General features: G+C 47.8%; 1 protein-coding gene across 1 annotated transcript; it reads left to right on the top strand.

Moving 5' to 3' along the window:
* The first annotated feature begins 80,763 nt into the window (after positions 1–80,763).
* Positions 80,764–179,457, top strand: LOC139325229 (heparan sulfate glucosamine 3-O-sulfotransferase 4-like). Its single transcript, XM_070955023.1, has 3 exons — positions 80,764–81,362; positions 175,475–176,151; positions 178,556–179,457. The coding sequence occupies exons 1-2, from the start codon at positions 80,764–80,766 to the stop codon at positions 176,109–176,111; spliced, it is 1,236 nt and encodes a 411-aa protein (XP_070811124.1). The 3' UTR covers positions 176,112–176,151; positions 178,556–179,457.
* The last annotated feature ends 108,901 nt before the right edge of the window (positions 179,458–288,358 follow it).

The raw sequence follows: 288,358 nt of genomic DNA, 5'->3' as shown, positions 1-288,358 counted from the left end.
GACGACCAGGAGCAAGAGGCTCTCTCAGCTTTTGCAGCTTGCTTCCGACTCAGCTCTAGGGCCAACAGGACCTCCACAGCAGAAGTTCCCACTTACGGGAATGCAGAATGGACTTTAGGCAGCTGATGCCCAAACTAGGTTAGTAGGAGGACAGTGATAACCTGCCCTCCCCCAAGTTTATCCTTTCTTCATCCTTTAGGTTTGTCTCTCTAGGTCCCATCGCACACCTGGGTAGAGAAGGGATGACCCAGAGAAACTGGAAGGAGGTGCTGCCAGGAGGTGGAGCAGAGCTGGCATGCCTGCCACCCTGGGCTCCTGGGAGAGCATCCCTTTCTGGTTGGGGGCTGAGCCTGTTCCCTAGCTTTGCCTTGCTGTGACCACATCCCCAAAGCAGGACATCTACAAAACAGTTTGGGGACACCACAACCACACGCACGGCTTACCTTTAGGGCAAAGCCATTTACAAAGGCGAAGCAGTCTCTCACTTCGTGTCTCTGGATGCCTTGACCCCTCGGAGAGGCCAGGGACCCAGGTGCCCAGCTCAGCACCGTTGCAGCTGGCTCTGCTCCCCCCTCATCTGCAGGTTGGCAGGGGTAGAGATGGCATCTGCACATCACTGGAGAACTGCTCTTGTGTCACCTAAGGATGGAATGTGTTAATTGGAAACATGATCCCCCCCTTAATACACAAAGAAATGGAAAGGGAGATGGAGCCCAACCGCACCGAGCTGCATTTATAATTCATGGGGGAGAGAGAATTTTCGCACTTGCTTGGTTTGCAAGCATCCATTATTGATGGAGCTGCCTTCAGCGACAGCCATCAGCTGCCCCTGGCAAGGCTTGGCAAGAGGGGAGGCTGGGGGGGGGATGCAAACCCAGCAGCAGCAGATTTTTATTCATCAGCTTCAGCTGCAGGCCGTGCGGAGGAGAGTGAGCAATAGCCAGCCCTGCCCTCCAGCAGGGGCCACAGAAGCCACTGGAGGGGCCGCCCTGCCCTTCCTCTTGCCTGAAGGGAGGCTGGAGGCAGGGAGGACAGTGTCTGCCCTGGCTGGCTCTCAGGCAAGCCCCCTGCCTGAGCAAATGAGGGGAGAGCCAGGCAAGTGGGTGTAAGGCAGCTTTCCCAAGGCAAGCGGAGCCTTCCTTCCACGTCATCCGTGGATGGCAGTTTCATTCAGATGAACTGAGCCATGCTGAGCTCTGCCCTCTTAGGGTAGCTGGGTAACCGGTTGGCTTCCTGCCAGGCTGCAGTTGTATAGGGGTCTTTGGGACCCTCTCTTCCAAAATGATTGTTGGGCTGTGCACAGAGTCTCTAATTGCAAAGATCAGTGGGTCTGTCTGCGGGTGTCGTGCTATTGGCACCGACAGGGAGAAATGGGCAAAGTAAAGTTGCCTGAAGGAGCTTATCTGCCCCAAAGGAATCTGTCCTAATGGCCGAGGGCATCCAACTCTCTGGGGAAGCCAGCTCTACCAGGGCTGTCTGGAGGGAGAGAGGAAAAGGAGGCTGTTTGCTGGCTCTCCCGAGCTGCCAGGCGTGGTTCAGTTTGCAGCAGAGGCGAGGAGGGAGGGAGGCAGCCAAGCTCCCTTGCAAGGAAGAGGGGTCCGTCCCTGTGGCCCTCTGAAGAAGCGCTCCCTGCGCTGTCCCCCTCTCCCTCAACACAGAGGAGGAACTGACCAAGAAAGACAACTCTGTGTGTGCTGCACACACAGCAAACAAGCTTGTTTCACCAGTTTAACATGAGGAACAACAACACACCTGCCATTGCAGAACCTCTGGACTAGCAGAACTTTCAAAAAAGCCAGGATTCCTTCCAGGAAGCTTCTTTTCTCACAAACCATTCTGGCCAGGTGCTTTCCTGATGTTCAAGATGTTGAGGGCCAGAGGGGGCGGAGGGGGCGGAGGGGGTGGGGGGAGAGACAGAAAGAACATCCAGGAAGGTCCTGAGCTGGGCTGAACATGAAGAAAGAGCCACGCAGGGAAAAGGGGATGCCAGGCCAGAGACACGGAGCACTGCAGGAGGGGGCTCTGTGTGGCACAGGAGGGCTCTGTCCCCAAGAGAAATCTGTCAGCTTCTCTGGGGATCATGGCCATCCCTCCTCGGGGCTGGCAGCTCTTTGTGTGAATCCCCCCCCCTGCCCAGCAACCTCCAATCTCCCCATTGGCCACTCTTGATTACTGTTCAATGACTTAAATGCCCTGCGCTGAATAACTTCATCAAGATGTCACGCTAAACAGATTTTCCTCCTCCAACGGCCTGACTTGCGCAGGCTCTTAATGAAAAATATTGATTGTGGGGATTAGCTCTAGATTTATGTGGTGGCCACTGATCCCTTTGTCACCTGAAGGGGATGGTGGGGGGCTGATCTTCTGGCAAGTCTTCAAAAGCAACCACCACCCCTCGGGAGGAGCGGCTTTGTCGAGAGGCAGCGGTTGGTGATTGCAAAGCACCCAGAGTGGCACTACAGCAAAGCCAGGGCTGCTGCTGCTGCAAATGGTGGCTGCTGCCAGGCAGGGCCCCCAGGAACTGCAGCTGGGCATCGAAGTTTGCCAGCAGCAGCCGAGAACCAGAGGCCCACGGCCACAGAGAAGTTTTCCTTGCAGCCACAGCTACATCTCTCTCACTGGGACAGGGAAGCTGACTGATGCCAGGCCTTGTGTGTGTGAGAGAGAGAGAGAGGCTTTCAGGGAGGCAGCAGAACTCTAGGAAAACAGCCTCCCTTGTCCGTGCCAGTGGGCAAAGCCCTGGCCAAGCACTGCACCTTGGAAGGGGTCACAGATAACTTGGCTGCAGGACCCCTTGTCCCTTCTCTGGCCCTATTTAGGGGCGCTCAGTGGGTGGGTGTGTCTGTGGCTTTTTGTAATGTGTGGAACTGATTTTGACACACCCTACAGGCCTCCCAAGTGAAAAGGCAGCATAAGAATATATATTTGTATCCTTGGCCTAACGGAAGATGGGGGAGTCCCAGGAGGGAGAGTTCTGCTTCCATGTTTGTTCCAAGTCCCCTCTTTGAATGGGCGAACCAGAGTCTGTGTGCTGTTCCTACAGCCAAGACCTTGAAGGCCCTTAACCTATCAGCCAGCTCTTAAGGGCTTTGGCAGGGGAGCCTTGAATTCGCTCCAACCAGAGCTGGTCCACCTGATTCACTCAGGTGATGCTTTTCTTTGGGAGAGCCATGGTTGGGATCAGCAGGGAGCTTAAGACTTACCTGGACCCCAAAAGAGGCTGACCACAAATGCTACAGTTATAGGGAGTTCGAGTCCAGCTTTGGAGCTTTGTGACTGGGATGAAGAATTTTGCAAGTGGGGCCAGTCCTGGAAGAAGGAAAGGAAGGTGGCCCTTTGTTTGAGCTGTGGTCAAGACTGCCCGGGCAAAGGTCCGGAGGCAAAAAGCTCAACACGAGCATGTCAAAAAACACTCCCAGAGGTGGAAGGCTTAGCTAATGAAGGGCACTCCATGCGTATTATGGGATGTTAACCTGAACTGTGCATTCAATAAATCTGGAATGACATATCGAGAAATTCTGATGTGCCTGTGTGGGTTTATGGCATAAAAAACATCTTGTTGAACACCAGCAGTGACACTGGATTTGCATTTGAGTGACAAGCACCCCTCTCTTTCCTTCTGTGCAGAAATACAGAGCTGAGCCTCAGTTTCCCCTCCCAGCATCATGATTGGCTCAAATTGCAGGGAGAAGGAACCTGGTGTTGGCTGGGCCAACAACTGTTGACTCCTTCCTTGCAGGGAGTTCAGACAGGCCTCGCTCATTCAGTTCAAAAAAGGGGATCACTCCTGAATATATTTTACATAGCTTGTAAAATTTTAACTATTTTCATATTGATCCTTTTACTCTTTGTAAGCTGCTCAGAGTTGCTTATTGGGGAGATGGGCAGAATATAAATTAAATAAATATAAATTAAATAAACAAATGAATAAAATATGCTGTGTGTGGCCACTTACTTTGGCGTCCAACAAAGATAATTGTCCTGCGTGTGTCAGTGGGTGCCCACCAGCGAATGTGGGATTCTTAACTGCGGTGCCCCTTTGTACTCCCCGCCTGCGTCTTTATTAAGGCCAATGGCATGAAAACGGCAAAGTTGAGTTGAGAGGGCTGTGATTTCCTCCCTGCAAGCACGCGGGAGTGGGGGGTGGGGGTGGGGGCAAAGCTTATTCTGGCTGCAAAGACATGTTAATGTCTTCTGTTCAGTGACTTTCTCTTTTGACTTGAAAAACGGGGAATTAGTAACTGGTTCCAGCACTGTTGAGTCATGGGGGCTTTGATTTGGCAATTTTATGATCCAGGATAAAGAAAAAGGTTGAAATTGCTATTCCAGTTTATTTATATTCGGGTGCCCTTCATTATCCAGAGACTTAGTATTCATAGATTTACGTATCTGTGGCTAGAAAATGCAGACCAGACTTCATTATCTGCAGGAAAAGGTTTTGGGTATCTGAGCTTTTTGCAGTTTATTTTGTGTCTCTTACAGAGGCACTATAGAACAGGAAGTGTTGTGAGCATGGCTGGAGTCCATTTTTCTTACTTAAAGGAAACACCCACGGTATATCTAACAAGGTCCATCTTTATGTTTGTGTGAATGTGACATTCCTGAAGTCACACAATACATTTAACCATAAACAAGTAAAAGGGAAGATTTGTATGAGGTGCAAAGCTATAAAAATTAACTAGGATTAAAACTAACCCAGTTTAGCATGTCATGCCCATGCAGTTGTCAACTCTTTCACTGACACAGTTTAAGCCCATTGCATGACAATAGCCCCTGAGCAGAAACAGGAAGCTTGCTTTCACACAGCATACTAACCCTAAAGAAGTTCAGTAAAACACCCGTGGCTGTCTACACAACAAACTGTTTTGGTCAGATAAACTAGAACAGTGTTTCTCAACCTCAGAGCCTTAAGAGGCGCAGACCTGACCTGTTGGCCGGGGAATTCTGGGGGTTGATGTCCATGCCTCTTAAATTGCCAAGGTTGAGAAACACCAAACACTTTAGCAAGATGGGGTGATCCATGTAAGATGTTCTAGCTGGGACCGGGTTACCTTCTGTACCTGGATTTTAGCCTATTTTGTGTGCCGTGTCTATCCAGCACAAAGTGAGGAAAATTAATTGCAAATTGCAGTATGCGAGAGAGAGACCAAACTGCAAAAACATTCTGGAATCAGACACTAAAATTATCACAGCCAACTGGTGAGTAAGGACGTTCCTGGGAATCAGAGAAAGAGGTCAAGATCCAAGTACAAAAAGACCCTGTAATGAAGGGGAAGCAAACGCTTGTGCCAGCCAGATGATGTCCTGGCGCCTGAATCACGGAAGGGCACCTGGCCCCTTCCCTTCGGAGGCTCTTTTCCTGCCAAGCTCCCCAACCTGCTTTATGCTTGTTCTTTTGGGCAGCTGGGGCTTCTCCGTGCTAATTGCAGTCTGCTTAATTCTGCATTTTCTGGGAGGGGCTCATGGCATCCAGAAGTGGATGAGAGAGGAAGGGAGCCTGCTAGCTCACCAGCCAGCCCAGAATAGTCCTGGCAGCTACAGGGAGAGTGAAAGGAGGAGCAGGAAAGCCATTTGATGGGACGAAAGCAAACCAACCTGCATCATTGGGCCCAGCAATAAATGTTTATTTCTGAAAGAAAAGGTGCTGTCTCTAAGCACTCTTTGGGGGAGGGAGGACCAGAGATTTACAGCAGAAAAATTGTGATTTTTCTCAAAATATCTATTTCTAGTGTGCACAAACAACTGTGAACATTTACACAATTAACGCTTAATTTTAAAACATAATCTAGCATAGATCAGCACATCTGCAGATCTTTAATGAACTTTATTTTTAGAAAAAGGCAATAAGCAAAACTTGCAATTGTGGTGGAAATAACTTGTAAACCACACATGACCTTTTCAGCACCTTCAGCTTCTCCCTATGTTGCTTACAGTAGGGTTCCAGGGCCAGGGTCTCATGCTCCCTGCTGAGATGCTCTTCTGGTTACATCAGCTGCGGACGAGGCTTCTAAGGGTCTTGAGAGGAGACCTTACCTGGCAAGGAAGACCCACCTTGCAGACAGGGGATGGGTGTGGAGGGGAGCTAAAGGAGCCAACCTGAGCATCTAAGCAAAAGTAACAGGAGGTGCTCAAGAAAAGAAAAGTTAGCATCGCAAGCTAGCAATTCTCTTGACAACAACAAAACCAGAGGAATTTGGTCCTTATTCTTGAGGGTCGGATCACAATGGCTTCCTGAGCAGCTGGGAAGCTTTGGGAATCCAGGCTTGTCCTCATTTTTGGAATAAAGGAGGAAGTGTAGAACCAGATACATTAATAGCTCTTAAAAGGGAGGAAAATGGGCATTAATGATCCCCAATTATGTTCCTGGAACGCCAACAAGTTTCTGATTAACATTAATTAACGTATTTTTCTTGAGGCTGAATAAAAAGCACACAAACATCTAAAGAGATAGCAGTTGCTCTTTTTTCCAGAAACAAACTGAATTCCAGCAAATCTGTCTGGCAGGCAGCCTGACTCTCCCTTCTCAAAGGGTGGGAGACCCTTGTCTGCATTTCTGTTTGCTTGCTTGCTTTCCATTAGTATGTTCTGGAAAGGCCTTAGGCGGAGCTGGAAGGAGCTGCCGTTTGGCTCTGGCTACAGATGGCGTCAGTGGAAGCCTGCCTGGCCCCCCTGTTGCTGCAACTGGGGCAAGTAAGATCTCCTCTGCTCTGTATCCAGAAGTAACATACTTTCCCCAGGATATGGTTTGCAACTGTTCATGTTTATTTGGAAGCCTCCAGCCCATGACCACAGGATTTCCCAGCCGTACCTATTCATACCTGCCATACCTATTCATCTCCGCCCCCTGCCTTTTATCCCCAGAGCTAGGGTGGGGCTCTTCCGTCCCAAAGACCGGCCCTCAGATTTCCACTGCTCTCCTCCCGTCTGCCTTCTGTGCATCCACGCATCTGGCACTGGACCCAGCTGTTCCTCCTCTTCCTCATCAGCCATCTCTGGACCTGGACCTGCTGTTGACTCTCCATCTGGGGGCTGATGGATGGCCCAGGCTCCGCCTCTATCTCTGTCTCTGCCAGCTCCATTCCCTCTTCCCCCTCGGAGCTCTCAAGTTGCCTTGATGCTGACCCTAACTCCCACACCTCCTCATCCTCTGATTCGGCTGCTGGAGGGGTTAGTGGCCAACAGACCACAACAGATGCCCAAAATACACTTCTGAATCTCCTGGGAAGTTTATTTACTTAAAGAGGAAGTCTAACTTCTTTTGAGCCTTGCAAGATGCTTTTTATATTCCTTAAATTTAAATTAAAAATATTAAATTTACATTTGGGTTTCACTTTAAAGTACAATTAACAAACATTATCATGCAAACAAATCTAAACCCAAGGTACATACAGAGAAAAAAGAAAATATAAAAAAACCTAAGAAATAAAAAGAGAGATGCCGTACATGTTCAAATTTATGTATATGCAAATTATTACCATATTATAGTCTATTGTAATTGTCGTAAACTATAACATCCATCCAAATCTGACATAATTCTGCTTTCTGCCTCTGATGCCTCATTATTTTGTGATCTTTTTTCTAATGTGGCAATTTAAGAGGCCTTGTTAATTCATACCTCAATTGTTATGGCATCCAAAGTTATTATCTACCTAGTTATTATGTTATCTATTACCCAATGTGGGGCAATTATTATTTTAGTTTCTAAAACTGAATAGCTAGTTAAGTTCCTTGTTTTTAAGCTTGAGGTTCGGTCCTGTAAATAAATAGAGGAAGTCTAACTCTGGGAAGCATTTCGTTTTTCTTTAGTAGTGCTACTTATCTCCCCAAAAATGTTTGCCCGAAGGGTACAGCCTGGCCCAACAAAATCGAAGAACGGTTTTCCACCCCAACATTTAGAAGAATCATTCTGATATGTTTGTGCCAGTCTGACAGAGTCCGGTGCCAGCAATGGAGAATCGCCCACTGTGGTATTTGTACTGAAGCTGAACATACAACATCAGTGTTGGAAGGGACCTTGGAGGTTTTCTAGTCCAACCCCCTGCTCAAGCAGGAGACCCTAAACCACACCAGACAGATAGCAGTCCAGTCTCTTCTTGAAAGCCTCCAGTGATGAGGCTCCCACAACTTCTGAAGGCAACTTCTGTTCCACTGGTTGATTGTTCTCACTGTCAGGAAATTTCTCCTCAATTCTAGGTTGCTTCTCTCCTTGATTAATTTCCATCCATTGTTTCTTGTTCTGCCTTCAGGTGCTTTGGAGAATAGGTTGCCCCCTCTTTGTGGCAGCCCCTCAAATACTGGAAGACTGCTATCATATCTCCCTTAGTCCTCTTTTCTAGACAAACTCAATTCCTGCAACTGTTCTTCATGTGTTTTAGTCTCCAGCCCCCTAATCATTCTTGTTGCTCTTCTCTGCACTCTTTCCAGAGTCTCTACATCTTTTTTCTATCGAGGTGACCAAAACTGGATGCAGGATTCCAAGTGTGGTCTTACCAAGGCCTTATAAAGCAGTACTAACAGCTGAGGGGGATCCATCTGGGGGGTTTCCCTCATTCCTGCCAATTGGACTGTTGGATGGTCAGAGTAGTAGATAAAATCAGCACCACAAGCTTCCTTTAAAGCCTGGGAGGGACTTCCTATTTCTAGTTGCAATAATCGCCTATGAATTTTTGAGAGTGTTCCTTTTGGTTGGTCTAAGACTCTAAGTCATTAAATGTTAAATTCTTGAAAATAGTATAAGGCCAAGTTGATGAAGCTCTAAGGTTCCTTTTGCCCTGAAGAGATTTCATTCCAGAAGAACCCCAGTAACTGATCTCTCTGTTTTTTTACTGAGAGGTTCCCTATTGCTTAAAAAAAACCCTTTTAGACTATAAAGATTGTATGAGCTCAAAAATTGCAATTTTTTTTCACAAATAGTATTTTTCTAGAATAAAAAGAGTGAAAATGTGTTCACTAAAATGATGTTTCAGGTTTGGAAGAGTAAAGATGCAGTTCTGATGAAGGACAGTTTAACTCCGTTATTAACATGCCTACAGGTAATCCTCGATTTACAACCACAATTGAGCCCCAGATTTGTATTTCTAAGACAGATAGTTGTTAAGTGCATTTTGCCCCATTTTATGACCTTTCTTGCCACTGTTGTTAAGCGAGTCGCTATCGTTGTTAGGATAGTAACAGCTTCATAAAGGGAATCCAGCTGCCCCATTGACTCTGTTTGTCAGAAGGTCACAAAAGGGGATCACGTGACCCCAGGACATTGTGACTGTCATAAATACGAGCCAGTTGCCAAGAGTCCGAATTTTGACCCTGGGGATGCTGCAACGGTCGTGTGAAAAGCAGCCATTAGTCGCTTCTTTCAGCGCCGTTGTAACTTTGAACAGTTGCTAAAGGAAAGGTGGTAGTCAAGGACTATCTGTATATCGGGACCATCCTCACTGTGGTTTGGCTGAAACTTTGAAATCTTTTTTCCTCTGCCTTCTGCTCTCACCCAGGAGTGATCTCAGGAGCAAGTCTGAGCCCCCGGCTGGGCTGGCTCTGTGACACGTCTTCTCTGCTCTTGGCCTCCCATCCTCCAAGGGGGACCTTCCTGCTCCAAAGGCCAACCTGGCTGTGAAGTGGCTGTTCCTAGAAGGGAAAGAATGAGGATGGAGCGTGAGCCCGGCTGGATCCAGAGACCCCGCAGCGCCCAGACCAGCTCCCACCCTTGCCTTGGTGCAAAGAAGCCCCATCCGTTATTGTACGATCTCCTTCCCAGGTTTCACATGGATAATCTCCAAATTCCTTCTGGATCATAGTTGTATGTCTTTCCCTGAATTTTATGTGACCACATTTAAGGTTTGCACTATTCTGATTGCTCCTCTTAACCCCTTTCCTCTTTTGCTGCACCTGGGGAGCTGAAGGATCAGAATTCTTTTCGATGGCTATCCTGATATTGCCACTTCAGCTCCAGCTATTTGCCTATTGATTTCCTTCACGCTGGTTAATGAATGCAATGAAGCCTTTCATTTCATCTCTTAAGGCCCAGTCATCGCATTGTGTCTCTATCTCTGGAGCTGCCCTGTCCTTCGCTCATGGGCTCTTAGGCTCCCTTGCATTGGTCGGGCAGCATCCTGGCTACTTTGAGAAGGACTTCAGGAAACCAGAATCAGCTCCAAGGAGGGCACAGTGCAAGATGGCCGAAGAGAAGTAAGTCCCATGCAGAGGGGAGAACTGGAATATTTGCCCTGAGGAGACTCAGTGGGAGCTGGCAGACCTCGCCCAAACTGTCTCTCTTGCTGGTGAACACAGAAAGTGGGACAAGATGGCAGTTCCAGGAGGTGGATTTCAGCTGCGTATTAAGGGAATAACTGAAGGGTCAGAGGAGTTTGATATGACGCAATCGATCCAGATGCCAATCTGGCCTTTAAGCCACTGGAGAATCCAGGACAGGCTCACTTCTGCTCTGTGTTCGCTTTCGGCTCCTGCAGGCCTGGTATGTGTCTGAAAGGGCCCGTACAATTTGTGTTCCTTGTTGTGCTGCAACTGACGTAGGTATTGGCTTAGCATTGGCTGAAATATGGGGCAGAGATTGTCTAAAACAAATTCACCCAATTAAACAATTTCATTTAGGTGTGAATTTGGTGCCAATTGACAGACAATGTGAGAAATGCTTTTCATGCCTGTTAACCAGGATTTTATCACTCCTGCATTGCCCTCCCTTCTCCCTTCTTGGGCGTTGAAGCAGGTATCAACTGCAGCATTAAGCACCCACAAAAGCTCGTATCACTTGGTGGAGTGACCCAGGGGTTGTCCACAAGGTGTGATCAAAAAATTTGAGATGGCAGCCATGATGGTGTGATTGAACCCCTCCTCCACAAAGCACATTAAAAAAACCGATAGGGCTTTGGTCCCATTGTGAGATTTTTGACCACATGTTGTGCATCTCTCCTGGGTGCCCGGTTGCCCCAGACAGGGAGCAGAGGCTGAGCGGCAGCAGCCAAAGGAGAGTTGCCTGCATGACCCAGCTGGCAGGGATGGCCAGGAGAATAGGAAGCCCACCTATTTCTCCCCTTGAGGCCAACCTGGCACTCCCTGCTGGACAGAATTGTTAGCCTGCTGTGTGTGAGAGAAAGAGAGAATTTTTGCTGGGGCTGCTGGCGCTCCTAATAAAGGAATCATTGATTTAACTACAGAGGATTTGTCATGTTTGGGAGCCGGGCCAGAACAGCATCATGGTTCCCGTCTCGTCAGAAGGGCTCAGTGCTAAACACGCTTTTTGTCCATGGTTCAGCACGTGTGGGTTTTCCTGAAATGTCAGAACGTCCCTTTGTGTTGGGCCTCAGGAGTTGCGTATGCACCCGATCACCCTGCCTGCCTCTGATAGTCAGCTGTTTGAACTGGCCGTGAAATTGGTTTCCTGCGGAGCTGGGCTGCCTGGCTTGCAGCATCTCCCTCTGCTGGACTCTTTCCTGATGCTCAGGGCTCTGCGCACGAGCAAGTTGAGCAGTAGACTTCAGGATCAATGAGCCACAGAAAGTGAGGGCCGAGGGCCCCTGGAGAGAACCTGTCCAATCTCTTCCCCTTTGTGGGAATCCATAACTGGAGCATCTCTGTCAGAAGGCCACCCAACCACTGCATCAACCCCTCCCCTGCTTCCTAGCGTTTTAAGTCCTTTCTTCCTAATGGAGGAACCGAACAATTCTGCCCCATCGCCTTCAAAGGTTCTTCATAACTTTCTCTTTCCGGTCTGTCATCATCTGGGTTGTCCTTCACCGGGGGTCCTTCAGTTGGGAAATACCTTTCCTAAAGTGTGGCCTCTAACAGTACAGGTAGTCCTTGGTTAATGACCCTAGTTAGGACAGGAATTTCAGTTGCTAAGTGAAGCGGTTGTTAGGTGAAACATCACATGACTGCACTACACCCCTTAGTGACAGCAGTTCTAGTGGTCTTGGTTGGAGCTAGGAGCACACTGTCATTGGCTGAGAACCTCATGCTTCTCCCATCCTGCCCACCTCAACTCTGCTTCAGCTCCACTCACCTGCCTTTGGGTCACGGCTACCCAGCCATCCTCTGCCATTCCTAGCTGATGCCTTCTTCCTCCTGGTAATAACCACGAGTGCTTGCAGGTATGGTTGGGAGTAGCACATACCTTCATCAGCAGCAGTGGAAGGAAGGAAGGAAGGAAGGAAGGAAGGAAGGAAGGAAGGAAGGAAGGAAGGAAGGAGATGGGGAAAGTCAGCGGGGGGGGGCAATGGGGGGACAGTTAGGCTAGATGGCAAAGTGCAGGGTGTAAACAGCAGAGTTGGGGGAAGGGAGGGGGTTGGGGGAGTTGAAAGCATGCAGTGATCATAAATGTGGGCAGTGCCCAGATTTGGTCCTCATGATCTTGGGGCCAGTACAGCAGCCATAAGCTCAACTGCTGTTCGTTCAGCTCATTGTAATGTCAAATGGTTGCTGAACGAATGTAATATTCTAGTTGGAACTACAAAACCATCAAAAGGAGTGTCTTCTCTTGACAATGTCTGCTATCGTAGCTCTTAAAAATTGGCACTTGAAGTGTCCTCTAAGTGTATGCTATTTCTCCTACTGCTTGTGTCATCCAGAACCTGTTAAGAGTATTTTCTCACCTCTGGTCCAAGTCATTTATAAGTATGTTAATTAGTATGGAAGAGAAAATGGAGGTTTGCTGTGTTGCTTAACACACCCACTTCTTCAACCTCTCAGTCCCCATCTAAAATGACAGAAGTTGCCAACTTCTCTTCCCCCCTCCTCTTTTTTCTGTTGGCCTCTCTCAGGGTCAAGATCCAAGATGTGATGGAGCAGCTGACCCAACTAACCAAATCGACTGACCGTCTTCCTTTCTTCTGCTTCATAGGAAGCAAAACAGAGAGCTAGTTTGGTCTAGTGGTTACGTTACCAGGCTAGAAGCCAGGAGGCTGGGAGTTCTAGTCATACCTTCGCCTTGAAAACCAGCTGGGTGATCTTGGACCAGTCTCTCCCGCAGTTTAACTCACCTCAAAGCAGTGGTGAAATCCAATTTTTTTTACTACCGGTTCTGTGGGCATGGCTTGGTGGGCGTGGCAGGGAAAGGATACTGCAAAATCCCCATTCCCATCCCACTCTGGGGCCAGCCAGAGGTGGTATTTGCCGGTTAAACTGCTCAAAATTTCTGCTACCGGTTTTCCAGAACCTGTCAGAATCTGCTGGATTTCACCCCTGCCTCACAGGGTTGTTGTGGTGGGGAAAATATGAGATATGTATGTTCATTGCTTATTTGTAAAAAAAAAGCAGCATATAAATAAACAATCAAACAACTAAATAAATAAATGTCAGAAAAATACTGGAAAGAAGATTGAATGCCTAAGAGGAGTTCCACCTGAGGAAGAGGTATGATGTGCCACCCATCTCGCCTGGAACAGCTCTAGGCTATTCAAGAATTGAGCTGCACCTCCACCTTAGTATTCCAGGCTGGCAGCTGCAGCCAGGAGACTTGGCTTGATGGCAAGTTGGAGAGACCTGGGTGGATGTGTGCTGCCCCCTGATCCCCGACTTCCTGTACAGGTAAGGGAAAGCAGCAGAGGAGGAGAAGAAAAGAGGGGAGGGGAGGGGAGACATGCTGGAACTGCTGTTCCATCTGGCCTGCTGACCGCCTTTCCTTTGTCTGGGGTGATCCCGGAAGGCAGTGGAAGCAGCAGCCAGGTGCCTTCGGTCCAGGCTGGCCTGGGGCTTCCTTGCTTTTCTGCATCTGTTTCCAGCTGAATGGACAGTCCTGGTTTCAGTTCTTCAGTTGATTCGAAAGAAGAAATGCAGCCTGGAGACTGGATGTGGGTTTGGCAGTGATACGGGGTTCTTCAGAGTTCAGCATTTGGCAGGTGACAAAGGTGGCAGCTGGAGGAAATTCTGGGCGTTATTAATTTCCTCCTCCTTTAGCTTCCGGAGGGCTGAGAAGACCCGGCTCTTCTCCCAAGCTTTCATCTAGGAGGGGGCTGAACTGTGAGGATGGTTGGTCTGGTGCTTGGGGACAAGGGCACCTCTGGGTTAACCAGGTTTCATGGGTTCCTGAGCCTTCCAGAGTGATTATATGAGGCAACCATACAAGTCCTGCCAAGAAGCGAGAAAGCATCTCCACCAGTCCAAAAAAGCAGCAAGAGAAAAGAAAGACGCCCTGGGGGCTCTTGGGGTAACAGAAACCACCTTCAGCACTTTCTGAAAAAGAATTGTTTGTGGTCCTTCAGGGCTTTTGGAGCAGCCCACCCCCCTTAGTCTTCTAGAGGTCTCACTGGCACAAAGCATCTTGTTCTTAGGGGGATTCCTCTTTGATGCCAAGTCTGCTCAAGCTTTGGCATCCCTTCCCTGTTTCATTAAACAGCAAGAAACTATTCTAGCCTTGATGCCTCCAAGAGAGTCGTCCGGGTCCCTCAGAGGCTGACCTGCAGCCCTGAAGGAACCGCTGCTGTGTTGGCCTTTCAGGGCCCCCAGAGCCAAAACGATGCCCTGCCTACCTGCCAGACCTTTTCAGCCATCTCTCTGCCTCTCCCTCCCTCTCTCTGAAGGGGAACTAAATCAGGGTGGCTGGCAACATGCCCAGCTGGGCAGCAATGCCAAAGGGCCTTCCCCCTGTGGCTGATGATTAAGCGCCATAATCACCATGGCTCTGGGGTGCCCTTTTCTGGAGGGGGGAGGAATTTATCACAGGCAGACTGCTGACACAGGCTCTGTGTGTGTGTGGGGGGGGGGATCTGAGACAGCTGCAATGTAATTATTCAGCAAATGTAATTAGCTACAGATGTACTGAATAAGTAATATGCAAAAGATATTTATCCCTGACTACTGCAGCCCATTAAAATGCATTATTATGGCCATTTGTCAGGAAAACAGCAACATTTATTAATGCATTAAAGCTAATTCCTGGTGAATTAGTAATTGGCTAAACAACAGACTGAGGGGACAGCACCTTCCTGAGTGAATAATTCCCCTCTGCCCAGCATCTTTTGGAAGACCCCTGATGTTTTCCTTGCCCCTCTTTTATTCAATGGGCAAACAGGCTGCCTAAGGGGCAGGAGGAGGTGGTGGCTGGTGGGACTGGGGGGCGGAGACTGGAGCAGTCAGGAGAACCCTTAAAGTTGACCTGGAACTTAATGAGGAAGGAAAACATGGGTGCCAAAGAACAGGGCTTAACAGCATTGCCAAAAAGATTAATAACCTAGAAATCTACTGGACAAAAAGTAATAAAAATGTTCAGAAATACATATTCACAGATATGAAAAAATATAACATAGATTATTTCAAGATGGGGAAAGTTAAATCTGTCTTGGAAGTATTGCTTCTATTAAAGTGGATGGCCTACCAAAGGTATTAAATTTCTGTTCCACATGATTCTAATAATAATTAAAAACAATGATTGGCTGAGACAAGAAACAAATGGTTCCATAAAAGACATCTACAATGCTACAGGATGCAAAAGAATGAGGGCGACTTCCAGACCCAACTGAATGAAGCAGCAGGCATACTTAACATTTGAGATTAATACAGGAAAAGAATTGATCAGATTTACCACCTTGGTCTTGTTACTGAATGTTTATTTTTACAAAGAGAGAAGTGCGAAGAAATTTGCTTAGGGGAGAGATTACAACTTGTGTAGTCTGCAAGACTTGACTATTAATAAGAGGAAGGAAAATCTTTTTTGAGATGTTCTCTTCAGTGTGGTCAAAACAACCAGCAAAGAATTGGTTCAAGAGAGCTACAGAACAAGAGAGAAACACCCAGAGAATTCAAAAGCTTTGTCACACAAAATTCAGAGCACTTGTTGGACCTTATTTATGAAAGATTGCTGAAATGTGTTTAAAAGACTGAACAAGTTAGACTATAATCAAATGGCTGCAAATTTAGATATAGTAATTAATATACAATTGGAATTTCTTTTATGTAGTAGATGAAGAGTATTGCATTCACACCAAATAATCAGAGAAAACTGATACAAGAAGGTTAATTGCTGGCATATTATTACCCCAATGTTGATGGCTGACATGGACAATTCATTTTTTTAAAGAAGTTGTTGAAACTGCAATGATCATTTTTCTATATGATATTTGTTAGCAATGTTATAAAGTTCAACAATTTTGGAAAATAATTTATAATGGAATGAAAAAAAACCTAAAAGTTTGTTTTCCATTCCAATTTGCTATTTTTAAATTAAATATGACTAAACCATATATTCCCACACAGTATACGGAATTTGCTTTGTACAGATAAATGCAGCAAGGAGATTTGCTAATTCCTATTGGTAAATATACACATTCCTTCTGCAGCAGAATGGCTAACAAAGCTCCAGGACTATGCCTTTTGTTCAAAATAAATTCAAATTTCAAAAATAAATCTGTCATGGAGTTTAATTCAATTTGGAAACCATCTTTTGGTTCTTTCAACCAGTCCACTGCTATTCAAATATGACAAAAATATTTTTGGCCTTCATAGAAAGGTAAAGGTTTCCCTTGTCCAGTCATGTCCAACTTTAGGGTGTGGTGCTCATCTTCGTTTCTTGGACAAGGGAGCCAACATTGTCTGAAGTTGCTTCCACGTTCATGGGGCCAGCATCAGTGGTGAGTTGCCCCCGGTTCAGACCGATTCGCAAGAACCGGTAGTAAAACCAGCAGGGGACTCCACCCACTGACCCCAACATCTTCAGGAATCTTCTGCATGTGCGCAGAAGCGCACACACGCAGCCCCATTGCAAACTGGTAGTAAAGGTAAGTAGAACCCACCCCTGGTCAGCATGACTATACACTGAGGAGCATGGAACACTGTTACATTCCCACCGAAGTGGTACCTATTTATCTATTCACATTTGCATGTTTTCGAACTGCTAAATGGGTAGGCATTGAGGTAAGGACGGGAGCTCACCCCATTGTGCGGTGCTTGGGTCTTTAATCCCAACTGTCAGCTTCCCAGCTGATAAACTCAGCATCTTTAACCACTGAGGCAACACACCTCATACATGCAAATTACAAAAAGCAAGGCATTCATACTATACTATGTATACTAAATCAGGAGATGCTAGATGGGTGTATCATGAAACTGCAAAGCTGAGAAATGGAGAGGGAATGGTAGCCAACATAGAACCTCTAAGTCAGGGGTCCCCAACCCCCAGGCTGGTACAGGTACTGGTCCAAAGCCTGTTGGGAATGGGGCCATGAAAGTGGCGGGCAAGCATGCAAAGCTTCATTTGCCCACATGTGGGATCTAGATTGCATGCGCAAAGCCATCTCCTCCCCCGACCCCACCACCGTGGCTGCCGGTTGGTGGAGAAAGGTTGGGGACTGCTGCTCTAAGTCATGGTATTCCATGGAACCATATGAAAATTTAAAAGGAGGATTAGAAATTGAACCTTTTGGAATGGTTATGATAAGGAAAATATCAATTCTACCTCTAATCCACCTTTGAAGCCTGAGTGCAGTTTGAGATGCTTGTTAGTATCAATTCTACCTCTAATCCTAATCTATTTTAAGATCTGAATGTCTTGGATTCTGGGGTTTAAGCCATTGCCAGCCCTTTGAGGCAGGACAGTGAAGACATGGGCCCCGCATGCAGCTTTCTAAAACCTTGGAAGCTGCCCCACCTTTCCTGACTCTTTGAAAAGACGACCTTCCAAAGGAGGGTGGGTGGCTGGATGGATATGTTGAAATGTATTTGAATATAAATTGGATATGTAGATTAATATAAGTTGGACAGATATGTGTTGTGTGCGTGTGTGTGTGTGTATGCAATTATTATTTGATATTACATTATATTTTTTATTTTTGTTTTTCATGCATTTTTATTGTTATTGCTGTTTTAATGTTTGTAAACTGCTTGGAGTTTGAAGGTGGTTTACAAGTGTTAAATATCTTATGGAGACTGAGGCAGTTAGTAAAATAAACACTCTATAGAAGTCAGGGAGAAGTAGCTGCTGTGTGTCTCCTTTCTTTGCCCCTTTTATAACATGTAGGGCATCCTTTGGATGAGGACATGTTGAGCTCCTAGGCCCAAAGTCAGCTGGGCTACAATGAGAGAGTTATCAGGCCTGGATATCCTGCCTCTCTGAGACCAGGCCAAACGAGCATTTTCAGACATCAGTCCTACCTGGTTTAACCTGCTGTTGATTTTTTTCTTCTTCCCAAGCCAATACATGAAGTATTACAAAGCAGTTTACTAAATTTCAACAGTAAATTCAAAATACTAATAAGTCAAGAATACACATCCAGATTTCATCGGAGCCTGAGATCCTACTATTAGATGGATTAAAATCAATTTTGAAAGTGACCTAAAACAATAATTGAGGAGTTGGAATAAGATTTTATTTCCAAGGCGACTTCCGGTTGGTGCTGCCATCGTCGCTAGACGGTCTTTTCAAGACCGCCAGCCCCGCCGCCCGTAAAGAGCCGCCTCTACAGCTGAGAGGCGGCTTGAAAAACTCCACGATCCTGAGGATTCGGGAGGAGAGCCGGCGAGACAAGGTAGAGCCCCCTGCGAAGTCCCCAGACTGTTTTTTTTGCTTCTGGGGAGGAAGCAGGGTGAGGCTCCCTATCCAGCTCGCCGAGGCTCCGGACTCCGGGGACAACTCTGCATCTAGCAGAGCCAGACGACGCGACCAACATAACTAGTGAAAAGCAAGAGAATTACCAAAAATAAACAGGGTGGAATCTGGACTTGAAATTCAAACTGCAAGTATTTCTATTAGCCCTGTGAATGAATTTAAGAACTGAGAAAAAGTAAAAGTTTGCTAAAATGGCGTCCGGGTTCAGCAATAGGGAAAGCTGAAAGCGAAAGTGGATTTGCTTGAGTGTTTAATACGTTACAAAGTAACTAAAAGTAACAGCGCTGGCTAGAAGAAAAGGGAAAAGTTCTTTTAAAGTGATTTTGATCTGTTCCTTCTCCCTTGAGACTTGATTAAAGCTGGGGAAATTTCTGAAAGGATTCTGTGGTGAAAAGGGAGGGAGGACTTCCTTCTTAGAAAGAATCAGTCTACGTGGCAGAATGGCTTCAAAGCAGACAAAGCCAGCCAAAGCTGCAGAGGGGGGGTTCCCCCACTCACAAGCCACAAGAGCAGCCTTTAAGTTTGCAGACTCAGAGCCAAGCACAGGAGACTGGTTTTAAAGATTTGAAGGAATTTATTGCTGCGGCTCTGTTGAATCAAAATGAAGTTTTGGACCAGAAATTTGAAAAATCTCAACAGGAAATTAAGGAGGTGGTTCAAGAAAAATATGACAAGATGAAGCGTGACATACTGACGGTTGTGACTGGTTTGTCAGAAGCAGTTGTCCAGATTGATAAAAAAGTGGAAGAACTTAGTTCAGAAGTAGAATCTAAAATGAAGGAAGTTGATTATAAAATTTCTAATGTTGATAATAAAACGCAAAGGATTGAAAATGAAGTGACAATGATGCAATTTAGATTCATGGAGTTTGCTGTAAGACTGAGAGGAATAAAAGAGAACAATAGAGAGGATTTGAGAAGGGTTTGTGCTGATGCCCTGGCTGTGATGCTAAAGGTTGACCCTGAGGAGATTTTGTGCAAGATTGATAAGGTCTATAGAGTGAATTCTTGGGTGGCAAGGCAAAGGCAATTGCCTAGAGATGTGGTGATCTACTTTACAGATAGAAGAATAAGAAATGATATCTTACAAAAGTCTTTTGTTTCTACTATTCAAGTGGATGGAAGGGAGATTGGGATCTACAAAGAGCTGCCACCTAAGATGCTAAGAGATAGAAAGGATTTTGGATTTTTGGTGACTGAATTAAAGAAACTACAAATTCCATTTAGATGGGATGCTCCAGTTGGCATAATATTGAGGTATCAAGGAGAGAGATATCGATTAAATACTGTTGAAAAAGCGGAAGAATTTTATTTCAATGTTTTCAAAACTGGTGCAGCATCTCCACGTACATCCTCAGTGTTAGGTATAGTGGAGGGTGAGAAAGAGAAGCAATTTGAACAAGAGCTTGAAGAGCAGCAAAAACAGATGGAGGTGGAGGCAATGGAAACTCAAGGAGCAACAGGGGGCTTTTTAGATAAACCGTTGTTGGATCTTCCCCTAGAGGCTATAGGTGGACCACCTAAAAATACAAGAGAAGTGGCAGCGGATCTCGACCTGATGTTGCATAATGTTAAGGAACAGCGTATAACTCGAGCAGCTTATAAACAAATCCTAGAGAAACAACAACAGCAGAGGTCTAAGCCACCACAAGACAAGCAGGGAGTTAATGGTAAAGCACAAAAATCTGAAGCTATGGGAGGAGCTAAGCCAAAGACTACCAGTCTGGAACAGAAACTTCAGCAAATGCTCTTAACGCTTCAGGAGACTACAAATGACAATTAAGTTTTTATCTTGGAATGTGAACGGACTGAACTCACCACAGAAAAGAAGGAAGATATTTCATTACCTGAGACAATTTAATAATGATGTTATTTGCTTACAAGAAACTCATATTAGAACACAAGATCAAAAATATTTGATAAATCCTAGATTAGGAGCACAGTTTATAGCCTCAAATTTGGAGAAAAAGAATGGTGTAGTGATCTATATAAATAAAAGATTGCCAGCAAAAATTTTAGAAGCAGATGACTGTGGAAGATATATAGCAGTTGAACTTTCTACAGATAATGGTCCAATCTTGGTGATTGGAATTTATGCTCTTAATCAGCAACAAGAAAATTTTTATAAAATATTGTACTCTAAAATATTACAATGGGACTATAGATCTATCTTACTTATGGGAGATTAGAATGGAGTAATAGATTCTAAAAAAGATAAAAAGAGTTTAGCAAAGTCATGTGTTAAATTACCACAGATCTTTTTTGATATGAAAGAAGATTTGGAACTGAAAGATATATGGAGAGTGCATAACCCAAAAGAATTGGACTTTACTTTTTTTTCAGACAGACATAGATCCTTCTCTAGGATCGATTTTATTCTACTTACGGCTGACTTACTTTTAAAAACAAAGAAAACAAAGATATTTCCGAGGACTTTATCTGACCATAGCCCGGTATGGATAGAAATAGAAATGGGAAAGAATGAGAGAAGATCGTGGAGAGTAAATGAAAACTTCTTTAGATATGAAAAGAATGTAAATGAACTTAAAAAACAAATGAAGGAATTTTTTGAAATGAACTTGAACAAGGGTACCCCTATTGAAATTGTTTGGGATGCGATCAAGGCGTATATGCGGGGGGTACTGATCTATATGAATTCTAAACATAAATCAAATCGACAAAGAAAAAGATTAGAATTGGAAGGGGAGATAAAAAAAAAAGAACAGTTACTTATAAAAAATCCAACAGATGAAAAATTACAAGGAATTATAAAACTTTTGAAAGATCAATTTCAAATGCTCACAGCGGAACAAGCAGCAACTAATTTACAATTTGCGAAACATAATACATTTTGCAATGCTAATAAACTGGGCAGGTGGTTGGCTTACACACTGAGGAAGCAGCAGAGTACTCGGACTATTGGTAGTATTGAGCATGGAGGGAAGGAAGTGTTTCAACAAAGACTAATCAAAGAAGCCTTCTTAGATTATTATACCAAACTATATGCCAAAGATGATATACAGAATGAACTTATAAATAAATATCTAGAAGAAAGGAAAGTTATAAAAATTTCTAGTGATCAAAAGGAAAGAACGAGTCTACCAATAACAGCTGAGGAGATTATTGTTGCTATTAAACAACTGAAAACAGCTAAAGCTCCAGGAACAGATGGTTTAACTGCGGTGTATTATAAAACTCTACAAGGAGAAATGATTGAACATCTTAAAGATTTATTTTGTAGCATACAACAGGGGGGTAAAATACCCCCTTCATGGAAAGCAGCTTTTGTTTCTTTGATACCGAAAGAGGAAGCAGATTCTACAAAACCGGAAAATTTTAGACCAATATCTCTCCTGAATACGGATTATAAAATTTTTATAGAAGTATTAGCCAACAGATTAATGCCAGTTATTCAAGAGGTGATTCATCATGATCAAGCAGGATTTATAGAAGGCAGATATATGAAGGACAATGTGAGGCAAATTATAGATTTATTGGAATATCTTGAGAAGAATAACAGATCTCTGCAGTGCTGGTGTTTCTGGATGCGGAGAAGGCTTTTGATCGAGTGAACTGGAATTTTCTATTAAAGACTTTAAGAAAGATGGACTTTGGGGATCCGTTTGTGCAGGCGGTTTCAGCAATCTATCAAGAGCAAACAGCACAAATTATTATTAATGGAAGCTTAACTACAAATTTTAGTATAGAAAAAGGCACAAGACAAGGTTGTCGGTTATCCCCGTTGTTGTTTATTCTAACTCTAGAAGTCTTGTTGAACACAATACGGGATTCGAACACTTTGAATGGAATAGTTACAAGGCAAGAGGATTATAGAACAAGGGCATTTGCAGACGATCTGGTTCTTACCCTAACACGGCCAATGGAATCAATAATTCAGATGAAAAACATTATAGAAGAATATGGTATGGTATCAGGATTTAGACTGAATCAGAAAAAAACCAAGATGATAGTTAAAAATATGACAGAAGATCAAAAGAAGGAACTTGAAAGGAAGGCAGGTTTTGAAATAGTACCAAAGATGAGATATCTAGGAGTTCAAGTTGCAGATTCAAATATAAAACTGTTCCAAAATAATTATTAGGTGTTGTGGCAAAAGGTGCAAAAGGATATGGAAACCTGGAAAAAACTGCAGCTGTCTTTTTTTTTTTTATTGCAAAAGTTTTACAATTACATTTTCACCCCATTTCCCCCCCCCCTCAACCCACCCAAATCTCCCAACCTCTTCCTCCCTAACTCTCCCTAACCCTCCCCTCCCCCCGGACTTCCATACAATATACTCATATCAAGAGAAAAAAACCCCCCTTTGTATAAAACTTGAACCCCTCCCTCCCCCTTATAATTTTTCATCTTCATTACATTAAAATATTTCTATCTTAATATAATATAACATTTTCAAATAAAAACTATTTGATATTTCCTGGTTTGATATTTGTTCTGAACATAATCTATCCACTTTTTCCATTCCCATTCATAAGTCTCTTGTGAACAATCTTTTAAATATGCTGAAATCTTCGCCATCTCTGCGAAACTGGCCATCTTCAAAGTCCATTCCTCGATCGTGGGCAAAGCGTCATTTTTCCAGTATTTACCTATCAATAATCTCGCAGCTGTTATCATATACAATATCAACTTTGTTTCACCCGAAGTAAAACCCTTAACTATACCCAATAAAAACAATTGTGGAGAAAATTGAACTTTTTTCTTCAAAACATTCTGCATAACCCACCAAATTTTTATCCAAAGAGCCTTAACTTTCTTACAAGTCCACCAAACATGATAATATGTAGCATCTACACAATCACATCTCCAACATTTTGGCTGAACATTAGGGTACATACACGACAATTTTTTGGGGTCTAAATGCCATCTATAAAACATTTTATAAAAATTTTCCCTTAAATTCTGCGACTGTGTAAACTTAACGTTCTGAACCCAAATTTTTTCCCATGTTTCCAACATCACTGGTTCTTCAAAATTTTGTGCCCACTTAATCCTACAATCTTTAACCAATTCAGTTTCTGAATCCCTTTCTAACAAAACATTATAAAGCCTTTTAATATGCATTGGACCTTTTTCTTTTATATGTCTAACCAGCTCTTCCTCATGCAACATAATACCAGTTTTTTGGTCCTCTTTCCATCTCAGTTGAAGTTGATTATATTGTAACCAAGTTAAGTTAATCCCTTCGTCCAACAGTGTCTCTAATGTCTTCAAGTGCCATCTGCCCGCATCTGTAAAAAGAACCTCTTTATATAAAACCCCCCTGAGTGACATTATATTTGTATTCCACATAATATGACCAAGATCCAACCATAGCGGTATTTTGTAATCCCATTTGAATCGGTGCTTCTTCCAAACCCTCATCAGAGAGTCTCTAAGTATATGGCTTTTAAATACTTTATCCACTTTATTCTCATAAAATAAGTAAGCATGCCATCCGAATTCAAGATCAAAACTTTCTATATTCAATATTCCAGTCTTTTTCCTTCCAAACCAATCACTTGCTTGGGTCAAAGCTGCTGCTTCATAATATAATTGTAGGTTTGGAAGTTTAAGACCTCCCCTTTCTGGAACATCTTGCATAATTTTCAGTTTCACTCTCGGTTTTTTCTCGTTCCAGACAAATCTGTTCACTCCACTTTGCCACACTTTCAATTGTTTATCACTTTTAAGCACCGGAATCATTTGGAACAAGAAAAGAAATCTTGGCAAAATGTTCATCTTAACTGCTGCTATTCTTCTAAGTAAAGACAGCTGCAGTTTTTTCCAATTCTCCATATCTTTCTGAGCTTCTCGCCATAACACCTCGTAATTATTTTGAAACAATTTCATATTTGATTCTGCAACCTGAACACCTAGATATTTTACCTTTGGTACAATCTCAAAACCTGCCCTCCTTTCAAGCTCGTATTTGCGATCTTGTGTCATATTTTTAACTATCATCTTAATTTTTTTCTGGTTCAATCTAAAACCTGAAACTTTACCGTAGTCTTGTATAATGTCTTTCATCTAGATTATTGATTTCATTGGCTGTGTTAGGGTAACAACCAGATCATCTGCAAATGCCTTTATTCTGTAGTCCTCTTGCCTTATCATTATTCCTTTCAAGATATTAGAGTCCCGAATTGTGTTTAACAAGACTTCTAATGTTAAAATAAATAACAATGGGGATAACGGACATCCCTGTCTTGTTCCTTTTTCTATTTTAAACTCTGTTGTCAAGCTTCCATTAATAATAATCTGTGCCTTTTGCTCTTGGTAAATTGCTGAAACCGCCTGTATAAATTGATCCCCAAAGTCCATCTTTTTTAAAGTCTTTAGTAGAAAGTTCCAATCCACTCTATCAAAGGCCTTTTCCGCATCCAAAAAGACCAGCACTGCAGGTATCTGTTTATTCCTCTCAAGATATTCCAATAAGTCTATTACTTGCCTTACATTATCCTTCATGTATCTACCCTCGATAAATCCCGCTTGATCATCATGAATCACCTTTTGAATTACTGGCATCAGCCTGTTGGCTAGTACTTTTGCATAAATTTTATAATCAGTATTCAGAAGAGATATTGGTCGATAATTCTCCAGTTTTTTAGGACCTACTTGCTCTTTTGGTATCAAGGAAATATAAGCTGTTGTCCATGATGGGGGTATTTTACCCCCTTGTTGAATATTACAAAATAGATCTCTGAGTTGTTGCACCATTTCTGCTTGCAAAGTTTTATAATACACTGCAGTCAAACCATCCGTTCCAGGAGCTTTAGCTGTTTTTAATTGTTTAATTGCTACTATTATCTCCTCCTCTGTTATCGGATAATTCATTCTGTCCTTTTGTTGATTAGTAATTTTTGTAACTCTTTTATTATCTAAGTATTTTTCTATAAGTCCATTCTGCATAGCGTCTTTAGCATATAGTTTAGTATAGTAATCCACAAAAGCTTCTTTAATTAATTTTTGTTGAAAGATTTCTTTCCCTCCAATATCAATACTATCTGCAGCTGTCTTTACTTGGAAGAATAGCAGCAGTTAAAATGAATGTTCTACCTAGATTTTTATTTTTGTTTCAAATGATTCCGGTGCTTAAAAGTGATAAACAGCTGATGGAATGGCAAAAAGGAGTGAATAAGTTTGTTTGGAATGAGAAAAAGCCAAGAGTTAAATTGAAAATTATGCAAGATGTTCGTGAAAGGGGTGGTCTTAAACTTCCAAACTTACGACTGTACTATGAAGCAGCAGCGTTGACACAAGCAAGTGATTGGTTTGGAAGGACAAAGACTGGAATATTGAATATAGAGAGTTATGATCTTGAACTTGGTTGGCATGCATATTTATTCTATGAAAATAAAGTGGATAAAGTATTCAACAGCCATATGCTTAGAAACTCCTTGATGAGAGTATGGAAGAAGCACCAGCTCAAATGGGATTATAAAATACCGTTGTGGTTGGATCTTGGTCATATTATACGGAATATAAATATAAAGTCACTTGGGGGGTTTTTATACAAAGAAGTACTTTTTAATGATGGGGGCAGATGGCAACTAAAGACATTAAACACACTATTGGAAGAAGGGATTAATTTAACTTGGTTACAGTATAATCAACTTCAATTGAGATGGAGAGAAGATCAAAAAACTGGATTAATGCTGCATGAAGAAGAATTGGTTAGACAGATAAAAGAGAAAGGCCCAATGCATATTAAGAGGGTTTATAATGTTTTGTTAGAAAGAGACTCAGAAAATGAATTGGTTAAAGATTGTATGATAAAATGGGTGCAAAATTTTGCAGAACCAGTTATGATGGAAACGTGGGAAAAAATATGGGTCCAGAATGTTAAATTTACGCAGTCACAGAATTTGAGGGAAATTTTTTATAAAATGTTTTATAGGTGGCATCTAGATCATAAGAAATTGTCGTGTATGTATCCTAATGTTCAACCAAAATGCTGGAGATGTGACTGTTTAGATGCTACATATTATCATATATGGTAGACCTGCAAGAAAGTGAAGGCTTTCTGGATAAAAATTTGGTGGGTTATGCAAAATGTTCTGAAGAAAAAACTCCAATTTTCTCCTCAATTGTTTTTATTGGGCATAGTTAAGGGTTTTTCATAGTTAAGGGTGTTTCATTTTTTCAGTGAAACAAAATTGATATTGTATATGGTGACAGCAGCTAGGTTACTGATTGGTCAATATTGGAAAAGGGATGTTTTGCCTACTATTGAAGAATGGACTTTGAAGGTGGCCAGTTTTGCAGAAATGGCGAAGATATCAGCATACTTAAAAGACCAGACTCAAGAGACTTATGCATGGGAATGGAAGAAATGGATAGATTATGTGCAGAATAAATATCAAACTAGAAAGTACCAGATAGCTTTTAGTTGAATGTTGTGTAGAAATGTATAGTATATAGGGGGTAGAATAGCTTAATGTTATGTAGAAATGTATAGTACACAGGGGGGAGAATAGAAGGGTAGTAAAGTAAGATACAATATAATGTGGATGGATTTCACCTTGGGGAAGTCATGGGAGGAGGGGAGGGTTAGGGAGGGTTAGGGAGGGATGGGGGGGAATGGGAAAATTTGTATTTGTAAAACTTTTTCAATAAAAAAAAAAAGATTTTATTTCCAAGGCTATATTCTCATCTTTTGTCCAAATGAAAGACATCAGAATAATGGCAGATAGTACACAACTCCACTGAAGCTGCCAGATATAACTAAAAATAAACCAATTCCCTGCTGGAATATTGGCAATGAGAAAGAGAGAGAATTTATTTTGTGCTGGAGATACCCAAAGATTAGAAACTTAGCAGTTTAGTATAGTATTTACAGAAATGTGTAAACCATCAGTCAGGGAATCAAAATGAACCCCCAGTTTCATTACAGATAAAGACCATCAGATCTAAAGAACTAGCACCTTATATATTGATAATGGCAAGGATGGTGCAATAATGCCCTTGAAGAACATCTGGAAACTTCTGCTAGCTCAGAATGTGGCAAAATGGGCAGTGTGAGCTGAGGTTTCAGTGAGCATCTCTGCTTCATGCACTGCACTGGCCTCCACGGGGTGCAATTCAAATGGTTACATAGCCCCCATAAAGCTCTTCAGGCACAGGAGCAGCATGAAAAGAAGCCAAGGAAGATACTGTAGCCAGGACTCCAATGGAAGGTGTGGGAGGGCAGGTCTCCCTTTCAGGGTGGCTTTTGGGAAGGGAAGGAGGGAACCTCCTCTGTCAGGGTTTGAGTTTTCTCCTCCCTGAAAGTGAGGGAAAGGCCCAACACCAGGTGGGCAGGATGCTCAGGTCAAGGAAGCCATCAAATGTAGCTGCATTTTTCTCTTTGACTGGATACACTTTTCCCAGTTGACAATTTGCGCCTGTGATCTGCCAGCATCTTCAAATGTCTGAAGGATCATCCCACAGAAAGGGGAGTGGGCATACTCTCTAGGGCAGTGTTTCCCAAACTTGGCTATTTTAAGATGCATGGACTTCAATTCCCAGAATTCCCCAACCAGTATGCCTGGTTGAGGAATTCTGGGAGTTGAAGTCCATACATCTTCAAAGGGTCAAGTTTGGGAAACACTGCTCTAGGGGATGGGACTAGAACCAGCAGGTTGAATCTTGGGGAGATGATTCAGATCAAGAAGGGCTTCTGCTGCCTTGCTGCCTTCTTTGATAAAGTGTCTAAATTAGTGGATCAGGGAAATGTTGTGGATATAATTGGACTTCAATAAGGCACTTGACCAAGTAGATCACAGCCTACTTCTTGGTAAAATAGAACAATGTGGGATAGACAGCATCACCACCATATGGATCCATAACTGGCTGACCAACTGCACTCAACATGTAGTCCTTAAAGGAACTACATCAACATGGAGGGAAGCATGGAATGGGGTACCTTAAGATTCTGTCTTAAGCCCAGTGCTGTTCAATATCTTCATAAACAGTATAGAGGAGGGGATAGAAGGGGAACTCATCAAATTTGCAGATGACATCAATCTTGAGGAATTACCAATATTTTGAAATATAGACTCAAGATCCAGATGGATCATGATATACTTGAACATTGGGCCATATCCAACAAAATGCAATTCAGTGGTGAGAAAAATAACAAGCAAGAACAACCAAATGCACAGGTACAGAATAGGAGGTACGTGACTCAACAGTAGTAACTGTGAGAAGGATCTTGCTGTCCTAGTGGACAATCACTTAAATATGAGCCAGCCATGTGCTGCAGCTGCCAAAAAAGCCAACACAGTTCTAGGCTGCATCAATAGAGGAATAGCATCAAGTTCATAGGAAGTGATAGTACCCTTTATACTGCTTTGGTAAGAGCACACCTGGAATACTGCATCCAGTTCTGGTCACCATAATAAAAGAAAGATGTTCAGACTCTAGAAGGAGTGCAGAGAAGAGCAACAAAGATGATTAGGGGGCTGGAGATACAATGGGTGGCTAAGGGAACTAGCGATTATTTAACCTAATGAAGAGAAGGCTCAGAGGAGACATAATAGCAGTCTTCCAATACTTGAAGGGCTGTCCCAAAGAAGAGGGGGTCAACTTATTCTCCATAACACCTGAGGGTAGGCAAGAACCAATGGATGGAAGCTTACCAGAGGGAGATTCAATCTGGAAATGAGGAATTTCCTGACAGCAAGAATGATTAATCAATGGAACAGTTTGCCTCCCATGGTTGTGGGTGCTCCATTGCTGGAGATTTTCAAGAAAAGATTGGGCAACCATTTGTCCAGTAGGGTATAAGAACTCCTGCCTTGGGCAGGGGGTTGGACTAGAAGACCTTCAAGGTCCTTTCCAGCCCTAGGATTCTATGATTCATTAAGTGCCATGTTCTCCCTTCAAACAGGGGCTGGATAGCCTAAAATGCTTTATCAGAACGATCAGGGTCTGGACTAGGCAATCTCTGAAGTCCCTTTCAGCTTTGGGACTCAATGATTCATTAAGAATTTGGCAGTTGGTCTGTCTGGAGAGGGAACTCTCTCAAATGCCTTTTCTTTCAGTGATGTTTTGTAGAGTTTGGGGGTTTACTTTTAGGAAGTTATCTTTTCTGTTTGAGACAAAGCCATTTCCTCTGAGGTGCCCAAACGAGCCATTTCAGGGCGAGTGATGAGAGCAACAAGCAATAGGGTGGCTAAAATCCTGGCTCAAATTGAGAAAAAAGTGGGGTGGGAAAGGAGGAGATGCAAGATATTCTACAAGAGACAAAAGGGTTCCCACCACCATCAGCTATTTCAAATCATGTAAATTTGCAACTTGAGGAATTTTACCTATGAATGTCTGGCTTTTCTCACAAAAACAAACAAAGCTTTGATTGCACATTAATGATTTGTTGCTTTTTAGTACACCTATCATATAACCCATCCATGTAATAATTGTTTTGCTGCCCTGTAACGACTTCCCCTTAGGCAACACTTTGATTTGTCTGAAGGGGTTTATATTTTCAGGGAGCAAAAAAGCCACTTTTCAAAAATATTGAGTGTTCCTCTCTCAGACTCAGGGAAAAGCTCTTCCAGCTCCAGGCCAATTGAAGAGCCGGAGGCTTCCGGGCAACAGCCACATCTGAGGGAAGTGCTGAGCATAATGTCCCATAATGTTCTCAGCTTTTGCCTTCCCTTCTTTATTTAGCGTACGGCTTCTACAGAGGCTATGCAATCACTGATATACAAATTTAGTTTAAATAGTGTCAGCGCGCACACACACACACATACAATACAATATAGGACTCAATGTATTACATTAAGATTAAACCATGATAAAATCATCATAATTGGATTATTATCATTATTCTACCCAGGCTGGGTAGAATCTACCCAGGCAGCCCATCTAACCCCAGGTAGCTATGCTGATGCCTCCCCCCACCTCTGTGGGCATCTTAAATGATGGCCGTGATCCTCTGGAGAAGCCTTCTTGGGAGATCTTATACCAGGTCTCTCCTAATAGTCAGGAAGAGCTTTCAGTGACAGTGATCAGTTGGGGACATGGACATTTTAAAATGGTGCATTGTTTTACCTGATAGGCTGTTGTTTTATTGTGTATTGTGCATCACAAGGGCCCTTCACTGAGTAGGTAAGTATAAAAGCAAAGTAAAAACAAACAAAGGAGAGTCACTGAAAATTAATACCTATCAACTCACCTGGCGATGGTCTCAATTTATGAAAGAGGCAATTTTGGAATGTAGGAGAGTTAAATGGTAAGGAAAACACACTGAAAATGAACTCGGGAGAAATAAAAATAGGTTGCGTGTCTGTGAAATTGAAAGAAAAGCAAAGAATGCAATAGAGATGAATAAAGGTGATCAGATCCTGCAGAGCACAGTTGAGGGAAACAAGCAGGGAAGGGAATGGAAGGTGCTTAATTATGAATGAAAGAGCTCAAATTCTATAAGAAAGTATGAATTCGTGTCACTTAAGTTGAGGTAGGTGTGGATGAAAGGAAGAATTCATAGAGTGATAATCGTGGCATATTATGCTGCAGTGAATGGGGATAATGAAATCACCAAGGAGGAATTTTAGGAAAAATTACTCTGAATGAATGGAACCGGGTGGGGAAGGTCATCTTGTTAGGTGAAATGAATGGGAACAAAAGAAGAGAGCCTGGAAAAAGTGACTGGCCCGTTCAGAAAGTAAAGAATGAATGTCCCAAAGGTGCTTTTTTCAGGAGGCAACTGGACTTTCTTGTTTTTCCTTTGAAGACATTTCACTTCTCATATCTGAAGTTCAGAGCTGAAGAAGCTTCTTGGATGAGAAGCGAAATGTCTTCAAAGAAAAAAACAGAAAGTCCAGTTGCCTCCTGAAAAAAGCACCTTTGGGACAATCAGGACCTGGATGACCGAGAATCTCTACAGACCTCAAGAATGAATGAGAATGGTTTTGCTGAGAAAAAATATCTTTGTTTTAGCATAATTTTATCCATGTACATCTATGGAAAAATAATAAATACAAACGTTTTAACTGCTTATTATGAAAAATCGATGAATTAGAAGAAAATTCAATGAAGGCCACAAGGGTAATGAAAGATTCTGAATGGGATAAGGATCAGTGGTGGGATTCAGCCGGTTTGGGGCGGTTTGGGCAAACCGATAGTAAAAATTCTGGCTGGCCCCACCCCACCACTACTTATGGGCCTCGCACGCCTTGGCTGGTGCCTTAGAGTCACACTACGGCATAGCTGCAGCTATTCTTTGGCTCCCTTGCCTCGATCACATGGCCACGCGGCCCAGCCTACATGTCTGCCTTTGCCGCGGCCTACAGTGGCACGGTGGCCTCCCGCTCGTCTGACTTGCTCCCACTTGTCTGACTGCTCCCGACTGCTCCAGCAGCAGAACAGGAAAACCAGGTGCCCCCTCAGGGAAGCAGGGCTGGGAAGGGTGGTCGAACTGTGCCTGCATGGCCGCTGGCCTACCCCCATCTGATCGCCGCGGCTCGTAGGCCTGCACCCGCCTCCTGCCTGGGCTCATCCAATTGCCACAGCCTCGCCCTGCAGCCAGCGCCGTAGGCCTGTGGCCACCTCCCGCCCAGCTGACCGACTGCTTTGACCTACAGGTAGATCCGCCTCCACCTCCTGCTTGTCTTGGCCATTTCAGCAGCAGGTAAGTACTGCCGGGTGCCGCCTCAGGGAAGCGGGGCTGGGAAGGGTGGATGACCTGTGGCCAGCCCTATAGGCCTGCAGCTGCCTCCCACCCAGCTGACTGATGATGATGATGTTGTTGAGTTGGCCACGCCCACCCAGTCACATGACCACGTAGCCATGCCTGCCTAGTCACATGACCACCTAGCCATGCCCATAGAACCGGTAGTAAAAAAATTTGAATCCCACCATGGATAAGGATCCTCCTTGAAGCGTCAAGAATGAATATTGGGGGAATCAACACAGAAGAAAGGGAAAGAAGGGAGTGAAATGAGAATGAAAAGTAGAGGATAATACGAAGGCTGTAATAAAAAAGTTAACCTTCCAACAGAATGAATGGAAAATGGACATTAGGGATATGGAAGAGAGTAAAAAAATATATTACACAGTGCCATAAAGGTACATAGAATTATAATAATGCATAGAATGAAAAAAGGTGATTGGTGGAATGATTTATTTATTTATTTAATTTATTTAATTTTGATTTATATGCCGCCCTTCTCCGGAGACTCAGGGCGGCTTACAATGCGTTAAGCAATGATGAAAGTTCTGGATAAAAAAAACAAAATGGTTGCTGCAAAATGGAGGAACTGTGATATAACGTGCCTATAGAGGTACAGAGACCTGCTACAGCTAAAAAGATCAAGAAATAATTATGATTGGAAGAAGTAGAAACATATAGAATAATTTGGTGGGGATGAAACATTGTTTGGGAGGTGAATTAGGAGAGCCAAACTGGGAGCTCCCGGCAGCCTGAACAGAATTAATAATAATAATGATGATGATGATGATGATGCAGCAAAATTGCACAAACTGATTACAAAGCTAGACATGATTGAGTTGCTAAATTAATCCACTGCTCATTATGTAAAAAATACGCCCTACCTGTATCTGAAAAGTCATGGGAACATAAAGTGGAAAAAGTTGTTGAAACTGAGATGGTGAAGACCTTGTGGGACTTTCGAATACAGACAGATCGTCATTTGGAACACAACATGCCAGATACCATGGCTATCAAGGGCCGAAGCGTACAGTTTATTGATATTGCTGTACCAGGAGACGCCAGAGTCGAAGAAAAAGAACGGGAAAAAATCATGAAATATTGCAACCTGGCCATTGAAACTTCACAGTTATGATGAAACATGTAACAGTGATACCCATTGTCATTGAGGCACTTGGTACCATGTCCAAGAATTTTATAAGATACATCAACAAATTGCAGCTTCCTGCAATAACATCAGCGGAACTGCAAAAAAACTGTGCTACTCGGAACATCGTACATCTTATGAAGCTACTTCGTTGATACCTAGGACGCTGGCAGCAACCCGTATCAACTATTAGCACCAGTCAATGGTATTTCTGATGCATTTTTGAATGTTCAGTTGACTGAGTTTCATGTTTAATGACTAAAGTAAATAATAAATAATAAAGTAAATAAGTAAATAATAATAATAATAATAATAATAATAATAATAATAATAATAATAATAATGGTTTTGGGGTGAAGTGTCACCTGTATGCTGATGATACTCAGCTGTACATCTCCACCCCAGATCACCCCAACGATGCCTTTGATGTGATGTCTCGCTGCCTGGAGGCCGTGCGGGTTTGGATGGGGAGGAACAGGCTCAGACTCAACCCATCCAAGACCGAGTGGCTGTGGCTGCCGGCGTCCCGATATAGTCAGCAGGTGCCATCGCTGACTATTGGGGGTGAATCTTTGCCCCCCACGGAGAGGGCTCGCAATCTGGGTGTCCTCCTGGATGCAGGGCTGTCTTTAGAAGAGCATATGACGGCCGTGGCCAGGGGGGCCTTTTATCAGGTTCGCCTGATCCGCCAGTTGCAGCCCTTTCTGGACCGGGACGCCTTGCGCACCGTCACTCATGCCCTTGTTACCTCCCGGTTGGACTACTGCAATGCTCTCTACATGGGGCTCCCCTTGAAGAGCACTCGGAGGCTCCAACTGGTCCAGAATGCAGCCGCGCGGGTGGTTATGGGCGCAACTCGTTGTGTCCGCGTGACACCCCTCCTGCGCGAGCTGCACTGGCTCCCAGTGGTCTTCTGGGTGCGATTCAAGGTGTTGGTCACCACCTTTAAAGCGCTCCATGGCATAGGACCCGGGTACCTTCGAGACCGTCTTCTGCCACCAATAGCCTCCCACCGACCAGTCCGTTCCCACAGAGAGGGTCTCCTCAGGGTGCCATCAGCCAAGTTATGTCGGCTGGCGACACCCAGGGGGAGGGCCTTCTCTGTGGGAGCCCCAGCCCTGTGGAATGAACTGCCCCTGGAAATACGTAAGATCTCCAACCTCCAGGTGTTCCGCTGCGCACTGAAGACCCTGTTGTTCCGCCAGGCAGGGCTGTCAATATAATAATTTTAAATTGGGGTATTTTAATTTTTAGGGTTTTAAATCGGCCAAATCTATTTAATTATTTTAATTTTTAATTATTGTTGTGTCTTGTGTTTTTAAATTGGCTGTACACCGCCCTGAGTCCTTCGGGAGAAGGGCGGTATAGAAATAAAATTATTTATTTATTTATTTAATAAATAATAATAATAATAATAATAATAATAATAATAATAATAATAATAATAATAATAGATGGTGTGGACAATGCGGGATGAAACTGGACATGGAGTGGAGATGCTGAGACGTTTGCTGGAAAGATCACCAGACTAGAAAGGAAATGGGTGCTATAAAAGTTTCTTGCCCAATTTAAAAAGGGCAAAAAGGCTGCAGGTTCTGATGGGAGAACTGGTTGACTCCACTACCGTTCCCGTCTCCAAAGAAGCCACCTGGGCTGAATGAAGAAGCCACAAGGGGTTCCAAGTTTGCTGAGCAGAATTTGGATTGAAAGATTTGGGAAGTGCACCCGAAGGAGCTAGTCTGCACATGCTCCATTGCACTCTTCTTCAGGGCAGAGTCAGGAATGCTTCCCAGGACCTTGCTGTCCAGCTCTAGAGACTTCCGGCTGCTCCTCTTCATCCAGGACTCCAGAAGATCTTGCGCAACAAGCCGTTGAGACTCACAATGGCTGGCAATTGTGCCTTCGGTTCTTATCTCACGTGATTTCCCCTCTTTCCCAGAGGTGTTTCACCTTCAGGATTTCCAGCTCCTGAATCCTGGCCACCTTCTGCCCCAGGTCAGCAACATCGAATCCTCTGGATGTTTAAACAAGGATAATTCTGTGACCCTTTTCTCCTCAGGTACATGCCACATTCAATTAATTCCTCCCTGTTCCTTAGGAGAAGGCCTGAGTTAGGATAAGGCCTCTTGTTCCTTCTTGATTGATGATTGATTGAGTGATTGGCAGCTTACCTAGAAATAAAGCAGGAACATATTGAAAAACAAACAAACAACAAAAAGTAAAGCTAGAAAGTATGAAAGCCAACTCCAATCACAGTCATAATCATAATCTCAACCATCAAAAAAGCAGGCTCAACCATCATCCTGACCCAAAGTCCAGGGCAAAAGCAGGTTTCCAAGCCTTTGTGGAAGGACAGCAGGGTTGGGGCTATCTGGGCTCAAGAGGGGCCTTGCCTGAAGGAGAGGCACCAGGGCAGAGGTGGTGTGTCTGCTGGGCCCACCAGATGGCATTCTTTCACAGAGGGGCCTGAAGAACTCCCACCCTATTGGAGCTTGCAGGATGGGCAGATATAACTGGAGGTGTGTGGCTCAGCCAATGACCTGGTTCTGGGCTAAACATCAGTAACTAACACCCTGAATCGCATCCATAAACCAGTAGATTAGGAGCCAATGCAGCTCATAAAGTGATGGTATTACATGGCCATACTCTGGTACTCTCATGAGCACCTATGCTGCTCAGTGGCAGTTTCTGGATGGTCTCCAAGGGCAGCCCCATGTAGAGTGCATTGTAGTGAGTGACCATGACCTCTTGATCCAAAAATGGATGCAATTAATGATGCATCTCTGCAAACATCATTATTTCCACCTGCTCCTTAACTGAAGTCAAAATTCCAAGAAGATCCCTAAATTGCAAAACGGTTCTTTCTGGGGGAGTGCAGCCTTATCCAGAAGTACCATGGAAGATCCCCAGATCCAGAGGTCATGAAGCCCTTAGTCTTGCTAGGGTTAAGCCTGCTGTTCTCCATGAAGCGGAACTCTACTGACCACAGACAGTAGAGTTGAAGTTGGTCTGATTTTTACAGGACTTGAGGCCAAATCAGGAATGGGAACAGAGGCTTCCCCTTTGCAGCCACTTCTAGCAGGAAGTTTGAGCCATGAAAATGGCAAATAGAAGCTGGGGGGAGGGGGTAATGTTGCTCCTCGAAGTTGCCCCCTCATCTTCCAGCATCCATGCTCTGGGTGCTGAACTCTTCCTTAGAAGGGAGATTGTGCCTCCTGCCCAAGTTGTCCCAGGGGGGCTCTGCTGCAGCCCCCTCTGCCTGCTAAGATCTCTACCCCTTCTTTCCATCACAACTATTTGCAAAGCTTAATCCAAGAAGGAAACACTTGAAACAGACGCCCAAAATCCGGCCCTGGCATTGAATAGGAAAGCAGATCCAGCTGGGCACCCAGTAGAGAGGCCGGTGGCCAGTTGGAAAAGCAGCAGCGTCACCTAGTGGCTAATCACTGCTCTTCCCGATTGGTGGCCAAATTCAGAATAACAGAATTCAGGCTGAGCACCTTCTGAGAGGGACGGGGGGGGCGAGGGGGGGGCAAGGGGAGACATGCCTGCCCAGCTCAGGACAGCCCTCCCACTCCTAGTCTTGGCAGACACTCCCTCCCTCCCTGGCAAAAACATGACAGAACTCAGATTGACCCTCGTTGCCCAACCCTCCCTGTGTTGGTGGTGGGTTAAGACCCTGGGGTTGAAGGTCACCTCACAAGTGAGTCCCACACCAGCCCCTTTCCCAGACTCCCCACTTTGCACACTTGTTTCTGTTTCTCAGGAGTTGCTTCCACAACACGCAGAAGAGGAGGCTTCTGGATCTGGGTGCCAAAAGGAGCAGGAGCCTGGGTGCTCCTCTTGATGTTGTGTCCTGAACTGTGTCCTGAATTCAGGAGTTTGTTCTGGGGCAAGACATGGATGCGTTCTTTGACAGATGCTCCTTCTTTCCATCACAACTATTTGCAAAGCTTCATCCGAGAAGGAAAAACTTGAAACAGATGCCCAAATTCACAGGATCAACAAAGTACAGCCTTGACTTTAATGACAATTGAGCCCAAAATTTATGTTGCTAAGAGAGGCATTTGTTACATGAGTTTTGTCTCATTTTACAACCGTTCTTGTCAAAGTTGTTAAGTGAATCACTGCAGTTGTTAAGTCAATAGCACAGTTGTAAAGTGAATCTGTCTTCCTCATTGACTTTGCTTGTCAGAAGGTCACAAAAGGGGATCACATGACCCTGGGACCCTGCCACCGTCATAAATATGAGTCAGTTGCCAAGCATTTTAATTTTGATCACTTGATCATGGCGATGCTGCAATGGTTGTAAGTGTGAAAAAAATGGTACTAAGTCACCCTTTTCAGTGTCGTTGTAACTTTGAACGGTCACTAAATGACTCGACTGTTGTAAGTCTAGGACTTCCTGTATAGAGCTTCTCTGGGGCACCCAGCTTTGCTAAACCACTTGCCCTGCCACAGGGTGCAGGGCAGCCCCTGGCCTAGGCAAGGCTGCTCCAAGAGGAAGAGGAGGAGGAAGAGTAGCAGCATAGCATTGGGGGCACTCGATAAATAGTATAAATTAATTCTTGGATGAGAAGTGAAACATCTTCAAAGAAAAACCAGAAAGTTCAGTTGCCTCTTGAAAAAAGCACCTTTGAGGCACTCAAGAAGTAGTTCAACAAATGCCCGCTCAACCCAAACTGGCCCCAGGGATGAGGGTCTGGGGGGCCTGGGCTGGTACAAGAGCAGTTTGGGGGAGGGGCACAGCATCCGTTGTGCCAGGAAGCAGCCGGTGGCGTTGCTATTGCACGGCTGCCCCCGCGTGGACGCAGCTGGAATAGGACTGGGCAAGAGAGAGTAATTGGGGGGAGCTCAGCCTTTTAGTAGGAAACCGGGCGGGGTGTTGAAATCAGGATCTCCGTGGGAAATGAGGGTCCCGCTGGACGTTGCTGCCCACGGCTGAGGGTTGCGCGTGTATGTGCGAGTGTGAGGTTCGGCGCCTGGGTCTTGGCAGAGCCGGCAGCGGGGATGCGATGAGAGATTGAGAAAGCAGGCGGGGGGGGGGGGTTGTGGGAACAGCGGTGCGGGGGCTCCGAAAGGGGAGTCCCAGGAACAGGCGGCCGTCGGGGTCGGACCCCACAGAGGCTCCCAGCCCCAGCTGGGACAGGGACAGCCGGGGCTGGGGGGGCTGGGGTGGGGGCGGCTGCCGGGCCGCCTTTCCCTTCCGAAGGCTCCTTGGCGCCGACGCTTCTCAGCGGAGCCCCTGCGCTCAGCCGAGGCTTGCAGCCCTCCAGGGGGCGCCCTCTGCACGCCAGAAGCCCTCGGTGGGCGCCGGGCAGAAGCGCTGCGAGCCGGTCCGGGATGGAGCCTCCCAAAGGGCTCCGAAGGACCTTTGCGCTTGTCTGGGAAAAGGCCCCTCCCACGGCTCCGCTTTTCCTCTCGCTTTCACCCGCCACCCCCACCCCGGACTTCCCCACGGGCCGTCTTGGCGCTCCCGTGTCCTTCTGCGGGCTCCCAGGATTCCCGGGAATTCTACGATGAAGCCCCGCTGCTTTTTAACGAAGCAGCCGAGGCAGGGTCGCCTTCCAGATCTGCGCCTCCCTCCCTCCCCCCCTCCCTCCTGTCATCTGCTCTTTCTCTCTTTCTTCAAATAAGGTTTTCTTTTATTTCTTTTATTGTTTATTGATTAAGTAGATTTATATCTACTTAAGTTGCACCCACCCAATTTGCACCCAGATGACCCAGGCAATTTACAACATTTTAAAACTCCATCATATAATAAAACCCATTAAAAGAAGCCCCTTGATCAAACCACTTGATTGGCTCCATTTGGGGTCCCCAGATGTGCTGACAAACCAGGTTTTTAGGGCCTTTGGGAAAAGCAGAGAATGGAGCAACCATCCCTTGTGGGGGGGGGATGTTGCTCCATAAAGGAGGGGCCACCACCAAGAAAGTCCTTTTTTGTGGTCCTGCCAGATGGCAATCCCTAATTGAACCTGGGGGGCCAGGTGGGTGTAATGGGGGAGAAACTGTCCTTCAAATCACAGACAGAACAGGTGACAGCAAATAACATCCCCCCTCCCCCGAGCCACAGAATTCTGTAGGTGGGGGCCTTTGTGGCATGCCCAGGGTGTGTGTGTGTGTATAGGCTGGCTGTAGCTCCTGAAAGGTACACAGCTGTCACAAAAGCCAGCCTGGAGACCCGGACAAGTCATCCTTTGTGCTTGTGGATTAACTAGAAAACTGGCAGGGAGGGAAGTAGATCCTACAGGAAGTCAGCAGGAAGGACCTTCTGGTTCTATCATGCTGCAAGCAGCTACATATATATATTGTGTGTGTGAGAGAGTGCACACTAGGTAGATACTGATTTTGAATTTGTATGGTTGTCCATGTCAAATTAGTTAAATTAATTAATAACATTTTATAGGACTTATAGGAAGATGCTGGAGGCAGATGCCAATGGCCAAGACATCATTTCATATTACATTTCTCTTCTGTTGCCCACAGTGCCAATTCTGACAAGTTAATGTCTGGACAAGTTTCTTGGCAGCATTGTTTGGAAAGGACTTGCCCTTCCTTTCTTCCTAGGGCTCGGCAAGAATGACTGGCCCAAGACCATCCAACTGACTTTGTACCTAAGATGGAAGTAGAACTCACCATCCCCTGGTATTTAGCCTGGTGCCTTCACCACCATACCAAAATGGTGCTTCAGAAAACACAAAGGCCAAGTGGGAATTAAGAAATTAATTCGTTCAGCTTCTCTCTGTCACCTTCAGCATCATGCCCTCGTCTCCAGCTTGTGCTCCCACTGTTTCCTTGACTTTTTGGGACATACCAGGTAGATCCCCTTATTTTTGGTATTTTGAGCTTAGCCTTTCTAGCTGCATCCTTGCAGATTTGGCTGTGTCCTGTTATTTTGTTATGTGCTTCCTCCCACTTTTCAACTTTTTTAAAAGTTCTTTTTATTTCTCAATTTCTCAGAGAGCTCTTGGTGCAACATGAAGATAGGAAAGATCAACACAGTGAAGTATGAAATGAACCAGCTGCCTGTCGACCTCTCTGTGAATTGAAAGGGGCTGGAATTGGCCACTTTCAGTCAGAAACATATACTATTTACTTCTCAGGACGTGAAAAGCCAAGAAGGAGCAGGTTGCTTTCATCCCCAGGGGGGATTGAACAAAACAGTACTTGGGTACAACAGGCAGCAACCAAATAATGTCAATCAAGATTCATGGACAAGTTAAAGCTTCCTTAGCAGGACAATTATCCAATTTTATGCTGCAATCACTGATGCAGAAGAAGAGAAGGTGAGTTTTATTATCAAGTTCAATGTGAAATCAATAGAAGCCGCAAGTGAGACCTGCTACTTATGGCCAGAGATGCCCAAACTGGCCCTGCGGAAGAGGAAAACACTCTCGAGATGGGAGGCTTAAGAAACTAACAGGAAGACGGAGAATGATTCATAATTCAATGATTTCTAATCTAATGATTTCTGCATTGCTAATACAGTTTTCAAAAACCAAATTGTGCTTATATGCATGAAAATCACCCAAGGGAGCACGCAGAACTCAAATATACTGTATCATTGACAGAAGCAGATGGAAGGACTCAGTTATAATAACAAAACATGGCCAGGGAAGGACTGTGGGACAAATCACACACTGCTCACACAGACGAACAAGCTCCAAGTCAAGCTAAAGAGGAAGAAATCCAACCAGTTCCCAGGCTATGGTCCCCACCACTTTTGTCAGGAATCCCTTTGAGGTCCTGAACTTCATTGACAGGAACTCCGGAATGAAATCAAAGAAGGTGTTAAAGAACCTGCCAAAGTCCAAGAAACCAGCAAAAAGCAAACAGCGTATCAGAACAGATGGTGGAAATTGCCAAGAGGAGCGGAGAAGTCAGACGAGAGAGACAAGGATCTCGGGGAGGAATTTAGCACGCTTCAGAAAGTTGTTAGAAGAGACAAGAAGCGTTATTACAGTTATGACTTTAAGAAATTGAAGATGGAAACAGACAAGGAATAAACGGGAAATAAAAGTTTTCCAAATGATCTTCCAATTCAGGAGGTTCCAATCATGAATTGGCACGTTCAAGGACCCCAACAGGTAGATACTAAATTATTCAAAGAAGATCAAAGACATTATTATTATTATCTATTTATTTATTTGTCAAGCATGTATAACAGATACAAGTATAAACATGATTATGAATACATGAAATGGATATGAATAAATGGGGACAGTAGGACAGGGACCGTAGGCACGCTGGTGCACTTATGGACGCCCCTTAAAGACCTCTTAGGAATGGGGTGAGGTTGACAGTAGACAGTCTAAGGTTAAAGTTTTGGGGGTTTGGGGAAGAAACCAGAGTCAGGTAGTGCATTCCAGGCATTGACCATTCTGTTGCTGAAGTCGTATATAGAGGGCATATAGAGATGATACTGAATTGCTGTACACCAGATATGCCCAGACTGAATATAGTCCCTATTTATGTCTAGTCCTATGAGGGCTTGGGATTTCACTGAACTAGGGCTGCATAAAAATCTTGGTTTACGTAGGAAGAACCTGGCTAAAGATAGATAGATAGATAGATAGATAGATAGATAGATAGATAGATAGATAGATAGATAGATAGATATTTCGAATTTTGCATAATGGATTGAAAAGAAGGATTGTCCTTGAGTGTGTTTTATTCTGTGAGGATTTTTTTTAAATTTGATTTATATGCTGCCCTACTCCGGAGACTCAGGGCAGCTTACAATGCGTTAAGCAATAGCCTTCATGCTTTTGTATATTTATACAAAGTCAGTGTCAGCGTCTCACCGCTGGCATAGAGAGGAGAGAGATAAGCCCTGAACTTTTGCCTGCTAAATCCCTTTGAAGCTCGGTCATCATGGAAATGAGGAGGGGGGAGACATTCCTGTGAAATGACGAGATAAGTCAGTGGAGTGACTTGGAAGATAGCCAATGAGAAGCAGATAATTGGGGATCGGAAAGGGAGGGATTGGGGGGCAAAAAGTCAGTCTTGTCCATCGAGTCATGATCCGGTTGCTGTGCTCAATTAAGTTTGCCCCCACGAACTGGGTCCTCATTTAACCTACCTTAGAAAGGATGGAAGGCTGAGTCAACCTTGAGCCTGGTGAGATTCGAACTTACAGTAATTGCAGACAGCTGGTGTTGATCACAATGCTTTTAGTCTGCTGAGCTACCAGGCCTGGTAGGCCCCCCTTTTTAAGTTGTTTTAAAAGATAATGTTACACTGCATTTAGGATTGTAATATCCTAGTGTGTCAAAGAGGCTGGGGCAGTGCCAGGATCCAGAAAACTGTAAGACAATTTATAAAAAATGATTCAAATACCTTGGGAAGCTCATCACTGGAATTCTGGGTAATTCAGAGACAAGCACGATTGAAAAATCCAGGCCTTGCGGTTGGTCCCATCCTGGTCCCTCCCTGTAATTGCAGGGTAGGTCCCTTGTTAATTAAGTGGACATGCCAAGAACATGTTAATTGAGGGGGCATCTTCTTGGTGTGACCTTGAATCGTATGGAACAAACTCTGCAATTCAGCTGGTTTTCTATGATTTATTTAATTTATATAGCCACTGTCTCAAAAGTGGATCACGTCAGTGTCCAGTTGAATGAAAAACTAAACCAAACCGATCAACACAAAACAACCAACACAAAAATAATAAAACATCTCCAACAAATTACACTGCGGCAATTCAATGCTCAAGCCATCGTGCTGGGCAGGAGAATTAAGTCACCCTGGCCAAAACAGGTCTTTGGAGAAAGCATTTGCTGGGCCCATGAGAGGACCCAGGAACCACCAGGTGTGGCCTGGGAGACTCGGCAGAGATGCTCAGAGTATCCTGTGAATGGCTGCAGAAGCTGAAATGGCAGAATTGACTATTTTGACTAAAGAAAGGAATATTAGTACTTTTGTTTCCCCATGGAGACAAAGCTTTTGAACTTTGTGCTTGAAGTGGAAAAGAATGAAACTTTGATTTTGGATTTTACCAATGAGATTGATAGATGCTTATAGAAAGCATCTATTATTATGAGATTATTATTATGAAAAAAACAAAAAGGTGTGATTTGATGTTAATGCTTTATTCTACTGCACAGAGGGAGTCAGTCAGAAGTCAATGCTGCTTTTTCTTTTTCCCAACCCTTCCTCACTTCTCTTCCCCCACCCTTTCCCCCACTGATTTCCTATTTACTTTTGTATTTTGTATCTTATTTTATCTTATAACTTAATAAAATGCTATTGAAAAAAAAAGAGCCTCTCCTGCAAATCGCAGGGTTGTGCTTTGCTTGAAAGACGAGAACCAGCATTTGAAGCAATGAGCAGAGGAAGCCGGATTGTCCCTCGTCTCCCCCAGTGAATCTTGAGGCAAGCATGGGTGGGGGCCCCCCTTTCTCCTGCTCCATCCTTTCAGCATCTGCTTGGGGTGCAGAGGGTGACCAGGCTGAGAGATGCACAAAAGGACAGGCTCTTCTTGGAGGTGAGAGACATCTATCGTCTTGGTTCCACAGAGGACCAAACCCCGTTCTAATGGTTCCTTCCGGGGATCATCTTCCCTTCATGGAGAAGACCCCAACCCTGTTTCCTGTGAAATACTTACTAGGTGGTCACTCTAGACTGAGTCTTCTCTCCTGCATTAAGCTGCTCTACAGCTGTGGGACAGAAGATCCTTGAAGTTGCCAGTGCTCCCTTGAGGAAGGATGCTGCCATTTGGGGCTGCAGCCTAATATTGGAGAGTGGTCTGAAGGCCAGATCTCTGCTTGCTTCCCTTGTACCATTCCCCACTGCCTCCAAATATCAGAGTGGTGGACAATATGGACTCCGGGTTTCCCCTCCAGAAACTCATGGACTCTCCTGTAGACACTTTCTATCTTGTTCCACAGGCTCCCTGTTCTCCTTTACACTTATTTTCGGCCTCCATCAATAATTCATCCAAAATAAGAGCAATATGGAGCCTAGCCTTGGGCCCGTTAGCCGCTGTGAGGAATAGCCATTACCTGGGCTAGAGGGGCTCTGTGGTGAGGCAGGACTTTGCCACTGCCATCCTTTGCTTTTTTAAAAACCCAGAAGTTTCACCATTTAGAGAGAGATTTCCAGAAGGCCATTAAATCAGAAGTAAAGGAGGCCAGATGTGGTTTAGTGAAAATCCCACACCCTGGGAAACTGGCTGGATGCCAGATCAGACATACCTTTTGTCACTAATGACTTCTTGAGTAATTGTGTGATGTGCCAATACTGCTGTGCTATGCACAAGACAAGTTTTTGAATACAAATTATAATCGTGTAATCATGAGGTACAAGGTGGGAATTCATGGGGAAAGATCAGTGCTGAACTTCTCACTGGGTTCCAGTGGAGCAGGAGAGCATGGAGAGGTCCAGGCTGCTCGGAAGGATGGGATTTTAACCAAATGGACAATTTGCCACCATATTTGAAAATATTGTGATTTGTCATGTTTGATTTTTATCCTTTAAAATCATGAGGGACCAGGATCCAAGGTACCATCATGAGCCTTGAGGACTGTCAAGTTATGGATCCTGGAATCATTATTTTATTGCTCCTGAAACAACTTCCTCAACCAGACAGCCTCAGCTTGAAATTCCAGTGGTGCCAGACACACCTCCCTCCCCCCCCGGATCTTGGTCCCTGAGAACAAGCAACCTGTCCTGGCACTAATGAAGGAGCCACAGAGCTAGAAAAGGCTTTCAGATTGAGTCCAACCCTCCTCTCGGGGCGGGATTCCCTGGGGCAATTCTTATTTCTTTCGCTTATGGCTTCTACAGAGGTCATGCAATCATACGGGGCATCTTCTGCCAATTGAAAAGACTTCACCGCTTCAGGTGACAGCCAGTTTCTCCTGATGTCTAGGCTGAACGTCATTCCTTGCAGACCCTGGTCCTGCATTCCGGAACAATAGAAGAAGAGAAGAAGCTCCCTAGCTCCCTCCCTCCTCCCCTCTCTCTAGCAAGAACCCTCTACCACTCTTGTCTGAAGACCGCCATCCTCTCTCTCACAAGGCTCTCAGCTGGAGGCTAAACATACCCAGATCTTTCTGGCCATTCTCCATTGGGCCCCACTTCCTCCGGACTCATTCCAATTGGTTACTGTCCTTTTGAACGTGGTGTCTGGAAATGGATGCAGTAGTGCAGATGAGATCTGACCAGGGCAGAGTAAAACAGAAAATTACTTTCCATGATCAAGGTTGGACAGCCATTTTTGTCCGGGATGCTATAAAGTCACCTGTTTTGGCAGGGGGTTGGACTAGAAGACTTCCAAGGTCCCTTCCAGCTCTTGTAATGAAGACTTTCTTCCAGACCAGTAGAGTACTGTTAGGCAGAGTGCATCTCTAGGAAAGAGTGCTTATGAGCAAGAATTTGCCATATTGAGAGAAGTTGCAAAACGAAAAGGAAAATATCTTTATTAGTTCAGCATCATTTCTTAAGTTACACAGAAAAGGATTACTTCAATTCACATCCTTGAATGAGCAGGATAAAAGAGTTAAGAGCAACCGCCAGGGTTCTTTTGGGCTATGCCAGTAATAAAAAGAAGGGCTGGTAGAAAAGGGGGACAGGCATGCACAGAGTTTTTAAACCCTTCCTGAAGGAGAACTGTTACCTGAGTGGAAAAATTGTCAGAAGGAAGGAAGGAAGGAAGGAAGAGAGGTGGCTGCTGGTCAGGGAGCCCTGGGGGCTTGTGAGCAAATGAGCTGGCAGGACCAGACCAACTGCACCCACAAACCTTGAAGGAGCATGTAGATGCCATCCCAGAGCCTCTTGTTGCGACTTTTGAGAAATAAGGAAAGATGTCCAATCCTCCCAGGGGATTGGAGGGAAAATGTGTTTTTTTATATCCCACTTTTTCAATTTTATAAATAACTCAAGGTGGTAAACATCTCCAACACACATTCCTCTTCCTCCTATTTTCCTCACAGCAAGAGCCCAGTGATGTGGGTTGGGCTAAGAAAGAGGGTCACCCAGCCAGCTTTCATGTCAAAGGTGGGACTTGATCTCATGGACTCCCACTTTCTGGCCTGGGGCCTTAACCAGTAGGCCAGGGGTCGGCAACCTTAAACACTCAAAGAGCCATTTGGACCCGTTTCCCACAGAAAAGAAAACACCGGGAGCCACAAAACCCTTTTGACATATCGTTTTTTACCTTTATGCTCTGTATAAAAAAACTATAGTGTATCACATTTATAAATCAATGAATTGCTACAGAGAAAGCAAATTTTTATTTCTGCATGCAACAAAAACATTTTTAACTCCGAAAAAAAAGATGGGTTGAAAAGCTCAATGAATCACGTGCCAGCGGGTGCCATACATTGGTGGTTGTGACACATATTTTGAGTGACAGGGAGCCACAGCAGAGGGATGAAAGAGCCACATGTGGCTCCAGAGCCGTGGGTTGCAGACTCCTGCACTAGGCCAAACTAGCTCTCCTTGTTCCTATCTTCAGAGAGGAGAACCTGCTGACCCACCACCTAATGCTGATACCAAGCAAAGCTCTGTGGGAACTTTCATCACTGGAAGCTTTCAAGAAGAGACTGAACTGCCCTCTCTCAGAAATGGTGTAAGATCTCCTGTTTGAGTAGGCAGTTGGATTAGATGACCTACAAGGTCCCTTCCAACTCTGGTATTCTGTTCTCTTCTGACTATAAGATGTCCCAGCAGTTGGCTGGGTTGTAAGCTTTTAGGGAAGAATGTGTTGCTTGGCAGGAGTCAGTCTGGGTTTAGCAAGAAGAAATCATGATTTAGCAATTTCATCTCTTTTGGCACAGTTGCCGGTTTAGTTGACTGTGGGCAGGCCGTGGACGTAGCATACCTCAAGTTCACTGAAGTCTATCCTGAGATTTTAGCAGAGAAGACGGCAAAGTGTGTGTGGGGGGGGGGAGGAGGGGCTCTGCTGGCTCCAGATGGACACGGCACTTCCTGAGCACCTTCAGCCAACCGGAGGTTGTGGCCAGGTGCAAGTCAGGCTGGAAGCCGAAGGGGCCGAGGCTTCTATGATCTATTCTAGCCCTTTTTGTTTAACATCTCTATATGTGACTTGAAATCAGAGATTAGAATATATGAATATCAAATTTGTAGAGGACACGCTGATGTAGGAGAAGTTAAAAGCATCAGAATAGGACGGAGATGGGGGAAACCATTCCTGGAGCATATAAAATGGATCTAGATGTTTTGGGGGATCAAAAACAGAACAGAAAACAACAGAGCGGTAACGCTGAGAAAATTCAATCCTTGGCTGCAAAGCCAGAAACACCATGTCATGCTTGAAAGAAATCATTCCCCTCCTTTCTGCACTGGTCATCCATATCTGGATTATTGTGTCCAGTTTTGAGCATCATATTTTGAGGTTTTTAAGAAGAGACTAGACAATCATTTATCTGAAATGGTATAGGTTCTGCTTGAGCAGTGGGCTGGACTAGAAGACCTCCAAGGTCCTGTCCTGTCCTGTCCTGTCCTGTCCTGTCCTGTCCTATCCTATCCTATCCTATCCTATCCTATCCTATCCTATCCTACCGTGTTTCCCCCCAAAATAAGACCCTGTCTAATATTTTTTTTGCCATCAAAAAAGGCACCAGGTCTTATTTTCTGGGGGGATGTTGTCCACTGACTCACCTCACTTGCGTGCATTGCCCCCGGCTTCCTTTTCGCTGTCAGGGGCCTTCAGGAACTTCTTCGGCCAGCAAGGCCATCCTGAAGGCCTCTGCAGCTCTGTTATCAGCTACAGAGGCCTTCAGGAAAGCCTTGCTGGCTGCAGAAGAAATGGGCCGAGGTGTGTGAGGCCTGGCTGCAACTGTCCGAAGGTAAGTAGTAGGACCGCTCCACCCCCCATCCTCACCTTAGCTTAATTTTTACTTGTGCACCCTGGAGTGGGCGGGGTCTTAAGTAGGGCTTATTTTGGGGGTAGGGCGTATGTTGGGCACACATGCAAAATCAAGCTAGGGCTTACTTTCAGAGTAGGTCATATTTTCCGGAAAACAGCTTTTCTATTCTATTCTATTCTATTCTATTCTATTCTATTCTATTCTATTCTATTCTATTCTATTCTATTCCATTCCATTCCATTCCATTCCATTCCATTCCATTCTCCCATCCCATCCCATCCCATCCCATCCCATCCCATCCCATCCCATTATTTGAGAAAGATGTTGACAAGGCAAGTCTGGAGAACAACCAGGGTGACAATGGCTCTGGAAGGAAAAATTTACACGGAACCATTAAAAGCACAGGGAATGTTCAGCCTGGAGAAAGAAAGGCTGCAGGGCAATGCAATTCTTGCCTTCAGGTACTGTATTGGGGATCCAGAATGGAGCCCTACATGCAGCAGATGGGATGGAATTGCTCAGGATTGTTCCAACAAACCAATTACAAATGTCTATGGAAAATCTCCATCATCCAGGTCGTGGTTGTCCCAAAGGTGCTTTTTCAAGAGGCAACTGGACTTTCTTTGTTTTTGTTTGAAGACGTTTCACTTCTCATCCAAGAAGCTTCTTCAGCTCTGACTGGATGGTGGGGAATGGAAGGATTTATATTCCGTGTATTCAAAAGAATGCAAATGACCAGCTGTTTACAAGGAATATAAATCCTTCCATTCCCCACCATCCAGTCAGAGCTGAAGAAGCTTCTTGGATGAGAAGCGAAACGTCTTCAAACAAAAACAAGGAAGTCCAGTTGCCTCTTGAAAAAGCACCTTTGGGACACACAAGTTACAAGCAAGCAGACCTTCATTAGGCGGCCTGCATTGGGACCAATTCACCAGGGTCTAAAGGAAAGGCTAGATGGCTGCGGAGTAACATTTGGCTCTGGACCAGGTCATTTTCAATCTATAAATAGCAATAGCACTTAGACTTATATACCGCTTCATAGTGCTTTACAGCCTGCTCAGTTCAGTGGTTTACAAATGTCAGCCTCTTGCCGCCGCCCCCCCCAGTCTGGGTCTTCATTTTACTGGCCTTGGAAGGATGGAAGGCCGAGTCAACCTTGAGCCAGTCAGGATCAAACTGCTGGCTGTGGGCAGATTCGGCGTGCAGTACTGCACTTGAACCAGGGTGCCCCCCCCCAAATTTTGTGGTCCTATGATTGTAAAAAAGGTTCAGTTTAAAAACCAAAGTGGTTCCTCACGTTCCAGGTGTCTTTAGCCAGCAGGTGTAATGCTGAGAGGGTTACATACTTTACCCTAAGCCTTTTGTTGAATAAGCCACAATTGACTCAATTCACAGATCCCACTAAGCCATAAGCCATAGTTTGCTGACTGTGGTATCTGAACTGGCCCACTCCAACCGGAGGTGCAGAACGCCAGATTTTAATCTCTTTGCTAAAATGCCGTATTGTTATTCCCATTAACCAGAAACCCTAGAAAGCTGTCTCATAAGGGAACCTATTAACATGTTCTCTCCTCATTTACTGCAGAGAAATGTGAATTTCCCAAGGCAATTAATCTCCATTTTTTATCCTTAAGAAGACCCCGATTTCGTCCTTGATTAGGCTCTTTGACAACATGCAAAGTCTCCGATTGTTCCGGCCTCTCCCCGATATAATTCCTTGGGCCTCTCATGAGCTGGCTGTAATTCCCAGGAGGCCTTTGCCTTCCCACCCAACCCAGAACACCCCTACTTTTATTGCAAGTTGGACCTGGCAGGACGGGGGTGATGATAGTGAAAAAGCAGGGATCTGGCCAGGCAGCGGCTGCAGCAACTGCTGTTGCCTCTCATCTGGGCGCCCACTGCCTCTTAGCGAAGCAGTACCCCAAGGCCACTGGCCGTCGGGCGCTCCCTGCCTTCGTCAAGAGAATATTGATGCTGCTGCGGCGGCACAGGATCTACTGACAGCAGAGACGTCTGCTCTGGGGCTGCTCTGAGCCTCTCCTTGAGGATTTAATAGAGCTATCAAAGGGGCAGAGGCCGTGATTGATGCTATGGAAGGCAGAGATGCACAGGATGAGATTGGGGTTGGGGGAAGCTGGCGCTTGCTTGCTTGCTTGCCAGGGCACATACTGGGCCTCTCTGCAATGGCTGCCTGGATGATGCAGAACATAAACTATGGGCTGGGGTAACCCTGCCTTGGAAAAAGCAGTGCTGTGGGGGACAGAATAGGAATGAAAGTCAAAGTAGGCAAGGAATTGATAAGAGAAGACCTCTCTGCTTTGGATGAGTTCAAATCTCCAGGACCAGATGGGTAACATCTACATGGGAGGGAAGCATGGAGTGGGGGGTACCTCAAGGTCCTGTTTTAGGTCCAGTATTCTTCAACATCCCCAACTAGATGAGGGGATTGAAGGGAACTCATCAAATTTGCAGATGACACCAAGCTGGGGGGAATAGCCAACATTTCAGAAGATAGATTCAAGACTCAGAAGGATCTTGTTAGACTTGAACATCAGACTCTATCCAATGAAATGCAATTCGTTGGTGAGAAAAGTAAGGTTTTACACTTAGGCAGTGAAGATCAAATGCATAGTTACAGAATACCAGTAGGCGGTACCTGGCTCAACAGCAGTAACTATGAGAAGGATCTAGGGTTTCTGGTGAATCACAGCTTAAGGGAGTGCATCAGAAGACTCCCTTAAGGGAATCACATTGCTGTGATGCACGGCTGCATCACAGCAATATGATGCAGCTGCCAAAAAAGCCAATGAAGGATTAATTCAAGATCATGACAAGTGATATTACTGATCTATACTGCACCAGTGAGGCTGCACTTGGAATACGGCATCGAGTTCGGGTTTCCCTGAGAAAAGAAGATGTTGAGACTCTAGAAAGAGTGCAGAGAAGAGCAACAAAGAGGATAAGGGATCCGGAGGCCGAATCACACAATGAAAAGCTAAGGGGACGAGGTATGTTTAGCCTAATGAAGAGAAGGCTCAGGGGAGACATGGCAGCAACCTTCCCATACTTGAAGAGCTGTCACAGAGAAGAAGGCGATTTATTCTCTATAGCATCTGGGTGCAAGACAAGAAGCAGTTGGGTAATCTCATCAGAGAAAGATTCAACGTGGAAATAAGGAGCAATTTCCTGACCCACAGTTGTGGGTGCTTCATCACTGGAGGTTTTCAAGAAAAGGTTGGGCAACCATTTGTCTGGTATGGTACAAGGACTCCTGCCTTGGGCAGGGGGTTGGACTAGATGACCTCCAAGGTCCCTTCCAGCCCTCCAAGGTTCCTTCTTCCAATCATGGATTCCATGATTCAATGGAAGAAACAATGGATGGAAACTAATCAAGGAACCTGGAATTGAGGAGAAACTTCCTAACAGTGAGGACAATTAACCAGTGGGACAGAAGTTGCCTTCAGAAATCGTGGGTGCTCCATCACTGGAGGCTTTTAAGAAGAGACCAGACAGTCACTTGTTTGAAATGGTATAGGGTCTCCTGCTTGAGCAGGGGGCTGGACGAGAAGACCTCCAAGGTCCCTTCCCGCTCTATTCTGATTCTGATTCTATGATTATGGTCTTTTGGGACCTCTGCCTTTTTAGCTCTTTATCCTTTAATCACTTTATTGGGTTAAGGCAAAGCATTTTGTGCACTTATATTGCTGAGGCACCCTCAATTATAAGGATGTTTGAGACAAAGCTCTAATATTTATTCATTTATGTATTATTATCTGACTGTCTGTCTGCTGTCTATCTAAGTTTTATAACTGCCCATCTCATGCAAAGAGGTTTTGGGCAGCATACAATATCAGATTTAAAAATAACAAAAGTGAAATTGGGTGAAATATTGTTCACTCAAAAATGACATTCTAAGCAGCTGTCAAAAATTAAAACGTAACCCAATTCTTCCTCACCTCTCCAGACGATCAAAGTGATCTTGAAAAGCTGGGCTTTAACAAGCGACCACTATTAACAAGGAGGATTTGCGAGCTGATTTTCAGTTGCTTCAAGTTTATTTTGCAATATCCTGGAGGATTGAAATGCAGTTCTCACCATTCTCCAGGGAACAGCCCCCCTTTCTTGAAATGAGCGCCCTTCTCTTATTCCTGGAAGAGCTGCTCTGCTGAATCTGAGAGCCAGAGTGCCTCGGGTCTGGGGGCTTTTCTATGTGGCTGTGACCCTCTCATTACCCCAGGGCCCCTCCCAGAAATGAAAAAAGTCACTTTGGGGACACCTGGAGAGGCTAAGCAAGATATTATAAGGCAGGAACCTTTGCGGACAAAGCACTCTTGAACGAAGAGCTCCTCTTGGATAATTGGCAGCCTTTTTCAGGAAAGAAGAAAAAGCAGATTTATTCTCCAGTTGCCAACAAAGTTATGTTTGTGACCTGAGCCTTTGCCACAAAAAAGTGGGCACTGATCATGAGGCCCTTAACCTCAGAGGAAAGGGAAACTTTGATAGATCCCTAAATCAAGACACTCCAAGAATATAAAAGCTGGCATAAATAAGACCACAAAGAATCCAGGACCAAAACTGTGCAGGATAGTCGAAGTCAGATAAGAAGAGACCACAAAGGAAGAAGCGAAGCCACAAGGGGGCTCAAGAGGTGGGGCAGGAAGATGCTGCTGAGGAGGTCAAGGCAACTGTGGCCACCAGAGAGTGGATGACACGAGAGGAGACTAGAGGATCCTTCCCACAGTGGCTGCTCGTTCTGGCCCATGAGGGTCTCCAAGTCTGCCGGAAAGCCTCCCAGTACATCTGCAGGAGTACAGGAAGGCCTGTGCATGTTTTTCAGAGACAAGTAAACCATCTTGGTTTGTCCCTAGTCATTTTTGGCTTTCCATGTTTCACATTCAACGTTTCTTCACACTGTTTCCCCTCAGGATGAGGCTGGGATATCCCAGGCATACTGAACAACCCAGCAGCAGCCCAAAGAGCCCCACTCACTGCTCCTTTTGCTGTAACATGTCTACCTACCTAGGGAGTGCTGGGGGTGTGTGTCTTCCTGGGCTTTTGCTCAGAAATCTGATGTGTCCACCCCTGTTCACCCCAGCTGCTGCCTCCTTCCCTGGCTCTAACAGCCGTAAGAGCTGCAGCATTCCCAGAACGAACAGCTCCACGCTTTAGCTGGCCAGCCTTAAGAACTGCCTGACCTTCAGGAAATGATCTTATGTTGTTCTGGGGTCAATGCCAAATCTTGGAAAGGTCAGAAGAATTTCCACCTTCAGCGAGTTCCCCATGGCAGAATCTCTGAAAGATTTGCAGCTCTTCTTCTGGTTCCTTTTCACCTGGCTGAGCTGCTTTTGATGGGATCAGCTGCCAACGGAGTCTCTGCTCGGTCTCTTTGGTGTTTGCATCCCTTTGCAGCTTCCCATGTGTTATGTCCTTATAAGGACATCCGCCCTGATTGGCTGCTAGCAATCGGGCGGGAGATTTGAATCCCTGTCAAGGGGCGGTGCGTCTGCCGGGAGCGAATATAAGGAGAGCTCCGGCAGCGCGCCAGCAGTCTTGTCTTGCTACTTTTGTAACCAATAAAGTTATTAAATGTATCGAGCTGGTCACGTCTTCTGTTCCTGCGCCTGATCTAACACTGGCGACGAAGGACTAGAGAAGAGAACCTGAGAAAGACTCACGGCACGATCGCCCACCGAGCTGAAGTCACTACCACACAGCGACTCTCAGAATGGCAACTCCGCAAGCCCCGATGACCGCGCTGAACCCATTCGACCCATCCAGAGAGAAGTGGAGGTCGTACATGGTCCGGTTCCGGCAGTTCCTGCGAGGTAATGGATACCAGAACCTCGACGATGAGCGGAAAAGAGCCCTCTTCCTGGCTCACTGCGGAGCGGACGTCTTGGAGATGGCGATTGACCTCGTGGCACCCAGGGACATTGAGGAGATGTCCTGGAACGACCTGCAGGAAGTCCTACAGGAGCACTACGCACCTACAGGCACCCCCATCGCAAACAGGTTCACCTTCCAGCAAAGAAACCAGCGGGAAGGTGAATCCATCAAGGAATTCGTGGTAGCGCTTCGCCAAATCGCTGCCAACTGCGAATTCGACAACGTGGAGAATGCCATCCGAGACCGCGTTGTGTTTGGAATGCGAGACGTGGGGCTGCAGAAGAAGTTCCTCAGCCGGAAGAGGATCCCACTCAAAGACGTCCTCGACGAAGCAACAGCGGCTGAAACATCCGAGAAGGCAGCCGCCGCGATGGTGAAAGCGAGAGGGATCCACAAGATCCACAAGTCGGGCCTGACCTCCTCAGACGACTCAAACACACAATCCGAGTCTGATGAGGAAAGGGCCGTTCACAAGGTTTCCCGCCCCCCCAGGCGGGAAAACCCACAGCATGGCGACCGGGGAGAACGATGCGGCAGCTGCAGAGGCGACCACCCCAGGGCAACCTGCAGATGGAGGGACGCGACCTGCCGCCGATGCCTGAAGAGAGGGCACATCGCCGAGGCCTGCAGGGCCACAGATCCAGCCCCGGAACCAACCAGACCACGATTCCGGGAGAATCGCAAAGACAACCAGAGGACATCCAAACGGTCCTCAAACCGGTCCCGGCGCGGGGAGGAGGAATATCCCCGAAACAAAACGGTGCACCAGACCACCATCGCTCACACAAGCGACGAGGGGACCACCAAGTTCCACGTGACGCTGCTGGCAGAGGGGTCACCGTGCAAGATGGAGGTAGATTCCGGATCCGCCTACTCCATCATGGACTGGCAGCACCTCCAACAGCTGAAGCCATCTTACAAAAAGACCCAGCTGAAAACCCCGAAGGCGAGGCTTGTGGACTTCAACGGGAACCCCGTCGAAATCCTGGGCAGAGCCACCATCCACGTGAAGTACAACGACTTCAACGGAAAGCTGCCCATCACCATCGTGGAGCACAGCCGACCGAACCTGTTAGGCGTGGAGTGGTTTAAGCCGCTAGGACTTTCAATTCAGGGTATCCACGAGATCCACAGGGACGAACTCGACACCATCATCGAAGAGTTCAAGGAAGTCTTCGATGGTAAGCTGGGGAAATTTGTGGGGAGGCCAATTTCTTTTAATCTGGACAAGGGAATCACCCCAATTAGGCTTAAGCCCCGCCGAGTTCCGTTTGCCCTGCGGCCTAAAGTAGATGAACAGCTGGATAAGCTGATCGCCCAGGGCGTCTTGGAACCGATCGATCATGCTTCATGGGAAACTCCCATTGTGACCCCACTGAAGCATGATGGGTCTGTGCGCATCTGCGCCGACTACCGTTGTACCATCAACAAGGCGTTGGCACAGAGCGCATACCCAGTCCCAGTGGTGCAACACCTGCTGCATTCCCTGGGATCTGGATCAATTTTCGCGAAACTGGACCTGGCCCAGGCTTACCAGCAACTGCCAGTGGATGAAAAAACGGCGGAGGCCCAAACAATTGTCACGCACAGGGGGGCATTCAAATGTAACCGCCTCCAATTTGGAGTCAGCGCTGCCCCCGGCATTTTCCAATCTATGATGGAATGCCTTCTCCAAGGCGTTCCAGGGGTGGTGCCTTACTTCGACGATGTGCTCATCTCCAGTGACTCAAGAGCTCAACTCCTTGAAAGGCTCAGGCTTGTCCTGCAGCGGTTCAAGGCCAAGGGCTTGAGGGTCAGTCGTGATAAGTGCATCATAGGAGTACAGGAAGTCGAGTTCCTGGGCTACCTCATTGATAGCACAGGCATCCACCCCACCAGATCAAAAGTGGAAGCAATCCATGAAGCTCCAAGCCCAAAAAACAAAACGGAGCTTCAGGCTTTCCTTGGGTTGCTCAACTTCTATGCCATTTTCTTAAAGCAGAAAGCCACAGTTGCTGAGCCACTCCACCGCCTGCTGGGGAAATCGGCGTCCTGGAAGTGGGGCCAGGAAGAGGAAGCAGCGTTCCGAGCCATCAAGGGACTATTGACGTCCAAAAGCGTCCTCATCCAATACAGCGAGACGCTGCCCATCAAGCTGACCTGTGATGCGTCGCCATATGGGGTGGGGGCAGTCCTCAGCCACGAACTGCCCAACGGCATGGAAGCCCCCATAGCCTACTTCTCAAAGACCATGTCCGGCGCAGAACGGAACTACAGTCAGCTGGACAAAGAAGCCCTGGCCATCGTGGCTGGAGTGAAGCGCTTCCACGAATACCTCTACGGAAGACGCTTCACCATAGTCACCGACCACAAGCCACTCCTGGGACTCCTCGCAGGCGACCAACCCACCCCGACCTTCATGTCTCCACGGATGACGAGATGGGCCATCTTCCTAGCCGGCTACTCCTACCGGCTCGTGCACCAGCCAGGCACAGCCATAGGAAACGCCGACGCGCTCAGCAGATGCCCGTCGAAAAAACCAGTCGAAGACCCAGCCCCCACGCTCCACCTATTCCATATTGATGACAACGCCAGCTGTCCGGTGTCATCCGCAGATGTGGCCGTTCACACCCAAAAGGACCCCACACTCCGCCAAGTGAAGTCCTGGATCCTCAGAGGGTGGCCATCGGAAAAGGCAGAGGAGAGGTTCAGCCCGTTCGCCAGGAAGCAGAAGGAGCTGTCCACCATAAAGGGCTGTCTGCTATGGGGAGACAGGGTGCTGATTCCAAGCACTCTGCAACGGCGAACACTAGAGACCCTGCACAAAGGGCACCCGGGCATCGTCCGCATGAAGGCCCTGGCACGGAGTTACGTCTGGTGGCCCGCCATGGACAGAGACATTGAGCAATGGGTCTCCAGATGTGACCCGTGCCAAGAAGTTCGCCCAGCGCCGCCGCAATCCGAAGTCGCAAAGTGGGAGACCCCCAGCAACCCCTGGTCGAGGATCCACATCGACTTCGCGGGTCCGATGCAGGGGCGACACCTCCTCATCGTGGTAGATGCCTTCTCCAAGTGGCTAGAGGTGATATCCATGGCATCTACCACAACAGAAGCGACGATCCGAGCCCTGCGCCGTCTGTTTGCCACACATGGACTTCCGGATGTGCTAGTCTCGGACAACGGCCCCCAGCTCACATCCCTGGCCATGGAGTCCTTCCTGGCAGGACTGGGCATCCGCCACGCCCTATCCGCCCCCTACAGGCCGGCCGGAAACGGACAAGCAGAACGCATGGTCAGACTGACCAAAGAAGCCCTCACCAAGATGGGCCCGGGAGACTGGCAAGAACGCATCGATAACTTCCTCCTCACCCAGCACATCACGCCACATGCCACCACCCACAAGAGTCCGGCCGAACTGCTGATGGGCAGAAGGTTGAGGTCACCCTTGGACCGGCTGCACCCCCAATACAGCCCGGAAGTGACCGCAACCGCCAGCCGCCCGCTTCGCGCCTTCAGCAAGGGAGATTCAGTTTTCGCGCTGAATTTCAACGGCTCTCCTAAGTGGCTGAAGGGGAAGATTGCCAGCACAACCGGCCCCAAATCCTACACCGTCGAGTTGGAAGATGGACAGGTCTGTAGACGTCACATCGACCAACTCCGGAAAAGGTGGGGGGGATCACACGAAAACCAGCCTGACGAGGGAGGCCTACAACACCCAGACGAGGTAGGCCTCCAACACCCCGGCGAGGTAGACCTACCATACCCAGACGAGGTAGGCCTACGACATCCCGGCGAGGTAGGCCTACAACACCCCGACGAGGTAGGCCTACAACACCCCGACGAGGTAGGCCTACCCCACCCCTGCGAGGCAGAGCAACGCCATCCCGACGAGGTCGGCCCAGCACACTACCAGGTACTGTCACGTCGGCAGTCCAGCGAGGTAGACCGGGGCCAACCACACGGGGGATGGCAACACCAACCCAGCCAGGTGGGCACCGGGCACAACGGGGCCAGGGACCACCAACCCAGCCCGCAAGTAGACCGGTACCTGCCCAGAGGAGGAGCGGCGCACCCCACCAGTGACGGCAGCCTACGCCAGCCCAGCCAAGGAGACTGCAGTTCCAGGCGAGTAGACCGGGACCCATCCAAGACGGGCACCCCCCGACCCATGGGCAAGGGTGGCACACGACTCCCCGGCGAGAGGGACCCCCGCCCATCACAAGAGGCAGCCAGAAAACAACAACCCGACCCGGATGGCCCCAGGCACCACCCCGGCAGGGGAGACCTTCGCCACCCCGCAGAGATAGTGCCGCAACAACAGCCCGGCCAGGTCGACCACCACCAACCAGACGGGGTAGACCAACGCCAGCCCGACCTAGCAGACCAACACCACCCCTGCGAGGTCGGACAACACAACACAAGCCAGCACCACCAGCAGCCGGCGGGCCGGTCCAGAGGGCACCGAACAGAACCACCACCCACCCGGCACCAGGCCGAACCGCAACCGAACCGCAGCGCCCGGGAGACCAGGGAGGAGCAAACGATGGACTTACCGAGACTCAGACGCTCTTCCCGGGTTGGAACCGAGCCACCGAGACGAGGCGATAGATCCACAGGCCAGGAGGAAGACCATCAGAACCAGCCATCCAAGGTCTGCGGTCCGGCCGGAGGCGCTGGGGGTGACCCCGCTCACTCGACAGCCAAACCAAGCCCGGTTCCGGAGAGGGAGCCGGGAGACGACAGAGCCCCGTCCATCCAGGCCGGAGACGGAGAACAAGTGAGACTGCGCAGGTCAGCTAGGGTGCCGAGGCGTCCTACGTACCTGCGTGATTACGTGACTTTTGTGGATGAGATTGACAGCTCGGACTAAGGGGGGAGGAGTGTTATGTCCTTATAAGGACATCCGCCCTGATTGGCTGCTAGCAATCGGGCGGGAGATTTGAATCCCTGTCAAGTGGCGGTGCGTCTGCCGGGAGCGAATATAAGGAGAGCTCCGGCAGCGTGCCAGGAGTCTTGTCTTGCTACTTTTGTAACCAATAAAGTTATTAAATGTATCGAGCTGGTCACGTCTTCTGTTCCTGCGCCTGATCTAACACCATGACCTTTTCCAGTTGCCTGTAAGGGGGGGAGGGTGGGTGGACCTGCTGTTCCCAGGGATGACGGAAGGGTTCCTCTGACCTAGAGAAAGCATCGGCTGGCTGTCTGACCTGGAAGGGCCGCCTGCCTTCCCTGCAAAGGCTCAGCAACATCATGCAGATGCCCCAGGTGGCAGGAGGGAGGCCAGCCCACTTCCCAGCAAAGGGAATGGCAGGAGTCCTTCTGCTTCTGGGCTTTGGGAAGTTCTCCAGAAAAACCCTTTTCTCTTCTAAAGGGTTTTTTCTCTTTTTTTGCTAACCATTTAACATCTACAGGGAACCTCTAGGTGGGATCCTCAGCCAATATAGGATCCAACAATATCCTCGGGATATGCTGGTAATATTTCTCTGGATATCCAGAATGTGGTTGCCTAGGAGTTCATGGGTGGTCTCTGATGTGTCCATCCACAGTATGAGCCGCATTGGTTGCTGGTGTGTTTCTGGGTGGAATTCAAGGTGATGGTTTTGACTGATAAACCTCCTTTCTCCTCCTCTGGCCATGTCCTTCCCCTGATGCTGTTCCCCTTCCCTCCTCACTCAACCTGCCACGGGGCTTCCATTTCCACAATGGGTTTTCCAGGTTAACTTCAGACCATGTTGTGTCTGATTTAACATTTGAGTGCAAAACTCACAGAGCCATTTGTGTTCTTTGACTGGCTTCGTAGCCATGCTTGCCATTTTCTTTACTATTAGATTCATACCCACCTTGGCACACACAAGCAGCACTGGAAGGCCCCTCAATTGCCACAAGCCCCCCCCTCCAATCTCCGTGGAGAGCTATAATGTTGGGGGGCCCTGACCTCTCCATAGTCATAGCATTGAAGTGGTTTTAGTATCTGAAAGGCATTTTGTCTCTGAGAGTGACCCATAGCCGTAGCGTCACATGACAAAGGGGCTGGGGAGACATGTGTGTCCCCACCTTGCTTGGGAGTCATGACACTGCATAAAATACATTGTTTTGGAACAAATGTCTCTAGAAAGAGAAAATGCAGGGAGCTAAAACCTTTTGCTGGATTCACCATCTCCTCCTCTGTCTGGCTTCCAAGGTCAGCTATGCTGTGGCATATTGTGGGTGCTCCATCACTGAACGTTTTTAAGAAGAGACTGGACAGTCATTTGCCCAGAATGGTAAAGGGTCTCCTGCCTGAACAGGAGATGGACTAGAAGACCTCCAAGGTCCCTTCCAACTCTTATTCAGTATCTGTTGAGGAAGAGGCCAACAGCCTGTCCTGAATCCTGGGCTAGGCTGAGTGCCTGTATTTTCTTTGTGTTTGATGAACATGCCTGCCCATTGAGAAGCCCAGAAATACCCCCAGAAGCCTAAGAAAGCCCCCAAGGGAGAGGGGGAGAGCAAAGAGCCCTGCCTCCCAATTTGGGATCATCCCAACTGCAGGTGGAGCTGGCTTCCTTCGGAGTTCTGCTCCAAGGGACTGTAAAGTCAGAAGAGAGCCCAGGCCAGGCAAAAGGGACCATGGGGAGGGAGGGGCGAAGGGGGTGCCTTCTTTTTCTTCCCAACTGATGAGCATGCTCTGCCATTGAGGTGCTTTGGGAGCAGGGTTCTCACCTGCCCATTTCCAGAGATCTGCCAACGGAGGAGACAAGTCTGAGGGCTGCAAAGCAAGCCCTGCAATCCAGGCCTCTGAGAGGTTCCCTGCGATAATAGAAGCAGGAAAGCTTCTCTCTCTGCTGCAGGAGGGGGGGGGGATGGGGGATGGGCGCCCTCCTTTGGGGAACGGCTGGGCCCCCAGGAGCCAGGCCTGGCCGGCTTTGGTCCCGTCCGGTGCAGGAGATCCGGCCTTGCTCCAAGTAGCTGTGGCAAAGGTGGCACAGAGGAAGCTAAGTCAGCACCAGAGAGGCCTGCCCCTCCCTCAGCAGGGAGCTCAGGTGTGGCCGTTCTTGGTGGGGTCCGTCCCATTGAGGAAAGGCAGAAGGTATTGATGGAGGGAGAGGGAGTACATGTTTAACACAGCAGCAGTTCAAACTCAAGCCTCCCTTCCTTTGAAAAAACCTACATTTTGTAGGGGTTGGTGTAACTCCTAACGAACCCCCCAAGAAAATTCTACGCCAGGCTCTCTTTGTATCGGCCGCAATTAAAAGGCCGCGGCACAGAGCCAGGAGCATCCAAACGCCAATAGTGGTACCTTATTATTTATTTATTAAACTTATATGCTGCCCGTCTCACTGTTGAAGCTACTCTGGGTCACACCTGCCTCTTCTCTGCCCCAGTTTCCTCCCTCTGAGGTCCCCGGGGCAGAGCCCCGCCAGCATCCCCTTGCCCAAGACTATGATTTTACAAACCAAGGTTTGGTGTGAGACCAGCTTTCAGGCACCATCTGGGTGATGCTGGCATTCTCTCCCTCCCTCTTTCCTTTCCTCTTCCCTCCCCTCCTGCCTCGTTGTGGGATCGGGCGGTGGGGGGGGGGGTCGTGGGCCGGACTCCCGTCCAGCAGGGCTTTGAGGCTCCTATTTTAACGCAGCTCTTTGAAAAGCAGCGGCTGTTTCTCTTCTGGCCCAGGCTCCAAGGACAGGAAAGTGACACTGACTAATTGAATTCTGAACAAGCCGACGCAATGCAAATATCTGACAAATGGATTTAATTGCATTCACGTACAATAAAGCTGAGATCTAAAGGTCAGTGAGAAAATGGGAAGGATCCCTGGAGTGCTAACAGGGAGAAGTTGACTTTAATACACATTCATCACATTTTATCATCTAATTAGTCCCCACAATGCCAGGCTGACAGACAAGGGCCTCGGCGAAGGTATCGATTGCTCCTTACCCGGGCATCGATCATCTTGCCTTCAGCCAGGCTGCGCCGGGCACCGAAGAGGCTGCGGAGCGCCTTGGCAGCCGAGCCCGAACGGGGCCCGGGTGATGAATGGCTCTTCCTCCAGCGGATTCGGAGCCAAGGAAGTGCTCCGCGCCTGCGGGAGTGATGGAGAGATAGTGCACCGGCTTCCCGCAGCCCGGGATGCCGCCCCTTCCTCACCGCGCTTCCGCAGCGCCCGGGAAGAAGCCACCGAGGGCCGAAGTCGGACTGCCCAACGAGACTCCCAGCCGCTCTCCCGCGCTTCAGCGGGAAGAGCTTGCAGGACCCCCCCCAAAGGATTCCCGTAGCTTAGGCCATTTGAACATTGTGACCAGGGCCGGGGAGGGTGGGCAATGCGAACGGAGCACCAAGGATCCGCCCTCCTCCAGGGGAGAAGGCTGAGCCCCCAGCCCTCTCGTCCCGCATAAGGATGAAGCCGGGAGGGAGGGGCAGACCTTCGACTAGCTCAGTTCCAGGGGGAGGGAAACGGGGAAGAGCACCAAGTGAGAACTGCCCCTCCCCACCTGCTCTGACCTGGGCAGCCTTGACCAAGTGGTTGGTGTGAGACTGGCCAGGCCGCCACCAGCGACTCTTAGGCAGAGAAGTGGGCAGGCAGAGGAGCGCAAAGGGGCCGGCCCATAATTGAAACTTGCTCCCAGCTTTCTCCAGCTAGTGAAGAACTGGCTGTACAGTCTCCTCTTTCACATCAATATAAAGGCTCAGAGTGACCATCATCTTTGCTTCTGGGAGGGAGGGAGGGAGAGGAAGGGAGGGAGGGGGAGAGTGGGAGGGAGGGAGGGAGGGAGAGAGAGGGGGTGGGAGGGAGAGAGAGAGAGAGGGAGGGGGAGGGGGGAGGGAGAGGGGAGGGAGGGAGAGAGGGAGGGAGGGAGGGAGGGAGGGAGGGAGAGAGAGATTGCTTTTAGAAAACCAGAATGTTTTATGATCGTTTTATGTGAGCAGAGACAGTGATTCAGCATATTCTGGGAATGAACATCACACGAAGCCATAATATGTTGTATTGCCTGGGGACTAGTGTGTGTATGACAGAATAATTGACTCAGGTTAGTTTAAACATCTTGTATGAACCCAGGCATGACATGGTCTCTGTGTGCTTTGGAGAAAGGGGACATTTTTGCATAGACCAATTTATTTAGAAAAATCCTGTTGAGCTAATGAGTCATTCCTGCAAGCAATAGCCCATTTTTGGTATCAAAATGTGTTGACATTCTGAATCAATTAGATCAATAGGCAATTGTTTACCTGGAGTCGTTACTTCTGTGGCATTATTAAAAACACTGGGCTAGCTTAGTTGCCCAGGATAGAGTCTGCCACTAAGATCTGGTTGAGGAGGAGTCTTAATCGATGCTTGCCAGGAGACCCGCCTGATGGACAAGCACCAAAGACAGAGCCTTCTCTGGGGTGGCCCCTGGTCTTGGCTGCCCCTTTCTAAAGCATTTCCTCCTGCCCTTTGGCTCTACCAGTGACATGGCTGCGACAACCGTCTTCAATTCACCTTTGACACCCCAGCTCTGGCACCGACCTAGCTCTACACATTTGATCACCTTGAAAATGTACGGTGTCTCCAACTTCATGTAACCTGCTTTGGGAACAGGCAGCCTTAAAAAGTAGCTTAAGGTGTTTGAAATGAACAACCAGTATTACCCTCCATCTGGCATGTGGCAGGGCGGGGCCATCTGCAATGGAGTCGAGCACAATTGCGTGGCCGCTGATGCTGCTCCATAGCCAGCTCCTGCCCACATGGACCTTCTGGGCTGTCTCAGAACAAGGAGCCCCCAACTCTTTGGAAGGCTTGTTTGCTTGGCATCCTGCTGGCTCCTGCCCCTCGTCCACCCTTGCTGCTCTTCCGGGAGAGGCTTGTTACAGGCCCAGTGACAGTCCCTTGGTTGTGAACCTCTGTTTGCTTGGAAACATCTTCTATTGACTTTTAGAAATTGATCCCTGCCATACAAGGAGGACGGCCCCGTCCCTCCTCCTGACATCTAAATAATCCAGTCTCTTTATTAACATTGAGGAAACAGAGGAGGAATAAACAGCAGGGCCAGGAAACCTATTGATTTTTCTGGCGAGGAAAGAGCAAAGTCAGAGCTCCCTGGAGGGAGGTGTCTTCTGGAAGCACCTCAAAAGTCCAACCCCCCAAATTGTGGATGCTGAAGCAAGTCTGGCTACCTTTGAATCGAGGGGAGATTTGGCAAATGGAGGAAAAGCATCAGGGGGAGTCTTGGCAAGACGCTACAGTATGGAAGGTGGCAGGTGCGGCCAGGTGAGCCCTTGCACAATTTCGGGCTGTGCGCCAGTTGCGGCCTTTCCTCGATCAGGAATCCCTGCAGCCGTTGTTCAGGCACTGATCATCTCATACCTGGGCAACTGCAATGTGCTCTCTAGAGGGCTACCCTTGAAGAGCATTCAGAAGCTTTTCTCCCTCTTTTATAAAATTTTCTCCCTCTTTTATAAAATATTTTTAATTTTTAAATATTTTTTAGTATTTTATATATTCAAATTTTAAAATTGGTTTTAAATTGATTGAGGTTTTAATTTGTCTGGGCCAAAACTATTTAATTTGATTTTAATTCCACTTTTAAATTTTGTATATATGTATTTTATTGTTTGGCTGTGCATTGCCCTGAGTCCTTCGGGAGTAGGGCGGTATAGAAATCAAATCAAATCAAATAAATAAAATAAGAAGCTGCAACTGGTGCAGAGCGTGGTGCCAGAGGCCGTCTTTGGGGCCCCTAGAGTGGCCCATGTTACACTGCTCTTCTGCGAGCTGCACTGACTGCTGGCTTGCTTCCAGGTGCAATTGAAGATATTGGTTATCACCTTTAAAGGCCTGCATGCCATGGGTCCAGATGACCTAAGGAACTGTCTCAGCCCTATGGGACAGGCACACAAATTTAATAAATAAATAAATAAAAATAAAATAAAATAAATGAATACCTTTTGGATATGTTGCAGCTTTTCTTATAATTCCTTGTTTTGCAGAATAAATGGAAGGTGGAGAAACCCACACAAATGTGAGAAAATCATTTGTTGATGTAGAGAAAGTATATGATAGCAAAAAGGCCATGGTTGGGGGAATTTTGCATAAATAAATCACTGCAGGTTATTGATTGATTGATCTGATTTATATGACTGCCCATCTGGCAAACACAAATCTGAGTAGCTAACACAATTAAAAAAACATACAACCAACAAAATACAAGCAATAAGCAAAGAGAGGGATGAATAATAAGCAATGGCAGCTGAACCAATCAGCAACCAACTCACCCTAGGCTCTGCTGACTTCCTGACCCCGTGCCTGGGGAAATGATTTAAGAGTTTGATAATGGAATATGGGGAAGGAAAGGGGGTGTGAGAACAACAGAATACTTTGGGAATGGTTCAGCACCGAACAGGGAGTAAGACACCAAGTGTGTGGGATCCTTTGGTTGTTTAGAGTCTATGGGGATAAATGCTTGTGGTGCTAGTGGGGACACAAACGTGCCATGCAGATGTTGTTGGCTGAGAAATCAAAGGATTTGCAGAATCTGAAAAGAACTGTAGGTTGCAATGAGGAGGATGAATGTTAACGTGTCAAAGACCAAAATGGCAAAATGGCAGAAGAGAGACGAACATCACAAATATGAGCAGGAGGATTTTTGAGATGGGCAAATTCTGCTAAAAAAGGAGGGGCTGATTTATGATGTGGGATATTTGCTGGCAGAAATGAAAATGGCTGGGTGCTTTGGCCCAGGCTGTTATGCAGGCGAGAGAGTTCAGGATGTCAGGAGAAATATAAAATAAGCCAGATGCAGCAGGCATGGGATATTTAAGTGGATGTGGTGGAGAGGAAAGACAGAAGGTCAAGAAGGAATGGAGGCTGAATAAATGTGGACTGAATGCAGAAGTATGAAAAATACACCGAGGTGATTTGATTGTACAGTGCAGAGAGAATGAATGTGAATCAATTTGCAAAACAAATATATGAAGGCAGAGCAGGTGGGTCAAGAGGACCGAGAAACTTGTGGGTAAGCAGAGTGGATGAGATTCTCCAAAGAGGGAGGTGAGGAGATTGAAAAAAAGGAAGAGACAGCATGGAGGGTGGGAGCAGGAAGGATTTGCAAGGAGAGAAAATGCTGAAAGGACAGTGAGTGAGGCTGGGGCAGTGGTGGGTTGCCCATGGTTTGGACCGGTTCTATAGAACAGGTAGTAAAACTGGCGGGAGGCTCCGCCCATTGACCGTGACATCATCAGAAGCAATCTGCGCACCGGTAGTAAAGTAGAACCCATCCCTGGGCTGGGGTCATCTCTTCCCCCCCCTTATCGCTTGTCTTTTATTTCCTTTGATAAACTGATCAGAGAGAGAGAGATGATAGATATAGCAAGAGAGAGAAAGTTGATATATAAAGTTAATAGATAAGATAGATAGATAGATAGATAGATAGATAGATAGATAGATAGATAGATAGATAGGATAGATAAGATAGATAGATAGATAGATAGATAGATAGATAGATAGATAGATAGATAGATAGATAGATAGATAGAATTTGCCACCTATAATGGCATTCAAATGCAAACCTAGACTCAGGACTTATGCAAAACTCAATTCTAAAATATTGGTAAATCCTAAAAGCTTTCACTATTATGTTAGTTCACACATTGAGTTAAACCATGCCCAATTTCAACTCTGGATTTTTAATATATTCTACTGATTTAGGACTGGTTCAACACACAAACATAAATCATAGTTTACAAGTCATGGTTGGGAGGCCCTCTGAGCTGTGAACTTGTAGAATCAGATTTGGAATCTGGAAATCTATCCAGTTGTGGGCCATCCATCCAATGTTTCCCTCCAAATCAAAATGAAGCCATTAATGATCCTTCTTAGGTGTGTTTATACAGCTAGTGATGATGGGAGGAGGGTATCTGATGCAGTGGTGGGATTCAAATTTTTCTACTACTGGTTCTGTGGGCGTGGCTTGGTGCATGGCTTGGTGGGTGGCATCTTGCTGTGAGTGACATCGAGTTGGCCATGCCCACTCAGTCACATGACCTCCCCCACCAAGCCACGCCCACAGAACCGACAGAAAAGGCAGCTCCTATGGCTTGTCCCTTTATTGTCCCCCCCCATCCCCCACACACTGAAGTACCTTAAAGGGACATCGCAGTCTGGCTGCCTTCTGAGCAGCTCCGCTGTGATGCCGTCCCTCCGGCACAGCAGGCCATTCTCCTGGCAGGGTCTGGCAATGGGGTGCGGCTGTGCACGTGCACCGGCAGGCAATGGGGTACATGTGCGTGTCCAGTGAGAAGAACAAGGTGGCAATGGGGGTGATGGGACTTCAGGCCTCTTTTTCAGCCTGTCGTTTTTGGCACAAGAAGTCTGCAGCCACTGCCTCTTTTTCGCACGAGAAGCCTCTTTGCCAGCTGGAACCGAGTCAGCAGGAGCGGCTAGAGGCTTCTCATGCTGAAAAAGAGGTGGTGGCTGCAGGCTTCTTGCGCCAAAAACTACAGGCTGAAAAAGAGGCCTGAAGAAGTCCTGTTGCCGCTGTCATCACCCTCTTCTTCGCGCTGGCTGTGCATGCACACCCCATTGCCTGCTGGTACCATTCGCGGCCAGACCCAGCCAGGAGAACAGCCTGCTGCACCAGAGGAACAGCATCGCAGAGAAGCTGCTTGGAAGGCAGCCGAAAACAACCAGCAGCTGGAGGCTCACCAGCCTCACCTCGCCAGGGACTGCCATCAAGGCTCAGATGAAGGTGAACAAGGTGGAGGGCGAGCAGGCAGCATGCGGGCGGAGGCCACAGGGAAGGCCAGAGCCAGGGAATGGTGCATTCATTCCCTGACCCGGCCAAGGTGAATGGCGAGCGGCCGGAGGCTCCGGGACAAGGCCAGAGCCAGGGAATGGCACGTTCCCCAATCCGGCCAAGGAAAATGGCAAGCAGCCAGATGCTCTGACTGGGGCCTTGGGGAAAGGTGACTCCCTGGGCCTTGACCTGAGGTGAATGGCGAGCAGGTGGCATGCTTACCTTTGGTGAGCAGAGCAGGCAAGGTGCAGAGGTGAGGCGAGGCAATTAGCTGGGCTGCATGGTGAAGGCAACATATATAGGGTAGGGTGGGGCAGGGGTGGGCAGGGTGAGTGGATGGCGGGGGTGACCGGCGACCGGGGCGAGGCCAGCCAGAGGTGGTGTTGCCGGTTCAGCAAACCAGTTAAAATTTCCGCTACCAGTTTAACTGAACCAGTCCGAACCAACTGAATACCACCTCTGATCTGATGGCCCCACCTAGCCTCTATTTTATCACTCTGGGAAGGCCTATCCCAAGGTCCTTGGCTGAAGGCTCCCTAGATCTACTGCGTTCCCCTGATCTACTAAGCAGGTAAGTATGGCAAAGGAGGAGTTCAGGTTAGCGTGCGACAAAGTGTGACCAATGCATGCTGGCTCCTGTTACCTGCATCAGGCCCATCCAGGTGCTCACAAGGATGCTGTTTGATCATCCACCTGAAGACCTCAGTGTAAATCCTCAGCTGGCAGGCTGTGGTTTTGGTGTTCTCTGCAGTGCTGCAGTTACACCCCTTAATTCCTACAGTACCCTGCAATGTCCCCTCTAATTTCTGACATTGCATTTGTGGGGACAAAACTATTTTATGCAGCTTTTCCCAAACCAGGTTTGTGGGCCACCATGTGAACATAACAGTAAATTGCAAATGCATACTATTCTGACACCTTAACATGTTTACATATTTCTCAAGGTATAGAAATTAGAAAGTACGACAGCCCATCATGTAGACAGTTAATGATCTTGCCTTCAAGTTGTTTTGACTCCTGGTGGTGCCCGGTGCATTTTTTGGCACTGGTTTGTCACCTCTTTCTCCTCAGAGTTGAGGGAGTGCCCGGCCTAAGGTCACTCAGCTGGCTTTGTGCCCGTCCCCAGTCTGAAGTCTAAATCACTGCACCAAAATAGTTCTACATGTATTTCTTTACAGATTATAAATAATAACTGATCACTGATATTTTGTATGCATTTAAAATTGTTTTTTTTTTAAAAAAAGTTAATACAGTAATGAAATAAAAATGCAGGAAAAAGATATAAAGCATTACACAAAAAGAATTTATGTGACCAGCTCTCTTTCATTTTTGCCCTGTTTTTCTTTCTCTGAACATTTTTAACTTTAATTATTATTAATTTAAAAACTGAATGTTTCATAAAGTTAGTCACAGTTATGGACCGTGTGTGGCCTGAAACTCAACAGGCACTTATTAAATTTTGGGGGCAGGTTGTGTGCAGCGGGCTCTGGAGTCCAATGCAGGGACAGCCAGGAGTAGACAACCCGCCGGCCACCTTGGACAAAAGGCAACTCAGCCCCCCCTCCCCCACCCCAGGAGCTCTGCTCAGGCTGCACCAGTGGTGGGTTTCTACCGGTTCGCTGGTCTCAGGCCTTGAGGCTGGAGCCCAGTTCTCTCCTACTTCTCCTCCTTTATCCACAGCTGTAGTTCGAGGGTTCCCCAGAGGCAAAAGGAGAGGAGTGAAAAATTCTGCCTTCTCTCTGGCGCCCACCCTTTCCCCTTCCGATGGGGATCGCCCCCTCTGGCTTTCCTTTTCTTTCTAAAGTAACTCTCCCCTCCTCCCCCCCCATTTTGGCTTTTGGTAGCTCTTAAAAGGTTCAACTCATTCTGGCCTTAACTTTTCTGAGCCAGCTGCTACAGTTTCCCCAGATTCCTTTGTATCCTGTTGGGACTGGCTGCCTCTCCATCTCTTTCCTGGCCAGGTCCCCCGGATTGGCACTGCCAGTTCTCTCACTTCGTTGGCTGGTGCCTGCCGGGTGCGGAAACATCGGAGGCTTTGCATAGCACCACCTCCTGTCCTGTCCTATGCAAAGCTGAGACTGAAAGCAGACGGAGGGAGAGGCAATTTACACACGTTTGAGCTTTAATTGGCTTGTTGTAAATCTTTCACAGTAGCAGAGAAAGAGATAAGCTCTGGCTAAGAGTCATAAATTAGGCAGAGCTCATGTAGGGCCAAGACTGACTTCTTGCCTGGAGTCTGTGAATCTTGGGCAAGATGCTGGTTGGAAGCCTCGATATTGGCAGGGAAGCCAAGTCAGCTCAGAAGCCATCTGCAGGTGTAGCCCTGGAGGAGTCCACCAGCCAGAGTCCGTCCGTCTGTCTGCTGGGTTGAAGTTGAGGAAGCAGTTGAGGGTGTCCAGGAGCTGCTTAACTAAAGGTCTGGCATCTTCTTCTGTCTTGGGTTCCTTTCTTCCGGGGCCCTAAGGTCACCTCCTGCTGCTGCCTGGCTGGCTGGGAGTAGAAGAGCAGCCTGGGATGGGCCCCGGTTCCACTGGCATGGAGTCACTTTGGCTTTTTTGGGGGGGGGGCTTGTTCCTCCCCATCTCTGCCTCTGTGAAGGACGCCTTGCCTTCTTTCTCTCCTCCTGCTGCCTGGGAAGCTCTTCTCTCCTCTGAGGTGGGGCAGCTGGAGACTCTCCCTTCAAGCCGGGCCGTTTGCAGCAGGTGCAATTTGGATGCCTTTCAGGCAGAGAGACAATCTCTTGCATTCTCCCCAATTGCCCCTTTTGCTTGGAGCCTCCCCTCATCAGTCGCCCCTTTTGCTTTCTGGGGCGAGGACTAGACTGGACTGAAATAAGAAGGACATTAAAACAGCAGCAGCAGCAACAGTAGCCCTCCTGGACCTTCCCTCAGGCTCCTCCCTTATTTATTTGTTAAATTTATTTCCCGCTTACCTTGCTATGGAGCTACTCTAGGCAGCTTACAATAAGAAAAAGGAAGAAAAAATAATAGAATGAAATAAATGATGGCAAAGAAACCCAAGGAGAATAAATACATCAATCTGATAACCACAAAGATGGAGGGGTGCAGAGCAGAGAGCAGGGGGCCGGGGAGTCTGCCATCAATCCAGCAGCCCCTTCCTTTACTCCCTCAGCAATTGTATGTCCCTCAACTGCCTCCACTGGAGCAGCCCAACTGGCCACCCGACCTTCTTTCTGGCTATTGAGGTCGGGCAATGCAGAACCAAGGAGGCCCCCAGGAAGCAGGCCATTGTTTGAAAAATGGGCTTCTTAACGTGGAAAAGCAGATTACCTTTTGAAGTGAAGTGGCTGAGAGTCCCTATCTACGAGGTTGGATGTCACGGGTCACTCAAGAGAGAGAGATCCAAAGGAAGAATTTCCTTGCTTGCTGGGCTCATGGATGCTCCATCGCTGGAGGGTTTTTAGGAAAGTTTGGCCAACCATTGTTTGGAGGATGGCGATAGCAATAACACTCAGACTCACCGTATTTTTCACTCCATAAGATGCTTCTGACCATAAGATGCACCTAGGTTTAGAGGAGGAAAACAAGAAAAAAAACACACCTGCCTCTGCTTCCCAGCGTCCATCCAGTATTCATCTGGCTAGTGTTCTTGCAGCAGACAGCAAACACCCTGCCTTCTCTGTGTCTGCTGCCTCTGCCGGGGAAAGCTGGAGCCTTTGCCTCCGAGCAGCTGGTCGGTGATTGGATCAGCCTTCCAGAATATCACTGATCAGCTGTTCCAGGTAGTGGGGATTGCTGCTGCTGTTCGCCACTGCTACCTATCGCCCATATTCGCTCCATAAGACACAGACATTTCCACCCACTTTAGGGAGGACAAAAAGTGTGTCTTATGGAGCGAAAAATATGATATATGCTGCTCCACGGAGCTTTACAGCACTCTCTTTTACAAAGAGCATCTTGCCCCCAACAATCTGGGTCCTCATTTTACCCATCTTGGAAGAGTGGAAGGCTGAGTCAACCTTGAGCCTGTCAGGATCGAACTCCTGGCAGTCGGCAGGGTTGGCCTGCAATACTGCAATTTCACCACTGTGCCACCACGGCTCCTTGCACAGGGCCAGGGGTTGGACCAGATGATCTTCAGGGTCCCTGCTGAACTGCAGGATTCGGTGGCTCAGACTTTCCTGTCTGAAGGAGCAAGAAGCAGCAACTCCAGCAGATGATGGTGATTTATCACGCCCCCTTTTTAAATCTATATATATAGATTACATGGCAGCAATTTGAGGAGATTGGGAGGCGGATCTTGCTGAAGAGGAAGATCATGATTCATACTCTAGAGGAGCCCTTGAACGACCAACTCCTCTGGGATAAAGAGGCAGAGGGACCATTAGTCTGGCACAGCTGCTTGACAAAGCAGGACTGTTGCTTCCATGCTGCTTCCCAATGTATCCTAGGACTTCCCCATCGCAGTCATTACATCCGCTTGGATTGGGGGCCGCCCAGAGTTGGTGGAAAGATGGGTGGCTATATAAACAAACCTTTTTTGGGTGGGGGGCTCTGTTTCCCTTTGCTGGACATCTTCAGAGGCCTTTCTCAATCTTGGGCCGCATCACCCTCCTTCTTCAATCCTGCTGGCAGATGCAAAGAAGGTGTTAAGCAGCTTCCTCTTCCCCAATTCTTTCTTCCAGCCCAGATTTTCAGCAAACACCTCCCATTACCACCAAGGCTTGCCCACATGGAGAGTTGATTTGGGAAGGGACTCGAGGATAGCCACCGTACTGCTCAGAAGGGGCAGGTGGCCACCAATGAAGTCCCCCGATGGTGTCACGTTTGTTCCTGCTCTTTTGAACCTTATCCAGATTGCTTCATATTCATTGTCTCCATATTCAAGCTTATGAATGTCTTCATCCCATCATGACCTCATCCAACCATGTTTCTGCATGCCTGTCAGGCACATTTCCTTTGCTGTGATTCTGGTTGCTGCTCTTGACTGCCCATGCCTGTGCCCTGCCTGCTGTGGAGATGGGAGAAGCAGCCCCCATTCTTGGTTTTCCTACTGCCCTCCAGTCTCCTCCTCGCCTTGCACCGCTTCCGTGGCCACGATGCAGCTGAACTCTTCACGTCCAGCCCTTCCCAGGGCTCAGCAGAAAGCCCTCTTAGGCCAGGCCTGTTCCCCAGCCACGCCGAGGGGACCCACTCTTTTTGGGCAGTCATTCATCTCCACATTCAGCCCCTTCAGCTCTCTAGGCAGGCCTTGTTGTGACTTCTTATCCCCTGAGGGGTTTGTCTTCTTCTGGTGGTGTCCTTTGCCCCCATGTAGATAAGCAGGAAGGAAGAGCAATTAGTTGGGGCAATGATCCTTCATCATCTTTCCACTCTGTCCGGGATATGGCAGTGTCTCACAAATGCTTACTTGGTGCACACCCATCTGCCTTTGCCCCTGCATCCAGCAGCATCTCCTCCTCCTCCTCTTCCTCAGTGGAGAGCTTTGGTATCATGATCCTCTGGAGCCGAGAGTCCTTGCTGCTCTGCTGGAGAGGCTGGGATGACAGACTAGCTCAGCATTTTCCTTCCATGTCCAAGTGTTTCCTACTGAGCTCCAACAGGATGGATCCCTTCCTGACTCATTCAAGCTACCTGGCCTCCAAGGTGTCCCTCATCCCTCTGGGATGTCTCCTGCCCTTCCTTCTCTGCTCCTCCTCCAAGCTGTCTGCCAAAAGAGGTCTGTCTCTGTGCCCTTCACCTTCCCTGCTGAGCCTTGAGGGACAAAGGCCGGCCTCTGGAGACAAGCCAGAAGGACACCTGCCTTCCCTTCAAGTCACAAGACAATCCCAGAGTTACAGAGCTGGACGTGGCCCCAGAGGTCTCACCTGCCCCCCTTGCCCAGGGCGTTTGCAGGTTCCCCCCTTCCCAAGGCAGCCTATTTCACAGCTGGCACTCTTACTAGCACCGGCTGACCTGCATGCCCTTCTCTGCCATTTTAGTCCACTGGTCCCGCCTTGTGGGACACCCCAACTCTTAAGATACCTAAAAGCTGCTGCCACCATCATCTCTCGCCCAGGCTATATCCCTCCAAGGTCTTTGGGGTTCCTCAGAGGGCCAGTTTCCATCCCCTCCCCTCATTTGTTCAGAGCCCCCCTTGGGCCCACTTGTGGCAGACTGACGTCGATCTTTCGTCTCATGGAAAACTCCCTGGCAAAACTCCCCCGTTTCACTCCTGGATGCTGCCCTCGTCCGGAGGACCCGTGAAGGCGGAACTGCTGGCTGAGGCAGTGAGGAGAATTCAGCTGCTAATCAAGTGGGGAGAAAGCATCGGCAACAGGCAGAAGGCAAAGGCCTGAAGGGTGGTGGGGAAGGGAAGAAGGGCCAGACAGGGACTGGTTCCTTCTGGTCAACTGGAAGGGCTCTGGGTGAGAACTTTGCAGGCCCTCCCCACCCCCCGACCAGAATAACAGAGTTGGAAGGACCTTGGAGGTCTTCTAGTCCAACCTTCTGCTCGAGCAGGAGACTCTACACCTTTTCAAACAAATGGCTGTCCAGTCTCTTCTTAATACCTCCAGTGTTGGTTCACCCACAACTTCAGAATGGAAGTCGGAGGAGTCTCACCTGCTGCCTGGTCAGCTCCAAGAGCAGCAAAGGAGGCTGGAGGCAGCCCAGCCAATGAGCCAAAGCAAGCACGGTTTGGCTGCATGGGGTCCCTCCCTTCTCGGGGCCGTTTCCAGAAGTGGCAGAAAGTCCCTTCAAGCAGAAATGCCACAACTACCTGGCCCAGGTCTCCATGTGCACCACCTGGGGCCAGGTGAGCTCCTAGATCCCAAGAGCAGCTGGGCTTCATCCAGCCAAAGTGGTCATGAGCTTAGCAAGAATGCAGCACAGAAGGGCTCTTGTGCCAGTTGTGCGAGGAATGAGTGTCCCATGATAATCTCAGTGGCTGCTGGAAGGCGGCATGGTGCCCACTAAGCAGAGAGTGGGGCACCAGTGGTTTTGCTAGTATTTGCCATGATGAATCTGCTTCAGCTGAGCCAGCGGTGTTCTGCAGCGGCCAAAAAAGCCAATGCAACACCTCAACATCAGGTCACCCTTCTGCTCTCTGCTGCACTGGTCAGACTGGGCCTCTGATTTGTTGCCACAAGGCAAGAGGGATGCCAAGGGATGGGAAAGAGGACAGAGAAGGCAGCCAAAGGGTGAGCCAAACCCTCTGAAAGAGAATCGAAGGACCTGGATGTGCAGCCCAAAGAAGAGAGGCTCAGAGGAGGCAGGATCAGTTTGCCTAGATCGGAAAGACCCCCCCCCCCAATGACTCCATGAAGAGAGAAAAGGTAGTTATTTCCCGCTCTGGATTGCTGGGTGAAGCAAGGCCTGGAGATGGGCTGGAACTCCTGGTCTGGGTTACTTTTGCGTAAAGAAGAGAAGCTGGGGGGACACACACACACACACACGATAGTCTTCCAGTCCTTGAAGGGCAGCCATCAGTCAGAAATGGTAGAGGTTCTCCTGCTTGAGCAGGGGGTGGTCTAGATGACCTACAAGACCCCTTCCAACTCTGTTCTTCTTCTTCTTCTTCTTCTAAAGGCTGTCCCAGGGAAGAGGCTCTGGGCTCAGCTCTCAGGGCTGAGAGGAGGGCAGAGCCAGTGGGGAGAAGCTTTAGCGGGATATCAAAAAGGGAGAATTTCCAGGTGGTGAGAGCTCCAGAGTGGCAGGGACTGGAACAATCGTCTGCCTCCCAGAGTCAGGGGGGTTCCTCCCACAAAGGTTTTCAAGCCAAGGTTGCACAGCATGAGCATTCTGGCCCTGGGCAGGGGCTGGACTAGAAGACCTTCAAGGTCCCTTCTAATCCTACCATTCTAGGACTGATGAGCTAAGCAGTCTCTGGACCTATGAAAAGTGGGGCTCCTCCTCACCTGGCTGAGCTCAGTCTGGAAAGGCGTGTCAGAGCGTGAATGCCAGCCAGCTGTGCTGAGGGCAGCCGGAAGCTTTGCCACAGCAGAACCATCTGCAGCACTCCAGGCCTCTAATCAGAGAGCGGTGCCCACTGGGCCAGGCAGCTCTGCACATCTGCAGGGCCTGCAGGTGGGGGAGGGGCTCAAGCCAGACCAGCCAGAGCAGGGAAGGAAGCCCATGGCAAGCAGGATCGGGTCAATCCCATGGGGTGTTACCAGCCCTCCAGGAGGACATCCATTTCACTTGTGGAAGAAAGCTGGCTGGGCTGATGGGGACGCAGCAAGGAGCACCCCAACTGAACCAGAGAGGGTCCTTCGGGGACCAGCTGCCCCCCTTTGGACCCCCCTCCCTCTTCAGCTTTCCTGCCAGTCAATTCCCTCCAACCTCCTTCTGCCCCGGCTACCTCTGGCAGCAGCACCCATCATGTTGGAACCCCACAGCCCAGGGGGAAAGCGAAAAGAGAGGAGGGGCTACAGGCTGGATAGGATGCAGGAAAGCAACCCCCGGGTTGGAGAATGCCTCCCATCCAAGCCCCAAGGGCTCAACGGAGTGCAGCAGCCCCATGGTGGTTGGGGGGGGGCTCCTCATTGAGCAGTGCTGCTCCCCTGCAGATGAGAGCTGGCAAGAGAGCAGCTTTACCAGAGCAGCCCCCCACCCTGCAAGAGAGGCTTTGGAACCCAGCTGGAGGCGGGCTCTGCCAGCTTGAAGTCATGGCCAGCTCTCTGGGATTGGAACTGAAGCATGAAGGAAGTTGGGGGGACCAAGTGCCAGGAGAGAGGCCCTCCCCGGCCCTTGCTGCCAGGTGCACTCAAGGGAGAAAACGGCAGAGGGCTCCCCCAGGACAGGCTGACCAGGACTTTGCTCTGCAGGTGCTGAGGGAGGCAGGGGCAGCTCAGCTTCCCCCAGTTCTGCTGACTGACAGTGGAAGGGCTCTTTGGGCCAACTGCCCTGGCACGTGGCTGGCACAGAGTTCTGGGCTAGCTCTGCAGAACAGGCTTCCCCCAAAGCCCCCCCGAGCCTGCAAGAGCTGTGGGGAAGGCGGGGGGGGGGGCGTCTTCACCAAAGCTCGGCTCTTTTCCGGTCTTCCCCGAGAACGGCTGGGTTCTCACGCGGGTCGCTGGGTCGCGGTGCGTCAGGTGGGGGCGATGTTGGCAGGAGAGCGAAAGTCTCTCCCTTCCATGCTGTACCAAGCAGCAACTCCCGAGATCTCCTGAGATGTTTAAATTACTGGCCATGTCATAAATCAGCGGCAGAAACAAGATGAAGCCAGACTCCTGCCTGTTGCTGAGCTGCGAAAGGCTTCATTTATTTACTGCAATGGCCAAAAGAGCAGGCAGCTGCCAGCGCAGTCAAAAAATTAATCGGCTCCCGGCTTGTCTTGTCTGCCCCCCTCCGTGGCCTCTTGGGGATGAAGTGGCGAGATGCACTTGGGGGTTCCGCACCAAGACTGTCCTCCCCCCCCCCGAGGCTGGGGCTCTTCTCTCCCCCTGGGGCAAGGGGCTTTTGGCAGCCACACAGCACAATGCTGGCAGGAATGTCCCCTTATCCCATGGGGCAGCAAGAGGGGTCTTCGGGGATAGAGAGAGGGGGTGCCATGCTGGGGCTGACCTCCGGAGGCTCCTGGTGACATGGCCGTGGGGGGGGGGGTTGCTTCACAAGCCCTGCACCAGACCTTGGTGCCCTTCCTCCATGGGTCTCTGTACCCTTTGACTGGCCAAAGGATGAATCTGCCAGCACTGACTCCCAAACGCTGCCTGCTTGGAAGCACCACTGGGCTCACTGGCAGCTCTCGCAGTGCCCACTGGGCTCCCTGCCTGTCAGATGAAGAGGCATTTATGTATAATACTGGAGCATGGGGAAACTGCATGAAGCAGATGGTTGTGCCCATTGCCAGCAGCATTTCCCTTCCCAAGACCACCCCTGGCATGATCAAAAGGGCCACGGGTTGTTCATCATCCGCACACCTTGAAGAGCACCGGTGGCACCAAAGACTGGCACAAAGACTGGCTGTGGCTGGGCTCAAGGGCTTCTTTGTGCTACACTGAAAAAGGAGAGAGAGATTTCTTGAAGGACCTCTTAGTCCCTGCAATGGGTTGCCCACATGTAGACGGTCTTCTTTTGCCGAATTCAGGCAGGAAGCTGGGTGCACCCAACCCTGGTGGCTGCCTGGCCATCTCGACCTGCCCTCATGGGTCCCCCACAGCTTTTCTGAGGGCCACTCGTTGCCCCAACCTTCTCGATTTCCTTGTCTTTCATTCTACTTCTGGTCGTCAATATTCAACCAGATTTTTCACGTCATTTTTATTTTTATAAGGGCTGCTCATTCTTTTCTATTCTGAACCTTCTTTTTCCTCTACTCCAGCCTGTACAATGGGCTGTTCTTGTTCATTGTACCGGCTCTTCAGAAGCGCAACCAGCTATTCTGACACTCCCGTGAACCGTAATGTGTTCCAGATCTACCAATTAAAGGCCTGGCTGAAAACAATCAATTCAAAAGCAAAACTGAACCGTTTTCTATCTCTGGCCCTCCACTTGAGGGCAGCTACCTGATCCCGGGTCTCTGCCTTTTCTGGGGCCGACTGTTCCCCTGGCATTCCTCTCCCCACGTCTTCTGCCCTCCCTAGTCCTCCTCGCTTTTATCCGCTACCTTTCAGTACTTGCCACCACCACCCTTTTCCCCTCAGGGAAGGGTGTGGATGCCAGCTCCCAATTTAAGGAGAACTGGGATGGTAGGAAACAGCCTCCTTTCGTTTCTCCAGGGGGGACTAACGTGCCCTCTGCTGTCTCCCCAGGTCTCCTAGAAGCTGCAGACTGTTTGGAAGCAGGCGGTGGCAAGTGCCGCCAGGGGCTCCAGGGGCCACAGAGTCAACTCGCTCAGGGCCAGAAGGACTTTCTGGCTGGTAGACTTACCAGGCTGACTTGGATGAGACGGATTCTGAACAGCTCTTTTAATTCGGGCTCAGGCCTAAAGCCGGCCTTGTCCTGGTCACTCTGTGGGACTTTCCAGACCCTGCAGACTGTGCAGCCCTCTGGTTTTGGCTCTCCCCCCACCAAATCAGGGCATCCTTCTGGAGCAGCTCTTCAGGGCAACCATGGTGGGATGGATTGGCCGTGTTCCCCTCTTTGAGGGGGGGAGCTGTTTGTACGAGACAATTTCTAAATTTGGCAGCCCACAGGTTCTACCTGCCCTTCAGGCAACAGGGGCTCTTCAAAAAAAAACTGCTGAATAAGGATATTGAGGCCTCTGGACATTACCAACGCATGGATGACTCCCAGCAGTGTTTGTCTTCTCTCTGGAAGCAGAGAAGATTGTCCGAGTGCCAGACAGCTGCTTAAGACTCCGTAATGGATGGGATGATGATTGACAGGCTCATCCTGGACACAGGCACCAAAGTCTGTTGGGAAGATGTTCCTTGGACAGGCTGAATTGTGTCCAGCTTGGGACTGGCTCACATGCTGTGGGAATGAGGGGACTTTTAAGGGAAGCTAAAAAAAAAAAAAGCCAAGTGAAGCCATCCCAGAGCAGGAGAGCTGAAGGCCCTGAAATATTCTGCCCCCTTGATGAGGCCAACTTCATTCCTGCTTTTTTTCTTCCGAGTAATTGGGGCACAAACCATTGGGCGGGGCTGCTTGGCACGAATTCCTTGGTTTCCGTGGCCCAATGGGCTTGTGGGGGGGGGGGGCGGAGGGGGCCAGGCACCTGTGAAGTTGCAGGCCCATCAGGAATACTTGCATTCTGGTCTGGGTAAATTACAGAGTCCGATACTTTAAAAAAAACCACTGATCTTTGGGAAGGAAGGAGCGTTCGCCCTCTTTTTCATTTCTAGAAAAGGAACTTCCTACAAACCCTCCAGGCTGGATTCCCAGGGCTGCTGATGAAAGAGGAACTTTGAGTAAAAGGGTGGAGGGTCCAGGGGGGATACACTGCCTGGAAGCCAGCAGCTCCAACCTACCCCACGGTGCCTTTCGGGGGAGTCCCAGGCTTTCCTCGTCCTGACCTCTTTTGCAGGACAGAGCAGATAACCGAAGGGGGAGAACTCCAGAGCCCCCTCCTCCCCACTCACCCAGTAGGGGAAGAGGAAGGAAGCGCCAGTCAGGGGGGCTCCAGGGGCACTGCCCGGGCAAGCTCTTTGCCCCACCCAGCAGCAGGAGGCAGACCTGCCCACGAGGCCCGGGGCCGCCCGACTCCACAGTCCGGAGGCTTCCAGTACCAGCAGCAGCTCAGAAGGGAAGCCTCCCTGCTGAGCAAAGGGCGGCACCTGGCTTGCCCCCCCGACAGCAGCAGTGACTTGCGTCTGCAGGCCCAGGAGAGCAGCCAGCCCGTTGCGCCTGCCGCTCATCCTCTCGGGGCGCTTCCGCGGAGCCAGCGCAGCAGCCTGGACGCTGGGCTCGGAGGCGGCCCGCTTGGCCAAGCTCTGCCCGCCGGCCCTCGCGGCTCTTGGGGAAGGGAGGAGGCAGCCCAGCGCTGGCAGGAGAGCGACGGGGGGGAGGGTGGCCAAGACGGGGCAGGCCTTGCCCTCGGCGCGATGGGGCCCAAGCGGCGCTTTTGCAGCTGCCGCCGCACTTTGCACGAGCCCCGAAACACGTCGCCCGCCTCCGCTTCCCGCGATGCCAGCAGCCCCGCCCCCTCCAGGTTGCCTGCGCAGGGTTGGCGGAGCTGGAGGCGGCGGGGAGGGGGGCGGCGGCGGGGGCGGGGCTTCCCCTCGCCAGCCTTTCAGGAGGCGGCCAGCCGGCCGGCCGGCGTCACCAGCCCAAGTGCCGCCGCCGCCGCCGCCCGTTGCGTCCTGCCTGGCCCCGCCCCGCCCCGCCCCGCCTCGACCCCGGCCGAAACTTTCCCTGCTCGGGCAGCTGGCGCGGCGCGGAGCCTGGGCCGGCCGGCGGCGTGGCTGGCTGGCCAGGGGCGCCCGGGCAGCGTGCGGGAGGCGGCAGCCGGGCGGCTGTGCCATGCGGGGCTCCCCTCGGGCAGCGGCGGCGGCGGCGGGGCGGGCGGGCGGCAGCGGCCCCTGCAGCCGGGGGGGCGGCGGCCGGGCTGACACGATGCGGCCGGGGCTGGGCGCGGGCAGGCGGCATGGCCCCCCCGCCTAAGGGCCCCCCCGCCCGCAAGCTGCTCTGCATGTGCAGCCTCTCGCTCTGCCTCACCTACGCCTGCTACAGCCTCATGGGCGGCCCCGGCACCCTCCGCTCCCCGCTGGCCGCCCAGGGCTCCCCCAGCCCCGCCGCCCCGCCGGCCAGCCCCGCCGCCCCCCGCCGGCCCGGCCGCCCCGCGCAGCCCTCGACCTCCTCGCCGCCGCCGCCGCCGCCGCCGGGCTCCACAGCAGCAGCAGAAGCCGTGCCGGCGGCGGCTCGGAGCAGCTCTGCCGCCGCCACCGCGCAGGCAGCCGCCATCAGCCCTCCGGCCGCCGCCGCCGCCACCGTCCCCGGGCGAGCGGCCGAAAGCCCCGGCGGCGGCAACGCCAGCACCTCCGCCCCCGCCGACCAGCTGGCGGACGCCACGGCCACGCCGGCCTGTGGCGAGAAGCGACTGCCGCAGGCGCTGATCATCGGGGTGAAGAAGGGGGGCACCCGCGCCCTGCTGGAGGCGCTCCGGGCGCACCCCGACGTCCGCGCCGTGGGCACCGAGCCCCACTTCTTCGACCGCAACTACGGCCACGGCCTCGACTGGTACAGGTGAGGCGGCGGGCGTGGGGGCGGGGAGGCGGGCTGGGCTGCAAGCACGGAGCTCCGCGGTCTCTCCAGCCGGGCCATTCGAGCGCCGCCGGTGCCTCTGCGCGCAGCAGGAGCCGCTTGGCGCCCCCGCCGGTCCGCAGGTGTGCGAGTGGCCCGCCCGCCTGCACAGCCGCCCGGCTCGGAAAGCGGAACGGCCCCGCTCGGCTCTGAGCCGGCTGCCGGTCCGTCGGGCGCGCGGAGGTGGCCAAGCTCCCCGGCTCGGCCGCTTTCGCCCGGCCGCGAGCGGTGGCTGGTGGCTCGGGGAGCGCCGGGTCCACCCGGCAGCTGCCTCGTGCTTCCCGGCACTCGCCCAGGTACCCTCGGTGCGGAGGAGAAGCGGCTGCGGGGCAGGGTTGGGAGGGAGCAGCCCCGGGAGGGCAGGAGGCCTCTGCTTGCCTGCCCCGAGGAGCCTCTCCGTCTCTTAAGGGGCCCCAGAGAGCTGCTCCGGGAAGGGGGAGGCGGGCAGCAGGGAGAACTCGAGGCTGTGGAGCAACCCTGGCCGCTTTGGGACAGGCTCCCCCCCGGCCGCCCGCCTCTCGATGCCTTTGCCCACCGCTTGGAAATCTCCCCCCTTGGGGGGGGGGGGGGGGCGCTGCTTGGCTTCGCGACGCTCCGTCGGCCGGCTTCAGTCCGGAAGATAACGCCTGCCTCTTCCCGGATTCCCGGGGGATTCCAGGAGAGGCGTCTGGGTCGAAGCGGCCATCTCTGGGGCTGGCAGCTGCTGGAAAAGGCTGCCCGGGTCATTCGGTCGCTCCTGAGCCGTGCAGCGGAGCCTGTGGAGGAGCCCCGGCACGAGGCTCTCCTGGCCCTCCCGAAGTTGACGGCTCTCCTGGGGCCCTGAAAGCTGAGGAAGGAGGGGGAGCCCAGGAGACCTTCTAGGAGGAGGAGGAGAGGCTGCATCCTTGTGGCTTCTCTGTCTGGGGGAGCAGAGGGGCCCAGGGGGGCTACTGGGGCGGCCTTTGGTGCTGAGTTTTGGTGGGTGGGTGGCCCACAGCTGCATTCCTTGCTCAGCTGCCTGCTCACTTTCTGTGCCTACCTTTCAGCCCTCCCGAGGGGCACCAGGGAAGGAGTTAGAGACCCACTAAAAACAGGGGTTTCCCCAGGGCCAGGTGGGTGACAAGAGGCAGGAAGAAGTGCTTACCAGCATCCTTACACACTTGCTTAAGCTAGCTTTGCTGTGTTTGTATGTGTTTGTGTGTCTGTGTTTGCTACCCGGAGTCTGAAAGGGTCCCTGTGGCTCTTCTTCGTTTGCGCTTGGGGGGGGGGAGAGGCACCTTTTCACCCTTCTGATGTGCAGTTTGCATCTAGCCACATCCAGCGTGGCCCCTGGGACAAGGGCTTCAAACCAGGAGCTGCCTTGTCTATCATGTGCAGAGACTGGAGGGGCCCATTCTGTTTCCAGACTCTTTGCCCTGTGGGGGAGCTGTGTGTGCTGCAGGGAGAGGCTGCTGGCCACTCCTGTGGCAAGTCTTCCTGCTTCTGGTGTGGTTTGTGGTGCTCATGTGGCTTAGCCTGTCTGCTTTGGCTTCCCTGAAGTGGGGCTCAGTGTTTTTGGTGTGCTTGGGATTGGGAGGCTGCTGTGGGCAGGTCCTGTGTCCCCTGGCAAGCCCCTCATTCTTCAACGTTGCCCTGAGATGGGGATTCTCCTCTGGTTGTGGTCTTGCTGTCCGGAGTGCTTAGTCTTAGCAGTCTTAGCCCAGCCCTGTGATTTGGGACTGGGACTTTCTGGGGGAGCATTTGAGTACCCAGAAGTCGCTTCTTGTATGCAGCTCACATCCCTTCTCTCCTGGCTTCTATGAAGTGGGTCAGGAAAGTCCAGGGCTTTTTGCATTGTGTAATGGCTCCAACATAACTGAGATTATCCAGGATTCTAGGAAAGGGATTGCCAGGGACTCTGTCCAACCAATTCAACAAATGTGGGAGGCCTGGAAATGATCTGGTCCAATGGCTGCCGGTGTAGGACTCTAGCCTCTGCCGTAGATGGCCATCCAGTGCCAGTCCAGAACCCAGCCATCCCGTCCCGAGGCAGCTGCTTCATTGGTCAACAGCTGGGCCTGTTCCTTGCAGCTCCCCCTCCCCTGCTTTGGCTAGTGCTAGCAAGACAGGTGGCCGAGGGGCCGCTCTGCCCAGAGTGGAGGTTTCCTGCAAAAGCAGCTCTTTCTTGGCTCATTGTTTGCTGGCCCTTTGGCTACAGCTGAATTCTCAGCTCTGTGGATTCAAACTCAGACATTTGGGGTGGGGGGACAGCTTTCAGATTGGTTCCACTGACGTTTGCTCTGAGCGGTGTGTCTGTGCGTGGGTGTGCATGCCCAGTTAATGGCTCACACAGCAAGAGGTGACACTGCTCATTCTGGCTTCCCCTCTGTGGCCTCTTAACATTGCGTGCTTCAGAAGATGTGGGCACATAAGCCGCGGTGGGGTTGGGGCGGACCAAAATTCCTGGAAGATTCCTGCAGCTTTGCTATTCAAGCACTGCTTCTCAGCCAAGAGGGGGTCCAATGTGGCTTTAGAGCCAGCGTGGCTGTCCATGATGTCCGTGGGCTTTGTGCTGACCCTGGAGATCGGAGGGGGGGGGAGGCAGGATTGCTGTAAACGGCTGGGTGAAAAGCCGGCAGGGAAAACGTTGGGGAGCTTCCTGACTCAGAAGCCTTTCAGTGCTGAAAAGGAAAGACTGCAGGTGGGGAGCAACCTGTTTGGGGAGGGGGCAGGTGAGGCTGCTGGGAGGGAGTGACCAACCCACTGACTCATGCTGGGAAAAGGGTGAGAGGGGAGTTGATGGAGAACGCCTGGCCTGGCTGCTGCCCCCTCAACACAACACAACCTCCTGAACCACAAATGCATTGAACACAGCCATCTAATCACTTTTATCTTGGAGTGCTGGGTAAATGCAATGCTGGGTTTATGACTGGCTTGGCCGAGTGTGTCACATAAGCACAGCCCTTGTGGAAAATGGGGGTCCAGAAGGTGGGGAGAGTGAGCAGAAGAGCTTCCTCTCACTCTCAGATCATCCAGAAAAATGGCTTGGCGGAAGGACCCCTCCCTTCCTCCACAGAATTGCTCTGCACCGTGTTAAATTCTGGTCCCCGTGTCTGCCAGACCTTTCACTGGGAATAGACCCCCGATGGGTGCAGCCAAAGTAGGAGGGGGGCATTTCTGGGCCACAGGAAAGCAGGCTTTAAATCAAGCCCTGCATGCCCAGCCTGATTTCTGGAAGTCATGAGCTCTGGGCTCTACCAAGGCGATGGTGATGGCAGTTGCTGCCACGCTTCTTGGAATCCCTGGCATTGGCAATAAGGCAGCACATGTTGGAGGCGTGGGGGGCGAGGGGGCGGCCAGCTTAATTGCCTCTGGTGCTGGACGCAGGTTACCAGGTTCAGCTTCTCTGCAGTTAAGTGAGTTGACGTATATCTGGGTGTCTCTCGACTGGCCGATTGAGTTTTGGAGAAGAAGCAGCAGGATTCAGCGGCAGCCAGCTACCTCTGGGGCAGACCAGGGGGTCAGACTGACAAAAGCAGTGTTGTACTGAGAGCTCTGCCCCTTTCCTGCAAGTGTCATGCTGTCACACGGATGGCCTTAACAAAAGATCATGGGGACGCCGCTGGCAACCTCTTGCTTCCTAATTCACCAAGGTGATTCTGTGATTCTCCAGGTGAGGACAGCAGCAGCAGCAACAGTTGAAATTTGCAGTACTTTGAATGTGTCAGAAAGGTGTTCAAAGTACAAAGAACCAGCCTCACAAGAGTGAAGAGCATCACAAAGAGCGTTTGAGCTGGGTCTGCAGGAAAGAGAAAGGCAGACTGCTCCTGCGTGGCTCAGCTCTTCTCCCGAGAGAGGGATGGAGCTGGCTTCAGAAGGGGGGAGGGCAGGAGTTTCCTAGATAAGTCCTGTTCGCTTGATGTTGGTACTGGACAAAATCTGGGGACAAATCATTAAGCCGTCAGCATTTGGAAAAAAATGCTATTGCTTAGCAGATGTCAGCATGGATTTATAGTATCAAGAACAAATCATGACAAATTATATTTGCTACTGAGACTTCAGTTGACCACAGGAGAATTGTGGACATGGTGACTAAAGAAGTTTTCTGTTGGTTTTTGATAGAGAAACTGGCAAAATGTTGCTGGATTAGCCTATGATTAGCTGGACCCAGAGCTGTCTGAACAATTAGTGCTGTTGTGTGGCTCTGTGACGGTCTCTTTAGGCCCTGGGCTCTTCTCCATATTTACAAATGGCCTGGAGGAGGCATTACAAAATATTTGCAGACAACAGAAAGATGGGAGGATTCCAGGAGAAGAAAAATATACCGCCCAGGGTTGAACTGTGGAGATAGAAAAGAAAACATCTGAGGATGGAATCAGAGCTCAGGAAGATCTTGACAAGCTGGAACAAGGGGCCAAAGCAGGCAGGGGGGATTCCAACAGGGACAAAGGCAGCATCTTGCATTTGGATGGGAACTGACCCCAGCAGAGAGAAGAAAAAGTGGGTGCAAACTGGGGCTCCTTCTGTGTGTCAACAGCCAGAGTAGCCAGAGGTGCTCTCTGCATGGTCAGGCTGCATGGAGGATATCATGGCCTGGCAGGCAGGAAAAAAATTGTCCAGAAGCCAGGGCTTTAGGTTACAAAGAGTGGTTTTGGGTTGGCTGTAAGAGCTGTTTGCCAGTGGGACAGATCCTCAGGATGGGGTGGACTGTTCTTCCTCAGGGTGTCTATAGAAGTGCCCCCCCCAGAAAGCCTGCCTTAGCTTGAGTGTGTTCAGTGGACACCCCTGCTGAGATTTTGGCTGAAGCTGTCACCAAGGACGTCCCAGGACACTTCCTGCCTTGATAGATGTTCTGTGATTCTGTGCATGGAGTAAAGCTGGAGCCCCAGGTCCTCTCTCCCCTGTGGGGGCCTCCTTTTCTCGTAGTTGTTATACTGTGCGCTTCAGCAGAGATTTCATGGTTTCAGGGCTGATGGGGTTCATGTGGGACATTTTCCTCTGCTTCTATGTAGCAGTAATTTCTTTCAAATGATTTTTGCTCGGAAAGGTTTCTATGAATTGAGAAGGCTTGGGGTATGAATAAGCAGCCAAAGGGAAGGGAGACGGATCAACATTTCACCATAGGTATTATATTTTGGTGGCTTTACGTAATCCTGGGAACCTGCTTTTGTGATTGATTACTTGCAGTCCCAGTGGACCCTAAAGCTTCCTTGGCTTTTTATTTTCCTGTCCAGCTGCTCTCCAAAGTTGTAACCTTCATCCCGCAATGCTCCCGGCAGGAGCTGCAGATGGAATTTCCAGGCAGATTGCAGGATTTGTTTTGAGTGCTCAGTTCCCCAGAAATCCCGATCGAATCACTCCGTCTTTCCCCAGAATGGAAGTGTGAGAAGCAGAATCGTTTTGCTGTTGCAACTGTCGGGCGTTGGGGGGAGTTGGGGCTCCTTTCAGAAAGGCAGGAGGGCTGGTTGGTTTCCATGGCTGCTGGAGAGCGGCTCGGAGATGCCTCAGCCACCGCTGCCCCTCCGTACTTTTCTCCAGCCCCCCAACGGCCTCATGGCCTCTGGCCCCACTGAAAGACCCCCTTGGTAGTGCAGACCCCAAGCTGCCCTGAAGGGGAGATTGGGAGAAGGCAGCCCTGGAAGCTCCCCTGGCTTCATTCCAGATGTGCTGTGTGCAGAGGCTGCTCCCCCCTTCACCTCTGCCCAGGAATGAAAGTGAGGCTAGCTGGAGAAGGAGGAAGCCGAGGACCAGCAGGTTCTTCTTCTATCCACACGGGCAATATTTTAGAGCTGGTGCTCTGGACATCAGCCACAGCGGAAATCTGGAAAAGGTCAGGCAGCCGCTGCAGTCCTGGCCATCCCTCCCCCTTCCCTGGAAGGAGCCCTTTGCTTCCTGCGCAGGGGTGCCGAGGGAGGGAGGGGTCTTAATACGGCCTCTGGGGTGGCTTGATTCCTTTGTTCAGATTTATTGATTACGTTTTAATAGGGAGTTGTGCATTTAATTTAGTTGGGTTTGGATTTTATTCTTTTTGCTTGAGGCCTCTCAGGTGCTGCTCTGGAGGAGAAGTGGGAAATGTGTCTCTTAAGAGCGAGGCCAAAACTGCTGCCCGTGCCTTCCTTCTCACAGGCATGTGGGGCGAGGAGGGGGCCTTGTCCCAAGGCAGAACCTTTTCCTTGACTCTCTCAATCTACCAAGATTGAAGGGTGACCTTCCCCATGGTTGCTTTTCATCCCTAGGGGGGCAAGGGAAAACCCTGAAAGTCCATGGTCCGGATCACGTTTTTGCTGCGTGGACCGGATTTTCTTCTCATCCGGCACTCTGTAGAAGTTGTGGATCACGCTGTGCCAGATGCACTTGTCCAAGAGACCAAGGCAGTCTGGAAGAACTACAGACCTTAGATGCTTCAGATGTATGGTGTTCTGCAAGCCCCAGGACTCGTTTGGTCTGGAGGTCCAGAGACCTAGAGAAGACCTCTCTGGCTGTGGTGTACAACCATCTCATCCACCAGATGACCTGCTCATCCACCTTCCCAGCTGGTCTACTCAGTGGAGATTGAGACCTTCGCTATCGGTATCCTGTTCCTTGGAGACAATCCAGTCTGTTCCTCCATATTGTCTGCTCTCCTAGTGTGTCTTTGTGGGATGTAACTCTAGAGACCTTAAAGCTGTATGTGTGAGGCTTTACCAGATCATCCTTTCATCAGGGCCTTTGCACTAAAAACAGTGTCAGACTGGAGTCTGGGTTTTCTAGGCAGGAAATTGCTTCTTGGTTCTGGAACCTTTTTATTGGTGTTTGAGCTGTGGCTGACAGGAAGGCTGTGCTGAGGTCCAGAAACAGAGTCCATGGTGCTACTGCCCAGTGCCGGCCTTGCTCTTCGCCAGCACATTGGGGTTGAAAAATCAGGGTCTGTATGTGTGCATGTGAGGGAGGGAGGGGGAGAGAGAGGAATGCGTTGCAAAAGCTTGGTGAGCAGAGTGGGCATTACTGCTTTTTATTTCCAAGCTTGGCAGTTTTATTCACTGATTCATTTTATGTCATATGTAAAAAAAGAGAGAGGGGGAGCGAGAAAATCCTTTTAAATATGCAGTGTTTGAGAGCTGGAGAAAGAGTGTGTATATTTGAGGAAAATTAGCTGTTTTTCCTTCCATGCATGAAAGTGTCCAACTTCGAGAAAGCATTGCCTCACATCAGTTTTTACATGCTGCAGGCACTGAGGATGGGTCATAAACTCCTGGGCTCTTTATGACTTCAACTATTACTAACACCACCACCCTTATATAACTGAAGGCATTTACCTTGACAAACTGTCCTGTGAATTCTTTTAAAAATTGCAATATAAACAGAAGAAGACGACACCTTAAAATTACTGTTCACCTCCAAGGTTGCAGGATGGGTAGGTGGATAAAATGAATAAGATGAGCACGGAAATTATCTGAGGAGCTAAGTATGGGAAGGAAGGCAAGGGGGAGCTTGGAGCTGATGCAAACTCTTGAGCAAAGGGGAGGTGGCCAAGGAGATGCGTGGCTCCACAAATGAACATCCAGTGGACGGTAAATTCTTTGCAGTTGGGGAGATCTTATTATCCGAACATGAGCTTCTGAGTGTTCAAGCTGGATAAGAGACCAAAGGCAAGTTAGTTTGGTCAGCTCAAGTGAGTTTCTATTTAGTCTTTAGCTTTGTTGATAGGCTTTCAGGTGCCACTGCTGGATACTGGCGATAGACCAAAGTTGACCAGTGATCTCATCCCTTCTGGTCTCCCTATCCATGACCTTAAGTTATCCTGACTATTTGTTCTGGAGGATCTGTTTCCATGCTCCAATTGCCCATTGGAAGTAGCAAGGAACAACCTTCAATGAGAAGGTTGTTCATTGCCAATGGCTTTGCACAACTCTAGAAAAAAAGTTATTTATATTTTCAAACCCTGAAAACATAATATTGGATGAATACAGTACATCCCATTGAAATGAGGCCCAGTCAAAGACTACCTTGAAACTTCAGCAGTCATAAAATATGATTATTGATCCTAACTACATGGAACATCTCTTTGGTTTCTGGTAAATTTCTAGGTACAAGTCAAAATGCCATGTCTGATCCAAAAAATATGGCAGCTGTTCCAAAATCTGAAGCTCTTTTCTGGATGCCCCCGTCCATCTTCAGCAATAAAGTGAGTGAGATTAGCCTGAGGACCTTCACTGTAGGGCCAACCAGCAGGGCCAACCTCCTCTTGAGAGGCTCTCGGACACTGAGAGGGAAAAGGAAATATTTCAAAACATGGACGTTTCAGTCCATTGTACTTGCCAAAAGGCCTGATGCTTCTTCAGTTTAGCAATTCTGAGAAACAAATTCAAACATTTCACAGAGACTCTGTCTCAGTTAATTCGCTCAAGATTAGGGCTGGCATTTTGCTTATTCAGTTTTCAAGATTCTGTGTCCCAACACCTTTTTCCTGCCATTAAACCTGGTTTATAAATCTCTGTGTAAATCTTGTTTGAGGCTTGACAAAAAGTTGGCTTGCTACATTTTGAGAGCCATGTTATATTGATCTCCCCTATCTAGATTTCTGATGAACAGAAATACAGCTTTTATTATTGTGATTAATGTTCATGGTCATATTTGTTTTATCCTGCTGGCCCTCTATTAATGTCAATACTTTGCAGCAATTTTCAATTTTATTTCAGTGGAAGGAGATTGTCTGCTTATTTTGGCACAGTTAATGGGTAGTTTACAAGAATCAGGAACACACACACACACACACACACACACACACACACACACACACACACACGTTCTCAGCCCAACATTTCTGGATGGCTCATCCCTCACCCCTCAAGCAAGGAATGTTTTTCCATATTGTCAGAGGCCTTTTGTAGCAACTTAAACCAGGAACAATAGATCCTAAAACAGGACCTCAGAGCTATGACTGGTAAGGTTCATTTGAAAAGAGAGTGGGGATTATGACCAAAAACTTCCAGCAAGAGCTTTTCCTTTCCAAAGAGGCCTCTGCACGCACATAATTATTTGCCGTAGGAGCTCTCGAGGGTGGCAGACAATTTACTGTTATCAAGAATTCGTTGCATCTTTCCTTAAAATGCAGGTGGGCATCCCGTCATATCCTGAGGTTCTGCCTGTGGTTGAAGGTGGAGATGGATATCCAGGGGTTCAATATTGCAAAGGCTGAAAATAACACTTGGCCACAAGTGATTTTCCAATGTCCCGTTTTTCTCATTCCGGGTCAGTCATAATTCAGAGCATCCTGCTTGCTGTAGCTGCCCAGAGCTGTCAATTTTCAGAGAGTGTCCTCTTCTCAGGCTGAGCCTGGCTGCTTGTTGCAACTCTCTGTTGTGCGTCCATAATTTGAAGCATTGAGATTCCTCTGGTATGATTTCATCTTTTGTGATGAATCTCGAGCCCATCTGAATGCAGAGTAAAAGGACCGGACTTCCTTTCTCAGAGAAGGAGATTGACTTGCAAGCTGCCCTTTTCCCTGCTGGCTTCCCAAGATGATGACTAGGCAAAACACAAAAGAGACGACGACGATGATGGTGGTGATGATGGTTCCGTTGTGCAAACTTTTTTGTGTGGAAGGAGGATTGCAGAAGAAAATACCATGTTACAGTTGATGAGCAGGGAGGGGGTGGCATGATGAAGTTCCCAGGTTAGGAATGTTCTGCTGAACTTTCTGGTTTTTTGCTTGCATGCAGAGCCATAAGACATCCCAAAAAAGCTAATAGTAACTTAAATAGCTTCCTGGGAGAAATAGAAGCTTTTCCGGAAAACCTAAAACAACCTCTTCGTGTTCTTTCTGCTCCAAAAATAACATGTGTGCCTCCCTCCCCCCTTTTCATGACCATCTGAAACACCTGGCAAGCAGTTCTGGTGGGAGCAGAGCCTGCAGGGGTATTTGTTCAGAATTCGTGATGTATCCTCAATCTGTACTGATCACGGAGGAGTAGGTAACACAAATGCTTGGCACTACATTATCCATATTTCTGAACATTGACCATGGTGGCATGGCTGATGGAAGCTAGAACCTAAAACAGCAGAAAAGCATCTGGTATTTTGGGGTAGTTTTCTTGTATCTGAGGGGTTGAATTGGTATTTCCAATTAGATCCTGCCCTGCTCTTCAGGTGAAGTCATTGAGAGAGAGAGAGAGAGAGAGACCTTCTGGAAAATTTCCCAACTATAGTATTCATTGGAAAGAAAGGAATCCCTTCAGCTTATCTTGGCACTACCTAGAGCCAATATCTCCCAATACCTGGTTTTGCTGCAAGCTGCCTGGTGGGCTATTAGTGCAGGGCTCAGGCTTCCTGCGGGTGGGACTGGACTGCCAGGCCCCCAATCCACAATGTGGTAAGCTTGGGAAGAGCCTTCCCTGCAAACTTGGCCAACCAGACCAATCAGGAGATTGGTCTTTCTCAATACCAAGACCCAGATTCTCTCTTCCACTGGCAGCAGTTCAGATGGGGCCTCCTTCCCACAGCCTCTTCTGTGCTTTGTGGTCTTGAAGCTGCACAGCTGTTGGCCAGTGCTGCAACCAGGATCTTTGCCTGGGAGCCCATGGCGCTCTGCCTTGGAAAGTCTCGGGTGCCAGCAGTCAGGGAAGAGAAGGGGGCTGAATGTAGAGTGTGGCAGCGGCACTTGAAGGGTCTCTGGGCTGAGATGGGTAACCGGATTTCCCCTCCCTTGTCATTCCCCAAAGATGAGAATTGCTGCCACCTTACAATTGCATACTCACTGATGTGAGCTTCCAAAGCTGACATAGGCGACCATTCAGTGGGCCTGGAATGGGAGGAGAGGGATCCCAAAGAAAAGAGGCCATGGGGGCTCCTGTGCCAATCAGTTACCAGGCTTCCTTCCTCCCCCCACCATGTTCTGAGGAAGAAGATCCCCACCCCCCAATTGGGCCCTGAGCTGCATCCAGATGGGCTTGATTGTAGCAGGAACCGGCCCCGATTGCTGCATCTTCCTGCTCCATCATCCATTCTGGGGCTTAGTCCTACAAGTAGGGAGGTGAGGGGTCTTATTCCTCCCGCCCTGGTCAGGGAGAGAATGAGCCCTGATGGGAAGGGGAGGATGCTGTCTGGCAGCCTCAGAGAGAAGTAGGCCCCTCTTTGCTTAGGGCTGTTAAGCACACCAGTGAGTGGGAAGTGAGAGAAAATCTGATGCCACCTTGAAATTCCAGATGCTGCTTAAAGGCCGTAATTGAAGCTTAATCCTGCCTGATGGTGTGTGTGTGTGTGTGTGTGTGTGTGCTGATCTCCACCCACCCCAGAAACACTCTCTCTCTTCCCCTCTTTCTCTCTCTCCCTCCCTCCCTCTTTCTCTTTCTCCCTCCCTCCCCCCCCCTCTCTCTCACACACAGGGCAAGTGTTCCCCTCCACCCTGCTTGGGGGAGACCAGGAATACTGAAGGAAAACAGGAATGTTGGGGGCCCCATTTGTGATGCTTTGGGGGATTTTAAGAGGAATGAGAACAAAAGGCATCCGGCTGCAGCTGTTTCTTCTGTTTCTGTGTTTTCAGAGAGAATAGGTTGGTTCTTAGGAATCCCTAATTTTTAAAAAGATAGAATGGAATTATTTGCTGGCCCCATTAGAACCAACAGAGAAATATAATAGTCAGTGACCAAAATTAAATATAATCTTTAAACAATTAGGATACATGGACTATTAAGTAAATAATATCTACCCAGATAATTTGATGGATTACTAAAACTATTAAACAATCACTTAATTACTAAAAAAAAACCCCACACAGATAACCGTTTAGTGACCGTTTGAAGTTGCAGTGACACTGGGAAAAGTGATTTATGACTGATCACACTTATGACCCATGGGGTTCCTTGTGGTCATGTACTTATGACGGTTGCAGTGTCCCGGGATCATGTGATCCCCTTTTGTGATTTTCTGACAAGCAGAGTCAATGGAGAAGCCAGATTCACTCAACCATGCTACTAAGGGTCTTTCTTTGCTAACTAACTTAAGTGGGATGGATGACAACAAGAAAAGTTGCAAAATGGGGCAAAATTTACTTAACAGCTATCTTGCTTAACAACAGAAATTTTGAGCTCAATTGCGACCATAAGTCGTAATACTTAGATTTGAATTCAGTAGTGACTAAACTTTTGAACTGCTTAAATGATGATTAAGGTCGGTCTGTATTTGTGTCAGAAGCACCTGCAATGCTAACCAAAGGCTGCGTCTGGTTTGAAAGGATTGTCGGCGACGCTTAATTGCCAAAAGTAACACAACCTTTGGGAAGGCTCCTTTCGTGTCCCCCGATCAGTAAGGCAGGCAAAAAGGAAGGCATCCTTTCCACTGTGGCTGCCCGTTAAAGGAATGCAGGCTTGCCATCATTTTAAGTGATGCAATCATCAAGTCTGGTCATGTGGCAGTCCCCGTTGCCATGGTAACACTAGGATGCCTGGGTCATTAAGTGGGAAGCAGCAGAGTCCCAGGTAAGGATATTGGGTACTGGGGGGGGGGTGATGGAGCCCGGGGGGGGGCAGCGCAGGCTGTGTCTGAGGGCAGGGAGGCGGGGGGGGGGGAGCAGGGTGGCATGCCACACTAGGAGGCGAGGGGGGCTTAACCCAGTATCTTACGACTTTCTCTGCTGGATGGGGACATTGACTTTCCTTGTGGGAAGCTGGGAAGGGAAGGGAACTTGTGATTGCCACTTTTGTAAGTGCAAGCTGGTTACCAAATGCCCGAGCCATCGTGTGACTGTGAGGTGCTGGGATGGCTGGAAATTTGAGGAATGGTTAGGCCTTAAAGGTTAAGTTAGGTTATAAAGGTTAGGCCTTATGAACCATTTAAATACAAAGGGCAGCAGAGAAGGGTGTGTGGTTTTGATCCACTCTCCTCCCAGGGGCCTGGCAGTAGATGGTCTTGCCTGGGGAGCCATGGAGTCTCTCCCTCTTCTGGAGCCAAAGGTCAGGTATTGAGTGGGCTGGTGGCTGGGGTTTGGTCAGGCTAAGAGGTCTGCCTGGCATGGTTCCAATTTAGAGTGCTGAAGTCGTGTGAAGCCTACGTGGGTGGGTCCAGGTCAAGGTGTGTTTCTGTGTGTGTCTGATGGAGGAAGCATGCTCATGGCCAGGCCAGGCCAGGCCAGGCGGTGCTCTATAGGGTCGTAGATGGGACTTCCAGGCCATGGAAGCATAAAGTTAGAGCATCAAAATGGCTTGAAGACTTCCAGCTGAGCCAGTAATGCACAGGCAAAGGCAGAATCAGAGCAATATAAATCCATGGAAATGCACTTTGAGTGTTTTTCCCCCCAAAAAATCAGGAACTATCAACTGTCTAGAGCCGTGATGGCGAACCTATTGCACGCGTGCCACAGGTGGCACGTAGAGCCATATCGGTGGGCATGTGAACTCAGCTGATTTTTGGGCCTTCGGGGCCCACCGGAAGTAGGGAAACAGGATGTTTCCTGCCTCCAGAAGGCCTGGGGGGTTGGAGAAGGCCCATTTTATGTTCTCCCCAGGCTCCAGAGCCTCTCTAAGAGCCTGGGGAGGGTGAAAACGGCCTTCCCCATCCCCTGGAGGCCCTTTGGAGGCCTAGAGAGGCTCTAGAGCCGGGGAGAGCAAAAAACGGGCCTACTGGGACCACCATGCATTCGCGTGCCAAAAGTGGGAGAATGGGGGGGAGCATGTGCATGCAAGGGGGGCAGGACGTATAGAATTATGGGCATGGACACATGCGTGTGCGACCCCCCCCCCGCTCCCCCTGCTTTTGGCACGTGATGGCAAAAAGGTTAGCCATCACTGGTCTAGAGTGAGTGTGGCCAACTATGATTTTGGAATGGATTTTGTTTAAACCATTATTAATTCACTAGTCAGGAAAATTCTGTAACCATCCTTTCCAATAAAACTGAATTCTACTTGTTTGATATAATCTAAATACATTTTCTTTAGCACTGTACTTAACACCAGATGTAGCTATCAATTTTGGAAGTACAGAGTGTATAGAGAAATGATTTAGTCTGATTTTTCTCCAGATTATTTTTCATTAGAAAATGGAAAGTAATCATTCTGTCAAGCCAACTTGTGAGAGATCTTTGTGAAGTCATCAGGCGCCATACAGCACCAGCTCAATTAATTGTTGTCGATGCTTAGAGGTTTTTTGGCTGAGATGTGTGAGGAGAATAAACATCACCGGCTTTTCAATTGTACTAATAATATTTAGTTTTTTTCAACAACTTTTTTTTTAAAAAAATTGCGTTTTAAATTGACTATTTTATTTATAAACTATGTATTTTTCAAGATAAAAAAGAGGCAATTCCGACCAAGGAAGCACCAGTAATTTCAGCTAGCAGGTGGTTGGTAGAGTCTCCCTTTGTCTGTGTCTCTTTCTACAAACTCTCTACTTTTTACTAGGCAGGAATGTCTAAATCCAAAGTGCCGGTGGCTCCTGTTGTATTTAAATACCCCCTTTAAAAGAGATGTCGCTCTCTCTAAAGTCCATTGGGAAGCCACTGCCCTGAAATTTATTACGCTCAGAATGAAGGAAGGATGATGGTTTTTAACAGCTCAGAGCAAGTCTCTAAGAGTCCAGCGTTTCTCTTAACTCTGCTGAGAAGGCTGCCCTGACGCTTCTCCCTTTTCTCCATGATTTTGGTTCCCGCTCCCCAATGGCAGGGGAGGACTCCCAAGGGGCCTGGGGCTTCCTTTGCCCATTCCTTGCAGGACCCTAGGAGGAGCAGCATGGATGGGGCAGGGCGCTGAGTCCCTGAGCATCTCTGGGGAGCCATCCATCCCTGAGAGATCAGCTTAGAGCCCTGCCAGCCCCCTTCCCTCCTTCTTCTCCGTCTCCCCCTTACAGAAAAAGGGAGAGAGACTTGCCCAGGCTGGGTGTACAAAATCACATGGGAAAAGTGGACAAAAAGGACATTTGCTCCTTCTCCAAATACTGGGAAAAAAGGTGCCCAGTGTTGCTGAATCTTGGAAGAATCAAGATGGAGGGCTTTTTGTTTTGTTTTCCTTTACACAAAACAGGGAATTCAGCTTTGGGATTCATTGCCAGGTGATGTGGGGCTGGCTGTTGTGGCTGGCTTCAAAAAGGGTTGGTCCTGGGGACCCAGGGCTGTAGGGCTGCCTTGATGGCTGTGGGGCTGCCTCTGAAGGCCATCTGCTGGGGCTTCCTTGGTGGGTCCTGTGAGGACAGACAGCTGGACAAGACGGGCTGGCAATCCTACCAGTAGGTACCGCTCCCGAGTTGAGGTCTCCTAAAGGAGCCAGCTTGACTTGGGGGGAGGGGGGAGTCAGTCCCCCCCCAAGTCAAATGGGGGTAGATACTTTGTGTGCATTGAAGGGCAGGAGGGGAGATTCCTGCAGGGCTCAGCCCACGTGGCTTGGAGGGGGGATGGAGCAGAAGGGCTGGGTGCTCCTTCCGGCACTGCAAGCTGACTCAGCTTGGCTCTTCAGCTCCTTCCCTGCTTCTGTTGAGGAGGAGGGTCCAGTTTTATTCAGGGCCCTCCCCTTGGGGAATCATTTATTTTGTTTGTTTCTTGAATTAACTTCCACAATAACTCAAGGCAGCAAACAGCTAATACTCCTTCCTCCTCCTTTTTTCCCCACCACCAGAAGCCTGTGAGGTGGGTTGGGTTTACGGAGTGACTTGGCTTTCTTGCCCAAGTTGGGAGTAGAGCTCACCATCTCCTGGTGACTGGCCCAAAGTCACCCAGCTGGCTTTAATGCCCAAGCCAGGTCTAGAACTCATGGTCTCCTGGTTTCTAGGCCAGCACCTTAACCACTAGGCCAAACTGGCTCTTCCCGGGCCCTGGCCACAAGAACAGGCCAGCTCATAATAGGGGATTCCAAAGAAGGCATTTGGTCCCATCTGGCCATTTTCCCCCAGAATTGACATAAAAGAGTATTTTGGAGGGCTTTGCCATGTCCAGTACATTAGCCGTGTCTCTTCAAAAATCCTTTAAAGGATTTTTGCAACTGGATGGCATTAATAATAATTCCTTGCTTTTTAAAACAAAACCTGACCTTGGATATGGTTGTGGCATTATGTATGAAAAAGCTGCAGATGGAGATTAAAAATTCTTTTAGCAGAACTGAGGTCAAATTTCTGTTGTCTCCTGCACTTGGGGTTCTGCATCCAGGGGGGAAACACGCTGGATCTGGTTTTTGTCTCTGGACAGTGGTTGAGTGATCTTGAGATAGGGGATATAGTTACCGAGCCCTTGTCATGGTCAGATCACTCTCTCCTTCGTCTTGACCTCCGAACCGCTGCACCCCACCGCAGGGAGGTGGAGCCGGTAAGATGGTTCCGCCCCAGGTGCCTGATGGAACCTGATAGGTTCCAGATGGAGCTTGGGCCATTTCCTGAGGCTCTGGCACACGCCTCGGCTGGAGACCTAGTGGCCGCCTGGGATAGGGTGGCCGCTGGAGCTCTGGACCGGGTCGTGCCTTTGCAGCCTCTGACTCGGCGCCGATCTCATTTGGCTCCTTGGTTTACTGAGAAGCTAAGGGAGTTGAAGCACCGGAAAAGATGCCTAGAGAGTAGTTGGAGGGCCAGTCTTTCAGAATCGGACTGGACACTGGTAAGATCTCATATTAGGAATTACCTAGTGGCGATAAAAGCAGCGAAATGTAGCTATTTTGCTGCTCTTATTGCATCATCAGATAACCGCCCGGCCGCCCTGTTTAGGGTGACCCGCTCCCTGCTCCACCAGGAAGCGCGGAAGGACCCCTTGGAGGGTAGAGCTGAGGATTTTGTTTAGTATCTGCATGACAAAATCACTCAGATCCAGGAAGATTTGGACTCCGACTGGGTAGTCTCAGGGGGAGGGACTGGGGCAGGTCTTGAGAATGTTATCTGGGATGAGTTTGATCCTGTGACCCCTGAGGACGTGGACAGGATTCTGGGTAGACTGAACACAACCACTTGTTTATTGGATCCGTGCCTCTCCTGGATAGTGCTGGCTTCCCGGGAGGTGACACGAGGCTGGCTCCAGGGGATTATAAATCCTTCGTTGGGTGAGGGTGACTTCCCCGCCGCCTTGAAAGAGGCGGTGGTGAGGCCTCTCCTCAAGAAGCCTTCCCTGGACCCAGCAGTATTGGCTAATTATTGTCCAGTCTCCAACCTTCGTTTTGTGGCGAAGGTTGTTGAGAGTGTGGTTGCGCGACAGCTCCCCCAGTACCTGGATGAAACGACGTATCCGGATCCGTTCCAGTCGGGCTTCAGGCCTGGGTACAGCACTGAAACGGCATTGGTCGCGTTGGTTGATGATCTCTGGAGGGCTCGGGACAGGGGCTGCTCCTCTGTCCTGGTCCTATTAGATCTCTCAGCGGCTTTTGATACCATCGACCATGGTATCATGCTGCACCGGCTGGAAGAGTTAGGGGTGGGGGGCACTGTTCTATGGTGGTTCTCCTCCTTTCTCTTTGACCGGTTGCAGTCTGTGTTGGCAGGGGGGCAGAGGTCGTCCCCGAGGCCCCTCGTATGTGGGGTGCCACAAGGGTCGGTCCTCTCGCCCCTTCTGTTCAACATTTATGTGAAGCCGCTGGCCGAGATCATCCGTGGTTTCGGGGTGAAGTTCCATCAGTACGCTGATGATACTCAGTTGTACATCTCCACCCCAGACACCCCAACAATGCCCTTGAAGTGATGTCCTGGTGTCTGGAGGCCGTGTGGATCTGGATGGGGAGGAACAGGCTCAGGCTCAGGCTCAACCCATCCAATACCGAGTGGCTGTGGTTTCCGACGTCCCGATATAGTCAGTTGACGCCATCGCTGACTATTGGGGGCAAATCGCTGGCCCCCACGGAGAGGGCTCGCAACTTGGGTGTCCTCCTGGATTCACGGCTGTCTTTAGAAGAGCACCTGACGGCCGTGACCGGGAGGATTTTCATCAGGTCCGCCTGATCCGCCAGTTGTGTCCCTTTCTGGATTGGGACTCCCTACACACAGTCACTCATGCCCTCGTCACCTCCCGCCTGGACTATTGTAATGCTCTCTACATGGGGCTCCCCTTGAGGAGCACGCGGAGGCTCCAACTGGCGCAGAGTGCGGCCGCGCGGGTGGTTATGGGAGCAACATGGCGCTCCCGTGTGACACCTCTCCTGCGCGAGCTGCACTGGCTCCCGGTGGTCTTCCATGTGCGCTTCAAGGTTTTGGTTACCACCTTTAAAGCGCTCCATGGCTTAGGACCTGGTTATTTACGGGACTGCCTACTACCACAAATAGCCTCCCACCGGCCGGTACGCTCTCATAGAGAGGGTCTCCTCCGGGTGCCGTCAGCCAAGCAGTGTCGACTGGCGGCCCCCAGGGGGAGGGCCTTCTCTGTGGGGGCACCCACTATCTGGAACGAGCTCCCCCCCGGAGATATGGAGGATCCCGGATCTGCGCACCTTCCGCCGTGCTCTTAAGACCCTCTTATTCCAGCAAGCTGGCCTGGCCTAATTTTTCTCCCCTTTTTAAAATTTTAAATTGAAATTTTAATTGGTTTTAAATTTATTGGGATTTTAATTGTCGTGGGCCAATATTATTTAACTTGGTTTTAAATTGTTTTAACTTTTGTATTTCTGTATTTTATCTTGTGCCTGTTCACCGCCCTGAGTCCTTCGGGAGTAGGGCGGTATACAAATTTAATAAAACTAAACTAAACTAAACAGTTGAGGGTTTGTCTTTGGAGACCAATAAAGATGCTGGATCGGGTGCAGGAGATCAAGCCTCTGCGAGGAGCAATTGAAGGATTTGGGCAAGCCAGCAAAAGAGGGGATGATTGAGCGATTATAGAAGGAGGAAAGTGGGTCCCGCCCAGGGAGAACGAGAGGGAGACTAAAGAGCTGAGATTCAGGTTGGGAGGAATTCCTGATGGAAAATGAGTGGAACCGTTTCCTCTACACTGGAGCATTTCAGGTCGTCACCTCTGGAGGAGGAGTTGGGGTAATGGACCTAGAAGGTCTCCTGCAGTTCGGATTCCTTCTGTTTCATGAATTACACCTTTGACTGAGGCTTGTCAATATTTGGGCATCCAGGCAAAGCATTGGGGAAATGGCCCCCTGAATTCCCAGCAGCTCAGAATCTGCCTGTCATGATCCCGACTAACGAATCCAAGCAAATCAGAACTCTGTTTCCTCTAAAAACATCTTTATTGGGTACATCATATTGGCACAATCAAATGGAAAACCAACTCTAAATGTTTCCCATGGTTTCAGTATAATTAAAATAGGAAATAACTCCCCAAAAGTGACAGTTAGGTTGGCCAATTAGGTTAATTGGCGGGCTCTACAGGCACTCCTCCCTGTCTCTATCCACCACCTGTAGAGATAACCTTGATTCCCACAAGAAAGTTCTGTGTTTTGTCTAGCAACGCAGTTCATCCTCCTTCCTCCTCCCCACTCTGGGAGGCAACTGAGGAATAGAAAAATGGCTTCTGTTAGGTTTGATTTGAAGTTGACACTGCCTTTCAGTCTGGCTGGATGTAACACTCTCTGTGTGTGTCCTTAGATGTTGGCCAGTGCGCTGCACATGCTTCCCAGGTAGGGGTGGAGGTGGGGCAGATCCAGGCCAATGTGAGTTGGCTTGCAAAGCATTTCTTGGAGAAATGGTTCTGTGGGTCCACCTGGTGCCAACCATGGGTGTAATTTTGGCACCCTGGAATGGGAGTGGGGACAATGATAAAGAGTACGAATTAGCAAATCAAAGAAAAGAAGAAAATGTACATGTGAGACTGGCAAGAAGAGAAGGATGTAATAGATCTGAAGGTGGTTCAGGTTTCCTGGGGCAGAGTGGCTGAATATGTGCAGGTACTTTAATAATGAACAGAAGGGTTCAAATCCATGTCAGAGGATTTGAATTGGTTTGAATTGCACATTAACATTGAATTAAGGTCATGGAGGAAGCAAACTTTGGAGAAAATTACATCATATTCTGAAATAAGGCAACCCAAGTAAAAAGGTGTTTTGCTAGATGTCAGGAATGGAAGGATGGAGACAATCAGGAGAACCCAGGTAAGGATTGGCCATTTGGAAGCCCAGTCTGCACCTGTAGCAAAGCATGACTGATTGGATTCTGTTTGGTGAAAGATTAAGAAACTTAGTAAAGGATGCAAACTTCATGAGAGACTCTGGATGTGTTGCAGGCCAGTTTTTGATAGTGTCAAGTACAAATACTGGATAAAAACGGACACCGGAGGAAAGGAAAGAAACCAAGGAAATGAGAATGAAAGTGGAATGACTGCCAGTATGAGTCCTGTGTGAAAAAATACTGGAAGCTGAATTAATTTCCCAACAGAGCGAATGGAAAGTAGACATAAGGAAACAGGATGTAAATTCTAGCTGGAACAGAGGGAAGAGAGTCCTTTTCATGTTGGAGGGCTACCAAACTGTGTAGAACTACACTGGTGGGAAGTATGAAAAATATTTCTTGGTGGAATGAGAATCGTAAAATTAGAAGCGATCTCAAAGGCGATCTAGTCCAACTCCCTGATCAGTACAAGATCTACTGAAGCGCAGTGAACAGGTGGCTGTCTTGGCTCTGTTTGGAGAAACCAGTGAAGAGTGACAGACATCTTTATAAAGCAGCCTCTTCTACTGGCTGACACTCTTAATTATAAATGCCTCCTGGACAGGAGCGGAATCTGCATCGCTCCAGTTTCAAGCCCTTGATTTGGTTCTGCCCTTTGCAATGAGAGAGGAGAAGAAGTCCATTTTCTCTCCTGATTGTACTTCTTTCCCTCCTTCAGGGGCTGGAGGCTTCTGCCCAGCCTTCCATCTCCTCTTCTGCACAATGAACTTATCCAGGGGCTTTTAACTTTTCCACAGAGGGTTGATTTCTAGTCTCTCAGTTGAGCCAGTTCGTAAAAGGCTGAGGCTGTGCTACTCAGAAGTGGACACAGGAGGAAATGGACTTGTTCTCGGTCATCCCAAAGGGAGGGCAGAGCCAAGAAAGTCTAGAAGGGGACATTTACTTCCTGCAGTCTGGCCCGCTTCTGCCAGTCCAGTCTCCCCCCTGCGCCAGGCTTCTTCCTTTCACTTTTTCTCCCCAGATCCAAATGTTTCTCCCTCTTAAATTTTTCTTTTGGCCCAAAGTCAGTGTTCAAAGTGTTGAACAGCAGACAGTCCAGGAAGGGCCCTGTGACTTCCCACTAGATATTGCTCTCCAAGATGAGGCAGAGCCAAAGAGAGGAGATGAGCCTGGCCTTTGTGACCAATTCACGATGGTTCCTGCTCATTCCAGCACATCTCTCCAAGTGCTCACAATCCTGATGATTCATAGGCTGGCTGTGGATTTGCCCAGGGCAGATGTCAAGCTGGCTGCTCTCTTGTTCTTGGGTCCTGCTCGGTTTTCAGCGAAGGGAAGATTGGCTCTCCTCCAGCGGCTCCCAGTCCCCCAGAAGGCCCCAGTTCTGTCCTTTGGTCCTCTGGGATGTCATCCATTGGCCAGTTCCTCTAACCTGGCTAAGCGTTCCCTTGCTCCCTCCTTGTCCCTCCTGAGCTGCAGTTCCCTTCTTCCACTCTGGCACGATGGTGGCCAGCTAAGATTTTTTCCCTTCTGAGGAAAAAGAGACGTAAAAGAGGTCTTCCCCATCACCTGTGATGATTTCAGTCTTTTCTCCGTCTTTTTTGTTTGTAATATACCTGAAAAAGCCTTTTCCTTGTTTGGAGCATTTCTCACAAGCCTCAGTGTGTGTGCACTCCAACCTTCTGGATGCAATTGCTACACTTTTTTTTCCTGTATGTGTCAACCCTTTGAGGCAGATCAGTCAAAAAAAAAAAAAAGATTCTGCAGAGGTCCCTAGAATGCAACTTTTCTGGCGTTGGGTATATTTGCAGAATCTTGGAACCTGCCAAACTCTTTTCATGGACCATAAGGTCAAGGTGGGGCTCTGCTAAGTCTCCTATTTTTCCAGGATGAGCTGGAAAAATGTTCTGCCTCTCCCACCTCCTTTTCAAGGCCCGAGTTAAGTTCCTTTTCAGCTCTTTGGAAAACTTTCCATGTGGAGTTCTGAAATGCCTCTCTTGTTCTCAGTTAGGAAGAGTTTGTGACAATTGTGAGGATTTTCCTCCCTCCGTGTCCTTCTTCTGGGTTTTAAGCCATTTGGCTTTCCATCCAAGCTGATGCAACTTCTCTGGCGTCTACAGCTCTGGCTCCCTTCTCTTCCTCCTTTCATTGGTAGCGTGAACTCAAAAGGTATGAGTTCCTCTCAAGGTTCCAGCCTCTGTCACTTCTTTAATTAATGCTTCTTTGTGGGTGAGGATAAAGTCCATAATAGCAGACTTCCTGGTTCCTCTCTGCCATCTTCTGACACACGTTCAGCAAACCAGAGCAGAACTTTGTTGGGCCACTGTCTCCTGGCAGAATTGGATTTTTAGCAGATGTCAGAGTTGTTGAAATTGTCACTGACGGTCAGGATGACCTCTGTAGTTCATGTCTCTGCAGTAATAAATTCCCACAATGGTATATCACTTTTGTTTCTGCCTTTAAAAGTGCAAGAAAGGAAAACAAAGTAAAAGAAAAATAGAAAAGAAAGAAAAAGATTCTCGCACCTAGTGGCTTCCAATCATCTTTACAGCAGTTATAAGTACAATTATAAATTTGCTTCTTGCTCCACAGTTACAACACAAGTCTTCTTTCTATAATCCATCCTGTCTAATCATCAAAACCATAAATCGTAAGTTCATTTTTCTGTTTTACACAAAAAATCTGTCAGGGGTTTCCAGTCAGCAATAATCATAGATATTTCATTCTGACTGAAGACATTCTCAGGAGGATTTCCATGCTTTAGAGTGTGAATTTCCCGGCAGGTTGCCTTCCTTCATGCAGATTGTGCCTTCCCTTCCCACTGAGTTTGTTCCTTTCAGTTGTTGTAGCCTTCTAGGACTCTGTTCCAATCCTCAGTCATCACACCTGTGGCATCCTGTGTGTTAGACTCTTAGCTTCTCCTTGCTTAGGTTCCCTATTCCATGCTTTGATGTGGAGCCATCTGTATTCCCTTTCTCCCTGGTGCTTCCCCCTTTCCCCTGCATTATTGCCTCCAGTCCTTCAGGGGGTATTTAATAATAATAATAATAATAATTTTATTTCTATACCGCCCTTCTCCCGAAGGACTCAGGGCGGTGTACAGCCTATTTAAAAACACAAAAAACACAACAACAATTTAAAATTTAAAATCATTAAATAATTAGGCTCCAATTAAAATCCCAGAAATTTAAAATACCCCAATTTAAAACGTTATGTTAATAGCCCTGCCTGGCGGAACAACAGGGTCTTCAGAGCGCAGCGAAACACCCGGAGGTCGGAAATCTTTCGTATTTCGGGGGGCAGTTCATTCCACAGGGCTGGGGCTCCCACAGAGAAGGCCCTCCCCCTGGGTGTCGCCAGCCGACATAACTTGGCTGATGGCACCCGGAGGAGACCCTCTCTGTGGGAGCGGACTGGTCGGTGGGAGGCTATTGGTGGCAGAAGTCGGTCTCGAAGGTACCCGGGTCCTATGCCATATCTGATTCTGGATTTTAGCCACCCCACCTTTTGCTCTAGTTTGGTGCCCTCCTGGTGAGATTGGCAAAATGCCCGCCAAGCACATCCTTCCAATCTGTGTGAGACTCCTCCATCTGCTTGAGTCTTTCTTGCAGATAATAGAGTTCATAATCAAGGAGCCCTAATCCTTCTTGGGAGTGCCATTTATAGAGCCAGTTCTTTCCTTTTAGACCTTGACCTCAACGCATGAAAACATCATTTGGGGTTGGCAAGACCTCCCGCTGCCTGTCTAGGGCCCCATAATTTCTGGAGACCTTCAAGGTTTTTTCTGGAAGCACTGCTCACCCCCACCTGTAATAGGTAGGAAAGGATAATCATTAGTGGATACAAAGCATGTCAGCAGCCTATCTATCACCTTTTGGATACCTGGAATACAACACACCTCCTGAAAAATGGACCAGGTGTGCACATGGCTCTATTATACCTCTCAGCTTGACATGCCCCACCACAGCAGCCATGCCCCTTCTTCCAGAGAGCAACCTTTAACTCTGGAGGGCCCAGAAGGACAACTGCCTTGTTCTGTGAGACCGGAGTCTTATACTTCTATTTCATAGTTTCCCTTTCAGTGGAATTATTTGGGATGAACATGAAGGGAGGGATTGTTAGTGATTTGGTTGAGAGAGAGTGAAATTGGAATTAGTACTTTAAATGTTAATACTCAGAAAAAAATTGATGAAAAGGGTGTCATAAAAACAATAATTTTGGAAAACGAAAAGACTGCAGGTATACCCAGATAAATGTTAAAATACGGATAGGATTTGCCTTATGGATTAGTTGTACAGCTTGCTTAACGTATGTATGAAGTCTGAATCTTTGCCTGATAATTGGAAGAATGATGTCATTCCCCATTAAAAGGGAAAGTAGCAAAAATGAATGCAAATCTGTAGGGGATGAGTTTGCAAAGCAAGGAAATTTTACTTTGCATGTTGTAGCTTTGGAGTAAGTCAGAATATGCAAAAATAAACCAAATTATGTAAAAGTGTGAGACGAGAACATAAAGAGAAATAATAGATTGGCCACATTCTGATTGAAAGACTACAGCCAAGGTCAGTAAACAAAGTTTGGGAAGATGGAGGGCAGAGATCAGATTTTTGCTCATTGGAAGGACACGTTTGTACTCTACATGGGGCTCCCCTTGAAGAGCACTCGGAAGCTCCAACTGGTCCAGAATGCGGCCGCGCGGGTGGTTATGGGCGCACCTTGTTGTGCCCGCGTGACACCCCTCCTGCGCGAGCTGCACTGGCTCCCAGTGGTCTTCCAGGTGCGATTCAAGGTGTTGGTCACCACCTTTAAAGCGCTCCATGGCACAGGACCCAGGTACCTTCGAGACCGTCTTCTGCCACCAATAGCCTCCCACCGACCAGTTCGCTCCCACAGAGAGGGTCTCCTCAGGGTGCCATCAGCCAAGTTATGTCGGCTGGCGACACCCAGGGGGAGGGCCTTCTCTGTGGGAGCCCCAACCCTGTGGAATGAACTGCCCCCGGAAATACGTAAGATTTCCGACCTCCGGGTGTTCTGCTGCGCACTGAAGACCCTGTTGTTCCGCCAGGCAGGGCTGTCAATATAATAATTTTAAATCGGGGTATTTTAATTTTTGGGGTTTTAAATTGGCCAAATCTATTTAATTATTTTAATTTTTAATTATTGTTGTGTCTTGTGTTTTTAAATTGGCTGTACACCGCCCTGAGTCCTTCGGGAGAAGGGCGGTATAGAAATAAAATTATTATTATTATTATTATTATTATTATTATTATTATTATTATTACTCTGTAGAAAAGTTATTGCACCTATATTGACTTAGGGATGACAAAATGAATAGGCTTCAATTATGCATATGTATGTAGAATGGAAGGCTGGTTCTTGAATTGAAGGACTTTTACGACTTTTCTTGCCACATTTGTTAAGTGAATCACAGCTTTTGTTAAATTAGTAACCCGGTTGTTAAGTGAATGTTATTCCCCATTGACTTTGCTTGTCAGAAGGTCGCAGAAGGTGATCACATGACCCTGGGACACTGCGACCATCAGAAATGTGAGTCAGTTGTCCAGCATCCAAATGTAAATTACTTGACTGTGGGAATGCTGTAATGGTCATAAGTGTGAAAAATGGTCATAATTCAGGAGCCTGAATAGCCTTAAGTGAATGTTATTCCCCATTGACTTTGCTTGTCAGAAGGTCGCAGAAGGTGATCACATGACCCTGGGACACTGCGACCATCAGAAATGTGAGTCAGTTGTCCAGCATCCAAATGTAAATTACTTGACTGTGGGTATGCTGTAATGGTCATAAGTGTGAAAAATGGTCATAATTCAGGAGCCTGAATAGCCTTAAGTGAATGTTATTCCCCATTGACTTTGCTTGTCAGAAGGTCGCAGAAGGTGATCACATGACCCTGGGACACTGCGACCATCAGAAATGTGAGTCAGTTGTCCAGCATCCAAATGTAAATTACTTGACTGTGGGAATGCTGTAATGGTCATAAGTGTGAAAAATGGTCATAATTCAGGAGCCTGAATAGCTCAACAGACAGAGCTCTGTAATTTAACACCAGCTGCCTGCAATTTCTGCTGGTTTGAATCTCTCCAAGGCTCAAGGTTGACTCAGCCTTCCATCCTTTCTAAGGTAGGTGAAATGAGGACCCAGTTGTGGGGGCAATAAGCTGACTTTGTATAAATATACAAAAGGATAAAGGCTATTGCTTAGCGCACTGTAAGCCGCCCTGAGTCTCCGGAGAAGGGCGGCATATAAATCAAATTTTAAAAAAAAGTCACTTTTTTCAGTGCCGGTGTAACTTCAAATGGTCACTAAGCAAACTGTTGTAAGTTGAGGACTACCTGTAAAAAGCACTCAACGGGGAGGAAGACAAGAATGTGCGATACCTACTTGGTTGTTCAATTTAGGGACAAATAGATAATAAATGCATATGAAAAGCCTGGGGTGACCTGGTCGGAGAATCTTCCTGTATTTTTCAATGCAGACAAAACCATGTTTGTTTTGCAACAAATATGAGATAGGATGCAATAAATAGGATGGATCTGGAAATAAATGCTGCATTGTGCACAGAGACAATGGTTTGGATGATGGGAAGTTATTCATCAACAGGAAAAACCTAGAGCAGTTAAATGCATTTGTACTTTGGTGGAATGTTTGCTAAAGACAGGAAAATGGGTGGAGAGAAAACTGGGCAAAGAAAGAGAAGCTTGCATGTGAGTGGAATGCTGTGGGGATGGGGGTGGTAAAACAAGAACTGATGAGGACTGAATACAGAAAAAGAGTGTTTAGTGCAAACAAAATACACTGAAGTGGTTTGGCCGTACAAAGAGAATGAATTAGGATCAGTGTAAAAATAAATAGACATTGGAAGAGTTTTAGAGGTTGAGAAGAAGGGGAAAGTTGAGAAGGAAATTAAAAGAACAAAAGGCAGTGAATGAACTGAAGTACAGTATGAAGGTGGTCCCAGTAAGGATGAGATGAACAGGTAAAGGGAATGGTTTGGGTATAAACTAGATTTAGCTCATGTTTCCTTTTATTTTCTTATCTCAGGCTGTCAGACCTGCCTCAACTTGAACTTTAAGTAAGAACGATCCTTGACTCTATTCGTTGAGAAAGGTATAATTTACTAAAGATCAAGTGAAATACAGTAAAGCAAAGTCAGAACTGAAAAGCGTGCGCCAAAAATCCCAAAGAGTAACTTTCCCTCTCCCTGCTGGGCCCCATTGTCCAGTCAAATTCAAAGAGATTGTTTTTGGAAGGATTGCTTCACATGCGGGTCGGTCTGTTCTCAGCCATGTGACCTTAAAGTCGCTTCTCAGGCAGATACAGTGAACTCTTGGTTACCCCTGAATCCTCCCCCCTCCCATCCAGCCTTCCGGGAGTTCATGGCAGACTGGCACCAAGTGATAGTAGACAGTGGGCTTGAGGTGGCAGTTCTGGCAGATGCTTACATACTTTTGTTATTTGATTTTCTTTGCATACCGTTGCTTACACCAAAAAGGAACCGGGTGATGAGAACAGCTATGTGTGTCTATCCCATCCGGATGCCTTCATTGTTTCAGCATCTTTGTGGATGTTGCTGCAGCCATCAGAGCTCAAGGGAACAATTCCCCGGTCTAGATTATTTGTGCATTTCTTCTTTCTGTGTTGCATCCGGCGTGTTTCGGAAAGACCTCTTCCGTAGGGTGGGTGGTGTCTTGATCAGAACGACTAAGCCTCATCCACTGAAGGGTGAAGGGTTCTCAGCCATATGGACAGGAGATTTTGTGGTGTTACCTCAGTTGCTTTATTTTTATTCCAAGTTCTCCATTTTCACACGATAGGGCTTGCCTTCTCAGGTATGGCTCCTATATTAAGTCTTCCTGACCTACATGCTGTGTCCAGAACGCTGCTACTAAAGAATGGATATAATTAGTACCAAGGATGGTATTGAAGGGAGCACAGCCATTTATTCTGAGGATGTAACCACCCAAAGTAAGTAAGTCCATGTAATTACCCATCCTTGGTTTGTTTGGTATTACTGAGGAGGGAGGAAATTGGGAGGAAAACTCTGAATGTCTGTTTTAACTTCGTTAAAACTTCGTTAAAACAGATAGTTTTTTAAAACTACCTTTAAAAAAAACAAAACAATCATATTTTAATCAGGAAGAAGCCGCTGCAGACCAGAGAAGCAGGCAGTTCTTTGTGAAGTCCCTTCCCAGCTGAAGCATTTCTCTTAATGAGGCTTTGGGGCCCTGATTTTGTTTGTCAAGCTATTCGGATTTGCTGCTTTTGCCTGTCATAACCTGAGCATATTCAGATATCCCTCAATGCAGAGAGGAAGAGGAGGAAGAGGAGGGGTCCTTGGTGCTCTCTGAGCTTGGTGGTTTTCTTGCAGACGTTTCATTACCCAAAGTAGGTAAAATCATCCGTGCTAGTATTTATAGGTTGTATGGGTGTAATGTATTTTGTTCTCTGGGCTTTCTTTGAGGTTAATTTCTCTCTCATTCCTATACTAGCAAGAGCAGTGGAATAAAATTATAATGTTTGTTCATGATTATATTTTGAACTGTATATTTCATTAAACTTTTTCAGGCGTTTTAGAATAGAAACTGTATTTTTGTGCTGTATTTCTACAATGGTGTAGAAATTCATCTTACTTTGGAGAGGATCTCCCGAGAGGGCCCATCACTGGCCCTTGGATCAAGCAGGGCTGTGCAACTTGCAACGGATTTCAAACCTTCCACCTGGTTTCATCAGCCCCCCTCAGGTGATCAGCTGAGTCTCCTGACCTTTCCTGGCCATGGAGAAAGAAAGAAACAAGAGGAGGAGGAGAGAAAGGGGTGGGCCTCACTTTACGTCCTCTCACTCTCGCCTCTGGATTTGCCCATTTCCTTGGTCCCTCCCTGATACCATCTTGTCCACCTGGCAGGTGCTTTTTGATGGCCGGGCTGGTTGGAGCATTCTGGGCATTGGGGACCACCCACCTGGAGGGCGCCCAGTTGGAGAACCAGAATGGGGCCAGAAGTTTTGGGAGGGAGACTGGTAACCACCCCAGTTTCAGTACAGTGGTTTTTTTGCACCTGTCTCCATCCTACAGTCAGCTGTTTCCTTTCAAGGGACAATTTAGAGAAGTACCCTGAGGCCCCCTCCCCCAGGCCCCCTGAGCCCCGACTGCCAGCAAAGCAACACGTCCCCTTCCAGGCCCCTGGGACTCCGATGCTGGTTCCCAGGTGGAAAAAGTGGGGACAGTGCTGAATGTTATTCTGCATCATTACTCATTGCAGGGAGGTGCTGGCTGCCCTTGTTTAACGAGCTGAACTATGCAACCTGAGCTGAAAGCTTATTTGCGATGATTTGGGCCTGATGCTTTATTGCTCCTAATTGTACTGATGATGTTAGAGCAAACGTTGTTAGGCCTTCTGTTACAGTTGCTGAAAGCTTTGCACCAAGACTTGGCCTGCCCGGCACACCCTTTTTTTCTGGAAGCACAAAGTCTGCTTTACTGCATTTCAGGAGGGTGCCCGTGTCAGTCGGGGAGGCCAGGAGGGGTTTTGCTTCAAATGAGGCTCCTCCACATTGTCTTAGAATCCCAGGGAAGCTCCCCAAAGCCATGGGGATCAGGGCAGGGACCCCAAAGAAGGCACCCCCTGCCCATCTTCCTCCCATTCATAAGCTCAGCTGGAATCTCTCTTCCTGGAACATCTGGAGTCTGGGAACAGGATCACGTCCTCCCCAGGGAGGTTGAAGTTGATGTTAACTGTCCAACTAGCAAACCCAAAACAAGGAAACACTCTTGGGAGAATTGAATTCCCAAAAGTAAAACTTTATTGGATACACCATATTGGTACTGAAGAAACAAAACCAGCTCTGGTTTTCCTGTGCAAATGCTTGCCTAATTAAACAATAGCTGCTGCTTCTCCCCATCCCTGGGTGATCACATTGTCCAATTGGACAATGAGATGTCCTTTTGTTATGGGAACAGTCCATCTCTTTCTCCAACACCTGCAGTGGCAGCCTTGATGGTTTCCATGCTCTCATGCTCTCCACATTCCATTTCCACCTTCCTTTCCCCCAGTTCATTGGCAAATTGAAAAACATTAAGGTTTGAAAGAATAAAGAGGTTCAATCTTGACGGTTAAGTTTTTTTATGCTGCATTTTTATTCACAACCCACAATTAGCTGTGTGCTTGTTCTTTAAAGGGTCCAAAATCATGCCCAGTCTATCAGGGTTCCGACGGATGCCCTAATTAAAGAGCAGGCCAGGGATGCTTTGCAAGTTGACACAGTCAAGTGTCCACAGAAGGACCTGAAGCTGGTGATCAACTTGACAAAAGCTGCCTCTTGTTTTGTTGGTTAGATTCCTCTCCAGCCTCTCCTCCAGAGCTTCACGGGGGGCCTCCGGGGCACCTCTTCCCCCACAATCACCACTAGGGAAGGGGATTGGGTTGAGGCAGGGGCTGCCCCAAAGCCGCCTCTCCCAAGGTGATTCCAGGGCTTGAACCCGGCTGCCCCTCATCTGCTGCCCAAGGGCAGGCCAGCCCTCTCTCCCTCCCCATGCAAGGCAGTCCAGGGGAAGAGACCTTCCGGAGGCCAAGGGGGCCCCTGGCCCTTGCTTGCCCATGGGGAACCAGCTGGATCATGGCCAGGGCCTGCTTTCTAGAGCTTGCTGAGGGGCCTCTTGGCTGGCCTGCCATCACAGGGCCTCCAGGCCAGGGATGCAGAGATTGGAATGGATCAGAAGTAACCTGTAAACTCTTTTGGTGGCCTATTTCTTTTTTCTTTTTTCTTTTTTAATTTTAAAAACAAAACTTTATTCATTTAAAGTTTAAATGAACATTTAAAACATAAAAGTTTCACTTAGTCAAGAAACAAATTTACATATACAGTACACAACTTCACCTACTAACTAATTTCTATTATTATATATACATATATACAAACATACAGTGACATATTTCATTTTCTATCCATCTGACAGTACAGTTTTTAATTATATTAATTTCTTCTAAATTTCATCTCTACCCATTTCCCCTCCTCTGATTTATCCACTGGTACCATCTATTCCATATTGTAAAATATTTTGAGTCCTCCTTGTCCTGTAACTCTAAAGTTAATTTGTCCATTTCTGCGCATGTGTATATCTTTTGTATAAGCTCCTGATCGGTTGGCAATCGATCTATTTTCCAAAGTTGTGCTACCGCTAATCTAGCCGCCGTAATTATGTGAAGTATTAAATATTTTATATCATTTCTAATGTTCTTTTTAATCATGCCTAATAAAAAAATTTCGGGTTCTAATTCAATTTTGTAATCTGTTATTTCTACTATCCATGTTTTTATCTTGTTCCAATATTTCTTAATTTCTGGGCAGAGCCACCAAGCGTGGTAAAAAGTTCCCTGTGCTTTTTTGCATTTCCAACAGGTCGGATTTACATTTGGGTACATTTTCGCTAACCTTGAGGGGGCCAGATACCATCGATACCATATCTTATAGTGATTTTCTTTGTAAGCTACCGATTTTGTCATGCTGTAGTTGTTTTCCCACGCTCTTTCCCATTCTTCTAGCTGTATACTGTGCCCAATATTCCTCATCCACGCTATCATCTGCCCTTTAACCAATTCTTCTGCCAGGTCATATTCAAGTAGATATTTATAAATTTTCAAAATTAATTTCCCTTCTTTGGATTCTAATAATTTGTCCAGTCTATTTTGTTTTAAATCTATTCTTCCCTCCTCCTGATCCTTCCTATATCTTATCTTTATTTGTGAGTAGGGCCACCAGTCTATTACTATTCCTTGTTCTTTTAGTTCTTCCCTAGTTTTCAGTTTCCCCTGCCCATCTAATATTTCTCTGTATCTTAATATTTTTTGTTTTGATAATATATTGGGGTAAGTTATTGCTTCTATTGTTGATAGCCAGCCGGGAATTTTCATGTAGTGTTTGTGTTGGATTTGTTGCCATGTGTTGATTAAGGATTTCCTAATAGTGTGATTGTTGAAATGTTTATATATTTTATTCCCGGAGTTCCAAATAAAGGCATGTCATCCCTTCATCAAGTCATGTCCTTCCAAATTTAACAGTCTTTGGTTATCCAGGGTTATCCATTCCTTGATCCATAATAAGCTTGTAGCCTTATAATATTTTTGCCATGCCGGGAAACCAAATCCACCTCTAATTTTATCGTCTTGTAATATATTTAATTTTATTCTTGATTTTTTCCCCTCCCACACAAATTTTGTAGTTATTTTGTCCAAATTATCAAAGTTTGGTTGCCTATTTCTGAGCAAGCAGAGAGTCACCCTTGTGGTGGCAGGAAGAAGGCCAGCCCTGCTCAAACCACTTTGCACAACAGCAACCTTTGAGAGACGAGGTTTAATGTTTACAAGAGGGGAGGGGAGAAGCGATTGGCCAGCCACCCAGGAGCCCTCCGGGCATGATAGCTGTGGAGGAACCAGGCTGAGGGACAGATCTTCCATCGCTTCATCCTGTTCCCATGGGTACTGGGCACAGTTGTAGCCTTGCCGCACCCATTGTGATACTCTGAGTAGAGCTCCTTCATTGGGAAAGGGGATTCTGAGCCCCAAGAGCCATTCCGCATTGTGTGACTGAGTGGCATCCAAGCTTGGATGGATGGCCTCAAGGTTCCCCGCAAAGGAGCATGGCCCCAAGTGGCCTTGGGATAGTACTGGGGGTGGGAGTCTGGCCGGTCGGGGAGAGGCCTCTCCTGCCCTGTCCAGGTGCCAAAGAGTGAAGAGTTTGTGTTTGCAAGGTGGGCAAGGAGGGACGGGAGCTGGCTTGCCTAGGGGTGGGCAGGCTGGCATGCAGCCCCCTCTGCCCTCCCGTCACAAGGCACAAAGGCTTTTGCAGGCGGAAGGAGTGGCTGGCCAGGCTGTAGGTTTGTGAAATGAGGGTTGTTCAGAAACGCAAACCACAAAGAATCTCTTTTGTATGAGCATTTTTATTGCTTGGTATTTAATGAATTCGCTGGCTGTTAGAGTAATGCATGTTTTTATGTGCTAATTAATATTTGTGTTGCCCGTGAAAATGGAGGCCCTGCATGGCCATGAGTCAGGGATTGAGGGACAAGTTGAATTGGAAAGGACTTGCCCATTAACTATCTCCCCAGGGTGGCCAGCAACCTCCACCCAGGTTAGCCTCCTGCCAGGCAGGTGGTGGGATGCAAAGAGCTTTGCAGCTGCTGAATATCTGGGCAATTGCAGAACTTCCATGCCGAGTCCCAGAGTGGCAGTTGTGCTCTGATGCTTGTCACAGGCACCCACCAGTCAAGTGGGAGTGGGCAGAAGCGGCTTCCTTGGCACAAGTTGCTTTGTGCTTTTGGCTGATCGAGTGTGTGTGGAAACACGTTTCTTTGTGCTGAAAGGCTTCCCTCAGAGTGGCTGGTCTGCTTGGCTGAAGGAGAGCCTCATCCAGGCAGCCAGTTTGCCTGGAAGAGAAGCAGACGGGCCTGAGGTGCAAGGAGGGCAGAAGATGATCAGGCTGGAGACCCCCTCAAGGCCTGGACCCTCTTCTGGCACCCTATTTTAAAAAGGTTCGACACAAACTAGAAATGCCACAAACGGAGGGCAGAAAGTAGATCCTCTGAGTAGAGAGGGAAGGAATTGGGCAGGTTTAGCTTTGGGAAGTGAGGATGGAGGTGGCAGCACTGCCCACTACATCCAAGAAAAGGGCAGGAGGTGGACCCATGGATTTTGGTAATGCCAGGCAGATGAGGAGGGTGGAGGAAGGAGTTCAGGTGGGAAGTAGACATCTTGGTTTGGGATGCTGGATTGGCCCCCTATCCCAAGTGGAGGTTTCGACTGGTTGGGCTCGAGGCCCCTTGCATTGATTTGTACCTGAAGAATGGGGCATGGTCAACAAGTGGGCCATTGTGGCTCTGGACTGCCCTGCAGCTTCCCTCCATAGCTAGACTACGGTGTCTGCTCTTCAGTCTAGGCATGGGAGACCATGATCTTCATCATGATGCTGACAATGATGGTTATGGCTGCCCCACTGGTCTCATCCTCGCTTGGCTTTTGGCTGGGGATTCAGAGCTGATTCTGCTGCCATGGGCATCCCACGGTTGACCAGGAGATGTTGGGAGATCATCCTCTGGAGTGGCCTATGACAATTCACCATGGCCAACTCGCCAAAGCCAACTCGCTGCGGCCATCTTGCCGCGGGACAAGAGTTACACTAATATCAAAGAAATGGTAGAATAGAATAATTAAAGAAAGGATGCAAAAGGAGGACAAGTTGGCCGCAGCAGTCCATTCTGCCTCCAGAGAGCTTCTTCTCAGCAAGGAAAGAAGCCAGAACTGCAGGCCACAAATGGCTCCTTGAGGGGACCCTCTTCCTCCTGGTGGTTGCTGGAGAGGCCCCCTCCTGGCACAGGTTCCCCTTTGGGAGGGTTTGATTTCCTCTGGCAGGGGGGAGGGAGGGGGCCGCCCTTTCATTTCTTCTCTGCCCACCCTCTTTCCTTTGGGTGGCATTTGATGACGGGGTTCCTCCAGGACGTTCTCCAGATGCACAATCAGCCCCCCTGTGGAATTTGACAAGGGGTCCAGCCAAGGTTTGAGGCTGGTGGAGTCTCTGCTGACCCCACAACTCCTAGTTCCCCAGAAATCCAGCCGTGGCTAGGACAAAAGGGATTTGCACCTGGGAGGGGCCGGCTGGCTCTTGGCCTATGAATGCCCCTTCCTCCCCTTGAGGAGTAAACATCTTTTTCCCCCACTTGTTTCCTCTTCTTAAATGGCAGATTCAATTAGTTCTATTTGCTGCTTTAGTAATAAACCGATTCCCTTGGTGGCCTTAAAACAAGCTTCTCTCATTATTAGAGCTCTCTTGCACATTGAGCAGGAAGATTTTGTCTCTGCTGCCCCAAGAGAAGCCCTCCCTGGCAGGACAGGGCAGCTGCTGGGCTCGGAAGCCCTGGAGGGATGGGGAGAAGAGGAGGCAGCCTTTCCAGACAGCCCTGCTGGTGACTTGGGAGATCCCCTCCTCCTGCAGCCTTCAAGGGGGTCCTGGAGTTCTCCATCCAGTCAACAGTTCAGGATTTCCTGGGGACCTCCATTCCAGACTGGCCTGTCCCAGCTTCTGACAAAAATATCCCCCTTTTCTTTTGGGGAGCAGGCATTGCCCCTGAGAGACTCCCAGCACTTGTGTCTACACCTGGTGGGACCATCCTTCTGGATCCATTCCAGCCAATGAGGGCTGACATTTTGGGAAAAGTGGATCTGAGAGCAGCTTCTTGATCGGTTGGAAGAGTGATTCAGCACTCTTCAGCAGGGTGGCCCATGTTTTGGTGGTTCTCTTGGTCCCAGCAGCATTTGTTTGCTTATACTGTTTTTCACTTATTTTATTTAACTTGGACATTATCTGACCCTAAACAGGTCTAGGCAGCTCACAGATATGCAAAAAGAAACCAGATGATAAAACCCATCAAGAAAGTAGACATGTCTTGGCACCTAGGACAAGAACCGGATCTTTAAGGCCCTCCAGAACACCTGAGCCCTGGTGGCGCAGTGGTTAGAATGCAGTATTGCAGGCTGACTCTACCCACAGTCAGGAGTTCGATAGGACTGATAGGGTTCAAGATTGACTCAGCCTTCCATCCTTTCAAGGTTGGTAAAATGAGGACTCAGATTGTCGAGGGCGATAGGCTGACATTTGTAAACCACTCAGAGGGGCTACAAAGCTCTGTGGAGCAGGATATGTAAGTCTGAGTGCTAATGCTATTGCTTCAGATCTTGGGGAGATGCTCCTTCCAGAGGGAGTCACCATGATAGAGAAGGCGCACTTCTGGGGTCTTGATAGATGGCATTGCTTGATGGGGTTGGTCAGCATCTGTATTTAATTCTTGATAATGATGCTAGTGATCTAGCAATTGAGGTGACTAGAGTGTGAGTGACTTTCACTCTAGAAGATGGCATAATAGGTATACCAAATAAAGCTGGGCAAAGGCCTTTCTGGCCACAGCTGCCCTCTGCTCACCCAGGGACTGAGTCCTGGAAGACCCTCAATTTGTCTGCCACCTCCAGATTTAGGTGCCTCTTCCACCCACAGCCTTGGTAGAGTTGAGCTGGAGATGGTCTCTCCCCATCCAAACGCTACAGGCTCTGGGACAGGATCTAGACAGCCTCACTTGGCCAAACTGAAGCAAAAGGAATCATTGGGTATCATGATGCTAGTGAACCCCAGACTCACCCAGCAGTTTCATATCAATGTTGACTACAGGGGGAGCTTTGTGGCACTCCACAAAGGAGGGAACTGCTCTCCTAAGACCAACTGAAACTATCCTTGGAGAAAAGAGGTAAACCCCAGCAATGGGTCCCTCTCTTCTTGCCTGGCCTCAGAGCCAAGGAGGAATTCTTGGGAAGGAGAGCCCTTCCCCCCCCCACCCTTCCAGCCCTTCTTCCTCTGAACAGAGAGGTTCAATCAAAGGCCTTTGGCAGGACGGCTGCCCAGGAGCTAGTTTGAAGGTAGCCACACTGGGGGAATGGATGTGGTCTCCGTTGGTGCAGCTCTGGCCCTGGGCTGTCTGTATTTGCAGTGCCACTGCCCCACAAAAAGTGGCTGGGTGGTTCCACGGCATCAGTTCCATTAAGGGGCAGCATATGGCAGTCCTATGCCCACATCCTACTCCCATCTGTGTCTTTCTATCCCTCTTGCTTCTTTTTTTGTGCTTTTCCTGGGCTTGGAATGGACCACTCAGACCTATGTCATGAGTGGCGAGAGAATTCTGTGAGTCCCATAAGGGAATTCAGCCTGGATCTTTTGCACTGCTAAGCTGGCATGGTCCTTGTTCCCTTGGGGCTCCTGGCTTGAAAATACCTGGAGAAGTCCCCCTTCAAGAGCAGGAGAATGGGTTCTGTAGTCTTCTGAACCTCGGGAGGAATGTGCTGCAGACACAGAGAAATGTAGGTGATTTTCTGAGAGTGGCCGAAATTATAAATTATATTGGCCTTCTGCAGAAGACTCTGGATAGAAGACACAACACAGTAATATCTCTGGAACTGGGTTTCAACTGATTGGAAGCAGCGATTAATAATCCAGTGCCATGACAAAGCTACACAGAAAGAGTGTCCACTTGGGTGGGAAGAAGCCACTGGAGTCAGATGAAAAATTGGGCGGTAGAGATGAGATGAGAAAGACATTCAAGTTAAGCAGTTAATCAAACGGACGGTGATGTGGAAAGGAAATAAATGTGATAAAAAGGATTTGCTAGAGCAATTACAGGCGCACTTTAGGAGGAGGGCAGGGGGGCTGGTGGGTCTGGGAATTGCCCTCCTCTGAGATCTTCCATCAGGTCAACATTTCTGTGACAGCCGCTTTTAACGGAGGCCAGACCTGCCTCCGCCCTTCCCCGTTGTCTTTGATTAAGCACTAACAGCCACCCATACATCAAAAGGCCTGTTAAAGAACTCTCTGGATGTTCATTTCCCCAGCCGTCTCTTCCCAGGCAGGGAGGCAGGATGCTGCCCTGCAGTGCCTGTGCTCACTTTGTGGCCAGCAGCTGTTTGGAGGCCTGGCAGCGTTTCTCATAAATGGTGCGGTTGTTCTGGGGGCGGCAACTACACTGACTTTATTATACAACGTGTGTGCTGACTGCAACAACCAACCAGCTTTATCAGGCTTGGCACTGACATACCAAGCTGAGATATCTCTCAGCTCTGCTCTCTAATACGATTCAATTGCATTTTGTTATCTGACCTTTAAAGGAAACTTGCAATCTATAATAACACAGATGAATAGATCCAGAGCTAGAGAAGGAGGACAACCTCAGAGATGCTCTCTGTCCATCAATGTTGGCTCATTGAGCTGCTCTTGGATTCCTCAACCATGGAGTGTCTGAAATAGAATAGTAAGAAAGGGAGAAGCCCAGCAACTTTCAACCTTCCTCCTCTTAGGTAGCAGATAGCCTGCTACAGCCTTAGCTAGGAAGAGTTCCTGACCAGGTGGCCCTGATCTCTAGATATCTTTTCCACAGTTCTCCCCACACCAAACGAAGTTAGTTTTCAACAGTACTAAACTACTTGGGACTGAGGAGATGACAGCATCACCCAATCTTGCTTGATCTTAGAAGATAAGATGGATTGGGCCTGCTCCATAGATGGGTGGGAGACCTCCACAAAACCCAAGGCTATAGAAAGTTTAGAAAGCATCCTTGAAAGATGGCAGCAGCTTCCATGCTGTTGCTTAGATCATCTGCATCTGAGGTGGACTTCAAGAAGAGCTGAGATGCCCCCAGAGATGCCACAGTTGAACATTTAGCTTGCTGGAGAAGCTCTTTTGCTTTGGCCTGCTTGTGGGAAGTCCTCTGCAAAGCAATAACTGGCCGATAGGGAGGGTGATGACTACTTGAGAACAGCAAACTCAGAGGACTTGAATGACCAGCATGTGGGCCTTGGACATCAGAAGGAAGACCTTTATGGCACTGAGGATGTTGCCAGGGTTGGTAGAGCATCAAAAGGATGTTGAGAGAGATCAGGAGTTGGATTGCGAAAATGGCACAGTTCTTCCCAGGGATTGAGCTAATTTTGTGGTACGTTGGTGGAAGGTCATAGGCCACTTCAGTGTTCAGCATGTTATGCTTCTCTTGGGGCTGTTCTCTTTTTAGTGCCTTCAAGTCAGTCTTGTCTCCTGGCAGGTGCCTGGACAAGTCCCTGCAGTTTCCTTGAAAAGAGTTTCAGAAGTGGTGTTGCTTCAGTAAGCAAATAATATACAGAACCATTATAATTGGGCAGATTTGTAAATTATAAAATGTAGTATGCTCAAATATTAGTATTGCAAATGTATCATGGATTTATGTCATAGCTTTAAAAGCAATGGCATAAAAAAATCACAAAAAAATCTTGTCAGGCAATAAAATTCATTAGGAGCAGCTAGAAGTGTAAAAAAGCCCCAAATTTGTTCTTCAAATTCTTCATGAGGCTGGATATGAAGCCACAGAAGCCATACCAGAAAGGGAAAAAGGAGGAGGACATGGCAGCTAACAAACCTGGTTGGATTATATGGTTGCTTCTGGGATAGGTTGTTGGAAAAAACACAGCATAATTTCATATTCTGCATCTGTGATTCCTTGTGTCGGTGTCTTAATAAAGAAGCAGAAAAGAGCATGTAAAAGCCATTGAGAAACTTCTAACAGCTGCAAGATTTTGTTAGGTTTTTCAAACAGGGATAAATTGGCATCCCTGCTTTAAAAGAGTTAAGGTTAATTGCTGAAATTAGTAGAATGTATTTGCTTACATGGAGTTAGGTAATGAAAGCAAAATTTTGAACAAGCACAATATTTATCATACATCTCAAATGCCAAAATATGGGAAATTATGCATACCATGCTTTTTTATATAAATTGGGTAATTTATAATCCCTTCTCACCCCTCTGGCTAGTCTGTGTCTTCCTCAATCTGAGCTCCTCTCCCAGAGGCTTGGATGCTTGGGGGTTCTGTGCAGGATCTCAGCTGTTCCTGGCCCTTCCCTCTTCTGGACTGATATCCTTCCTCTTAGAGCCCATCTCCCAGTTTAGGAGTCACAGCCTTGAATGCTTCTTCCATCACTGGGACCATTTTGGCCTTTATTTCTCCAGCTTCTCATCCTTCTTTTTCCTCATATTGCTGTCATTTGGCACTGCTACATCTATCACCACCCTTGTCCTCTAGTCCTTGTCTACTACCACAATGTCTGGTTGATTGGCTAGTGCCTGCCTGCCTGCCTGGATCTTAGCCCTGTTAGCCCCATGACCTTCTTTGGAGTCTCCCCTCTGGACCTGAAAGGGTCTAGTCCTTACCCTGCAGTGATGCCACTTACTCCTGTTTGCATCTTGCACCCTGCCACAATGTGTTGGACTGTCTCTGCATATAATCTGCGCCTTGGATCCTGTCTGGTGGGGTAGACAACCCCTGCTTCTATGGATCTCATGCCTGTTCTGCTGCTGCTATGATCAGGGCCTCAATGCTGTCTTTTAGTCCAGCCCTTTCCAGGGCCGCTTACCTCAGTTACCTGTTGAAGGTACATTCCATGTATGGTCTTGCTTTGCCATGGCACTTCCTCCCCTTGTTCTTCCTCCCATCTCTGCTGCTGCCTCAGGCATTCCCTCAGCAGCTCTACTTTGGGTGCCATCTCATAGATACTCTGGCTTTCATCCAGGACAGGTCTTTGACACTTTCATGCTTTTTTCCACAATTCGGTAATTATATATACATACTAATACAAACTGATGTAAGAAAGGGAAAAGGAAAGAATTCAAAAAGAAAGCAAAAAAGTAAAACAAGTAAAAGAAAAATAGAAAAAAAGAAAAAAAGATTCTAGTGGTTTCCAATTTTCTTTACAGCAATTATAAGAACAATTACAAATTTACCTCATACTGTATGGTTGCATCATCTTTCTATAATCTATCCTGTCTACTCATCAAACCCATAAATCAAAAGTTCTTGTTGTTTTCTGTTCCATACAAAAAGTCCATTATGGGATTCCAGTCAGCAGTAAACATAGATTCAGTCTTTTCTCTGATCAAAAAAGTCAATTTAGCCATCTCAGTGAGTTCCATCATCTTCACCAACTATGTCTCCATTGAGGATAAGGCTGAATCTTTCCATCTTTCTGCATATGATAATCTCACTGCAGTTGTCATCTACAGAATAAAAGTTCCATGACTTTTTTCTATCTGTTTATCCAACAATCCCAAAAGAAAAATCTCTGGTCTCAATTTCATTGCTTTTCAACCTTTTATTGTGGTATGTAGGTGTTGCCCCAACTCTGTGTATCTTGGTTTGGACAGACTGTAATGACATTTTAATCATCTATTCCATTGGGGAATATTGAAGCTGAGATGATGGGGATTTTGGCTTGTGGAAAACTTGGTCTGAGATCGTAGCCCAGAGAGTGTTTGATTATACGGCATTTCCATTGAAGCACACCCATTTCAAGTTGTGGCATACCGCATCCTGTTAGCTCTTCAGTGGACTCTCCTCCCCTCTGCCTGCTTTGCCGGTAGGACTGCTGTCCCACTTACCTGCTGCCCACTCTGATGGCTCAGGAAGCGCCAAGGAGCTGTTGGGTCCATCGCCAAGAAGGCAGCTCTCTTTTTCCTGGTCCTAAAGCTTTTTGGAAGCGGCGGCTTTTGCTTATAGAGACAGCATAGGAATGGCTGGTCTGGTGCTGTCCTTGGTGCTGAAGAGACAATGAGTTGCTGATGGCTGTTTCTCCCACTCCTCTTTACACACAGGTGGGTGTTGAAAGAAGATTGTTGAGCAGAGACCCCCCCTCCTGGGGGGGAGAAATAGGTCATGCCAGATTGTCTGGGCATTCACAAAGGGAAGGCAGCCAGCTCCCTCATCTTTCTTGCAGAGCGGGTCCTACAAAGTGTCTTTGCTGCTTAGCTGGGCATCCTGGCTGAGGGCCACATATCATAACTATATGTAAAGGAATGTGAGGTGACTTTGGGGCACCAGAGGAAGAGATGCTGCCCAGGAAACAATCAGACAAGAGAGGAGGGAGGCCTCAGTTATTAATGGTCAGAGGAAGAAACATAGGAAGGACCCGCCCTAATGGATCAGGCAGTTAAAAGTGGAGACAGGTGGGAAGTGACTGGCAAGATTCTGGTAATGTAGCCTTACGATAAAGTAGAATTAGCTCATTTAGTTGTGTTTCCTGTCTGGTTTCCTGACACTACAGGAAGGCCAAGAGCTATGGGGGTGGGGGAGACTCTTGGATTTTTTCAGGGAATGTGGAAGTTTTCTTTGTTCTTTCTAAGAGGAGCTTTGCCTACATTAGAGTTTGCACTGCAGTTTTCCTATTTTTTTATTTTTTTTATTTTATTGGATTTATATACCGCCCTACTCCTGAAAGACTCAGGGCGGTGAACAGGCAAAAAGATAAAACACACAAACTACAAAATTTAAAAGACCATATAAAAACCCATTAGATAATTTGGCCCGAAAGAAATTAAAACACCCCTAATATTTTAAAACAAATTTAAAATGTACAATTTAAAAGGGAAGTTAGGCCAGGCCAGCCTGCTGAAATAAAAAGGTCTTGAGGGCACGGCGGAAGGATCGTCCGTATCTCCGGGGGGAGCTCATTCCAGATGGCAGGTGCCCCCACAGAGAAGGCTCTCCCCCTGGGGGCCGCCAGTCGACACTGTTTGGCCGACGGCACCCTGAGGAGCCCCTCTCTATGTGAGCGTACTGCCCGGTGAGAGGCTACTGGTGGCAGAAGGCAGTCCCGTAAGTACCCAGGTCCTAAGCCATGGAGTGCTCTAAAGGTGGTAACCAAAACCTTAAGCGCACCCGGAAGACCACCGGGAGCCAGTACATAACCACCCGCACGGCCGCACTCTGAACCAGTTGGAGCCTCCGGGTGCTCCTCAGGGGGAGCCCCATGTAGACGGCATTACAGTAGTCCAGGCGGGAAGTGACGAGGGCATGAGTGACCGTGCGTAAGGAGTCCCGATCCAGAAAGGGACGCAACTGGCGAATCAGGCGGACCTGATAAAAAGTCCTCCCGGCCACAGCTGTCAATTGCTCTTCTAAAGACAGCCGTGAATCCAGGAGGACACCCAGTTGCGAGAGCCCTCTCCATGGGGGCCAATGACTCACCCCCAATAGTCAGTGATGACACCGACTGACTATATCGGGATGCCAGAAACCACAGCCACTCAGTCTTGGATGGGTTGAGCCTGAGTCTGTTTCTCCCCATCCAGATCCGCACAGCCTCCAGGCACCGGGACATCACTTCAAAGGCATCATTGGGGTGGTCCGGGGTGGAGATGTACAGCTGAGTATCATCAGCATACTGATGGTACTTCACCCCGAAACCATGGATGATCTCACCCAGTGGCTTCACATAAATGTTGAACAGAAGGGGCGAGAGGACCAACCCTTGTGGCACCCCACATATAAGGCGCCTCGGGGTCAACCTCTGCCCCCTGCCAACACAGACTGCGACCGGTCAGAGAGAAAGGAGAAGAACCACCACAACACGGTGCCCCCCACCCCCAACTCTTCCAACCGGTGCAGCATGATACCATGGTCAATGGTATCAAAAGCCACTGAGAGGTCTAATAGGACCAGGACAGAGGAACAACCCCTGTCCCGAGCCCTCCAGAGATCATCAACCAACGCAACCAATGCCATTTCCATGCTGTGCCCAGGCCTGAAGCCCGACTGGAATGGGCTATCACTGATGAGCAAATAGTTGCACAATCCATTTTCAGCAGTTGTGATCAAAAGAGGATGGAGGACTAGGAACTGGAGAGTTGGGGGGGCATGTTGCTCACTCCTGCCTCTCTCTTTGTGCATGCTAAAATAGTCATTTGCAGGGATGATTCAGGCTTGGGGAAATAGCTGCTGCACTGAGCAATCTGCTTGCAACTCTCCAGCTTGTTCCTGCCTGCAATCCTCAGCACAGGGCTCAAAAACAAGACTTGGTTTACCATGGTGCCATCCCCCTTTGCCTGTCCATTTGGCAAGGGACCCCTTGGGAAAAGAGAAGAAGGCAGTGCACCATGGCAGAGAGGGAACTCAGCCACAGGTTGGCTTGTGAGGCGAGATAGGAGGACAGCCCTTTCTGGCCTATGGCTCTGATGCAGCTCTTAGAACGCTATATTTCAATAGGCAAAGAACTAGATCCTGTTGGCTTCCTGGAGGAAGCAGTTTTCCTGTTGGCATCCTGCAGGAAGTGCCAGGTTTTCTGGCAATCTGGGTCAGTGTTTGGAGGGGAAATCGCCCAAGTGCCTTTTCCTGCTCAGACAATTCCTGACAGGAGCTGCACAAGGAAAGACGAGTGCCTGTCCAAGTGCTTTGGTTGCTGCTTGACTTAGGCAGAAGCGCCTCCCCCACGGCCCTTGGCTCCTTCCTCTGGCTTCTCGGATGCTCCCAGCTTCTCTCCCTCCAAGCTCTCTTTCATGCTTCTCCAGCAGAACGCCTCAGCTTTTCCAGAGAGCCACCACCTCAAAGGGTTGTTTTCAGGAGATTGTCTCACAAGACGTTCACTGATGATGAAACATCTCAAATCTGCCCTTCTTGTTGTCTGCATCAAGATCTAGTAGTCCTCTGAGATGCAATATGAGTCAAGAGAATTGGAAGGGGCCCTTGAGGCCATGCAGTCCAGCCCCTACTGATTGTAATTTTAAGCATTCCTGAAAAATGGCTACCTAGTTTCTGCTTGAATGCATTTAGGGAAGAGGAGCAAAATAACTGCATCTTATGTCAACTTTCCCCAACAGTTTTCTTAGGGGGCCACAGTTGCCTTCATAGCTGGAGACCACTTCCTTCGACTCTCCCCAGATTAAAGAAAGAGGGGCCAAGTTTCAAAGCAGCTAGAGGCCCTCCATTTCCCCATAGTTTCCACTCCACCAAGTGGGGAATGACCTGTTCATCTGCCATTCTCTTCAATGTTCAACATTTTTCAGGGCCAACTGCCCAATTGACTTCGATATCTCTATTCTAAGAGATCCAGGATTGGAGGTTATGAGAAAAGAAATATTTTATTAGACCATTCCTCTAAAAATATATATTGAAATGCCAAATGGTAATAACATATGGGTATTAAATGATAAAAAAGACATAACACATTGAAAAGAAAGAAATTATCCCCAACAGGTAAAATGTCAGAAAAAGAGACAAGTGCATATCAAGATGTTTCCTACAAGGAGGATGGGGCTGGTAGGCTGAGTCACAGGAGGGAATTTCAGAGCTGAGAAGGTTCCCACCACTTTTCTCTTTGACATGATGGAGCAGATTGAAGGACTTCTTCTGAGGATCTTACATTGGAGACTGGCAGATATAGGAGAATCCGATCCTCTCATGGGGTTCCACCTGAAAACAGACTAAGTCTCGGGGAGGCTTTCATAATAAGGGAATAATGTATCATAATCAAATTTGAAGCCACAATGGTATCTATTTAAATATTGGTATCGCTCAGAAAACCCTGATCCTGTCTATGACATCAGCTGCTCTTGGACTTTTTTTAAGTCCAAGGAATTGCGGAGATGGCTAGAAAGCATCGTCTCTATATGGCAGGGGAGGCTTTTCACAATGATTTAGCACAATAGAATAATATCGACTACATGCTCATGAGATACATGACCTGGTTGCTCAATTGACCTGCATTTTAGATTTGCATAACACGTGCTCAGAGTCCAGAATACAGTGCTGTTTTCTTCAGAGGCAATCCCACAAAGAACGTGACCAGTCAGAATTGAATGGAATGTAAATCTTTCACCAGGACAGATCCGTCTTCGCTAGGAAAAGAGACAATTGGATCCCTAGACCATGCTGATGAAACCAACTCTCCTGGGTGCTGCTGAAATCAAGAATGAATTTGGAAATTAAGTAAATCTAGATTTTTAAGAGGAATCTAAGTGTTCTTTCTGAGAGAAGCTGGACCTCATGTCCTGATCTCTCTGATAGTTGATCAGGAACACTTGCTGGTGCTCAAAGCTGGCCAGGAATGGCACTTGCCCTTCTCCTGCATCTTTTCCTCAGCAGTGGCAGTGGATCTCCTGTCCTCTCCATTGAGAAGAGCTTCAGAGAGAGAGATTCAAAAAGACTCTGGCTGATTTTGGTTCTTGAGATATTGAAGAGAGAGAGAGACGTAAGGCAAGATGAGAGAATCATAGAATTGGAAGGGAACTTGGAGGTCTTCTAGTTGCTGGAGTTAAGATTAAAAAAGAAATTATAAATGAAAGGCATTTGTAGATGACCTGGTGTTAATTTGGAAGATCTGCTACAGGGAGTAGAAACATTGGAGGGAAAATTCAACGACTTTGGTATGCTGGCAGGTTTGAAGATCAATAATCTGAAGATAAAAAGGTTAACAAAAATATGAAATTAGAAGATCAAAGAGAGCTGATGAAGAAAACTGATTTTAAACTTGAGAAAAAACTAAAATACTTGGGTATTATGATGAATATGAATTACATGTTACTTCAAAATAATTATGTTAAGACATTGAATTAAATTAAGAAGGATATGTTAAAATGGGAGAAATTAAAATTGTCACTTAGGGAATGTTTCTGTAATAAACATGAAGGTTTTGTCTACAGTTATTTTGTTTCAGACAATACCTATTGACAACTGATGTGTCATTCAAGCAATGGCAAAATGATACATCTAAATTTGAATGGCGGGGGGGAAATCCTGAGTTAAATATGAAGTCTTACAAGATGCAAAGGAAAGAGGAGTATTGAGTTTATGGGATTTCAAATTGGTCTGGGTGAAAGAGTTGGGTGTTGATGAGAATGAGACTTTTGGAGTTTAGAAGGCCATGGCCCCAGGTTTTGATAGCATGGATACTTATAGATTGATAAAGTTAAAATTAATGTGGATTTTAAAAATAATTTCATTAGGCATGTCATATTGACAATATGGAATGATACAAACCCACCCTGTACCCAAAACATCTTCAATCAGAATAAAGCTGGAAGGGACATTGGAGGTCTTCTAGACAACCCCCAGCTCAAGCAGGAGACCGTATGCCATTTCAGACAAATGGCTGTCCAGTCTCTTCTTAAAAACCTCCAGTGATGAAGCACCCACAACTTCTGAAGAGAAGCTATTCCACTGGTTGATTGTTCTGTTAGGAAGTTTCTCCTTAGTTCTAGGTTGCTTCTCTTCTTGGTTAGTATCCATCCATTGTTTCTTGTCTTGCATTCTGATGATATATATTATATATATGTAGGTCTTTGGTTATTCGGGTTTTCTCCCACATAAAATTGGAGGTGTCTTGGCAATGTTTCAGCGAAGTCTCATTCGTCATCTTCAGGCTGGTGTTTTCGGCTTCGTGCTTCTAGGAGCAATGTGTGTGATCGCAGCTGTCTCTTCCTTTTAACTGCCAGTGGGGGTGTGAACTGATTGGGTGGGACCTTGGCTGTGTTCTGATTGGGTGGAGGTGTGTTCTGATTGGTTGGGGGTTTGGCTGTGCTCTGATTGGATGGGGGGGTTGGCTGTGCTCTGATTGGCTGGGTGTGTGTTCTGTTTAGGTGGGGGCTTGATTGTGCTCGGGTTAGTCTTAGTAGCAGGGGGATTTGAGCTGGTGAGCTGTGTTGCTGTTGTTTGGCTTCGTGTTCGTGGCCGTGCCACCTCTTCATGGTGGGTGTCAGTCTGCTTCATGTATGGATTGGAGGGGTTTAAAGTGGCTAATGATGCAGCTGTGGTCTGGCTTCTGGTCCGTGGTCGTGCCTTATCATCAGTGTGGGTTTGAGTCTGCTTTCTGCGTGGATGTGTGGTGGTTACATCCTGTGTGGCTCTCGTGAGTGTGGGTCTGGTGTCATTCTTTGTGTTAGGGACTCGTTTGTCAATAAGGGCGGGTTTCCAAATGGCTGGAGGCGGGAGGTATCATCTCCTTTATTCATGCTGTGTGGACGTTTTTCTATCTCGATGGCTTCTCTGATTATTCTGTTGTTAAAGTGTTCACTTTTGGTGATAGTTCTGCTCTTTTTAAAGTCAATATCATGTCCTGTGGCTTTGAGGTGTTGGACCTCACTGATAATGAGGCACGACCCCGGACCAGAAGTCAGACCACAGCTGCATCATTAGCCACCTTAAACCCCTCCAATCCATACATGAAGCAGACTGGCACCCACCATGAAGAGATGGCACGGCCACGAACGCGAAGCCAAACAACAGCAACACAGCTCACCAGCTCAAATCGCCCTGCTACTCAGACTGACCCGAGCACAACCAAGCCCCCACCTAAACAGAACACACACCCAGCCAATCAAAGCACAGCCAACCCCCCATCCAATCAGAGCACAGCCAAACCCCCAACCAATCAGAACACACCTCTGCCCAATCAGAACACAGCCAAGCTCCCACCCAATCAGTTCACACCCCCACTGGCAGTTAAAAGGAAGAAACAGCTGTGATCACACACATTGCTCCTAGAAGCACGAAGCCGAGAACACCAGCCTGAAGATGACGAATGAGACTTCGTCGAAACGTTGCCAAGAAACCTCCAATTTTACACGGGAGAAAACCCGAATAAACAAAGACCTATATATCTATATATCTATATATCTATATATCTATATATCTATATCTATATCTATATCTATCTATCTATCTATCTATCTATCTATCTATCTATCTATCTATATATATATATTGGAGAGAGATAGCATTTTACAGAAGAGAAACTGAGAAAAGACAAATGGTTAACCTACCAGGAATTATTGGAAACTCATCAAGCGGAATATAAAATTAAATGAAGAGAGCAACTAATGGCAGAAGATATAATTGTCAGTGTTTTCCCATTTACAGTTATCAGAAACTTAATGGTACAAAGCATAAAGTAAGATAAGTAAAAAGCTTGAAGTACAATTGTGGACCGATGATGAACATGTCATTGCTAAAATGTCTACACTTTTGCTAAAATTTTAAACAGAGGAAGAACGGATTAAAGAATTTACAATAAAGTAGGCTAAGAATTTTGGTTATAATATAGAGATGGATCAATGGGAAAATGGCTAAAAGGCTTGAAATTTGCATTATGTTATGATCTTAAAGAGAATTTTTATACAATGATGTATCATTGGTACATGACACCAGAGAAATTATCTAGAATATGTAAAGGAATTTCAAATGTATGTTTGAAACGTGAATAAGAAAGGATAATTTATCATGTGTAGTAGACAAAAAAGTGGGTTCTTGCTCTTCCTAGATCCCTTCAGTCAGAGTCCTTTAACTGACAGGGTCTGCAACACATCTTCCCTGCTCGACCGGATGGGATGGGCCCATGAGATGAAGCCATGTAAGGCTTTGTAGGCCACAACCTTGAACTGGACCTGGAGGCAAACTGGCACCCAGTGCAGGATGCTCAGCAAAGGTATTACATGCTCCTTTCTTTGAATGCTCAAAATTGTCCACACGGCTGCGTTTTGTACCAGTTGAAGCTTCTGGATACTTTTCAAGGGTAGCCCCATGCAGAACAGGTTGCCGGAGTCCAAACATTGGGATCAGTTGGCATCAGCTCTGAAATCTCCTAAATTGCCCAAGTGAGACCTTTGGTGAGTTGGGCACAAGTGAAATGTAGCGGTGATGTAATGAGGATTGTGACACCTCGAGCGGAAGAGTGATGCTTGATCTACCACAGAAGTACAAATTCCTCCTTTCTGGCAAATCAGAAGTTCTGACCTGAATATGGGGACAAACATGAGTGTGGCTCTTGTGGTATATTTTGTTATTATTTTTACCCTCATTGTGATTATAAGAAGAAATGTTATAGGAATGGTCACATTGAAAAAAAAAAGAAAGGATTTGAGGAAATTAAATCCCCTCTTGGAAAAAAAGACTTGAGTCCCAGATGTCCCTCATGTAATTATCTTGAAGTTTGCATAATTGTATACTATTCATTCATCCATTCATTTATTAAAAAGAAGCACAATTGCAGCCCTATTTAATTTGACAGGGAGGTAGCCGCTGCTTTCTAATGAATTGAGAAATTGGCTAGGGTATTTAACTTTTCACTAATTTCATCTGTAGTTATGTTGTTTCTCACATCCTGGGCAGATCATCCATTAAGATGGCCAAAATGATCTCTCTGCCATAATCAAGCTTGAAGCTGGGTTGAAGTCTATTTAGATGCTTCCCGTGCTATATTTCCTCCTGGACCTTGCTCAGGAGTGGAGCTGAGTATATGATTACCTGTCAGGATAATTTGTTTCCTCTAAATGTATCTCTTATTTCTCTTTTTTATCATTTAATACCTGTTGTTACCTTTTGGCATTTCAATATCTTTTGTAGAAGAATGGGCTAATAAAGATTTCTTTTCTCCTGACCTCCAACCCTGGATCTCTTTTAATAGGGTGTTGCATGCCAGCCGACCAAGTGTCTATGGAGATTCTCCGTCATCCAGGTGACGGTGCTTTCTTAAAAAGGCAACTGACTTTTCCTTAAACATGTTTTGCTTCTAATCCAAGAAGCTTCAGAACTGAATCAGAACTGAAGAAGATTTGTGTATGAGAAGTGAAAGATCTTCAATGAAAAACAAAGGAAGTCCAGTTGCCTTTTGGAAAAAGCACCTTTGGGACAGCCAGCCAGATGTTGTTGAATGTCGTGGAAAAACCCATGAGTGCTCCACAGATCCTTTGGCCCTCTGAGGTCAGACCTGTTTCCTGGTGGGATGTTCGCCTCCAGACCAGGCAGCAGGAGGGGCCGTTGAGGTGGAGGGGAAGTGGGGCCCTTTCCAGGTAGGCTGCTTGTGGTGGGCATATCCCGACCACCCCAGTAATGGAGGGGAGAGGTCATTTTGAGGTGCTGTGCTGACTACGGTGCTTCAGCCTTACCAGGAGCATCTCTCTGTGTTGCTGTTTGTTCCTGGAAACCCACATTCCGAGGAGGAGGAGGAGGAGGAGGCCAGCCTGCCATCCCCTTTAATGGATAGCTTGTTAACAGCAAACACGGATCCACTCCATTAATCTTTTGCCTGCTTGCAAGCCATTACTTGTTCCCTTATTAAAACCCCTTTGCTGTCTCCTGGAGTCCTTTGTTTTCCCCTGCTTTGATGCCTTCATTCAGAAAGGCCTTGGAAAGTGCAAGGGTGTTTCGCCTCTCCTGTTGCCCCATCCATTTCATTAATAATTACAAGGCCTGTTTTGAAAAACCCTGCAGGGCCTGGGTCTCCCCTGGTGGTCTCTGGAAGCAAAGTTCTCTTGGACACCCTGTTTGCTTTTGAAAAGGGCAGCTCCTGCTTGGAAACCCTTCTTTCACACACACACACACACACACACACACACACACACACACATACACACACACACAGATTTAGGGCTCTCTCAGGGCAGCTGAAGGTTTTGCTGTGCCTTGGCCAGGATTGTCTCTTTCCATCTTCAAGGAATTCTCTGTGAGATTCTGGAGTTAGCACTACAAGGGGCTCTTCATAACAACACAACAACAACAAAAACAAAGGAAATCTTTAAAAAATAGTGAAAGTTGTCATTGTATTGCATGTGGATGACACGTGACATTTTATTATGGTACTGTGGTTTGAGTTAGTTAGATGTTGGGCTGCTGGCACACGGTGGCATGAGGATTAGGAGGGACATGCCTGGTAGTTTTTGATCTGACTCCAGTATGTGCTGGAGATGAAAGTGAAGGGAATTGCCTACAGAAAGGCCTCTGGAAGGAAGCAGGCATGGCCCTGGGAGGGGGCTATGAAATGAGCCAGTGACTTTTCAGAGCGGACCCTACCTCATAAAGGTCTATTCTCTAATGCCCAGATTACTGCAAATAAATATGATGAGCCCAGAACTCTTACTGCACAAAAGCAAGAATAATTCCATAGGTGTAACTCAGTGGGACTGGAACATCCCATTAAAAAGTAGAATTTCTCAAAAAGGACAAAAATAGGAGATGGGCAGAAAAACATGGTGTATTGAAAGAAACTGCTCTGTCTCAGAAATCTAAGTAAATGAACTTGGTGCTAGAGAGAATGTGTAGACTAGAGGAAAATAAGATCCAGGGAAAGCAATACTACGGTTGTCCACCCAACCAAAGGGAAGATGTGGATGACACTTTTCAAAGGCAAACTGAATATCTGTCAAAGAGGTTTGAAGTAATAGGACAGGAGACTAATTACTTCATTACTTAGTAAACTCTGGCAGATAACATCCCTTTCAGATCCTTGAACTGCCTTGCTGACAACTTTCTCTTTCAGCAGATGGAGGAAAGTACAAAACTACTAACTTGATACTGACCACTACACAAGACTTACATCATAGTATAAGTAGAAGACTTAGGACCACAAGTGAGCCCAAAAATTTTATTGCTAAGCAAGGTGGCCCCTTTTATGTCCTTTCTTGCCACAGTTGAATCACAGTGAATCACTGCAGCTGAAAAGCCAGGAACCTGGTTATTAAGTGAATCTGCTTGTCAGAAGGTCATAAATGGTGATCAGGTGCCCCTGAATATGAGCCAGTTACCAAACATTCAACTTTTGATCATGTGATCATGGGGATGTTGCAAGTGTGCAAATAGTCATAGGTCACTTTTTTCAGTGCCGTTGTAACTTTGAATGGTCACTATTGTAAATCAAAGTGTACCTGTAGTTAAGGAGGCAGAAGCTGCAGGAATGCTGTAGGAGGTGACTATCTAGTTCTTCTTAATTTTAATCAGAACTACACTGAGTGTAGTCCAATGTATGTCTTGGGATTTCAAAAAGCAGAAATCAGATTGGCGATAAGTAGGATGCTGTGAAAGAGGAGGTGAATGGGAAAAGATGGGTTGGGATTCTTACAAAAGGAGCTACTGAACCATAGTTGCAAATAGTGAGGGAAAAACTGATGGCTTGTTGGCCACAGAAGTGGCCAAACTGCTTACTGAGGGCATCCAGAAAACCATGCTTGGGATGAGTGGAGTTTAGCAAAGGATGTCAGGAACCACAAACAGGGATCCTTTAAATCAACCCAGAATAAAAAGAAAAGATTCAGCTCAGCAGCTGTTCAGTGAAGGTGGCTACATGCTAGCAGCAGTACAGACAAAGCTATTGTGGTTCTCCTACTCTGGGCCATTCTTCTCTAGCAAAAAAGAAAGTGTCCTACCACCAAATGAAGAGGAAGGGTTAACCCATGGGCAGAGAATATTTCTTTGAATGAAGGAATGAGCTGAAAGCCTGCCCGAACTCTTTAAACATTTCCTTTGAGAAATCCTGGTGAAGGGCCAGATGACTGAGGAGGGCAGATGTTCCCCCATCTTCCAAAAGGGGTAAAGGCAGTGGTGGGTTGCTCCCAGTTTGCAAGAACCGGTAGTAAAAATTTGTAGCAGTTCGGAGAACCAGTAATAACATTGGCTGGCCACACCCCCAAACCGGTCCCTAGCCCGGTCGCCACTCGCTTACCCCACCCACCTCATCAGAGGCTTTTTTTTTTTTACTTTTAAAAGCATTTTTTCTACAACCTCTTCAGCTGAAAAAATGCTTTTAAAAGTTAAAAAAAAAGCCTCTGATGATCACATGGCTCAGCTGGGATCGTCAGAGGCTTTTCAAAGCATTTTTTCTGCAACCTCTTAAGGTTGTAGAAAAAAATGCTTTTAAAAGTAAAGAAAAAAAAAGTTGGCCACACCCACCCAGTCACATTACCCCCCCAAGCCATGCCCACAAAATAAGCCACGCCCACAGAACCGGTAGTAAAAAAATTTAGAACCCAACCCTGGGTAAAGGGAAGATTCAGCAAGCAACAGAGCAGTCGGACTCATAACTGAGAAGATTCAGTGTAATAAAAAGATCAACTTGCAAGCAGCTTGAAAATAATGTGGGAATTAACAGAAGTCAGCATGTATTTGTCAAGAACAAATAGCAATAGCACTTGTATACCGCTTTACAGCCCTCTCTAAGTGGTTTACAGAGTCAGCCTCTTGCCCTCAACAATCTGGCTCCTCATTTTACCTACCTCAGAAGGACGGAAGGCTGAGTCAACCTTGAGCTTGGTGCGATTCGACCTGCCAAATTGCAGGCAGCTGGCAGTCAGCAGAAGTAGCCTGCAGTACGGTATTCTAACCACTGCATCACCGCAGCTCTTAATATTAACCTGATCATATTTTTGATCAGGTGGATTGTGGGCATGTTGTAGAGGTAATATATCTTGTTTTCATCAAGTTTTGATGGCTTTCCCTATTACATTCTAATTAGCAACTTAGTTAAGTGTGCTGGATTGGCATGACAATTAAGAAAAGCTGTGCTGACTGCTGTAGTGTTCATCCCGTGGGCGAGAGAGAGATTGGGTGTGGTTCTGACTGCTTTCCTCTTCAACATTTGGATGAAGAGGTTGGGAGAAGGCTTGCAGATGACACAATATTGGAGTAGGAGACATGCAGTTTGCTAAAGGGTATTTTTCCAAAAGAGATCTTGGAATAGTAGTTGATTGCAGAGTGAATGTTAAGTCATTAGTGTAGCATGGTTGCAAAAATGGCACATACAATACCATGCAGCTATTGTGCTGCAGGTGGCCACTTATCTTGTCACAAGTAGCAGCAGGAAGAAAGGTCATTTGTTCCCTGCTGCAGCTGCAGTGGGCGGCTTCATCGGCAAGGAAGAGTTGCAGCTTCTCAAGAGATTCCGGTAGAATCAGAGAATGGAAGAGTTGGAAGGGATCTTGTAGATCTTCTAGTCCTCCAATTCCATCGACAGTGGAAGAATCCACTACTGCAGCTTTCCTGACAGGTGGACATACAGCCTGTGTTTAAAGTTCTCCAGGGAAGGAGAAACCATCACTCCCCAAGCAGGCTGTTGTACAGTTTAGCCATTTTTTTCCTGACTTGGTATAGTCATTCATGACAATTAACTTTCTTATAATTTAAATCCATTGCTCCTCTCCCTGTTCTGGAACAACTCAGAATAACCTTTCCCTATCTTTTTCTCTTCTCTTTAACTAAACACCACTGTACCAATACCTGAAATTGCTCTTCATATTTCATCAACATTATTTCTTTCTTCTAGATATGTGCAGTGTTTTCCTAAAATGAAATGCCCAGAATTAGACACAATTTGCTAGGTGGGATCTAACCAGTGCAAAATGGAAATATTGTATTTTTCGGAGTATAAGACGCACCTTTTCCTCCTAAAAAAGAGGGTGAAAATCTGGGTGCATCTTATACTCTGAATGTAGCTCTTCCCAGAAAAAGTTTTGAGAGTTTCAGAAGTTTCAGAGGCAAGGAAAAAAAAAAAAAGCAAGGCACAGAGCTCAACGAACCTATTTCTAAAATTCACCTCTGGAAACAGCTGTTTGGGGGTATTCTGGGAGACCAATCCACCCACCAATCTGCTTTTTATATACTCCGAAAAATACGGTAACCACTTCTCTCGATCTCGACCCTCTTGCCTCTGTGATTATGGCCAAGAACTGCCTTTGTATCCCATTGTTGGCTCATGCTCAGCCTGTGAACCACCCAGACCCTTTCCTCACCTACACTCGCCTGGTGTGATGCCTTTCATCCTTTGGGCACTTTTGGTTTTCCTACTCAGGAATTTGTCTTTATCACTGCTGAAACTCAGTTTTGCTAGCCTGGTTGGTCAAGATCCCCCTGAATCTTGTTATTGAAAGGTTTTTGCTAGCCCGCCTGTCTTTGTCTCCCTTGCAAATTTGATAATCTAACCTTTGGTGCAAGTGATTTATAAATATGGTGAGTGACTCCAGGATAGAATGGCACACAGTAGTCACTTCTTTCCGGTTCCCTGTGCAACTTTGTTGTGGGGTCATTCAACCCTCTCTCTCCCACCTGATGGCAGCATGGAGCAGCCCACATTTTGTCATTTCTCCAGTAGTCTCCTGAGAGAGTCTGCTGAACCCTTTGCTGGTGCCCTGTGTCCATGCACTCCCCTAGTGAGCTAAACTGGTCAGGCTGTTTGTGAAAGGCTTCTCACTGGCAAATCCATGCTGGCTTTTGCCAACCAAGCGTTCTTGGCTAAATGGTCACCTGTTCCAGTCTTCCCACCTCCATGGCCAGTCTCTAGTTACTTGGGTCCCCTCTTTCTCCCTCTTTGAAACAAGGAACAATACTTGCCCTTCTTTAGACCTCTGGAACTTCATGGATTTGCACTCAGCTCTCCCCCCCCCCATCTGTGCAGAAAGGAGGGCGGTGTGTGTGTGTGTGTGTGACATTTGCAAGCCGGGGGTGTATGTGTGAGTTGGACTGGCTGAGTTATAGACTGTGTACACTCTATGTGCATAGAGACTGACATTCTCTATGGACTGCGCAGCTGTCTGGAGAAACCGTCTCTCTGCCTGATCCTCTTCCTCCATGTCTTAGATAAAAATAGTGATGAAGGCAGAATATTTTGAATTGCTGTTTCAAATGTTTACAGAGCCTCTCAACACCCCAGTAAGGTGGGCCAGCAACCCCGGCTGGGGAGAAGCTGCACAAGCGTGGCTACTTACGTTTCTACAGGCAGCTGGCAGTTAAAACCCAATATTTTTCAAAGAGGCAGCAATCTCAAACCGTTATAATTTACCAAACTATGTTTTACTGGAAAACAGTGAATCGTTCAGCAATGTTGATGGCCTTGGAAAAATATTTGCAATGCAAAGATCTTGAAGAGCTTTGAAGAGCTCATCTTCATGGGGAATTATTGTTCTCTGCAGAGCCTAAAGCTGTACCCAAAACAGGATGGCTGGTCAGTTGAATGATGGTTTGTGGACTTGGGGGAGATTCCAGAATGATTCCACCTCTGCCATTTGGTCTGCTAAAGCCAGGGCAGATCGGCCACACTCTGAGGACCCCAGCCCTCTTCTGGGCTCTGAGGCATCCCTGCCCTGCTTCTGGGTCGAGGGGCCCAAAGAGTCCCCAGGCAGCTTTGCGTCATGACTGGTCATAGGCCTAGCAAGGACCTGCAGAACAGCCTGTATTGGCTAAAGGAGGGTCTAGCCAGTCCCCTCCCCAACTCTGGAGATGGAAGGGGTTCTGCACTTCTGGGGGGGCTCAGCCAGTGAGATGCCATTCGATGCTTGTGGTTCTTTTGCCCTCTGAATGCTGCTCGGTCTGTCTTTAAAGGGCTGCTTGTGACGATGTTGATTTCACCAAAAGAAGCTGCAAAGGGCGATGGGCCAGTCCGTCCAGGGACTGGACGGGGTTCCTGCCACTCGCTCACCCCAGCTGTGAATTAGCGAGTAAATTACTGAATTCATTTATCACACGCCTGTAATTAAATGCAGCACAGCCACGAGACAAAACTGCAGTTAAAATCACAGTATAAAATAAGGGCTTTTAGACTAAAAGGCTCGGGACAAATAATAAAATCCACAACTGTACAAATTAGTTTCTTTATTTTAAATTTTAATGTCTTCATAAAGGCAAGGCGTGTTTTAGTGTTTTTTTAAACATTGGGAGGTTTGATTCCAAATGTAATTCTGCTGGGAGAATGGCTCGTGAGGCTCCATCACGGCTTTTGAGTGTGAAGGCTGCTGGGTGCCGTGTGCCAATGCCAGCATTTCATGAACCTCAGCCAAGGTGACGGGTGGGGACACGAAGGGCAGGAGAGAAGCCAGAAGGTCCAGAGGAGAGAATGCCAGCACTCCCTGCTCAGCCCTGGGGAGCCCATTGAGATGGACGGTCCCACCAGATGGAAAGCTGCAGCCTTCGCCCAGTGGCAAAGGGCCTCGCCAGGCCATCTCTGGCTGGGAGCATTTGGTGCCCAATTCCATCTGCCCCCTTCCCTCCTCCTCTGCACCTGGGCCCACAGGAGGGTGGCAGAGGAGCCTCCTGATGCCCGTTTGTTCAGTGCTCTGAGCGCCGTTTGCTTTCTTTGTTCAGAGGCAGCCGGTTGTTGGAGAGCAGCCTGTGCATTATTCATTGGCTGATAAGGATTGCTGAGCCAATAAATAATAGATCCATAGAATAGAGAGGGATTAATGATCTCTGCTCAGAGAAGGGGCCGTGCTTGCGGAGGGGGGGTTCCCCGCTTTGCCCGGCTTCATCTGCTGGGGAGGCACTCTCGTTCCAGGGCATAATTTGCAGCCGGCCAAAGGCCACTTGTTGTCTCCTGTCGTCCTTGGAAAGACCTGCCGGACTCTGGGGGGCTGCCCCTCCCTGATCTGGTCTGGGCGTGGGAGAGGCAGCCCAGTTCCTCCTAGAGGGGAGGGGATTGGATGCTGCTCCTGCAAATGGGCAGTGGGCTGTGTTTCCCAGCCCATCTGGGGCCGTGGGGCGATTGCAGCTTGTCACAAGCCACATTCTCCTTCAGGTCAGGATTAGTGAAAAAGAAGTCTTGGCTGACCTGAGCAGCTGCCTGGGGTGCCTGCTGCTGTTCCTGGCACCCCCTTTGGATGGTGCCCCACGCCAGCAGCATGGGCTTCTGTGGGGAGGCAGCTGCCAAGAATTGGATTCAGCCAGAGGCCTGGTTGTAGGTCTGGCACTGCTTGGTGGGCCTGGGAGCTCTGGCGGGTCGTGGTTGAAAGACAGAGAGTGACCCATTGCCTCACCCAGCCTTAAGAGTGGGCAACGATGACCTCTCTGTCTCTGCCCATCAGGAGCACTGGGCACTATCCCTAACCGTTGTTCTGCCCCCTCTCCGGAGCTGCTGGGGGCAGCGGCCACCATACGATGCTGGGCTGGGAGGATTCAGCAGACTCTGGAGACCTCTATGCCGCAGCTCTCAGCCAGGGGAGGGGCCATTTTGCAATGCAGGCCAACGCCGTGATGCAGCGACACAAGATATGTGACAGAAGCTCCGCCATCTGGTGTGGGCCGGGCTCCCTCACCTCCATAAGCACCCTAGATTTTATTGGGGTCCCTTAAACACCAGCAGGGCCTCATTTCCATCCAGGTTCTCGTGTGTACTCCCCACTCAGTGCAAGCACAGCCGGCTGGGGAGTCCTTCCTTCACGGCCCTTTTGGTTGCACAGCCAGAAGTGCGGCTGTGGAGCCGCCGTCTTTTGACTGGGGCTGAAGTGGCATTTCTGTGGAGTTGTGCAAAGCAAAACCGCGATTGCAGACAGCCCCAGCCTTCCTGGTGCGCCTCCCACCTCAGCTGCCGCTGTTGCTGAGTAAAAATTAGTCATTTCAAGCTGAATTAAGTGGGTGAGTGTGAGATCAACATGACAAAGATTAGTGGGTGGTGTTGAAGAAAAATACAGATTCCACTCAGGACGTGTCCATTTTGTGAAAGTCCTAACACTGCTTTTTGCAGCCCGCCAGAGCACTCCACTCCCCCGGCCCCCAGGCGATGCTTCTCTGCCCCAGACGCTTCCCTTCCGTGCCAGGAGGGCCAGTGCAAGCGAGGAGCCTGGGCAGAGCGAAAAGAGGTTTCATGAACATTCATTAAAGCATCAAGGAAGGTAAAAGAGAAGCTGGGAAATGAGCAGAAACACAGAACCTCAAGGATGCAGAGCTTGTAAAAATGCGATTGGGCGGTTTGCAAACCATCTCTGCAAAAGTGGGACAGGGTCTGGAGGACAAAGGGCGCTGGGCGCAGGAGAGCATCGTGCAGGAGGCGAGGGCTTTTTAGGTGGGCGGGGAGCCAGATGGCATCCTGGGGCAGAGGAAGCCCTGCACTACTTCTTCCCTGCAGGGCCAGGTGGAGGAACAGCTGGCTGGTGGGCCAGATGCAGCCCCCCATTCTTGGCCGAGCCACAGTTGCCCCCACATTGTTGTCTGGCTTTTTGGCAAGATTGAGGGGAGCCGGTTGTGTTTCGGAGCCCAGCGTCTTCTGAGGCAGGCAAGGGGGCTTCTGGAAGCCAGGCAAGCAGGATCTGTGTGGTTGGGGCTACAGAAGCTTCCTTTTCATTTGGGATGCACTCAAGCACAATGCTGTGGCTGATGGGTCAGTGAGTTATGCAGGACATTGGCCAAGGGAGGCTTGCAAAGCTGCTGTTGCTCCCCTCACAGGTGGACCCAGGGGGTCTAATGGTAGGGCTGTGGGGGAGCCCCCAGCACTGTGGGGCTGTGTGAGAAAGAGGCTTCCAGGAGAAGGGCCAGGCCCACCCAGGAGAGAGGGGTCAACTTCCCCTCCCCGTTTATCTTTCCTTCTAGGGCCCGTAGGGGGCATGCATGCGGTGGGCCTGTCTGCTAAAGAACTCCATTGGGACCCAGGAAGAGCGTTTTCTGCTGGGGCCCTGGTCTCTGAAACACCCCCACCCTGGGGGGAGATTAGCTCTTATCCGTTGCTCTTCTGGAAATCCCTTAAAAGCTGGGGCTTTTTTCAGCAGCCTTGGGGATCACATTAAAATGTGGATTATTAGGATGTTGGTTTTACTTAGTTATCTTTATGGTTATTTGTGTTTAAAGTTTATTGTTTTTAATACTTGTTTAAAGTTACTTTTAGTGGTTTATCTTATTATACACAACCCACAAACCTTTGTGAGATGGTTGACAAGAGAGAGACAGAGAGCGAGAGAGACAGACAGACTGGCTGAGAGAGATAGAGGCCTCCAGCAGAGGGAGGAGATGGGAGGCTGTGCTGGATTCCTGCAGGATGAAGGTTCGAGAAGGGGCATCCAGTGCGGGAGAGATCCTGATTCTGGGTTTCTCTGATTCTGTGCAGCAACATCTCTGGGAGCATTAATGCCTGAGAAATGGAAGCCAAGATTTCTCTGCAGAAGTGCTGGCTCAGGTCAGCCAATGGCTCTTCCAAGCAGGGCTGGACTCTTGAGCTGCTGCACAAGACCAGCAGTTCCCGCAGGGCTGGGATGAGGGAAAGCGTGGCACAAAGTGGGCCTCTCCCTGGTGGTGCTTTTGCTTCGAGGGGCACCCCTTGGGGCAGGGCAGTGGGAGGAAGGCCGGGCACCTGCAGACGCTGCCTCCACCCAGTCTCTGGCTGCAGAAGGGACCTGCTTCTGTGCATTGATGAATGCGTCTTGCCCATCCACACCCATCACAACACGCAGCCTCTGGTGACCCTGAACTGCTTGGCTTTAAAGGAAATTAATGAGCCCCCAGCACCCCCCTTGGAGCTCTTAAAATAAAGGCTTGGTTATTAAAGATGAAGTAGGCAGCCTCGGAGCATGCATTGCAGGAATGAGAGTCATTAAACATTTAACAGAGGTTGTAAATAAATCAAGCAAATTAGAATCATATGTAAAATACTATAAACACAGAAACACAGTAATTCCGTGAAATATTAAATGAAAATAATATTTTTATTTCTGGGGGAGTTTGACTAGAAAACTACATCTATGCCAAGCCTAGCAAAGGGCTGTGAGGCTGCTTCATGAGGGGGAGGGGGCGTGGGTGGGGAGGGACGATGGGCCAGGGAAGGAAACTCATGAGATACAGGCGGAAGGACCATTGGAAGCAAGGATGCTCCTATTTGGGGAGAAAGGAGGAGGGGGCTAGGATCGGCCCAAACACAAGGCTGGCAGCTTTGAAAGAAGGGAGGGGTTTGAGAAAAGGATTGGAATGGAAAGATTAGTAGTGTTTGCAAATACAGGGTTTTGTGAGGAAAATGTTTCAGGAGACCAAGAGGAGGCTGGACGGTTTACAGACCAAATCAAAGAAATCAAAACTAATCCAGATATAATTTATGGGCTCTTGGAAGAGAGCCCTTGGAACAGTTGCTGCCCACAGAACTGTTCCTGGAGGTGGAGCTCTTGCCTCACAATCAGGTGGTTGAGAGTTCGATCCTAGGTAGAGGCAGATGTAGGGTCTCCTGCTTGGGCAGGGGGTTGGACTCGATGACCTGCAAGGTCCCTTCCAACTCTGTTAAATCTGTGAATCTATGGAGAACTTCAGCCCCAACTCTCTGGCAGGTGATTGGGGAGCCCTCGGCAGAGCAGCTGAGCTGAGAAGGCCTCCTGTGAGGCTCAGATGGGCTCTTTTTCAGATCCTCCGAAAGAGGAGAAACGGGGCCTCAAACATCCATCAGCCCACAAATCGCCTCCCGGGACACATGTGGACAAGTTCCTTAACCAGGAACATCTCACTCACAGGGCAGGTCTCTCCAATCCCTGCAACCCAGTGAAAGCCCCTGAGAAGCAGATTCATCTGGCCAAACAGCCCAGAGCGTTGGCAACGGTGTGTGAGGTTGCAGGTAATTTGGTCAAAGAGCTCCTTGGAGAAATTCTTTCTCTTACTTTCTCTTCCGGGCCCTCCTGTGTGCTCTGGAAGTCCAACAGCTTCAACCTCCTCAGAAGATCTCACCAACGTCCTCTGCTCCTGAGCAGGGAGAGCTTCCTTCCCAAGGGTGCTGATGTGTAGCTGCAACTGGTCTCTGGAGTTTTCCATCTAGCAGAGAGGCGCTTCCAAGGAAGGACAGAAAGGAAGACAATCTGCAAAACTCTTGTGGAAAAGAATGCAACACTCAGCACTTTTTGGGTGGGGAGGGAAGCTCTCCCAGCTATTGATCCCCTTTACAGAGAAGAATTTCATGAAGTTCCTTGGAAAGGATCCGGGAAGAAGGCAGGTCTGTCTGGAGGTGGATGTGCACAAGGACCCCCAGGCCAGAGATTCACAAGCGAGGGAGAAAGACGTGGAAGCGGTGCTCTTCTTTCTCCATCCCCCCCAGCCATGGTGGTCTGCAGACCACCAGAAGGTCTTCCTCAGTGGTTAGAGAAGGGGAGGCTTTGAATCAAAGGGAATTGGATTCAGGGAAGCTTTGATCAGATCTCCCATCGGGACAGATAAGCAATTGAAGCTGCTTCCAAGAAGTGCTTTACAGACACCACCCTAGTTGTGCTTCTGGGTTTGTAGCAGACAGCACACAACGCTGTGTCTGCTTTTCCATCCCAAGGGGAAGGTTGGGGGGTGGGGGCAGGTTAACGAGTGTGATGGACAGTCTCTGACTTGGACAGGAGCATCTCGCCTATAAGAGTTCTTGTTCATCTCTGTCAGTCAGATATTTGCATGGAAGCAGCCTGCTAGGCTCACCACACAGCTCTCAGCTTCCCAAACCTGTCCGCCCCGTCCCCCCACAATTGTGCTCTCGCAGACTGGTGGATTTTGAGTTGGTGGGCCTCAGCTCAGCTCAGCTCCCCCTCTGCTCTGGGCTGAAGGAGCAGCCCAGCACACAGCCTCGGCTCCGGTCTTCCTTTGAATGCTGCACACCTGGGGCAGGTTTCAGGCTCCCAACAATGGAAGTGCACAAGAGTGGCCGGTGCAGCTTTTATCATTCAAGATGCTAGAAAAGCCATTTTCCGGGTGGTCAGGCTGCCCCCCCCCCAGCAATTTCCTTAACCTGTTTCTGCTTCCTCCGCTGAGTCAGCTGAAGTGTTCCCAGCAGGGCAGAATCCTGGCTCAGCCGAAACTCAGGCTCTGGCAGCCCTTTGGAGGCTGCACATTCTGGGGCTTTGCGTCCTCTGCCTTAGAAAGGATCCTGGGAGACCCTTTGCACGTGCATTGCTGCTTGATAGCATCCGGATGACACTTGCAGAGTTTCCCCTGAAGGATCTCCCAGCCCCCTGACTTTCATCCCATCCTGCCCCAAGGAAGTGGCTGCCTCCTGCAGCCTTCGGATTCACAGCTTCTTCTGATCAGATCTGGAATGAAGCGGCTTGAATCAGAATGGCTGCCCTCTCATCTTGGCAATTCAAAGGGAAACATGCCCTCAAACGCAAACAGCATCAAGACTTAATATGCAGACCTAACCAGTAATATACACAGAAGGGAAATGGGGGACCGTGTTATTTTTCTGCTTGCTCTCTTTTGAAAGTACAAAGAGGGATGTCAATACCAAAAGCAATCCCTTTCTGGTTGCACCCCTCCCCCCCAAAATTGTCTCCTGGTCTCTTCTCCAATCAGTTCCAAAATCTGGACTGACTGGTGTTAATAGCCAGGTCTTAAGGACTTGCAGAAAGTCAGCAGGTTTGAGGTTCTGGTGGTTTGGATGGGTCCCATAGGAGACAGGGTGACTTTCTGTAACTGTGGGATATGGCTCGTGCCCCTTTCCAGGCCTGATGAGTGGAGACATTGGAGAAAGGTGGTCCCCCAAATAACCTGGACCCATGCCATGAAGGGCTTTCTAGGTGAGAAATACATCCAAAAGCCTACTAGCAGTTGGTGCAGCTCAGAAAGCAAAGCTGTAATGTGGCATGCCTGTCATTGCTTTTGCTGCCACATTCTGGACCAATTTCAGCATCCAGATATTCTTCAAAGGTGTCCCCATTTGGAGGGCATTGCAGGAGTTCACCCAAGAGCTGACCAAAGCATGAGTGACCATGAGGGGTCCTTGGTGCTCTCTGAGCTTGGTTATTTCCTTGCAGACTTTTCATTATCCAAACTAGTTAACATCATTACTAGCATTGATGATGTTACCTAATAGGGTCATGAAACATCTGCAAAGAAACAACCAAGCTCAGAGTGCACCAAGGACTCCTCGTTTCAACCCTGAGCTACGAATATTCTCCTTTATTAGTATGAATTACCATGCATAATGTCTGGTCCAATTGGCACACAACACCAAGCACTATAAAAGCCGTCCTGGCCATGTTGCCACCTGCCCCATGATTCCAGGAGGACCCCCAGGTGCTCTCTCAGGGAGTGCAGCCCCTTCCAGAACCAGAGGCTCAGCACTGACCGCCGCTCCACTTTTCTAAGGTCGAGCTGAGGATGGACTTTCCCCCTGCAGACCCTGACGGAATTTCCATGGCATCCCTTCGCTCAGCCCAGGGCAAAGGGGTGTAAGAGCATCAGCAGCAAAGCTAACATTATCAGGAATTTATACTAACCTGCATTGTAATTTCACTTGCATACATAATGCTGGTCATGGTACTTCCAAGAGGAGACTGTAGAGCTAGACAAGATTCAAAAAAGGGCAACCAAGATAATCAAGGAGCTGAAGCAATTTTCTTTAACTCAATAAAGGTTATGAGGGTTTTAATTTAGGAGAAAGGGAGATAAATGAATGGCTGATGATGGTGTATGCTGCGGGTGAGAGGATCATACTGTAGAATGTAAAGATTAGAAGGTGGCTTGGAAGAGAGGATCAGGCTCTACGAAACCCTGACCAGCCCAGCGATAGAGGCTCACACAGAATACGCCTGATGAAAAAGCTGCCCTTGAGGCACTCTCTGCCACTCTTGAAACAACTCTTGCTCTTGAGCAGATTTCTGCTAATGTCCCACTGCAATTGACTTTCGCATAATTTAACCCTTTGCTTCATGTCTGTCTGCTGGAGTAACCATGGACAAGTCTGCCCACTGTCTACCTGAAAACCCTTCAGATGCTTGGAGACACCCATCAGGCTTGCCTGCAGTCTTGGTGTCTCCAGAGTAAACCTAGCCAATACCTCCAACTGCTCTTAATTTTCCCCTCCTTTTTGCTTGTTCTCCTCTGGGCGGGTTCTAGTTTATCCATGTTCTTCCCAACATGCAATGTCCAAATCTGGACACACAATTTCCTAGGACCAAGGCAAAGTGTTTTTATTTTTGTGGTTGCCTCACTCTGCTGGGTCATATTCAGTCTATGATGTACCAAGAAATCTCTCTCCCTCTCCCTCCCTCCCCCTCTTGGGTTCAGGATGGAGTAGGAGAAGGTCAGATAGATTCAGAGGCAGAGGATCAGTAGAATACCAGTAAATAGCCCAAATCTGCAATGTTGAAGTCAGGAAAGCTAAGGCCCAGAATGAATTTATGACTTGCAATAAATATCAAAAATAATTCTAAAAATATTTATTTCCAAATGTAAAAAATAAGAAAATCAAGGAAATGATTGATCTGCTATTGGGAGAAGATGGCAAGGAGGTAACGGGCAGCAGGGAGAAAGTGGAACTGTTTCATTCTTTGCATCTTTCTTTACACAAAAGGAAAAAAATAGTGCAACCTAACAAAAGCAGTACAGTGAAAGACCGATTAGGAATAGAAGTCAAAATAGGCAAGGAATGATAAGACGATACGTATCCATTTTCCTGTGCGCTGCTCCCACTATCCACGAATGGGTTGATCTTCAGCCTTTGGCAAAGAACTGAGTGTTGAATTTAAACTCTTCCCTTTCCCGGCTGCCTAGCCACACCCACAATCCCATGATCCCCCAGTCTTCACTCAGTTCTTGGCAAAAGCTGAAGTGTGTTCGTGGAGCTCCTGTTTCAGGTAGTTTTTTCTTCTTTTCTCTTCCTTTCCCAAGGGACGTATAGGCTTTTTAGTTATTTTTGAGTATTATTTTTCCTGTTCTCGGGTTTCTCTGCGCTAGCGCCGGGAGCGGCAACAGTGCTAATCAGCTGGGCGGCGAGTTCCGAGTTCACCCGCCCACGCTACACCTTGCGGCGCCGTTTTCAAAGAAAAAACCCTTGCTGAGGAGGGAGAGCGCTCCAGCAGCCTCCCCACGAGCAGGATCACTCTCGCCGACGAGCGGAGGGCTAGAATCGCCTCAGAGCAGCGGATCACGAGGCACAGCAGCGGGAGCCGCAGGGAGCCTCCCGTTTGCCCTACGCTACAGAAACTCGGAGCACAGCATCTGGTCGGACCCTCGGGCCGCCAGTGCAAGCCCGTGGCACCGCCAGACCCTTGGAAGCTCACGCCACATTTGCCCGCCATCTTGACGGACCTCTGGGCCGCCATTTTGGCTAAAACCGAGGAGCAGTCCCTCACGTGACCAGGGCGCTTGGTCTGTGGCTGGAACCTACCAGGCGACTAGGTTTCCAGCAGGGCGGTTCGGCAGGCAACCCTCTGGGTGGAGCAAGACTGTGAGGACCCTTGGGCCTGCAGCTCACTGAGATCCACAGCCAGTAGCAGGATCACAACCCAGGTGATCATTGGCTTGGGCTGCTTCGCATACCTGACCTTGCCATGTCGGATTCCCTGCTGTCCTCCGACCCGGAGCTGGACCTAAGCCCCCTGCGTACGGGGTCCAAGTCAGAAAAAAAAAACATAGCAAGCGCTCCGGAAAATCCACCACAAGTCCAAGGGGGACGGGGCGCTCTCTGCTCTGGACAAAGACGCCTTAAGACACCACAATGCACTGGAGCGCCAGTGCGCAGCCTCCACCATAGAGTCCATCCTCCCTATTGCGGCACCAACATTGCAGAGGGAGGCAGAGACTGGGATAGCAAGCCTGGCCGAATTGGCTCAGACACCAGCAACCCCGGCTGGGGCATGGTCGGGCTATCCCTCATTTCCAGTAGAGGAAAACCGTGTGCGACTCCGCAGGTCCCAGTGACCCAGTCCCCAGCCCCCAGCCCCCAGCCTTCACCGTAGGCAGGAGGAGACCTTCACTCCAATGGCAGCAGGCCTACGGCTCCCAGAGAGGGCCTCACCACAAAACCAGCTCAACTTTCAGGCAATGCTTTCTTCAGCATTTTCTTCCTTCTTAGCAGCGAGTCTTCAACAAGCAGCTCAGCCACCGCCACAACCACCGCCCCAGGTGACAGGGCATCAACCTCAGTCCCAGCGTCATCCCCCTCAAGACCAACCATCTTCCTCGGATGAGTCAGACCAGGCAGAAGGGAGGATGGAGGACATGGAGTTCTCAGACGATGAGGGCCTGATGCCGGACACCCCGGCTTTCACGGGCCTATTTCGGTCAGCCCTATTCAAGTCGCTGCTCCATAAGGCCTGCCTCACAACTAACTTGAGGGTGCCGGGAGATGCTAGGCCCTCCACCTCGACCTCGGGGCCCCATGACGCCCTCTTCAAATCCTCCACACAGGAGAAGGACTGCATTCCCTGCCCACAGCTGTTCACAGATGTGATACAGAATCCTTGGGGTCAACCGGCCTCCTTGACATCGCCCAGCAGTCTGGACAAAAAGCTGTATTGCTCAGCCCCGGAGTTGGAGGAATTGCTGGCTCTCCCCTCAGTTGACCAGCCCGTAGCGACTCTATCCTCTACCTCACTCGTTTCCACCGACCCTTTGGATGGACTCAAGGCGGAGGACAAGAGGATGGAATGGGCTTTTCGCAAGGCACACCAGGCGGGGGCCTGGGCGATTAGATCATCAACGGCAACGTCCTTCTTCAACAGAGCGGCTCTTATCTGGCTCCGGCAAATACAGGAAAGACTGCTCCCCGAGGACACCAGGCTGCGCCAGGATATCAACAAAATAATCGCGGCCACCGAGTATGCGGCAGACGCCTCGCTCAACTCGGCAAAGTTCACATCGAGATCCTTAGCTTCAACCGTTACAGCGAGGAGACTCTTCTGGCTGAGACCTTGGAAGGCCGACCTTAAGGCTAAGTGGAAGCTGGCCGCGGCCCCCTACAAGGCGCCCGCTCTATTCGGAGAGGCCCTGAAGCCAGTCCTAGTCGAGGACAAGGACAAAAGGAAGGTCCTCCCGTCGTCTTACCACCGCCATGAGCGCAGGTTCTCACCGTACCCCCCCCAGCAGCCCTTTCGTCCCAGCTCAGGGCCCAGGGGGGCCCCGTCACACCGCTACCAGTATCACAGAGGGGACAGACCTCACGACAGACAGCAGTTCCGAGACAGGGGACGAAACCAGCAGTCCAAATGACCACCCCGTGGAACCGGCTTCAAGCCTGCCAGAAGGGGGAAGTGACTCCAAGTGCACAGGCCCCATAGGGGGAAGGCTCCTGCACTTCCACCACCAATGGGCCCGCTCAACCTCGGACGCGTGGGTGAGGCGCACAACCTCATCAGGACTCTCTATTGAATTTTCGGGCCCCCCACCCCACCGCTTCGTGCGTTGCCCGATCCCACACTCCAAGGAACTCCAAAGCCTGATGTCGCAGGAGATTGCCCACCTCTTAGAGGTCAGGGCCATAGAACCAGTACCACCGTCTCAGTAGGGCTCGGGGTTCTACTCAAGTCTTTTTCTGGTGCCCAAGACCTCGGGGGGTTGGAGAGGCATCCTCAATTTAAAGCAACTGAACCGGTCTGTCTGGTATCGCAGGTTCAAGATGCACTCCCTCCGCTCCATCCTAGCGGGAGTCTGCCAAGGGGACCTCCTTCAGTCAGTAGACCTCCGGGAGGCCTATCTACATGTGCCCATTCACCCAGACCATCGATAGTTTCTGAGGTTTGAGTATGCGGGCCAGCACTTTCAGTACCGCGCGATGCCCTTCGGACTATCGTCAGCACCACGCACCTTTACCAAGTTGGTGGCAGTAGTAGCAGCCAGACTGCGAGCCTTCCCGGTGCGAGTCCTCTGCTATCTGGATGACATTCTGGTTCTCTCATCGTCCCACGAGGGGGCTGTCAGGGACATGGAACTGGTCCTGGAAGCCTTCCAGAACCACGGCTTCACAATCAACTTTGAGAAAAGCCACCTCCAACCTGCCACCCAGATCCTCCACCTGGGGGCGGTGATAGACTCGGTCAAAGGTCAGGTATTCCTATCCCCAGACAGGGTCCAGAGCATCCAGAACCTAACCCGACAGTTAATGACAAGGAAGAAGGGGACCCTTCTTCAACTCTCGTGCCTCCTGGGGAAGATGGTCTCCTGTTTCGGCATCGTACCGTGGGCACGCAGACACTCGGCTATCCAATGGTTCCTCCTCCCCTTTCAGCGGGTGGGAAGGGCCAACTCAAAATGCAAGGTGCGCCTCAGCCCCCAGACACGCCGCTCACTCAAGTGGTGGACAACTCCGTCACTTCTCAAGGGCTCCGACTTCTTAGATCCGGTCAGATTGGTCCTCACCACGGACGCAAGTCTACGGGGGTGGGGGGCCCACCTTCACAACCTAGTGGCGCAAGGCTAGTGGTCCTGTCGAGAACAACGCAACAGCATCAACCTACTGGAACTCCGGGCGATTAGACTGGCCCTTCAGCGTCTTCAAAAAGCGGTCCAGGGCCAGCATGTGCTGATCCTCACAGACAACATCTTGGCCAAGGCCCACATGAACAGAGAGGGGGACACAAGATCTCGCCTGCTGATGCTAGAATCCGAAGCCCTGTTCGACTGGGTGGAGAGGCATCTCCTATCGATCAACGCAGATCATATCTCGGGGGTGACCAACGTCAGAGCGGACTGGCTCAGCCGAGAGATGATAGACCAGGCGGAGTGGCAACTCCACCCCAACCTGTTCCAGGAAATCACCCTTCAGTTCGGGAGACCAGAAGTGGACCTTTTCGCCACTCCGGACAATGCCCAGCTTCCTCGCTTTGTGTCCCAGTATCCATCACCTCGGGCAGAGAGTCACGATGCTCTTCACTGCAAGCGGCCGGGGGGGGGCTCCTTTATGCATTCCCACCGATTCCACTTCTCCCACGGCTCATCCGCAAGTTACTATTAGAAAAGGCAAATCTGATCCTGGTGGCCCCAAATTGGCCCCGAAGGTCCTGGTTCGCCGACCTCGTGGCCCTATCGGTAACCCAGCCGTGGGTGATTCCCCCACACCAGATTGTCCTATGCCAGGGGGCGGTCACTCATCCAGAGCCTCAGTGGCTCCAATTAGCCATCTGGCATTTGAACGGGTCATCTTAATGAAGGACAACCTGCCGGGCAGTGTCATCAATACCATTCAGGCAGCCAGGCGACCTTCCATGACTCGCATCTACGAGGCCTCCTGGCGGGCATTCTGCCACTGGGGCTCACACCATCACGTAGACCCCACGACAGCGACAATACAAAATATCTTAGAATTCCTGCAGTTGGGGCTAGACAAGGGGCTGGCTCCTGCTACCCTGAGACGCCAGACAGCGGCCCTGTCAACTGTCATCTCCTGCGCACCATACCAATCCCTGGCTCACCATCTGTGCATCAAAGGCTTCCTACACGGGGCCTCGAACCTGCGTCCCCCCACGGTGCACCGCTACCCCTCATGGGATTTGTCCCTCGTTTTGCGAGCATTAACGGGTCCCCCATTCGAACTGCTGGGGTCCGCCACCCTCAAACACCTGTCCTTCAAAGTGACGTTCCTGCTAGCCATCACCTCGGCCAGGAGAGTTTCGGAATTAGCGGCTCTTTCCACCCGCAAGGACCTTTGCATCTTCCGAGAGTCCACAGTAATACTACGCCTAGACCCGACCTTCATGCCAAAGGTGAACACGTGGTTCCACCGGGCGCAGGAACTCATCCTGCCGGACTTCTGCCCGTCACCTCGAGATCACAGGGAGAGGAGATAGCATACTCTTGATGTCCGGCGCGCGCTGCACATTTATATACGCAGAACCACCTCCCTTCGCCGCACGGAAGCACTTTTGGTCTCCTTCAACCCGGCTTCCTTGGGCCAGAAGATATCGGCTTCCACGGTCAGCAGATGGATTAAGGCCTGCATCGCTCTGGCATATGAACTGTCTTCCAGACCCTTGCCGGGCAGAATCCTACCCCATTCCACCCGTAGTGCGGCCACTTCGGCAGCCTGGGCTACTCAAGCGTCTGTAGTGGACATTTGCAGAGCGGCGACCTGGTCATAATTGTCACCGTTCATTCGACACTACAAGATAGATACCTTCAACTCTGCCGAGGCATCTTTCGGTCGCAGGGTACTCCAACGGGTCTTGTCGGAGGAGGACACTGGAGGCAGTCAGCTTCCCGCCCGTGTGGTTTGAGCTTGGGTATATCCCATTCGTGGATAGTTGGAACAGCGCACAGGAAAATGGACGTTGTCTTACCTGAACGTCCCTTTTCTGGGCGCTGCGAACACTATCCATACCCCCCCATTTTAAGGCTGCCTGCCTGGTGGACTTCTTCTGTTGTTTTCTGTTGAGTTGTTGTTAATAAAGTTGATCTATGGTACTTGACAGCTGTTCTGTCTTTTGCTTCGCCTTTGTTCAGACTGGGGGATCATGGGATTGCGGGCATGGCTAGGCAGTCAGGAAAGGGAAGAGTTTAAATTCAACACTCAGTTCTTTGCCAAAGGCTGAAGATTAACCCATTCGTGGATAGTGTTCACAGCGCCCAGAAAAGGGACGTTCAGGTAAGACAACGTCCATTCTACATAATTTCAAATTACCAGGCCCAGATGGATTACATCCCAGAATCCTGAAGGAGCTGGCAGATGTGATCTCAGAACCATAGCTTTCAAAGATCCTGGAGCACCAGAGAACTACCAGAGGACTGGAAAAGAGCTGATGTGGTTAGAGTTGGCTAAGGAGCAGGAAGGTCTTTAGGTTCCCAAAAGGCTCCCTCAGATGGCAGAACAAGGCTACCTTTTTGCCAGTGTGGGCAACCACTGTGTGGTTGCAGGCTCCATGGGGTCTCCATGTGTCACCTATGCTGCCATCCCCAAAGATGGCTTACCTGTGTTTTGCATAATGATCAGTGGTGGGTTGCCCCTGGTTCAGACTGGGCGGAGCGTGATCCCGTTGCAAACCAGTAGTAAAGGTAAGTAGAACCCACCCCAATAGTGATGCGAGGAAATCAGGAGCTGCTGGTGCTGAGAAGGGTCTGGCAAGAGACTCACTGCTCGGGGCAGTGCCCATCCTCTCCCCCAGGCACAGGGGCAGACCCAGAAGCAGCTGGGGGCCTCCAGCCTGTTCCTGGCCAAGGGCTGAGCGCGGGCCATTTCTGGCTTCTGCTTTGGCCTCCAGAACAGCTCAGCCACAACTGCAACCCCGAAGGAGCCACTGTGGTGGCCAGAGGCCTTTCTGGCTCTCCCAACCCCCAAGCTGGCTTATTTCACATTCACTTGGCAGAGCTTGGAGAGCAGCTTGATTTGAAGTGCTTCACCTGTCAAGCCAAATTGATTTCAGCTCTGGCTTTGGGTGATAACGGCAGAGTGGCTGAGGAGGGGAAGGTCTGTTTCGGACCTCCAATGGGAAGGAGAAGCAGGGACTGACTGTGTCTAGAAGGTGCCAAGGCCTAGCTGCTCCTGGGTACTGCCGGCATCCCTGGCAGCAGAGCCACTGGTGGCCAACAGTGCCCAGAAGTAAGAGGAGGGCAGTGGCATCATTGGGAGAGGGATGGTTAAGATGTTGGGCCAGGAAAGGAAGACCCGGGTTCAAGCCCACCCTCAGCACACAGAGCTACTGGGTCGAGTGTGGTCCAGACCCTCTCTCAGCCCAGTTTACCTTACTGGGCTGGCGTTGTGGGGAAAATGGGAGGAGAAGACTCTATACCCAGTGCTGAAGAAAAGGCAGAGATGCTTCTCTCCTTGTGAGAGCTGTTGGCCTTCAGCCTGAGAAGATCCTCCTGCCTCAACAGCTTCCGAGAGCAGCTTCACTGCACAACGAGAGGCCTCTAGAGCAGCTGTCCTCCCATTCTCTCTCCCCTCCCAGGGATAATTCAATCAAGACAGGTGGGGAATAACCAGAGTCAGCGGTTTATTAAGAATTGGGGGGGAAACACAGTGAATGCTTGCCTCCGTTTCACCCTGTTAGAATGACAGAAGGGTCAGGAGAACCTTTGACTCCTTAAAGCCAGATGTGGCCCTTGGAGTGAAGAGGGGGGCCCTCTCCAAGAGGGCCAGACCAAGCTCCCCCTTGGGTAGGCAAGGCAAAGCTCAGCCCTGGCACTGTTGCCATCTTCTTCTCTTTGGAGCTGCCAAGCCTGAGCCCTGGGAGGCTTCCAGGCCCCTCCAGGTGCGGAGTGGAGGGCCAGAAGATGCCCAGAGTTGGGGTGAGAAGACCCTCCGCACACAGGAGCCCTGACATCTTATTCAGTCACAGGAGGGAGAGTTCCTTCCTTCCGCCAGGCACTTGTGGGCGTCTGGCAGCCTCCTTGTGGGTGGCCAGCTGATGATTTAAGAGCTGCTGAGCACTTTTTCTTTGTCTGTAATGAAGCCAGTCACATTTTATTGCTAAATTGCCCTCCTAATGACCGCATAACTGCTGGCGGGAGGGAGGTGTTCAACCCTGCAAGTGAAACGGGGGAATTGTTCATCTTGGGGAAAGGCAGGGATTTTCGTGGGGCCTCTATAGCCAGAGAAGGCCGGGGTGGGCCACTGGCCCTTCCCCAATCAGCCTTGAGACGGAGCGCCAGGTGTGAGTGCCTCGCTTTGGGGAAGGCTGTTTGCATCTAGAGACAAGTTTCAAATGAATTTGACTTGCAGTCTCCAGGCCCAGCCCTACGCAGAGGCTCCTGAGACGAGGCTCAGCTCTCCTCTCCTGGGGTTGTGGGGTTCAATAGGAGGCACAGCGGAGGTGCTGCCTAATCAGCCAAGCCATGATGGCTCAGCCTGCTCCAGCTCTGACATCCACTTCGGCTGATGCAAAGGTTCCCCAGCCAGGAGAGCCGACGCCATTTCTGTGGGAACAGCTGGGGTGGAAATTCACCATTATCTGGTTTAAAGGAAGGGGAGCCATTTTGGGGGGAAACCCCAAGGAAACCAAATTGTGGGGGATTCAAAATAGACGATGGAGGCTTGATGGATACATAGTCCTCAACTGTAATCTTTAGTGTGCAAGTCACATGGCTGGGCTCATCCCGTCCCCTGAGCCCGAGTTGTGTGGGCTCGGTTGAGGAGGCCTTCCTCCTCCTGATGTCATCAGCAATGCAAATGATGCAGAGCAGGGAAGTTTTAGCCTCGCTGTGCTTTGGCCTCCCCAGCGGTTCTCTTTGGCCCTAAGGCTCTAAAGGCAGCCCAGTGGGGTCCCCCACTGCTTCTCCATGGAGAAGCCACAGAGACTTGGACTAAGGGGGTTGCTTATCACCAGCATCCGATCCAGAATGGTCCTGGCTGGTTCCCTTCCCAAGGAGATTCTGGGCTGACCCGGGTGGGCTCTTGAGATGATGTCTCTCGGTCCCCTTGGGTCCACGTGAGAAACCTCCAGGAGATCACAGGCTTTGGCTTTCTGGGCTTATGGGATGGCTCTGTAAGTGGCAGTGTTCCTCAGCAAGGGCGGGGAGAGAGAGCGTACATTGTTTTACATTATTCATGCAGTTTTGTGAGAGAGTTTGCTCTTTCAAAGGAGAAGGGAATAGGGGTGGAATTTTACAGGAGGAAGATGGCTGTTCTTGGCCTCCTTTCATGTCCGGTAGGCCAAAGAGTTCATCTGCTCTTTTATGGGGCCATCATTTCTCCAGGATTCTGCAGCCATGCCATCTTTCCTACACTGGGGATGCAGGAACCGATCTCTCCGAATTGGGGTGCTTGTGTTCCTGACCCTGCTCTCGCTGGCCCTTGCAGCATCTGAGGGGGGATCCTGCCAGCCTCCCAGGGGCAGGTCTTGGTGCCCCGAGCTGTGCTGGGAGTTTGCAGCCCTCCAAGGCAGAAGAGAGCTGCTTCCCCTTCCTCTGCCCCCTGCCCCCCCTCCCCTGCTGCACACTGCTCTTTCCTGCAGCAAATAAAACACCTGCCCCAGAAGACCGAGGCAAAAATAGGCAGCTGGCGCTCCTTTTGAAATGACTTTGCAAGAGCTCCATCCTTCTCGGCTGCCCTGGTGGCATCCAACCAGCCAGGCTGGAAGAAGATCCAAATCTGGGCCATCGCTCCCTTGGGTAGAGGCATATAAATGGATTAAACATGAGGTCCATTTATCAGGCATTCCTTACTGCCAGGATTCGGGGATGCCATTTCCAACTCAGCTACAAATCAACTCTGGAGCGCCCCCCCCCCCCGCCCTCCCCATCAGCTCCGGAGGTGAATTCGAGCACAGGCGCGGCAGGACGTGGTGCGACCGGGAGCGGATGCCCGAGCCGGGTTGAGGGGAGAAGAGCCCCTCGGAAGCCCCGCCCTCCACATTCTCCAAAGGACCCGAGCCAAACTTCTTGTTCAGTACGGGAATAAATAAAATCAAGCCGGCAGGCAGGCAGGCGGCCTTCACTGGGGGCAGCAGAATGTGAGGGAGGGAAGGAGGGGCGGCAAATGCGGCCTTCTCCCGAGGAAAGGGCGGCTGCTGACTAAAGCTTGGGGCGTTGGTCGAGTTCAGCCACAGAAAGCCCTGCTCAAAGGCCGTTTTCCCCCTCGGCTCTGGTGGGGGGGAGCCAGAGCGGGCCGGCTCGTTAGGAGGAAGCTGAGAGGCGGCAGCTGTGTTGGGAGCCGCCAATTGCCTCGTTACGGGGAGAGTAGTCCTCGCATGCCCACCACAGAGCGGTTCTCTGAGCCGTGCCGGGGCTGAGCCAGCGCTGCCTGTGGCGGAACAACCACCGCTTGGCTGGGCCGGCCCCAATGAGCGCCCCCCCCCATACACGCACGCTCTCACTGCTGACGGCAGCTCCAGAAGCTTCTTTAGCGAAGGAGCCTTTTTGTTTCCCCCAAAGGGTCGTTTCAGGCTCCGAAGAGGGGCTGGCTGGCAAACGCCAAAGAACGTGAGGTTTCTTTTCATCCACGCTGTCTGCGCGGGGCTCCGGCCTCGGACCTTCCTAGCTCTCTTGACCCCCTGGAGGGCCCCGTTGACCTACTTACTTACTGACCCCAGACACGAGCTGTGTGGCAGCTGGGGGTCAAGGCAGGAGGCAGCCTCTCGGTCACCCCCACCGGCAGGCAACTCCCAGCAAAGCAGAAAGGGAACCAGCAAGGCTCGCTTGCTGTTCCAAGCCTTGAAATGTTTCAAAAAAAACATGTACCTTTAGGTCATTATTGGAAAGAAATTGGAACTATAAATATTTCTGCATGAGTAACGCATTGGAGAAAGATGCAAACGTGAGAATTATAGGCATTCATGTCTGTGCATGTGTGCGTGTTGCACACATATAAGGTAATCTTCATTCAATGACCGCTAGTTCAATGACCATTCAAAGTTATGATAGCATTGAATGAGGGGGGCATTGAAGTAGCTGTCGCAGTGTGATGGCCATTTGCAACATTCACTGGTGGTTTCCAGTAGGCAAAGTCAGTGGGAAAGCCGGGGAAGATTGTAGTTCAGGGGTGTCAAAACTCAATTTCATTGAGGGCTGGATCAGAGTTGTGTTTGGCCTTGGGGGCTGGGGTGGATATGGCCATGATGGGCATGGCCAGCTTGACATCACTCATGTTGAGGGTGCCTGTATTGGCCCAAGTGCCCTGCCAGCGAAAATGTGCTCCCAAGCTCCATTTTTGGTTGGGATGGCCTTCTGCAACCCTCTGCCAGTGAAAACGCGGCCCTCCCAAACTCCATTTTCATTGGCAGAGGCACTGCGGGCCAGTCCTTTGCTGTTTCCTGGGTGGCCCCACGGGCCAGATCTAAGCACCTCCCCCTGCCAAATCCAGCCCCGAGGCCTTGAGTTTGACACCCCTGTTGTAGATGGTCATGTGACCCCAGACCACAATGACTGCACAGGATTCGCCCAGGGACAACAACTGGCATTGCTGCAACTGCTGTCTTACGCCAATGCAGCCCTGTGATACGCTAATTCCATCAGGCCTTTGGGATGGCCTGATGGAATTACTATTCCCAATGATCATCCTTCAGCAAGGATTACTTGTAATTAATCCCCCAAACAGTGATAGAAGGAATGACATAAAGTGCATAAATTTGTCATTTTTATTAAGAATTTTGTTACAATAATATCTAATCTTAAAGAAAAATTGGACTAGAAAGGAGTAAAAAGTGAAAACAAAAGACAGATATAAAGAAGTGATTTCCAACATTCATCACTAATATAAACAAATTTAGTGAATCTTCACCCCCTCTAAGGTTACAAATATTTATTTCTTCACGCCATCTCTCATCCTTTATCTGTAGGCAAATCCATAAAACATAATCTTTTTGATTCTGATATCATAGAAAGGGTTGCCAGAAGTAACAACATGCCATAGTTTAACCTTGATCAAATAAACCAACTTTATATTTCTTCCTTTTATTTCTAATAGTCTTAATCTTTAGTTCATCCAAATATTGTCCATTTGATTTCATTTCTTCATTTGTCCAATTGTTGCATGGAGTTCTTCAAGGCTTTAACAAGTGCCTTTTCTACATCTAATAAAAATTATCCAGGTCGCTTTCTTGGCTTATCATTTGTATTTCCCTTTTAAATTTTAAAATCTCAGCCAGATTTTTTTTATAAATCAGGGAAATAACCTTTCTAAGTTATTCTCTAACTTGCCAGTTATAAATTCACTTCTTGATACCATCTCTATCTTGCTAGCTAAAATTGGTTCTACAATTTCTTCAATAAATCTTTCGAATATAAGTTTATCCATAGAAGCAGACATCATTACTGACCTTGTTGATATTGTGGTTACTACTTTCTGATCCCGTTCTTCAAAAAGCTCCTTCAGTATTTTTATGGTTATAATGTTTTGCAGTATTTTAGACGCTTGTAAATTTTCCCCCTGTGTAAAAACTTTAGTCTCATCTAGTGTCCAATTTTTGAAATCATGAAATTGCTTCTCTTTGTTGACTTGCAAAAACCAAAGTAGAATCTATTTCTCACTAGAGTCCATTTATACTTTATAATTCCAAAATCTTATTGTAAAAGTTTCAAAATTCCAAATTTATCTGAACCCTTAGTGCATTTATAACTTTCTTACCCAAAATCTTGTTTAGCTCCTTACTATTTATTTCAGATTCTTTACATTCTTCTTTTTCAAGGTTGCTCACACACACATACACACACACACACACACACACACACACACACAAATCACAGTACATTAGAAACAGGAATATTTACTGCAGTTTAAGCAGATAACAGCAGACAGGAAAATGATCCAGATGCGTCGTAAAGAATGCTTGCCCGAAGGGAGCCAAAATCAGTCCAAGAAACAGGAGCAGCATCCAAAAATGTTTCCAAGAATCACAGGATGCCAAATTGGATAGTCAGTCAGTCTACGGGTCAAGAGTCACAAACAAGGAGCAAGAACATAAGTTGGAGCCAAGACTTGGAGAGCCAAATGGTTGTCTCTGACAAGGACTGTAAACACAAGAGCCAACTAAATCTGTCTGCAGCCAGCTGGCTGCAATTACTCATATCTTGGTGCCCTTTGTTTCATAAGATGCTTCACTGAGGAACATTGTTCTCCTCACTTCAGTACGTGCTTCAGTATGTGCCTTGTCATCTGACATTATAGCTGAACAGGAGATTCCTGAGCCTGATCCGCTTCAGTTGAATTCTGGCCTGCTGGGTCCAGAGCAGAAGTGGGTTTCAGCAGGTTCTGACCAGTTCTGGAGAACTAGCGGAAATTTTGAGTAGTTTGGAGAACCGGTAGTAAAAATTCTGACTGGCCCCACCCCCATCTATTCTCTGCCTCCCAAGTCCCAGCTGATCAGGAGGAAATGGGGATTTTGCAGTAACCTTCCCCTGGATTGGGGAGGGAATGGAGAGTTTACAGTATCCTTCCTCTGCCATGCCCACCAAGCCACACCCACCAAGCCATGCCACGCCCACCAAGCCACACCCACAGAACCAGTAGTAAAAAAATTTGAAACCCACCACTGGTCCAGAGGCTGACCATCCTGAAGCAGCTGAAGCAACATCATCAAATTCAAGGTCAGAGACAGACTCTGAATCATGGTTCATATCAATTCTTCAGTTTATGATTAAATTTTCTTTCAAGATTAAAGGCAGACTCATCTGGCAGTTTCAAACTTGTCGTTCCGAAGATCTCCAATAATTAAGAAGCACTTAATGAGCAATTTCCAAAAATGATTAGAAAACGAAGTTAGCAAACTTGGTGTTCTTTAAAATTCTTCATGGTTATGAGCAAATTGTCTAATGCCATCTCATGCCTGATGTTCATAGCTGCGGAAAACCACTTTCTCGTGATCTCCTTGCAAGGAGCAGTCATCCAGAGCTTAGGTGGGATAATCTCCCATCTTCTCCTTATCCGGAGAGGTTCCAAGGAACTGGTCTATTCACCAGTTCCTTGGTCTTTGATGTGGTGATCAGCTCCACTTTTGCAGCGCTGTCTTCAGTTCACCAGACTTCCCCTGGAAGTCTACAGAAGAGATGATATTTGAAAGCATTTTATGCTGACACTGGCCAAGCAGCCTTCCAGGCAGGAGGGTCAGTCTCTAGTTGGATGCAAAGAGTTCAGCCTGGGAGTTTGACCAGTAGTGTTGCTGTGTGGAATCCCTCTGTCCAGCCGCCTCCAAAACAAATTCTATTGGAAGATTCCTTTGCCACTCCTTGGGGCTTCATTCTGCCCATGTGAGAGTCTTACCCAGTGTATGCTGAATCAAGATGCCCTTTGTTGAAAAACCAATGAATCAGCCAACCGTGCACCACAAAGCAGCTGAATGAATCCCGAAATGATGCAAAATCTCAGGCTGACTCTGGTGTTTCCCTGCTGTCCTCTATCCAGACTAAGCAAACCCTCCTCCTCTCCAAGGATTCCTAGCCAGCTTTTCCTTCCAGCTCTTCGCCATCTTGATTGCTCCCACTCAGGCATACTTCAGGTGTCCCAAACTGGAGACAATGGTCCATCTAACACAATTAAAGGTAGGAAATGATAACTCATCTGAACTAAGCCTTGTTGTCCAGGATTTTATCTGCTTGTCTTGAAGTTGCATCCCACTCTTGGTGCAGGTTCAGCTTGTGATCCACTTTGCCTAGGATTTAGATTATTTTTTGCATTTACTGCTGCCCAACATGTCATCCCTTGCTTGTTTCCTTGATTTTTCCTACCCCAATGTAGGACCAGATGTTTGCCCGATGAATTCTGGTGAAGTGATTTTTTTCTCATTGAAGTAATTTTTTTCTCAGCAAATGGATTTCTGTTCCAGCTTGTCAAGTTCCCCCTGAATCTTGACACTCCCCCTCAAATAACACTATTTCTCTTCCCCCATCCCCCCTTATGTCCCCTCCAATGTAATAATCCCTCATCCACATCAGTTATATATATTGAACGGCCCAGGAGTGGCGTGCGGCCTTGCAGCCCCTTGACGTTTCCCGCCAGCATGTTGCAGGCCCCATGAAGCAATCAAACTTGTGGGCATGATCATTCAACCAGCTCTGCATCCATGGAATGGCAGAGCCATGCCAATCTGGTCATTAAGTGATGGGCAGAGATGCAGCTTACTGTGGTGCTCCAACTTTTTCAGGCCTTGGAACCTCTTTGTTTTTAATCTCCATTTTTAAAAATCTCCTTGCTAGAACTTCATGGCAGCCTTTGTGAAATGCTTTGCTGAAGTCAAAATATGCTGGATCCTGTCTTTAACTAGAATGGCCACTTTATCAGACAAAGAGATCAGGTTGCTTTGGCATGAATTGTTTTGGATAAATTCATGCTGGGTTTTTTGCCAAGCAACGTATTTTTATCTGACCAAAAGCAGAACTAAGTGGATCAATTATTTCCTGCAATTTAGAAAACAACCTTCCTGTTGCTACAGCCTGAAATGGCATTTGCGTTTTGGGTAGCTACAAATTAACTTTCTAGTTAGCACGATCCTTTTCACCAGAACTTCTGCCCAGCAGGTGTTTCCCCATCCTATCCTTGTGCCTTTGACTTCTGTTTCCTAGATGGAAAACCACCATTTCATTCGGTTATTTTTTGAACTATATATGATCACATTCTCAAGAAAGCATTTGATAAAGCAGTGATTCTCAACCTTGGCAACTTTAAGACATGTGAACTTCAACTCCCAGCATTGTGGGAGATGAAGTCCATGTGCCTTAAAGTTGCCATGGCTGAGAATCACTGCGATAAAGCATTTCATGATATTTGGCGGGAACGAGGTGGATAAATGTTAGCAAAGGTTATAGTGGTCCAAGGATCTGCAACAACCCCAAAGTAATTGCAATCTGCCATCCTCTGTACTATAAACTACCCAGAGTTTGTAATGGAAGAAAGACTTTTTAAATTTCAAATGACAGCAAGCTGGCGGTTTGGTTAACACCACAGAGCCAGTAACACCATTCAACAGATGTGAACCTTGTCCAAATCAAACAGGATGACAAATATCTTGCATCTGGGTAAGAAAAATCAGCTGCAGGACCAAGGAGGCTTTGCTTAGTTTTAGAGCACGTAAAAGGATTTAGGGGCCCTGGTGGAGCATCAACTCTCTTGGATTCAATAGCTGAGATCAAAGCAGTCACCTCAAAGCCACCTCATGGGGGGAGGGGAGACACCTTTCTTTGATTTCAAATCAATTCTAGCATCATTGCCAGCATAACAGGATAGCTCCTCCAGGCCCCAAGAAAGCAACCAGGCCTCTATTTGATGACCTGCCACAATGCCTTGGCATAGCTCTCACTATAGTGATGCACAGAACATAGAATAATAGAGTTGAAAGGGAGCTTAGAGGTCTTCTAGTCCAACCCCCTGCTCAAGCAGGAGACCCTGTACCATTTCAGACAAGTGGATGTCCAGTCTCTTCTTAAAAGTCTCCAGTGATGGAGCACCCACAACTTCTGAAAGCAAGCCCTTCCACTGATTGATTGTTCTAACCATCAGAAGATTCTTCCTTAGTTCTAGGTCGCATCTCTCCTTGGTTAGTTTCCATCCATTGTTTCTCATCTTGTCTTTTGGTGCTTTGGAAAATAGTTTAACCCTCTGGTCATTGCAGGAGCCCTCAAATTTTGGAAGATGCTATTACATCACCCCCTAGTCCTTCTTTTCATTAGACTAGACATACCCAGTTCCTGTAATCGTTCTGCACACATGCAGATGGCTGTGTACTGGTCTTCTATTCCATATTAGCCTCCTCTTCTGTTTAATCATGATAGTTCTCTACTTAACCATGAATAGAAGAGCCTTGTAACCAGCCATTGTTTTCATGCCTTTAAGACATTCCTTCTTCACAATCCTCCAAGACAAATTTCACATTTACGTTTTAGCTTCCATGTATATTGAGTTGGATGGATCTGCTCCTTCTTCAGGTCCTTGTGGACTGCAGAATAGTGCAAATACTATAACTAGAGGGTTTCTGCATCATTCATCGGTATATAAAATTCAAGCAAAGCTTCCAAAAGGCAATATTTCCAAGGCCTTTTCTATCCAGTCATCTCCATCTGTATTGGCACTTGAAATTCCAGTTGAAGATGAGACACTTTGAGCCCCTTCTAAGGACAGATGTTCCTGATCTGCTGAATGGGACCTTCTGTTAGTGTGAAAGTTCAATTGTCATCTCAAATTGTTAAAGAGTCTGTTTACCAGTAGCTGCATTATTCTACTAGCACTTCTTCTTGTGTTCCCAATTTTGATTAAATTAAGGAGAGAAGCATTCCTGACCAAGCTGTCCATTCTTTCAACAGCTTGGCATGTAGAGAATGTTAGAATTAAAGAGAGGAGATGCCAACTCTCATTTCAAAATTTTGTCCCAATTCCATCATAACAATTGCATAAATGGACCAATCATTTCTTTGACTTTTTTCTTGTTTTTTACATATTGAAAGATGCTTTTGTTGTTATTTTTTATTTTAGTTGCAAGTCGTAGTTCATTCTGAGCCTTAGCTTTACTGACTTCATATTTGCACGCTCAGGTTATTTGTTGATATTCAGGTACCTTAATTATGTGCCCCTCTTTCCACTTTTTATACATGTCCTTTTTGTCCTGTGGATTGTCAGATTCAGGATTGTTAGACTCAGGATTCATTTGAGGCTGATGAGCCACAAACATCTCCTGTTCAGCTGGAGCAGTCAAACGATGAGGCAGAACCCCCACATACCCCCACCCAAACTCCAGGTCTAGACACACGCAGTGGCAAGCAGGACAATGCTTCTCAATGAGGCTCCTCACTAGGCAAAGGGCAAGCCATGAGTAATTGCAGCCAGCTGGCTGCAGACAGATTTAAGTAGCTGCTTTGCTTTGAGTCTTAGTTCAATATTCTAGCTCGTGACTCTTGGAGTGGCTGACTATCTGACTGGGCATTCTGTGACTCCTGGAAAGCATTTAAACTCCTTTCTTGCTCCTTGGATTGCATTTGCTACTTTTCAGGGCAGCTAAGCACTTTTGCTAGGTATATGAATCACAATCTGTCTGCTGTTACCTGCCTAAACTGCAGTAAATACTTCAGCACCTTAGTAACTGTGTCGGTGTGCATGCAACCTTCAGCCAGGTTGTTGAAATGCCATGATGGTGTTCAGGTGCTGGTTTCCCCATCCTTGGTTACCATTAAATTGCAAGGATTTCATGGACAGAAACAGTTCCATTTCTGTAAAGGAAATCAAAGTTGTCCCAAAGGTGCTTTTTCAAGAGGCAACTGGACTTTCTTGGTTTTCTTTGAAGACGTTTCACTTCTCATCCAAGAAGCCTGGATGACTGAGAATCTCCATAGACATTCCAAAATAAAAGTTGTCTACTTCACCACCACTTCGCTCACCCTTCATGGTGAGAGCCTGACATGGCTCTGTCAGGCCTCCATCTTGATTAGACATCTCCAATTGTACCTGATTATCTGCATTTCTTCAATATATTTTCTTAATCATGGAATTGGACTCGTTTTCCATCTTACCCACAGATTTTCCTGAACAACATAGACTTCAGAAATTTTACCTCAATTTCTTCCATTTAACAGCCTAGAAGCTCTCAGATCTCTTCAGAGCCAAGGTACAAGAGATCCTGCTTGCTCCATGCAAGCCCATCTACATGAACTTTTTATTGGAGCTAAATGAAAATTCTTTTAGGTCTTTGCAGAATCAGATTTCTAATTTTTCAAATTTCGTTTGCACCTGAAATGACATGATGCTCTCTTCAATTAGTATATACCTGTAGGTGTGGCTTCTTTTTACACAATTAGCACAACCCATTCCTTCAGTGTTTGATGGAGGCCTGCTTTGTCTCTGCTCACTGGTTTGTCTGACAGCCTTTTTTTTTTTTGAAGCCTTTCCTTCAGCCTCCTAGGGTGTCCACATGTTTCAAAGTCTTGGCTAGCTCTCGCTCATTCCTAGGAGCTGTGATTTTGGTACAACAAAAGAATTCCATACCTGCCATAGGGATTCCCTCTTGTTTTTCATAGCATTGGGAGACTTCTACTTTCTCCCCCAACTATCTCTACATTCCACAAGAATCAAGATATTTTCTCCAGTGCCCTGCCTGGAGGGGAGAGCTGCCTCTAGTGTCTGGTCTCCAGTCTTTTTCCAGATTGGCCAAATGGAGCTCTTGCAAAGGCATTGACATCCTGGTCTTAGTTTTCCTTCTAAGGAGCAAGGTCAGTCGTCTTCTCAATTTCTAAATAATATTAGCCACTTGTGGACTTCCTTATCAGTGTCCAATCATACAGCTGGAAGGGACCTTGGAGATCTTCTAGTCCAACCCCCTGCCTAGGTCAGGAATCCTTATTCCATCCCTGACCAATGGCTGTCCAAACTTTTCTTAAACCTCCAGTGATAGAGCACTCACAACTTCAGGGTGCAAGCTATTGTTCTCACTATCTTTCTTAGATCCAGGTTGCATCTTCCTCCAATGAGCTTCATTGCTTCTTGTCCTGCCCTGGTGCTTTGGAGAATAAATCAACCTCCTGATAGCCTTTTAAGTATTGGAGGACAGCTATCACATCGTCCCTAAGCCTTCTCTTGGTTAGGCTAAACGTATCTATTTCCCTTAGCCATTCATTATACAATTTAGCCTCCAGACCCCTAATCATTTTTGTTGCTCTTCTCTGTACTCTTTCTAGAGCCTCAGCATTTTTGTTTTTGTATCATGGGGACCAGACCTGGATGCAGTATTTGAAGTGTGGCCTCACTAATGCAGATAGAACGATACTATCACTTTGCATGATCTTGATGCCCGGTACCTACCAAATAAATTCAAGTGTCTCCGCATTCACTGTTACTGGTCTGGATATACTCACAAAGGGTGGCTACATTTGGAGAATCACCTGTTGAACGATCAAACCTTCCTCCATCTCATATGTTAGTCATCTCCCATATGGGTGAATCTCAGATACTGTGATGAAGAAGACCTGGTTATTTCCCTGAGGCTGCTTCTTTAGAGGCCATCTGGGAATTCATAGCCTGCCTCAGGATCTTCCTCAGTCCTGAGGGATCTTGGGGGGGAAGGGGTTGAGCATCTGGCTCCAGTTGAGAGCATGTGGATAAGAAGAGAATGATGGGGAAAGAATAGCTGTTGTGGGGATGAACCAGAATTGAATCTGACCACTGTGAACCTCTGGGAAAGGCTGTTGACTGTTCCCCCTTCCGAAGTGAGGGGGACACGGACAAGATGTTGAGTCTTAAACCAAGTCAGGCTTAAACTCTTCAGTCCCCATAGTCTTTTTCCTTCCATCCTTTCCTCATCTTGCTTTCTTCTGGACCTGCCCGGGCTTCTTCATGTCCTTGCTGAAATATGATGCCCAGAACTAGACCGGTGCACTTTGGCCCATGCAAAAGAGAGAAGAAGGGCGACTTCTCTTGGACTTGACTCCTTCGGGTCACTCTTTTGTTTCTGGCCAACACGCAGGGCAGGCTTTATTCAGCAAAGCAATCCCTTACCCCTGACTCCGGGATATTGAGTGTGTGGATACCTGCAGTGGAATGGCAGGAGAACATCTTTGTGTCTAGAAAAGGCCCAAAAGGAAAAAGGCATAATGAGAATTTTGGCCATGGGTATAGCTGGAGGCATAGAATAAATTTGTGCCATTCCAGCACGCATCTATTGACATACTTGTGTCCACCGTTGGGAAGCAAGTGTAAAAACTAGGGTTTGTGTTGTGCTTTTACAATCAACAACTCCTCATAAGCCTTTCTTAATCTTTTCCCAGGCTGCTTTTTCTCTGCAACGCATCTGCTTTTCTCTTTATGACTAAGGCATAAATGGAAGCATTTCTGTCTGAAGATGCAGTCTGAGCTGGCAGGGAGGAAGGAGGGGCTGCTCCCTGTGGCCTCTGCTCTCTCGGGCCACAACCAGCTGCTTTTTCCTTAGGAGGAAAATTCTTCCGATTCAGATTGCTCTGAGTTGCAGCCCAGTGACATGAAGCTCTTGTCCCCTGAAATTCAGGCTTGGCCTGCTTGGCTTCCTGGTCGACTCCCATGTCTTGCCAAGGCTCGCCTCCTCCTCGCCCACCAGAAGTGCGTCAAGGCCTGTGAGATAAGCCAGTGTTTGCAAATACGAGGCTCCTCTGAACACCAAACATGCCTTTGATTACCTCCTCCAGCTAATGAGCCATTGTTTATGTGGGAGACGTGTTTGCTCCTTGGCATGTGGTGAGATCTGCTCTCCTCCAACATCTCAGCGGGGAAGGATGGCAGAGTGACATTTGCTTGGCAGCAGATGGATTTCAGTCGCGCTTGCCTGCTCGGAAGAAAATCCGGGAGGCTGGTTGGCAGGATCCATCTCGGAGAGATTCTGCTTGCCTGCGGGATGGTGTCATCCCGTCAGCCTCCCTGGCATAGCATTCTTGGTGGGCAGGTACTACAGAGACCAACCGCCGGTGGGCACAGGTGCCTGCTTGAGCTGGCAGAGCGAGGGGGAAGCCTTGTGGTGCCATTAGCAGAAGAAAGATGCCTCTGGCAGGTTGTAGGACGGACCTTCAGTCTCTCAAGCACGGGAGCGAAGCCGGTCCGATGCCGAGAGGGAAGCCAAGCTGTTCCAGACAACTGAGTGGGATCCAGAGTTGGAATGAGCGTCATAAATCTTGATTATTCTGTGTCTCAGCTGAGGCGAACCAAATGCCGCGGATGGGAATGGAATCCACATCTTGCTGAAAACAGTGAAAAATCTGATTAAATGTACAAACTTATCTAAATAGCATTCTGTCTACATCAGCACCTGAGCTGTCACCCTGGTGGGCATCCACAGGCATGGCTGTTTTGCTGGAGCAGAACCCTTCCCACAAGACCCCTGGAATGGGGCAGGAGCTGTCTGACACCCCTCCCCCCACTGCCCCAGGGCCTCTGCTGCGATGGCTATCAGTCATAAGCATCCCCTGAATTATCAGCCAGGGTCTCTCTTTGACTGCCCCTCGGTTGCAGAGGAGCGTCTTCCCCCGTTCCCCACCCCCAGCAGTAAATGAGCCAGAGGCCATTATGCAGCCGGCCAATCCACAAGGGGCGAGCAGGGCCTCCAATAATGGGAAGCAGGATGCTCCCCGGTGATGCTGGGGAATTACTGCTTCTGCATGCATAATCAATGGGAACTGGGAGGCAGCCTGGGTAGGAAAGCGGGGGAGGGGGGTGTCAGTCAGGGAGGAGGGAGTAGCTCTTTTGTGCTCAGGTGCAGCTGGCCTTGAAGCTGAAGCCAGCCAGCGAGGATGAGCCAGACGGGCCTTGCCAGGCTGGACATGCTGAGCTGCTCTTGTAACCCCAGTGGGGGTGGGGGGAGGCTTCAGCCCAGCAAGCAAGAAACAGGGTGCTTTGTGGAGGGGGGGACACCTCCCCCCCCCCCGGCCTCCAGGAAGGAGTTTACAGCTCAGGATCAGAAGATGGCATTTGAGGGCCTGGATTGTTGGCATGCCTTCCTCTTGCTTGACGGATGGACCAGGGACAGGAAGGGCTTTCAGCTCACCTGGTGAGTGGAACCATCTGCCACCCTACTATCACTTGGCCTGGATGAGAAACAGGTTCTCTTCCTCTCCAGGTGACGGGAAGGATCAAAGGCTCCACCTCAGGTCCTCTCGTGTGTGTGAAAGCCACGTCTGAGTTTGAGCTCAGCTGCAGTTGCTCTTCTCCTGCCATAACTGTTGCCACTGACCACGGACTCCTCTTCCTTATTCTGCCCCCTGAGGAAACCACCTCAGCCAGGGAAACCTGGATTGTCCTCTCCCCACAACACAGCACCAGGCCGCCCACTCCCCTGGCCCCACATGGCCGGGGCTGTGGAAGAGCCATCGGAAAGCTGGGTTGAGAAGGCAGCGTTTGGGTACTGGCTGCCCTGGGGGTTACAAGCGCCTGCAGAGCCCCTGGGGCTCCCTCCCACACCTACAGCCCACACTCTCAACATTGTGGGAAAGCTCCAAAGCGCCTTGGGGATTAGCAGTGCCTAAGAGTGATATCTGGACTCCCATTTGTGCTCCCGTCCCCTTTTATCACAGGAAGCAGCACACAGCTTATTTGGAATGAGGTCTCCCTCCTGCTGCCTGCTCAGGGGACTCTTGCTGAATTTTCTAAACCCACCCAAAGCCCTGGAGAAGTTAGGTCACATCCTCAAACAGGCCCCATTTGTGGTTCATTTTTCACTTTGTGTGTGGGGTTGTGGCTTTTTTCCTTAGAATGGATGTGGCTGCCCAGAGTTCCAGGCTGGCTTCATTATTGTAAAATATTCACACGTGATTTGTGCACTAACTATGATTATTGACTATTTTTACTCCTATTATGATGCTTCTGTTTTAAACTTAGATATGATATAGGTTAACTTCCCACAATTTGGAAATGATGCTTCCAACCCATATATTTGCCCTTCTTGCAGTCACGTCAAGCTGCTGACTCATTCTCAGCTTGTGATCACTAGTCCAAAATCTTTTCACATACTTCAAGCATCTCAGTCTCCTTCATCCGATATCCAAGAAATTTTGTTTCTCACGTGAAGAATTTCCTAATGATCTGTTAAATCTCAGCCCATTTCTCTAAGCTACCAAGAATTTTTTTTGTCTTCTACACTTTCTCCTAATTGTATCTCAGATTTGACTGAGGTTCCCTCCAGCTCCTCTACCAAGTCGTTAATGAAAGCATAGAAGAGTAGAAGGCCCAGGACCATCGTGGGCCTTCCTTCAGTTCAGCCACTCAGTTGTCATGCCATCTTTCTACACTCTGTGTGAGACGTTAATAGTTTAGGGGACCAGGTTCTTAACAGAGGATCCCCTTCCAAAGGCTACATTAATTTTATCTTGAGAACATCTCCCACATTCACCGCTAAGACTTTCCAATTTTAAATAACTGGATTTTAAACTGAAATTTTAAATAAAGGAATGGGAATTTGCTATGGAGATGTTCAAAGCTGCCGGTTGCCTTTCATGGGCTCACTATGGGCACATGTGTGTTGAAGCCAAAAAGCAGATTTATGATTATGTGTACAGGGGATATGCGGTAACCGGAACTGAAAGCGGCCCTCTAGTTCCCATAGATTTTCTTCTCAATATATTTTCCAGATCCATCTGGCAGTTGCTGTAGCAACTTAGACCTTCTCATCCTCCTCCTCCTGTTTTGGATTCGACCAGTTTGCTGCTGATGTTAGTATCAGAAAACCTTGAGACGCATGTGTTGAATGTGGGGAGGGAAGCAGCTCTAGTGCTTTTGGCACACACCTTCCTATTTTGAGGGATAACTCCAGGTTGGCACAGGAGGCAGCTGTGTTGCAAAAAGCGATCAGCCACCAGTGTTATAAGATCAATTCATATTGTGCTTCTTCTCAAAAGCTGCAGCTGTTTGGTATGACGCAAGGCTTCCAGTTCTTCAATGTCCTGGCCCACAGGAGTGGGTGGGCATGCCGCCTTCTCCTCTCCACAGTGTAGCTACACTGTGATGCAAAAATAAGAGGTGGCTGTATTGGGGAAGACTTAAGAAATGAAAACAAAAAAAAATTAATGTTTGTCTATTGTACAAATATACTTTCTCATGGCTGTTGAAAGAGTCCTCTCTTCCTTTTTACTCCCAGAATCCTGGAAAATTAATAAACCAGTAGCTGGAAATTGGGTGGCATATAAATTTAATAAATTATATAATTAATTATATGACCAGTTAGGATAGATAAAGAGGAGAAAGCAGATGACAACATACAACACTTGGGAACGGCTGATCAGGCAGATAGAATCAGGACCTACAGAAGCCAGAGCTTCGGAGGGGCTTTGGAACTTAAGGTCATCTTAGCTGGAAGGTATAGCTATTAAGTCAGGGTAGAAACTTCTGCTAAATCCAGAGTCTAAACCAGAAACTGGGCTGTAATGTAACACAAAGTTTATGCAATGACTAAGTTTGCCAATGCTCTCCACATCCAGCATCAGAAGAGGTGCTCTGAGGATCCATGAATTGGGGGACAATGGCCACCTGACCTCCTCTTCCTTCCACTTGAATTTCTGACAGAAAGATTCCAACAAAAACAGACACCCAGTTATGCTTGCAATAGCTACAATTGGAGCAGGAACTTGATTTCATCTCATGCTGGGCTTTGGTTTACCATGTTGGGTGAAGCCAGCCATTGTGGTTTGGAGCTGTGTTGGAAGCCAGCCAGTACGCAGGAGAGGCACCGGATGTCTGTCTTTTCTGCCATGAAGCTTTCACACGCAGAGCCTTTTTGGTGCTCCAGAATGGCTAGGAGCTGTTCATTTGTGCTGGGTTGAAGCCACCCAAGCAAAAGGCTCACTGTCTTTGGAAAGAGCAGTCGGGTTTTGTAAAAGCATCAGCAACCTGGCCTTGTTTTGATGATGGCAGCAGAAATCTGCCATTGTGCAATTTCTGTAGAGATGCCAGGCTTGGAAAAATGGGGTATGGGGTAGGAATGCTGTTGTGGACAAGGCTTGGGTGGCACTAGAATAAGGTGGGACCACAACTGCATGTGGACTGGCTGCACTCGGAGGGTCAATGTGAATGGCTTAGCATTAAGGCAGGGATCGGTCTTGGCAATCTGATATTAATCCCCCGCATAAGTGAAGTCTGATGAGCTGTTTGTGCATGACACAAAATTGGGAAGTCTTGTCAATGCTCAAGATGGCAATGCGATTGCAACATAATCTGACAGGTTGGAAGACTGAGCTGAGAGGACAAAAGTGTCCTTCAGTATGGTGAAAAGTATAACGTGTAGAAGAAAAATTTAGGGCCCTGCATCTGTGAAGCACTTGGGCACTGAGAACAAGTTGAACATGCATGAGAGGGGCTAAAACAGGTCTGGCTGCATTAGAAATCTTTAATCCAGGTGATACAATATCTGGAATGCTGTGTATAGTGCTGGGTGTCTGTTTCCAAAAGGATATGATGGGTTAGAAGAAGCCAAGAGGAGGGCAGTGAAGATGATGCAGGATGTTGAGGTTTTGCCCTCAGAGGACAGGCTGAAGGGACTTGGGATCTTCAGCCTGGAGGAACACAGACTGCGGGGAGTGGAATAGCTCAGGTTTATAAAGAGAAGTCATGGAAAGAACCAGAAATAATGAGGACTATTCGGATTTTGCTTGAATATAGAGAAAACTCCCTAAGCGTAAGATCTGTACCACAGCGGAACAGGGGTTGCTGCTTTTCCTACCCTGGGGTTTTTTGAGAACCTGGGCAGCCATTCCCAAGGATGGTTTTCCTGCACATTCTCAGGAAATGTTGGGCTAAATCAGCCACAGAAACCATCTCCTTTTCAAAGAGAGTCATTGGGAAGCCATAGTTTAAAGTCTTGGTTGAGACTCATGTAAGATTCATGCATCTTACGTTCAGGCCAAGTTGGCTTGCTGTTTGTTGAGGGTCACTGTGGAGCTCCATCTTGGTGCCACCAAGAATGGCAGAAGCCAGATCAAGAGAGTCCAACAGTAAAAGTCCTTCAGAAGTAGCAACACCACCCCCTGTACGCCAACATTCGCCAGGACTGGACTGGAAGAGGACATGAAGGAGGCCAAAGTCTGTGGGACTTCTCTGGTCCCTGAGAACCATTTACTCCCATCTCTCCATTGGCTGCCTCAGCTGTGGCTCTAGAGAGCACAGAAACACCCACACCCACACAACTGTCTCACTCTTGTTCAGGTGGCAATGGCAGTTTTGGGGAAGGTGCTTCATGACTTACCATCCCCCACCACACCTCTATTCCTCCCGTCATTCTCTCCCTTTCCAAGGCTTGCAAGGGACAGACAATTGGCCCCAGGCTTACTAGAGAGAAGTGGTGGGGGAGGGATTGCCCACCTTTTCTGCTCCTTTGCCATACCTTAGCTGTTCCCCTCATGCAAACTTATAGCAGGCTCAGGAATTCCCATATGTTCTGGGTACCTTCAACCTCTGGCTGCCATTCAGCCCCTGCAGCTGTTTCTGGTTCCCCTTATCTGCTTTGTTAGGGCTTCTCTCAATGCCAATTGTGTGGCTGGCAAACAATTATTTTCCACTGGCATAAGCTGCCTCATTCGGAGCCCAGGGAGATATACCAGGCAGGCCAAGGAAAGAGCAAGTAGATTCTCATGTGCCAGGCCTCCGTGTGAGGCAGAAAGGGTCTCCCTGCCATGGCACGCTGCCCAATGGGGCTGAGGTCCTTTGGCTCTAGTGGCATATAGTATCTTCCTGCAAAGTTGCCCAGGCAGGTGCCCACCAGTGGCATCCAACAGATCTCCTGCTTTCATCCAACTCCCCCCCTTTGAGATACCTATCCTTGATGTGATGTTTGCTGTCATCAGTCTTTGATGCATCCAGCATCCTGAGTCAGGCCAGAGGGCAACCTGCATGCTGCCCCCCTTCCCCCCCAGAATGGCAGCTGCAGAGTTTTGGTTGCTTACTGGCAGAGACTGGAGGGTGTGCTTGGGAGGGATTGGAACAGTTCTCAGTATTAATGCTTTTAGTCTTGAATACGGATTCGGAGATCAGAAAGAGGCTTACCAGATGCTTTATCTATGCAAAATGGAACAGCAACGGAGGGGGTTCTTTCCTTCCCATTCAGTGGGACAAATTCAGCTCCGGGAGTTTGGCTTTCCTGCTGTCTCAAATGGGTTCATCCCCTTGAAAATATCCTCGCCAGGAGGCGTGGGAGATCCCTACTGCAACATCGGGATTTGCCACCAGACCCACCCCCCATTTCTGGTTGCCCCTTCTGCCCCCCCCACTCCTGAATAACGAGTGGGCTGCCCAGGCAGAGATGGTGATGCAGCCACTGGACAGGAGAACCCACTGGACGGGCATGAACTGTGGGGGGAGGCGTGAGACATACAGATTTAGGCAGGCTCCAAAATCGGAACAGCCCTGACAAAAACATCCCTTCCTCTCCAAGGATTTTGCTTTTAAAAACAGCATTTGCTGAAACCAGGAACAGAGAAGAGGCATTTCCTGCTGCTGGCAAGTTGCAGCCTCTGCTGGCCCGAAGCAAAAACCCAAACTGGAAATGTTGGTTATTTCCCGTCACAGCAATTGGGAGACTGGAGCTCCCTCCAGCTGGGTGGTGGTGAAGGCATTCCTAATCTTCACCCAGACCCAGACAGCCCCTCCCTGACCCAGCCCTGCTCCCCCAGTGAGACAGGGCCTCCAAGGGGGCTGAAACCTTGATGCGGGATGGGCATCAGGGCAGCATCCTGTTGGAACCCTGGTATCTCCCCCTCCCCCAAAAGCAAGTTGCAACAGACTCTGCAGAGGGAGACGCTGGTGCCCTGTTTTCTGCCGACTCTCTTTATTCAAGAGCACCTTTTCCTTTGGGCCAGAAGGAAATACTCCGGGGTAGGGGCGCGACACGGAACCCCTCTCCACAATGCTGTAAATAGCCACCTTTCTTTACCATCTGTGTACAATGGGCAGCAGAGGAGATGCTCCTTGGCCACCCATCCTCTTGCCGGGGTGGGGGTGGGGGGCTTCTCGGTGTTCTAGCTTGGAAGAACGGAGCCCAGCTCGGGGGGAATCTCCCTTTAAGGACACCCATCAAGGAGCTGAGGAGCCGCGTTCTAGCCAGGAAGGGAGCCCAGCAAGGCCGGACAGGCTCTGCTGAGCGTGGGGGCTCCAGGTGGGCCTCTTCGGAACTTGTTGTTCCACTCCTGAGCATGTCAAAAATGAAGGCTGTCTCCCCAACGCCCCCTTCGCTCAGCCTGAGTTTGAGGCCATTGTCTGGCAGAAGCCCCCCCCCCCCCCCCGCCTGGACTTCAGGCTCAGAGCCAGTTCGCCCCCACCCCGCCTCCCCAGGTTCCCTGAAGTGGCTGGGAAGCTCCTCTTCAAACCCCACAGCCATTAATTCTTGTCAAGGCATGGGCAGGTGAGATAAAAGCCCGCCATTGCTCCTCGCGTGTGAGATAGTAAATACATTTAATTACGGGACAAGCGCTGAGGGATCTCTGCCGATATTAAGTTTATTAGCAGAGACATTTAAAAGCATGTCATCATAACAAAAAGGTCTCGTGTAATCCGAAATGTTCCACTTTGAGACAAGACTCCGAAGTGAATAGACTTAATTGAGCAGATGGCTGCTGCTCAGGCTGGGACGGGCGGCTTTGATGGGCAATTAACTTCTGCCTGCCGAACGGCTCCCCGGCTCCCCGTTTCTGCGCCCGCCGAGCCTGGAGCCAGAGGGCCGGGGCCGGGGGCGGACCTGACGCCTCTGCCGCTCTCTCGCCCTCCAGGGAGCTGATGCCGCGGACCCTGGAAGGCCAGCTCACCATGGAGAAGACGCCCAGCTACTTCGTGACCGGCGAGGCGGCCGGCCGGATCCACGCCATGGCCAAGGACACCAAGCTGATCGTGGTGGTTCGGGACCCGGTGACGCGGGCGATCTCCGACTACACGCAGACGCTCTCCAAGAAGCCCGAGATCCCCACCTTCGAGGTGCTGGCCTTCAAGAACCGGACTCTGGGGCTGATCGACGCCTCCTGGAGCGCCCTCCGCATCGGCCTCTACGCGCTGCACCTGGAGAGCTGGCTCCAGTACTTCCCGCTGGCCCAGATGCACTTCGTCAGCGGGGAGCGGCTCATCTCGGACCCGGCGGGGGAGCTGGCCAAGGTGCAGGCCTTCCTGGGCCTGCGGAGGGTGGTGACCGAGAAGTACTTCCATTTCAACCAGACCAAGGGCTTCCCTTGCCTCAAGAAGCCGGAGGAGAGCGGCGCGCCCCGCTGCCTCGGCAAGTCCAAGGGCCGGACTCACCCCGTCATCGACCGGGACGTCATTCAGAGGCTGCGCAAGTTTTATAAGCCCTTTAATGTCATGTTTTACCAAATGACGGGCCAGGATTTCCAGTGGGAGCAGCAGCAGGCAGGGATGTGAGGCAGCAGCCACAATGAACGAAGCCGGGTTTTCTCCAGAGGTAAACGGGAGGAAACCTCTTTGCTGCGGGAGGGGGAGGGGCATTTACAATCCCGACCCTTCCCCTCTTTCGAGTTGGGACTCCACTGCCACCCTGGACCTCCCGCCTCAGAGGTTGGGGAAGGCTGCCCTGGTGCTCCTTGGCCTGCAGAGGGGCAGAGGTGGGCGCTGCCATGTGCCAAGCCCCCCTGGTCAGGAGCTGGCTTCACAGGCAGGGCACCAAGGGTGGCATTCACCCAAAAGGTAAGGAATGTGGCAAGAACTTGTGGGATCAGGCTTCTGACCTGAGAGCACCTGCAGTTTCAGGTGCAAAACAGCAAGAGGTTTGGGTTCCCACTACATCAAGATGATGGCTGCAGCACACCAACTTTCCATAATCTGGTCAGATTCGAGTCATGTTTCATTTTTTGTGGCCTTCCACAAGATCACAGAATTGTGATTACCTAAAGACGCCACAGGCTTTGGGTTCAAAATCCAGCCTCCATAATTGTCCACAACCTTCTTGATCTCCTTCCAGCTGTCCCCCTCCAAAGCCCAGCTCAGTGGGCTTTGGGGTCCCACCCCGACTTTTTGAGATGGCTCCCTGCGGCCTTGTGCTTTGACAATCAGGGGGTCTCCAAGCAGAAATGTGGGCTGCTCGGTAACTTTACCAAGAGCTAGTCTGGTGTGGCTGTTCAGGAAGCAGGCCAGAAATTGGGAGTTGTGGGTTCTAGTCCTGCCTTAGGCACAAACCAGCTGGGTGACTTTGGACCAGTCACTTTCTCTCACCCTAGGAAGCAGACAATGGCAAACCACTTCTTTGCCAGGAAAACTGCAGGGACTTGTCCAAGTAGCCTCTGAGAATGGGATATGATTTAACAGAAGGGAAAAAAAAGTTTATTACAGATTTTAAAAAGGAAGATAAAACTAATACAATCATATAAGTTATAAGATATAAGAAAGTAAGATATAAAGTAAGAAAAGGAAAAGAATGCAAAGAAAACTAAAAGTGCAAGAAAGGGGGAGGAACTAAAAGAAAAGTAGAAAAGAAAGAAAAAAGACTCTAGCATCTCGTGGCTTCCAATCTTCTTTACAGCAGTTATAAGCACAATTATAAATTTACCCCTTATTCTAAGGTTACAACATAAGTATCTTTTTTTCTATATCTAATCCTCAAATCCATACATTGTAAATTTATTTTTTTCTATTTTGTGCAAAAAGTCTATAAGTGACTGCCCATCAGCAGCAAGTTCCATCATCTTCACCAACTGTTCCTCCGGTGAGGATAAGGCCAAATCTTTCCATCTTTGTGCATACAATAATCTCACTGCAACTACCATGTAAAAAACAAAATTCTATGACTTTTTTTCCAACTGTTTGTCTATCAATCCCATAAGAAAAACCTCTGATCACAATTGTTAATCTTTAAGATCCTGCATGCAAATATTTGAATCCAGAATTTTCTAGCTTTTTACACTCCCACTAAACATGGTAAAATGTCCCTTTTTGTTCACATTTCCAATATGTACATTTGAAGTGCCTTTGTATATTCTAGATAAGTTTTCTGAGCACAAAACCAATAGTAAGTACATCATTTTATAAAAATTCTTAAGATTCTAACAATGTTTGAATCTTCTCTCTTCTCTTGAGGAGAAAAAGCAACTATAAAACTAACAAACAAAAAATGAAGAATGTGCTAGAGCTGACTTTCGCATATGATTAAGTTCTGACTTCATCTATTAAATGAGAACGATGTTGTCACGCAATCCATTTTGCAAGGATTTAAAGTGTTCAGGTAGATGACTTTGTAAAAAAAAAAAAAAGAAACGAAACCATCAGTTATGGTCTGTGTGGGCTTGCTTCCTCCTCCCCACCCCCGGGCTCCCACTGGGGCAGCTTCACACATTGGAGGAATGAGAGAAGGCGCCTGCATCCCCTCAGGCCGTGACTCCGGATTCTCTGTGCTCAGGACAGATGGACCTGGAAGTCACCCCCCTCCTTGCTTGCTGGCCTGGCCTGTGTGCTTTGCCAGCCTGGCCTACGAACAAGGTTATCAAAGCCGCCTGGCTTCTCCTTCCAGTTAATTCAGTATCAGCTGGGGTGGTTGATGAGTGAGGTTCTGGCTTGCAGCCTGGGGCTCATCTGCCCCACCCTGACAGAAGCCACAGCCCACCTCTCTTTCTTGTCCCTGACGAAATGGTGTAAACAGGCACATCTCTCGTGAGAAACAGCCAATGGGACCTTTGACCAAACAGCGAGAAGCTGATGAGCAGGATCAAGGAGATGGCTAACGGGAGCCCTGAGGAGATGTCAGATGGGCAATGGGTTCTCCCAAGCAGGGGCTCCAACTCCTTGGGGGACCATTCTCTGAATGGGGTGCTGCTGCTCACATAACAAGGTGATGCTTCTTCTTTCCCTCCATACAGATCCACCTGTAGTGACAAGAGCCTGACCTGACTTCCAAGGGCCAACTGCCCCCTCCCCATCGTTGGGGATGAGTGCTCAGCGGACTGAAGAGGCAGCCAGGGCTTCAGGGGAGTCCTTTGGGCCCTGATTCCTCCCACTTTCTGAGACCAGGAGGGTGCCCCGAGAGCCCCAGCTCTGCCCTGAAGACATCTCTGTTGTCTGGAGAGAAGTGGGGGGCTGGGTGTCCTTGCTCCCCAGCTGGGGAAGAAGAGCCATTTCACATGTCCTGCATCCTGTGCCATGTCTTCAGATGTTTATTTTTGCTATGGTTGAGCCGCTGAGCAGACAGAGGAGATCGTCCTGTTCTCGGGGAGCCCGTTCTGGAAAGTGGCATCCCATTGGGAGAGGCTGCCCTGGGGTGTAATGGTTGGTTTGGCCCTTCCCAACAGAGGAGGGGGCAATTCCACTGCACGAAATGCTGCCGGTTTCCTGTTTTCTGGACGGCTGGTGCGTTTCCTCTGCCAGCCTCGCCTTTTGCTGTGCAAGAAGACCGTCTGTCTTCTGAGGAAGCCACCAGCTCAGGAAACGTTCCTTTTTTCTTCCTTTTTTTCTGTTTTGTCTTCCCTGTTTAAATGTCAGCCTCCCTGGCACAGAGAGATTGAATTTTCTATTTGATTTCAATTAGCAAGGCATAAATTATACTTAATTTTCTGCTCCCAGAGACGGGATGAGTCATTGTCCCAGAAAGCTGGCAATGTTATAGTTCAGCCATTGACAATGGAAGGATTCATTGCCTGGAAGGGAAATTGCCTTTCTGCCTCCTCCTCCCCTGCCCCCCACCTCCTCTGAGTCTCCACCATCTACCTGAACGATACGGACATGCAAAGCCTCCACCTGGAGCTAAACTCACCCCACAATAAAATCTTGCAACAGCAGCTTCTTCTTTCTGCTGTGTTTATCAGCTTGGGGGGGGGGGGCTGCCTTTGGCAAAAGGGGGGGGGGTTCATATGGGGGGAGGTGTGGGGTACCAAAGCTGAGAAAATATTACTCCCTTTTGGCTGTAGAAGAGTAAATTAAATGCAGGCAGGTGGTGAAAAAGCACAAAAACCTCTTAATGCTGATTTTAATTTTCATCAAAGCCGCTTTTATCTGGACAAAAAGCGGACTTAACACCAAACAGACCTAGCTGATTCTCACTAACCCAGCTGTGTGTGGGGAGGGGCACAGTGTGGCCTCCAGCTGTTGCCGAACCACAATGGCAATCAGCATAGGCCACAGAGGAGGATGCTGGGAGTTGTAGTTTATGTAGTGTAGCGGGGTTGGGGGTGGGGGGCACCGTTCTGCGGTGGTTCTCCTCCTACCTCTCTGACCGGTCGCAATCTGTGTTGACGGGGGCAGCGGTCGACCCCAAGGCACCTTGCGTGTGGGGTGCCACAAGGGTCGGTCCTCTCGCCCCTTCTGTTCAACATTTATGTAAAGCCGCTGGGTGAGATCATCCGTGGCTTCGGGGTGGAGTTCCATTAGTACGCTGATGACACCCAGCTGTACATCTCCATCCCAGGCCACCCCAACGATGCCCTTAAAGTGATGTCCCAGTGCCTGGAGGCCGTGCGGGCCTGGATGGGGAGAAACAGGCTCCGACTCAACCCCTCCAAGACCGAGTGGCTGTGGCTTCCGGCGTCCCGATATAGCCAGCTGATGCCATCGCTGGCTATTGGGGGTGAATCACTCGCCCCCACGGAGAGGGCTCATAACTTGGGCGTCCTCCTGGACGCACGGCTGTCTTTAGAAGAGCATATGACAGCCGTGGCCAGGGGGGCTTTTTATCAGGTTCACCTGATACGCCAGTTACGCCCCTTTCTAGATCGGGACTCCCTACGCACAGTCACTCAGGCACTCGTCACTTCCCGCCTGGACTACTGCAACGCTCTCTACATGGGGCTCCCCCTGGGGTGCACCCGGAGGCTCCAGCTGGTCCAGAACGCAGCCGCATGGGGGATTATGGGGGCGATGAGGCGCTCCCATGTGACACCTCTCCTGCGCGAGCTGCACTGGCTCCCGGTGGTCTTCCGGGTGCCCTTCAAGGTGTTGGTGACCACCTTTAAAGCGCTCCATGGCTTAGGGCCAGGGTATCTACGAGACCGCCTTCTGCCACCAATAGCCTCCCACCGGCCAGTACGCTCGCACAGAGTGGGCCTCCTCCGGGTGCCATCCGCCAGACAATGTCGGCTGGCGACTCCCAGGGGGAGAGCCTTCTCTGTGGCGGCGCCCACCCTCTGGAACAACCTCCCCCCAGAGATACGTACAATAACAGACCTCCGGATTTTCCGTCGGGCCCTTTTTAATTTTAATTTAATTTTAAATTGATTTTAAATTGGATTGTTTTAATTTACGGCCAAAATATTTAATTATTTTAAACTGTTTTTAAAATTTTGTATGTTCTGTTTTTTACCTTGGCTGTTCATCGCCCTGAGTCCTAATTGGAGAAGGGCGGTATAGAAATGGAAACAAATAAATAAATAAATAAATAAATTTATTTGTATGCCGCCCTATCTCCGTAGACTCAGGGTGGCTCACAACAATAAAAACAAACCCAATAAAACATAAAATACATACAAAATACATAAATGTATAAATATAAATTTAAAACATATATTACCCATTAAAATAGTCAAACCCCCTCAGTCCAGGTTGGGCGATGTAAACAGCCATGTTTAGCAACATCCTTAATCCTGGCATGGCTTTTTTTATTACCCCCACAGCCCCATCACCCTCTTTCCTTTGGAAATGAGCAGCATTGTGTAAAATGCAGAGCCAGAGAAAGCCAAGATATTGCAGGAGAAGAAAACACGGCTAAAGCTCCTTTGCACCATCGCCATGCCTCTCCCTTCCGTCATGCCCTTGGCTGGCCTTGACCACTTCCTTGGTCTTCGCCTGCCTCTTCATTCATTCACCCTAGATTTGGTTTGGGATTTCGTCCTCATCCAGTCCTCTTTACCTCACCAAACCACCTCAACAATTTATGCTTCTCCTGACACATCCAACTCTTTGTTCTGTGTAACAGAGTAGGCAAACTCATATCCTCATATCCTGTCATATCCATAACAGACCACCAGCCAGCCATTATATTGATATCAAAGCTTGTACGTCTTAGAATGTCTCCCTCCATCCTTCCATCATTAGGTCTCAGATTTATCTAATTTTTCTGTTTTTTCCTCCTCTTTATATATAACTTGCAATCATCAATTTCATTTTCCTTGTCAAACCCAATTTCCTGTCCTTTATAAATGAATAATTCCTCTGTCACCATTCTGCTTCATCTTTCTTTCCACGTGCTTTGGACAGAGTCATCATTTTACATTCCTGGACTGCTCTGAAGATTCAGAGCAGTCCTGGGAGCCGAGCCGAGGGACGAACATTGGAACCGAGATACCAACATTTGAATGCCCAATCTCAGCAACCGCCTGGGGCTGCTTGGTGGCAGAGTCCCTGAGGCAGAAGGGAGGCTCCATTCAGACAATAGGACACACCATGGTTAGCAGCAGTCCTAGTTAGGCAGCAGTATCCTTGCTCAGCTTCACTAACTCTTAACTCCTCCGGCAGCAGGTTTCTGGTGCTGAGCCTCCTGAGGGGAGTTGTGGGCTAGCTTCAGAATTCAAATTTGTTTTAGCAGTTTTGGCGCTGTCTCTAGTGGATCTTCCATAATAAACACCAAATCATCCGCCAATGCTTGCAATTTATATTCTTCTTTTTAAATTTTCATTCCTTTTATATCATTTTCCTGTTTTACTTTTCTATTTAAAAAAAAAAGAATTCAAATTCTAATATTTGAGGGGCTGCCACAGAGAGGAGGGGATCAAACTATTTTCCAAAGCACCCGAAGGCCAGACAAGGAATAATGGATGGAAACGGAACAAGGAGAGATTCAACCTAGAAATAAGGAGAAATTTTCTGACAGTGAGAGCAATCAACCCATGGAACAGAAGTTGCCTTCGGAAGTTGTGGGAGCTTCATCCCTGGAGGCTTTCAAGAAGAGACTGGACTGGTGTAGTAGGGTCTCCTGCTTGGGTGGGGGGTTGGACTAGATGACCTACAAGGTCCCTTCCAACTCTGTTAATTTGTTAATCTGACTGCCCGTGTTTGGAGTAACATCTGAAGTGAGTCTTGGAATCTCCCTGGTCCAGGAGAAAGAAACTCCATGTTGCTCAGAAACTAGTCAGGACAGATCAAAGGCTCCCTGTGAAGCCGACAAGCCTCTTCCTTTTGCTGCATAATGCAAGCAGAACCTCTTCCATCTATTCTCTCTATCTCTGGTGTGTTTCTAGGCTGTCATGCATAATCCCTATCTAGCAGGTTGGGGAAAATTATTTTACCATCTCATACAATTGTGCCACTGGAAAAAAGCAACTGGATTCTTTTTAATCAACAAAATGAAGAAGTAGTGAACTATAAAATTGCTAATTATTTTCTAGTAAATTTACTTTTGAATAACTTGAGACACCAATTACAGGGACCATTAAGCACCATTAGCGGTGGGTGTGCCAAGGCTGGACGCCACTCGCAGCAGGCAAAGCAAGCGGAAGCTTTGATTTCCTGCTCGGAGGCGGGCACGGACTGCCTGCCCTCTTGCTTCTCTCCCATCCTTCGCCAGAAACTTAAAAAGTCATCAAATGTTTAATTATGTATTAAATTAGGATAGAGGGTTTTTCAGAAAAAGAAAATGAAGCCTGATGTTGCTGTACTGGGATTCCAGCATCCCTTGAGGAAAAAACACATTTCCACTTTACTCAGAACCTTGTTTACAGCTGTGCCAGAGGATCCTCGCATGAAAGGGGGGCGGGTCTTCATGTCTTCCCTTTGGGCACCCTTTGGAGAAGCCGAGGGGCCTGCCCAATGGCCCTCCTGGCAGGCTGGCAGCCTCCTCTTCCACTGCCAGCCCAGGCAGAATTTCCTCCTGCTCCAGTCTGGTTAGTTCTCCCCAAAAGGTGATGATCAAGGCTTATGGCCACCCGCGCCTCTCTGGGCAGAGTGCTCAGGGCTGACGTGCCCTTCCCACTGAAAGGGAGGCATCCGCTCCTACCACAATGGCCTGTCTTGTTGCTAACATCTCCTCCCTCCCCCCCCACCCCCGCCCCCTTAGTGCATCAAGGTGACCCTATTTCTCTTTCCACCCTGAGAGGGCTGGAGGGCTGTGTTTCCAAGCATCGTGTTAGTTACTCATCTGTGTTCAGACCAATCCATGGTTTCATGCACTGGAAAAATGCAGTTTCTTTCAAGGGGCCGCACTCCTGATCCATGGCACCTCTCGGAGATGGGATTGGAAGAGCTCTTCCTTCTGTCCCTCAGGAGGGCCAGTGAACAAGGCCTCGTGCAATTCTTGACTTGTCTCGCCAGTACAGTTGGGACCCGATTCCCACGTGAGGCTGCTTTCACCGCCCAAGTGCAACTTATGGCTGGGGGAGGGGGCACAACAATTAAGGGCCAGCATACCAGCCTCAAAAATCATACTCCAAGAGCACCTCAGGGGTTCTTCTTCCTCATCAAATTTGAATGGGATGCCCCAAGTTCAGGTTTGGACTCTACTTAAAAAATAAATTATTGACTGAGGTGAAGAGGGGAAGGAAATGCTTATTAAATTTGCAGACAATGCAGAAATGGACAAGATAGTGAATACCTAAAAAGACAGTAAATTTCAAAAACCTTGGTGGAGGCTAAACAAAATGAGTTGAAAATAAGAGATTGAAATTTGACAGATAAATGCAATTTGCTGCTTAGGAGAAATATATCAAGTATACAAGGGTAATACGGGATCTTGGACTAGTAGCTGAATATAAATTAAAGATAGAAGTTACATATTCTTCAAAAGATCATACGACAAGCTGAGTGTAGCTTAAGTTGATCCTAGCCTCCTCCTGGGTAAAATTGAGCAATATTTATTAGTTCAATTTATATGCCGCCTTTCTCCAAAGACTCAGGGCGGCTATAACATGGATGGATTCACAGTTAATCGAACAACAGTGTCCAATGTGTGTTCTTAAGGTTCTGAGTCTACCTGGAGAGAGGCATGCAGTGGGGCACCCCAAACATTAGTCCTGGGCCCCATGCTTTTCCATGTTTTCATCAATGGTGCAGACAAATGGATGGAAAGGCGACTCATCGTATGTGCAGACACACTAAGCTGGGGCAGGGACTGCTACCACTTCAGAAGATGGGCTCAATGTTAGAATCCTAGTATACTTGAATACTGGGGCCTCTTCAGCAATATATAAGTTAATGGAGAGAAATGCACAGTTCTTTATACCAATAAAAGAGAATATTTGTAGCTCAGGGTTGAAATGAGGGGTCCTTGGTGCTCTCTGAGCTTGATTTGTTTTCTTACGATGTTTCATTAGCCAAACTAGGTAACATAATAATTTGTATGTTATGTATGTAATGTATGTAATTTGTATGTAATGAAATGTCTGCAAGAAAACAATCAAGCTCAGACAGCACCAAACACCCTGCAGTTCTACTTTTTAGTAGGGTAAAACCAGGTGCACAGGCACAAGGTAGGCAGTGCCTGGCTCAACAGTAATACTTGTGAGAATGGCCTAGGCACCCTGGTAGACCACAGATTAAACACAGGCCAACCATCTCCTGCAGCTGTCAAAAGAGTCAATGCAATCTTGGGCTGCATCAACCAAGACATGGTACCGAGATCATGGGAAGTGATAGTTCTGCTGTAAGTTGAGCTGGTCAAACTGCACCTGGAATAACTGTGTACACTTCTTGTGACAATATAAGAATGACATTGAGGAAGGGAAGGGGTGCAGAGACAAGTAACAAAGATGGTGAGGAACTTGGAGATTACCGTATTTTTCGGAGTATAGGATGCTCTGGACTATAAGACGCACCTACCTTTTTTGGTGAGAAAAACAAGAAAAAGAAATCTGCCTACTTTATTTTCAATTACGTTTTCAGCATAGCTTGATTAGCACAAGAAAAAAAGAAATCTGCTCCCAGCAATTTACCTCCTTGCAATAAGCAGCAGAGGCCCGAGCAGCAATAGGCAATGGCAATCCCTGCAGCCTGAAACAGCTGAGAGTCGGGAGGCCAATCCAAGGGACAATCAACTTGTGCTAATTAGGCTGTGCTGAAGCTGAAACAGCTGTTTCTTCTTGCTGCTTGCTGCAAGGAGGTAAACTGCTGGGAGGCAGAGGCCAAAGGGTGGGGACCAGTGGGTGGATGGGGCTACATTTGGTGTATAAGACACACCTAAATTTTCACTCCCTTTTAGGGGGGAAAATGGTGTGTCTTACACTCTGAAAAATACGGTAAGTCATATGAAGAACAATTAATGGAAGTGGCTGTGTTTAACTAAAGAAGAGAAGACTGGGAGGAGAGGGAGACAGACCTGATACGAGCCTTCCAATATTACCACACAGAAAGAGGCTCTGAATTTATTCAACATAGTGCCTGAGAGTAGGACAAGAACCAATGGCTGGACACGCTACAGCGAGAAGTCCAAAGTCAAAATAAGGTGGAATTTCCTGACCATAAGAATGATCAATCATTGGGTGATCAGCCTGCCTCCTGGAATCCTGGGTGCTCCATTACTGGAGGTTTTCAAGAAAAGATGGAACAGCCATAGGCCTGTAGTTTGGCCTGGGCACGAGTTGAAGACCTCCAAGCTCTCTTCCAAATCTATCATTCCATTATCATCCTATGACAATTTAGAAGATGAAGATCTGAATAGGACCCAGATTATTGGACTTAAGTTCTAAGAAGGCAGATTGTGACACAACAGTGTAGCTAAATTCTTTCTGCCATCCAGTCACATAATCTTCCAGACAGGCAAGCTGTGCCTGGAGGTGATAAGCTCAGTCTAAGAAATAGCAAGGAGTGAAACATGTAAGCAATTTCACACCCAGGGATTTCTCACTGGGAGGAGAGAAAGGAAGTGAACTTGCAGATGAATGGTGAGGAAGGGACAGTTGCCACTGGAGTTTTGAGAGGAAGAAGATGGCTAGCATCAAAATGGATCGATCAAATCAAAATGAATCTAGACAGCATTTGCTGTTGAAGGCCTGCTGGTTCTAGGATGGACACTGAAGAATTTTGGGTGCTGAGAAAACTAATAAAGGTAAAAGGGAGGGGACCAGACTTTGAAGGATGATGCCTACCTGAGCAGAGGAAGAAGAGAAGCAGAAGAAAGAATATGAGCTTAAATATGACAGCCACGAGAGGTTGCCAGCAAAGCATAAATAAAGCCCTTGATTAACTCTGGTGGGAGCTTTAGGGGTAGCTATACATAGAACTACAGTCTTAAATTAAACCCTGCCTCATTAGAAGAATTATATGGCAGACAGGAAAACAGATAATCTAATAACCTAGGAATGCCAGACTAAGCAATCAATTAATTCATCGGTATTTTTACTGCATACGAAGCTCCTTTACAGCCCAAACTATCAGAGACACTGGACAAAGACATTTGTTTGGGTAAGATAAACTACAGCTCCCCTGAGTCACCTTGCATGAGTGAAGGAGAAACCGGTGTTCTTTGTGTAGTGAACAAAAGGAAGGTTTTCGTGTGGAGTTCATCTGGTTCACCCTGCAAACACCCAGCCTCCAGGACAATGTGTTGGCAGGGGTGGGGCCTGAGAGACAAATAGCAGTGTTGCAAATAAAAGCCTGTGGCCAAGACAGAAAGGAGGGTTTGGGCTGAGCTCTCCTGCTGAGATCCAGAGGCTTTGCAAGCCCCGGTGGAGTCAGAGGTGAGTTCCCGCAGGTGGCCTTTGTCAAAGGTTGGCAGAGATGCTCCGAGATGCAGGCTGGGCAAAGCCAGGACTGAGGAGCTGAGGCTGAAGCACTTGAGGGAGGAGAGCCGTCTAAAGTTAGAGCCCCAGGCAAGAGCAGTTATCAAGGTGGCAGAACCCAGAGTCAATCCAAGGCACCCCACAGCCATTGAGGGTGGAAACAATATTTCCCAAACTGCATCCTATCTTTGCATGGAGGGTGAGCGGAATGGTTAGAACCTTTCCAAGAAAGGCTTATGTAACAGCAGCAGGAGGACAGACAACTCTCCAGGAAGTTGCCTATAGAAGAAAAAGCACCTAATGAGGCCAAATATCCAGAATGGGTGGTTCTGGAAGCTGATGGGGGCTTTTGCCTGTCAGATTAAAGCCCCCAAATTGGCAGATGGAGGTGAGGCCAAAGCTTTCTCTGCAATGTTTGGGGGACCTGCTTCAGTCAATGTCCTGATCCAGGCCCACTTGAGAGTATCTCCTGCTCCTCCAGTCAGAGAGGAGGACAATGCAAAGAAGATGCATCCAGCAGGGATACAGAGAGCATTCTGATGACCACAGGATGAGTTTGGAGAGTTGGGGGCAAAGCTACCGGATTTAGGAGTCATGTGGCCAGAACAGAGAGGTAGTAGAAGTAGCCCACAAACAGTCCTTGCAAGTCATACCAAGCCCAATCTGATTCTGTCTGAATGCAAAATAGGCAGTGGAACTGGTGGAAAATTATTCAGCAGCCAGGAACTCAGAAGACACCTGTAGTGGAGTTTCAAATTTGGCCAAAGTTTCAGAGCAGGAATAGATAAAATTCCAAGGGAAAAAGCAATGTTCAGAGAACAAAACCTCTTACACAGCCTCAACCAGAATGAAGAAAAGCTCCAAAGAAGGCAAAACCTGTTAAGGAGAGGATGTGTAGTAACATAGGACAGTGTTTCTCAACCTTGAGAACTTTAAGATGTGTGGACTTTAATTCCCAGAGGGAATTCTAGGAGTTAGCAATAGACTTATATACCGCTTTACAGCCCTCTCTAAGCAGTTTATAGTCAGCATATTGGCCCCAATGATCTGGGTCCTCATTTTAGCGACCTTGGAAGGATGGAGGGCTGAGGATTGAACTGCTGGCAGCCTGCATTCTAACTACTGTGCCACCACAGCTCTTCTGGGTGAGAGTTGAAGTCCACAGTTTTAAAGTTCCCAAGTTTGAGAAACACCGACATATAATTCAAGAATACACTGAACTAAGCTTCCCCAGCAGAAAGCAGACATGGCATCCATAGAAGTCCATGCCAGGAAGCCGAAGGGACCTTGGACACTGGCAGCAACTGAGCCAGGCAAAACGTCTCCCAGATGGGCTTAGAGAGGCCGCCCCTGCTGTCTTTGACCAAATGAAACATTGTCTGCTTTGCCTTCAAATCTTAAATCAGGTGGAGAAAACCAATGCTAATCTTGTGACTGAGTTGCCAAAGGAAGTAACTATTGGTATTCACCTGCCAGTATGTGGGCACCTAAGAGCTAAAGATACAACTCTGCAACATCAACAGGAAGGAAAAATAGTTGATCTCAAGAGAAAATGGTAGAAAGGCTGAAGGAAGACAGAGAGGCAGAAGAATTGTCTGCAATTTTACATTCTCATCCAAATCACATTTATTTATTCATCTTATTTATTCATCAAATTTATATATGGCCCATCTCACTGTACTATTTAATTTCCAATTTATATACCACCCTTCTCCCTGAGGACTCAGGGCGGTGTACAGCCAAAATAAGAACATAGAATACAAATATTAAAAAACAGTTAAATATATATATAAATTTGGCCCAGAATTTAAGAAATCACAAACCGATTAAAAGAATTTTAAAAATTTCTTCCTAAACCAGCCCGGCTTGCTGGAAAAAGTGGGTTTTAAGGGCACGGCGGAAGGCACTGAGGTCATGGATTCTCCTTATCTCAGGGGGCAACTGATTCCAGAGGGTAGGAGCCCCCACAGAGAAGGCCCTCCCCCTGAGGGTCACCAGCCTACATTGTTTGGCTGATGGCACCCTGAGGAGGCCCTCTCTGTGGGAGCGCATGGGTCGATGGGAGGTCGTCGGTGGCAGCAGGCGGTCTCGCAGATAGCTAGGCCCTATGCCATGGAGCACTTTAAAGGTGATGACCAACACCTTGAAGTGCACCCGGAAGACCACTGGGAGCCAGTGCAGCTTGCGCAGGAGCGGTGTTACATGGGAGCGCCAGGTTGCTCCCATCACTACCTGCGCTGCTGCATTCTGGACCAGGTGGAGCCTCCGGGTGCTCTTCAAGGGCAGCCGCATGTAGAGAGCATTGCAGTAGTCAAGGCGAGAGGTGACGAGGGCATGAGTGACTGTGCACAGGGAATCCCGATCAAGAAAGGGCCGCAACTGGCGAATCAGGCGAACCTGACAAAAGGTCCCCCTGGTTACAGCCGTCAGATGTTCCTCCAAGGACAGCTGCATATCCAGGAGGACTCCCAGATTGCGAGCCCTTTCTGTGGGGGCCAAAGACTCACCCCCAATAGTCAGTGATGGAGTCAACTGGCTATATCGGGATGCTGGGAGCCACAGCCACTCTGTCTTGGAAGGGTTGAGTTTGAGCCTGTTCCTCCCCATCCAGATCCGCACAGCCTCCAGGCACTGGGACATCACTTCAAGGGCATCATTGGGGTGGCCTGGGGTGGAGATGTACAGCTGGGTGTCATCAGTGTACTGATGGTATCTCACCCCGAAGCCACGGATGATCTCGCCCAGCGGCTTCACATAAATGTTGAACAGAAGGGGCGAGAGGACCGATCCCTGTGGCACTCCACAGATGAGAGGCCTCGAGGTCGACCTCTGCCCCCCTGCCAACACAAACTTCGACCAGTCGGAGAGAAAGGAGGAGAACCACCACAACACGATGCCTCCCACCCCCAACTCTTCCAGCCGGTGCAGCATGATACCATGGTCGATGGTATCAAAAGCTGCTGAGAGATCTAACAGGACCAGAACAGAGGAACAACCCCTGTCCCGAGCCCTCCAGAGATCATCCACCAACGCGACCAATGCTGTTTCCATGCTGTGCCCAGACCTGAAACCCGACTGGAACGGATCTAGATAAGATGTTTCCTCCAGGAATTGTGGAAACTGTCGCGCGACCACACTCTCAACAACCTTCGCCATGAAGCGAAGGTTGGAGACAGGACGGTAGTTAGCCAATATTGCCGGATCCAGGGACAGCTTCTTGAGGAGAGGCCTCACCACCGCCTCTTTCAGGGCAGCGGGGAAGTGACCCTCACTCAATGAAGCATTAATAACGCCCTGGAGCCAGCCTCGTGTAACCTCCCGGGAAGCCAGTACCAACCAGGAGGGACACGGGTCCAGTAAACATGTGGCCGCACTAAGTCTCCCCAAAATCCTGTCCACATCATCGGGAGTCACAGCATCAAACTCCTCCCAGGTAACATTCTCAAGACTATTCCTCGTCACCCTGCCCTGATCTACCCAGTCAGAGTCCAAATCCCCCCGGATCTGAGCGATTTTGTCATACAGGTATTGTCCGAAATCCTCCGCCCTGCCTTCTAAGGGATCCTCCCGCACTCCCGGATGGAGCAGGGAGCGGGTCACCCTAAACAGGGTGGCTGGACGATTCCCTGATGACGCAATAGAGGCAGAAAAGTAGTTAAACTTTGCCATCTTTATCACCACTAGGTAGGCCTTAATATGCGACCTTACCAGTGTTCAATCAGATTCAGCGAGACTGGCCCTCCAACCGCTTTCCAGGCGTCTTTTCCGGCGCTTCATTTCCCTCAGCTCCTCAGTAAACCAAGGAGCCGCACGGGATCGGCACCGGGTCAGAGGCTGCAAAGGCACGACTCGGTCCAAGGCCCCACCAGCCACCCAATCCCAGGCGGCTACCAGGTCCTCGGCCAAGTCATGTGCTAGATCCTCAGGAAATGGCCCAAGCTCCGTCTGGAACCTATCAGGATCCATCAGGCGCCTGGGGCGGATCCATCTAATTGGGTCCGCCTCCCTGCGGCGAGGAGTCGCTGTTCAAAGATCTAGGCGAAGGAGTGAGTGGTCGGTCCATGACAAGGGTTCCATGTCTATATCCCCTATAACAAGACCACTCATCCACTGGCCAGAGACAAAAATCAAGTCCAGAGTGTGACCTCCCCTGTGAGTAGGGCCATGAACTAACTGGGTCAGGTCCATGGCTGTCATGGAAGCCATGAACTCCCGAGCCATCTCAGACGTTTCACCAATGGATGGCAAGTTGAAATCACCCATGACTAAAAGCCTGGGTATATCTACTGCCACCGTGGCTATCACGTCGAGTAGCTCAGGTAGGGCTGTTGCCACGCGGCAGGGAGCCAGGTACGTAAGCAGCAAGCCCATCTGAACCCCACGACCCCACCTCACAAGGAGGGACTCACATCCGGCTATCTGAGGCACAGTGATCTCCCTCGGACCCAGATCCTCGTTAATAATAACCGCCACCCCACTGCCCCTCCCCTGGGCCCTCGGCTGATGGAATGCTCTGAAGCCCGGTGGGCACATTTCAATCAGAGGGACGCTGCCCTCCGGGCCCAACCAGGTCTCCGTAATACCCACCAGGTCCGCTCCTCCCTCTTGTATAAGATCGTGAATGAGGGGGGCCTTATTGACCACGGACCTGGCATTGCACAGCATCAGCCGAAGGCCCAGATCCTGAGTGTCTAAGCCACCTAGTATCCGAGCGGAGCCTTGGGGTCCGGGGCAAGCAATTGCTCTCAGACAGCGAGTGCGAGCCCCCAACACCTGATATGGTCCCCTGCTCCCGCCATATCTGCCCCTCCCATCTACCGTGCCGATAGAACAACCCTCATAGATATCGTCCCCCATCCCTTTCCCAATCCCTCGTCCAGTGCCCCCTAAATCATTACCCTGTGCCGGGCACGGCTCTGACCCTGGTGGATTTCCCCCCCCATCCGCCATAGTCGTCTTCCCAGTATCTCTAAAAGGATTATTACAACCCCCCCCCGAACCCCTTAAAATCTTAAAAAATTTCCCTAAAAAACCCCACAAGTTCTTGGCTATGATCAGTATTTGCAAATCTAGGATGACCCCCAGAATATGCACTGGGTCCATCTGGGGCAATGCCACCCCGTCCAGGAGCAGAGATGATAAGCCTCTAGATACAGAAGAACTGCCCACCCACAACTGCTCCATTTTACCAGGTCCAGGAAAGCAGTCAGATAAAAAGAAAGCTTTTAGGGATCTGGCAGAATTAGAGGCCAGCCCATCAGAATTAAATGGAAGGTGGATGTAAGACACTCCCCCCTTTAGATCCCCATCGGGGGCAGGGCTGGCAAAGGATAATGAGAGAAAAGGTGGACAAAACTGTTGTTCCACAGAGCATCACAACAGATCTGCTGAGACTCCTGCACAAAACTCCTGTGAAGATTGTGTGGGGCAGACATAATTCTAACAAGACCTAGAGGCAGATTCTTTTGACCAGCAGTGATCAAGAATGGGGAACTCATGGCCAGTCCTGTCCAGAGGGCCACTACAGCACATGAAGCCAAAGGAGAAGCAAGGACCAATGCTCCCCGGTCCACCTCATGTATCGCCATGGTTTAGCTGCAATGCCAGTCAAAGAAACCAGCATAGTTGGGTTATTTGTGACTCAGCCACTAGAAAGCTCCAGGCAAAATCTTGCACCACCAGCAGCAGCAGCAGCAGCCAAGGCTGATGAGCTGATGAATAGCCAGAGATGCTGGCAGTTCAAACCACACTCTTTCTGTCTGCCATTTGCTGTTCAAAGCTGGCAAATCTGGAATTGGAGCAAACCCACATCATGCTAGAGAGTGGACACAGAGTCCTAAGTGACTCTGAAAAAAAAGAGGTCAAGTAAGTGTGCAGAGAAGGACCCTGCGTGCTATTTTGACATGTTCAGCCCTTTTTAACACTTACATGGAAAAAGACCAGGCCTGGGGGGAGACGGGACAGGACTAGAGTGACTATGGAGAAGAAGAGTGGTCAAACAAAGTTCCAGTTCCAAAGAATATTGGAATATACTCTCCAATATATATATATAAAATCACATACAGGGAGTACAATCTCAGGTAAAGGGAGAAGCTGTAAAAACACAGTTTCAGCAGAATCTGAAGGAGAATCAAAAGTGTTCTATGATATAAAAGTCACCATAGGAGACAAAGCAGTGCAGCTGTTGCAAACTCAGGGATCTAACCTTCCTGTGGGTGGGAAGACCCATGGATGGCGGCACAGAAGAGATTTGGGACATGTAGAGCAAGGTCTACCTTGTACCCGTATTTTTCGGAGTATAAGGTGCACCATTTTCCCCCCTAAAAGGGGGTGAAAATTTAGATGTGTCTTATACACCGAATGTGGCCCCACCCACCCACTGGCCCCCACCCTTTGGCCTCTGCCTCCCAGCAGTTTACCTCCTTGCAGCAAGCAGCAAGAAGAAACAGCTGTTTCAGCTTCAGCACAGCCTAATTAGCACAAGTTGCTTGGATCAGCCTCCCGCCTCTCAGCTGTTTTGCTCTCAGTTGTTTTGCACAGGAAAACAGCCTCTTTCTGTGTGGTAATATTGGAAGTCTCCTATCAGGTCTGTCTCCCCCTCCTCCCAGTCTTCTCTTCTTTAGTTAAACACAGCCACTTCCATTAATTGTTCTTCATATGACTTACCGTATTTTTCAGAGTATAAGAATGTGTCTTATACCCTGAATATAACCCCGCCCACCCACTGGTCCCACCCTTTGGCCTCTGCCTCCTAGCAATTTACCTCCTTGCAGCAAGCAGCAAGAAGAAAACAGCCCATTTCAGCTTCAGCACAGTCTAATTAGCACAAGTTGATTGTCCATTGGATTGGCCTCCTGACTCTCAGGCTGCAGGGATTGCTATTGCCTATTGCTGCATGGGCCTCTACTGCTTGCTGCAAGGAGGTAAATTGCTGGGAGCAGTTTTTTTTTTTCTTATGCTAATCAAGCTATGCTGAAAACGAAAATGAAAGTAAAGCAGGCTGTTTGGTGCAAGAAGGCAAAATTGCTGGGACACAGGCAGATTTATTTTTCTTGTTTTCCTCACCAAAAAAAGGTAGGTTCATCTTATAGTCCGGAGCGTTTTATACTCCAAAAAATACGGTATTTAAAACCCAGGGAGGAAAGGAGAAAAGAGTCTATCAGAGGAAGGTTTTGCAGAGCAAGCTTTTGACTGGCTCCTCGCTGTGCAGGGAGACAAGTCCTAGCTTAACCCCACAGCAGAAGCTGATCTGGAAATACTCTCAGAGGAATTAAAAGCGTTACAAGCAAGCCAAGGACCAATACACAAAACAAACACTTGAGATGCAAAATCAATAAGGCAGAAAGCTTACCATATTCCGGAAAGAGCTGCAGACAGTCAGGGAGAAAAAGTGCAAAACATGTTACAGTTTGATGTTGTCAAACATTCACACAATGAACATGATGCCCCAAAGCTGAAATTAGGGTGGATTTCTGCCCTTCCAGTTATCAGAGAGAACTGGGACTCCCTCAAAATGCAAAATGCAGTAGGACTCTGGGCTGCTCTTATCATTTTGTTCATTGTCTTCAGGTCTGGTTTTGAATGGAGCCTTCTGTTCACCATGCTCTGTGACACCAAACAAGAGAAGGCCTCTTTTTCCTGTTTTACACTCTGGATTTGACCCCCAGCAGGTAGCAGAAGGCGGAGTCCATCCAGGCCTTGATCTGAACTTCAAAGAGAACTCTGATGGCCAAGGGGAACAGATTCCTTCAACACTCCCATCTCAGAAATCTCTCTCTCTCTTTTTCTCTCTTTCTCTTTGCCTTTCTCTCTCCCTCCCTCCTTCTCTCTCTCTCTTTTCAAGATAAAGAGCCTTATTAAAGTAAATAAAAATACAATCATATGTCACCCTGCAATGGGTATAGCCACTTGGGGAGAGTTTATGGGAAATGGCCCCTTGCCTGAAGAGAGAAGGCGGGTAAAGCTGCAGCTTTGATTCCCCCCTCCTGATGCTGGCATAGTTAGAGGGGCTGCGCTGGAAGCATCTACTCTGGGCATCACTTGGAAGATCCGTGAATGCCTTTGGTCCTCTCCTGGCCTCCTTTCCCTATCTGAAGTCTGAAACTCTTTGGCTCAGTCCTGCAACCTGAGGCATTTAAGGAACTTCATTGGCCACTCCGAAGGACACATAGGATGGACTTTGTAGTACCTGAGTTCACTTTTGTATTCCTCCATCTCATAGCAAAGATGAGAGACATGAGGAACATATGTTACATGTGCTATCAACTCATGTTCCTCATTATCTTCCTTCATCAAAACCTCATTCAAATGGTGATGCGTATCTCCCTGCTACACAGCTCTGATAAGCATAAAAGGAGGGAATAAGGGCCACCTAGGATGGACTTTGTAATACTTGCAATATGGGTTTTGTAGTACTGTTGCACTGACTAACTAACTTGAGTTTTCTTGTATGTTAAATTTTTTCAAATGTATTAATCCTTAACCTTCCAGAAGAATGCAAAAGCCTTTCTTTTAAAAAATAGAACCAGCAGAGAAGTATTTGATATATTGTAGATAAAATAGCTTCATTTTCATTTAAGTACTGCACCTATCATCGTCCCTGACTGTCATCTGGGGAAAGACTTTCCTGGAATCATGTCAGGAAGACAGCCCAGCAAAATGTTTCCTGGCTTTCTGGGTGCCAAGCAAGCGGTAAGAGAAATAGAGCTTCTCCCATTTCTGTGGGCCTTTGAAGCTTGAGCAATTCTCATCTTCCTGGGGGAACCGCCAGAGGACTGGAAAAGAGCTGATGCGGTTCCAGTCTTTAAAAAGGGAGAAAAAGTGTATCCAGAAAACCACAATCAGTTCGACACCAATACCTGGGGAAATTCTAGGAACAATAATCAAGCAGTGTGTTTGGAGGGCTGTCACAGGGAAGAGTGGGTCAGTTTATTCTCCATAGCACCTGAGGGTAGGACAAGGAGCAATGGGCGGAAGCTGCTCATAGGAAGATCCAACCTGGGACTAAGGAGAACTTTCCTGAAAGTGAGAACTGTTAAGCATCCACCTGTGGTTTCCTTTTGCTTATGCAGCTGAATCTGCTTCAACTTGTGGCTCGCCAGACATGTTTACCTCTCAAGTCTATATTAGTCCATTGGAATCCTGAGGAAAGAAGAATATGCTGCAAGTAGCCCATTTATTTTTCTTCCAACAAGAAAAAATGTTTGTAAGAGGCAGTAGGTTATGGTACTAGGGATGGTTGACCAAATGATAGTTGCTTATAAAATCTTCCAAATCTCTTCCAAATTTCATACTGAACTTTCATGAAACCAGGAGAAAAAGCAGAGTCCAGTTCATATGATATGTCCCGACCTATAACTGAATGGCATCCTAGATCAAAGCTGGACCCGGGAATCTAGTAAATGCAAGAATTCCTCCATTTTGGGACTGTCCTGTCTAAAGTAAGGTGGAGGGCCAACCTCTGCCCTGGGGTTGCCAGAGAGGAAGCCTGTGTCAACCTGCAACAGGACAGGAGGTTCGCCTTCTCCTGGCTCTTCCAAGAAGGGAAACTACAACCCAGGGGCGGGTTCCAAATCCTGTCGCTACCGGTTCACTCATGCATGTGGCGCTTCTGCGCATGCGCAGAAGCGGGTGGGCAGAGCCTCCTGCTGCCACCGCTGCTACCAGTTCACCCGAACTGGTAGCAACTCACCACTGCTACAAACCCTTGGCCAGTGCTCCCGCAGAATCCCTCTCTTTGGACCAACCGCTGTCTGGTTCCTGTACGAGGTCCTCTGATGAGCAATTCTAATTTGGTTTAAAAAAAATATACAATATTTAATTCATGTGCACCATCTTCTTCCCCCGAGGAAACACTTTCTGGCACCAGCTAATTCCAGCTTATTTTTGCTGCCTAGCTTTTCTTTATGTTATGGAACAGTAATTCTGAATTAATTTGTATGCAATTCTTCAGTTATGTAGCTAATCTGCATATTTTACTTTCTGATGCAAAATGTTTCTGCGAAGGTTTAAGAATGCAAGGAGAAGAATTTCAGCAGCCAAACAGCTGCAGCTTTGTGGCTTACAGAAGGGGGCATTGGTACTCTGAGCATGTTGGGCAGTGGTGGGTTGCTACCGGTTCGTCCCGGATTGGGCGAACTGGTAGCAGTGGCGGGAGGTTACGCCCACCTGCCTGGATGCTTCTGTGTATGTGCAGAAGCATCACATGCCCACGTGAGCGCCTGTGCACTCACGAGTGAACCAGTAGCGATGGGTTTTGAAACCTGCCCCTGGTGTTGGGGAAAGCAGTAAGATGGAAGGGAGGGAAAACGGAAGAGGAAAGCGGCAGAGAGAGACCCAGGTCTTGTTTCCAGAGGCCCTTGAGTCCAGTTTTTGGGCCCTCCTTTTCCCTTCCCCAGCAGCAGCTGAAAGCAGTCTGGGGTGCTTCTCCTCCTACTAGGAAATTGGAAGAGTTGGTTTTGAGGAGCCCAGGGCTGGGCCTGAGGGTGGGGTTCTGTAGCCAGATGTCTTCCCTTGAGGGACCCCTTGGGGAGAAAGAGCCCCTCCTGGGCAGTGCTGAAGGAGCATCAGTGCCCCTCTTTCCTTTGGGCCGCCTTGTCTGCGGAGTCCAGACTTCCTTCCAGCAAGGAGCCTGCTGGGTGCCTGCCCTGCCAGCGTGACAGCCTGATGTCCTGAATGTTTGACAGCATGCGAGTTTAGTGCTGAATCTAGATATCTTTATTTTGTGCAACATCCTTTCAGAGGCAGAGAGTGCTATCACACATGGCTGCGAAGAAGGGGAGAACTGAGAAACTCAGATTCCTTCCTTGGTGTTTCCATGCTTTATTTATTTAGTACTGATTATTTATTAGTTAGTTCTGGTTGCATACTTCCTCCCAGAGGTCCCTAAATGATTTACAAGAGCAAAGCAAAAGCTTCTTAAATAAGGCAATTACAATAAAACAAACAAAGTTTTAAATCAATAAACTCAAAAATTAAACCAAAGCCCATTTTAAAAGCAGAAATGGTAAATAATTAGCAGATGACCATGGGATGAAAGTATTAGGGGGTGGACTCATTGTGCCACTTGGATAGAGGCTCTGGCCTCAAAATTGTAGTCAGAAACGGTTTAGACCTTGCAAGGTGCCAGGAACTCTGAACCACTCCAGATCCAGCTGCAGCACTCAGGAACCTCCGTAGGCGAGGAAGCCCCAGCCAGCCACACAATCCTGCTGAGGCAGGAAGCCAGAGCAGAGAGGTTTGGCCCAACTGCACCCAAAGCTTTCCGTCTATTCCCTCCGCAAAAGGACAAAGGCTGCTAAAAACCATAAAGGAAAGTCAGTGGATTGTTTTGAACTTGCCTGTCATATTCATGAGTTGAGAGAAGTTGCAAAACGTGGTGATATCAATGAGCAATTATTTTTCAGACCAATTTTATGCCCTAATGCTTCCGCCAAATTGTGAGAAGTATCTTTGCAAATTAATGGCCCTTTAAAATTAATACAGGAGCTGATATAAGTCTGATTTCAAGACTCACTTGGAAGAAGCTGTTAGCCAGCCTGCCTTGCCCAGCAGATGACTGCTTCCCTTAGGATACGTAACAAAAATAGGGTTGGAAGGGACCTTGGAGGTCATCTACTCCAACCACCTTGCTTGAGCAGAGGCCCCTAGACCATTTCAGACAAGTGGCTGTCCAGTCTCTTCCTGAAAGCCTCCAGTGATGGAGCCCCCACAACTTCTGGAGGAAAGCCATTTCGCTGGTTGATTGTTCTCACCATTAGGAAGTTCCTCCTTAGTTCTAGGTTGTTTCTACTTGACAGGAAGCACAAAGGCCATGAGTGGACAGCATCTGTGCTCCATGCTCAGACAAGCAGCGCTCAGACTCCTCCTGAGAAAGTGGGATGTTACGGATTTCTTCCATAAGGATTAAGGAGGGACTTACTTTCCATGCATGCCAGATGCAGGGCAGGATGCCTTCTGTCCTATGTTGCACACTGTCAAACCAGAACGAGCAAGCATGGCCCAATCTGGATTCATTGAAATGTCCGCTGATGTAGTATGCTGTCTCTTGAACCAACACCTTCTCCTTATTGGAGATCTTCAAACAAGACTGGGTTTGTCCACAACACTTTAATGGACCATGCATTGAGCAGGAACTACATGACCATTTATTCATTTTTGAAAAAAATTAATTTATATTTATATGCCGCCCTTCTCCGGAGACTCAGGGCAGCTTACAAGGCGTTAAGCAATAGCCTTCATACTTTTGTATATTTATACAAAGTCAGCTTATTGCCCCCACAAACTGGGTCCTCATTTTACCTACCTTAGAAAGAATGGAAGGCTGAGTCAACCTTGAGCCTGGTGAGATTTGAACTTGCAGTAATTGCAGGCAGCGGATGTTAATAACTGTTAATAACAGTGCTTTAGTCTGCCACGCCACCAGGCTCTTCATTTGTTGGTTGTGTATATCCACCTTACATACAAGTAGTCCTTGCTTACCAATGATAATTGGGAACTCTATGCTAAGGGATGCAGCTGTCAGGCACAATCTCACACAGCCGTGCCGACTTACTACAGCAGTTCCAGCACTCCCAGTTTGGACTTCCCAAGTCACAGTGTCCTGCAGTCACATGATCATCATTGACCTCCTGCAAACTTCCCCTTTGAAACTGGCTATTGGAAGCGGTCAGTGAAAGTTGCAAATGGTGATCACATGACCAGGGGAATGTTGTGATGGCCCCAATTCCAAGTATGTCATTAAGCCCCCTAATTTTGGTTGCTGAACAAGTGGACATAAGCAAGGACTACCTGAATGTGACTCTTGGAGGCTCACAAATCTTCATTTATTTCAGAAAATTTATATGGCTGTGCAACTCACTCTCATTGACTCGGTGGTTTACAAAGGTAAAAACCCAAAATAAAAACAATGAAAAGCAATCTAAACAGTAGTCATGATGGAGGTGACTAGGAAATGAATAACTGTCCAGAGAGCCTCCCTATCCAGGAAAGGGCGTCACTGGCACACAACCCGCAGCTGCTCAAAGGCCCTCCTGGCCACGACTGCCACTTGCTCTTTGGCAGGAGCTGTGAATCCAAGAGACCCCCAGATTATGCACAGGGCAGCCCCATCCAAGACCAGAGATGGCAATTCTCCATGGACCAATGAACTCCAGACCCAAAGCCATTCCATCTTACCAGGGTTTCCTTTCAGCCCATTGCTCCCAATGCAGTCCTTAACAGTCTCCACACGCTGTCTATTAAAAACGGGAGTAAAATATAAAACACAACAAACACAGAATCATATTGAAACCACCATTAAAAAATTCAGTTAAACACAAAATATGTCAGTCAGCCGGTGAAGAATGTAAATCATAGGACCATTTCATAGAGCCATTTCCAAGGCACAACATTACTGCCAGATGCAGTTGGGGGAGGGGGGAAATGTTCCTCAGGGCAGCTATCATGACAGAAAATCTCTCCTCCTGGGTCCCATCAATTGACATTCCTTAGTAGACATGCTTCCCAGCCAGATCTTTTTTTTTTTTTGTAATAACTTTATTGAATTAAAGAAAATCCAGAAAAAAAAAAGTGAAGAGAAAAAAGGAAAGAAAGAGTCTGAGAGATAAAGAGAGAAAGGAAATATAAACAAAGACAATAATCAAGAGTAGCTTCTAACCTTCATCACACATAGCCCAAGCTAACATGAATCTTCACTCTCTTTTAAAATTGCAGACAAAATTTCCCTTACTCTAACTCACACATAATCCAGATGTTGTTATCTTTTCGGTCCTGATTCAGCAAAAAGTCCATTAGAAGCTGCCAAAAATATCAAACACATAATTTACCACCGATAAAATGCTTCAACTTTGTATTCTTCCTTTTGGACTTTACAATCTTGGCCATTAATTCCTTCCAGTAGTGTTGCGGGATTTGACCATTCATCAATCTTTGGCTCTCCAAAAGATTCGTCAGATTTTTCTCCAAGCTACGTCATAAATCCAGTAAAGGGGTCCAGAGTTTCTTGTCAAAGTTGCTCTTTGTCCAAGTCCTTTCTTGATTTTTCTTGTTTTTCTGGTTTAGTCCTCTTTTCAGTTATATTATATTCCATGCTTATAAGTCCTAGTCCTGCGACAGGAATGTTGCTTTTTAAAGTCTCCCTTAACAACTTCTCAAGATTTAACTATTGGAGCTGGGATGCTTTCCATGGTATTAGTCATTAATATCTCAGCCCATGTTTTCAAAGAACTCTTTAAGCAATTCAAAAATATGCCAGGGTTGGCCATTTTAAAACCTTAATTTAAAAGTTGATAAATGCACTTTCCTTTTCCCCCCCCCCCCTTCTTGGTCCTTTAGTCCCCTCTAGTGTCCATTTGCAACATTCAAAGAATCTCATTTCCTATTATAGATTTAATTTGTTTCGGTCATTTCCCCCAGGTGTATTATTTAATTATATACTTGTTTTTCAAATCTAACACAAAAATACAAATGTTCCAAATTCCTCTAGTTTCCTAGTCTGGTTATAACTTTCTTAAATCTTTTTCTTCTTTTTTGTCAATTTATATTGTTTTTAAACTCTTAATTCTCTATTCCTAGTATTAAAAAAAGAAGGTAAAACTCACCAAGTGTCAAATTAAACTTAGTGTTTTGAAGGTCTCTAATATCTATGAGATAGTTAAATAATCCTTTCTGAGAATGATTGGAAAGTGAGTGCAGCTGGCTCAGTCTCCTTTTTAAAGGCTCTGTTGTGGCTGAGAGCAAGATGTTGTCTCCTTCATCTCCTGATGCTCAGTCCATGGGAGGAACATTGTTCTATGAACCCTTCATGAGAACCTCCTATTGGAGTACTTATGGGCAATCTCCAGTCTTCGCCTTCTCTGGAGAGGTTCCAAAGGAAGGGTCTACTTGCTGGTCCCTTGTTCTCTATTTATTATTATTATTTATTTATTTATTTATTTATTTATTAAATTATTCTTGCGGTCATCATCTGCACTATTCACAGAGTCAGCCATGATGCACCTGGAAGCCATGATGCACCTGGAAGCTCCTCTTTCTTGGTGGATCTGATGAGGACAGGTAGATGTAACCAAAAGAGGTGATCCCTCAAATATCCTGTTCCCATATCATGTAGGACTTTATAGGTCATTACCAGTACCTTGAATTGCACCCAGAAGCACACTGGGAGCCAGTGCAGCTCATGGACCAGAGGTGTAAGGAACCCTGTTCAAGCAGCAGACGTAACTGCCTGTGCTGCCACATGAAGTGCTTTAGGTGATTCCATGAGTCATCACACCATTTGGGGGGATTTTTAGAATTCTCAATTTCCAGAGCAAGAATAGAAGGAGTTAAGTGCAGGCATAAGGAAAAGCAAACCAAGCAGCTAATATATTTATTTACTCTAATGTAGTTTGATGGAAAGTCTCAGGCCAGTTTATAATGAAGAGTGAGCTCTTCTGGGCCACCCAGACCTTCTGACTTCTGGAGCTCAGATGTCCACCCCATTTGTTGCTAGGAAACAGTTGGAAAAAGAGACCCTCGGTCCCTTCTTGTGTGCAATCCTTCCTTAACTAGAGAAGCTCTGCAGTGAAACCTCATTGACTTTGAGCTCCCTCTATCAGGGGCAGCTATCTGTAGGGGATGCTTTCCCTGAGACCCCTCCCCTGAGCAGGAATTAGGCTCAATGGCCTTCCCGACACACAAGGCAATCCTACCTCACCTGCTGCTGTGGTGGACTCCTTTTTCCGTTCCTGCCACCTGTGAGGAAGCCAAAGGAATCTGGTTGGTGGCCTAGGCAGTACCACTGCGATGCCACCCAGGCCTTGCCCGCCCCAATGCCTCCTGCAACACCCACCTCTCTGACATTCCAATCATCATCAGATTGGCACCTCCCTGGAGTGTGAGCTGCCCTCACTGTGGAGATGGGTTTCAGGGCTCGTTCATCTTCCTGCTAAGGGGTTTTATAGAGTCCAAAGCCATCGTCCCTCTGAAGAGGGAGGCATATCTGAACTGCTGAACCGTGGGCCATATCCACCATATCCAAAGAAGGACGCAGTGGCTCCGTGGCTAAGACTCTGAGCTTGTCAATCGAAAGGTCGGCAGTTCAGAGGTTCGAATCCCTAGTGCCGCGTAACAGGGTGAGCTCCGGTTCCTTGTCCCAGCTTCTGCCAACCTAACAGTTCGAAAGCATGTAAAAAATGCAAGTAGAAAAATAGGGACCACCTTTGGTGGGAAGATAACAGCGTTCCGTGCGCCTTTGGCATTTAATCATGCCGGCCACATGACCACAGAGACGTCTTCGGACAGCGCTGGCTCTTCGGCTTTGAAACGGAGATGAGCACCGCCCCCTAGAGTCGGGAACAATTAGCACATACGTGCGAGGGGAACCTTTACCTTATATCCACCCCAGCCCTCAAGGCTGTACCCCTCTCAGTGTTGGGCTGTTGATTGGGGGACTAGGGTTTAGCCACCCAGTTGCTTGACAACTCTGCTTTAGGTGCTGAGATGGGCAGCACGTAAATTAAAGAAACAAACAAGTAAAGAATGGAAGTGAACTGCTCCAGAACCCTCTGGCTGCCATTTGCATCTTTCCCCATAAAGATACCTAACTTCAGGGCTGTGGCGGGGTGGCCTCTTCCCGGCCTGGGAAAGACTGCCAAGAGGGAGAGTCCTCTGCATTGCTTCTTGTCCCTCGGAGTGGTGGGTGGCCACTTCTCCTTCACTCCTGGCCTATGGGGCCAAAGGAGGGGCCCTGCTCTGGGCAGCCTAGCCAGCCCTGCTTGATGAGGGCTGTTTTCTGGGACATGGAAAAGGCAACGTGGAAATGGGAGGAAACAGGCAGAACTTGCAGCCCACTTAGGAGGAGGCAGCTTCCCGCCCCTGGGCAGGCCAGTCATAGAAGGATAGCAATGGCCCATCCCACAAGTGGCGCCTGCTGTGGCTGCTGGAGACACGCCAAGGAGAGGGCCAGGCGGGCGAGGGGAGGGGAGGGGAGGGGGCGTGTGACATGTGGCCTGCCTCCGATTGGAAGCGCTTGACATCTCAAGAAAGAGGCGCTTTAACATTTGGAGGGTTCGGAGCCATAAATCACAGGCCAGGCTGCTTGAAAAGGATAGAATACATTCAATTTTACAGGATATTAAGCTTCATCTAATTTGAACATAGGAATGGACCAGCAAAATAAATGACCAATTTTTGAAGGAGAAATTACCATTTGGCTGGTGCCATTATGAAGCTGCTGGCATTTTATCATGTTCTTAACATAATATTGCTTGTCTATTGATGCATAGTTATAATGCCAGCACAAATTAGAAGGTGGCGAGAGAGGAGAAGATGAGGGCTGTAGAAAAATGGGCATCATTTGTCAAATTTTCCTCCGCAGATCTTTTGTGCTATTGATGATATGCAGATTAAAGCAGAAGTAAATGGAGGAAATGGGCAAAACAAATTGAGGGAAGGGACTCTTGGTCAAAGGGGGGGAGGGGCATGTGAGGCCAGAAGGAGAGAAGGGTGACTCTCTGGAATCCCTTGATCTTCCTTGGAGACCTCCAACATGGACTCCGCACCAGCCCTGGACTTCTGTTGGGAGAAAAGCTTTAAAGACCTGGAAATGGTAGTCAGTGAATATTTTCTGTGAAGTGTGGCCGCTCCACAGAGCTTCCATGCAACTCTTTCCTCATTTCAGACCCAGAACAGCCTCAAACAGAGCAAAGTGGCTTGACAATTTCAGTCTCTTTCTGAGGAACCACAAAGAAGTTTGGCTTTGGTTGGTTTTACTGACAATCACAGCATAAAGTAAAGTTGGATGGGGGAAGTTTAAGGATTTTATTTATTTATTTATTTTTCCCAGAGCAGGGATGAAGGATTTTTTATTACCTCAGGATCTGCAGCAGATCAGGGCAAGGCAGTAGTTGACTGGTTCTTGTTTTTGGTGTTGTGAGATTGGCAGGGAAAAAAATGTCTCCAAACTCCTTTTAGAGTTGTGAAACAAAGCCGAAATGCTTACGCAGAAAAGTCTGGAGTGGAGCTGATCAAAAGGACACAGCTGCCCCTTTGATTCCTGGTTTTCTTGGCTCCTCTGAAGATTTCCCAGCCTCCATTAGAAAACCAGAGGGTTGGGAGGGGCTCTGTCAATTGCAGCCCCCTGCTCACTGCAGAATGAGAGAAAGCCAGACAGAACATTTGAACATTCACGGAGCTGATTTGAGTATCAAACTTCTTGGTTCAGAAGATATTTTTCCCCCTAAGGTTTGGTTGGAATCTACCTTCGTATAACTGGCCTCTCTTATTCTGCGTCTGCCCACTGAGCAAGAGACAACAATCCCTGATCTTGTTCTATCGCTGTTAGTGATTTCTCTGAAAATTAAACGTTCCCAACTCCTTCAGTCACTCTGAATAAGACGTCTTGCAACTTGATCATTTTAGTCGCAAATTTTCTTAAACTTGTTACAGATTCTTGGACTCATTCTAAAAATTTATATATTTAGTGTAGTGACCCATTTTATGTGTGATTCTGGGCAGCTCATGACAATCAAGATAACAACAGGAACAATAAAAAATAAACAGGTATCCTAAAATTATGATTAAAAATTTAGTAAAACACAATGACAGTCAGCAGGTGAAAATACAGGTAGTTCTCAATTTACGACCACAATTGACAAAAACAACAGAAACAAAATTTCTGTTGCTAAGTGAAACATTTGTTAAGTGAGTTTGGCCCATTTTACAATGTTTCTTGCCACAGTTGTTAAGTTAGTCAAACTATTGTTAAGTGAATCTGGCTTTGTTGTTAAGTGAACTTTGCTTGTCAGAAGGTCGCAAAAGGGGATCATGTGATCTTGGGATACTGCAAATGTCATAAATGTGAGTCAATTACCAAGCATCTAAATTTTGATCACATGATCATGGGGATGCTACAATGGTCATAAGTGTGAAAACTGGTCATAAATCACTTTTTTCAGTGATCTTGTAACTTTGAATGGTCATTAAACAAGCTGTTGTAAGTTGAGGACTACCTGTAAATCGTATGTCCATTTAATACAGCCACTGGAACTACATGGAAGTAAGGAAACAGTGGGGTACCCCAAAGTTTTAGGCCCAGTGCTCCTCAATATCTTCAAAAATGATTTAGATGAGAGAATAGAAGGGGAACTCATCAAATTTGCAGACAAATCTAAGCTGGCAGGAACAACCAAGACCCCAGAAGACAAGCTCAAAATCCAAAAAGATCTTGACAGATTTGAACAATGGGCCCTATCCAACAACATGAAATTCAATCTAGATAAAAGTAAGGTTTTACACTTAGGCAAGAAAAACCAACTGTATAGGTGTACACTAGGTGAAACTTGGCTTAATGCCAGTAACTGTGAGAGGGAGTCCTAGTGAACAGTCACTTAAATATGAATAAACAGTGTGCAACAGTAGTCAAAAAAGCCAATGCAATCCTAGGCTGCATTAACAAACGGATAGAATGAAGATCACACGAAGTGTTAGTACCCCTTTATAAGGCCTTGGTAAGGCCACACTTGGAATCCTGCATCCAGTTTTGGTTGCCACAATGTAAAAAAGATGTTGAGACTCTGGAAAGAGGGCAGAGGGGAGCAACAATGATTAGGGGGCAGGAGGCAAAACATACGAAGAACAGTTGCAGGAATTGGATATATCTATTTTCTGAAAAGAAGAATTAAGGGTGACATGATAGCAGTTTTCCAATATTTGAACGGCTGCCACAAAGAAGTGGGGTTCAACTTATTTTCCAAAGCACCAGAAGGCAAGACAAGAAGCAATGGACGGAACTAACCATGAAGAGAAGCACTCTAGAAGTAAGGATAAAATTCCTAATGGTGAGAGCAATAAACCAACAGAACAGCTTGCCTTTAAAAGTCTGGGTGTTCCATCACTGGAGGCTTTCAAAAAGAGACTGGACAGCCATTTGTCTGAAATGGTACAGGGTCTACTGCTTGAGCAGGGGGATGGACTAGAAGACCTCCAAGGTACCTTCTAATGCTGATGTTCTATGTTTTATGCCAAGGCTCACCATGACTGCCAGCCAGCCAGGCACAATGGCAAAGCGAAGCCTTTAGGCCCTTCCTAGGGGCCAGTATAACATCTGAGGAGGGGGGATGTTCCACAGGGCGGATGCCATGGAAGGAAAGGGTCCTTAGTAACAGGCCTCTTTCTCCTGCTGGATCTGCTGGGACAGGTAGATGTAACTCATAGCGATACACAAATCTGTTGATGCAGCCCAGAACTGCATTTGCTGACTCACATTCAGTTGATGATCCTAAGATCTTTTCTGCAATCCTATTGGCAAGCCAGGTATACGGCTGCTGAGGCAAGAGTTGAGGCTAGACAGGTCTGTTGATAAAGGTGGGAGAGGCAGCAGGCTGGAGGTCTTGGAAATTAGCTCCTCTGAACAGGTTCAACTCGGGGGCTGCTGGGCGTGGGCAGCACTGGGGTCCTTTGCTTTACCCCAAGCTCATCTGCACGTGTTCTGCTTCCACAATAAAAATTGTTTACCAGGCTTGCCATGCCCTTGAAGCTCCGGCAGTTAGCCGCTGAGCTCAAAATTGTTTCTGGAGATTGGAGATTTATTGCCAGGTCTACTGTGAAGTCTGACTCCGATATCCCTCATTCTATCCCTGTTCATTTCATCTCTGTTTCCTAAATGAAGAATTTGGCACTCGTCTCTGTTAAATTTCATCCTGCTACTTTAGCTCATTTATCTAAGCTATCAAGACCATGCTGAAATTTATTTCTATTCTCTGGAGCAGAGGTTGTCAAAGCGTGGGATGCTGTGACCCCCCTAAAACAATAAATTCATTTCTGTGGGCACCCCACCTTGGACGAGGTTGTCAAGACGCTGGACTGGCAGGACTTTGCCCCGACCGCTGGTTGGGCAGAGCAGCATCTTGGTCTGACAGGATCCCTGGAAAGCCCAGAAGGACCTACCAGGTGGGAGAGGAGGCAAGGAGGCAGTCGGGGCTCAGAGCAAGAGTCCGAGGGCAGCATCCTTCAAGTGCGGATCTTGAGCTTCCCAGCATCCACAAAATGCTTTGGGGTGGAGGAGCCATCAGGACTTTTTGGCTCAGGTTCGGCCAACATGGTAAGACCTCAAAAGTCCTCCGCATGCTGTGGATGGGCTTGAGGAAATGAGGCAGGAAGAAGCTGCGGTCCTAACAGCCAAAGGCCTGGCAGGCAGGAACTGGAACTGCGGGTGGGGAAAAGCACCAGCCATCTTCCCAAAAGGTTGGCAGAGAAGCACAGGATCCAACTGGCCCCGTGTTCCTCAGAGGCAACAGAGGGAATTTTGGAGTCCCGTTTCAGATGGGCCTTGCTCCTCCCAGGAAATCCAGACTGCCCAAGCAAGATCAGCTTCCCAGGTCCTCAATCCCTCAACTCCCAGGTGCCAGCTTCCCCTGCCAGTGCAGGACTGCCACTTCATTGGTTTGTGGGGTCCTTGATGCTCTCTGAGCTTGGCTGTTTTCTTCCTGACATTTCATTGCCAACTAGGTAATATCATCAGTGCTACAAGGGAATGGGCCTTGCTCTGTTTATATACAAATGACTTGCCCTGCCAGTATTGGTAGGAGTGTTCTTAGTAGTTCTTGATTAGGCTGTTGTTTACTGTTAAGTTGGTTATCTGAGTTGATAGTTCCTTGATTGGGATATTATTTACTGCTTGTTGGTCTGGTATTAAGATTGGTGTCCATCTCTACTTATCTGGGTGTTGATTGCTGGTGAGGAGGTGTTTTGGTCTTTTAGTTTCCTTTTAAGCTTTTTGGTCATCTCTTTTGAATGGTGTGTAGATGTTGTTTATCTCTATGTGCCTATTGATGGCTGATTTGTCTGAGTGTCAGACTTCCAGGAATTCTCTAGTGTTTTTGGATTTGTCTTTGTCTAGGATGCTCACAGTTTTTCCCAGATGAAACTGTGGTTACATCTATCCATGTGTTGTGGAAAACAAGGAGTTTTCATCATGTCTTCTGACTGCTAGCTGGTGTTCATGGATGTGCTCTATTTGTCTTCTGCCTGTTTGTCCTACATAGTACTATGCCATTTAATATCAACTGGACATTTCATAAGTATTCCTTTTACCTCTTCATCCCATTAATGAACAGACAGACAGACAGACAGACAGACAGACAGACACACACACACACACACACGCACACACACACACCATTGTAACTGTTAGGTCATCTTCCCTCTAGGTGCTCAAAGCAGAGTGCATCCCATTCTCCTCTTCCCACTGTGAGAAAAATCACCCAGTGCGCTTCCATAGATGAGAGTGGAGTGGAACCTGGGTCTTCTGTCCAGCACCTGCATCCCCTTGGTCACCTCCTGAGAACACAGGGCTCAGAGGTGATCCTGGTGGTTCTTCCTCTTCTCCCATTCCATGAGGATCATTAATCAGCTTTCCTCATCCCAGGAATTTAGGACACCTGCGGCCTTATGCTGGCCTAGTTGGATACCCATTACTGTCCACAGAAGATAGCTGCAACTCAATGCTTCCACAGTTACTTGAAGGAGGGAGGGCCTGAGATGGGATCTTCAGGACTGTCTGCCTGTGACTGTTCTTGGAGTCTTGTATGACCCTGGAGATGTTATCCAAGATGGCATTCAGTCACTTGAACAATCTGTCCAGATTTGTCATAACCTCTCCCAACTCGGTCCTAATGATGGGATAAGAACTTGCAGAGGCAGTCCTTAAACTTTTAAGGGCCAAGGATTTGGTCAGAGCCCATGCCCTATCCTGGGATGTGTTCCTGGGCAACCATTCGCTTAATGGGCCTGAACTGTTCTTTAGTATTTCTAAAATATGTCACTCATTGACCTCACTGGTTTTATAATTATGGGGTTTTACTGGTTTTTTTTAGTTGCTGTTTCACTCGGGGTTTTTTTATTTTTGAGTTGTGACTGTCTTCTAAAATGTCTTCTTTTGCTTTATCACTTCAGTTCACAGGTGTAACCGCCATGCCTGTGAATGTTTGAGCCCAGGAAGAAGATTCCTGTGGCCGTTCAATTTCTTCCCCACCTACTTGCCTTGGGTAGGCATTGCCTGTTGGTGTAACCTCAGGTTTTGCTATTGAGCAGTTCTCTCTGCAGGGAGAGATTAGCTCTTTGTTCCTGCCATCCAAAGGCTACCTCACAACAGCATCTGAAATTATTGGCATTTCTCCCAAAAACTTTATTTCTGATCTCTATTTCTTCTAGTCCAGCATTTCTTAAGCTTTATTCTGCGTGTTAGATTAAAAAGAAACAAGACGAAGCAATCATGGAGCCTTCTTGGCGCCGTTTTGAACCGTTTGTTTGCTTCAAATTCCATTCGATTTCCACAGTCGCCATTCAAACAGACAATTGTGGTCAGGACACCCGTGTTTCAGGGTGTCCACCATTGGTTGTGATCTCACAACCAGAGACTTTGAATGAATAATAAAGCAAAGGCAGGGGCCTTTCTAGAGGTCGCTTGCTCTTTCCATTATCCCTTGGCTGTTGGCGATGCCACCTTGAGTTCCCCCGTCTCTTCTGATTCCAGGAAGCTTGTTGGTCTTGTTCCAGGAACTACTGAACTGGGATTGCATATTTCTGGCTATCTGGCACCTGAGCTAAGTTCAACTGTTCAATACTTGAGCTTCTTTAATGCTGCCCCTTTTGGGGTTTTGGAACATAAATAGATTTTTTTCCAGCCCTTTGGCCATTCTGTGCTTTCCATACCGCTTATAAATTGCAATGAGCTCTTTAACTGCATCACCTTGTAAAATCTGAAGCAGCCCTGATGCTGTTTCATCAAATCTTGCAGTTTCGGTGTTAGCAATATTTTTTAGTGCCCATCCGGGCCAGAGCGCCTGGCAGAAGTTCAATGATCAAATCTTTGTATGTAGTATTGATTTGGGGACATTTTCTTCCATATGTTCACACTTCTCTGCTTTATATCTTCTGTGTCCAATAGATTAGTCTGCCTTTTGTGTCTTTCATTGTGCTTTTTTCTGCACAAAAGTTCCCCTTGATTTCTGAAGTTTTATTAAATATGTATTTTGCCTTTCTTCTTTCTTTCTTCCTCAATTTCTTTGCATTGCATGTAATTCTATATCTCTTTGTGAGAACAATTAACCAGTGGAATTTCTTCCCTCCAGATATTGTAGGTGCTTAATTGGTGGAGGTTTTTAAAAAGAGATTGGACAGTCATTTGTCAAGGATTGTAGAGGGTCTCCTGCTTGGGCAGAGGGGTGGACTAGAAGACCTCCAAGGTGCCTTCCAACTCTGTTATTCTGTATGCTTTTCTGGAAGTCAAATTTTGCTGGGACAAAGTAGACTTCTGCCTATGTTGCTTTTCCTTTCTTCCTTTCTTTAGGTATTTTCAATATCTGAGCCAAGGGCCAATTCATCTTCTTTTGCTTTTTGCATTTCAGGATACTTTTGCTTATATTTATTTTATTTATATCCTACCTTTATTATTTTTATAAGTAACTCAAGGTGATGAACATACCTAATACTCCTACATCATTTCCCCTCATTTCCTCAGAGTTGGGCTGAGAATGACTGGCCCAAAGTCACCCAGCCTGCTTCCCTGCCTAAAGCAGGACTAGAACTCACCGTCTCCTGGTTTCTAGCCTGGTGCCTTAACCCAAGACCAGACTAGCTCTTCATATTTTCTTTACATTTAATTTCAGTCCAGGGTTCTTCAAGCACTCTATTCAATTTAATTCCAAATAATCAGATGGAAAATTGTTGAGGCTTTACATTTGTTTATTAGATTTGTGTTCTACCACAATCAGAATGACATTTGGTGGTTCACATTGTCAGAGTGTGGAAGGTTCTTCTTGAACTGGAGGGCTGTTTTGCTTCCTCCCCACCCCACCCCACCCCCACTTCTAGTCAGGCTGGCAGCAGGTCCCACAACAGTTGAGCAGCTGCTTCTGCCGCCAGGACATCTCACCAGGCCCCCTGCAGCCCTGCATCTCAGCAGCTCAGCCGCTTTGCTCACGCCATGACCTGACTCACAGCAGCAGAACAGCAGCCAGGCCAGGCCACTAAAACCCATGTGCCACATACACATGCCAATAAAGAGCCACAATAAAAGAATATAGAAAACCCAAATCATCACACAATAGTCTGCGTCTCCAAAGGCTGCATAAACCGTTTTATTTTGTAATAGCTTAAGGGATGCCAACAATGCAGGGAGATGGAATTTCTCAGGGGATCCCTTTCCGGAATGTCACAGGCTGTGAGAATCACCCTGAGGAATGGCAGGAAGACCTACAGCCCAGTTGGAAGCGTGGGAATCTCTCCCCTCTCAAAAAAGAAAGAAAGAAGAAGCTCTCATCCTCCCTTCCCTTCCCTTGCAAAAATAGGTTACCAGCAGTTCCTTCTGTGATATCTAACTGGGGCTGGTTAACATTCGGGGGGGGGGGGAATTCCTGGGAATTCTTTCATGCCAAATATGGGGTCATAAGGGTGAAAAACAATACTTTGAATTGCATTTGAAAACTAACAATAGCAAGACTTGCAAGACTCTTCATAGAGCTTTACAGCCCTCTCTAACCAGCCCTCTGGTTTACAGAGTCAGCCTATTGCCCCCCAAAATTTCGGTCCTCATTTGACTGACCTTGGAAGGACAGAAGGCTGAGTCAACCTTGAGTCTGGTGAGATTTGAACTGCCAAATTGCAGGCAGCCGGCAGTCAGCAGAAGTAGCCTGCAGTACTGCACTCTAACCACTGTGCCACCACAGCAGAAACAAGGAGCCAGTGCCACGCCCAGAGCACAGTTGGAATATGATCAGCCGGTTCGCACCAGTTCACGTGAACCATTGGTGGAAATTTGGCCAAGGTCACCGAACTGGTAGCGATGGCCGGCTGGCCACACCCCCGAACCGGTCCCCCAGTTACCGCTCACCATGTTCATCACCGCCATGTTCTTCGCGCATGGGCATCCTATTGCCTTGCAAGTCCAATGGGATGCACATGCGTGAAGAACATGGCAGTGAAGGCAGCAGCTTTTTCCGTGGCCTCCAATACCTTTTGGCGACCTGTGGCCAGCCGCCTCCTCTTTGCCAGCTACTTTCCAGCAGTGGCGGCTGGCTGGGGGCCGCTGAAAACTCCGGTCAGCTTGCCTTCTGGACTCTGGACCAGCCGCCGTGGAAGGTAAGCAGCCCGAACAAAGAGGCGGTGGTGGGGGAGGAAGTGGGGCTAGGGCTGGGGCCGCTAAAGGAGGGGAAACGGGTGACTGGCAAAGGGAGGGCAGGGGTAGATAGGTGGAAATTCCAAAATTTTTCCTACCTTTTCCTGTGGGCGTAGCTAGGTGTGGGGGTGGTCATGTGACTGTGACACTCACATGGGTGTGAGTGATGTCAAGTTGGCCACACCAACTCAGTCACAAGCCCCCCACCTAGCCACACCCACCGAACCGGTAGCAAAATTTTCTGAAACCCACCCCTGAATATGATGTTGGCAGAGACCTCCCTCCCTCCCCCCCCCCGTAACCAGGCTGTTGCCTTCTGGGCCAATTGAAGCTTCTGAAGGACCTTCAAAGGCAGAGCCATACAGAGTGCATTGAAGAAGTCCCGGTGAGTGATAATGACAGAAGGAATGGCCACAAAGCCCTCTTGTTCTAGGTAGCATAATTGATGCACCAACTAGAGCTGAGGTAGCTGGGCCTGAGCTGATCACAGGCCTCACTACCCATCCAACATAGCCAGGAGGATCCAGGCCATGGAGCCCCTCCATCAGAGGTTGCTCTACCTTGGCATCCCCAAGGACAGCTTCAAAGGTATCAAGGCACCGAATGCAGTTGTATGTCTCACCTGGGCTCATCCCACTGAGGCTCTCAAAGAGTAGCTACGAGGCCCTGGGTGGTCTCTGCTGCCAATCACACACACAGCCAGGCTTCTGATACAAATCAGGGTATTTATTGCAATCATAAATCTTTAACTGTAGTAATACAAAGCACCGTTGCAAACCAAAACATTTCTGAATAGAGAAGAGACACAAGAGCTTCCCTTTCAAAGAATCCAAAGAGACAAATTGCTAATTTAGGTTTGATGCAAGAATTGTCAATTTCCGAAAGCTTTTGAAAAATTTATGTTCTACAGATTTGCATTCCATTCAGGAATTATATCTCAAGGTTCAGTAAAACTATTCAATCATAATTAGTTTTGTGCATGAAGAATTCTAGTTCTTTCTGTTTGTTCCCATCCCTGCGCCCACCCAGGGAAGCAAGGAGAACAGAGTGTTGATCATCATATTGCTGACTTTCCATGGCTGTGTGTCCAGCTCTCCACAATGAGGACCTGGAGCTGCAGCCTAACACTGCTAAGTGCCTACTCAGCCAGACGTAAACCTGCTCAGATTTTCTCCAAAGGTCAGTGCCAATCTGCAATGGCTCTTCTCTGAATCTGAATGCAGGGTGGGCTTCACAGTGTATGTGGACTACTACTATCCAGTTCCACCATCCTCAGGCAGGGCATGAGCCAGATGGCAAATGGGGTGCACTGCAGCGGGTGTCAATGAGATGGCCCAAGCTCAGTCTCCAGGTGCCAGGAAGCACCTTCTCTGATCTTCCAGAGCTACTCTTGGTCAAAGCAGGCACTCCTGGCCTAGGTGAACCAAGAAAAAGTGGCATTATTCTACAAAAGCTGCCTTCGCTTCGTTCACTGCTGTGTTGAATTCTCAATGAGCAGACTGCAAAATCTTTGGCTCCCTGTCTCCCAGTTTTGCAAGATCCCCCATAAACAACATTCAATTGTTGGTACTTTTCCTTCCATTTTTGTGAACTGGCCACGCAATGAAATGTTTTGCTTCTTTTTTTTTCTAGAGAGAAATGTTGCTTCCTAGCTCAGCTACTTGATGGGTCCATTTTCTTTCTTTCTTTTTGCTTTGACTCTTCCCCTTCCTCTCCCCCCACTCTGTGTGGATACTGTAACCCCTATATTCAGCCATCCAACCCCCACCTGGAAAATCTCCTCCCTTCTTGGCCTCCCACCCCACTTCTCCCCCAGCACCTGCCATCAGGAAGCACCTAAGATCCAGCAGAAGAGGCAAGACCTTGGCCTTGATCCTTCTGGCTCGCTTGGTCTTGTACCCGAAGACCTTTAAGATCTTTGCTGGCTGCTGTTATATCTCGTTTCAGATTTCTCTTTGGCAAGCTGAACACAGCCAGCTCCTTCAGCCGTTCCTCACCACTTCCCCCTTGAAAGCAGCGTGCTGCGGCTTCTCCATATTCCTTTTAAAGCAGGTAACCGTGAAGTGTGCCCAGAACACCAAGAAAAGACAAGCTGTACAACAGAAATGTTCCTTCTGAAGGGTTGTGCCCCCCCCCGCATTCCTCAATGCTGGTGGGGAGGCGCCCCTCCCTTTCTGAGAGAAGCCAGAGAATGACTTCCTCCCTCTGCCACATTATTAGAACTTACCTTTGAGTTCAGCTCTTCTCTCCTACTTCAGGGTTTCTTCTTAAATTTTCTGCAATCTTGTCAGCCTTGTCTCGTTCTAAGGTTTAGTTTTTCTGACTCAGTTCCAACAGCCTTCCCACAAGGGATTGTATTTGCCCACTTTTTGCTTCTATTTATTAAAATCTGCCTTCCTGAAATCCGAAGTGCCCGGCTAACTTCCCTTAATTGTTCCTCCCTTTTTAAACTTGAGTTCCAAGCTAGAGTCCATGTCCTGAAAAGGACCTCACAAGTTATCCAGTTCAACACTCTCCCCAATGCAAGTCCATTTGAGGTGATGGAGGCATGGTCAAGCTTGGTCATCTGAGATCAGGAAGTGGACCAGCTGCTCTGTGTTGTGAATCTGGCCACCTGTGCACTGGATTGCTGTCCTGCCTAGCAGCTTAAAGTGATCAGAGCCCAAGTTAGGGTGCAATGGGTCTTTCTTGAGAAACGGGGCCCCTGCCCTCCATCTTGACAAACACACAATCCCCTCAACAAGCCATTGCTCAACCTAGCCATTTAGATAGCTTCCAGCACTCCATTTCCCCTTGAGAGGGTGGGTTGTGGAGAAGGTGGTGGCTTTGTAACTAGAGAGACTCTTGGATGCACTACATTATCTAAGCACTTATCAGTCAGAATTCAGGCCTGGGGAGTGGCCAAATACCCTCTGGCTAAGCTGGGCTGAAGAAGGGTCATCCTGATAACCTCATTGGATTTTGTCAGCAACTTTTGATGCTCTGGCTCTTCAGGTCCTTCTGCTCCAGTATGAACCTGCCCACCTACAGAAGACAAAGAAGAGAAGACTGGTTGAGAAGATTTGGGAATCTGGCTTTTCCAGCAGCTGCTCTTGTTCTATCATATTTTTTTTCTGTTAGTCAGAATTAGATCCAGGATAGCTGACCCCTTTTTGTCCTCCATCTTCAGGAAAATGAAGATGTCAGTTAGAGAGACAGGGGGAAATGGGGTTCCTGGTCCCTGCTGAATTAGCTTTCCAGGAGGAATCAGTGGAGATTTCCTAGACTGCTCTTGCCAGTCCTTGTGAGATTCTGTGGAGCTGATCTAGGAGCAATCAAACACACTTCTTGTTTCCTATATGTGGATTTTATGAGCTTTTCCATGAACTGGGCTTAGGTTTTCATTTTCTTTTTTCTTTAAATTTTCTAATTTTCTTTAAATTAGCATGCCTAGCACAAGCAGTTGACTAACAGATGGTCTGGTGGGATGTAGCCATGTAGAAGCTGGCATGGAAGCCTAGATCAGGGTGGAGCAGATAGAACCTTCTGGAACCATTATCCAAACAGTTGAAGTTAGATTTGTGCTTTTTTTTTTTTTTTAATTTGATTTATATGCCGCCCTTCTCCGGAGACTCAGGGCGGCTTACAATGCGTTAAGCAATAGCCTTCATTCTTTTGTATATTTTTATACAAAGTCAGCTTATTGCCCCCTCATTTCACCTACCTTAGAAAGGATGGAAGGCTGAGTCAACCTTGAGCCTTGGAGAGATTCGAACCAGCAGAAATTGCAGGCAGCTGTGTTAATAACAGGGTGCACTAAACCCCTGTACTATCAAGGCTCTTGATAGTATTTGTAGGTATAGTCTCCTTTTTGACCCACCCACCCCTTTTTTTTACCTATCCAATTGGATTGACGTGGCTTCTAGGCCCCACAAATGAATAAACTCAGAATCTGATGGAAGGCTCTCCTTTGTGAGGTAAGCCAGACTTGAGTGATCACAGTCTGGGCCTCCTAGTGAGCTGGACTGCTGAGCAGAGATTACGCCTGGCTCTCTCCCCACACTCAAATGCCAGTAAGCCTTGGCTAGCTGCCTTGAGGATATCTGCTGCCTGTCTCTGTGCCCTTAGTTCTCTAAACACAACCTTGCAAGGAAGAAAGTTCCAGATGAAGCAAGGTTGAAGTCAGATAACAATAACAACAACAACAACAACAATGAAGAAGACCTCCAAAGTCTCTTCCAGCTCTATTCCGATTGATTGATTGATTGATTGATTGATTGATTGATTGATTGATTGAATTTTTGGTAGTTGTGTATCTTCTTTGAAGGGGTGCCTGAGGAGCTTTCCCCATCCTAGCCCTGATGTAAAGCACTGGCATCCTCCGGTCTTATGAGCTAGATAATATGGACTGATGGGCAGGAACCTTTTGCAGGCTGATGGGGCACAGGGACACACACACACACACCAGTGAAAAGGATGGCTCTGATGGCCTCAAAGACAGAGATTTCCCACTCCCCAGGGATCCGACAGGATGATGTTGGCTTGTCTCCCTCACATCTGAAGAAGAAGAGAGAAGGCAACCTCAGGGAGGAAGCAGAGAAAAGATTTTAACGGTGCCCGATTGTCTATTGACCCTGGACTCCTGAGTCCTCAGAAAAGGCTGCATTCCTGGGAGAGCTTTGGGTCACCAGGATTGGGCCACAATTCATGTGGCTCCCTGACCAGATTTTTCAGCCCAAGCTATGGCAATAGGGAAGCCTTTTGGAGGGGTCACTTTTCCTTCATGGGAGGAGTCACTTCTGTGTTGCCTTCCATCCTTCTACCCCACTAGAAAATATTGCACCCCATAAAAAGGTGGAAAGCATCGTAAGTGGAGCAGCTAAGCATGGCCATCGGAGTCTCTTAGGAAAAGCAGCCTTCAATATGGCATTATGCAGTGTTTTTTCTCGAGTCAGGCTTCTGGGAAAAGCAGCCCTGTATATCTCTGGCAATTCTTTGTGGCTCCAAATGCCTCCTTTGCTGCATCTCCTGGAGAGCCTTCTCAAGATGCTGTGCTGTGCTTATCTTGTCTCCCATTCCCCAAATCCCAAGAAGAACTGTGCTTGGCCCATTAGAGACTCTGCTCCCCAGTCCCTGCTGGGCTCTGAGTCTCTGGTGACGTTTTCCCTTGAGTGCAGAGCTCCTGATCAGCTGGTGCCTTCCTAAGACCTGGCGTCTTGAAGCGTGAAATTATATGACCCTGCCTTGACCTCAGATTTTCTACAGTTAATATCTTTCCCAGAATACAAATAGACACAGCTCAAGGCTATCTTCCTTTTCTGCTCCTCTTCTCAGGAGCTGGAAAATTTCCCATGTCCTGAGCTCTGCCTTCCTGCTTGTCCTACCTGCGCATCTCGTCTTCCTGGTTTCATCCATGGGGCTGGTCCTGGGACCACCTGATGAAAATCTGGAGAGTTGCTGAACTTTAGAAATGAAACCCACAATACATGTTAGACCCTAGATGGACCTCAAGCTTCCTTTTCTGTTGATCTGGTCTCATTAGTTCCCAGTCAACCAGCAGCCCTAAAATTGGGGTGACTTTGTTCAATAGCTAGTCCTGATCCCCAAAAGGGTTTGGGGTGATTAAGTTCTACAACCATAACTCTATGCCAGAGGTCCCCAAGGTTCTCAGTTCATGGCACCAGTAGAATCTCAGTAATTTTGATGAACCAGATAGTAAGTGCTGCAAGCAGCTCCTTGAAACTCAGACATTTTTCTTAACAGCTCTGTCAACTTTAGAGCCCCCTGAAAATCACCCGTCTGGACTGGGGAGTGGCAGGCTTTGCACAGCTGGATTGAAAGGGGGAGGGGGCACTGCTCAGGGGCTGCCTGGCTGCCCACCTTCTCACCTGGAGCACTCCTCCTCTCCTATCACACATCCACACTCCAGGTAAACATCTGCATACCAAGAGAATCTCACCGGGGGCTGGAAAGTGCAACTGAGCAATGAAGAAGCTGTTTTAGTTGCAACTAATTTTCACAAACAGTTTCAGAGAAGAATTTTGGCTCCTGAATTTGGCCCTTAAGGCTCAAAGTGGCTGCTTCAGGCATTGGCTCAGTGACCCTGCCTGGTCAGCCCTCATGAGGTTGTTGTTTTGGGGAGAAAATGTGGGGGACTAGCAGCTGCTTGGTGTTGAGGCTGGCATGGGGCTGGCATGGTGGAGAGGGGCAGCATTGTGACATTGGAGCCGATGCAAGTCCGGGGTTCCTGGATCGCCTCTCGGCTGTTCTGGCCCAGACTTTGCTTTGAGCAGCTTCCTCCTTTTCTGCATGGAGGGACAGAAAATCTCTGCCTTTTCATTGGACTTCTAAGAAATATTGCCAGAGACCGAGGTGAGTGATATATGAACTGGCCTCCATCTGCCATTGTATTTGCCTCTCTTTCCTCTTTATTATATCATGTTCAGAAGGAGGAGGAGGAGGATTTATGGCTCTCCCAGCTTCTGAGTTATTGGAACCTTCTGGGCTCCAGGGCCACGGCTCCAATACATCGCTTCCCACCCATTGCAATTGCACCGTTTTCCAGACACTCCCAGATGGGGCTAATTGGCTGCCTTTTTGGCACGGAGGAGGCCAGAGGTGAACTGAAATGCAATGCTGGGATGGGACCTTGCTTGCTGTAATTCCGGCTGCTCCCCTTCTGCAGATGGAACTGCCACAATCCATTCACCAGAAAAAGGGAACCTTTTGCCTTTCAACTTAGCTTAGGTTTGTTCTTCTGGTTGCTAAGTGCTCTTTGATAGGTACTGTTTCTTTTCTTTTGCCCAGAGTCACTGGGAGTTAGGTGGCATCAAAATTGGACTAAATAAAATGTATCGATCCTGGAGGAACCCAAAAGCAGCCTTCTTGGATTTGGACTGGCTCCAGCCAGGAGAAGATACAAGAGGACTTGAGCCAGGCAGAGGGAAGAGAAAAGTGCTTGTGAGATTTTGCAGCTCTGCTTGGAGTTTTAAAGGGGTCCTATCTGGCTGTTGAGTAACTCAGAGAGGCTGTGTTCTCCAAGCAAGCCTTGGAGGTCTGGCGAGGGCCAAATGGAGCTGTCCTCTGTCTTTGGTTCTGAAAAGCAGGTGCTGCCTGCTCTGCTCAGAACTAGAGGGGTGGGGGCATTAGAGCCCCTTGTAGATGGAAGAGCGGAAGGGTAGGAATTAGAAAAGAGCAGGGAGTTTCCCTTCGGAGCAGATTCTCAGACTCAGAATTAGCCACCATGGGAACAACTCTGAAATGTCTAATAATCCCACATTCTTTCAGATGATTTATTTAGTAGTTTAAGAGGCCCCATTTCCACAATGCTTCTTCTTTCCTTAGTACACCAGCCCTTATATGAGCTCCTTATTTATGGGTTTTCATTTCTACCCAGAACAGGATTCAGTTCAAAGACTTCCTAATCGAGCCTTCCAAAGCTTGACCAACCCTCTTGCACCATCGGTTTGTCCTCCAACCAAATTTATTTTAACATCATTTGCAAAGCCAGTTTGTAACGGCAGAATGTGACTTTTGCTTTCAGGTCATTTTTCACAGCTGCTATGAATTCTCCCAGTGACCAACTGACCATACAATGGGTTCAAAGGGAGAAATTTGGTTTCTGGGATGATGGCTTGTGCTAGCTGAAGGACAGACTGCTGACTCAAAGTTCATATATGCATTATCATTCTATGAAAAATAATCAAGGTATGGAATGAATAAATAAATACAATAGAAACCAGATCAGATGACTCCTATCAATGCAACATAGCAATTAAAAAGGATAATTTCTTCTAAAGGATTAAAAGCAATACAAAGAAAAGAGGAGATCCACAGCATAATAAAAATGTCAGTTCTGCTCAGAAATCCAACTGGCAATGCTGTAATCAGACTTAAAATAAGTGGAAGAAGAAATAAAAGCAATATTGTCATTGGTTGCTCAACCAGCCAAGAGAAGATGTCAGTGATCCCTTGCAAAAACAAATATATTTTGATTTTGGCAAGCCATGGGAAAATACTTTGTGGCTTTCTGATTAGCAAGTTAATTAAGTCTGGGCTGGACTGCAAGGCAATTAACTGGATATATAACTAGGACGGAACTCTTATTCAAAGAATTTTCATCTGTAGTTTCTCATCCATCTTGGGTGAGGTATGAAGAGGGTTGCCACAAGAAACAATCCCAGGTTCTTTTCACTCTTTTTATTTATAACTGGGATGGAGAGGTGAAGGGAACATTGGATGGGATCATTATTAGTCCCAGAAAGCAGAAATAACATTCCAAATTACCTTGATAGGTTAGATTCATTCAATCATTTCTATGGTTGCTCAATTTAAAAACAACTCTGGGCAGCATGCAATATAAAAAACAATAAAAGCAATAAGAAACACAAAATGAACCCTCATTCAGTGACAGCAGCAAATTCCTGCTGTGATAGCAATGGTCAAGCCACTCCAGGTACCAAAAAAGCCAAGTGAGTCAACCAGATGAAGTGATGGACACTGGGGTGCCAGAAGATGGACCCCTCAGTCAGTTGACATATTACTGAGGAAGAACTGGGGGACTTTTGTAGTACTAATGGGGTTTAGGACACTATATTCCCCTTCGGGACATCTAGTTGCTGATGTTGCCATGTGGGAGAAGAAAACCCAAAGCTGCAAAGGAGCCTGAGCGTAGATACAGGGACATGAGGAACACAGGGGACATGAGGAGCCGGGAGAGCTCAACACAGTGAAAGGTGAAATAAATGGAGGATACATGGACCTCTTGGGCATCGGTGGATTGAAATGGGTTGGAATTGGATTCTTTCAGTCTGAAGAGCACATAGTTCACTGCCCAGGACACAAAAAGCAAGGAGCTCCGTTCATAGTCAGGAAGGATTGAGCAAAACCTGTAGCTAGGCACCAAGCAATCAATAGCCAAGTATTTTTTAAATTAAGCTTCACAAACAATTCTTTAATATGATTACCCAAGTTTATGCTCCATCTACTGGTGCAGAAGAGAAGGAAACTGACCAATTACATGGTCAAGTTCCATCTGAAATTGACAGAGAAAGCAAGCAAGATGGGTTGGGGGACTGCAAGCCCAAAGTTGGAAATGCAAAGAGCTTAAACATAGTTGGATTGCATGGCCTAGGCCCTAGGGAATAGAAATGGCATCAATTTTGCCAATCAAACACTGTTTTCCAACAACTAAAATAATGCCTATATGCAGGAGTACCATCAGATGGAATACACAGAAATCAGATTGACAGAGACCCGTTATAATAGCCAAAATGTGTCCAGAGGCTTACTGTCGAACAGATCAGAAATTGCACAAGTTCCAAATCAGGCAAAATGGAAGTAGAGAATCAATTTATTTCCACAATAAATGCTCACCATTTTCAAAACTATCAGGAATCCTTTTGGGGCCTTGAACCACATTGACAGAGAACCAGAAGGACTTTGGAAGGAAGTCAACTAAGTTGTTAAGGATGAATGTGAAAAGAGACTGCCAAAGACCAAGAAACAGAAGAAAGCAAATTGGATGTCAGAACAGATGGTGAGCCAGCAAGAGAAGAGAAGTCAAAGCTAAGAAAGACAAAGATCTCAGGAGAGGTGTTAAAAGATGCAGGAAGCAGTATTGCAGAGATATCCATAAAGATGGACATGAAATATCAAGCAAAATTTTCTGTCAAAACTTTCCAACAAAAAGAGGTCAATATGGGCTTTACAGATTATAGGAAGGCTTTTGATTTTGTTGACTGTGTCAGTCTGTGGAATGTCCTTAGGAAAAGTGAATTGCAAAACATTGCCTTGTCCTCATGAAAATGCTACAGGCAGGATATGAAGCTACAGCTTGTTAGTCCTTTGATTCAGGCCAGGTAAGAAACAGACACTGCAAGGAACATCCTGCAGTTAGGTGTTATACAAACAAAAAGGGTTATGTGTGTGTTTGGGAGGGTGTATTTAGAGTTTCCCCCCCCTCCAAGCTTTCCACTTCTCCAGGACTCCGTCTTTCTTGATCCTTTATAAGTCCAGAAGGAACATGACAAAATAGGTCAACAAAGGAAGGAGACAAAGCTCTCTGCTTATTGATTCAATCAATGTGTATATGTATAGAGAGGAGGCTGGATTGATAAAATAAGTCTGGAGGGAGATCAAATAGGATGGGCCAATGCTATGGGAGGGAACAGCCCCTCAAGGAGCTTAGTCTGAGGCCAGATAAAGGTGATCACCAGGGCTTTGAATTCCACCTAGAAGCCTACACGTGGCCAGGACAGCTCCTGAATCAGGGATGCTATATGGGCATACTAAGGCATGTCCATAATTGTCCAGCTGCTGCATTGTGATCTAACTGCAGCTTCAGGGTAACCTTCAAGGTGAGCTCCCTGTACAGCACATTGCAGTAGTCCACATGCAAAGTGACCAAAACATGAATGAAAGTTTGAAGGGCCTCCTGGTTCAGAAAAGGATGTAGCAATGGCCTTCCTGCCATAGCTGCCACATGTTCTTCATGCAGTATCATGCAGGACAGTTCATTGGCAGCAACGCTTAGGCTCTAGGGGTGGAGATACACAGCTGGGTATCATCATATTGTTGATATGTAATCCTAGGCCAAAATATGACCTCATCCGGCAGCTTCATATTAAAGAGCAGGAACAGGAATGCTAAGCCTCGAAGCACCCCAGCCTATAACAGGAGTGCCAGGCCCAACCTCTGCCCTTCGTTGACACTGACTAGAGAGAAAGAAAAACAGCCACTGGAGCACAGTGCCACCCAACTCATCCTCCCAAACAGGCCACTCTTGTTGATTATACTGAAGGCTGATGAGAGATCCGAGAGAACCAGCTAATAATAGCAAAAGGAAATTGGAAATATCTTTTCTAATGAAAACAAAAATCAAATGCATAAAATGTGGGATATCTAACTTGGTAGTAGTTCTTACAAAAGAGTTATTGGGATAATAATTGATAGTAAAACAAATATGAGCCAGCAGTATGATGTGACTGCAAAAAAGGCAAATACAATTTTATCTCTATCAACACAAGTTTCTAAATACATTGGAAACCACAAACCCGCTTCATTTTGAGTAAGGTGTTCTGTGCTGGTCACCACATTGCTTTAAGAGCAATGAGGATTTGGTCTGCAAAGAAAAGTAGAAGGACCTGGTGAAATTTATCCTTCAGAAACAAAGGCCGGGATGTGGTAGCACTGTCAAAACACCGAAGGGGGGGGGGAAGCATTACATATTAGATGTCAGAAATGCCACGTGTGCATCTGCTAAGCACATTTTCTCTTTTGTAAGTTCTGTGGATTTATTCAGGAGGAGTTCACTGAGTGTCCAGTTCAGCTGGAGAGAGGTCAGAAGAAGCAGAGAGAGGAGGAAGAAAGTGGCCGAGGAGGAGGAGGAGGAGGAGGAAGCAAGGGCTGATTGATCACTGCTGTCTGTTTCCTACACAACCATGGCGCTGGTTGGCCCGTGAGAACCCCCCCCCCTTCTCCACTGTATTAACAACTAATAACCTCCTCATCTTGGAACTCTCCAACTTTTGTAATTTTATAAAATTTTATATTTTGTAAAAAAATTAACTTTAAATTATTTTGGTTTTAATGCTTCATTTTATTAAATTGTACATTGTCTAGGGGGACGGAATAACTAAATATCACAACGCAGACTCCGTCTCGGTTTCCACTGCAGGATCTTCTTTTGCCTGGCGGGGACAAGCGAGCAGCTCCGGCCGAACGCGCGGCCGCTCTCGGCCTGCTCGCCCCCCGCCGCCTCTGCAAGGCTCTCTAGCTCGGGAGGCTTATTCAGTCCGCGTGGCAAGGAAGCGGCGGTTCCCGAGCACGTCCGGATTAATATTAATAAGGGGGGAATCGCTCACGCTGAGCTATGGCGGAGCTTCATTGAAGCGGCGCGTTAAACAAAGACTGGCTGGCGGGATGGCTGCACGCGAGGCCGGGACGCTGCCTGTGGAGCCCGTGATTTGTTTTGCAACAAGTGGGAGAGGGTCACGGGAGAGCCGGCAAGGCAAAGGGGAGCGAAGGGGAAGAGAGGGGGAGCAGCGGGCCGTCTCTGTCCCCTAAAACTGATAAAGTGGCTGCTGAACCGCCTCGTTTCCTTCCCTCGGGCTGCCCGGCAGAATCTGTCAGCAGCTCGTGGTCACGTCAGAGCGGCTGGGGCTTAAATAAGGAAGCCAGGAGACATTTCTGGTGAAATGGTTTATTGCTTTTGCATTTTGTTTTCTTTGATTTCCCACAGACAGACGGCAGGAACATCCCTCACCTTGACAGCTAAGTTAACAGGGCAGCTGTCTGTTGGGGGGGGGAGGCCCACTGGTGGACCCACCCAGGCCCTGGCCTGGCTCCCATCGAACTGGCTCCCAGCAGCATTTGCCAGTGTGCCTCGGTGAGCAGCTCCTTCCTGGGTCTGGGCGTCTGTCGTGCTGCCCTGGCTTGGCTCCTCCCAGCCTGCTGAAGCTTGCAGGAAGACATGGCTTGAGGCGTCCCTCCTTTGCAACGAAGGCCGAAGCACAGCTGGATGTCCATCTGAATGGCGTTCCCACTCAGGAGTGCCCAGGCGCCCTGCTCTTGCGATGGCATCCCTCCCCTCTGGGCTGCCAAGCCAGCTGATGCCAGGGCCCAAGAAGAGGCCGGGCTGAGGCTTGTGGCACATCACAAGAAGAAGCATGTGTGGGGAGGGGGCAGGGCAGGGCAGCCACCCTGTGTCACCATCTTTCCCCTGAAGAAAAGGGACCCCAAATGTCCTTGAAGCCCTGGAGAGCAGCCCTGGGGCAAAAACACCATCAAAGGCCACTTTCTAAAATTCAGAAAGAGACACTGATTTACAACAAATTCCAGATAGAAATGACAGAAAAGCCAACACAATCCTAAAATGCATTAACAGAGGGATACAATCAAGATCAAGTGAGATACTAATATCACTCTATAAAGCCTTAGTAAGGACACACCTAGAGTCCTGCATCCAGTTTTGGTCACCACACTATAAAAAGATGTTGAGACTCTAGAAAGAGTGCAGAGAAGAGCAACCAGGATGATGAGGGGACTAGAGGCTCAAACAGACGATGAACGGTTGCAGGAACTGGGCATGGCCAGTCTAGTGAAGAGAAGAGAAGGATCAGGGGAGACATGATAGCAGTGCTCCAATGTTTGAGGGGCTGCCACAGAGAGGAGGGGGACAAGCTATTTTCCAAAGCACCTGAAGGCCAGACAAGGAATAATGGATGGAAACTGATCAAGGAGAGATTCAACCTGGACATAAGGAGGAAATTTCTGACAATGAGAACAATCAACCCATGGAACAGAAGTTGCCTTCAGAAGTTGTGGGAGCTTCATTACTGGAGGCTTTCAAGAAGAGACTGGACTGCCATTTGTTGGAATTGGTGTAGGGTCTCCTGCTTGGGTGGGAGGTTGGACTAGATGACCTACAAAGTCCCTTCCAAGTCTGTTAATCTGTAAATCTTTTTTTCCTTTTGTATGCTCCAGCTCCTCTCACAAACTGCACTAAGGGTTGAGAGGAAGACAGATAGAGCCAAATCGCTTCCTTAATTCCTTCCTGAAATATATGGCCAATTTCTTTCCCGGTTTCCAATTAAATCGTTAACAATTTCCGGGTTCTTCGTAGCAGTTCTCCCTTGTTTCCCTCATCAATCAGCCCTCAGTTCCTCTGTGGGAGCAGGTGAGTGTTTTGCCCAGGAAGGAAGAGCCGGTAGGAATTGCTTTCCCATTTCACAGCTGCCCTGGAGGGTCTCTTGCAGATCCCTTCCTGCGGGACCGACAGCCCAGCGTCATCGCCTCACCCATCTCCTTTCCTCCAGCTGCTGCCAAACAGCTGGGCTTCCACAGCTTTCAGGGGCCGCATTGCAGCTAGTCCAAGCTGCCTGCAGTTCAGCATCTCCTTCCTGAGATCGCCCTCAACCCAGGCCCAGAAAAGTCCTCCAGGCAGCTCACGCTCAGAAGGTCAGCCAAGCTCAGATTTGCTGGTCATCTCAAGAGCTGATGTAGGATTCAGATCAAGATCTCGCCTCCCTCAGAACAGAAAGGAAGGGTGACATCTGCTTCACACGTGTGCTTTAATTTTCCCTAATGCATCAGGAGCATTTGTCCCTGAATTGATTTTACTTACACTGATTTATACTGCTCTTCTCTAAATAGGTACATACCCTGGTGCGTTAATTTGCTTGTGTAATAAAAACAAATAATGTTTCTATAAAGCTCAGTGCCTTCTTAAATGAAGTTGCTTTGCCAACAAAGCACACTGAGAAAGTCTTGTGTTTGCAGACAGATGTGCTGCCTGAACTGATCTCTTTACCCCTTAATCCACACATTATTGAGAAATAGGGATCCAAAAGAGCTTGTGGGGAAAGGCGGGAAGACCTTACTTTCCCAACAAATAGAAACTAAGAAAAAAATACATCACTCGGAGTTGAGTCTTTTGTGCTCTCTGAGCTGGTGTTGTGGCCCCGCCCTCTGAGCCTATCCCATCGGAGGAAGAAAGCTCCGAGCATGAGGAAGAGGAGTCAGCCAGGCCTCCCTCTCCAGGCCCCTCCCCTCTGGCACTGTCTCAGGTGCCGGCCGAGGGAGAGGAGATTAGCAGGGAGACAGGTGTCTCGGATGAGAGTGAAGGAGAGACATCATTCCTGGACGCACGCCTCCGAAGGCATGATAAACGATTGCAGCAGCTCAGGAGGCGTGCTAGGGATTAGAACTGAGTCACTGGACCACACCCCAGAGACTATATAATAGAGGATGGTGGCCAGTGATCCCTGTGACAAACAAAAATAAACCTTGGATAGTCACTAAAGCATCGTTCGAAACTGCTGAGAGGAATATTATTTTCTGTTGGACTCTTGTACGCTGAGTATATTATCTTTCTGTTTCGGTGGAAATAAAGCACTTGGCAGACGGTGTGTATATCACTGCCAAGTTGGAGATAAAGACCTGGGTGTGTGCCAAGTGCTTCCTTAACCCTCGGCTGGCTGTGTTTGTGTGTGTGTGTGGACGGGGACAGATCAGCTGGGTTATTTGCTTGCTGACATTTGTAAACCCAACTTGGTAACATCAGTTCAAGCGAAGGTGGGGTTAACTCTCTGTTTATATAGCTTGCCCTATTAGTGTTGGGGGTGGCGATTTTCTCCTTTGTACCAGTAGTTCCTTGATTAGGGCATATTTTTCTGCTTGGTTGTTTGTCTGGTGTTAATCCCTGCTTATCTGCATGTTGGTTGCCGAAGAGGATGTGTTCTGGCCATTTTGTTTCCTTCTTAGCTGTTTGTTGTCTCTTTGAATGATGTGTAGATGTGATTTAGAGTTAGGGTCTATTGATGGCTGATTTGTCTGAATGCCAAACTTCCAGGAATTCTTTAGCATTTTTGGGTTTAGCTTGGTCTAGGATGTTCAGTTTCCCACTTGAAACTATGGTTTAGTCTGTCCATGTTTTGTGAAATTAAGGAATTTTTATTGTGTCTTCTGACAGCTAGTATGATGTTCATGAATTTGCTCTGCTACTCTCCTGCCTGCCTGCCTGCCTTATATAGTAGTTGTTACAATCCTTACACTACATATTGTAGGTGCCTCCTATTTCTTCTTTTTGGGTTGTTGTGCCCTTTGCTTTATTTTAAGATGTTCTGAAGGATTTTGGTTGGTTTGTGTGCCACAGTGATGCTGTGTGATTGTTTTCAGGGCCGGATTTTCCTATAGGCTAACTAGGCTTCAGCCTAGGGCCTCAAGATCAAGAGGGGCCTACACAGTGGTGGGATTCTGGGGGTTCTAGGGGGTTCAGCCAAACCCTTTGTTAAATTGCTGGCTCGCCCGCCCCTCGCCTCCCACCCATGCGGCGCCAGCCTACCGTAGCCAGGGGTAGGCAATTGTGGCTCTTTTACAACCTGTGGACTTCAACTTCCAGAATTCTGGGAGTTGAAGGCCACAGGTTGTAAAAGAGCCACAATTGCCCACCCCTTCCCTAGCCTGAGTTCCGCTGCCTGGGATCCACGTGGGCTCCGGATGCAAGAGAGCAGGATGGAGAAAGCAGCTTCCACGCCTTCACTCACCCTCACTCTCTGCTCCGTTGGATCGCCGGCCGTTCGCTTACCCCGCCCACTCCCCATCTATTGCTGCCTCCAATGGCTAGAGGAAAAAAAACTTCAAATTCTTGCCGCGGGGCTTCAAAGGGCCGCCCTAGAGCCAGTGGTGCAGCCGAACCCTTTGTTAAATTGCTGGCTTGCCCCGCCCCTCCGCACCACTATTTATTGCCAATAAATAGTGGTGGGCGAGGGGCGGGGGAGCCAGCAATTTAACAAAGGGTTCGGTGGTTTTTTTGTAATTTTATTGGCCCCCGGAGCTTCAGCAGAGGCTAATTACGGCTACGGTGGTTCTCCTCCTTTCTCTCTGACCGGTCGCAGTCTGTGTTGACAGGGGGGCAGAGGTCGACCCCGAGGCCCCTTGTATGTGGGGTGCCACAAGGGTCGGTCCTCTCGCCCCTTCTGTTCAACATTTATGTGAAGCCGCTGGGTGAGATCATCCGTGGTTTCGGGGTGAAGTACCACCAGTACGCTGACGATACTCAGCTGTACATCTCCACCCCGGACCACCCCAATGATGCCCTTGAAGTGATGTCCCGGTGCCTGGAGGCCGTGCGGATCTGGATGGGGAGGAACAGGCTCAGGCTCAACCCATCCAAGACCGAGTGGCTGTGGTTTCCGACATCCCGATATAGTCAGTTGGCGCCATCACTGACTATTGGGGGCGAGTCATTGCCCCCCACGGAGAGGGCTCGCAACTTGGGTGTCCTCCTGGACTCACGGCTGTCTTTAGAAGAGTATATGACGGCCGTGGCCAGGGGGACTTTTTATCAGGTCCGCCTGATTCGCCAGTTGCGTCCCTTTCTGGATCGGGACTCGTTAAATACGGTCACTCATGCTCTTGTTACTTCCCGCTTGGACTACTGCAATGCTCTCTACATGGGGCTCCCCTTGAGGAGCACCCGGAGGCTCCAGCTGGTCCAGAATGCGGCCGCGCGGGTGGTTATGGGAGCGACGTGGCGCTCCCATGTGACCCCCCTCCTGCGCGAGCTGCACTGGCTCCCGGTGGTCTTCCGGGTGCGCTTCAAGGTTTTGGTTACCACCTTTAGAGCGCTCCATGGCATCGGACCGGGGTATCTACGAGACCGCCTTCTGCTACCAATAGCCTCTCACCGACCAGTACGCTCCCATAGAGAGGGGCTCCTCAGGGTGCCGTCGGCCAAACAGTGTCGACTGGCGGCCCCCAGGGGGAGAGCCTTCTCTGTGGGGGGCACCTACCATCTGGAACGAGCTCCCCCCAGAGATACGGAAGATCCCGGACCTGCGCACGTTTCGCCGTGCTCTCAAAACTTTTCTATTTCAGCAAGCTGGCCTGGCCTAACTCCCCTCTTTTAAATTCTTAAATTTTAAATTTTTGAATTCGTGATTTTATAAATTGGGTGTTTTAATCTGTGTTTCGGCCGAAATATTTAATAATTTTAAGGGATTTTTAATATTTGTATTGTCTGTATTTTATCTTGGCTGTTCACCGCCCTGAGTCCTTCGGGAGTAGGGCGGTATAGAAATTTGATTAATAAATAAATAAATAAATTAGCCCTTGCTTAGATCGGCTCCCGACCCCCAGCTGATTTGCTCTCAGCTGTTTTGCTCACGGATCTGCTCCTTGCTTGCAAAGAGTGCTGATTTTTTCCCCCGTAGCTATACTGAAAAACGAAAGAGAAAGTAAAGCAGGCTGTTGGCTTTGCACGTTGGAAAATTAGGCAGGGAGATTTCTTTTTCCTCACCAAAAAAGGTAGGTGCAAACAACAGGAAATTTAGGGAAAAAGAGGAGATTTTAAAACACAAAAGAAAAAAAGCTCTATTTAACTAGGGAATTGTAATAATTGAGATACTATTAATTGTATATTGTGTTGAAAGCAGAAATGGTTAAGTTGTGGTTTGGAGGAATATATGGGGGAAATTATTTGGTTTATTATTATTGGTAAATATAATTAATTGATTGTTAAAAAATTGGATTGCATGGAAATAATTGGAATATTCATGTTCATATTGATTAATATACAAAAAAGGTAGTTATATAACTAATTGATTTATATTAAAATGTTGAATTTATATTAAACAACTAATATTACATAATTAACCAATGTGAGGATGGATATAAAAATAGATGACAATGGGAAGGGGTATAATATAGAATAGAAGGGAAAAATTGAATTTGATTAAGATTAGAGATGAGGATGAAGGGTAATATTAGTTTTTTACAAAAATAGATGAGGAATAAATATGGCAAAAAGGAAATATAGAAATTGTAAATTTAATTGAAATGACTAAACACTGTTTAAATTTGTGAACCAGCCAAATACTCTGTTCAAAGAAAATACATTGTATGTTTGTATGTGTGTTTCTAATTATTGTTATTTATTCATATTTGTTCTCTTTTATTCTTTAAAGTTTAACAATTCATTCTTTATCTTAATATCTTTGTATTTGTTTGGGGTTGGCTTTCTTTCCTTTCATCTTTTTTATTGTACAGCAATCTTTCTCCTCAAACCTACCACCTCTCTTTTCTTTCCTTCTTACTTTCTCTTCCTCCCCCTCTTCTTCTCCTCCCTATTTCCTCTTCCTTTCTCCTTCTCCTCCTCTCTTCCTACCTCTCTTACCCTCACTCTACTCTAATTTCCCTTCCCTTCCTTCATCCCTCTCTATTGCTGTATCCTTTTATGCATATGGACTATTCAGAGGGCTGAAAAAGTTATTTCTGACTGGTCCTCACACTTTTGACCAGTCCTCGAACTTACGACTGTCCTCACATTTTACGTTTTTGCCCTATCTTGTCACCATGGTGAAGAGAAGCAGTTGTGAAATGAGTGACATGGTTGTTAAGAATGCTACAATGGGCATAAATGATGACCAGTCATAAGTGCGAAGACCGGTCAAAAGTGCGAGGACCTGTCAGAAATCACTTTTTTCAGCCCTCTGGGTAGTCCTTTTGTGCATATGGACTACTCAGAGGGCTGAAAAAGTTATTTTTGACTGGTCCTCGCACTTTTGACCAGTCCTCGAACTTACGACTGTCCTCACATTTTACGTTTTTGCCCTATCTTGTCACCATGGTGAAGAGAAGCAGTTGTGAAATGAGTGACATGGTTGTTAAGAAAGCTGCACGGGCATAAATGTGAGGATGGTCATAAGTGTGAGGACCAGTCAAAAGTGCAAGGCCCAGTCAGAAATGACTTTTTTCAGCCCTCTGAGTAGTCCCTATGCACATAGCCACGCCCACCCGGTCACATGACGAGCTACCCACGCCTACACAGTCACGTGACCAGCTAGCCACACCCACCCAGTCACATGATTGCCAAGCCACACCCCCAACTAAGCCACGCCCACAGAACCTGTTGTTAAAAAAATTGAATCCCACCACTGGTGAAAGGGCCTCATAAGTGGAATAGCCTAGGGCCTCTTTTCATCTAAATCCGGCCCTGATTGTTATAGTCTATGCTACTGGTTGTTTCTGAGATATTTTTGATATATGGCAGGGTTAAACTTTTCATAGCTTGTGTTGCTTGTGCTGTAGAAGGTTGAAGCGTTTTTTGTTAAAGTTGCATGCTATCCATTTTCTTGAAAGATGGGGTATTTTCCCATTTTCTGGTATTCTGGGATCCTGCAGTGTGTTTGTGCTCGTCTGAGTTACACAGCTCCTCGGCACTTGGGTAGACTACCAGAAACAGCCTGCAGTCTGCAGTCTTACGAAAAGGGTTCCAAAGGGATAAGCAATTATTCCTGCTGAGTTTTCACACATGAGCAATGAGCTCATGAAAAGGAATTGGGAGGATAAAATCAGGGCTGCTTGAAAAAGAAGGCTTTCTGCCCACCTTGGCATTAGCTCCAGACAGCAAGAGGCCTGGGGGAGGATTGGCACAGAATTAAATCTGCTTTTCAGAAGGATCAAGAAGGCCACGCTCGCATTGCAACCCCAACCTAATGGAGTCCTTCTGTGTGGGGCTTCCTCTCCGAATAGGTCACTGGTAAATTGCAGAGCCAACTTCCTTTTGTAGAGATTGCAGTGCAGAGGTGGGTGATCCTTGGTGATCCCTGGATGTGGGTGTGCCTTGCATTTCAGGTGGATCCCGCATTGCTTGGCTGCTTGAGCTGCAACACCCTCATTTTTTAAACGATGAACTGAAGAAGCACCTCCTTTGTCTGGGCTCCTTCCAATGGCCCACAGGGCAGCTGCTGTGCTGCCCTTTCTCCCTACACTTCACTTGCCCTCTCATGGAGGGGTCCCGAGTGGGAGGAGAGCAGTTTTGTTCACATTGGATACAGTGGCATTTTTCTGGGATCCGCTGAGATTGGAGCCAAGAAGCTGCACGAGGAACAGCAGGCAGAGAATCTCAAATTCTGGACTGTTGAGTATCTGTCGAAAAGTCTCTGGATCAGGGGTGTCAAACTCGATTTCATTGAGGGACGCATCACGGTTGTGTTTGACCTTGGGGGGTGGGGGTGGCCAGGGAGGGCGTGGCCAGCTTGACACTCATATCAGGGGCACCTGTGGTGGCCCAAGTGCTCTACCAGTGAAAACGGGTTCTCCCAATCTCCGTTTTCAGCTAGGATGGCCTCCTGCAACCCTCTGCCAGCGAAAATGGAGCTCGAGTTCCGTTTTTGCTGGCAGAGAGTTGCAGGAGGCCATCCCAGCTGAAAACGGAGATTCGGAGAACCCGTTTTCACTGGCAGAAGCACCGCAGGCCAGTCCTTCGTTGTTTCCAGGGTGGCCCCGCAGGCCACATCTAAGCACCTCACGAGCCAGATCTGGCCCATTGGCCTTGAGTTTGACACCCCTGCTCTAGACATAATAGGAAAAAAAGTATAGGGGTTCTTTGGGTGACATCTGTATGAACAGAAACATTTTGCAGAACTTGTCACCAAACACAATGAGAGGATATGTTTTTACTCTGAAGCCATTTCTTCACCATGTTGCTACCAGTTTTTGCATGTACCCTTTTTGCAGCATGGAACTTTCCTGACAAGGGCTCCTGTGAAGGAGCATTCTTGCAAGCCGACAGAGAAGATGAGATGAACTTTGAGGAGGGGGCTTTGCACAGAACATCTTTACTTCTCAGGGCAGAGAAAGTCTTGGGGTCTTTCTCCCTATTTCTCCCTTCATCTCCTGTAGATGAAGGAGATTCATAGTGTTGTCAGGTCAAGAAGGGCAGCAGTTCAATGACTCTAAAGGTTGTGGTAAAGCCAGGAAGGTGGGGCTGGATCGCTGGGTAGGGAGGACTGGTATTTTCAGATTTCCCCCAGGATGCCTGGAGTGCATCTTAATGCTTCCTTGACTGTTCTTCTTCAGAGCAGTTGTGGAGCTGCCAAAAAGGGCCAGAGAGGGACATGTTAGGGAACATGTAGTCTCTTCCTCACCCCTCCTCCCAATGCAGGATAGAAGAAGCGAGCAGAGGAGCACCCAGGAACTGTTTCATTCTTGGCTCTTCTGCCACCAGGAACCAGCAAGCCAACTCAGCCCAGCTGGTGCCTGCTTGGAGTGTGTGGGGGGACACATATGCTGTGGTGTCTGCTGCAATGTATAGAGGAGCACCAGTGGCATCCATCCCACTTTGGGTGGAATTGTTAGGCACGTTCTCTTTGACGGGAAGATGCTCTAGTCAGGGCCCTCCTTTGAGCCACCTGAAGTTGAGCAGCTGGAAATTGAGGCAGGTGATGAAATTCCCCTATAAGAAAAGCTGGGAGGCTTGAGGGAACCTTTTTCTTTCTGTTTAGGCTTCCAAATTCTGCTGGCCTTTCAGCAAGGGTTCCCCGTGTACATGCAAGAGCACTGAGGGGCCTGACCATAACTAGAGTCCAGAATAAGTTCCCTTGGCCTCCTTCACACCTCTATTTTTGGGATGTCCTGTACTGACCTGCAGCATCTGTTCACTGGAGTTCACCATTTAAATAAGAGAAGCAACCATAATTCCGCATTCTTCACGATCCAAACAACAGTGGTGCAGCAGCAGGGAAAGGAAAGGAAACCCTGCCAATATTAAGTGCACAGAAGAGAGGGACTATTTCTGGAGACAGGGATCTCCTCTCAGGACCTATGGCTCACCCTGTCCTCTGTGTAGAAGACTCCACGGGCACTTGCAAACTGGGCAGAAAGTGGTTAACCCACCTGGGAGATAGCTAGAGAAAGTTTAAGGCCCACTGCGCTCCTGAACCCTAGGCAGAAGAGCAGCTGGGCCCTGGAAAGGACCCTCTTTTAAGCCTTTCCTTTGGAATGCAAAGGGTGAGGTTTTTAATCCCTCCCACCTCCTCAATACAGAAATAACTCACACTGACTTAGGATCCACCTGACTTTGGAGCTGCCTCTGTGTCTACTGTTGGTGTCTGGAGAAGAAGGAGGGGTGGACTTGCCCATCTGCTGGCGAACGGACCTCTTGGGGTCCCCAGTGCCGAGACTCCATGACAAGCTACAGCTGCCTGCAAGAACTGAACGGTGAAGCCTGGCTTGGCAGGAAGGAGACACGCTTCGGCATGGATCCTCTTAATCTCCCTGGCCCAGCAGCCATTCCTGGATAGTGTGTCTGCAACTCCCTAGCTGTGTTTTATTCACTCCCAGCTGAGGCACCCAAGTGATCTCTTCCCCCTTGTGCTGCAGGCAGCATAGTCACGTGGACCCCCTTGAGGGAGATGAAACAAAGTGTTCTGTATCAGCACATTTGTGGCTCCGGCTGGTTTTGCCAGTTTCGCATGAGACAATCTGTTCCGTCCATCAGCCCTCAAACTTCTTTTGGCTTCCACAGCCACCTTTAATTTTTTTAATGGGTTGGCTAACTTGGTTGGTCACTAACCCTGCACTTGACCCTGAAATCCCCAGGCCTGTCCCTGGCTTAATTCCTGTAACTGAAAGGACTTCTATCTGCTGGTTCAGAATTCTTTCTTGCCAGGAATGCTTTTCCCAGGAGAATTCTGGCTCTTCAGGGGAAGAAATTGCCTGGAGGGGACCAGGGTCTTCTGGGACCACCAGGATCATCTAATCCTCTGCAATCTGCAGGAGAAGCAGCGAAGCCATCCTTGGGAGGTGGCTGTCCAGGCTCTTCTTGAAGCCCCTCCAGAGATGAACAGCCCCAGCCTCCTTAGAGAGCGTCCCCTCTCTTACTCTCCAGTGAGCAGCCGTTTGGACCCCACTGGATTCTGCAGATGCTCTTGGATTTCCCCTTGATTGATATAGTTTGAGACTGCAGAATCTTCCCTTTCCAAAATTCAAAATTCTCTTTTTTAGGAGTCCCAGTTGAAGACATCATCTTTACTATTAAGATTCTCTTCCCATAGTATCTTCTTTATTATTTATTTTCGTTAATTGGAATCAACCTTTTCAATCTAGCTTTTTTGCCAAATGATTTTCTAAAATCAAGAGTTCTAACCTGATGTGGCCAATCAGCATCCCAGCACTTAAAATGCAGCACATTGAGGCTGCTTGAGGAGCTGTGTGACACACACCTTCCCCATGCACAGGAAGGACCCTGGTCAGGGCAGAATGATCCTAGGATGACATTCCAGCCAGCTCCAAGACCAAAGGGGGACACTGAGGAAAGCATTGGTCTGGATGTGACCTTGGCAGCGTTCCCACCAGAAAGAGAGGGATGGTTAGGGAGGTTCCTATGGGGTCTTCCTCAGAATGGAAACAAAGCCCCTGGTTCCTGTGATGCCCCCCCCCCCCGTTCCTCTCACTCGTTCTGCCAAGTCTCCTGAATTCTCCAGTGCATTGTGGAGGTTGTAGCCAAAAAGCCCTGAAGATGACGACTAGAACAGAAGCAGAGAAGCCTGTGACTAAACAGGCTTGGCAGGTGTCTTTGGAGCCACAGCTTGCCCGGTGTCTTCTCTGGCGTTCGAGGATTTAATTAATCCTTTTTTTGCACGACATCGCTTTCCTTGGCAGAGAAGAGTGTGGAGATGTGTAATTAAGCAGGTAAGCGTAGAGGCCTCTCTCCAAGACTGGCATTTGCATGTAAAGAGGGTAGGTGTAGGATCCCTTCTCTCCTTTCACGGTACTTCCAGTTTCCTCAAGAAGCGGAAGGGGAGGCATCCATTTCTGTCCTTTCATGTCTGGCTCTGTCCTTTCAGTCATCAGGCGGTTCAGTTCCAATTCCCAAATCTGTGGAACCAGCTGACGCTCATTCTATTGCACTAGATTTGGTGACAAAACATGGCACTGTGCAAACCAGACCCAAAATAGCACCAGGTGCTTCCCTCCATGGATGGATAATGGGATGCCCCTCTTGCCATCTGCCTGCCCAATGATTAGTGACATCATTGAACCCAGCCAGGACCCTCCTGGTGCAAGGACTCATGGGAAGCATTTTCTGGAGGGGGAAGACCAGAGGGGCTGGTGACCACTCCAAATGAATGGTCACCAGCTGAGGAGAAAAGTTGACTGAAGGGATTTTGGGTTCCCTGGCTAAAAGTCCCACAGGTAGTCCAACATCTGCTTTCTCATAGTCTCTTCTCTCAAAGTTCTTGACATCTTTTTCAAAGCCCTCTTGAGTTGCAGCAAAGTAACTCCAGTAATTTCCTTATAGTCTAAAATTTAAAAAAGCCCACATCACTCTTTCATTTTATTATTATTTGTGTATCTTTTAAACTTTTTAAGTCCTAATACAATCCCATTTGTAAATCCAGTACTTCCATCTTTTCCTCTTTTATAACACCTTTTGCGTCCATTATTGAGTTCAATTGTGGAAGAACTTCTTGGATCCAAGCATCAAACATTTCTTTTACAATAGCCATCTGCTGCCATCTCGTACCCAGGCTCCAAAGTCTGGCTATCACTTGTAAGGTAAGTACAAAGATTTTTCCATGTGAGAGGGTCCTTTTGATTATCTTCAAAGTCTTTCTTTAATTCAAATTCATCTGAATCCTTTGTTCACTAAAAACACTTTCTAAAATCAACACAATAATCACTCTTTTACTGTATATTAGAAAAAATAAAAGTTACAAAACTGTAGTCACATAAGTGCCTTTCTTTCTAAACAGTTTGTGGAGACACTTACCTAGTGCAAGCTAAACTTGTGGTTCAAGGGTTTTTCAATCTTAATAAGATTGGAAAAAGGAAAAAGGAATAAGCTCAAAGAGGATAAAAGATGGGGTTTGGTCAACATTTAAATCCCCCCAAAAAGACTACATAACAGTTCAGAGCATGATGGAATTGCCAGCTGATCTGAAGCAACTGCAAAAACACCCATTTCTGCTATCTACTTAACAAAAAAAGCTATCCAGAGTTCATATGGGTCCTCTCCTTTATCCAGAGAGAAATTCTGGCAATTCAGATCCAATTTCTAGCTCTCTTTTGGACATCATGACTCCAAAGCCCATGGAATGTCCGTTCCCATCAGAAGTGATTCCAAGTGGTCCATCATCGTGTTCTGCCATTCTGTTGGAAGTGGGAGGGGGAGGCTTGCTGGCATTTTTCATATACTTTCACTTTTGCTGTAACCACTGGGAATTAGGAAGGAAGATAGTCTTCAAAGACAGAGCAGACTCCCTCCCAGCTCGTCCCAAGGCCGTCATGCCTGAGGGTGAACTGTTATTTACCTAGCACCTCAGTGTTCTCAAAGCAACCTTGCTGCATCATATTGGCTGCTGGTAGACTGGTCAGGGGGGTTGGATTTCGGGATACAAAATAATTGCTTTGTGCTTTGCGTGGGCTTTTCAGATCCCACCTGACTTTACTACAACCACATTCTCTCAGCAAAAGTTCTTTTGATTCAATTCAATGGTGTCAAGAGTTTTGCTTTCCTGAGGGACCCTACAGGTAGATTTCATAGCACATTTAAGTCAAAGTTCCTTGTCCACTGTTGGTCCTGTCATCATGGCTAAATCTTTAGATATCTTGTGCATCATAGTTAATAAACCATCTGGATTGGTCTTGGTGATCTCTTCCAGGTAAGCATCTAACGGCTACACCAGCTGTGACATATGATGATATGATATGATGAGATGTGCCATGTGCAAACATTTGTCCAGCTGTTGCAACACCTGAGATGAATTACCAAGCATGAAGCAGAAGCCTGTGGAGAACACAGATCCAAATCTGACCAGCTAAGCAAGATCCGTTAGATTGAGGAGGTCAGGAAATTCTTCTACCTCCAACCCTAATTGAGTCTGCTCAGTGGCCATAAGATGGAGGAGTTGACTCTGCCTTGGTGTTTACTGCTAGTGAAAGCTTTAGGGATTTTATCCTGGAATTCCTGAGGTTTGAAAGTGGTAAGTGGTTTGGACTCTTGATCATAAATTTGGATAATTTGCTGGGAGGTTGGGGGGCACTAGGGCTGCATGCCCTTCCTCAGATGGTGGGTTAAGTGTACAGGGGGTTGGGTGCCCTACGTGGTAAAATGGAGTGTTTTTCTTTTTTCCTGCTAACTACTTGGGTGTGAACAGGAAGGTTAGGTCAAGTTAGGCCTGGGCTGGGCTGTTGTGGTAAATTTATTAGGAGAGAGACGGGGTAGCTGGGCATAAGGGGCTGAAGAAACACCAGGGGTTCAGATCTGCTAACTACTCAGAGGAATGACTTAATGGGTTATATGAATAGGCCCTTTAGCCTGGAGGAGAAAGGGCCTGGGTCAAAGGAACCTAATATTTGGGGAAGGCAGGCAGTAACATTAGGGTAGTAGCAGGCATGGGAGGTGTGGTGGGAGATGGGGGCAGGCTGCTCTCAGGTTAGGCGGCCTTGTTGCTGATGTTCCCAACACACTGTGCACTGTCTTTGCAGCTTTGTTGTTTTTGGTGGCTGGCAATTGCTGCTTAAGGCAAGGTTGGTCTGTCATAAAATTTGCCTCACCAACAATTTTATGATGGATGAGATGGCTGACCTAGTATGCATTACTAAAACCTATTTGGGCATGAGGTGGGGGGGGCAATCCAGAGATGGTATTCAGCAGGTTCTGACCAGTTCTGGAGAACCAGTAGTGGAAATTTTGAGTAGTTCAGAGAACAAGTAAATACCACCTCTGACTGGCCCTGCCCCCATTTATTCTCTGCCTCCTGAGTCCCAGCTGATTGGAAGGAAATGGGAATTTTGCAGTAACCTTCCCCTGGAATGGGAAGGGAATGGAGATTTTACAGTATCCTTCCCCTGCCACGCCTACCAAGCCATGACCACAGAACTGGTAGTAAAAAAATTTGAATCCCACCACTGGGACAATCCCCTCTCAGAAAAGTGCCCATCAGAATTTCAGGTGTGCCGTCAGCCAAACTCTGGGGCAGAAGTGATGGAATGTGATGGTAGCTGCCGGAGGGTCTATTCTGCAGATAGCCAGAGATGAGCCCCCTGCAGTTCTTGTAATGGGCAAAAGAACAACTTGAGAAACAGGGAGGAAGAGCCACAACCAAGACATGGTCAGATAAAAGAAATCTGAATCTGGGAGAGAAATGTCATTTGTGAAAGCCTTTCAAACAAGACCTTCCCTAGTTCTCATGAAGATAAAGGGAGGGAGGGAGGAAGAAACACATTCAGACTTGCAAGTACTATAACCTTATAGCAAAAGTAGCCTTTGCCTGTGTATCTTTGGTTTCCCCATTTGGCCTGTCTTTGCTGTCAGTTCTAGAGATCAAATGGAGCTTCCCTGCCACATTCCCCGGACTTATGTACTGGGGAATTCAATTCAATGGGGCCAGGATCAGAGACAGCTCAAGAGTGAACCACCACCACCACCACCCTGGATCTAATTCAAACTATGGAAGACCAACAGGGCCAAGATCCTCTGTTTCTCAGGAGGTAAAGGGTCCCAGAAGGGACATGGTGGCTCAGTGGCTAAGACGCTGAGCTTGTCAATCGAAAGATCAGCAATTCGGCAGTTCGAATCCCTAGTGCTACATAACGGGATGAGCTCCTATTACTTATCCCAGCTTTTGCCAACCTAGCAGTTTGAAAGCACATCAAAAATGCAAGTAGAAAAATATATGAAATACTGATTGTTAAAATGATAAATGAATATTATAAAGAGCTGTTTAGATTTGAAGTTTAAGATTTAGGGTGATTACATAATAAAATATTAAATGTTAGAATAAGATGTTAGATTGAATGATAAAAATTGGGTTTAGATTTGTTCTTTTTTTCTTTTTTTTTTCCCTTTAAGATGTTAACTGATGAAATTTGGAATTTATACTTATTTTATACCGGATCAAACCCTTACTCTAGTCTAAAAAGATGTTGTTTTATGTTTTATGTTGAAAAATAAATAAAATTTTTTTTAAAAAATGCAAGTAGAAAAATAGGGACCACCTTTGATGGGAAGGTAACAGCGTTCCATGTGTCTTTGGCGTTGAGTCATGCCAGCCACATGACTACGGAGACAGCGCTGGCTCTTCGGCTTTGAAACAGAGATGAGCACCGCCCCTAGAGTCAAGAATGACTACCACATATGCATGAGGGGAACCTTTACCTTTACCTAAAAGGTCCCAGAGGGCAGGCACAGTGACAAAGGAGGCACACGACCAGGTCTTGTTAGCATGCCCAACCTGTTGGATCTTATGAGTTGGGCAAACTCAATTGGAGAGCCAGCAGAACCACAGCACAGATTTTGTGCACCCTGGAAGGCCTTGTCCCTGCCTCAGGATCTAACAGGCTCAAGTTCTTCCCAGGTGAGCAACCAGGATACACCTCAGACAGCTTCAGAGCTCAGCTCAGAACAGATCTGAGCAATTTCATCCACAGATGCCTGGAATATTCTTTGTGGTGGCCTTGCAGATTTTCTTCTGATCCCTTCCTATCCAGGAGCGACCCTGAACAGGGCCACTATCTGGCTAACTGTGCACATGGTAAGAGTGAGAAAATAACTGTCTTAATACACATTGTCATAAAATAAACCTCAGTAAAGGATTTTATCCATGTTTGGTCAGATTCAGTCTTTGTTCTCCTCCTCCCATTTCATCTCCCCGATTTTCTCTGAAAGCCAGAGGTCTCTCTATCACACAGACACAAAGAGAACATGAATTCTGAAGACTCCTCCAATTGCCACAAGCCCCTCCCCCCTTTGTGCCATTCCATCCATCGGAGTCCCTCCGAAAACCTTCTGTCATCCACACACGCAGTGAGACACGATCTGATCCACAGCCGTCTCCTCTGCTCATTGCTCAGAAGCAGCACGCAGACCTTGGTGGAACTGTGTCCCAGGACACTTGCGTTTCTCCTGAGAAGTAGGGAGCTACACTTGTGCGCTTGGCTGGCCACAGTCATCTGCCAGAGCAGCATCTGCATATTGGTAGTTATGAGGAGGCATCAGTTTTAGTTTTCTAGGTAGATTTAGATTGTTAAATGGTATGATTTACTTTGAAATTTGCTTTGTCTTGTTTTATCCTCAGTAATGTACTGGAGAGTGTACATCACTTCGAGTCAACTGAGCCTGTAAGCCCTGCAAATAAACAAACAAACAAACAAACAAACAAACAAACAAACAAACAAACAGGCAGGCAGGCAGCAACTGAAAATGAGGTTCCTTAGGGCTCTCTCAAACCAGGGCCACTCGTGTTTCCAGAGCTGTTGGAAAAGCCCATGAACCAGATGACTTCTGGAACCAGGTGATAGGAACCCTTCCTTAGCATTCTGTCCTGGAAACAACCCTTGTCCTCCTTGTGGTGGAAGGCAAAGGCAGGGCTGATCTCCCAGTGGGATGAAGAGATCACAGCTCCCAGGGGTTGCTGGGTGGTCATCAGGAGGGAAGCCTGAGTGCTGGTTTTCTGGACTTCTGTGCAAGCTGAAAATTTGACTGCTCTGCAGGGATGGGGAGAGATGGTTAAGACTGTCCATGTGTGTGAAAACTGTCCCTGTGGCATAGGAGTACAGTCTGCAGGCAAGGAGGGAGGTCTAAAGAGTGGAAAGCAACACTGGAGGCAGCTCCATCTGGGAGCCACAGAACTAGAGGGAAACAAGTTCAGAACAAAACGAATCAGCATTAATTAATGTTAGTATTTGTGTGTTCACTCTATACAGCAAGCTCCGTTGATATTAATCTTGGGTTGTACAACTTGAGTCTCACCTTTTATGCAAACGTGGGCCATTTGATCAGTTTACAGTACCAAGTAATGGGTCATCTGAGCTGGCCAGCTCAGGTCCCTTGAATGCAGCCTGTATGACACATGTCTGTTGGTGGTAGCAAATAATCCATACAACAGGTGAGGCTAGTCTGAAACAGACAGAGATAGCCTGCCTCTCGGCATACTGTGTGAACCCAGCCTTGGAGGTACTTGGTCTGTTCTCTAAGAATGTGCAGCAGAGTGAAGCACAGCAGCAGCAATGGGTATTCTGCAAAACAGTAGCAGCCCCAACTTCAGCACCCGCACCCTCTAGAGGGGTGGCTGTTGTCTTCTCTCCCTCCATCAGAAATGCTTTGCTGGTTCCAATCTGGCGGCACAGCCCCTCTCTGACCACAGTCACCAGCAGCCTTGTGCTCAACAAGGATACACCAAGGACAATCCAGGTATGCCAGGGAAGGAGAGGTAGGGAAGGAAGCAACTGCTCAGACTTGGATGGAACCAGAGCCTGAGTCTGATTCACAGTTAATAGTTCTCTAGTTAAATGATAGTTTCTGAGTGCTGGATCCGAGCAAGCAATAAACATCTCAGCCACAAAAACAGGAGGTTGCATCTCTCACAGTTGCCTTCCTGCTTCTTGTGCTCCTTTGGCAAGTGTTCCAAAATCACATCCGCCAAACAACCACTAGTTGTAATTAAACGCCTCTGTTTTCTTGGCAGATGAATATTTCCCTTTCCCTCTCAACATGAGCACCGAGGGAAGAAGCAGGAGGGAGACAACAGAGCGTGACCTGTTCAGTGATGCATGCATTTAATTTAAATGCATCAAGTTTGGATATATTCATTAGGTGAGCTGCCTTCCTTATTATCCCTAGAACTGGAGGGGGAGGAGGGGGGTTGCCTGTGTTTGACTGATGGCAAGTAAGATGGGAGAATAGGGTAGCTGAGCTCTTTCCTGCAGTGAATTTGGATTGTGCACAAACTCAGTCTGTCTGAGGCTTCAAAATAGGCAAGGCCAGCACTCGGCCAGCCAGGGAGACGGCCTCTTGGAGGCACCACAGAAAGGCCACCCGCCTAGCCTTTGGACTCCATATCAGCCACGTTTCTTTTTTTTTATTGCAAAAGTTTTACAATTAGATTTTCACCCCTTTTTTCACCCCCCCACCTCCCTCCCCAAACCCTCCCTAACCCTCCCTAACCCTCCCCCCCCCAGACTTCCCTATTATATACTCATAACTAATAACACTAGTAAACAAGCTTAAACCCACGTTTCTTGACTGGTCCTAGAATACCTACAGTAGAAGTTGGCTTTCATCAAACACTCGCCAAGAAGGAACAGAATTCCAGTAAATGTGAAGGGACCACAGCTCTACCTCTAGCCTTCATGGACTGGCTGCTTGGATTTGGTTCATGTTTACTGGGCAACATAACGAAACAGGAGTGATCTTCTTCTGAAGGAAACATGGTGGAGATGAAAGGCAGTCGCTCTGGGATTAGCCATTCCTGCTTTTCCTTGGAGAACAACTCTTTGTCCAGATGGAAGAAGGACTCCTGTCTTGGGCAGGGGGTTGGCCTAGAAGGCCTCCAAGGTCCCTTCCAGCACTATGATTCTAACTGGGGCTGAGACATTCACCTGTCCTTTCCTGCATGATTTCCTATCCTCAAAGACAATCAGAAACATTCTGCACTACCAGATTTCAGAAATAATTTTCAAACTTCTGTAGGAGAAACAAACTCTGAGTCTCCATGTCAGGAAAAAACACCAAGATAAACAGTAGACAAGAAGGGAAGGTTCTGTAAAGCAAAGGGACGTAGCTACTATCTGGGAAGTGACAAAGAGGATAGTAGTTGGTGGCTTACAGTATTTACTCAGGTGTGGTTCACAGCTCAAAAGAGTTTTGAGACAATTTTTTTCAAGTAGGCTGACCAGTGTTGTGCAAACGTTTTGCCAAATGCAAAGCAATACATTTATTTTAACAAGCCATGTTTGCTTTGCAAAGGGAGAAATCATGTCTGGCCCCCACTTTTATGAAAAAATATGACTATTTGCAAAGGGAATTATAACAGAGTAACAGAGTTGACAGGATCTTGGAGGTCATCTAGTCCAACCCGCTACCCAAACATGTCACAAAAATGGCTGTTTTTTAAAAGCCTCCAGTGATGGAGCACCCACAATTTCTGAAGGCAAGCCTGATTGATTGATCTCACTGTCAGGAAATCTCCTTAATTCTAGGTTGAATCTCTCTTTGATAATTTTCCATTCATTGCTTCTTGTTCTGCCTTCAGGTGCTTTGCAGAATAGTTGACTCCCTCTTCCTTATGGCAGCCCCTTCAGATACTGGAAGACTGCTATTATGTCACTCCTGGTCCTTCTTTTCACTAAACTAGACACACCCAATTCCTGCAATCATTCTTCATATGTTTTACCTCCAGATTCCCTAATCATCTTTGCTGCTCTTCCATGCACTCTTTCTATAATCTCAACACATTTTTTTGTATCATGGCAACATAGAATCATAGAGCTGGAAGGGACCTTGGAGATCTTCTAATCTAGTCCAACCCCCTGCCCAAGGCAGGAGTCCTCAAACCATCTCAGACAAATGGCTTTCCAATCCAACTCCTGGAGGCAAGCTGTTTTTCTTGGTTCCAGGTTGGATGTTTTTCTGACAAGCTTCCATCCATCGCTCCTTGTCCTTCCCTCAGTTGCTATGGAGAATAATTCGATCCCTTCTTCTGTATGACATCCTTCTTATATTGGAACATGGCTATCATGCCACCCCTAAGCCTTTGCTTTGTTAGGTTAGAGATTCCTAATTCCCTTAACTGTTCATCATATGGTTTAACCTCCAAACCTCTTATCTTCTTTGTTCTTCTCTGCATTTTTTCTATGACTTCAGCATCTTTGTATTGTGGTGACCAGAACTGGATGCAGTATTCCAAGTGTGGTCTTACCAAAGCAATATAAAGCAGTACTAACACTTCCTGTGATCTCAATGCTATTCATCTGTTGATGCAATCTAGAACTGTGTTGGGGATTTTTTGACAGCTGCAGCACACTGCTAGCTCATACTTACGTGGTTGCCCACCAGGACAACCTAATCCCTAACTGCCTATCTTGTACCCATGCATTGTTTTTTTCTGCCTAGATACATGGCCTTATTTTTTTCACCAGCAAACTGTACCTTTTTCAATAGAGCCCAATGCTCAAGTCTGTCAAAATACTTCTGAATCTTGAATCTATCTTCCAAGTCTTAGCTATTCCCCCTAGCTTGGTGTCATCTGCAAATTTCAATCCCTTCAGCTAGGTCATTTATGAAGAGTTGAAGATCACTGGACCCAAGACAGAACCTTAAGGAACCACACTGTGTAGATCCCTCCATGTAGAAGTAATTCCATTAAGGACTATATGCGGAGTGCGACTGATCAGCCAACTATGAATCCATCTGGTGGTGGTGCTGTCTATTCCACATTGTTCTGTCTTACTAAGAAGTAGGCTGTGGTCTATTTTATCAAATGCCTTACTGAAGTCTAAGCATACCATATCCAGATTCATTTTCTTGGTCCATTGATTTGGTCACTTTATCAAAGAAAGCAATAAGGTTTGTTTGGCATGACCTGTCTTAACAAACCTGTGCTGGCTTCTAGTAAGATTGGAAGATTGGAACCACACCAGCTCTTTTCCAGTCCTATGATAGTTCTCCTGTGCTCCAGGATCTCTGAAAGATTTCACTCAGTGGTTCTGAGATCACATTTGCACTCATCCAAAGCAGATAGGTGTTCTCTTATCAATTCCTTGCATTCCTGTTCTGTCTTCCACAGTACTGCTTTTGATAGGTTGGACTATTTTTTGCTTTTGTGTAAAAACATGCAAAAATTAATTAGGCACTTCTGCCTTCTCCCTGCTGCTGGCCATCATCTTCTCTCATTAAAGCACCAACCACTTCCTTGATTTTTTCCTGGCTCTTTAGATGCTGAAAGGAATGTTTTTGTTATATTTGGCTTTTGCTGTCAGTCTTAGTTCATTCTGAGTCTTGGCCTTCCTGACTCAGTTCTTGCAGATTCGGGTTATTTGCTGGTATTCTGCTCGAATTACTATCCCCTCTCTCTATTTTTTATACTTGTCCTTTTTGTCCCTCAGCTTCTCAGAGAGCTTTGTGCAACCACGCTGGTCTCATCAGGTGTCTCTTGTTTTTCTTTCTCTGTGGTTTTGTTTTTGTCTGGGACTTTATTATACTCACAGCCTGCCAATACAAGCAGGCATATTTTAACAGAAGTTTGAAAGAAGCTAAAATCATTTATTTATTCCTTGCTTCTGAGTCAGTATTGAGTCCTGGCAGCTGGACAAGTCCCTGCAGTTTGACTTTGAAATGAAGCCTGGACGTCGGGGACTTACGCAAAAATAAGCATCCTCCTCATTGAAGTATGGTTTAATTTTTTTATTGTATTTTTGTTGTTACTTGCTTATTTACAAAATAAGAGTGTAGTCGTAAAGTTTCATCAATATGAGGACCCAGTTTGTGGGGGCAATAAGCTGACTTTGTATAAAATATACAAAAGAATGAAGGCTATTGCTTAAAGCATTGTAAGCCGCCCTGAGTCTCCGGAGAAGGGCGGCATATAAATCAAATTAAAAAAAAAAATATTGTATTTGATGCATAGATTTCTTCTGAGATTGTTCCAGGGAAGCAGACAGTGTTTTAATCAGATGGATTGGGCAGATACTCATTTTTTAGGGTAGTCAGGAAATCAACTCTTCCATGATGAAGTATGTTATGGAAAATGGCAGCTGAAAAGAGAGAACAAGGCCAGAGTCCAGGCAGGCAGGAAGGGTGGAGACAGATCAAAGTGACCAGAGCTGTTGGTTAGCCTGGCGCTCAGGGCAGCAAACAGGGCCCATAAAATCACACTGTTATGTTGGGTGAATGAGGACGCAGCAAGCCAGAGTAGTTAGTGACAACAGCTCTTTATTATATGGTGAGACTCCAGCTAATGACCCAGGGAGCCAGCTCCCTTTATATACCTTGCAGCTGTGGTGGTCAGCCAATCAGCTGAGGGTCAGTTAATTCGAACTTCCCGCCAAACAAACCTATTTACATAACACTCCTCCCCTCCCAGAAGTCACTTGGGGTGTTATTTACATAAAAAGTCTCTCAGGTAACTAGGGCGTGTTCAAGTCCTAGTTGACCTGCGCAGTTCAGTCGGAGGGGCGGCGTCGAGCAGGTCGGAGGGACTTTCTGTTTCTTCCTGCTCCGCCAATGAGGCCTCCGGGACCTCCTCGTGGGCGGCGACTTCTCCGGCTGTTTGGACTACCTCGATGGGGCGGCGCTGGATACCAGAATCCTCAGCTAAGTCCTCCGCTCCACTCGGGCTTGTGGTTTGTGTTTCTGGTTGGTAGTTGTGGTCAGAGATGGGATCGTCTAATTTGTCGTCGGTGTCTGTGGTGACTCGTTTCCTTAATTGGTCAATATGTCTGCGCCAAACTCTCCCGTCCCCCATGTCTACCCTGTATGATTTGGGCCCCGTAATTTCTGTGATTGTCCCGGCCTCCCAGAGTGGGCCCTGTCTATAGTTCCTAGCGTGTACCGGTGTTCCTATGGTGAACTCTCTAAGCTTCCTCTCCCCCCCCTTGAAAACCTCTGGGGAGTAATTGGGGTTGAGCCTATCTAGTATTCCTCGGAGTTTCCGCCCCATTAATAGTTCTGCTGGACTTCGGCCTGTGGCTGTACAGGGTGTGGAGTGCTGAGCTATTAGAAACTTGTCTATCCTTTCTCCGGGGCTTAAACGTGAAAGGGCCTCCTTTGCTGACCTCACAAATCTCTCAGCCTGCCCGTTACTAGCCGGATGAAACGGGGCCGAAAGGACATGTCTGATCCCAAGTCCCGCTAAGTAACCCTCGAACTGTGTTGCGGTGAATTGTGGCCCGTTATCTGACACTAGGATGTCCGGTAACCCATGGGTGGCGAATAACTGTCTTAGCTCCCTGATGGTTGCGTCGGTGGTGGTGGCCTTCATTAGCTTGATCTCCAACCATTTGGAGAATGCGTCTACTACAACCATGAAGGTCTGTCCGTGAAATGGGCCTGCAAAGTCAATGTGTATCCTGGACCAGGGTCCCTGGGGTTTTTCCCACTCCCTCACGGGTGCTGTTGGTGGATCTGATCTGGACTCTTGGCAGGGTTGGCATCTCCCCACCCACTCAGTAATGTCTGTATCCATGCTGGGCCACCAGACGTAGCTCCTGGCTAGCCCCTTCATTCTTACAATCCCTGGGTGCCCCTAATGCAACAATGTTAAGACTTTTTCCCGTAGCCGCAAGGGAATAACAACCCAATTGCCCCATAGCAAACAACCCCCTTGCATTGTCAATTCATCCCGTTTTCCCGCGAACGGTTTAAATTCCCCGCTCCCAATCTTTTCCGGCCACCCCCTCATGACCCAACTTGCGACTGTCCGGATCACGTGGTCTTTGGTTGAGGCTCTTGCAACCTCGGCTGATGTTATGGGCCCAGAGTCCAAGACGTCTATCAGCAAGATGGGGATGCCGGGTGTGGGGTCTTCTAGGCTGTCGGGTAGTGGGCATCGGCTGAGTGCGTCTGCGTTGCCCATGTCCGCCCCTGGTCGATGTACCAGGCGATAGGAGTACGCTGCAAGGAAGATGGCCCAGCGTGTCATCCTGGGCGATAGTGCTGCCGGTGTTGGTCGATCTCCCGCGAGGAGACCCAGGAGTGATTAGTTCAAAATCCCTCCCGAACAAGTACTCGTGGAATTTCTTTACTCCCGAAACGGCGGCGAGGGCCTCCTTGTCGAGCTGGCTATAATTTCGCTCGGCGCTTGATAGAGTTCGGGAGTAGTATGCGATGGGTGCTTCTAGGCCATTCGGGAGTCTATGGCTCAGGACGGCTCCCACCCCAAACGGGGACGCGTCACATGCTAGAACAAGGGGAAGCGTTGCGTTGTACTGTATTAGAAAGCTTTCAGCTGATAACAGTTTTTTAACGGCGGCGAATGCCCTGTCTTCCGCCTTCCCCCATTTCCAAATGGCTTTCTTGGTTAACAGTCTATGTAGGGGTTCTGCCACTGTTGCCTTGTCTTTTAGGAAAATGGTGTAAAAGTTTAATAGCCCCAGGAAGGCCTGTAATTCTGCCTTGTCTTTGGGGGTGGGTGCTTCTCTGATTGCCCTGATCTTGCTCTCTGTTGGGTGTATGCCAGTGCCATCTACCCTGTATCCTAGGAATTCGACTGAGGGGACTGCGATCATGCATTTATTTCGTTTCACTCTGAGTCCTGCGTCCCTGAATTTCCTTAGGACTTCCCTCAGCCTTTCTCTTAGTTGTTGCTCATTGTTGGTGGTAATGAGCACGTCATCAAAATAGGGCACCACCCCGGGGATTCCCTGTAGTAGCCGCTCCATGGTACTTTGGAAAAGTCCGGGGTCTACGCTTACTCCGAATTGCAAGCGGGTGCACTTGAAGGCCCCTCTGTGGGTTACGATAGTCTGTGCCTCTGCGGTAGCGCCATCTACCGGCAGCTGCTGGTACGCCTGCGCAAGATCGAATTTTGCGAAGATCTTTCCGGGGCCCAGGGAATGCAACAAATGGTGAACGATGGGCACTGGATAGGCGCTCTGCTGCAGGGCCTTATTAATTGTGCATTTATAATCAGCGCATATGCGCACTGATCCGTCTGGCTTTACCGGTGTCACAATTGGGGTCTCCCATTTGGCGTGGTCGACTGGAACGAGCACCCCTTGTTTGATTAATTTGTCCAGTTCAATGTCAATTTTGGGCTTCAGGGCGAACGGTACCCGCCTAGGCTTTAAACGGATGGGTGCAATATTGGGGTTGAGATTAAACGAAATTGGGGTCCCCACATACTTGCCAAGCCTTTTGTCGAACACGTCCTGGAACTCTTGCATCAGGTCCTCTTTCAGGGTGCTTCGAACGTTCCTTACTCCGGTGAATCCCATGCCTAGGGCTCTAAACCAGTCCATTCCCAGGAGGCTTGGGAGGTTGTCGCTGACGATGGTGAGGGGCAGTTTCTCGGTAAACTCCCCGTACTGTACTTGGAACTCGCCTCTTCCTTCGACGGGTATGCGGTTCCCCTGGTAGTCCCTCAATCTGCGTTGCTGTGGCTGGAGCTGTCGCTTGCGTGCGCTGGGGATGACTTTCTTTAGGTTCTCCCAAGACATGATGGATATCGGCGATCCCGTGTCGATCTCCATCTGGCACTCCCGTCCCTTGATCTCGACCGTGGTGTAGATCTTTTCTCCAGGCGAGGTGCAGGTCTGTGCGATGCGTATGGTGTAGGCCCCAGCGTCTTCAAATTTCGCACCCTTCCGGCTTCCGCCATCTCTGTTGGGCCTTTGGTGTGGCGCCGGCTTGGATTGGAAGGGTTGGCCACGTGGTTTGTAGCTCTGGTGTGTCTTGGATCTGCAGACCCGAGCGATGTGGCCCCTCTTCTCACAGGAACGGCAAACGGCGTGCCTGAACTTACAGTTTTGTCGTGAGTGGGACCCTCCGCAGCTTGCGCATCCATCTCTGGGCTCCCTGCGGGCCGTGCGGGACTGCTCGGTGCGGTAGACCTCTTCTTCAGACTCCCCCTCGCTCGTGGTGCTTACGGTCTCTCGGTGCACTGACGCCGTCTTCTGCGTTGTTCTGGTTAGGTGGGAGCTCTTTAGTTTCTCTGCAGCCTTTACTGATGATTCTTGCGCCCTGGCCTCGTCTAGCGCGATGTGTAGGGTCAGGTTTGACCTCGCAAGCAGTCTTCTCTGGAGCTGGCTATCTCTCACTCCGCAAATTAGTTGCTCTAGGAGCATCTCATCCAGGTCTCGGTACTCAAAATGGGTTGCGGCCTTACGCAGGGCAGCGACGTACTCGCTGATCGATTCGCCCTCCTGCTGGAGCCGTTGTCGGAAATCGTAGCGCTGGACGTACTTCGATGGCGTTGGTGCATAGTGGTCTTTTAGCAGGGGCTGTAGCGTCGACCAGGAAATGTTGTGGACCGAATTCAGCTCCGACAATGCTTCGGCTGTGTCGAAGACCCTTGGCCCGCAGTGACTCAGGAACAGGGCTTTCTTCCGAACGTCCGGTAGCCCTTGCATGTCGTTTGCCACCATGAAGCACTCGAACCGAGACATGTAGGATCCCCACTTCTCTTCCTTGGGGTCGAAAGGCGCTGGCGGGGTGTAGGCAGACATCGTTTCGGGATTCTCCTGTGCTCCGCTCACTCGCCTGACTGGATTCGGATGCGGTCTCCGGTCCCCTTCTCCGAACGTGGTTTCAGCTCTTTTTTGAGTATGGCTTCAGCTCTACTCTGCTTCTGGCCTCAAAATCCCACCTTCGTCGCCAATGTTATGTTGGGTGAATGAGGACGCAGCAAGCCAGAGTAGTTAGTGACAACAGCTCTTTATTATATGGTGAGACTCCAGCTACTGACCCAGGGAGCCAGCTCCCTTTATATACCTTGCAGCTGTGGTGGTCAGCCAATCAGCTGAGGGTCAGTTAATTCGAACTTCCCACCAAACAAACCTATTTACATAACACACACCATGGCAGGAGGCTCCAGTCTGTGACAATAGGAGCTAAATGTCTGCCAAGGATGGGTGAATATTGGGGTGCTGCTGACCAGATCCCAGCCCCATTGGGGACCAGTGAAGGATTGAATAATGGTCCAGAAACGGGGACAGAGAGTCAGATTGCCTGCCATTGGAGCAAAGATTACTGGATTACAGAAGAGGGAAAGGAGCCCCAAGTAGTCAAAGTGGAAAATGCCATAGTAGCAGCAGAAGCTGGATGGGTGGGGGACTGTTAAGAAGATTGGAGGAACTGAGTCAGAAGAGGGTTGAGCAAGATCGGAGCAAAGGAGGGTGTGGTGGATGTATCAGAGGACTGGTGGAGGGGCACTAAGGGGCACAACTATTCATTGGGAAGAATAACCACAGTTGAGGAGCCTGGGGGCAGGGGGAAGGGGAGATTGACCCCTTCCGTATGAAAGAATGGGAGGCAAGGAGCCTTTGTTGCTAGGTGAGAGCACAGTATCTGCCTCATTGAAGGATGGTTTAAGAGGTGGGAAAGGATGTGTGAAACAGAAGGACTGATGGAGGAGCCAGAAGGAAATTGTGATGACTTGGTGAAGGAGAGAAAGAGTTGAGGAGAGCAAGAGGAATCTATTTAGGTCCTTTAATCGTTCTTCATAACCTCCTCCAAGCCTGCCGCTATATTTGTTACTCTTCTCTTCACTCTTTCCAGTTCCTCAAAGTATTTTTTTAATCCTTCCTGGTGCGGCTCACAGATGCACCATTGTGTGGTACCATCACTTTCTATGATCTCAACACCAGGCCTCTGTTGATGCAGACCAAGACTGCATCAGCTATTTGGAGAGCTGCAGCACATGGCTAGTTCGTGCTTCACCTGTGATCTACCAGCTCACACAGATCCTTCTCACAGTTACTTCTGCCAACCAGATATTGCCAACTTCCACCTCTGCATCTGTTTTTCTTACTAACCTTTTTTTTTTTTTTTGCCATTGAACTGCATATAAAAGGGCCCAAGATGAAGACTTTCCAACTTTGAATCTGCCTTCTGAGGCATTTCCTAGATGTTGATGTCCAGCTGACTACTCTGAAAACTCCTGGGTTCACTTTTTTCTTTTTTTTTCAAGATGGAGACAAGTTTAGACCTTCTGCCACTTCTTTAGAGGAAAGATGATTCTGAGATCATATCTGCTGGTTCCTTGAATGGATGGAATGAAAACTATCTGAGACCTGAATTCCTTCAGAAGAGCCATGAAGAGAGGAGAATACCAAACAAGGAGAATATTCCACAGCAAAGAAGATAGAAAGGAGAGAGGAGGAGAGGGTAGGGAGAGGAGAGGGAGGGAGAGGAATGGAAGAAAGGGAAAAGGAGAGGAAGGAAGGGTAGGGGACAGGAGTAGGAGAGAAGGTGAGAAGGGGGAAAAGAAGAGAGGAGTGGGGAAAGGAAGGGGAAGTAGGATGAGGTAGGAGAGGAGGAAGGAGAAAGTAGGAGAGGAGGGAGGGAGGGAAGGGAAAGAAAGAAAGAAAGAAGAAAGTTTGTTGCGAAATGAGGGAAGAAAGGGTAGAAGAGAAACTCCGAATGTAATTAAAATGCCTTATTTTAATGCTTTCTTTAAGGAAAACATGTATATGTAGGATTAATTATGTATAAGAAAATGTACATTTTATATTATATGTATAAGAAATAAAACTGAAAACCTTTTCAGAAAAAAAGAGAGAGAGAGAGAGGAGAAGTATAGAAGATCAGATTCCGCCTTATATGATAGTTCTCTGGTATTTCGTCCTGTAAGCCAGGAATGTAGATAAGATACAAATTGAAAGAGGGGAAAAACAATGTGGGGGCAAAAATAATTGCCCCCACTCCTTTTAAGGGAAGGAATTCCAGACTCTTCCACTGTGGCCCCTGTCCATTCAGCTGCCAGAGGTGTGATCTGCTCCAACCCTTTGGGCCTTCCAGAAGAGCATTAAAGCCAGGGTTTGTTGGTTGACTTGGGGCCCTGGATGGGGCATTCTATGCTGGAGGTGGTTGATGGGCAAGAAGAAGAACTCCTGATCAGCTGGGACTTGGGAGGCAGAGGATAGATGAGGGCAGGGCCAGCCAGAGATGGTATTTGCCGGTTCTCCGAACTACTCAAAATTTCTGCTACCGGTTCTCCAGAACCTGTCAGAACCTGCTGGATTTCACCCCTGCCTCACCCCCTTGTCATCTACTCACTTACTTCTAGTTTTTATGTAACTTTTCTTAATTTTTATACTTATCTTTTCACTCTTTGTAAGACTGCAGTGATGCAGTGGTTAGAGTGCAGTACTGCAGGCTACTTCTGCTGACTCCCGACTGCCTGCAATTTGTCAGATTGAATCTCACCAGGCTCAGGGTTGGCTCAGCCTTTCCATCCTTCCAAGGTTGGTCAAATGAGGACCCAAATTGTTGAGGGCAATAGGTTGACTCTGTAAGCCACTTAGAGAAGGCTGGAAAGCACTGTGAAGCAATACATAAGTCTAAGTGCTATTGCTATTGCTATCCATAGTCGCCTTATTAGTGAGATGGGTGGCATATAAATTTATTACATAAACAAAAACATCTGCATAAAGCTGCTGGGTTCATTGAATGGTTTAGGTGTGCCGAAATTGGATTACTGCAATTTGCTCTACGTGGGACTTTCCTTGAAGACAACCTGGAAATTGAAGCTGGTATAAAATGTCTCACGTTCCCATGTGCCAATAGAAACAACCCATATTGTCTTGTTACAGTTGTGCTGCAGAGTTGCCTTGGTTGCTGATTTGTGTCCAGGTGTTATCCAAGGAACTGGTAATAACCTATAGAATTCTAGGTGACTTTACACTTAGTTGATTGTGAGATTCTAGACAGTAGAATCACCCAGCCAAACTATGCCAGAGCAGGGTGCATGTTCAGTCAGTGTGCTTGCTCCCACACGGGGTGATGAGCATTCTCCTGCCTCTTCCAATGCAGCGACCTGCCCCTTGTGATGTTAAGAAATGAGTGAAGATGTGACTTGTTTGGAGAGGATCCAGGGACTGAGAAAGTGGGTGTCAGTATCCAGGAAAGAAAACCCCAAACTCAAGCATTTTGAAGAATTTAGTACTTTTACTGAATATGAAATGATAGCAACCCAGGTAAAGCTGGAAGTGAGCAAAACGCGCGAAATGCATCCACTAAGCTTCTCCCCCCCCTCGTGTTCATAAATCATCAGCCAATCCAAAGGTCTTCCAAAGGTCAGGTGGCAACACGTCTGGCAGCGTCATTCATCAGGAATGTAGGGCAGTTGGTCAGCCGTCCCCTTTTGAAGAGCCACTTTCATTTCTCATGAAGACACACCCTACAAGGAAAAAAAACATCTCCTGCTTCTTCCCACCCTTTGCTCCATAACTAATCCCTCCCCCATTTCTTATGGCAGCTGAAGCAGGCAAAGCTGAGGCTGACATTCGGGCCCCCTTGCAGAAGAGACGTTAGTCCTAAATAAAAGGAAAGAAAAGAGAGAGAAACAGAATATATACAATAATTATGGTTTATCTGGGTATTTGGTATAAAATTGTTGTACTTTCTTGGGAGCTCGGACATCTCGTTTATTCACCCATTCAGCCTGAGATAAAGGAAAATGTTTCCAGGCAATCAGATATTGGACTTTACCATGGTGTTTTCTAGAGTCCAAGATTTCCTTAACCTCAAAATGTTGCTCCCCCTCTATGAGAATGGGAATTGGAGGGGTGCTTTGATCAGCCCTTAGGGGAGATGAGTGTTCAGGTTTCAATAAACTAACATGAAATACAGGATGTATTTGTCTCAAGGTTTTTGGCAATTCCAATTCAACTGTTACTGGATTAATCAATCTAATCACCCGAAATGGTCCCACATACTTAGGCCCTAGCTTTTTGGACTTCTGGGTAGTCTGTAAATATTTCGTAGATAAATAGACTTTATCACCCACTTTATAATTGTGACCTGGGGACCTTTTCTTATCAGCTTGCGCCTTATGGGCCCGGTGTGCCTCATCTAATGCCTTCCGAGTCACTGCCCATGTGCTCTTTAATTGCTCAATCCAATCCATTAAGGAGGGATTTTGAGGATCATCTTGTGGTAGCTCGGGAATGGGTACGAATTCCTGGCCCGACGCAACCTTAAAAGGAGTGAATCCGGTGCTGCTGTGTACGGAATTATTATATGCCACTTCTGCAAATGGCAACAAATCTACCCAATTGTCTTGTTGGTAATTTACGTAACACCTCAGGTATTGTTCTAATACGCCATTAGTTCTTTCACAGGCTCCATTTGTCTGGGGGTGGTGACTGGAGCTTAGCCCCTGGGCGGAGCCTATTAACTTTAAAAATTCTTTACAGAAACTGGAAGTAAATTGTACACCCCTGTCAGAAATTATTCAGTTTTGCAAGAGTTCTTGCTGAAGGGATCTTTGAGCAAGGGATGAAATGTACTTGTTTGGAAAACAGATCAGTTACTACCCAAATGACAGTGCAGCCCTCACTGTCTGGTAAGTCCACAATGAAGTCCATGGATATTTCTTTCCATGGGGCATTCGGTCTAGCCACAACTTGCAGTAATCCAGGGGATTTTCCTGGAGGTCTTTTAGCTGAGGCACATACTGGACAGCTAGCTACATATGTCTCTATGTCCTTTTTAAGTGCCGGCCACCAAAATTGTCTCTTAACAAGATGTAGAGTCTTGACAAACGCAAAGTGTCCTGCGGCTTTGGCATCATGAGCATATTTCAATACGGTTGTTCTTAATGTGGCTGGAACATACAATTTCGATCCAACCCAAGCTAGTCTGTCGCGAAGTGTGCATTCATTCGAGTGGGCCTTAAACCACCCGTCAGTTTTTAGCGCTTCTCGTAATTTTTCGAGCAAATCCCCCGAGAGTTCTGGTTCGGTTTTACTCTGCGCTCTGGTAGTGACAGGTGTTGCCAATTGCGTTAAGGGGATCATTGGTTGAACCACTTCCTTCTTTATGCTGTTGTACTGTGGCAATCTGGAAAGTGCGTCCGCCATGAAATTTTTTCCACCAGGAAGGTAACGTAAAGTGAAATTGAAACGCTTGAAATGTTGGGCTCTATTCTATCTCTATTCCCTCATGCGATATACGATATCCAAGATAGTCGATTTTGTCTTGGTGGAATTCACATTTAGAAAGTTTGGCATAGAGTTCAGCTGCTCTGAGTTTATTCAAGACCACTTGAACCAGTCTTACATGGTCGGCCATGTTGTCAGAATAAATTAGAATATCGTCCAAATAGACCAACACCCCCTTATATAGGTGCTCATGCAATACTTCGTTGATCAACTGCATGAACACAGCCGAGGCTCCCTGTAGTCCAAAAGGGAGTACTCTAAACTGGAAACACCCCAGTGGGCAATTAAATGCTGTCTTCCATTCATCTCCCTCTTTTATTCTTACTCGGTAGTATGCCTCCCTTAAATCAAGTTTAGTAAAAAAATTTCCCTTCCCTAAATGGGCTAACATGTCCTTCATGAGTGGGAGGGGATAGACATTTTCTACGCAAATGGCGTTCATGTTTCTATAATCAACTACTAATCTGAAGGATCCATCTTTCTTTTCGCGGAACTTACTGGCGCCGCCACCTTGGGTTTGGCTCGTTCGATGAATCCCCGTTCTAAGTTTTTATCGATAAAATTTCGCAATTCCCCCAATTCTCGAGGTGTCATGGGGTAAATTTTTGGTTTGGGAAGCTTCACCCCAGGGAGTATTTCAATGGTACAGTCAGTGGCCCTGTGGGGAGGCAGGGCATCTGATGCTTTTTCGCTAAACACTTCCTTGAGGTCCCAATATTCTTTTGGAATTTTTTCTTCTCCCTCAATATAGTTAATAGCTACTGCCACCCTTTCTGGCCTTATGTCGTCCCTTGGGGGGGGCTTCCTTTTCTGGAGTTGGTTCTGCCGTACGGATGTGCAGGACCCCCATCTTCCAATTTACTCGTGGATTCCATTTGCGAAGCCAGAGCAGTCCTAGAATGAGGGGTCTTTCCATGCCAGGTGCTACAATAAAGCTGAGCTTCTCTACATGATTCCCCAACTGCAGTTCAAGGGGTTCGGTCATAAAACTAGCTGGGCCCCCTCCTGCAATCGACCCGACTAATTGACAAAATGCAATGGGTCTTTTTAAAGTTTTTAGTCTCAGTCCCATTTCCTCCACTACTTTGGGGCTAATGATGCACCTAGTGCACCCCGAGTCCAACAGGGCTAACAATTGCACGTGAGTTCCTGTGGAGGGCACCCTTATTTCTACGGGAATGAGTAAGGGTTCTTCCGTGTGACTCACCCGTTCGTCGGTGTCGGAGTCGGAGTCCGTCTCGCTGTCGTCATCGTTGGTCGGAGTTCCCAACTCACCCTGGTTCCAGGGAGTGAACTCAATGACTTCTCCTTTCAGGGCGGTGCCGCGGGTTTTGGCGGGTATTTTATCGCCTTTCTTTTGGCTGGCCCTGGTGGCTTTTGGCGGTGGTTTGGAAAAACATTCGGCCGCCCGGTGACCCTCCTTCCCACATTTGAAACAAGTGAAAGGCTTTGACTTGGGTTTGGATTCGGTCTTCCCGCCAGTCATCTTGGGTGGCCCCTTACGGTAGAAAGAGGATGACTGGTCCCCCATCCGCCTTCCTCGGAGTTCGCTCCATTTCAGCTCGATCTCCACATCCTCAGCTACTATGTACCATCTATCCAAATCATTGGGGACCCCCATGCTCCTGCAGTCTCGATATATCTCTTCATTCAATCCATCCTTGAAACTCTCCAAAAGAGCCATTTCTGACCAGCCTGTCATATAGGGCACCAGTTCACGAAATTCTTGGATATACTCTGCCACCGGCCTCCGGCCCTGCTGAATGCTCTTCATTCTGAGTCTTGCCTTTCGTTCAGCTAAATGGTCTTCAAAACGCCTTCTAAGGGCCCTCATGAACTGGTTGTAATTTCTCAGCAGGGGGAGAACCACCATCCACTCAGCAGTTACTCCCTCTAGTACATTCGCGATGCTTCTGACTTTAGCCGCCTCTGTTTCGTAGTCCTCCCCACAGTCCTGCATGTGGTTCCACACTTGGGTCAGGAAAAATCCCAAGGTTTTAGGATTCCCATCAAACTTCCCAGGAAGGGAGGGGATTTTTGGCTTTTTACATCTGCGGGGGGGGGGGGGGGGGGCCTGCAAGGCTGGGGTTCTCTGGCCGGCGGCATCTCTCCCTCGAGCTGCCGAAGCCTGGGATGTTCCCTCCTCAAACTCTTCCTCTTCCCCACAGGCTATTTCTTCTGGCTCCCCCCTGGGGCTTGCTCTCCCCTTCTCCCCAGGAATTCCAAAAGACTCACGGTTTCTTCTGCTTTCCTCTACATCATGGATAAGCTGCAAGGCTTGGTCTATCATGAGACATTCCTTTTGTTCTTGCATCCACACTGCCTCCTTTTTTCGGGGTCTGGAAGTTGTCACCCCCTGGGGTTCCTCTCCCCAGTCCAGCAGTCTCCCCACTCCCTTCGACCATCTAGCCTCCTCCGTCTCCAAACGGAGTTTTTCCAACCATTCTGCAGTCTCCTTTTCCGACTGGAGGGCGGTTGAACTGGCTGCCCCCATCTTCTGTTCTCCATCACTCCCTCGATCTGACATATTTTGGATTTACAGTCCCCTCGGTTTTTGTCCGGGATGACTGGTTGTGACTTCCAGCTTAATGTCAGGTATGCTTCCTTCAGTATCCAGGAAAGAAAACCCCAAACTCAAGCATTTTGAAGAATTTAGTACTTTTACTGAATATGAAATGATAGCAACCCAGGTAAAGCTGGAAGTGAGCAAAACGCGCGAAATGCATCCACTAAGCTTCTCCCCCCCCCCTCGTGTTCATAAATCATCAGCCAATCCAAAGGTCTTCCAAAGGTCAGGTGGCAACACGTCTGGCAGTGTCATTCATCAGGAATGTAGGGCAGTTGGTCAGCCGTCCCCTTTTGAAGATCCACTTTCGTTTCTCATGAAGACACATCCTACAAGGAAAAAAAACATCTCCTGCTTCTTCCCACCCTTTGCTCCATAACTAATCCCTCCCCCGTTTCTTATGGCAGCTGAAGCAGGCAAAGCTGAGGCTGACAGTGGGGAGATAAAGGTTCCTGAGGTGGGGATGAGCGCTGGTGATTACAGAAAGCTGTATAGGAAGATCTTTTTGATAAGATTGTTGGAGAGGATCTGTTTTTGTTCTTCATCACAAACGCACCATCTCTGTTCCCTTTTTCAATAGTGGGGTTGCCCAGCTGACCTAGGGAGACTGATTAAGAAAAGGGTTGGCCAAAGCACCATGAGCTTGATCCAAAGGGGGCTTCAAACTGAACCCTGTGGTGGTTGGGAGCATGAAGGAGGACACCGGAAGAAAGGTGAGCATGGCTTCTTTAGGACAGGAAGGCAGATTCGGCAAGTGAGACCTGGTGGTCTCATGAATCTCATGAGAGAACATGGAACTGAAGGATACAACTAGTTGTAAAGGAAGCAAACAGTCCTCTGGGGGAGGGGAGGTCCTGCTTGGGCACATCAATGGCTCCTCAAGGTACGTGATCAGATTGGAGGGAGGCCCTGCAAGGCCCTGCAGTTTTCAACATTTTTATTCATGACTTGGATGAGGTAGGAGGGAATTCATCAATGCCATAGCATTTGTTGGGATAGCTAATACCCTGGAAGACAGGAATAAGACCAAAGACAAGCTTCCAAGTTAGCAAAATAGAGTGAAAATAACACAGGGCAAAATTTAACAGAGATAAATGCAAAGTTGTTCACTTAGGAAACAAATCAAATGCTCAAGGATAGAATGGGGGGCTAGCTGCTTGGTAACTGTACTTGTGAAAAATACTTGGAATAATGGAAGCTGAGTGTGAGTCAGCAGTCTGAACTAGCTGCAAAAGGGGGGGGAAAGCAAATGTAATCTTAAATTGCATCAAGAGAAATAGTTTCCAAAATCACAGGAAGGATTTTGCATTCTGAATGTTCTGTCAAACTCTGGACTTCAACTATAACAGATATTGAGATGACCGATAATCTGTTGGGTTCAGAGATATTTCCTCACCTAAACCAATAAACAGAAGGACCGCAGGTGGGCAAACAAGCAGTGGCAGTCGGAGAGCGTTTCAACTTCCTGCCAGCTTCTCCATGGACTTTGCTGGCCAGAAGCATCCAAAATCATGATCATAGGTCCATGGCTGATCACAGGGGCACGATAGCACTGCAGGGCAGCCTGGTGGGGCTGCAGCAGCCACAACTTTCTCTATACAGTACAATAAACTTGGAGATCCTTGAAATGTCAGTCCCAGGGGAGTCACAGATCCCAGATTTTGGATGCATTCTTTATCTTCAGGTACCTTGAAAATTGTTGCTCTACAATGCACCCAACTGAAGAACACAAACAGTTTTATTACTATATGGAAGATATAATATAAAGAAGGGTGTAAAGTAAGACCAATAAAAAGATAGGGAAAGAGTTGAGGCTATTTTGCTTTAGGAGCAAAAGGTCAAGCCAGAGTGCAGGACACAAAATCATGAAGTCACAGGAAAGAAGATTGATGTTTAATCTCAAGAAACTTGTAACAGTGGGACCAAAAATTCCCTTTACTGGATGTATTTGAGCTACAGTGACCATTAGTTAGTTTTAACCATGAAGTCGTGTCTGACTTTTGGTGACTGTAGACAAGTGTTCTCTATGCTACCCTGTCAGTTGTTGGGTGTTCACCTTTGTGTTCCCACATTTGAGGGAATCAAGCCAGCAGGTTCTTTTCTGACCTCTTCTTCTTGACCCACTAACCATTCCTAGCATCACTGACCTTCTCCAATGAAACTGTGAGCTTTATTACTAAAGATAGTCCTCTATTTCAGGAAGCTCTCGCTTAGATTTATATATTTTTCAAAAACTTACTTCAGCCCCTCATTCTGGTCATTTGTACAAATGGTATCACTTAATGCACAGTTTTTCACATTCATGTGAAAAATATGGGAAGTGAATTGTCTTTTTAAAATAAATGTAAATAGACTGATTTTATTTACTGGTCTTTGAGGCTGGAAGCCATCCACGGAAGGTGGATTGTGCTCTGAACAGAGAGAGGATTGGGTGTGGGGACTTCAATATACATATATACCTCTGCAGGGAGGTGTGTGTGTGTGTGTGTGTGTGTGTGTGTGTGTGTGTGTGTGTGTGTAAAGAGGAGGGGCTCCTGGGCAGAGTCCATATCAGAGGTGCCAGAGATCAGAACAGTTACTGAAGATCAGATTAGGTCAATATTCCTCTTGATACACAGAATTAAAATACCTGGGGACCTCAGTCAATCCAGCATGACTTCTCACCCATGGAGTAATATCACTAGTATCACTGCTTATTATTAATAAAACAAAAGTCACCTCCCAAGATGGAATTTAATCATATGGTAATACGAATATGAATCAGCTCTCAGAGTAACTGGCCCACTTTGGTGGGACAATAGCAGGCATCCCTGGCTAATTTTTTTGCATGCAAACTTTTCTTCAAAGGGCTGAACCCATCGATGTTTTTGGAAACTTCTATCTAGGATCGATGGTTAACTTTGGAAGAGAAGCATCTTTTCTAGCCAGATTCTGCCTTGACCTGTGGGGTCTGGACCTTGGTTTTCTGCTGCAGTGGGCCGGAAGAACCCTTAGCTGCCCTGCTATCGGTTGTCCCACAGATGAAAGTGAATCGCTCACGTAACCAGGGAGAATCAGATTCTAGGTGGCAGAAGCCCCCGCTGGGAGGGGGAAAGATGGTGAAGGTTGAAACAGCCTGTGGGCTGGCATGCGAAGGACCCACTGCTAAGTGGCAGGTAGTGGAGGTCAGAAAAACCTTCCTCCTGACCCAGGAAAAGAAGAGGCAGAGCTTTGCTGAAGCCGGAATCAACGCCCCCCCCCACCCCCACTGTCGTTCTTGCATTTCTGACTCCACACAGCTCCCCCCAACTCAGCTGCCCCTCAATGTCACCAGATGTTGCCTTCCTGCCTCTCGGCTGCTTCTGATTTCAGGTGAGAATTTCTCTTTGTCGCAAATTGCCTATTCAGGTAATAAAAATTGGCCTTTTTCTGTCACAAGTGCAGCGCTTTTCATATTTTCACTTCCAGCTGTCTTTTACTTTCTTTTCTCTCTTAGTTAATAGAAGCCGTTGAGGGTAAGGCGCCCTTAGCAGTCATCTGCTCAATGGAACCCGAGAACAGAGAGGGAGTTCCAGGTGAAAGCAGGACAAAACCTGAGCTTTTAATGGTGTTTTTGATTTGTGAAATAGAGAAAATTGCATTTGATTATATCTGTAATGGGGGATTATAACTTTGGACTGGCAGGGCAGCAAATGGCTACTTCACTGCAGGGAAAGATTTTGTCTTGTCACATCTATGCGTTTTGAAACAATTACATGCATTTAAAATATTTTAACTTTGGATTTGCATAGCTCAGAGTTCTCCTCCAAAATATTGGGGGTGGGGGGCTGAGCAAGGCTGCTCCTTGACTCTTGGAGGTCCCCCCCTCCCCCGAACTGTAATCTTAGCATGAAGAGCAGCAGCTTCATTGCCCACTGGATGCTGCTTCATTTCTCAGGAAGCTGGCGGGGCCAGATCGCTTCCTCCTTTCCTTCTGAGACTGACCTGTGAAGCAGAGGTGGGTTTCAGCAGGTTCTGACCAGTTCTGGAGAACCGGTAGTGGAAATTTTGAGTAGTTCGGAGAACTGGCAAATACCACCTCTGGCTGCCCCCCCCCCCCACCTATTCTCTGCCTCCCAAGTCCCAGCTGATGGGGAGGAAATGGGGATTTTGCAGTAACCTTTCCCTGCCATGCCCACCAAGCCACACCCACCAAGCCACACCCACAGAACCAGTAATAAAAATTTTTTGAAACCCACCACTGCTGTGAAGGGCATGGCCAAAGCAGAGCTGGACACCTTCGGGGAGAGAAAGAGCCCCCCTTGACCTTTCCTGGCTGCTAGGTTGGCTTGGCTTTGTCCCCAAATCTTCCTGTGGGGCAAAACAGCATGGCTCCTGGGTACCCACAGCTGGGGCGTCAGCTATGGTGCATGTGGGCACACCTATGACTGAGAGGGTCCCTGAAGGCATTTTCTCCCACTTGGGAAATGGCAGAAATGGACTGAAAGTGTCTAGTTGGGAGGAGGGGGAGGAATATTCATGGTGCCACTCAGAGCCGGATTTTCATGGCTGTGCCTTGTTTGTGATGGTGCTGCAGGACGAGGCAACCCTTGGAGGCAGCTGTGGGAAGATTGTCTGCAAGGTCCAGGTTACTGAGCAAGCAAACAGGATCAGCAAACAGGTTTGCAAAGAGAGAAAAACCAACATTTGGTGGGAGTTCAGCAGAAGGGGAGGGGGGAAGAGATGGAGGAAGCAGGAACCGGGGTGAAGGACTGGTCGGTTGCTCTTTTCTGTTGATGGCCTTTTGCCTGTAATTGGAGCCCTGCTTGTGGATGGCCGGCTCCCAAGACAAGAGGTGCAAAGGGGGAGAGGAAAGAGGGATTTCAGCAGAGGAGATGTGTTGAGTATTGAATGGCAGATTCAAACGAGCCAATCAATGAAAGAGACCCGGGAGAGGGAAACTTAAGCAAATGTCAGTGGCTGAAGCCGCGGACAGCTCCGGGCTATAAAAGGGGCTGCCGCGGCTGGGATTGCCATTGCAGTTTACGGAACTTAAATAAAGTATCTGTTGCTAACGGAGTGTCCAGTCTTTCTTTGCGCCCGATATTTAACACTGGCGATGAAGGTGGGATCCTGAAGGACGATGATGAATGCAACCATACATCTCCATGAGCAATCATCAGTCACCTTGATCAACGACTACCGACACCGGTCAGATCATCGGCTAACAAGGATGTCTTCGATCAGCCCACCCGCACCGTTCAACCCGCCTGGAGAAGATTAGGAATCGTACATGGAAAGGTTCTACATGTACATGGAGGCGAACGACCTGCTGAGCTTGTCGGAACAAAGGAAGAGAGCCCTCTTTCTCACGCACTGCGGGCCAGCTCTATTCAAAATGGAAAAAGCACTCACCGCCCCTGCTGAGCTGAGAACCATGACTTGGATGTCCCTACAAGGCATCCTGAAGGCGCACTACGCCCCCCAAGCATTGTCCCTGATGAGAAGGCACGAATTCTACCGGAGGGACCAGAGGGAGGATGAGACGATCAGTGAGTTCGTGGCGATATTAAGAGAGATAGCTGCCGCGTGCGACTTTGTGAGCCTAGAGGAAGCCATGAGGGATCGGCTAGTCCTGGGACTAAGGGACCTCACACTACAAAGCAGGTTGCTGGCCAGGCCCCAAATAACGTTTAAGGAGGCCCTGGAAGAAGCCTCAGCAACGGAGGCGTCCCAGAAATCCACGGCAGCCATGAAGAAGGTCAACAAGGGGCTGCAAGGGAAAGAGGAATCCTCGGTCCATTACGAGGAAGCAGAAATGGAGTCAGAAGAAGAGGAGGATGAGGACGAAGTGCACCACCTCGGACCGGACCGAAAAGGGAAGCCAAAAGGGAAAGAAAAGAAAGACTTTTGGTGTGCGGGATGCGAAGGCAACCACCCCAGGGCAGACTGCAAGGTGCGCGACGCTATATGTCAGAGATGTGACCGAAAGGGACATATAGCAAGAGTATGCAGAGCAACCCAACCAGCATCCCGGAGAAGCCGACCGAACCGACCACCCAGTTCGCCACAAAAGAGCCGACCGTTCCAGACAAGCGGGAAAAGACAACCATTCGGAAGAGGTCGTAAAAGCGAGGATTCCGGATCAGAGAGGGGAGAAACCCACCAGACAGTAATTGTAGGCCACGCGAGCGCAGGAAAGTCAAATAAGATGGCGGCGACCGTCCTCATCGAGGGGAGACCCTGCAAGATGGAGGTTGACTCAGAGTCATGCCTATCCATGGTATCCTGGAAGACCATAAAGTGACTGGTCCCTAACATCTCAACCCGTGCTCTCAAGCATCAATGACTCACACTAGTAGATTATCAAGGGAACCAGATTCCGGTTCTGGGCACAAAGGACTTCAACATCCAATTCAAGGCATTCAAAGGAAAGCTTCCCCTCACCATCGTGGACCGGGACAGACCCAGCCTTTTGGGCCTGGAATGGTTCGAACTATTGAGGCTAGCTGTAGTTGGAATTGATCACATCGGAGGTGACCAATGGGAGGCAGAACTGATGGAAGAATTCGCGGATGTTTTCAACAGCGAATTAGGCAAGTACACGGGATCCCCGAGATCTTTCAACCTAGATCCCCAAGTTGCCCCCATCCGAATCAAGCCCCGGAGGGTTCCGTTTGCTCTACGGCCCAAGATAGATGAGCAACTAGATAAGCTAGTCGCCCAGGGAGTCCTAGAGCCGATAGACCATGCCAGGTGGGAGACCCCCATCGTGACCCCTATCAAGCCAGATGGGTCAGTGCATCTCTGCGGAGATTACAAAAGTACATTAAATAAGGCATTACAGCAAAGCGCATACCCTGTGCTGGTGGTCCAACATTTATTACACTCGTTGGGCCAAGGAAGAAACTTTGCCAAGTTTGACCTGGCACAAGCCTACCAGCAGCTTCCCGTAGACGATGCTACAGCAGAAGCGCAGACCATAGTAACACACAGGGGAGCATTCAAGTGTAAGCGCCTGTAGTTCGGAGTAAGCGTAGCCCCAGGGTTATTCCAGAGCCTGATGGAGCGCCTATTACAGGGGATCAAGGGAGTCGTCCCATATTTCGACGACGTATTGATCTCGGCGAAAGACCTAAGGCAACTACGACAACGAGTGAGAGCAGTGCTAACCAGGTTCCAAAAGGTGGGGCTAAAAGTGAAGAAGGACAAGTGCCATTTAGCTGAAACGCAAGTAGAGTTCCTGGGTTACTTAATAGATGGCACCGGAATACATCCCACCTCGAGCAAACTGAAGGCTATCAGGGAAGCACCCACTCCCACTAACAAAACGGAACTGCAAGCGTTCCTAGGCTTATTGAATTTTTATAATATCTTCCTACCGCAGAAAGCTACGATTGCTGAACCGCTGCACCAGCTTCTGGACAGAACGACAGAATGGAAATGGGGAAGACCAGAGATGATAGCTTTTGAAAAAGTAAAGAACACATTGACTTCGGACAGAGTACTGGTACAGTACAATGGGACATTACCGATTAGACTAATGTGCGATGCATCTCCATTCGGCATCGGAGGGGTATTAAGTCACTGCATGCTGGATGGAAAAGAAGCCCCCATAGCCTTCTATTCTCAAACTTTGTCCAAGCCGGAAAGAAACTACAGCCAGTTAGACAAGGAAGCATTGGCTGCAGTAGCTGGCATAAAGCGTTTCCACGAATATTTGTACGGGCGGAGATTCAAACTCATCACCGACCACAAACCGCTATTGGGGATTATCGCGGGAGACAAACCTACACCCCCCATTTTGTCACCACGAATGCTCTGGTGGATAGAGTTCCTGGGGGTTTATGATTACCATCTGTTTTACAAACCAGGGAAGACTATCTCCCACGCCGACGCACTCAGCCGATGCCTCTTGCCGGAAAACGTGAAAGACCCAGCACCTGCTGCCTACACGCTACTAGTTGAAACTATGGAGAACGTGCAAGTCTTGGCGGGAGACATCGCGAGAGCTACAGCGAAAGATAGAACACTAGCACGCATTTTATATTGGATCTGGAAAGGATGGCCGGACACAAACCTAGGCACGGAATTCCAACCTTTCAAGACAAGACAGACAGAACTCTCAGGGCTAAGGGGGTGCGTGTTGTGGGGAGACAGGGTAATCATTCCCGAAACATTACAACAGGACATTTTACATACGTTACACGAGGGTCACCCGGGGATTGTAAAAATGAAAGCACTGGCAAGGAGCTACATGTGGTGGCCAGGGATGGACAAGGAGATAGAAACCTGGGTGGCGACCTGCATATCATGCCAAAAGAACCGACAAGCCCCCCACACAGCCCCCACACACGACTGGTAGAACCCGAGAGCATCATGGTCCCGGATACACATAGACTTTGCAGGCCCGTGCCAAGGGAACACATTTCTCATCATCATGGACGCTTACTCGAAATGGTTGGAGGTCAGCCTGATGCCATCAACGACAGCAGAGGCAGTTATCCGAATCCTCAGAAGGCTGTTTGCAACTCACGGGTTTCCCGACCTACTAGTCTCAGACAATGGGCCCCAGTTCATGGCAAATGTTTTTGAAATGTTCCTTGCCAATCACGGAATCCGGCATGCACTATCAGCGCTGGGAAAGCCTTCGACTAAGGGTTTGGCAGAATGAATGGTGAGAATGACTAAAGAGACATTGACCCGACTGGGGCCAGGGGACATACAAGCCAAGATCGACAAACTCTTGAGCATCCAACACATCACACCGAGTGCCACGACACACTGAAGCCCAGCCGAACTACTGATGGGAAGGAAGTTGCGGTCCACATTGGACAGACTGCACCCACAGTTCAGCACAGAAAAACCAGCCAATTCGATGAGCAGAATCAGACAATTCCAGGTGGGAGACAAGGTTTACGCGAAGAATTTTAACGGAAACCCCCTATGGATACCAGCAGAGATCACACAGGTCACCGGCCCACTATCGTACAGACTCCAGACAGCGGACGGCAAACAGTGGAAAAGACATGTGGACCAACTAAGGGGATGAATAACCAGAACAGAGCCCGATCCGAAGGAAAGGAACCTCAAGCACAGAGAGGAAAGACCCCCGGACAGAAACACCAATACACCAATACAAATACAGGAACATACAGAACAAGTCTCAAGAAGCCCGGGAAATAACAGCGGACACTTACCTGAGAGTCAGGAGGAGGATCCGAGTAATCGGAACAGCAGTCCAGTCCGGTCCGGGGAGGAAAGAGTTAACATCCGGAAGGAGAAGTCCACGCCAGCCGCCGAGTTCAAGAGAGTTCCGGAGGCAATACCGGGAGAGCCGCGGAACTTGACCTCACACTCGGAGAGCGCTGAACAGACTGATCTGCGCAGGTCCAGTCACGCCCCGAGACGGCCCGCCTACTTGCGAGACTACGTACACTAGCAGCTACAGGATTGGACAATGCCAATCTAGAGGGGAGGGGTGTTGAGTATTGAATGGCAGATTCAAACAAGCCAATCAATGAAAGAGACCCAGGAGCGGGAAACTTAAGCAAGCGTCAGTGGCTGAAGCCACAGACAGCTCCGGGCTATAAAAGGGGCTGCCGCGGCTGGGATTGCCATTGCAGTTTACGGAGTTTAAATAAAGTATCTGTTGCTAACGGAGTGTCCAGTCCTTCTTTGCACCCGATATTTAACAAGATGAAAGAGGCTGACTGTTGTGCTACAGGTACCATTTTACTGCTGACTCCACTGCTGACCAGGTTCAGAGAAGGCCTAAGGAAGCCATGTGGGCAGACGGTGCACTCCCTGAATGAATGACCAGGGAGAGCAAGCAGCGAGTTTAGTAGTCTGACCCTTTGGGGTTTGGATTTATCATAAAGAAAGGGGGAGGGAAGCTGCCCCTAGGAGGGGTAGGGTCATGCTTGTTTTTCTTCCTGAAGGCAACCTGCGGGCAGGCTGGTTGACTTCTGCAAAGAGAAAGGGAAGGGTCTATCTCCCAATTTATCAGGGATTCTTGGAAAGGGGCCTTCAGGGAGACAACAGCGCCACAAAGAGAGAAGCAAACCAAGCGAAGGGGACAGAAAGATGGAGGGATGTGACCAAGAGGACCAAGAGTATTCTGCAGCTTCAGAAAAGCTCTCACTGTGGATGACATCTCTGGCCCTGGATGAAGCACAGCGGCCATGAGTATCAGGGTCTGAGAAGGAAGGAAAGTGCTACAAGCCCTGCAAAGGGAAGATTATGCTGGGGCGGGGGGGAGATGGGTGGCGGTAATTAGAAACTCTCTGCTGAGAGGGACCATAATGGCAAAAGAGCAATACTATTAGATGACCTGTGATGCCCAATGAGTGGGCAGACGGATGGAAATGTCAGTGTCCATTCTAGTCCTGTGCTGTTCAACAGATGTATAAATTACTCAGATGAGTGGTTAGAAAATATGAGGATCAGGTCTGCAGCCAACAAAAAGATGATGGCAAACACCTTGATGGACTGAATCAATTTTCAGGAGGATCATGACAAGCTGGACAGTTGGGCAAGAACAACATGATGAATTTTAAAAGAGACAAATGTGGGGTGAGGAAAACCAACCTGGGCACCATTACATGTCAAAAGAGTATCTTTAACTAGTCAGTGAGTCACAAGCTGAACTTAAACCAGCAATGGTGCTGCAGCCGAAAAGAAGAAAAGCAGATGCCATCCTGGCTGCAAAGGATTGTGTCAAGCTCAAAAGGAGAGATCATTCTTCCCCATTCTGCATTGGTCAAAGGAGCCTTGGTAGTACAGTGGTCTAAAGCACCCTGTTATTAAGACCAGCTGCCTGCAATTACTGCAGGTTCGAATCTCGCCAGGCTCAAGGTTGACTCAGCCTTCCATCCTTTCTAAGGTAGGTAAATTGAGGACCCAGTTGTGGGGGCAATAAGCTGACTTTGTATAAATATACAAAAGGATGAAGGCTATTGCTTAGTGCATTGTAAGCCGCCCTGAGTCTCCGGAAAAGGGCGGCATATAAATCAAATTAAAAAAAAAAAAAACCACTAGAATACTTCTCCTTGTTCTGTCTCAAACATCCAGGTCATGGTTGTCCCAAAGATGCTTTTCCAAAAGGCACCTGGACTTTCTTGAATTTTTTTTCTTTTAAAATGTTTCGCTTCTCATCTGAGAGGCTTCTTCAGTTTTTCCTGTTCTGTTTTGTTCGGCTCTTTAGGAAAGCCAATGAAGTCTCATATTCAGGGGGGAGCAGTAAAGGCAATAAAAGTCTTGTGTTGTGGGCAGTCATATTAATTAAAGTAAATTGTCCTGGACAAGTCTTTGGGGATTCCGTCTTTATCTCGTATCTGTCTTTATGTTTTCCAGAAAACAGAAGAGACACCAGATTACATGGCAGCAGCTTTTGGCTGGACATCTAGAAGCATCTCCTAAAAGCCAGAGCTCAGAGCCAAGGAAGAGGCTGCATAGGGAGTGAGGAGCTCCCTCTCTTTCACTGTACGACTCTCTCTTCCAGGGAGACTCAGCACTGAGCAGGGGGTGGGAGGAGAAGACCTCCAAAGTCCCTTTCAGCCTGGACCTTCTATCAGCCGTGGAGATAGCATTTCCATTCACACTGTGTGGATGAGAGAAATGAGCTCAGCCTTCCAAATCCACCACTGAAAGCAGGAGTAGCTCTTTCCGCCCTCCACCCCTCAAAAGCCCTCAGAGTTCTGCAATTGGCAATCTTGCATTGCTGAGAAAAAGTCCATCCTGTCATCGACTGTTGTGGAACCTGCAGCAACAAAAATTCTACATCCTTTCCATGCAGAAAGGAAAACAACTTTCCTCTAGCAAGGTTTTGCAAGCCTCCAAAATCCAAGCAGCCCATATGAAGGACAGCAGTAAACTCACCCAGCCGCCTCTCCTTTAAAAAGAATGCTGGTGGGGGGGAGGAATTGGGGTCATCGTAAGGCATCAGCTTCTCAGAAGGGGAAACCAACCGACCATCTATAAACTCCCGCAGAGCCTTGCATTAAAAATAAGAGGCTGGCCTACTGGGAGTCAAATAAGTCTCAGCCGAGCCAGAAATAGATCTGGTTTAATTGGTGGTGAAACAGTAGGATCACATGGGGCTGCGGTTTGATTTGAACTGATCCTCATCTTTGGGGAACAAGCTTCCCTTGTTCAGCAAAAATAGCCATCGGGTGGTGGAAGCAGACTTCAAGTGAAGATTAGGAGAAACTTCTCACAGCAAGAGCTGAAGAGCTGAAGACATGACTTGGGATGACTTCACTGAAGCAGAGAGATCTTGCGATTCCAGATCCTGCATGGAGCTGTCAATTGATCCCTTCGAGGATTTTATGAAGTTCTGCTGCAGCTCAATTTGGTATAGGTGGGATGACCGAGGGAAATTCTGTGCACTTTTAGCCCCTTTCTTGAAGGACATTTAGCTATTCAACTAAAAGCACTCTATTGAAAATCAATAAGCATAATGTGTTTCAAAGCCAAGTGAAATAAAACATGACAATATTATTTTCTGATATTATCCTTCCATATTGCCAGAATCAACATGCTTCTTTACATGAATTTTAAAAAGTGCCAAATATGGTAGAGGTTGTTCAGATGCTTAACGCATTGTAAGCCGCCCTGAGTCTCTGGAGAAGGGCGGCATATAAATCAAATTAAAAAAAAAAAAAGATGTAATCCTAACCCTTCTCATTTTTAGACAGAAAAACAAGTCTATGAAACATGAGGGTTATTTTATTTTTGTTTTGTTTGTTATTTGTTATTTTGTTATTTTAACTTCATAGCCATTTTAAGCCGCAGTGCAAACACAATAAAGTTTGGAAATTCACAATAAAGTTGCAAATACCAGATAGTTTGCATGAATAGGAAGGCAGGATTTCTTGATTAAAATCAATACAGTCAAATTATACCTGTGTTTTAAAGCACCCAACTGCCCTGGAACTCAGTATGACTAATTACCTAAACAACAGAATGAGTAGCAGATGAGAAAATCAAATTTAAAAGCAAACAATTTTAGCTTTCCTTCCTTCTTCTTCTGCCATGTTGTAGGACCAAACAGTTGGAGTTCACCCATCAAACAAGCCATGGTCGAAGAAGTCAGAACAATTCAGAGAGTTCAGGAAGAATGCCAAGCCATGGTTTTCTAATCTAAGTGGCCTTGGCAAACATGCATACGGAAAGGGGTGTCCCCCATGGGAGGAAGAGGAGGAGGAGGAGGACTGAGTATTGAGGAGGAGGAGGAGTGAGCCAATTTTATTCGACAGGCTAGCAGCCCAGATGAGAAGCAATTAGACAGTGTTATTTGCTCCACAGATGACTATGACCAAGTGGGGTGGGTGGGTGCTGGAGCAGCTCAAAAACCCAGACAGTCTGACAAAGCATCACATCCAAATTAGCGGAAGCAACAATTCTCTCTCTGCAATAGATAAATCACACTTGGAATAGGAGCCCCAGCCTGGGCATTGCCGGCTGCCTCTTAGGAGGAATTTCTGATAATAAGAGCCGTTAACCAATGGAACATGGTGCCTAGTGCTGTGATGGATTCCCCTTTACTGGAAGAAATCTCCCTGGATTTCTAAGCTTCCAATTCACATTGGCTGCCTTCTTTTCAATTCATCTTCTAGCAATCCCTATCAGACAATTTGTCTTTTTTGCAGCAATCACACTCTAGATTGATATTTTCAGCAAATTAAGCTTGTTTGCTGATTCCTGATTGGCCAATGAAAAAATGCTTGCTTACCTCCCAGGGGCAGAGTTTTGGGGGGCTGGGGGCCTCTGCACAAGCAATCCAGGGTCTGAGCACTTTTCAGAGTGAAGGTGGAGTGAACATTTCTGACCACAGAGCCAGCTGGCAAGGCAATGGGGGCATGGTGGGAGGAGATTGGCTGGTAGGGCCCTACTGCTGCCCTGAAGAGCACCTGGATCCATCCTGTCTCCTACAACTGTAGGTCCTCTTGGCCCATCCTGTGCCCCTCCCATTGACGAGGATCTCTGAGCTGGTAAGAGCCCCCCCTATGGAAGGAAGACAGGTTGAAGCTCTGCTCCTCCCAAGCCTCCAGAGGTTCACTGGCCTAAACTTCACTTGAGATATGCAATGGAGCTTCCTTCTCCCAAGGGTTGTGGGTCTGAAACCTGCTCCTTCCAGATGCTTTGCACAGGTATTGGAGCTACTCCTGCTGTGACTCATCCTTCCCCTCAGAATCCTATTTGCTGGCCAAGGAGTCGGACGGGGAGCTTGTGGGGCTCCGTGCTTCTCTATTGAGCTGGCAGCAGAGCACCCAGGAGCCTTTTCAGGAAGAGGGAGTTTGATCCAGAGACAAATTGGCCCCCAGTTGCATGACCTCATGCCAAGAGGTAACATTGGGCAGGACACGTATGAAAAGCTTTCATGTGCCTAGATATCATTGTTCAGACAGCCTCTAAGTCAAGAATTGTCAGGACGTGGGATTGTGATGCCATAAGCCCCAAGTGAGATTCAGCAAGAAACAATTTCCCTTGCACACAAAAAGACATTTCTGTTTGCTGAGCTGCTTTGAAAACTACAAATGTCCTCTAGCAAAATGCTTGGCAAATCCAGGTCATCTCCTGGTTTTGATTGCATTTCTTCCCCAAGTTAGAAGGCGGCCAGAGGTCTAATCCTTTTCCTGCTCTTACCTAACAAATCTCTGCAGCAACTGCAGCAAGAGCCTTGGTAGTACAGTGGTCTAAAGCACCCTGTTATTAAGACCAGCTACCTGCAATTACTGCAGGTTCGAATCTCGCCAAGGCTCAAGGTTGACTCAGCCTTCCATCCTTTCTAAGGTAGGTAAATTGAGGACCCAGTTGTGGGGGCAATAAGCTGATTTTGTATAAATATACAAAAGAATGAAGGCTACTGCTTAGCGCATTGTAAGCCACCCTGAGTCTCCAGAGAAGAGTGGCATATAAATCAAATTTAAAAAAACAACAACAACTCTGGAGTGTAGCACAAGGACCCCAAATCTCAGCTCCTGCTGCCATCAGTTTCCAAGGCTGTCGGTTGCCGTCCATGAGAGTCACGATCACAGTTATGGTGTCTATAGAAAAGGACCTTCTTCTCTTTGGGTGAGTGAAGTGAAAATTCAATCCAGTTTGGCTTCTGTGAAGGGAATGGCTGCTCCTGATCACAGCCTGCGTGGAGATGGGCTGGGAGATCAAGGCAAGGCAAATCCCTTGGCCTTCATATCAAAGCAGAGGGGATGATAGAAAGAGCTCCTCCTAAAAATGCTTCTGGAAAGATTGGAGCAAGGTGATTCAGCTGGGCAGAGGGAAGGGAAGGGAGAGCTTCTTGTGCATTAAAACAACCTATCAGCCTGCCAGGTTCCCTGCTCCCTGGGATGGAAGGACGATGATCTCTTCCATGCTGAAGGCTAGCAGCAGTGGAGAGAGCCCAGGACTCCACTGTGGGCCTCCTCAAGAAGCCCTGTTCCCAAGGAAAGATTCTCAGTGGGTTCCATGGCACAAGCCCCCTGCGTGGGTCCGAGTCTCATGCTGCAGGTTCCCACACAAAGGATGGAGAAAGCAGAGGTGTCCTCAGAGTGGAGGCAGAGGGTGTCTGGCCTGAGTTAAGATTCCATCCTATGGAATTGGATGGAATCTGATTGGTGGAGGAAGGATGGAAAGGATTCCAGTCCTTCCTCCTCCTCCTCTCCACATACTTCACATTGAGCTGCCTTTGACCCAAAGCCCCCTCCCGGAGTGGGCTGATGCGTTGGAGGGTCTGCGCAGGTATCCCAGAGAAGTTTCAACTTTCAATGACTTCAGAGATGCTTATGCAATACCCTCATGCTTGTTGTAGGTAGAGGTATAATTATTTCATTAAGCTTTCCTGTGAAGTGTGAAAACTATCTTTACCAATCCCTCTAAATTAGTTCAATATAATATGCAGCGAAACAGGAGATGGAAAATGTTAATTGAAACTGGAGAGGTGTTTATAGGGCGATAGAGTGTGCCCAACTGTGACTGGAATTAATGTCTGGGGCCCTTGTAAGGAGCTCACATCCCAGCGCTGATTAAGTATTTTCGCTGCAAGTCAAGCCCTGTCAAATGACCCTACAGCCCCCACCCCCATGGGAGAGGATGGGCCTTAAGGGTCCTTTTGAAGAACTGATTGGGGTGACTAAGAGTGGATAGAGGAGCCAAAGCACCTCACAGGCACCCCTTCCTAAGGCCATCCAAAACCTGGCCCTACAAGTCCCACTCAGGGAAAGTATGAACAGGCAAGTCCTACAGAATTCCAGGAACTAAAGACAAACACACTCACGCACATGCATATGCGCAAGCCAAGGGAAGGCTTCACTCCCCCAGCTTGACCTGCCTGCTCTAGACCTTGGCCTCCACCCCACTTGAGAGGATCCCTGGGCCCCTGACTGAAGGCTGCTCTAAGGGCAGCAGACATGGGGAGGATGCGGGCAGAGCCACTTCCCTGCACGGCCTTTCCTGGAGTCCAGAAGACGTGGCTGCAGCAGATGAAGGTTCCCAACTGACAGGCGCATGCTCTGTTCAAACAGAGTCTGGCACCTCAGAGCCCTCCACACTGGCATCTCCCACCAAAGGCTAGAAGATCTTCCACCAGTCCAGCCAGGTCAGACCTGGCAATGACCTCCAGAGCCTCCTGCCTGGGTGGTCCTGGGGGCATCTGGAGAGGGGTTGCTGATTTCCTCTCCCTGGGCTGCCCTGCATTGAGCTGACCAAATCTCAAATCCACCATCCACAAAGAAGCATCTCCTCCAGCTCTCTCCCGGAAATGCATCTCCCTCCCCCAAGCACGGAAAAGTTGGGGGTGCCAGCAGAGTCTTCTGGAAGCATTGGATGGTTTTAGGGGTGCAGCTGGCAGTTCAATGCTCCATTCAAAATGCTCTGTTACCACCCCTCTTGTTGCACTGACCTCCCTTGAGCATTTCCCCAAATAACTGCAGCCTTGAGGTCATGCTTATCTGAATACAGCACAATGTCCATCAGGGTTTCAATCCTTTTGCCCCACAGAACTGGACACCATTGAAAAGGGGGAAGGGAGGGAAGAGCAGGCACATTTTATCATTTGGGTGAAGCAACAAGCCGGCATTAGGGGCCCTTTCAGGAAGCCCCAGGGGTCAATTCCCATCCCCTGGTTACTCTTCCCAACCCAACAGAACGTTTCAAAGGAGCTCCGTAGGAGATCAGGGCACAGAGGGCACCTGGATGCTCAGGACTCCTTCATCAGGATAATCTCCAAAGGCAGCTGGGCAGCATCTGGGCAGCATCTCGGCCTCCCAGTCTCTTCTTTCTCCTTCTGAGTAACACAAATACACCGAGATGCCACCCAGATATACCCACAAAGTATGGAGCAGATGCTCCCCACAGCGAAGGCTGGAATAGGAAGCCTGGACAAATTCTGGAAGAGGCTTTTCTGCAGCCAAGGAAAGGAAGCGCCACCAGTTACACTTCCTGGGAAAGCAGTCTGAAAGACCCAGACGGTATAGTGGTGACAGATTGTGGCCTGTCATTCCCTCCCTTTCCTTTCCCTTTTGGACTTAGAGGGCAAGTTGGTTGGCTGCAGGGCTGCAGTCCAGCTGCAAAGAGAGAACCTCCCGGGGACCTGTCAAAAGAAGGAGGAGGGGCTGGAGAATGTCAGAGATAGTGGAGGGCAGTGTGCCACACCAGAGCTGAAGGGGCAGCCAGTCAACAGATGCTGCCCAGGAGAAGAGGGGAATGCCAGTATGCAGAGGCAGCCCTAATCGAAGAACTGCTTCAGGAGCAGCCAAGAATTGTGAGCAGCTGAGGCAGAGCCCACCAGCCCCCCTGACCAACCTCGGCAGCGGCAACAGACGCTGACTCTAAGAAGGTGTTACTTATACAAATGAGATGTAGAGTCAAGATGTAAAAATAGTTACATAATAGCCATTGAGAAACCCTGGAATAGGATTTCCTGATGCAGAAAATGGCGGACAAATACGCCTTTGCAGGGACAATGCTAAGGCAGAGATTTGTATCTAGGTGCAAGACTGGACCTATGGAACCTTTCTGGATAAAGGAGGGAGAAGCCATGAGATTGCCCACTGGTGCTCCAGAAAGCAGCTCTTCATGGGGAATCCTAGGTTCCGCAGTGGCATCTGCCATGGTGTCTGCTTACAATTCTGGTGGGTGAGGTGCCAGTACCACGTGCCTGGCTGAGCCAGATCTCAGCCTCAGCTTCACTTTGAACAACACCCAGATTCTACACGGGATGTTGGCCTTCGGAATGGATCAGGACCCCTCTTTCCTTCCTCTGCCATTTCCCAAGGAAACGTGAGCCATTTCGGACATCTGGGCCAGGCTCCAACATGAAGGAGCTGCTGGACCTGCTGCTGGATTCAATCACTGCAACTATTCTCTACTCCAGGTGGGGAATCAGGAGGCAAGTGAGAAGCCAGAACCTGCCACAATTGATGCACGGCTGCTTCTCAGTGGCTGCAAAGGTAAGGTGACCAGATTTTAACATTGGTAAAGAGGGACATTGTGGGCGTGGCTTATTTTGTGGGCATGGCTAGCTGGTCATGTGACCGGGTGGGCGTGGCTAGCTGGTCATGTGACCGGGTGGGCGTGGCTAGCTGGTCATGTGACCGGGTGGCCATGGCTATGTGTATAGGGTAAGGTGAACAGATTTTAACATTGGTAAGAGGGACACCATTGTGGGCATGGTTTATTGTGTGGGCGTGGCTTGGAGGCCATGTGACTGGGTGGGCGTGGCTAGCTGGTCATGTGACCGGGTGGCCATGGCTATGTGTATAGGGACTACTCAGAGGGCTGGAAAGTCATTTCTGACAGGTCCTCGCACTTTTGACTGGTCCTCACACTTATGACCATCCTCACATTTATGCCCATGCAGCATTCTTAACAACCATGTCACTCATTTCACAACTGCTTCTCTTCACCATGGTGACAAGATAGGGCAAAAAACGTAAAATGTGAGGACAGTCGTAAGTTCGAGGACTGGTCAAAAGTGCGAGGACCAGTCAAAAATAACTTTTTCAGCCCTCTGAGTAGTCCAGATGCACAAAAGGACTAACCAGAGGGCTGAAAAAAGTCATTTCTGACAGGTCCTCGCACTTTTGACTGGTCCTCACACTTATGACCATCCTCACATTTATGCCCGTGCAGCATTCTTAACAACCATGTCACTCATTTCACAACTGCTTCTCTTCACCATGATGACAAGATAGGGCAAAAATGTAAAATGTGAGGACAGTCGTAAGTTCGAGGACTGGTCAAAAGTGCGAGGACCAGTCAGAAATAACTTTTTCAGCCCTCTGAGTAGTCCATATGCATAAAAGGATACAGTAATAGAGAGGGGTGAAGGAAGGGAAGGGAAATTAGAGTAGGAGTGAGGGTAAGAGGGGGAGGAAGAGAGGAGGAGAAGGAAAGAAAAGAGAGTGGTGGTAGGTTTGAGGAGAAAGATTGCTGTACAATAAGAAAGATGAAAGGGAAGAAAGCCAACCCCAAACAAATATAAAGATATTAAGATAAAGAATGAATGGTTAAACTTTAAAGAATAAAAGAGAACAAATATGAATAAATAGCAGTAATTAGAAACACACATACAAACATACAATTTATTTTCTTTGAACAGAGTGTTTGGCCGGTTCACAAATTTAAACAGTGTTTAGTCACTTCAATTAAATTTACAATTTCTATATTTCCTTTTTGCCATATTTATTCCTTATCTATTTTTTAAAAAAAACCAATATTACCCTTCATCCTCATCTCTAATCTTAATCAAATTCAATTTTTCCCTTCTATTCTATATTATACCCCTTCCCATTGTCATCTATTTTTATATCCATCCTCACATTGTTTAATTATGTAATTCTGTAATACAGTTGTTTAATACAAATTCAACATTTTAATATAAATCAATTAGTTATAAAACTATCTTTTTTGTATATTAATCAATATGAACATGAATCTTCCAATTATTTCCATGCAATCCAATTTCTTACAAATCAATTAATTATATTTACCAATAATAATAAACCAAATAATTTCCCCCCTATATTCCTCTGAACCACAACTTAACCATTTCTGCTTTCAACACAATATACAATTAATAGTATCTCAATTATTACAATTCCCTAGTTAAATACAGCTTTTTTTTCTTTTGTGTTTTAAAATCTTGAACTCTCCTCCTAAATTTCCCATTGTTTGCAGTTTTTCACCTACCTTTTTTGGGGAGGAAAAATAAAAATAAAAATAAATCTCTCTCTGCCTCATTTTGTCACGTTGCACCAAAGATCCTGGTTTCGGTTTCGTTTCTGCAGCTTAGCTAGGGGAAAAAAAAACTGCTTCAGGAACTCTTTACATTGATTGCCTGTAGGGCGGCCCTTTGAAGCCCCGGGCAAGAGTTTAAAGAGTTTTTTTTTCTTCTAGCCATCAGCTGGGGCTCAAGAGGCAGCAGGACTCAGGGGGCAGAATGAAAAATCCGGACTTTTTTGAAACGCCGCGGGACGCGGGACAAATTGCTAAAAATCGGGACTGTCCCGCCAAAAGCAGGACGTCTGGTCACCTTATGCAAAGGCCCATTTCCTAGCCCTTCCCATCCAGCACCTAGAAGGCTGCAGATGGTCAGGCTGGTTAAAGGGAAGAGATGTCTAGGCAAGTGGGTTGCCTAGTCAAGAAATGGCAGCCATACAGGGAGATCTCGGGATAGAGGTGAAAACTGCACCAAGGTTGGACTGAGGAGGAATCAGACAAGCCCGAATGGCCTGGGAGATGAGAGAGAGATGGGGGGGGGAGAGAGAGAGAGCGCATAAAAACTAACAGAAACACTAAAAATAATTGCGGGAAAGGAAGAAAAAGAAAAAGAAAAAGAAAAAGAAAAAGAAAAAGAAAAAGAAAAAGAAAAAGAAAAAGAAAAAGAAAAAGAAAAAGAAAGAAAGAGAAAAGAAAAAAGCTTCTGATTTCCTTTGCAGCAAATATAACATATCTATAAAATTATCTCTTACTCTATAGTTACCTATAATATATAATATATATTCTGTTAGGTGTTTTGTGCCAGCCATGGCAGTTTCTTAAAAGGCCACCAGATGGGAGCAAAGAGGGACTTTTGATCCCACTGGTGGGTCAAGGGGCTCCAGCCCCTGCAGCCCCATTGGGGAAAGTTAATGGCCCTCCGACCCCCTCTCACATTGGTAAGGGAGGGGCCAAGGGCCCCTATAAGAACCCCTGCACAGGGGCTGCTCTCCCCTGCTCTTATTCTAACTTCCTATGGGACTGATCCATGGGCTCGATCCAGGTATGCCTCCATGCCAGGGAACTCATTTTACTCCACTTTTGCTTCTAAATAAAGACTTAATTTGATTGCATCCTTGCGTGCTGACTTTTCTTGGAAGTGCCCTCAACGAACCATCGATCTTCGTGAGAACCCTCACATATTCTGTAATCATCAAAACCACAAATCAGAAATGCATGTTTTTCTGCTTCATGGTAAAAGTCTTTAAAGAGGTTTCCAGTCAGCCATAAATGTAGCTATGATTTTTTTCTTAGTCCAAATGGTTAATTTAGCCATCTGTTCAAGGTCCACCATCTTCACCAACTGTTCCTTTCGTAGGTGGTGGTGAGGGTTTCCACGTTTACACATAGAATCGTCTCACTGCAGTTGTCGTATATGAAAAGATCCGATTTTTTTCTAGTTGCTGACCCATTAGTTCCAAAAGAAAAGTCCCTGGTTTCCATTGTACTTTAACCTTTAAAATTGTTTGAATTAATGAATGTATTTGTATCAGTGGTGGAATTCAAATTTTTTACTGCCGGTTCTGTGGGTGTGGCTTGGCGGGCGTGGGAGGGGAAAGATATTGCAAAATCCCCATTCCCACCCCACTCTGGGGCCAGCCAGAGGTGGTACTTGCCAGTTCTCCAAATTACTCAAAATTTCCGCTACTGGTTCTCCAGAACCTGTCAGAACCTGCTGAATAGCACCCCTGATTTGTATCCAAATGTTTGGGTTTTTTTTTTACAAAGCATGATAAAATGTCCCTTCATGTTGTTTATATTTCCAGAAAAGATTCAAAGTGCCTTTATACATTCTAGAAATTTCTCTGGTAGCAAATATCAACAATATATGATTTGATAAAAATTCTCTTGAAGGCTAGAACTTAATGTGAATTTCAGTCCTTTCAGCCACATATTTTCTCACTGGTCCATTTGTATATTATAGATAATTTCCAGCCCATTTTATTGTACATTCTTTCATTTGTCCTTCTGTCTCATATTTCAGCAAAAGTTCCTAAATTTTAGCAATAACACTAGCATTAGTACATAATTCTATTTCAAGCTCAAGCTCACTCTGTTCAAAACCATCAAACCTTTTATCCAGTTTAACTCTTTCCGTGTACAAAAGAAAACCATCAGCAAGGCCATCCTTGTTATCAAACCTTATCTTGATTTCATTTCATAATCTCTTTGAAAAAAATCCAAAAAAGTACATCATAATAAACATCATTTATGTTTACATATCATTTTTCTTCTATAAAAAGCCACAAAGACATTTTCAGGCAGGATTTATGTTTATATTTATTCCATACCCTAAGAATAGCCCACCTGCCACAATGGTTTTTAAAGCTTTAACAGATTGACAGATTAACAGAGTTGGAAGGGATCTTGTAGGTCATCTAGTCCAACCCCCTGCCCAAACAGGAGACCCTACACCATTTCGAACAAATGGCAGTCCAGTCTCTTCTTGAAAGCTTCCAGGGATGAAGCACCCACAACTTCTGAAGGCAACTTCTGTTCCATTGCTTTATCATACCACAGATATCCCTATCACACAAGTCTCAAATCATGGTCTTCTCAATGGAATAACCTTCTATTTCTTAAAACCCCCATTCCTTCATCCAAACCAAACAGACAACAAAACAGGGTTTCAAATCTGGTAAGCCCAATCCTGCTCTTTCTTTCATATCTTGTAACACCTTATATTTAACTTGTGGTGTTTTTCCTTGCTGTACAAATTTAGATGCATCCTTCTGTCATTGTTTAAATGGTACATCAGTTGTCAGAACAGGTATTGTCTGAAACAAAAATAATATTATAGGCAAAAACATTCATCTTAATCACAGAAATTCTACCTAATAGTTGGACATTCTCACAAAAACTTCATCTTGGTTTCTCCAGGAAAGTGTTTTTAATGATGGGGTAGGAATGTGCACTCAATGCACTTAAACAACGCATTGAACATCTGGAAATCCCACAGCATTGGGCTGATTTTCATTATGACCACGGCAGCATCCCCCTGGTCACGTGATAAAATTCAGACACTTGGCAACTGACTCATATAGGAAATCCTCAACTTACGACCACAACTGAGCCCAAAATTTATGTTGATAAGTGAGAAATTTGTTAAGTGAGTCGTGCCCCATTTTATGACTTTTCTTGCCACATTTGTTACATGAATCACTGCAATTCTTAAATTAGTAATAGGTTGTTAAATGAATCTGGTTTCCCCGTTGACTTTGCTTGTCAGAAGGTGGCAAAAAGTGATCATATTGTTATGCTCCAGGTGGTCAAGGCAAAACTCTAGAGAGTCCTTTATTTCTCTCAACAAATATTCTAGCCAGCGGCCCTCCAACAACTGGTAAGGCTCCACCCTGATGCTACCCTGAAGGCAGCTTCCCTGAGTCTCCCAAACAGCCCCATAATACAAAGAAAGCCCTCACAGGGCAAGGTCCAGGCTCCCAAGCCCCATCCATCAGGCAGCGTCCAGGCACAAGACTAGGGCAGTGCTCAGGACAAGGAGCAGGTCCCAGGCAAGAAGCAGTGCCAAAGCCCCAGTGAAGCAGAGGCCAAATGCAGGACACAAGAGGAGGGCCAGGTCCAAGGCAAAAGGCGAAGAGCAGTCTTCCAAGCAAGGCAAGGCAAACAGCAACAGGCACAAGTCAAAGCCGATGGGGGAGTGTAAGCCAAGACTAACTGCCCACGGCTTCTCTTTAAGTTACTCCCCTCCAGGTGTTCCTTGTGAGGAGGGATGGAGCGATCTCCTCCCGAGTAGCCTTGCAGTCCTTCTCTGGGCTTCCCTCCACTCTGCTCTCCTGGCCCTTGAATCACGTGAGGAGGTAGTAGGTCCTCATCAGAGGAGTTCGGATGCCTAGCAGCGCCACTGTCGATCCGATCCTCCCCTGTGTCTGTACAGGCAGGCAGCTCTCCATCTGGTCGACCATCTCCCCCAATGCCTGAGGGGCCTGGACAGCATCATCCTCAGCCCCTGGAACTCGGACGGCCCCAGTTCCAACTCCTCCTCCTCTGAACCGGGCTCTTAGGAGGACATAACATATATAACCGTGGGACAGTGCGGCCGTCATAACTATGATTCAGTTGCCAAGTGTCTGAATTTTGATCATATGATCACGGGGACACTGCAAAGGTCATGTGTGAAAAATGATCGTAAGTCACTTTTTTCAGTGCTGTTGTAACTTTGAATGCTCACTAAATGACCTGTTGTAAGTCAGGGACTACCTGTATTTGGCATATATTTCTTTGTCATCCTCTCCTAACAAGCCGCAAGCATCTTCCCCCTGAAACTGCTGGGTGACATGTCAGGGTGACATCTGGAACCAAGCTGGGGGATCCAAAGGTTACCAACAATGAATTGTCTCATAGCCCTCATTGGGAGCCTAGGTTGGAGAGCGCATCGGTGAATTAATTGCATAGCCTAAATCAGCAGTCACCAACTGGTGGTCTGTGGACCACTGGTGGTCCGCAAGAAAATTTTGGTGGTCTGCAGAAAAGTTATTTGTATTTTTTATATTGCACAAAATCAGGGGTCCTCAAACTACGGCCCCTGGGCTGGATACGTGCAGTGAACACTTGTGTTGCTGCAGAGAGTCTCCCCCTTCGGGGTCTTTTTGTGTGGGTCTGAGGGGGGCAGAAATTACAACTTGGGGTCTGCTTCAGCCTCCTGGTGCGGGGCTTTGGGCGAAGGCTGGAGGGAAGTGCCACTAGTGGTGAAGAGCTGAAGGGCCTCATTCCAGTGGGACTGCATCATGGCCTGGAACTGACTGACCATCTCAGCCCGTTGAGCCTCCAGATGCCAGTACCTGGCCTTGCACTCCCTCAGGTCTTCCGTCTGCTTGGAAAGCCTATGCTCCTAGTCCTCAGTGAGGTGCTTCTGCTGAGCCTCCTTCTGGGTCAGATCCAATTTGAACTGAGCTGTTTTGCCAACTCTTTCTCGTGGTGGCTGCTTAGGCTCCAACAACTGCTTCCTGTTGGGGCTCTAAAGAGCCCTGGTGGGGAAGCGAGGAGTGGCTGGGAGAGGAGGGGCGAGTACAGTTGGCAAGGTGCCCCTCAATGTGAGCTACATCAAGTTGGCCATCGAGTTGGCTAGGCGCACCCAGTCATATGACCACCTAGCCATGCCCACCCAGCCAGTCATTAGGCAGATCATATTAGTGGTCCGTGGGATTTTAAATTATGAATTTAGTGGTCCCTGAGGTCCGAAAGGTTGGTGTTATGTATGTATCTATTTTGTGCGGGAAATTCAAATGTACAGTGAATTCTGATTGGTTCATGGTTGCCTCTGAAAAGTATATAAAGAGGGCTGTTGCCTGTGTTGCTTTGCTGAAGTCTCACCCTGAATTAAAGAGCTGTTGTCACTAGCCTGCTTGTGCCTCTCGTTATTCCCGCGCTACAACATTGGCGACGAAGGTGGGATAGAGGCCACAAGAAGCAAACTAAAAGAGCTCGGACTTCCAGCCAGGGTGACGAGTGGACTACGGAGACATATTGCGATGTCTGCCTACGTCCCACCCAAACCTTTCGATCCGACCCGAGAGAAGTGGGGATCGTATCTGACCAGGTTCGAGTGCTCCCTGGAAGCAAGCGAAATGCAAGGGCTCTCAGCGAACCGAAAAAGAGCCCTGTTCTTAAGCCACTGCGGGCCAGACGTTTTTGAGATGGCCGAGTCCCTCTGCGAGCCAATCCCAGTCCAGACGGTCCCCTGGGACATCCTTCAAGCAAACCTGAGAGCCCACTATGCTCCAGTTCCTTTGAAATTTGTACAGCGCTACGAGCTCCGGCAACGTGTACAAAGGGAAGGAGAACCGGTCAGCGCATATGTGGCCGCACTTTGAAAAGCTGCAACACATTGCGACTACAGAGACCTAGACGACGCGCTACTCGAGCAATTGATTTGTGGCGTTAGAGACACTCGACTACAAAGGCGTCTTCTGGCCAAGCCAGATCTAACGCTAGCCGGTGCGCTTGACGAAGCCAGAGCACACGAAGCGTCTACAAAAGCTTCTGAAGCGCTACAGCGGCCACTGCCAAGCAAAGACGGCCCGAAAACAGCCCCCGTCCATAGAGAGGAGGCGCGAACCAGCACGGAGGAAGAATCGGATGAGGACGTCTTCCACACGGAGAAGAAAAAGAGCGAGCAGAGCCGCCGCCACGAGAACTGTCCCAGCTGTGGTGGGGATCATGAGAGACAATCGTGTAAATACAGAGATGCCATTTGCAGGCGTTGCGACAGGAAAGGCCACCTAGCACGAGTTTGCAGAGCTCAATTTCCACGTAGTCGCAAGCCACCTGACTACCACGACCAACCAGAACCGGCTTGTTCAAAACAGCCAATCAAAGATGACGGCGTGAGAAAACGGCGCGAATCTCAAAAGCGGGAAACCTACAGCACGAGAATCGGCCAAGCCAGCACAACCGACGATGAGAAAGTCTACACAAAAGTAGAAATCAAAGGCAGACCATGCGAAATGGAAATCGACACCGGGTCTACACTGTCAATCATGTCCTGGACAACACTCAAAGCGCTCCTGCCTAACTTCCAGAAAGCCCAGCTGTCTCGACAGAAAGTTCGCCTCCTCGACTACCAGGGAAACCGAGTTCCCGTAGAAGGCGTGGGCACGTTCCGGGTCACCTACGGTGAGTTCCAGAAAGAGCTGCCCCTGACCATCGTAAGCAAGCCGCTACCAAGTCTTCTGGACATGGCGTGGTTCCGAGCCCTCAGCATGGGCTTCATGGGCGTCCACAGCATCGGTGGGCCATCTCTCAAAGAAACCCTTCTTCACGAATTTTGGGACGTTTTTGAGGAGACGCTAGGCATTAGGAGACGCTAGGAGATGTGGGGACCCCTATCTCTTTTAATTTAGACCCCAACGTAGCGCCAATCAGGCTAAAGGCAAGACGGGTTCCATTTGCTTTAAAGCCCAAAATCGATGCAGAGCTCGACAAGCTCATTAAACAAGGGGTGTTAGTTCCCGTAGATCATGCTAAGTGGGAAACCCCAATAGTCACGCCAGTTAAATCGGACGGATCAATTAGAATTTGCATTGACTATAAGTGTTCGATCAATAAAGCGTTGCAGCAGAGCGCCTATCCCGTTCCGATCGTCCACCATCTACTACACTCCCTGGGGCCTGCCAAGCTATTCACAAAATTAGACTTTGCGCAGGCGTATCAGCAGCTGTCAGTAGATGACGCTATGGCAGAATCGCAGACCATAGTAACTCACAGAGGTGCCTTTAAATGCACTAGACTACAGTTTGGGGTTAGCATCGCCCCAGGGCTCTTCCAGAGTACCATGGAGCGCCTTCTACAAGGCCTCCCAGGAGTCGTCCTGTATTTCGACAATGTCTTAATTAGTGGCCAAGACGAGACACAGCTAGGAAATAGGGTTAGACAAGTTCTAACCAGATTCAGAGAAGCGGGGCTCAAACTCAAACGAGCAAAA

This window comes from Pituophis catenifer, unplaced genomic scaffold (assembly GCF_029215685.1).
Source record: "Pituophis catenifer annectens isolate HBS135680 unplaced genomic scaffold, rPitCat1.0.hap2 SCAF_16, whole genome shotgun sequence".
Classification (NCBI taxonomy): Eukaryota; Metazoa; Chordata; class Lepidosauria; order Squamata; family Colubridae; genus Pituophis; species Pituophis catenifer.
This window is presented reverse-complemented; position numbering and strand designations above follow the sequence as displayed.

Coding starts and splice junctions, on each gene's coding strand:
- LOC139325229 (XM_070955023.1), top strand. CDS start 80,764: ATGGCCCCCCCGCCTAAGGGCCCCCCCGCCCGCAAGCTGCTCTGCATG. Junction 81,363..175,474: donor CACGGCCTCGACTGGTACAG/GTGAGGCGGCGG, acceptor CTCGCCCTCCAG/GGAGCTGATGCCGCGGACCC.